Source organism: Bos grunniens, chromosome 2 (genome assembly GCF_055505025.1).
Source record: "Bos grunniens cultivar Pamir isolate PY7600 chromosome 2, Bosgru_T2T1.0, whole genome shotgun sequence".
NCBI lineage: Eukaryota > Metazoa > Chordata > Mammalia > Artiodactyla > Bovidae > Bos > Bos grunniens.
Window position 1 is genome coordinate 17,264,282 of NC_141166.1, and position 281,314 is coordinate 17,545,595.

The window sequence follows — 281,314 nt, forward strand, 5'->3', positions numbered from 1 at the left end:
CTGAAACTCCAATACTTTGGCCACCTGATGTGAACACACACTGGAAGACCCTGATGTTAGGGAAGATTGAAGATGGGAAGAGAAGGGGACGACAGAGAATGAGATGGTTGGATGGCATTACAGAATCGATGGACATGAGTTTGAGCAAGTGCTGGGAGTTGGTGATGGACAGGGAGGCCTGGCGTACTGTAGTCCATAGGGTCGCAGAGTTGGACACAACTGAGCAACTGAACGGAACTGAATAGATCAACACTCCCTTCTTGTAATGACCATGTATTGTACCCACTTTTACAGTCCTAAGGTCATTATAAATAATCTAAATTCATTTTTTGGCTGCACGGGTGTTCCCGGCTATGCACAGGCTTTCTCCAGTTGCAGTGAGCAGGGGCTACTCTTTTCGGTGTGCGGGCTTCTTGCTGCAGTGGCTTCTCTTGTGGAGTGCAGGCTCTAGGTACGTGTGCTTCGGTAGTCGCAGCAAGAGGGCTCAGCAGTTGAGGCTCGCAGGCCCTAGAACACGGGCTCAGTTGTAGCACACAGACTTAGTTGCCTTGCAGCTTATGGAATCTTCCTGGAGCATGGATTAAACCAGTGTCCCCTGCACTGGCAGGCAGATTTTCAACCACTGGACCACCAGGGAAGTTCCAGACATAAGTTTAAAGGATCTACTTAATTCCCTATAGGTAATGTAAAGGAGACGTAAAATGAAATTTATAATAAAAAATTTACCTTAATCTGTAAATCTCAAGCCTAACTATAAGAATAAAGACTTACTGAAGCAGTCAGATGCTCATGGCTGTATACAGATCCCCAGGAAGACAGGATCACAGAATGAAAAGGGTATAATACACTTGGAAGCCAAACACATGAGTACTGAGACACTCCATCAGGTCCAGTAAAAATGAACCAACTGCTGCACTTCAAACAAATGTTTGGAGACTCAAGCTGTTAATGACTAAGTACAAAAACTTAAATGTGGTTTGGTTTCAGGCACCCCAGCACATGAGATACAGAAAACCGCCTTTATGTGAAACATCACAGGTTGTCATATCAGCTTCTTTGATGACCACCCTTTCCCATTACTCTCAAGTTTGGGGACGGAAATACTATCAGTGGTGGCCATCTGGATCTGGGGGACTTTGACCGCCTCCCTCATGTTATCAACATAATGCCTCTCATCCAGAAAGTAAAGACGACCAACGAGGCCTCGAGGAAGCGGATGGCTTAGGGGTCAAAGACGGGCGCTACTACCAAGCTAACTGCTTCATACTGCAGTGTCTCCTTCCCGAACTCAGAGGGTTCCCTGCTGCTGTGGACACCTCTTCTGAACATTCATTGTTTTGATATGGAAAATACTCAAGCAGATTTCAGACCCAAGCCTGGCTGACATAGCAGGCCAGGTGGGAAACTGCAGAGCTCGGAGGGCAGGCCTCCTAGAGTCCAGCAGAGCCAAGAACTTCCAGCTGTTCCGACGATGCCTGGTGCCCCACCCCACCTTCTGCTTCTTTACGAAGTGGCTGCGTGGGTCTGGGAAACAGGCTGTGATGCATTGGGTGTCAGTTAAGAGCAAGAGGGGCCCTCAGAGGAATAAGCAAGCAGAAGGGTACTGAGGGTGAGTTTGGGGACTACCTAGAGAAGACAGCTGGGCACTCAAGTCCAGAGATCCAGGAGTCTTCGTTTCACCCCTGAACACCAGGGGACTCTGAATTTCTGAGCTTCCATTTTCTCACATGTAAAGTGAGGATGGCTCTAGCAATACTTACCTTACCAATCTCAGGAGACTGTTCAGTGGAGGGATTCGATGACTTACTGTAGATGAAGCCATTCTGTAGAGCACCTTGGGAGTGTTGTTCTTATGACTGTCACTACTATTCATAAGAACAGCAGACCCGTGGAGAAGGTGAACCTCGAGCCCCTGAGGGCCTGGGGCAGTCAAACAACAAGTGGGTGCACACTTCCTACAGATGAGTCACGTTTCCTAACCTGCTCCCTGGCAGGAAACATAAGGATCGATGACCACTTGCAAGAGCAAGTGACTGTTTTGGATCTAGAAGGAATAGGTGGAAAAACCTATAAGGCTGGGAGGTGTTTCTGAGAAATACTATGTTTCCAAAAATATCCCCAAAATGTGTTCCACTAAAAATTACCAAAAAGGACTGGATGCTGAGATGAGTGTGGGAACCGACTTCCTCCCCCAGGCCTTCTCTGAGATCTTAACAATGAACTTCCAGTGAGGATATGGGATGCAAGATGTGCCAGATTTATTTAACAACAGAACCTCCTTTCCACAGAGCATCTACCAAAGGGTTTCATGAAACATACTTTGGGAATTAAACCCTCCAGCTGGGCATGTAATATGGGGACATGGATTATAAGAAAGGAAACAAGAACACTTTGTTAACATTCAGTCAATGGTAGGCAGCTGCTGGACATTTTGGAAAAAGGAGAAATCTGTTTTTTACCATGGCACTGACACAGTATCACCTGTTCCCTGAACCCCCTAATTCCAGCCCCTCGAGATCCACCAGCTATGCAACCCCACATTTTACAGTCACATACATTAAATCTATGTTTATTTTTTGTTCTAAAATGTGCTTTTTCTCTCTTTAGTATCAGCCCAGGACCTCCACCTCCCCTTAAAAAAAAAGCCAACAAACACCACCACACGCACACATACACACACACCACCCTCCAACCAGGTGAAAATCCCCGGCGATTAGTCTATAACAAATATTGACACGAGGGGGAAAAAAAGCATGTTGAAATGTATTAGAATCAGAACCTGTACAAAAAAAAAAAAAAATTAAAATATAACCTGAAACTGTTCAAGTTCAGAAAGGCTACTAGTCAAGTCCTTTTCTCTTGCCAGGAGAATGCCATCATCAGAGGGCTCTGGGTCACCAGCCAGGGAGGGTGGGAAGAAAGAAACAGAAGCAGCAACAAATCCTTCACCAGAGGGACCACGACACACCATCCCCACCACAGATGCAGCCGGGAGGAATTAAAGACCTCGGGAGAGCGAATGTTGGCAGACAGCCTCTGTGGGCAGCCGGGGCCTTCACACCAAAGGCCAGTCTGAGTAGTCAAAAGGCAGCAGGGAGCGAAGCCAGCAGAGAACACCAAGCCAGAAGAGACTTCTGCCACCCAGCAGACCCATGGCAACCCAGCACTGGTGCTCAGATACCAGGGGTAAAGACAGCCCAGTGCTCCCAGCTAATGAGAGATTGGAGCTGGGCATTAAGAGGCTGAAAACCCGCAGGTTTAGTAAACACAGCCCAGCGTCGGCATCCCTCCATGGCCTGATCGGAGCTGCCAACAAGGGGTAAGGCAGGAGAGGGAAAAAGAAGCATTTTGATACCTGGCTACTAGAGAGCGCCCACACCTCTGTGGGTACTGTGTACAAGGGGCTGGAGAAGGAAGGCGCCCCCCTCACTCAGAGAGCACCCATCCCGGTGGGCCGGTTAAAGCTGCTTCCGGCTTATGAACAGCCTGACAAAATGACACGAAGCAAAAGGAAAACTGGGAGACAAGCCCTTAGACAGGAACGAGAACCTCCTGGAGGGAAGCTGGGCAGTGTCGGCCCTGTTGGGATGGCATCCATGGAGCCCCTGAGTCTGAAGGGAGCAACTGGGGACAGGGGCGGTGGGCTGGTGGGGAGGGACTTAACGGTTCTTCTGGAACAGTACCAACGAGGGGGGAGGCGCTGGTGAGGGGACGGGCAGGTCTGGAACTCACGGAAGGTGGAGAGGGGAGGAAGAAGGCCCTCGGTGTCCCCTCCCCACCTGACCCAGGCCTGGTGAGTGCCAGCTGCCCCAGCCTGCCCTAGTGGCGGCTGGAGACCAGACCTTTCACTTTGGACATCTTCTTAGTGGGCTGCCTCTGCTCGGCGTGAGGGGGACACTCTCGTTCGGCCAACTGCTGTTCCATCTCCTGAGCCGAGGAGGACGCGGTAGCTTTGAGGGTCTTCTTAATGTTGGTAACCTGGAGGGAGACAGAGAATTGGCGTGCTCAGCCCGTACGTGCCAGAAACTCACAAGTTGCTCCTGCAACAACGGGGGCCACTCAGCGAAGAAACCAGAGCCCTCTGCAAGACGACCTGAGATTATCTTCAGAAACCCACGCGAGGGGAGAATGAGCAGGGGCTACTCAGAGAAGATTATGTGGAAGTGAGTGGAGCAGAAAAGCGGAACGAATGACGCTTTCTTGGTTGAAAATGGGAAACAAGCCAAGTGGTAGTGGACCATTTGGCAAAAAGGTACAACAGAGCAGGTGAGAGAAAGCACTGACTAAAATGGCCACAGAAAAAGAAAGGGCGACACGAGATGCTATACTCAGCTGACCGCTTTCAGGTATGAAACCGCAGACTACTTTCACAAGAACTTTGGAATACAATTGCATGAGCCTTTATTTCGGCTTCCCTGGTGGCTCTGATGGTAAAGAATCAGCCTGCAATGCAGGAGACCTGGGTTCAATTCCTGGGTTGGGAAGATCCCCTGGAGAAGGGAATGGCAACCCACTCCAGTATTCTTGCCTGGAGAATTCCATGGACACAGGAGCCTGGTGTGCTGCATTCCGTGGGGTCCAAAGAACACGACTGAGCAACTAATATTTTCTTTCTTGAATAAGCAACTAGAAGGTAAACTTCAGCCAACTAAGTGACCAATGGCAAAAAATGTAGTCAAAGAAAAATGAAATCACAGTACTGTTTTCAGCAGACCTTTCTTAATGGATATTTAAGCACCTCCTCCTGAACATATCCTATACAGTAACATGGGTGTACTGTTCTATGAATGTTCTGCTAAGTCGCTTCAGTCGTGTCCAACTCTGTGCGACCCCGTAGACGGCAGCCCACCAGGCTCCCCGGTCCCTGGGATTCCCCAGGCAAGAACACTGGAGTGGGTTGCCATTTCCTTCTCCAATGAATGTTCTACCATTTCTTAATTAGTTCCTAGCTTGCTTTCCACTTATGTATGGTGCTTCAATGAACAGCCTTGGCATACTTTTGTGAACACCTGTGGAGCTTTCCAGATCAAAGGGTTTACACATTTTACTTTAGTAACTACTGCTATACTGCCTTCTGAAACATGACTGTACCAACTTGTCCTACAAACTATGAGCTCCTATGCCCATATTATACACATTTCCCAACGCCAGTTCTAAAGGATCATTCATACCTTTGCCCTTCAGCTAGCTGAGAATAATAATAAAGGGAAGAAAAACAGAAGAGGAAATATCAACTTTTTCCCCCAATCATTAGAAGGAAGAAAGAGGAGAAAGCTGGTGCAGAGAAAGGTGTATGCTTGTTAGTAAGAGTAAGCAGCTTCCCCTGTTTGGTGGCTTCTGTGTTCTCTGGGAAGAAGCCCTGGTTTCTTATAGAACAAGAAGGGAGCTATTACTGTCAACACTTCTCAACAGGCAGAGTATCAGGAGCTTGAGTAAGAGACAGTCCAAATGCAGAAAGGAAAGCAACATAAAAATTAGGTTCCTGGAGGAGAGCTGTCATCTGCGGAATGGGCCTAGACTAGACTGCAGGTCATTTTGTTTTTTGTTGTTCTGAGATGTAGGAACAGCCACGCCTCAACACTGCTGTCCCCTCAGTCATCTCAATGGCATTTCTAAGAGGAGCATCAACAGAGGACTGTGGACGGGGACAGTGGACACGGAGGGCCACCGAATCCAAGGCTGGGTGCATCCGGTGTCGGCCAGGCCCAGACATGCCATCTCAGGACCCCGGGCATCCCACGTTCCCGGGCTCACTGCTGCTCTGTTATCTCCTGTTCAGGAGAGTTACCTGGTGAGGTAGTGAGCAAAGAATGTGAAGCAAGTGGACAGCCTGCCACTCTTTCTCTTACTTCAAGGCGTATTTGATGGCCGTGGAGGAGAGATTAAGAAATGTGACTTCTCAGTTATCACTGCTTTATAAAACAATACTCCAAGTGCCTATTTACCTCTTCAGTTTCTTATAGAAACTTATCTCCCAATAAGCTGATATTTTGGGTGCTCAGTGACACTGGCATGCCACATGAAGAAATGAGACCTACCTCAAGGACAAATCTGGCTTGTTCTCCATTTCTGACATGCCACTCAAGACCTTGTACCATCCTTCCCTTCGCAACACATGCCCCCCATTCGAGCCACACCAAGTCCCCAGCCACACACGCAGGAGCAGTCATTTCCCTCTACCTGGCTACCTGTCCTGCACACCCTGTCATTCCAGCCTGGGCAAGCCTCCTCCTTCACTAGCCCCCTCCAACCCCACCTCTTCCACAAACCCACCCTGACCACTCGCCCACGCTGACCTGTCTCCCCTCAATTACACTGCCTGGCAGCGCCGCTCACTGTCAGATGGCGGCCTCCTACATGCTATGTCTCCTCTGTTTCAGGGGTTCACATCTAGCTTCCTACAGTGAGACTACACGCTGACAAAGCTGAGCCCTCCACAGTCGGGTAAACAAACCTAGGTGAAAAGAGGGCTTCCTGAAGAAATGAGGCCCTTTATCCTCACAAGGCCTCAGCTGGATGGGGTGGGGGTGGGAGTGGGGTCATGACATGGCTCACAGTGGGTCGTTATGCATATACCATGCTCAATCAGTTTGACTGTTGGCATTTAAAACACACGGAACTTACAAAGGAGACTGCTGAGCCAGTTACAGACTCTTAGAGTTGAAGGGAGAGTCAACCAGCTTTCTGTAATAACTCCCCAGGTCTAACCATAGACACCTCCTTTTAGAACCCAAGACTGGCCACTCAGGCAGGTCCGTCAATTAAGCCTGTCTCAGCTCCATGGAACAATCCTGAGAAGTCTAACTCTGCCTTCACAGAGCCACTCTTGAAACAATGACTGATATCCCGCAGGCTGGACCTCTTTGGCCTCAATGTCGTGCTGCCTTCTAATTTTCTTCCTTGAGCAGTCTGGCTTGCAGGCCAGAACCATCCCATTACCCCAGATGACCTAGAGTTTGTCAGGTCCCTCAGATTATGAGCGCCGGATTCTCACATGGGACTGCACGTGCTGACACAATCACAGCCTAGCTCTACTAGAGACTTTAGATACTCAGGTGAAAGGGGAATCGAGACAGCTCAGGGCAGGAAGACACCTTTGAGCTGTGGGGCCGAGCAAAGGCAGACAACATGAGTAGAGCGCATAGTGGGGAAAGGGCCACACAGAAAAAGGAGACCAGGGAGACGGCAAGAAGCCTCTCAGGAGGCACGGGAAGTACACGCTAACAGCCAACGAGCTCAAGGTCTGTCACTAACTCAGCTTCTGGAGGATTTTCCATATTGAAAGAAAAGAGTGTACTTTGTCCAGTTATGCTGTATTACCTACCTGACTGGAAAATGGCTTATCTTGTAAACGCAGCAAGAGCTATATATTGACGTTCCACAGAACATCAGACTTATAAGCACATTCAAATATGAAGAAGAATACATTCCAAAATCAAATATAAGTGATGAGGTACTTTGTGGAGGTGACCAATACCTCCCTCCAGAGCATTTGCTCAGGGATGACAAACAGTTCGTGACATCACTGCTTTATCTCCTGCAGGTATGCTGGCATTGTGACTAATTAGTTTGTGTTATTTCTGTGAAAGACTAAAATGAGAGAATATTCTTAGGCAGTTTGCATGGGACTGACTTCACTAAGAGGGAAAGCTCTTAAAGCTAATAGCCACCAGAAGTTTGCTGTTATAAGATTTGAGGGAAAAAAAACATGGAAGTTTTCCCCTCTGAGAACACCAATCTAACTTAAAAATAAATAAAGATCAACTTAGTTGAGAAGATGACTAAAAAAGTTAAGAGTAACAGAAGCATAAATACAAGCAGAATAGAACAAAATTACAACTTGGTGGTAGATCTGTTTTCAAGTCAACAAATACTTAGTGAGCTACATGCAGCAGCCAGGTCATGCATTTAGAAAAACTGACAAGGCTCTGGGCTTTGACCACGCTCCTACTCTTCTCAGAGTTGTCTGCTCTAGATTTCCTAGAAGAGTATCAAATTAGTGAAAAGTTAAAGTGTTAGTTGCTCAGTCATGTCCAACTCTTTGCGACCCCATGGACTGTGGCCCGCCAGGCTCCTCTGTCCATGGGATATTTCCCAGGCAAGAATACTGGAGAGGGCTTCCATGCCCTTTTCCACGGTATCCTCTCGGCCCAGGGATCAAACCCAGGTCTCCTGCATTACAAGCAGATTCTTCACTGTCTGAGACACCAGGAAAGACCAAATTAGAAGGCTGCCTTAATCGGTAGTGGAGGTGATCTTGGTTATTGTTGTCGATGTTCAATTGCTAAGTTGTGTCCAATTCTTTGTGACCCCATGGACTACAGCACGCCAGGCTTCCCTGTCCTCTGCTGCTGCTGCTGCTAAGTCGCTTCAGTCGTGTCCGACTCTGTGCGACCCCATAGATGGCAGCCCACCAGGCTCCGCTGTCCCTGGGATTCTCCAGGCAAGAACACTGGAGTGGGTTGCCTTTTCCTTCTCCAATGCGTGAAAGGTGAAAGGGAAGTCGCTCAGTTGTGTCCAACTCTTAGCGACCGCATGGACTGCAGCCCACCAGGCTCCTCCGTCCATGGGATTTTCCAGGCAAGAGTCCTCTGCTGCTACTGTTAAGTCACTTCAGTCATGTCCGACTCTGTGCGACCCCATAGACGGCAGCCCACTAGGCTCCTCCGTCCCTGGAATTCTCCAGGCAAGAATCCAGGCAAGTGGGTTGCCATTTCCTTCTCCAAAGAGTCCTCTAGTTGGCTCAAATTTCTTTCTCTTGGCACTTAAGCAAGCCCTTACTGCCACCTGGTGGCAGCATCAGGCCCTGCCAGCTGGAGCAGCTGTGTTTTCCAGTAGAGGACTGCTGACAGCCAAGTCCACACGTGCTGGCTCTCTCGTTTAATAACCGTACTTTAAGGAGTCCACACTGTTGTCTAAGTACTGGTCGGGCTTCCACATTAGGCAATCAGTGTCTTCTTTCATGAGATGCCATTTATTATGGAAATAAACTGGAGCCATTCAAAGTTCTACGACTAGTATCATTCATGTTGGCAAACCACCACAATCAAGCCCACCACCTGACACACAATTAGCAGCAGTCCAATCACCCTGGTTCGATTCCTGAGTTGGGAAGATCTGCTGGAGAAGGGATAGGCTACCCACTCCAGTATTCTTGGGCTTCCCTTGTGGCTCAGCTGGTAAAGAATCGCTTGCAAGGAGGGAGGGGGGTTCAGGATGGGGAACACGTGTATACCTGTGGCGGATTCATATTGATGTATGGCAAAACCAATACAATATTGTAAAGTAATTAACCTCCAATTAAAATAAATAAATTTATATTAAAAAAAAAAACAAAGAAAGAATCACCTGCAATGCAGGAGACCTGGATTCAATCCCTGGGTTGGGAAGATCCCCTGGAGAAGGGAAAGGCTATCCACTCCAGAATTCTGGCCTGGAGAATTCCATGGCCTGTATCACAGGGTCACAAAGAGTCGGACACGATTCAGTGACTTTCACTTCACTTCACTCCAACCACACTGGGGCAGCCGGCAGCTATCAGGCTCCTCCTGGGCGACCAACCAGGTTAAAGAGCGTTTCAGGTGATCCCAGGTCAAGTGAGCATTTTGCCTCTAAATCTCCTATTTCTGGGGTCTGATTTACAGGGAACAGTCAGTGAAGAGGAGAGAGGCTAGCCTTTGCTACTTCGCTCAGACATCAATCCCAGGTCAAAGAAGAAACTACAATCTTCAACAGGGGATCACAGAGCTCACTAGAGGAGCAGCAGGCTTACTTTCCTAATTGCTTCTGTCTTTGACTAATGCTAAATTGAATATAGATCACACTTCTCCTGCAAGAAGTAGGGTTAAAAATTTACAACAGGTGGAACATTCCCAAAGTAGGTGTGCCTGTGTAGTACACATGGGTGTTTGTGCACATAAATTCTCTCTGGTTTGTGAAAAGCAGACTTCAGCAGTTCACTGAAACAGGGTGTGCCTGAAATATACAATAATCATGTGAGCACTTATTATGCGTAAGGCACGGGGCAAAGAGCTGATCTTACAAAGATCAGGTTTTAATTTAAGTAAGACACAGGTTTTATTTTTAAGAAATACATACAACAGAGTAGGGGAAATCTTCAAATTTCACAAATCCCCCTTTGAAAGGCATGACCACCTATTTCTTATGTTCCTTACCTCTAACTCTGGGTTCCAGTCTGCCATACTCTAGGACACCTGACTTTTAAAATTCATTAAATATCATTAATGCCTCAAGCTCCATCATACCAGAACAGAACTTTCAGTGCTAAAATTCTGATCTTCAGGGCTCCAAACAAATTGGGAGATGACTCACACGGGTGTCCAGGCTACAGTCTCACAAATGCCCATTCACTCCAGGGCTGGAGCCTGCATCTCCCCAGAGGCTAAAAGTGTCCTGAATAACCAGGTGTCTAATACCACAATCACAAATTTTACCTTCACTTGTGTTTCATTCATCGAATCTTTTCCCTTTCTTCCTTGTTCAGGATAAAACATATGATGCATTTTCAAAGGTTATGACAAACACGCACAGATTAGAGAATAAAACGAACATAGCGTACCCACCACACAGCCGAGGAGCAGAGCAGCATTAGGCCTGGATGCCAGGTGCCTCAGCCCAGCCTCACCCCGCCATCCACCCAGCCTAGTAACCATCAACCTTCCATCCACCCTGAAGGCCATCCCTAAACTCGTTTCTTGTGCTCTGCAGCTGCAAAGTGTGTGTGAGCTGAGCAATTACAACATGCTGGTCTCCAAGCCCACTCACCCTCTGGCGACCAGGAATCAGAAAGGAGACGGAGAGCACCAAGCCCAGGGATGGGTCACACTGTCCTCTACCTGAGCACCTTGCCCAGGGCCTGCTCGTGAGCGCTTCATCTACGCCAAGATTCACGAGAAAAGGAACAGGGATACCTGGGAGTGGGGACAGACACCCCCTGCCTTACCTCGGCCTCTACTTGCTGCTGAGTTCGGCTGTGGTTCTCCTTGTACTGGTTGGCTCTCAGAACTTGCTGCTCGATGCCCAGCAGGACAGCCTCGCAGCCATCACACCTACACAGGAGAGAACCAGCCCTGAGCTGCAGAGAAGCCTGGGAGTCCACCAGTCTCCCAAATCTCCCTCCCCAACTCCATAGACGCTTGCTGGAACATTCCGTCTGCAGGGGCTCTTGCCCCTTCAATCCTGCCACAGGACAGGCTGTTACTAAATACATAAGACAAGGCATATGGAAACAAACACAGAGGATATGGAGCAGTTTCCTAAGAGTTTATTTTTGACCATGGCATGCAGAATGCAAGCTCTTAGTTCCCCAACCAGGGATCAAACCCGCGCCCCCAGCAGTGGGAGCACGGAGTCTTAACCACAGGACCACCAAGGAAGTCCCTGGGGTGGTTTCTTAGAATACAGCTTCAATTTCCAACCTATGTGTCCCACGGGAAAGTGGCACAGACCATGCAATTAAAGGAATTAGGAGAGACTGCACAGGTGGCAATGACTGATCAGTTTTCTCATCAGAAAAAATTATTTTCTAAAAGCATTCTATTTTGAAGATTGCCCTTTTTCTTAGAAGTGTGTTACTTCCTGGTTGCCACCCACCTCCTCATTATTTCATTTTCCACACTTTTTATTTTGAAAATTTTTAAATGTAAAAAAAAAACAGTTGGGAGAAGGAAATGGCAACCCACTCGAGTATTCTTGCCTGGAGAATCCCATAGACAGAGGAGCCTGGCAGGCTACAGTCCATGGGGTCGCAAGAGTCGGACACGAATTAGTGCACTGTCTCACCCCAGAGATCCTGCCACATATACCACAAAAACCAAACATCCCCCAGTGACCTTGGCCCCACTGCTCCAATCACTCCCAGGTGGGAATCCAGGCACATGTCCACAGAGGTCACAGACAACACACATACGGTTCTGTTATGTCCCATATATTATCCTTTCATGTCCCAAGGAAGACATTTTCTCTTAGAGATTTTCATTTAGTGTTATCTTTAAAAAATCTTGTGTTAAACTTGCCTCCATCTTTTCCTTGGGTAAGGACAACCCAGAAATGGCCCTTTTGTGTCTGTGATGTTGCCATTCACAGCTTTCTTGACAGGCCTAGTAAAATCTTGAGAACAGGGCTGCTGTATGCTGAATGTCAGACGGTAGCTCTTAGCTTTGCCTATCGTAGGGAGTTATGCTGTGCATTTTTATTGGTGTACCATGTTTGATTTGTCCCTAGTACCTTTGAAGTTTTTCTGAGAAATGAAATAATGCAACCTAAACTTATTAAAATACATTTTAAGCCTTAAAAAAAAAAACAGTTGAAGCTGTAGTACAGTAAATACCCACCTCCCCTCCATTTCAGAGTCAGTAGTTGTGAACATCCTGCCATACCTGTGGAACCACTCTACGTACCAGCTTTGTTTCAAATCTGATTCCAATGCCTAAAAACAAGGGGTAAGAATTCGTAGACACCCTGGGATGGGAGCTAGGAGAGCCCTGAGTGCAAATATGTTGACGCCAGATGTTGGAGGTGAAAACTGTGTCGGTCATCTCAAAGACAGAAACAGACAGCCAACTTCAGCAGGACTAGATACCGAAAGCTTCTCTTCCAGACCATGTTCATGTTAGGGGTATATTATAAGTTTCTTTCCCATCTATTCTGACTTAACAGTTTTACAATCTTTTGAAAGCTCCTGTATGTGTCACATGTTGTAAAGGGAAGATGTATGGAGTCACACCTAGGACGGAACCCTGGGTGAAGTGTGGGCAGCAACAGCCTGGGGGTCTGACAGGAGCTGCAGCGAGGGAAGCCTCTAGAAGGTCAAAGCCGGGCTGTACCTCCCCGATATGCACCTCCTGCGGCTAAGCCGGAGAGTCAGTCTGTTTAAAGACAGTTTTCACCCCCACCCCCACCCCTTGCCCAAAGTCTACCTGCCCTGTTTCATGATCTCAAACATGACATGAGCCCACCTGCAACTGTACTCTTCTCACCTCCAACTATACTCTCATCCTGGCCCTCCTTCACAACTCGGTTTTTAATAACTATAACAAATTCTTATAAAATGTGCAACAGCTTTCACAAGCATCCAATTCCATTAAAATAGTTTATGTGCAAATGTCCCACTCCTTTTTATATACCAGAATACGGTTATCAAATATTCTATACCTGGGTCTATGTCCCAATTTAGAATAACCCATTCCTTGTCTTCAATATCCCTCATGGGGTTTTACAACAATGGCACCCCACTCCAGTACTCTTGCCTGGAAAATCCCATGGACGGAGGAGCCTGGTAGGCTGCAATCCATGGGGTCGCTGAGTCGGACACAACTGAGCGACTTCATTTCACTTTTCACTTTCATGAATTGGAGAAGGCAATGGCAACCCACTCCAGTGTTCTTGCCTGGAGAATCCCAGGGACGGGGGAGCCTAGTGGGCTGCCGTCTGTGGGGTCACACAGAGTCGGACACGACTGAAGCAACTTAGCAGCAGTAGCAGCCCAATGTTACTGATGCTGAATATGGTTCTCTTATCCACAAAATCTTACTGACACAAATTCCCCAGCTTAGTTGAAGGCTGAGGGTGAGTCTGTGAAGCAATAGGATCAGTGTCAGGCTTAAAAGACTCCACCTACCAACCCTGGGCATTTCACAGCCTGCTGCTAAATAGCCCCCAGTTGCACAGGACAAGAACAATTTTACAACTATGACATTAGGCAGCCTGAAGTGATTCTTGCTGTCACACAGATATAGTCACAAATGCAGCTCACACCCTGCTTGCTATCCCAAGGTCCCAGCACCCAGGCAACCCCCGCTGATACCTGAAGACCACATTTCCCCAAACAGAAGCCCAAAGGCCAGGCTAGATATCCCCTTCCTAAAGGCGGGCGGCAGGGGGCAGTTGGCTTCCCTGGTGGCTCAGTGGTCAAGAATCCGCCTGCAGTGCAGGAGATGTGGGTTCGAGCCCTGGGTCAGGAAAATCCCCTGGAGAAGGAAATGGCAACCCACTCTAGGATTCTCATCTGGGAAATCCCATGGACAGAGGAGCCTGGCAGGCTACAGCCCTTGGGGTCACGAAAGAGTCAGACACAACCTAGCGACTAAACAACAACAAAGGTGGGGGTGCCCCCTTCTTGGAGCCTCACCATTCATGCAAGGTCTTGACAATATTATTGATATCTTTCTTTCGGATGTCACGGCCAATGCAGAAATCCACTTCCAGCAGCTGGTTTCGCTGGTCCAGCTTGCCCTGGATGATGTCAGTGTAGACTGCCTCAATGATGAGGTCCTCCAGTTCCCGGAGGTTCCGCATCTCCAGGTCCTTCAGCAGCACGGAGTAAGGGATACACTGTGCAGAAGGTATGCATCATACTTACAAAACCACTGGTAAACATTCAAGAAAATTCAAGTTATTACCCAGATAGCCAATGTCTGCCTCAGGGCTTTGGGAAGTGCGGTCCAGTGGTAATTATTAACATTTATAGTGCGGTGAGATCTGGGCTTCCCCAGTGGCTCAGCTGGTAAAGAATCTGCCTGCAATGCAGGAGGTCTGGGTTCCAATCCTGGGTTGGGAAGATCCCCTAAAGAGGGGAAAGGCTACCCACTCCAGTAATTCTGGTCTAGAGAATTCCATGGACTGTATAGTCCATGGGATCACAAAGAGTTGGACACGACTGAGTGACTTTCACTCATGGCAACAAGAGATGGATAAAAGAGCTGTGAGACCGGTGGGATCCAAACCAGACCCACAGTATCTAGGAATGCATTCTCCTCCATCCTCTGCCTAGTGGACGTTGCTCACCTTTCAGCTAAGAAGAGAGAAATACTCAGTATCTGGCACTGTGCTGCCTTCTGGAAGCTTGCAGAATTTGTGTAACATGCTAGGTCATCAAAAAACTCCAAACAATCTCAGACACCAGAGAGACAAACTGGCTGCTTGCCCAGCAGAGCAAAAATTTTAAAAACTTACAGGCTAACACACCCACCTACAGGTGGCCACTGGGTACTGCCGGCTCAGGGGTCATCCTGAAATTTACATTTGCTTTCTTAGTCTCTTACCCAACAAAGTCAACTCCCCAATAGTAGTCCTGTAATGGGCTGTACCAAAATTCTGCATGACTCCAAGGAAAATGGATATTTAAATACCCAGTTTTCTGCAATTCCTCTGACACATCACTATTTGCTTGAAAATTAACAGAGCAATCAAATCTGCAGAAACAGACAGGAGGAAGATGTATGCAGAGAATATGACAAACCTACCTGAGGGGTGTTCTATGACTAAAGGTCTGAAATCCAGAGTTGGTACATGGGCTTACAATGAGAGGTTGCAAAAATGAGGTAAAGAGTCACTACTACTCTTTGCTATACTTGAGAAGTCCATGACCAGGACAAAAGGAAAAAAAAAGTTCAGGTCCTCATTTCCTAACAAATTAGGCCTCCCACCTGTAATGCCCAGCTGAGAATCAGAAATCTGTGATTAGACCAGATAAAATAATATTAATAAGTGAAAACAACAATCCAAGAACAAATATACATCTTTCTGGCTCAATCACAGAAGGAAAATGCAAAAAGCAAACTTTTTCAAAGGCACATCTTCATGAAAACTTAAGACATTTAGGTTAGGATTGAGCAGAGAGCCAAAACCCAACTATAAATTGACTGAACCTGGATCTTCTTTGTTAATGGCTATGAGCAGATGGTTGCATGTCACCTAAACTGAGTGGGGCAAAGACCTCAGAGACACAATGGTGTGGTATTTTACAGGAGGTTAGGGTCAGAAGTTAGCATATAAGGCAAAAAATTCCAATCAGTATATTCAACCTTGAAAATCCCCAGAGGAAGGCAGCCTATTAAAAAATCAACCTCTCAGTAAGTCCAACATACAGGTTATTCCTCCAGCACAGAACAGTTCACTGTGTATTGAGTAACAGCTGAAGTGGTTAACTTGCCTTCAGATGCCTTGCTGTTTGAAAAATCTGCATCTTAAAACAGCAGTCTCCTTTAAGCATGGCAAATGCTTGAGCACGTGGGGTACCACGGCATGCCAGAGCTGAGACCTGCTGATTCACATCACTCCTGGGCATACTTTTCCTAAATGGAATCATAAGTAATTATCTACACTATTTTAACTGCTATCTTATTCTCTTTTGTCCTTTGCCAGACAAATTTTATGCATTTATGATGCAACTCTACCATGTGCAGCTGGGAGTTTCCACACTGATGCCAACGAGACACCTGCCTCGAGGTGAGGAAGAAGACAGGAAAGGGCTGGGGCCATACCTTCATCCTCGACGCCAAGCTCACGATGGTAAGGTGTTTCAGCTTGTTCTGCTGAGCTGTGCTCAGTTCTGGCAGGCTCTCCTTGTTGGCTGCTCAGTCCCACCCACCACAAAAATCAAGACACAAAACAAAATTAGGATTTCTTCACGGAATAAGCACACAAACTCCCCACATCAAACCTACTACTGAATCACTGTCATGACTCTGCACTTACTCATGAGGCAAATGTTCAATAAGCGCCTCCTGTCTTCACTCAAAGACCATGTGCTTCCAAAGAAGAAAAAAACTGTATCTCTACACCTAAGAAGCTGGGTCTCCTAAGAAGCCAGGCATGACTGCACAAAATGATATGAAAATTATCTTAATGAAATACTATTTTCAATGTCTTCCCAGAGTACCTGTTATGTGCAATGCACTATCTTAAGTGATTCAAGGGGAATAAGATGGGCCTTATCAGGGCTGCTGCACTCCACAACTCCAGAAGCACCAACCACCACCCACAGTTGGGCAATTCAATGGCCCTGGACTTGTCCTCAGTTGTCATCTGACATTTCAACAGCTACAAATGCAGGAGAACTACCAGAAGAAAGGTACAAGTTACCAGAAAACGACAAGAGGGTGAGAAGAAGAAAGGGAAAAAGAGAGCGCACAAGTGAGTGCAATCACACTGGGGAGATAGGAGAGAAAAAGAAAAAAAGGTGGAGCTTTGGATGACTGTGGAAGGACAGGCACAATGTGAGCAATGGCAATAATGAAAACAACTGCGATGGCAGCAGCCAAGGGAACAGACGGCAAGTTGTACTTAGTGCAAGTGCACACACAGATCCACACGTACACACACACAACCAGGGAGTCCTCACAACCACCCCACAAATCAGATTCCAAATGTCTTCGGTTCCTTACTCATAATTCTAGATTCCAACTGGTGAATCCAAACTGCCTTTTTTTCCCCTTGAGCACCCTGCTGAAATTCACGTGATGGCAATTCCTGACCTAAACTGAGTTAGGCTTTTTAATCCCATTTGTTGTCAACAGTCATTTGTTTTGCTGCAAAACTTGAATGCATGTGACTACTGGTTTTGCCCACATCTCTCAAGGGTGTTACATAAAAAAGTATATGCATCATACAACTTTTTAAAATCATATAACCTTTTTAGAATCCCTAAAATTCTAAATGATGAGACATCCAGCCCAAGAAGTGCAAATAAAGGATTGTGGACCTTTTTATTACTCCCCTCTGACAGATGAGGGGACTGAGGTACAGAAGATCACTTAATTTGCCAAAGGACACACAACTGGTGGAAGTGGAGACAGAGTATAAAAGCCAAGAATCCTGGTTCCAGAGTCTGTAAAATGCTGCTCTCTAGTGAGGACAGAAACAAAGGATTCACTCATTGGAACAAAGTGAAGGTCAGAAAAAACTAGCAAGTGGCAAACTGTCCAGTGTGATGGCAGCAAAGAGTTAAGTAAAAGTGACCAGGGAGAAAGAAAGTGAGAGAAAAAGCAGTCAGGGATACCACAGTGAAGACCTTGAGTCATACCACTGAAATAAACTGCCAGGTCTATGTCATACCACTAAAATAAACTAGGAAAGCCAGACAAAAAAGCCTTGAGTGGAATATGAGTTAGTGTATGGACATGCATGTACCTCATTCCTGACAGTTACAATGACGATGCTGTACAATAACTTACAATGACTCAAATGATCTAGAAAAGAGAACTAGGTAAGTAGATTATGGAGTATTAGATTATAGAATATTAAAAATGACTATAAAGACGTATAGTAAAGTAATGCTCAAAATTCTCCAAGCCAGGCTTCAGCAATATGTGAACTGTGAACTTCCTGATGTTCAAGCTGGTTTTAGAAAAGGCAGAGGAACCAGAGATCAAATTGCCAACATCCACTGGATCATGGAAAAAGCAAGAGAGTTCCAGAAAAACATCTATTTCTGCTGTGTGGATCACAATAAACTGTGGAAAATTCTTAAAGAGATGGGAATACCAGACCACCTGACCTGCCTCTTGAGAAATCTGTATGCAGGTCAGGAAGCAACAGTTAGAACTGGACATGGAACAATCAGGAAGCAACAGTTAGAACTGGACATGGAACCACAGACTGGTTCCAAATAGGAAAAGGAGTTCGTCAAGGCTGTATATTGTCACCCTGTTTATTTAACTTATATGCAGAGTACATCATGAGAAACGCTGGACTGGAAGAAACACAAGCTGGAATCAAGATTGCCAGGAGAAATATCAATAACCTCAGATATGCAGATGACACCATCCTTATGGCAGAAAGTGAAGAGGAACTCAAAAGCCTCTTGATGAAAGTTAAAGTGGAGAGTGAAAAAGTTGGCTTAAAGCTCAACATTCAGAAAACGAAGATCATGGCATCCGGTCCCACCACTTCATGGGAAATAGATGGGGAAACAGTGGAAACAGTGTCAGACTTTATTTTTCTGGGCTTCAAAATCACTACAGGTGATGACTGCAGCCATGAAATTAAAAGACACTTACTCCTTGGAAGGAAAGTTATGACCAACCTAGATAGCATATTAAAAAGCAGAGACATTACTTTGCCAACAAAGGTCCATCTAGTCAAGGCTATGGTTTTTCCTGTGGTCATGTATGGATGTGAGAGTTGGACTGTGAAGAAGGCTGAGCCCCGAAGAACTGATGCTTTGGAACTGTGGTGTTGGAGAAGAATCTTGAGAGTCCCTTGGACTGCAAGGAGATCCAACCAGTCCATTCTGAAGATCAGCCCTGGGATTTCTTTGGAAGGAATGATGCTAAAGCTGGAACTCCAGTACTTTGGCCACCTCATGTGAAGAGTTGACTCATTGGAAAAGACTCTGATGCTGGGAGGGATTGGGGGCAGGAGGAGAAGGGGACGACAGAGGATGAAATGGCTGGATGGCATCACTGACTCGATGGATGTGAGTCTGAGTGCACTCCGGGAGTTGGTGATGGACAGGGAAGCCTGGCGTGCTGCGATTCATGGGGTCGCAAAGAGTCGGACACGACTGAGCGACTGATCTGATCTGATAAAGGCGTAAAACAGGGATAAACGCCTATGAAATAAGTGAATAAAGCCAGATATAAAATTGTACACGTAATCTAATTACACCTACAGAAATCATAAGCACAAGGGAGAAAAAGCCCAGGACCATAAAATGAACAGTGGTTATGGGTGGTACAACTACAAGTGACTTTTTTCCCTATTTTCCAAACCTTCTTCAATATGGTGATGGTATTTAGATAATATTTAACACTTAAAGACTTTCCAAATGGTATTCTGACATTTCACAACACTCCAAGTGCTCTACCAATACCAGTCCTCAAGAACCTCATCTGAAAAAAAACAAGGGCTGTATTTATGGATGAGCATAAACACAGCCCCCTTTAACCCACTGGGAAATAAAAGGAGGGAACCAAGGTCATCATGGGATGTCACCTACAGAGCACAGTGAGATGAGAAACAGCCAGGTAAGTGCCCACCCCATTATACCCCAGACCTCAGTGAACCTCGGGAAGACAACACATCCAGGCAGAGTAACATAGTGGAGAGAAGTCTGGAGGATGTTACCAACTCACCTATGTAATCGGGGTATGTTCCATAGGCAAACAGATTCAGCAACTGCAAGTAAGCAGCGTTGGCTCCTTCTGCAAGCTGAGGAGGGAAAAAAGAAAACCGTTCACAGAGTGAGCTGTCTACCCATCACTGCAGCATTTGAGCAGAGGGCAGGTGATCACAGGCCTCAGTTCTGTACTGTGTTATTGCTTGGTCCCTGAGATCCCTCCCAACTCTGATTCTTTGAGAAAAAATAAATAAGGTTATTAAGGGCCCATATTTAAATTCTCTCTCTCAGGAATACACACTTTACACTCTACCCAGCTTGCCCAAGGAACTACTTTTGTCACACAGATGCGCATACATGCACACAAAGCAATAAGCACTGGGAGCAAGTGGAATTTTCTCAGCGTTCCCCACCATTGAAACAAGGACTGGAGCATCTTTGTCAACACCCCAGCTTGATGGGTACAGGGTAAGTCACCCTTAATCCAAACTGAAAAAAGTACAGGGGTGGCTCCAAGTTTCAAGGCCTACAAGTGGACTATGAATGCCAGAGATTAGCAAAGCCTAAGATTCGACAGCACAGCCCAGCTGGGACAGGAAACCAGGCTATCCGTCAGCCCCAAACAAAACTGTTCATTAAAATTGCCTGCTCCTCGCTAATTGGAGAAGGCAATGGCACCCCAATCCAGTACTCTTGCCTGGAAAATCCCATGGATGGAGGAGGCTGGTAGGCTGCAATCCATGGGGTCGCTAAGAGTCGGATACGACTGAGAGACTTCACTTTCACTTTTCACTTTCATGTATTAGAGAAGGAAATGGCAACCCACTCCAGTGTTCTTGCCTGGAGAATCCCAGGGACGGGGGAGCCTGGTGGGCTGCCGTCTATGGGGTCGCACAGAGTCGGACGTGACTGAAGCGACTTAGCAGCAGCAGCAGCAGCAGCTCCTCGCTAATACTAACTGCGGAAGAAAAAGGAAAGAGGTCCTGCTCTGCTCTGCTCTGCTGCCAGTCACCATAACTGTGTGCTTTCCCTACTTGCAAATATGACCTGTTACTCTCCCAATTTACCAAACTCAGGAAAGTCTAAACAGGAACCAATTGGCATTCTGTGGACACCGATAATAATACCACTCAACTTTAAAAGGTTCCAAAAACTACATCTATAATTTCTGACCACTGGAAGGCAACTAGCTTATTCCCAGCTCATAAATGGAAAGAAAATCAACTGTGGGAAGATAAAGGTGTTCTGCTGAGCATGCCAATGAGAACTCTGACATCCTAATACCCTGGCCTACTTTCTCAGATTATCAAGAATCTCCTGAGGTCCTGAATCAGAAGTGGATGAGACCATCAAATCTAGCCCCTACTTTTCAGATAGACAATTTCAAAACCAGCCATAAAAGACTATTTTCTCTAGGACAGACACTCCAAAATTTCTCCCACTGGCCCAAATCAGTAACATCTTTCTGACTTTAATTTTCATCCATCTCCTCTTACCCAAACTTCCATAAAAAACAACTACTTGTTTATATTCATTCAGGCTTTTCACAAACCTGGCCATCTCTTCTTTTGAAAGATGATGACCTATCAAACCACAAAAAGACATGGTGGAAATTTAAATGCAATATTACTAAGTGAAAGAAGCCAATCTGAAAAGGCTACATATGTATGTTTCCAACTACATGACATTCTGAGAAAAGTAAAAACATCAGTGGTTGTCAGGGATTACAGGGGAGGAAGAGAATCTTGTGGGCAGTGAAACGCTCTCCCTGATACTGTAATGATGGATACATGTCATCAAACACTTCTCTAAATCCACGGCTTTCCAGGTGGTGCCATGGTAAAGAATCCACCTGCCAATGGAGGGGACACAAGAGACATGGGTTCAATCCCTAGGTCAGGAAGATCCCCTGGAGGAGGGCATGACAACCCACTCCAGAGAAGCCTGATGGGCTATAGTCCATGGGGTCTCAAAGAGTCAGACACGCCTGAGCACGCACACACACACACACACACACACACACACACACACAGAACCCATGGACTGCACAACACCAAGTGTGAACCCTAACAGAAACTCTGGTCTCTGGGTGATGATCATGCATCAGTGACATTCCACACTGGTGGGGGACATTGGTAACGGGGCAGGCCATGCATGCATGAGAGCAAGGGATATGTTAGAACTCTCTGCACCTCCCTCTCAATTTTGCTGTAAATCTAAAACTGATCTAAAACAATTAAGTCTTTAAAAAAAAAAAAAAAGAACTTAAATTTTCTTAAATTTTCCTCACAGGATTCCTTTTCTATCTCTGGTAATTAAATTTTTACTGAAAGTCTATGGTGTGTCAGGGTACATAAGAAGCTCTAAGAAAACAACAGTGGGCAGAACAGACCTTACCCTCACAGAGCTTACAGTCCAGCAAGCCAGTCTGATGTTAAATAAAAATTTACAATTAAAAAAAAAGTGGGTCTTTCTGTTTTCAACTGTTGCAGGGACAGGAACTGATGCCACACCCATACATCTGCACGGGATGATCCAGCGGAACTGCTCGAGCTTCTTAATCAAGAGGAATGAGCACATGTACAACCCAAGTCCAGTAACCTGAAGACCCAACTCCTTTTGCTACAACGGGCTAACAGCAGGGCTATAAGCATGAAGCCAGCAGCCAATGGCAAAGGCATGTGTCCTACTGTCATGAACTGAAGAACTGGCCAGCAAAAGTCAGTCACCCTACTTATGTGGACCACCATCGACAAGAAAGCCCGGGCAACTCTAAGTAGCATCATGCACCTGATCCTCAAGAACAAGGACCACCCAGACCTGCACATGGCAGCCTTCAGCAGAGCAGGAGTGACACTGGGCAACCAGGAAAGAGCTCTGACAGTGTAGAGGAAGCCAGCCTCCCACTCCAAGAGCTCCGGGTGTAATAAAGTATGTAATACAATAAAGTATGTAATAAAGATGTCACCAGACTTTTAAATCAATCAACATAAAAGCATTAATCAATAAATATGAAAATATCCTAGGTGGAAAACAGAGGTGGAAAAGTATGGGATCCTTTACAGCTCTGTTCCACCTGGTTATTCACATTTTTAAGATACAACAACCAAAGGTGATACCCAAGGGTTTAATAACCACTACCAAACAAACAAGCAAACAAAGCAAAAAGGACTACTTCCCAGCTTTTCATGTCATATTGTTTTTACACATCTTTAGCACTCAACTGCCTTTTTCACGGAAATAAAATATTCTTTATCCATGCCCATCTCATGCTCAATAACAAATACCTCCTGCTACGTATGTGCCTGACCAATCTTCAATGTCCATATTTACACCGGAGGCTTTTTGTCCCTAAGAATGACTGGAACTACCAGTAACATCATTCATGCTGATACTATACTTTTCTAATTTATCAGGTTCAACTGGATTTTTCCCCTATCTTTCAAATTACTACCACTTCCCTGGTGACTCAGACAGTAAAGAATCTGTCTGCAGTGCAGGAGACCTGGGTTCGATCCCTGGGTCAGGAAGACAGGAAGATCCCTTGGCAAAGGGAATGGCAACCCACTCTAGTATTCTTGCCTGGAGAATTCCATGGACAGAGGAGCCTAGCAGGCTACAGTCCACAGGGTCACAAAAAGTCAGATACGACTGAGCAACTAACACTACTACTAATCTCAATTTACTCCAAATTCAGATGAAAATACTGACCAGAAGGAGCCCAGAATTTCATCCCCACTCACTTCCCCTGCCTTACCAATTTCCATCGCTTGCTCAAAAATAGCACCTCATAGGTCCACAATGCTTCAGCACCAATAATCCCTGGAAGCCTGGAGAATCTCAGGAAGGTTTAAAACAAAGAAGATATTGTCTGAAAACTGCCCTTACCTCCTGCACGTTGGCCAGCTCCAGCAGTTCTCCGAAGACATATACTCCAGGAGCCTCCAAAACTTGGCTTATGAGAGCAGTGAGAGCTGAACCACTGGTACCTTTGGCTAGTAAGATAAACTGTTCCAGGAGGTTACTTGAGGGCTTCTGTTCACCTGCCATTCTCTGGCCTTGAGATCTGTCCAAAAGAAAAGCGTTTCAGTCATTTTTCCTCCTCCTTTGCAAAATCTATGCTTATTTCATGCTGGATCAGACATCAGAATAGTTTTGCAGTATTCAAAAAGAAAAAACAGGTCCTGAGTCCAGATCTCACTTTGTGACATGGTAGGGTCTAACCTGGAGTTACAGGGATTTGGTCCTTATTCTGAGGTTTGAAACATTTAATAAAAGCCACTTTATTCCATCTGACCCTTCCCAAAAGGCAGCACCTTCGAAGCCCTTAAACCTAACCAGGACCTGAAGAAACACACAGGAGTATCTCAGTAGCTGTCTTATATTCACCTCATTTTTAGACTCTGGTTAAGAAGCAGAGAATCTTGTCAAAACACAGAGGCATCAGTTGTAAGCAAAAGCAATCAGTTATAGCTTCCATTGTGTCATTAGAATCCCACCTACAACCAGATACAGATAAGGAAAAATAAAAGGCAGACAAAAAAGACGATGCATTTAATCAACAAAATCACTGACTGAATAGAAAAGGGGAGAGGAGGATCATCTTGAAAGATAAAGAGCAACATATTCAAACTAAGAAAATACACGCACACATGCTCTTTAAGTCCATGTGGAAAATCCCTTTATTTGGCCTCCTACCGGTATGTGACATTTCACAAAATACGACTTCAGAATTTGTAGAAAACCTCCAGAAAACAATAAAAAGATTTGAGGAAACAATGAAGATACAGTATAGCCATCCTGAAGACATTAGGACAGAAGGGTTCCTCGATTGTAAAATCTACTGACTACAAGCTGAGTGTATGTGAACATACACACATTGTATATCTACTCTACAGGAATCCTACATAAGAAAAGATCACTTCTCTAAGAATGATATATCCTGGGCAGTGTAACAAAATGAAGGAGTAGAAGAGGGAAGAAGAGAACAAACCGAAAAAGGATAGCTTGGTGCAAGAGAAACTAAGTTTTCCTTTGCAGGCAGGCACCAAGAGCTGCAGTCCTTTCACAGTATTACAGGAACAAGTATGTCGTTTCACCAGGGTTACTTAAGAAGGTCTTGTTGGAAACAGAAAACAATGAAGTGCTAAATAAAAGGAATAAAGGTTGCTAAGGGAAGGGGAAACTGGAGGGAGAAGAGGAGAGGGTATGAGGGAGATGTCGAGGGAAGGTGATGTGTTCGGAGAGGAAAAAAACAAAAACCTCCCTTCCAAGTGGAGATGTGTGAGGACACTAAATGATAGGGCATGGAGAAGGGGTAAAAACATGGACACAACTTCGGTCCCTCAAAAAAAATCTCGGCCTAAAAAGCAAACCCCGTGGGGGCAAAGAGATAATAAGGAGGTGCTGATAACCGCTTTCCTCTGGAGTGGGAGGGCCCAAGGAGGCGGCTAGGAACTCAGGGGAGAATTCCCGTCCTGCGGGGGGCGCTATTTTCATGGACCGCAGAGGGGCAAAGTCGGAGCCTTTGCGGGTGGGGAAGCGAGAGCAAGCACGGTGCGGACGCTAAGGGTCGCGGGCTGGGGTGGGCTTTAGGGCGGGCGGCGTGTACCGCGCAGGGCCGCGGGTGCAGGGTGAGGAGCGGAGGGGCGCGCTCCGGGGCGGGGGCGGGGCGGTGTAGCCGCGGGCTTTTCCCACGGCTGGCGCTAGGCCTGACCGCCCAGCCGCGACTGGCGCGCCGGGCCCCACCCTCTCGCCGGCCCCTACCTGTCCTCGGCCGCCTCTCTGTCCTCTCGGTCGCTGGCTTGGCCTCCCGGCGCCTGCCTGTAGGTTGTCAAGCGTCCATGATCGGCCCGGCGTCCGACGCTTTTCTGCCTCCGCCGACCCGTTGCCCTTGCGGCTCCCCCGGAAGCCTCCCGCCGCTACACTCGAGTTCCGCCCACACTCGGTTCCTCTGTCGCGTTCGCAGCCTCGGAGCTCCAGTGAGGCCTCCACCAGAGAAAGGGGGTCCGAGCCGGCTGGGGTGGGGGTCCTGAGGAGAGGAATGCAGCCTAGACAGGACTGGGGGCCCAAACCATTGCCATCAGCAGCTTTGAGCCCTAAATCCATTCTCCCTGCAGAACTGTGGCTACCCATGGGGTACAGAGCATCTTTGCGCCGAATGCTGTACACCGTCTGGTTGAATTCTTAAAACAACTCCAGGCCTGTAACATTATTCCCATTTTTTCAGATCCAAAGGCCAGTGTGTCGAAGTCTGCTTTGAAACCCAGGCTCTCTGAAGCCAAAGACCATGTTCTTCACCTCTATTCAGGAAATGTTTAAAAATAAGTAAAAGATGGGTTGAACCAACCATGATTCTGTGACCAAAATGATATTTGTGGTGTTGCATCTGGTATTTACCAACGCCCCTGGAAGATAGCTAGGAATGCCACGCAACTGAACACCTAAGCTGGCTCCTTTAACGTGTACACCAGACTAAGATCTTGAAAATGAGAAGGGGAAAACAAAACAAAACCCTATTTACATTTCGTGAATTCAAGTGCAGAAATCAGACAGCGGCAAAGGTGTGGAGCACCAACACATTCATTTTGAAAATTTCTTTAGTGCCTATTATGTTCTAGAAGGTTCTATGAAGATAAAGTTCTTGCCCTCAAAAAGCTTCAATTTGTTAAGTGCTATGAGAGAGAGAGATGACACCACTTTGGAAGCACAGAAGAGAATGCACTGGGGAAGAGAAAGTGGGCATCTTATGGGCAAGAGCTGAAAAGAAAAAAGGTCTGCACTATGTAGCGTATACTGATGCAAAAAAGAAACCCAGAGTGACTGGAGCCCAGGGTGAGAGATGGGGGCTGCAGAGCCAGCATCAGGTCATCTTGTGTTCTTGGAAACCACATGCAAGGCACTATACCCATAAAAACCTAAATACAGCAAAGTTCCTACCTGGGAGAGTTCATGGTTCTGGGGGAGACAGGCCTGTCTGGCCAGGACAGATGGTGCCACAGGTATCCCAGAAGTACAGCCAAGGCTCTCCTGACTGTGCCCTGGGGAGAGGTGATTCAAGGCAGCCTTCTAGAGGAAATGAGGCTTGAGTTGAGCCTGAAAGAATGAGCAAGCAAATCAGAAAGAGGACAAGCCATGTAAAAGAGTTTTTCTTTTATCTTAGAGGCACTGGGGAGCTACTAAAGGTTTTTAAGCTGTGGAGAGGTCTGAATAATTGCCATTTTGGACACTAGCTGCTATAGGAATGGACTGGATATGGAGAAAACTAGAGGCTGGGAAACCCTTGAGGTGACTGATGGATTCCGGTTAAGAGATTGTGAGATCTTGAACAAAGGTGGCAGCAGTTGGGCTTGAAATAGAAAGGTCCTTGTTGGAGATGTTTAGACCATAGACTCTATCCTGGCAACCAGTTGAATGCAGGGATAGAGACGGAAGATATCACCCAGGATTCTGGCTGGGGAGGCCAGAGCTGTCTGGAGGTGGTGGTAAGTGAACAGGGCTGAGGAGGAAAAGGGACAAATTTGGTGTTGGAAAGAGGACTAATAAGTCTTGTTTAAGTTCATAAATATTCTGGCTGTGCCTCTGCTTCCTCCAGAATAATGTTCATATTTGAAGGCTCAGGATGCCTCCCCCACCCCACCCAGCTTTGTCTCACTGCCCTCCCCTCATCAGAGCTCAAACTCCATGCCGTCCCAACACAACAGGACTCAGATCTTGCCTCTGACACCAGGGCCTAGGCTCAGACTTGCTCTCTCTTCCTTTGTGCAGTGCTCTTCCCTCATATTTGTCTGCTAAAATTCCACCAACTATGTAGGCAAAGAGTTAAACAATTAAAAAAAGTACTAATCATGAAAAGGGAACACTGAACTATGACCCTTCATTAAAATTAAGAATTGCCCTTTCTCAAAAGACACCAGTACAAGACTAAAGGGACAGGACACAGACTTGGAAAAGATATTTGTAAAGCGTGTATCAGACAAGGAACTCTGTATCTAGACCATATAAAGAACTACAAATCAACAAGAAGATAATCAGCCCAATTAAAAAAGTGGACAAAAGACTTGAACAAACACTTCACAAAAGAGGATAGCAAACAGTCAACAAGCATATGACAAGGATTCAACACCAAAGACAATGTAAACAAAAACATAATGGGATACCACTTTTAGTCAAAATGGCTAGGATTTTTAAAAACTGACACCACTCTCTATTGCCAAGGATAAGAGTCAGCCAGAACTCTCTTATGTTGCTGTTTAAGGTGAAAATTGGTACAAATATTTTGGAAAACTGGCAATATCTACTATTGCTGATCACACACCCTCCAGACAAGCCAGAAACTTCTCTCCTAGAAATAAGTGCACGAGTCCACAAAAAGAACCGTTTAAGAATGTTCACTGCAGCTCTGTTAATAAAAGCCAAAAATTGGTAAATGAAAACCTAAATGTCCATGAACAGTAGAGAAGATAAACAGTGCTACATACCTACAATGGAATACTACTTAGCAATTAAAAAGTAAAAATAAAAAACTTAGCTACTGCCACATACAGCATAGATGAATCTCACAAAAATACTGAACAAGAAAAGCCAGACTTATACTGTACATAGTGTATGATTACATAGGAATTCAAGGGACTTCCCTGGTAGTCCAGTGGTTAAGAATCCACCCTCCAATGCAGAAGACATAAGTTCAGTCCTTGGTCTGGGAACTAAGATCCCACAAGCCGTGGAGAAATAGGGCCCGTGCACCACAACTACTGAGCCTGCCAGCCCTAGAGCCCATGCTCTGCAACAAGAGAAACCACCACGATAAGAAGCCAGGGCTCTGCAACCAGCCAGTAGCCCCCACTCGCCTAAACTAGAGAAAGCCAGCGTGCAGCAACACAGAACCAGATCAGCCAAAAATAAAGAAATAATACATAAATAAATTAAATTCAAGGACAGGCAAAACTGTTCTATGGTAATAGAAGTCAGAAGAGTGATTATCAGGACGGAAGGATGACTGGGAAGGGGCAAAGGGGTGCTACAAACATTCTCTATCTGGATTTAGGGGTTCATGACACAAGTGTATACGTAGGCAAAAATTGTGCCCTTGCTGTATGTGTTATATTTCATTAACAAAAACAATTTACAGATAAAGATTTTAACGTAGACCCCTGCCACCTCCTCCATCAAGTTTTGCCAACTGAATGTATCTTTCCATGGGGGCCTCTGTAGCATTCTAATGTCCTTTCTTTTGTACCATGCCTACCATTTCATCTTGAATTCCAGTGGAATCTCTTTATTTCCCTAACTACATGGTTATCTTCCTGGTGGTAGTGACCATGTCTTTCACCTTCTACCAACAAAGTCTGGCAAGTAACAGAAACTGAAAAAGGTGTTTGTTGAATTACATGGAAGGAAAAATCAGGTGGGTGCCCAGAGGGGCAAAAGAAGTAAAGGAAGAGGAAGGAAGGCCTAGAAAAAGAGTATAAGATCGCTAAAGAAACTTTAGCTTAAACTACAGTATTTATCTAGTTTCTGAAATCATATTAAAGCTTTACTGTCTGAGCTACCAGGGAAGCCCTTGAACACAGAACAAATCAAAACACCAAGTCTTACCTAGACTGAGGATAAACAAACACTGCACTCCTTCACTTGTAGGAAAGTCACCAAATAAATGTTCACCTAATATCCACTGAAGAAAAACGCACAACCTAAAACTTGCAAGTTATGTTTTATACAGGGACCTTACTGAGGACTATAGCCCAGGAGACAGCCTCATATAGCCCTGAGGAACTGCTCCAAATATGTAAGGGAGGAGCCAGGATATATAGCAGTTTTTGCTGAAAGAGAGCTTGTAGTTGAACATCAAAAGATTACTGCCAATTAACAAGAAACAGAGAACTCAAATGGATGATTTCTGTGGTTTTCTATGCTTGGGAAGATGCAACTGTCTGGGCTCATTGACATCATTCCTTAGATATGTATCTTAATTATCTAGGGCAAGTTCCTATTTTTCTCCATCCTGAATCCTCCTCTGGGCCCATCTTCAGCGGTGGCTTCAGTGGCTGACGGCTTGACAGTGGGCAACGTTTGTTGTTGTTTACTGAAATGTCAGGCAACATTTTTTTGTCCACAGTATCCTCTGGGTGTTTCAACCTTGATAGGAAAACTTCACCAAGGAGAGGAACATCGCATAGCCATGTTGCTAAAAATAATCACTACCCTAGTGTACTGCAAAAAGCCCAGACTGCAGGAGTCTTAGAGCTGAATTCTAACTCTGCCCCAACTTTCTGTGACCCCGACAATCTCTCTGCCTCTCTGGGCCTCAGTTTCTTCATACGTAAAATAATAGAGGTTGGATTAGCAAATCCTCTGAATTCTGACTGTATTGATAGTCTGAGTACACAACCTTTACATCTCTTGGTCCACCGCAGGAGCACACCAGAAATCCCTGCGAAATACCTAACCGGCTCCCCAGGCCAACAAACAAGCACGACTTGAAGGAGTCATTCTATTACATTCTCTTTCATGATTTAATCAGTGTTTGTGTTTGTTGTTTCAGCCTTACCATGATGTGCAGGAGATTTCTGGGTTCCATGTAAATAGAAGTTACCTGTCTGTGGGCTGTCATCTTTTGAGGCTGAAGAGGATCTTCCCGCCTGGTTTCAACCCCTGGGATTCAGAAACCACCAAGCCTACAAGCAGATTTATGGATTTGCGCACACTTTGCGGCACACTGGAATCGAAGTTAGAGGAACTGAGTGCGGAGAATGCTGGGATTTGTAGTCCCTGGGCTTTCTGTTGCGTGCTGGGATCTGTGGTCTCCCCTGGCGCCCCCTGGAATGCTGGGAAGTGTAGTCTCTACCACATCGCACAGGGCAACCTGCTGTCATCTCAAAGCCCTGCTGTACCCAGCCGCAGGAGAGCCTCTGCAAATCTGAAGCAAACTCTCCTCTGGGACAAACTCTAGGCAACCACGCCGAATGAAAATTTTGTCCTACGGGACTTCCCCGTGAGGGCCCTTCCCATTGACGCTCTTCGTCCCCCTGCGAAGCCGCTGGGTGTTTCTATTGGTCGATAAAGATGCCAATCGCCGAGGAGGGCTTTCTATTGGCTTCAGGGCGGGCGCTCAGAGGCTAGAGGGAAGGAGAAGGGATAAGGAGCGGGAGCTGAGGGGAGGGAGAGGCTGGTTTGGGTCTGGCCGCTGCCGCTGTTCGCCCGAGGTCTTCAGGCCGGGCTGCGGCTCCGTCCTCAGTTCCTGGGCACCGTCTGCGAGGCTCCGCCAGGCCAGCGTGAGAGAGCCACAGGCGGCGGCCGCCGCATCATGTCAGCCAAGGACGAGCGTGCCAGGGAGATCCTGAGGGGCTTCAAACTGTATCCGCCCGGGAGCGGGGCGGGGCCGGGAGGGCTCGGGAGGCGGCCGCTCGCTGAGGAGAAGGACCGGGGGCGGGGGCCGCGCCAGGTGGGCATCCGGGGAGAGGGTGGCGGGAAAGGAGGACAGGAACGGCGTCCGGGGGCCCCCGGCTGGACCCGGCGCGGGAGGCGGGGAAAGGGGCGTCCGGAGGAAAGGAGGGGACGTTGATGGGAGCCCTGTGGGTAGAGGCAGAGGAGCCGCCGAATGGGACTGGGAGAGACTCCAGGCGTCGGAAACCGGAGTCTGGGAGGCGCGCTTGGGTCCGAGAAGGGAGGCAGGGAAGGGGCTGCGGCCCGTAGGGGAGGGCCGAGGGACCTCGGTGGGCTGGCCTCGAAGCCCAGCAGCCTCTGGCGGGAAGCCCACCGGGCAGCAGGGGGAAAGTGACTTGGAGCGAGTGACCTTGTGTGGGACAAATACAGATGCTGGTGTTGAACTCTCTCAATGCGAGTGGGGTTCTCGCATCCCACTCCGCACCCCCCAACCCCACCCCACCCTCTACTCCCCTTCTTGTTTCCACAACTTCTCTTCCTCACTTGTGGCTCCTTCCAGGGCTGGAGCGGAGGAAGGTTAGGAGTGAGAAATCCGAGATGGACCTCACCTTAACTCTTGGCTCTTGGAGGCGTTGGACGGTCGCTGCTTCTCCCTCAGCTCCTCAGTTGTCTTTCCAGCGAAATGAGGACCCTAGATGTGTGCGTGAGATGCCTTGAGGCGTTTTGGTTTTGCACTGGGACTCCTGGCGAAGGTGTGTCTGCTCGCACGAGTTTGTGTGATTAAGGCGTAGACACGCTGGAACTGTCCAGCAATTATTTGATTACGTTGGGGACACGGTAGGGTTTAGTAGGGTGTAGAAATCATTGTCTCGGGCCTGTTGTGATGCTGCGGATACTACCTTCTCCCCTTACCCTAGTGAAACTGTGTTTGAATGCAGTGTTCATCTGTGACCATTTGATGCACATGGAAAAAGTGCAATCTTGTCCGTTCCAATCTCACATTTTCCTGCTGACCTTAATCTCTTCTTACATCCTATGTTTACAATATGGAACATTCTTCAGTTCGTCTCTTAATGAACTTTAAGAACAGTTCGTCTCTTAAGTCATTCCTGTAGGGCTCCTCCCCTGGAGATTTACTCAAGCAGTGTTCTCTGAGCTGACTGTGTATTTCCACAGTGTCCATTTCACCCCTGCAAATTTTCATTGCCTTGTCATAATCAGAAACCAAGTTGGTAGTTTTAGAACCCAACAGCAAAAAAGTTTAACAGGAAGTTTTGAAGGTGCAAATTAAGTTTTTCAAAGGGGAACTGACCTGCTATGCTTTTTTTTAAGGGAAGGCAGTATCACCTAAGCTTACTGCCATTTATGATAAACTTTCAGTACTTTTATGCAGTGAAGTTTCCTAACAGCCTCTTTTATATATTAATAGCTTCATGTACCTTCCCCTGTTTCTCTTGCTAATAGTGCCTATAGATAGGAATGGCTGAAGTGTTACAAAAGCTGACACGGATTTTATTTTTCCCTTAAGTAATTTATATTGTTACTTTACATTTATGCTGTAAACGGTAAACTGAAGACTATGAAGAATTGAGAGATTTCAGAAGCCATGTTTTTATCTGATTGGAGTTAACATGTTGCTGAAAATAAGAAAGGGTCTTTTTAATGGCTTTGAACAAACCAAAAAGGGAAAGTTTGAGCTTCTCACCTTCAGCCTTGGTTCTTGAATGTTGTTCAAGAGAAACTTTGGCTCTTGAGAAAGAGGCAAAGGACAAATATGGAAAAGAATATAAAGTAGAACGAAACAGGCTTTCAGGGAAAATTTGACCAGGGCTGATTAAATCACGTGGGGAGCAGCCACTGAGAAAAGTTAGCATGGAGACAGCAGAATATCATCTTCTGGTAGCTTTTATTCATATCCGAGAATTAAGAGAGAAAAGGAAAGAGTTCTAGGATTTCTTACTACCTTCAGGGAAAAATAAAATTAATGTTTTAATAAGAAACTACCTGTTATCCACCTTTTATTGGATAAATTGTTCTGAGTATCTTTTTTTTGTAAGAAGAGTCATTTCTACAAAAAGAAATCACCATTTTATTCTCCTGCCAACAATATTGATAGTACTCATTTTCCACATTGACTGTGTTGGTCAAGATTTCTTTTTGTCAGTTTGAACAGTAGATGACATCTTGTGTTAACTTGTGTTTCCCTGATACTGCTATCTCTGGAGAGGTAACAGCATAGTGGTTAAGAGATATACTGGCTTGAGAGCTTTACTGTCTGCAATGGAATTCCAGCTCAGGTTGTGTGTCCCTGAGGAGCTTCTTTTAACTGCTGCTACAATTTCCTCAGCAGTTAAAAAAGGATAAAAATAGTATCTTATCTCCTAGAGTTATTGTGAGCATTAAATGAGTTGATATCTAAAGCATTTAGCCAAGCACTTGATGCCTATAAGCACATTGTATTAGCTATTATCGTTGTCATTGTTATTATTATTATAAGTCACAAAATCTTCTGTTTGGCCATTTCTTTTTCTTCTATGGATTGTTTGTTGATTTTGTTTTTGCCCATTTTACTATGGAATTGCGTATTTTTCTTATTGCTTTGTAGGTGTTCTTTATTGTAATATCAATCCTTTGTGTACATTACATACTGCCAATGTTTTCTCTCGACATTTTACTTTTTTTTTTGTTGAACAGAAGTTCAATACTATAACTTTAAATTCATCAATATTTTTCATGTGACTTTTGAATTTTGTGTCTTGTTTAAGAAGACCTTCCTTATCTTACTGTTAATAAATATCCTCCTATGTTTTTTCTCTTTTCAATGTTTAGCTCTTTAATCCACCTGAAATGTATTTATACATATGGTATGGGGTGGAAATCTAACTTCCTCTGCTATTTGGATAGACCGTTGTCCACTACCATTTACTAAGTAGTTAGGCAATCCTTTCCCCACTGTTTTGAAAGCTATCTTTGTCGTGTACTGCTGCTGCTGTTGTGTTCTAAGTCTCCATAAGACCTGGGTGTATTTTTTGAATATTTCTGTTTCACTGATCCATTTACCTCTTCCGATTCCTTTCCTGTATGCATTGGTTTAATATAGTTTTATAGCGTGACTTAGTATAGTTTACAGTAGGATTGGTATGTCACAGAGTTATGTGTTTGTTTTAAGTCATATAAGTTCCTTATAAATATTCATGTACTGTTTATACAAACAGAACTTTGCCCATGTGCTCATAATAGGTATTCAATAAGCATGAATAACATACTTCATAAATCAGGCATAGTCTTTGTGTCTGAGAGAATCCAACATGAACTTTATATTTGTCATAAGTTTTTTCAAAAATGAAATATTAAAAAAATTTTTTTGGCTGCTCAGGCTTGCGGAATCTCAGTTCCTGAGCCAGGGATCGAACCCATATACCCTGCAGTAGAAGCTCAGAGCCCTTAACCAGTGGACCACCAGGGAATTCCCAAGATTTCTTTTTCACATCACTTCCACACCACCTGCTTTTAGCTCATACACGTTAGAAACTAAAGTTGTGAATAAAATATGACTTGGGGAACAAATGTGATTCTCCTGCAAGGTTTTGATTGTGAGTATTTAAGTAGCTAATATGGAGATTTTGTTTGTGAATTCTGCATTCCGTATTTTATTCATTCAATAAATGTCTGTTGGGCAATTTCTGAACAGGGCACTGTGCACTTAAAGGACATAAAAATGTATGAGTCACAAACCCTTCAGAAGTCTAACCATTTTTGTGTCTGTTTAGAAGGGATATCTTATAAAGCAATGCATTTTTTAAAATAGTATTTAATTTTTCTTTTACAGACTCCAGCTACCTAGATATGACCTTTGTTAATATTTTAATATAGTCTTCTAGTATAGCTAATGTTTATTGTATTTCCTCTTATTAAATGGAATCATAAGTATTATTTTGAAACTTTTTAAACTGAATGAATTTATCGTGTTCATAATTTTTGAAGATAGGTATTAATACTTTGAATTGCAGCCAGTGACATAGATTTGTCACAGAAAGCCTTATACTAGTTTTGTAGTGTAGGCTGTAATGCACTGTTCTGCCTATCAGATTATTTTTTCCTCAACATAAATCTATAATTTTATTAAGTTAATATCAAGAAACTGACACACTGCCAGAAGAAAGAATTATGCTTTTATGATCTCATTATTTTTAATCCGTCTGGAATTTGTTTTGGTATAAGGTATGAAGCAGTGATTTAATTTTATAAAGATTGCTGCTGCTGCTGCTGCTGCTAAGTCGCTTCAGTCGTGTCCGACTCTGTGCGACCCCATAGACGGCAGCCCACCAGGCTCCCCCGTCCGTGGGATTCTCCAGGCAAGAACACTGGAGTGGGTTGCCATTGCCTTCTCCAATGCATGAAAGTGAAAAGTGAAAGTGAAGTCTCTCAGTTGTGTCCGACTCCTAGCGACCCCATGGACTGTAGCCCACCAGGCTCCTCCATCCATGGGATTTTCCAGGCAAGAGTACTGGAATGGGGTGCCATTGCCTTCTCCGTATAAAGATTGCTAATTGTCTTTATTTCTTCATTTCCTTATACTCCAAATATTAATATAATATCCAGAATATAAGTGACTGCCTACAAATCAATAAGATAAATACTTAATTCAAAATGGGCAAAGAATATGAAAAACAGTTCACAGAAGAAAAATGCAAATGACTAATGAATAGATTCAGAGATACACAACCTTCTTAAAACAACAAGGGACTTGCCTGGGGTTCCAGTGGCTGAGACTTCTGTTCCCAGTATAGGGAGTATTCCTCGATCTCTGGTTGAGGAACTAAGATCCCACATGCCTCGTGGTGTGACCAAAAAAAAAAAATTTTCCTAATTAGTTGACAAAAACTTAAAAGATTGATAATAGTCAGTGTTGGCAACTATTGGGGGAAAAGGGGTGCTTTGTTTGCTCTGTGTGCGTGTGTGTCTGTGTAAGACCTTATGGAAAGTGATTGGTATCTATCAAAAGTGTATATGTAGCTGCAGCAAAGCACAGAGCAGTCTTTGGAGCATGGACTATAGATTCAGATTTTATTGCCTCTACTAGTGTGACCATGGGCAGAGCCCTCAACTCTGAACCTCAGTATCCATTTCATTTCTTTAGAGGGTTGTTAAGAGGATTAGATGAGACTTCATATAAAGTGATTAGTACAGTGCCTGGCTCATAGTAAGTAATAAATGTTAAGTGATATATTATTTGCTTTATTAATACTTATTATTATTAACAGTAATAGTAATGTTAATATTACTGTAAGTGAAAAAAGTGAAAGTGTTAGTCGCTCAATCATGTTCAGCTCTTTGTGACCCCAGGAACTGTAGCTCCTCCGTCCGTGGAATTTTCCAGGCAAGAATACTGCAGTGGATAGGCATTCCCTTCTCCAGGGGATCTTTCCAACCCAGGAATCAAACCCAGGTCTCCTCCATTGCAGGCGTATTCTTTGCCATCTGAGCCACCAGGGAAAGCCACTTATTTTTCTGAGGTATAACCAATGACTTCATGCTATCATTCTTTCTCACTGAACAGCTATAATATTTGTTTTGCTTCTTTGAAGAAATGGTTCAGTTAAGTAGCATCAATGTATACCTAGTATTTATCTTGTTTTCTAGCAACTAATCACATTCCAATTTATGGCAGTAAGCAGAAAAAGAACTAGTTTGACTCAGAGGTTTCTGAAAGCAACTTTCACTTATGTTGTTGCATTTCCTCTCTATAGTTTGCTCCTGGATCCCCCACCTTCTCTTTCTCAGAGCACTTTGATCTTTGACTTTACTTCCAGTCAAAAATAATTGGTTTTGCATCATCTATTCACTTAGATTTCCTTGTTAAGAGTAGTAGACTGTTGAACTTTTCTTGAATGTCAGTATTGCCTAAGAGATACCTTGACCAAGTGTTAAAAGTGAGTCCGGAGTTTATAATTCCTAAAATATACCAAGGGAACATTTCAGGCAAAGATGGGCTCCATAAAGGACAGAAATGGTATGGACCTAACAGAAGCAGAAGATATTAAGAAGAGGTGGCAAGAATACACAGAAGAACTGTACAAAAAAAGATCTTCATGACCCAGATAATCACGATGGTGTGATCACTCATCTAGAGCCAGACATCCTGGAATGTGAAGTCAAGTGGGCCTTAGAAAGCATCACTACAAACAAAGCTAGTGGAGGTGATGGAATTCCAGTGGAGCTATTTCAAATCCTGAAAGATGATGCTGTGAAAGTGCTGCATTCAATATGCCAACAAATTTGGAAAATTCAGCCGTGGCCACAGGACTGGAAAAGGTCAGTTTTCATTCCAGTCCAAAGAAAGGCAATGCCAAAGAATGCTCAAAGTACCGTACAATTGCAGTCATCTCACATGCTAGTAAAGTAATGCTCAAAATTCTCCAAGCCAGGCTTCAGCAATACATGAACCGTGAACTTCCTGATGTTCAAGCTGGTTTTAGAAAAGGCAGAGGAACCAGAGATCAAATTGCCAACATCCGCTGGATCATGGAAAAAGCAAGAGAGTTCCAGAAAAACATCTATTTCTGCTTTATTGACTATGCCAAAGCCTTTGACTGTGTGGATCACAATAAACTGTGGAAAATTGTGAAAGAGATGGGAATACCAGAGCACCTGACCTGCCTCTTGAGAAACCTGTATGCAGGCCAGGAAGCAATAGTTAAAACTGGACATGGAACAACAGACTGGTTCCAAATAGGAAAAGGAGTACATCAAGGCTGTATATTGTCACCCTGCTTATTTAACTTATACGCAGAGTACATCATGAGAAATGCTGGGCTGGAAGAAACAGAAGCTGGAATCAAGATTACCAGGAAAAATATCAATAACCTCAGATATGCAGATGACACCACCCTTATGGCAGAAAGTGAAGAGGAACTCAAAAGCCTCTTGATGAAAGTGAAAGTGGAGAGTGAAAAAGTTGGCTTAAAGCTCAACATTCAGAAAACGAAGATCATGGCATCTGGTCCCATCACTTCATGGGAAATAGATGGGAAACAGTGGAAACAGTGGCAGACTTTATTTTGGGGGGCTCCAAAATCACTACAGGTGGTGACTGCAGCCATGAGATTAAAAGACGCTTACTCCTTGGAAGGAAAGTTATGACCAACCTAGATAGCATATTGAAAAGCAGAGACATTACTTTGCCAACAAAGGACAATCTAGTCAAGGCTATGGTTTTTCCTGTGGTCATGTATGGATGTGAGAGTTGGACTGTGAAGAAGGCTGAGCCCCGAAGAATTGATGCTTTGGAACTGTGGTGTTGGAGAAGAATCTTGAGAGTCCCTTGGACTGCAAGGAGATCCAACCAGTCCATTCTGAAGGAGATCAGCCCTGGGATTTCTTTAGAAGGAATGATGCTAAAGCTGAAACTCCAGTACTTTGGCCACCTTGTGCAAAGAGTTGACTCATTGGAAAAGTCTCTGATGCTGGGAGGGATTGGGGGCAGGAGGAGAGGGGGACGACAGGGGATGAGATGGCTGGATGGCATCACTGACTCGATGGACGTGAGTCCGAGTGAACTCTGGGAGTTGGTGATGGACAGGGAAGCCTGGCGTGCTGCGATTCATGGGGTCGCAAAGAGTCGGACACGACTGAGCGACTGAACTGAACTGGAAATATAGTTTTAATCTTATAAACCCCAAATTTGGGGAAAGTAAAACACACCACCCATACAGCCTGTGAACACACAGACTTTTTAAAAATATTGATTGATTTTATGTATCTGGCTGCTCAAAGTCTCAGTTGCAGCTTGCAGAATCTTTTTTATTTGGCATGTGGAATCTAGTTCCCTGACCAGGGATCGAACCTGGGCCCTGTCTTAGGAGCACAGAGTCTTAGCCACTGGACCACCAGGGAAGTCCCCAAACAGATTGTTTTGATCATAGATCATAGACTTCATGGAGATTGTGATTGGTAGTTTGTTCTCCAGAACCTTCCTGCGTGGGCTTGGAGAAGTTATTGCTATCCTGAATTGATTAAATGATGATAACATCCTATTGTTTTTGTTATTTAGGATTTTTAAACAGGAATTGCTGCTTTTGCATTTGGGGGAGGAATTTAGAACTTAAATTCTTCAGACCTTCTAAATTTCTTTCCAGGATTATATTTATAGTGAAATATAGTATTGACTCAGAGAAGGCAATGGCACCCCACTCCAGTACTCTTGCCTGGAAAATCCCATGGATGGAGGAGCCTGGAAGGCTGCAGTCCATGGGGTCGCTGAGGGTCGGACACGACTGAGCAACTTCACTTTCACTTTTCACTTTCATGCATTGGAGAAGGAAATGGCAACCCACTCCAGTGTTCTTGCCTGGAGAATCCCAGAGAAGGGGGAGCCTGGTGGGCTGCCTTCTATGGGGTCACACAGAGTCGGACACGACTGAAGTGACTTAGCAGCAGCAGCATAGTATTGACTTCTGGAAAAATGGAACAGAATATGGTAAAACTGCCATGGAAAATTCCAGTTGTATCATCATTGTATTTGATAGAAGACTAGCAGTGGTGCTGAGGTTTGCCAGCTCTAGGTTCTTATTAGGCTTGACCTCACTTTTGCCTCACAGGCATCACTTGTCAGGACTCTGCGTCCCCAAATCACCATGTTAGAGGAGGACTTGACTTCTAAAAGTATGGACCTGTCCCTATTCCTGAGCTTTGGCATCAGAGGGAGATGCTATAAAAGGCAAGGCCATCTTGTCTAATAAAATCTGACTGTTCCAACCATTGCTTGAATGCATAAAACTCAAATTATCAAGATTTTAGGAGCAACATTCTTCTTTTGCTTTTCACCTGCTGATAATTTTGAAGTTGAGAGGAAAAGCAAATATATTTTCTTAAGTCAAATATCCATAAAGATCTCAATGGATTGGACTAAAGAAGCACACTGTTTATAGAGGAATTTGCTTAGACTGCAGTGAGGATGTGGGGACACAGCGAAGTGGAGCTGGTCCAGAGGAGAGACGCTTGAAAAATGTCAGCACAATAATTGGAGAACTGAGGAAGATTAATCTGAAGATTAATTGGGCAAAGGATATGAGTGTTGTAAAGTTTTAAAAAACTGTTCTAAAGAGTTAAAATTGAATGTATTCTTTGTGGCTCTCAGAGGACACAAGGTTAGCAGTTATAAGGGACAGAGGTTAGCCCAGTTGTTTTTTGTCTTGGAGGATTTTGCGGGGTGGGCCTCTGTGCAGCAGGCAGGATCTAGTTCCTTGACCAGGAATCAAACCCGTACCCCCTGCAGTAGAAGCAGAGTCTTAACCACAGGACCACCAGGGAAGTCCCAGCCCAGTTTTAATAATTAGAGTTACCTGAAGAGAAAAATTTTTTCCAGAAAATATTTTAAGCAGCAGATGGATGCCTATCCATCAACAGTATTGCAGAAGGGAATTATATATGCATCAGACAAGATATTAGAGTAGATGGTTTCTAAAAGGTCTCAAATCCTTTCAACACTGCAGTTCTTTGATTTGGTGACAAACTTTCTTAGTTAACAAGGACTCTTCAGCAGCTTATTTCTATTGAGATATGTACTATACCTAAAATAGGCAAAACACTTTTTTGTCATTTGACATAATGAAAGCATGATGTCGTTTCCTTTTTGTTTTTCAGACAACTCTTTAGGAACTCAGTATTGTTAATGTGTTTTGTTTAGTGTATTGTGGATCCACTGATTCAAAGTTATGGAGAGCAATTTTTGCCTCTGAATTTGGACTAAACATAAGTAGCTCTAATATAAAAAACACTTTATATATAGCCACAAGAAGAAAGAGGATAGTCTAATAATATCTCACATTCTTGTAGTCTTTTTCAGTTTTTCAAAGCCCTTTGATGTATTATTACATTATTATTATATACAACTCTATGCAATATTAACCTCACTTTATTGACAAGAAAAGTAAGGATTGACAAGGTTGTCACTAAGATAAAGGCAGAATCTTAACTTAAACCTTGGCTTGTCTTTCTACAAACTACTATTTTCTATAGCATATCATGATGCCTCTCTGGAGAATTTATTTTTGTTGCTATATTATCGGATGGCATCACTGACTTGATGGACGTGAGTCTGAGTGAACTCCGGGAGTTGGTGAGGGACAGGAAGGCCTGGCGCGCTGTGATTCATGGGGTCGCAAAGAGTCGGAAACGACTGAGCGACTGATCTGATCTGATCTGATCGGTTTTCAGTTTGAAATTTTTCCTCAAAAAAAAAAAGAAAAGAAAATTTTCCCCAGTGGTCAAGTCACAGATTTATTTTTCAGTTGGAAATTATTCTCTTCTGTTGTGATCCTACCCCCTATATTCTTTGTTTTTCCTCAATTCTCAGATACAGAGGGCTAAGGGAGAATTTCCTAACAATTAGAGTTAGCTGGGGGGGAAAAAAGATGTTTTTCAGAAAAAGACATTTCCCCCACAGACTGGGGGCCTTGAACAACAGAAGTTTATTTCTCACAGTTCTAGAGGCTTGGAAGTCCAAGATCAAGATAGTGACTGATTTGGTCCCTAGCTTCCAGCTGGCCACCTTCTCCCTGAGTCCTCACGTGGTGGAGAGAGAGGAGATGGGCAAATCGTAGGAGAGTCATGACTCTACCATGTGTGGCACCACTGCCTGGCCGACAGTTCTACTTGGAAAGGATGATTCGTAGACAGGTCACTGCCAAATAAACTTTTTTAAGTGACTAAATCTGAGAATCTAGCCTGATCACTTAACTTCACAGAATAGAAATTAAGAGATTTAAATTAAATGTCTTTTGCTTTTGAGCCACTTTCTGTGAGAAGGATAAAGGCAGAGGAACTCTGGCCTTAGGGCTCCTGCTTACTGGTGGTTCATTCAGACATTTGTTGGCAGGGTCTGTAAGTGCCAGGTAATTTACTAAACCCAAGAGATGTAGAATAATAAGCCAGTTTGTGTATCCAAAGAGCTTTTATGAGGGAGGGAGAGACCGAGACGGAGATGATAACAAGCAGAATACAAAGCAATAAGTGCCTAATAGTTTGAAGTACTGAGGAACCTCAGAATACTGTGGAACCTGAGGCTGGAGGCGTTCTAGAAGACTTCAGAATTGTCATTTGAATCAGGTCTTGGATGATGAGTAGGTGTTGAGCAGTTTAATTTTAAAGATACAAGACAGTAACATAGAGGAGGAAAGTGATGGCATGGAAAATGAGGAAAGAGAGGATTTCAGAGGGGAGTTGGGGTCAAAAATGAGAAAGAGGGCTTCCCTGGTGGCACAGTGATCCCCGGTCTGAGAAGATTCCACATGCCACGGACCAACTGAGCCAGTGCAACACAACTACTGAGTCCATGCTCTAGAGCCCAGGAGCCGCAAGTACTGAAGCCCGTGAGCTCTAGAGCCCACATGCCACAGCTACTGAGCCCAGGTGCTGCAACTACTGAGCCCTCCTGCCTAGAGCCCAAACCCCCACAGTGCCCTGAACAGATTAAACAGGGTGGCATAACTACTTCTTTAAACCTCATTCTCTTATGGAACCTGCAAAATTTGCAAGCTGCAGTAAAATCCTTTATTAAAATGCTGAATTAAAAAAGAGAAGCCACCACAATAAGCTTACACACTGCTACGAAAAGTAGCTCCTGCTCACTGCAACTTCAGAAAGCCCACTCACAACAACAAAGACCTTGCACAGCCATAAATAAATAAATTAAAAAAGAATGAGAAAGGATGAGGATCAAAAACAAGTCCTTGAGATTGCTGGAAATTTCATTCACTCATTGCATATTTGAGACTCTACTGAAAGTTCCATGATCCTTTCTTGGTGATCTTTTTGAGAATAGTAGCTATTTGGGGAAACAAATTAACTACCAAGATTTAAAAAGTGGATAATAGGGGAGGAAATAAATTCAGCAAGAATAGATTACTTTTCCAAGAAATCTGGTGACTTGAGAAAGCAGAGATTAGGGAAGTAGCTTGAGTAGGCAGAGAGATTTTATTAAAGAGTGGAAGTCACTTATTAAAACTTATCCAACTTTATGCAAGTTGCTTAACACTTATGAGACAAGGATAATGCTTGTTCCATCTGCCTCATAGAGATACGAAATTTGAGTGGAATAATATTTGTCACCTCACTTTAAAAACGGTAGCTCTATAGATGCATTGTGCTTACTATTACACTGTTAAATTATTTATCTTTGCTTTAAATTTCAGGATTGCTTTCTATTTTTCAAATTTTAGGTTCCATGTTTCAGGGTGTTGATAAAACCAGAGCCTTAGTGATCCTTTTTTTTTAACTCCAGATTAGACATCTGAAGCCTTTTTCACAATTCTGGAGGATAATTATGGCTGCTGGAGTGATGAAATAAGCCCCCTCCTTGGCACGTATGTCCCATTTGAAAGCCAAAATCATCTTTGGTTTTCCTTTTTTTTTTTTTTTTTTTAAGGGTTATAACTTGAGGAAGTTGATTTTTCAATATGGTAGCATTTTTAAAGCTAGGTAAAATTTGGGATCTCTAAATGTGGATTTCAATAGGATTTAAGGTAATATTCCTGTTCCTCTGAATAATGTATAAGAAACAGCTGCTGATCCTTTTGGGAAAGTACCCTGTGTTGTCTCTTCCTCCATCAGGAGGTTTTGGGAAGCAGGTAAAAATGCGAAGTGAGTCTCTGTGAATCTCTTTGGTTGTGTCTCTTCTAGCTTGTTTCTGAGCAGTTTCAGACACATAACCACACATATATCAGTAGAAGAATACACCTACTAGAAAAAGAAAGGTTTGTTTCATTGTTGTCTTTGCTAGTGAGAAGGCTGTGTTATGTTTCAAATACTGATCTTTTTCTCATTATAAATTACTTGCCTCCACTCTTTTCCCAGGCCAGTTTGAATTTTGATTACGCACTTTCCAAGCATAGTACCTCTGCCAGGCCAGAGTATTATTTCACTGGGATATCACCACTGATCACAGTGTGCATATTATGTTTCAAGGATACTGATAGCAAGTTTCTCAGGGATCCACTTATATTTTCTCACCTTGTCCCCATGCATAAGAGAAATACCACATGGAAAAATCACTGGGAACTTATTGGGCAAAGAAAAATGTTGTTGTTCAGTCGCCAAGTCATGTCCAACTCTTTGCAACTCCATGGACTGCAGGAAACCAGGCTTCCCTGTCCCTCACCATCTCTTGGAGTTTAAATGTCCATCAATTAGAACTGGTTCTTTAAACATACTAAAAAATAGGACACTCTCTATAACCAATGCTAGGGCAGAAGGAGCCTAGAAGTAGGGTTTTGGTATTTAAAATTAATGAAAGGCAGGGGGAGTTCTCTGGCTAAGACTCCATGCTCCCAAAGCAGGGGGCCCGGTTTCCATTCCTGGTAAGGGAATTAGATCCCATATGCTACAACTAAAAGAGCCTACATGCCACAACTAAGACCCAGTGCAGCCAAATAAATAATTTTTTAAAGGATTGCTGAATGAATACCTTATTTAAAAAAAAAAAAAAAGAATGATAATGGGAATAAGAGAAGGAAGTGAATTCATAAAGTGAACTAGGAAGAGAGGGTTCTAGAGGGGAGAGATCATAAAGGCAGAGTGTTAAAGTACAGAGAATGAGAACAAAAAGAAAAAGCTACAACCAAAAATGAGGAAAGCAGAGCAAAGAAAGGCACTCCTATGATGAAAATGCTCAGAATACCACTAAATAGAAACTCCCTTTGTTTACTGCTGGTCATTGCAGCTGCTTCCACCCCAGAGGAATGAGAAGGGGGAGGTTTTTCCTCATGCCTGTGACCTTGGTGTTGAAGCTTTGCCTCCTATTGCTCAGGTCAGCCATAGTAGACGTTAGCATATGTCATTTGTGCTTAGTCAGCCGTTTTGCCTGACAATTCAACTTACCTTGAAATTCCTCCAGACTATGGGTAATGAGCCGCATTCCCATGTATAATTTACTCTGCCAAGTGATGAATTCAACTTAATACAGAATGGGCTTTTCATTCTAATGTGTTTTCATGTACAGTTTGGCTTAGTGAAGAAACTGTTCTCCCTAAGGAGAATGGGGTTTTGGGGTCTGTCTGTTGCCTTTTGTTTTTTGCTGAGCTCCGTCTCTAAGCTGGCCTTTCCATAGCCTATTGAACCCTGAATGAGCAGCTCTACTTGTTTGGCTTCTAGGCACTTTTCAGCGAGCCTTGCTTTCTGATTGCTCAGCCTGAACAAGAATCTAATCAACCCCTCTAACTTGCTCTCTGATGTTCAGTGTGGTTCAACACGTATTTGAAAGGCAATTATGTGCTGAGCACAGAGAAGAGAAGGGTAAATAATACAGTGCCAATGGAATTTGACTCACAGACTTATATTCATGGTACATTCTGATAAGTAATGTGATCCAAGTTTAAACAAGTGTCCAAGTGCGCTGAAGAGGGATAAAAGCTTTCCCTCAGGGTGTGTCAGGGACCACGGTCAGAGAGGTTGACAGCAACACTTGAGTCCTTAAGAAGAGTACTGGATGGGGGGATACATACTCTAGGCGGAGTGGAGCAGTAGTCTGCTAAACACTCAAGCAGAAGAAAATAATGTCTTTGGGAAGTATAGCAATTAGGGGTAGCTGGAGGGTAGGCTGTGCCTAGGAACTAAGGTAGGAGGTTACTGGAGAGTGGAAAGGATGGCTGAGACTAGACTCAGTGTCTCCCTCCCTCCAGTAAGCCTTGACTGACCCTCTTAGCTTCACTCCAGGCTTTCAGCAGTTCATCATACCTATTACCCTCCTGGCTGCCTGTTGGTTTCCTGTTCTGTGTTAAATTGTCCTTTCTACTTGACCTGCCTTCTTATCTCACCCTTCTCCATTGTTCTTTTAGCCTATTATTAACTTATAACCTTTAAAAAGAGGGTCAGTATTCCCCAAACCTATTTACAAAGGTTGAACTTTATATCAAGTTCCTTAGAAATGTGTGTGTCTGAGGATGGAAAGATTTTTTTTTTTAACGCTCACATGGGATTAATTATGCCCATGTCAAGCAAGAGCCAAGGTCTTATCTTTCTATCCTCTCGAATAGGGGTCCCCAACCTCTGGATCTAATGCCCGATGATCTGGGGTGGAGATGATGTAATAATAATAGAAATCAAATGCACAGTAAATGTAATGCGCTGAAATCATCCTGAAATCATCCCTTACCCCAATCCAGGGAAAAATTATCTTCCACAAATCCAGTCCCTGGTGCCAGAAAGGTTAGGGACTGCAGCTTTAGATCAATGCTACTTAAACTATTACTGGTAACAAGCCAGATTTTTACTTCTAATCCTTTATAGACTAGTGTTTTCATAAAATAAATAAAAATGAGTTATTAGAAAGATGACATACAAAATGTCAAAAATTTTATTATTAGAATCAACATTCAAATTACTCTGCCAAATTCCTGTTAAACTTTTTAGACCCTTGTCGTAGACAGGTAACCAATGCATTCACAAACCAGCACCAGTCTGTGGACCACTTTTTGAGTAACATGGCTGTAGAATCCCCAGTACAATTTGTGCCTGATACACAGTCGAACTTCAGTGCATGTTTAAAGAGTAAGTATGTGAATGAGATGCTTAGCAAGATTATAGTAGTAGAAAAGGGAAAATGAACAATGGCAGCTCTCTTTGGAGAGTTGAAGGGAAATAATTTAGTGAGAAAGAGTACCGTAGCAGTGTTACCCTCCATGTAAAACAAGCTTTCTGTCATCACTTTCTGAACATTGTTCCTTTGGCTCTCTAGGCAAATACTAGTAAATCACCTGTGTGAATTTATGAGAAATACTAGTTTTGATCTTGACAAAAATATAAAAGTTACTGTGAATGTCTATAGAGAACTGTCAACCTGCTTATCTGAACTAATTTTCAGGAGCAAAGCTACAGTTGGCAAGGATTGATTCAGATAGTAACCCTGCTCTTTCAGTCACAGTATCCTCCATGTCATAATATGGACCATACTGCCAAATGCTTTCCCTGCCTGAGATTTTCTTGTTTCCTTTTGCATCTTTTCGAAGATTAGCTGAGTAAGGTAAGAAGTCTTTATATTAAAAACTTTATAATAAACAAGCTTTCTGTGTCAGGTAAGATAACTTCAGATTGCTTATTACACTACAGATTTTCAGTTCCTTAAAGCAAGTTGTAAGGTCTTGAATTCCTTTCAGTAAGAAATTCCTGCTATTGTTCAGAGGATAAAAAAGCAGGAGGTGTACTCTGATATTTGAACTCACAGCTGCATTTCAAGGAGATCATTAATCTAAGATATTTAATTAACTGAATGCAGCTTATAACAGGGGACTTCTGCTGTCATAAGTAGATTCTTGTTTCCATTGTGGATCAGTAAAACCAACCCTCCGTATTCATGGGTTCCACATCCAGGGATTCAACCAACTGCATTATCAGAAATATTTAGGGGACTTCCCTGGTGGCGCAGTGGTTAGGACTCCACCCTTCCAGTGAGGGGGCATGGGTATGATCCCTGGTTGGGGAACTAGAATCTTACATGCCCAGTGGTGTAGTTAAATTTTAAAAAATATATATAGTCAAGAAAAAAAATTCCAGAAAGTTTCCAAAAAGCAAAACTTGAATTTGCCGTGCCAGCAACTATTTACATAGCATTTACATTGTATTATATATTATAAATATTCTAGAGATTATTTAAAGTATAGGGAGAATGTACCTAAGTTGTATGCAAATACTATACCATTTTATAAAGAAAGGACTTGGGCATCCACAGATTATGATGTGAGGGGGTCCTACAACCAGTCCCCCACAGATACCTGAGGGTACAGCTGTACAGCATCAATAACTCAATCCATAGTCCTTACTCTCTACTAACCATATCCCAAGAGAACATTGTTAGGTGGAGCAAAAGGACCATTTTTGTGAAATGTTTGAGGTCTGCCTGCCTTTATCATCCTCTCATCAGTTTCCTCAGCTCTTCTAGCACTGGAAGCCTATCCTCATAAAGATACCCAGGATCTTGCAGCTGCCTGAAGTCACTTCTTTTCAAGAACACGTAGTACGGACAGGCCTCACCTGAATGCGAGCTGTGTTGACTACCTGAGTACCTTTCTCATGAGTTCCTAAGAAAGGTGTTTAACTTCTGAGATCAGTACTGTTTCCTGTGAGTGTCATTATCAAGTGAGATAAGATTGAAAAATAGAAAAGAGAGGGGCTCTTAGGACAGTGCTTAACTGGTATATTGAATGTAGGTACTCAGATAGTAGTTCTTTCCCCTGCCTCTTTCTTTGAAAGACCAGCTTTAAGCAATTAATGTAGCCAAACGTCAAATAAGGCTGGAAATACTATTTGCCTTTTCCCTGGTAAGTTTGCAGTTATCAAGTTGAATAAGACTGCTAGGAAACTGGCTTCTCAGGTGGCTTAGTGGTAAAGAATTCACCTGCTAAGACAGGAGACGTGGGTTCCATCCCTGGGTGGGGAAGACCCTCTAGAGAAGGAAATGGCAACCCACTCCAGTATTCTTGCCTGGGAAATTTCCACAGACAGAGGAGCCAGGCGGGCTACAGCCGAGAGGTCCCAAAGAGTTGAACGTGACTGAACACGAATGCATGCTAGAAAGCTAGCTCTTAGAAATGCAAAAAAGTTAGGACTTTCTTTATCTGTCTGCACTGGTAATGAATCATTGATTAAGAATTATTGATCTTCATCACCACTGTTTAGCTAATACCTTCAGTGGGGTTTCCCTTAGCCTTTGGAGATTTTTACAGAAACTCAGTAGAAAGTCAAGAACCTCAATCTGAGACAGATTTCTTTTTTCCTAGTCCTAACTGGACTAGATTATCCAGCAACCCCCCTTACCATTTGAATGTGGAGGAGACCAACCCCTCAACTAGTAGTAGATCTCTTATCTGGACATTGTTGTGGCTTTCTTGATTTTATAGAGTTAGAGTGGTTCAGTAATTTCTGGAAAGCTTGCCTAAGCTAAAAGAAATTATGTCTATAGTCACATAGTATGTCCTCTTTGTAAATATGTCTTTTGCTCATCAAGAATATATAAAAGATCAAGAATCAGGGACCCCAAAGGTAAATGAGTTCTGACCCATGGAATACACCAGCAGCATAATCTGAGCTGACATGCCACAACACCATACAGCATCCTGTATTCTACAGTGTTTGAAGTACCTTTCCAGCCTCGTGTCCCAGAAGAACTGCTTATCCTGTACCACAAACTTAGACATCATAACTTACCTTCTGTCCCCCAGCCTTGAGTATAGTTTCTCCCTGGTACAGACTTAGCACACAGGAGGGCTGTTTATGTCATATAAATGTTAAGAGAATAGATATTGCAATCAGGCACTCAAAAACCAGCATTATGACATACTGGCTTCATGACCTTTGAGCATGGTACTTGCCATCCCTAAACCAGATTTCTTATCCATACAAGGACTGTAATAATCATGCCTATTTCATAGGGTTGTGCAGATTAACTTAGATGTGGATAAAGCACTTAGCCAACATCTGGCACTCAACACATGTTAACCATCACCATCACACAGTAAGTAAGTGCTGAATATACAGATCAGTGGAACCGTTATGGTTGGGTATGATTCTGCCAAAGATTCTTACATCCAAGAGATGTGTAACATGAATCATATGACATCAGAATTCTTTTCATTACTTGGTAAAGTCTTCCCCTTTAGTTTCTTCCTCTTTAGTTTATTTGAACAGAACTTTACTCAGACATGGCCGAGCTGATAAGCAATATCTGATAAAGTGTACCAGCTGATTCAAATAATTTTCCAGATAATTTTATGCAAAAGTTTTCCTATTTTATTGTTTTTAGAAGTTATTTTGAAGGACAGTCTGGTGATTTATGAAAACTTATGTTTTCTATTTATGAATACTTACATTGTTTGTCATTCTACAAATTAGGCTAAACTTCTAATTTTCAGGAGGAAAAAAAACCTTTTTTGTTCCATCTCCATTGAAATTTAGAAATCTGAAGTAGAGTGTTGCTAAGAAGCTTCATGCATGCTGAGTCACTTCATTCATGTCCGACTCTTTGCAACCCCATGGACTGTAGCCCACCAGGCTCCTCTGTCCATGGGATTCACCAGGCAAGAATACTGGGGTGGGTTGCCATTTCCTACTCCAGAGGATCTTCCCAACCTAAGGATCAAACCCCCTTCTCTTATATCTCCTGCATTGGCAGGCAGATTCTTTACCACTAATGCCACCTGGGAAGCCCCAAGAAGCTTTGTAAGACCCCATGTTTGAGCATCTCAGTGTTCTTTCTGCACACAGTGAGAAGCGTTTGGGCAAATAGTCCACTGTTTGTTGTTGGTTTCTTAAGTGCTGCCAGGAGAGACTTATACTCCTGGGGTCTCTTCTTAGGTCCCAGGAGTGGGTTGATGGAGGATGGTTAGTAATCTGCACCAACTTCAGTTTATTAGCTGTACTGCTTCCCAAACATGTTTTTGGCAGTGAAATATTCTACAAATCTCCTTGTAGTGTTTCTCCATCCATTTCCAGCACAGCAGCCAAAGATTTTATTTTTCCCATAACAATTCTTTAGACAGTTGATTTTTTTTTCTTACACTGCCCACCTTTCTTTGTCTTCATTATCTCTTGTCCTTCTTTGTGCACACAAACTATATAAGCTCTAGCGACTGTTTTCCCCTGAAAAATGTAGTTATTCCAAACTTTCACTTCCCTAAAATCTTATTTTTTAGAAACATCTTTTAACTCCCCGTATCAGTTCTTTGTCCATCGTGGTAGACTGCCCTCCCTGCCTGGTGGCATAGAGCATGGGCTTCAGTGGCTGTAAGTGTTTCTTTCCATTTAAGAGTTTTCCTTCCCAGAACCCTGTAGCTACTCAGACCTCGGCCTTTGAGCCAATGCTGAATCTCAAGTCCTACCCCAGCCCTACTGAGCCAGAATTTAGATTTTGACAAGATTTCCACATGATCTATATATATGCACATGAAAGTTTAAGAAAGCACTGCTGTAAATCACGTTTTGCTCAAAGCAGGGAAAGCTGTCAAGTGGTGGTTCTCAACCCTGGTGTTCAGTGGAATCACCTGGGGAACTCTGAAAAATACTAATGCCTAGGTCCCATCTCCTGAGATTCTGATTTAATTGGTCTGTGGGAGTGGTCCAGACATTGGGAATTTTCAGTATTCCCCTAGGCGATTCTAATATGCAACCAAGGTTGAAAACCACTCATGTGCATGAATCTTATAATTTACCCTGCTGCTACTGCTGCTAAGTCGAATCAGTCGTGTCCGACTCTGTGCGACCCCAGAGATGGCAGCCCACCAGGCTCTCCCGTCCCTGGGATTCTCCAGGCAAGAACACTGGAGTGGGTTGCCATTGCCTTCTCCAATGCATGAAAGCGAAAAGTGAAAGTGAAGTCGCTCAGTCGTGTCTGACTCTTAGCGACCCCATGGACTGCAGCCTACCAGGCTCCTCCGTCCATGGGATTTTCCAGGAAAGAGTACTGGAGTGGAGTGCCATTGCCTTCTCTGAATTTACCCTATTTTCCTAGAATATCATTATATGTTAATCTGTGCAAGACTAATGACTAAGAAAAAGATTAAGTTTTTCACAATTACATTTATTGGGAGGACATATATATATAGACAGAAAAAATTGGAAATACTGACACAAATATTAAGTGGTAATCTTTGGTTTATAGGAATACAACTATTGTTTTTTGTCCTCTATTTTCCAAATTTTCTATAATAGCCATGAATCCTTTTGGTAAAAAATCCTCACATATATATATACTTTTTAATAAATGTGATCACATTATATGTGTTTTGTAAACTTCTTAATTTTAAAATTTTATCTTTTTTCACACACAAATAAATAACATTTCCTCATACCATTAAATATCATTTAAATAGGCATAATTGTTTAAAGTGAATCTTGACCCAGGATGACTGTATTTTTACTTAAAAGATACATTTATATACTGACTAGAATCTTTGAGAGACTAACTCCTGGAGAAACCTATAGTGTTTGGAAGCTTTCCTTGTCCACAGAAGGAACTGTGTTTAAATGGAGACGTCAGAACTGCAGTGAGGTCAGGTCAGACCTTCCCAGAGGCTTTTGCAGCTGTCATCAATTGAGTACCAGCATTTTTTGAGCACTTAACACAGAAAACTTGACTTTACCATCCCAGAAGATGCTGCCCCCTAGGGAATCCTTAATGCTATTTGGCTTGCAGCCTACATGTCCTGTTGAAGGACATTATACTTCTGAATTTTCTCTGCAAATCCTTTTTGGTTTAGTTGGAATTGTGCTTCAATACAACAAATGCCTCTCACAGTTTGAGTCTCCTCTACATTACTGTGTACATTATGGTATGTAAAGCTAGAATATCCTTTGAGCAAAATCTTGAAAACATCAACGGTGTATTATAGTGGGCCAGGCTGTGTTGTAATTAAAGAAATTCAAGTACCTCCTTTTTCCCAAACTTGGGAATAAATACCAGTCCTCCCCCAACTTCAAAAGAAAAAATAAGTGATTTGCCTATTCTTCTTGACTGTTCTATTCTTGACCCAGTCCAGTTGCACTATATGGGAAAGGAATAATTTTGCTGATAGTGTCTTTACAGTTGGAAGAAAGGAGATACATTCTATAGTTGGGGAACCTTTTAAAAGATGTACAGTAGCTTTGTGGGAGAAAAATTCTTATTTTTTTACTCCATTTAACCTTTTCTATACCAGAATCTATATATAAAAGTTTCAAAAATGTACGGTCTTTAATTTCAGAGAAATAGGCTTAATGTTTTATTTGCATATTTGTGGTTCTAACTGAGCTTTTAAACTTAGCTTTTCTTCTGAAGAGAAAAATTTCACAACACTTCACAACCTAAAGACTTCAGGAGTTATACCTACTAAGATCATGAGGGAATTTATGTTCCTTTGAGTAGTATTTGATCTGAGTTTGTGCCTTAACCTGAGACAGTAGTGCTATCAACCTGGGCTATCTTGCCTAGTTATGCAAATCAGGAAGAGAGGAGACACCTGGGTATGGCACAGTATCGAAAGATGATACAGGTTAGTGAGTGGCTATTCAGCTTTAGAGGCATGTTTTAGTCACTGATACTTATCTTATCTCACAAGACCTGATCATAAGCAAGCCAAAGATGGTACTTTGTACAAGTCTTCATTATAGATAGTCATTCTCACATTGCATTGTAATTATTCTTTTACCTAATAGTTTTCCCTACCTGGAGGAGCACTCCAGAGAACATGCACACAGTCATGTCTTATTAGTCACGGTGTGTGCTAGCCTAACACTCATAAATGTTCAGTAAAGTTAGACAAATGAAATGTCCAATTCAGCCATGTTGTAATACAGAACCCTTTGGCCATATTCAAATGTAAATTCAATTGATTTCTTTCTTTTTTCCCAACAATTATAGGTTGATCATTACTTAACACCAGTGTTTAACAACTGTACAGTAGATGATCGTTCTGGAGTTCTGGACATTCTGGAAGGAAAATAAAGGGGAAATGATTTAGGAAAACTTCTATCTAAAATTATATCAAAATTTGGGGATTAGCTTTTCAGACCATATTTATATTCAGACTGGTATTGTGTTTTGGAGGACATGCATGTACTATACTATCTGTCATTGCTGCTGCTGCTGCTAAGTCGTTTTAGTCGTGTCCGACTCTGTGCAACCCCATAGACGGCAGCCCACCAGGCTCCCGCGTCCCTGGGATTCTCCAGGCAAGAATACTGGAGTGGGTTGCCATTTCCTCCTCCAATGCATGAAAGTGAAAAGTGAAAGTGAAGTTGCTCAGTTGTGTCCGACTCGTAGCGACCCCATGGACTGCAGCCTTCCAGGCTCCTCCATCCATGGGATTTTCTAGGCAAGAGTACTGGAGTGGGGTGCCATTGCCTTCTCCGTATCTGTCATTATAGTGCCTTAATTCTTAAATAAGATATGAAAACACAAGGAAAGATTATTTCCTGATATTAGTATATTAAGTAAATTAAACGGTTGAGACACACATTTGACTTTTGGATGCATCGCAAAGTTATTGCCCAAAAGCATTACTTTGACTTCTTAACCATTAGTCAAAAGCATTATTTTGACTTCTTAGCCATTAGTCAAACTCTGTAGTAGTCAGCTTGGAATCTGTACATTTCTGAGTAATTGTTTTTGAGGGGTTTTTTTGGCTGCACTACACAGCCTATGGGATCTTAGTTTCCCAACCAGGGATTGAACCTAGGGCCACAGCAGTAAAAGTGCCGAGTCCTGACCACTGGACCACAAGGGAACTCCCCGTGTAATTGTTTTTTTGATTTTTAAAAAATGAAATATAGGATTGAAATTAGTATAGAATATATATTATACTGTATATTAAACTATGTTTCAATATGGACCAAACTGCTATTTAAAATTAGTTCCGAACACTTTTCGTAAGAGAAAATTCAACAAGAAAAAATTGTATTTACTAAAAGAATATTGTATACAAAAGAGCAGTTTCTTTATAAACTTAGAAAGTGGCCTGGGTTCTAATCTGTCTATACCTTTCACTAGATGTGAGGCTTTAAATGTCTGTTACTATTTCTGAGGCTGTTTCTTCATCTTTAAAATGGGGGTGATACTTGCTTTGAGAGGATCAGCTGAGATAAAATGTGTAAAAGTGATTTATAAACTTTAAGATTCTATGCAAATGAATGATGGATTTCATTGATTGCCTTAGTAAATCTGATAGCCTAATTCTGTATCTTTTTTTTAATTAGAACAATGATTTAGAAAATATTAGGGTGGAAGGTGTGTTTGGCATGAGAAATAACTACTACTAAGCTCTTCCTATATCTAAAGAGTCCATGTGCAGACCAGACCTTTTTTGTCATTTATTAATATCAATAAAACTGCAACCAAAAAAAGAAGGGGGAACAGTTTGTGGTAGACTCTCCCTCTTGTGTTTTCTAAATTTTTTCTAGTTTTACTGAGATAGAATTGACATATAATGTGTTTTTAAAATTGAAATATAGTTGATTTGCAAAGTTGTGTTAATTTCAGGTGTATAGCAAAGTTGTGCAGAGATCAGTTCAGTTCAGTCGCTCAGTCGTGTCCGACTCTTTGCGAGAGATATTCAGAGATGGATATTCTTTTTTAGATTCTTCTTCATTATAGGTTATTACCAGATATTGAATATAGTTCCCTGTACTATACAGTAGGTCTTTATCTTTTTTATATATGAAATAAAGTGTTAGTCGCTTAGTTGTGTCCTACTCTTTTCGACCCCATGGACTTTAGCCTGCCAGGCTCCTCTGTCCATATGATTTCCCAAGCAAGAATACTGGGGTGGGTTGCCATGCCCTCCTCCAGGGTATCTTCCCACCAGGGATCAAACCGGAGTCTCCTGCATTGCAGGCAGATTCTTTACCATCTGAGCCACGAGGGAAGCCCAGGGATTAACATACACACACTACAATATAATGTGGCTCAGACAGCTGCAGTCCCTGGGGTCTCAGAGTCAGACTCAACTGAGCCACTAACACTTTCACTTTTCATGTTATCCCAAACTTCCAGTTTATCCCTCCCCACCACAGTGTGTTTTTTAAAAATTTGTTTTTCAGAATAGATCCAGACTAAGGATGTTTTTAATTTCCAGTCCTACAGCTTTCCTTTTCACATACTTACCAAGTGTTTTTCTGATTCTTTTGTGGATTTTTGTTTTTGAAATATTTCCTGACCTTTTCATTAATGTTGAAGCCTTTTTCTTGATATCCCTGTAATCCTTTTTATTTATTTTTTTTAGTGTGGTGATTTTTTTTAATATAAATTTATTTACCTGTAATTCTTTTTAAAATACACATTTAACAGCTTCATTGAGATATAGTTCACCCATTTATAATGTACAGTTCAGTGGGTTTTATTCTATTCACAATGTTATGTAGCCATCATCAGTCACTTTGGGAACATTTCATCACCTTTTTAAAAGAAACCCTGTTTCCTCTAGCAGTCATTCTTCATTTCCTCTACCCTCCCATCCCAGCTGTAGGAAACCACTAATCTACCTTCTGCCTCTATAGATTTCACTATTCTGGATATTTCATATAAATGGAATCAAGGAATTTGGGGGCTTTTGTGACTGATTTCTTTCACTTAATGTTTTCAAGGTTCATCCATGCAATAGCGTATATTAGTGTCTAATTCCATTTCAATTCCAGATAATAGTTCATAGTGTGGATGTACCACATTTTATTTATCCATTCATCAGTTGAACATTTGGGTTGTCTTCACTTTTTTTTTTTTTAGTTATTAAGACTAATATTGCTATCAACATTCATGTACAAGTTTTTGTGTGAACATGTGTTCTCATTTCTCTTGGACATATACCTAGGAGCAGAATAGCTGGGCTATAAGGTAACTCTGTTTAACCTTCTGAGTAACTGCCAGACTCTTTGAAAAGTTGCTCCATTTTACATTTCCACCAGCAGTGTATGAGGGTTCTAGTTTCTCTACATGGTTTTGAACACATGTCTTCCTACGAATACTCCTCCTAGAGGATGTAAAGTAATATCTCAGTGTGGTTTTAATCTGCATTTCCCTGGTGACTAATGATGTTGAGTATCTTTTCATATGCTTTTGACCATTTCTGTATCTTCTTTGGAGAAATGTCTATTCAGATTCTTGACCATTTTTTATTTATTTTTTTGTTGCACATCACTCCTTTATTTTATACTGATCTGGAAAAAAGACATTTTTAGTACAGTTATGCTCAAATGAATACTGGGCCCAAGTGCTGGGCCAAGCAACTGGAACATGATTCAGAAGTCAGGCACAGTGAGAGACACACTTGGACATGATCAAGAGGCATTCCGCTGCCACAAAACAGTAAGGCAGGGGAGGGATTCTAAAACACAGCAGGATGAACTCCTACACCTTAGACGTCAGGAGCTTATCCCATGATAGTGTAAGGAATGACTTATTTGCTGATGACCACATGTGGGAATATTTCAACCTCCACTAAAAACCCCAGAAGGGTTTTGTTTTGTTTGTTTTTTTGTATTTATATATATATATATATATATATATATTTTTTTTTTTTTTTTAAGTAAATGCAACACAAAAACATTCAGGATTGATCCAGCCTTTTAGAGTCAGGGAGGAATATTTGATTGAGTCACCATGCAGGTTACATTCATCTTCCACTGGAATGATTAGAGCCCCGAGTCACCTAACAACAGTGCCCGGCTGGCCTCTGGGGACACGAACAGGCTCTTACTTCTCATTGGTCACACCTCAGCATGGTTTTCTCCCTGTTCCCTACTCAAGCAGCTCCTTAGTAATAAACCACCATCAAACCCCCCCAGTGATGACCTCTCAACACTTGGATAAGTCTTCCCTCAGCTTGGACTGAGGACCATGCCCCAGACGTGCCATTCTGACTAGACTGTATGAAGGGAGTGGGTGCAAGAGATAAAATGGCTAATGTGGAATTGGGAGCCGCTGGTCCCCACCTGCAGGTACAACTTACGATGCCTACAGATGTCATCAGTGGGACATGTGCCAGGGAGAGGTGCAGAGGAATAGGGTAGGCCAGGGCAGGGGAGGAAGGTAATCCTTGGGAAAGTAATCTGCTGCTTGCCCTCACTTCTTGGCCTTGCCCTGGGCAGCCACAGCCTCCATGGCTTTACGCACAGTCTCCTCATCCCCCAGGAACTGCATGGGCTTGATGGGCTTAAAGTTCTTGTCCAATTCATAGACCATGGGAATGGCAGTTGGCAGGTTCAGCTCCATGATAGCCTCTTCAGAGAGACCCTCCAGATGCTTGACGATGCCCCTAAGGCTGTTGCCATGGGCTGCAATTAGTACCCGTTTCCCCTCCTTGATCTGGGGGACAATTTCTTCATTCCAAAAGGGCAGAGCTCTGGCAATTGTGTCCTTCAGACTCTCACAGGAGGGCAGCTGGTCTTCAGTGATGTCTGCATACCTGTGATCCTTACTGATGTTGCTGTAGAAGGGATGGTCAGGCTCCATGGAGGTGGCCGGACATGATAGGAGCACCTCCAGAGCTTTACCTGGGCCTCACCATGCTTGGCAGCAGTTTCTGCCTTATTGAGGCCAGTCAGACCCCAGTAGTGTCGCTCATTAAGGCGCCAAGTCCTCACCACTGGCAGCCACATTTGGTCAGTGGCATCCAGCACTGTCCAGAGGGTCCAGATTGCTCTCTTCTGCACTGAGGTGAAGCAGATGTCAAACTCATAGCCAGCATCTCTCAGCGCCTGCCCGCCTCGCTTCACCTCCTCGTGCCTGGCTGGGCTCAGGTCGTGTCGTACCAGCCGCTGAAACAGTTCTCCAGGTTCCATGTGCTCTCACCGTGCCGGATCAGCACCAGCTTGTAGGCAGCCATGGCTGCGGTTCGGGATGCGGCCTGACCATTTTTTAATTGGGTTATTTGTCTTATTGAGTTGTAAGAGTTTTTTATATATTCTGGATACAGTTTGCTCCTCAGATCCGTGATCTGCAAATATTTTCTCCCACTATGTGAGTTGTTTTTCCATTTTCTTAATGGTGTCCTTTGGAGCATAAGAGTTTTTAACTTTGATGAAATCCAGTTTATTTCTTTTTTTTCTTTTGTCATCATGTTTTTCTAGTCTGTCATATCTAAGAAGGGTTTTAACTAACCCAAGGTCACAAAGAGTTATTCCTGTATTGCTCCTAAGAGTTTTGTAATTTTAGCTCTTACATGTGGAGCTATGATCCACTTTAAGTTAATTTTTATGTATGATGTGAATGTTGGGGGTCCAGCTTTATCTTTTTGCATGTAGATAGCCCATTGTCCCTGCACCATCTGTTGAAAAAACTATTCTTTCTCCCATTGAATTGTCTTGGCAGCCTTGTCAGACATCAGGTGACCATAAATGTGAGGTTTATTTATGGACTCTCAGTTCTTCCATTGATCTATATGTCTGTCCTTATGCCAGTACCACACCATCTGATTACTGTAGCTTTATAGCAAGTTTTGAAATCAGAAAGTGTGATTTGGCCAACTTTGTTTCTCTCTCAAGGCTGTTTGAATTCTCTGAGTCTCTTGATTTCCATATGAATTTTAGGATCATTTTGTCAATTTCAGCCCAAAAAAAGCCAGCTGGGATTTTATTAAGTTGAATTTGTAAAGCAGTTTGGGAAATATCATTATCTTAATCCCTCCAGTCCTCATAATTCTCTTCTGACATGTAGGAGAGAAGCATTGTAAAGAAAAAAGTTCTTTGCCCTCTTTCCACAAGTAAAGACCCTCTGTTGATAAGTGGGTAAATGAAGGGAGAGACCTTAAAACTCCTGTTGGTCATCCACCAATCTCAGTCTCCCAACTCAGGAAGTTACTGACACTGAGCCTTAGAGAATCCATGCCCAGGGTGTCTGTCCAGAGGCTGGCAGTGGGCAGCTCCCCTACTGATAGGAATGTATATCTATTCCTTCTGACCTCTAAAGTACCCTTGATAGTTAAGAGACAGTAGAGCGGGGGAGACATGTTTATTTCTTAAGTAGATGAACTTGTTTTATGGCTGTTGGTTTCTTTTGTTTGCTTGTTTTAAAGAAGTTCTTTCACCTTTATCAGGCAAAACAGTTTGAGAGTTAGCAAGATAAAATTTGCAGGTTTCACTCAGAGGCAGTGCTTTCTCATGGTCTGGAAACTGTAGGCTCCTGAAGAGGCCTAATGTGTGATGATTCTACTGGCAATCAGTTTGTAAACATAATTACCATGTCAGTTAATACAGTGGTTCATTTTTATGTTCGTTCAGTTCTTACCAAACAAATCTAGTTGTATGTACTGGCACTCTCATGTAATAGATCAGAATAAATAATACACAGTTGTGGGGTCTGTCCTTCTTTTGTCCTTTAGGGTTTTGTCTTTCTGACTCTTTAAGACTTACACTCTTTTATGTTGCCTTTGGGAAAGGTTGGCCTCTTCTGTACTCAGAAGGCTTGGTTCTTTCTATTAAGAGCCTCTCTTTCTCCTCAGAAAGACAGGGAAGACAGGGTGCTTCTTGTTGATGGAAACCTGGTTTTTGTTCTGATGACTTATGGCATGATTTCTCATGCCAGAAATGATCTTCCTCTCTTCTTATAACAAAACATGGGGCTTCTCGTGTGCTTTCTTTCTTAAAGTCAAAGGGTCAGAGCAGTCGCTGGAGGAAAGCGCAGGCTCTGGCTGTTTGGGGAGCGAAGCTGAAGCCAGATCTGGTGACAGTGCTCAGTTCTCCTTGGGAGGAATCTCCCGATGAGGGAAGATCAGACCTGACTCATTAGGACTGTCCAGCGATCATTCATGGAAATCGTAGACAGTTTTCAACCTTAAAAATAGATCAATCAAAAGAAAATCACCTGCTTCTTCCTTCCAGCTGTTTAATATTAGGTTCGGTTTTTAATATCTCCAAACTTTTTCCCATCCAGAAAGTGAAGTGATGGAAGTAACAGTACCTAACATGTCGTTTTGTGTACATAAAGCATCTAACACAGGGCTTTACGTCCAGTGTTAATGAGTATAAAAATCTAAATGTAAGAGAGAAAATAGCAGTGCACACAAGCACCAAATCATAAGAAAAACTTTATACTCAGAGAAAAGAAATGTATTTTGGACAGTAATAATGAGTACTGTCTAGTGAACTTCCGGGCATTACTACTGATCTCCTGTGCTCCAGGCACTGTGTTAGTTTTACATACATAGTTCTCATTGAATCTTCACAAGAATCGTACAAATATTTATTACATTTTGGAGTTGAGGCAAACTAAGCCTTAAGGAAGCCGCTTCCCCTGTGGCTCTGACGGTAAAGAATCTGTCTGCAATGAGGGAGACCTGGGTTCAATCCCTGGGTCAGGAAGATCCTCTGGAGAAGGAAATGGCAGCCCACTCCAGTATTCTTGCCTGGAAAATCACATGGACAGAGAACACTGGTGGGCTACAGTCCATGGGGCCACAAAGAGTTGGACATGACTGAAGCAACTTAGCATGCAAACCTAAAGAAAGTGACCCCAAGGTCACAAAACTATTAAATAATGGTGCCGTGATTATCACCGGGGCTGTGAGACTCCACTCTTGTGCTTTAAGCATATTGTATACTCGTGGGAGAAGAGGGGATGAAACTGAATGTGAAAGAATGCTAGACCATGGAGAAGTAAAAAGGAAAGGGTCTTTTGAGTGTGAAATCAGACTTAGGAAAAACATAAAAAAGGCTTTGGGGGGATGGTGGCACATACAAGGACAGGTCTGTGATGGAACCAGTTTGGCTGGAGCAGGTGTTTTTGAAGGGAACCGGAGACTGCTCGTGGTGTGTCTATGCTTGACCCAGTGACAGCAGAAAGCTCTGAGAGGTTTATGAGCAGGGAGGAGACAAGATCCAAGTGATATTTTAGAAACAATAGTCTGCCAGTAGTGTGCAGATTGGATAGAGGGGAAAAAAGGTGAAACTGCATTTTAATGGAAGAAAATAGCAGAACTTGGTGACTGACTGGAAAGGAAGGTCAAGAGAGGTCAGGAAGGTCAATGCCCAAAGAAACAAAGCCCTTTGGGCAAGTTTAGTACCAAAATAATTTTGTCAAAAGTTGGAAACCTTGAGAACAGGCTATAAATGACTCCATAAACTTCCTGTACCCTCCCAAAGCGCAGGCTCCTCCAGGCACCAGTCCATTCTGGTGGTCTCACCCTCTTGCCTTTTACTCCACCCAATTCTCCCCAACACCACCCCATCAGAAAACCCTTTTCTGCTCTAAACACGGTCTCCTCCCTCCAGGAGCACTTCCTGGAGCCCTCCCCTTCCCTGAAACCTGGTCCTCCCTCAAGGAGGCACCTCTCCCTCGGGGTCCCAGGGAGGCAGCTCTTTCTCTGTCTCCTCCTGTGAGGGCCAGGCTGGGCTGGGGGAGTGTGACAGGTGAAAACTTGCATTTCCTGCATGTTTTTGCCTACTGTTCTTTTGAGCCATTTTGTCTTTTTCTCATGTAAGTGCTCCTTCTGTGGTAAAGACATTGTCCCTTTGCCTGTCATATTTTTCTAGTTTTTCATTTGACTTAACTTTGTTTATGATGATTTTGAGGTATAAAGTGTTCTATGGTTTGACTTTTGAGATACTTCTTAAATTAAGTAATAGAGATACATTCTTCTTGTAAAAACTTAAAACAGTTTGAAAAACCTAGTCTGTTTCAATCTCTGTCCCCAGAGCACTCTGTCTAGTGCTCTCCCCCTCCTGCTGAAACCGCTTGGGTTTTATTCTGGAATTTGTACACACTTTATTCTTTTATGTTTTTTTTTTTCTTTTGCATTTCTTTTTAGAGAGGCATTCTTTATCCTTAGGTTACATATTCATCTGTATTTTCTTTATATGTAATTATTGAGGTCAATTGCAGTGTATTATAGTAAACAATATGAGATAATTAACCATTTTTCTTCAATAATTTGGAATTTAGCATATGGTATAGAACGAAGCAGGGCTTCCCTGGTGGCTCAGACAGTAAATTTGCCTGCAATACAGGAGACCCGGGTTCGATCCTTGGGTTGAGAAGGTCTGCTGGAGAAGGAAATGGCAACCCACTCCAGTATTATTGCGTGGGAAATCCCATGGACAGAGGAACCTGGTGGACTACAGTCCATGGGGTTGCAAAGAGTCAGACACGACTGAGCATGCTCATAGAGTCTTAAATGTCTTAGAAACTAATACTAGTGTAATATACACATGGGTGTCTATTTTTTAATTTTCAAATTCCATTTTGGAATAATTTTAGGCCACAAGAAGTTGTGAAAATAGAAAGTGAGTCTTCATGTACCTTTTATCTAATGTCCCTCAATGATAACATCTTACATAGCTATACTACATTATCAAAACCGGGAAAGAGACATTGGTACAGTACTATTAACCACTGTTTTTCCTGGGTCACATACCTTCTAGGATTACCCTGAGAGTCCACTTGGTGAATAACCATGCAAAACAGTCATGGAAGTAGCTGCTTTTCAGCTATCTTATTTACAGTCAGACTCCACAGTGTGTATTAAAAGAAATAAGAAGTGGAGTAAAGAAACCGAGGATATCAAGGAAGCTAGTGGACATTCTGGTCAAAGCCAGCTCTACACAATTTCCTTTTTTTCCTTCCTCTGACAGACTTTTCCATGTTCCCCAAGTAGCCAACCAAACATTTCATAGAATAGCAGATTTCTTGTCCTGTTTGGTAACAATACATCTTTCTTCAGCTTTACCCTGTTTCCAGGCGAGGAGCCAGGAGTCAGGTTTGTCAGGGCAGCAGAGGGAATCCATAACTTCTGCTGTTGTTACAAGTTAGAAGCAAACCCTGTTGCCCTCCCCTGTGGCTGAGACAAAGGAAAATAATGTGACAAGGACGAATTGACAGCGGCCACCTCTGCCAGCAAACGCTAGAACAGCCGAGAATTTCAGGTTACCTTGGTTGAGTAAACTTAGGGCTGCCCCGGACGTTGTTTCTCATGCAGATAATTTGGTCTTGGCACTTGCTTGAGGTCATATTGAAAGAAAATGAAAGTATTGGTCACTTAGTCATGTATGATTCTTTGCAACCCCATGAACTGTAGCCCACCAGGCTCCTCTGTCCCTGGGATTCTCCAGGCCAGAATACTGGAGTGAGTTGCCATTCCCTTCTCCAGGAGATCTTCCCAACCCAGGGACAGAACCCAGGTCTCCCACACTGCAGGCAGAGTCTTTACTATCTGAGCCACCAGGGAAGCCAAGCATAAGCTTATTATAAGGTGCCATTGATGTGATAATGATGCACTTCAGGTTCTTAGGCTTAGGGGAAAAAAAGGAAAAAAAATGTCACTTTATGAAGACATCAAAGATATCTTTTTCTAAGAGAGAGGCCTTGTGTGGTAGGGAAAGATACATTACAGTGATGTGACAAATTAAGTTCTGGCTTTTTAGGGGGTTCAGATCTGAAATATGATTGTATCTAACTGGGGTATAATCTTCAGAAGCTGTTAACTAACATGACTGGCATTTTTTCCTATCACAATAAAGACTTACCATGGATGTGCCCTGCCTGAAGAAATCACAGTAAACAGAAATTTGCTTTTAGAGATTTGCTAGTTAATCTCAAATTAGGGCTTTAAACATTAATTTACAGAAAATTTTCTCCATTTATGAGATAACTTATTTGGTACTTTTAAAACTCCTACAGAGCAATTTAAACCATGTAATTTACCAAAAAAACAAAAACAAAACCCAAACAAAAACCACGCTTCATTTTTACACAACTGTTCTAAACTGCTAACATTAAATTCACCTGCATAAAAAAGCAGGGGCACTCTCCCCCTCTCACTCCCTCTCTCCCATTTTTCTCTCCCCCTTCTCCCCGCTCCTTCCCTCCTTCCCCCTCTTCATATCTATCTATATCTTTGTCTCTCTTCTCTCCCTCTTTTCTCTCTCAATCTCTCTCTCCTGTTACACAAAGGAATATCACAGGATCTTAAGTATGGTACCTCATTCTAGTTAAATGTGTGCATTCAAATGACCAACAGGCAGACATTTATTTTTACAAACTAGCAAATCTCTAAAAATAGTATGAAAATATAAAAAATACTCTTCTATTTATAATAATAATAGTCCATTTAAAAATGATCCCTTTGTCTTCCGTCAAATTTCAAGCTAATAAAGCTAGTGATTTTTGTTTTCTCTGGCATAGTTTAGGAATGTGCCCCTGTTTTGATTTTGGTAGCATCTGTAAGAGACTACATTTTCGAAAGTTTATAATTCTAAACTATAATTAAAATGGAAGAAAAGGATTATGTCTAGAAATTGATTAGGATTCCAAGTCCGGAGTAAACAAGAACTGTACAATAACTTTAAGATACCTGTTAATAGTGAAGTGAAAGTCACTCAGATGGAATTCTCCAGGCCAGAATACTGGAGTGGGTAGCCTTTCCCTTCTCCAGGGTATGTTCCCAACCTAGGGATCAAACCCAGGTCTCCTGCATTGCAGGTGGATTCTTCACCAGCTGAGCCACCAGGGAAGAATATGTGTCATGAAAAAAAGTGCAAAGTAGAATAAGAATAAAATACTAATTAAGAAATTAGTCCCTTTTAAAGCCTTAATTCAGGCATTATCCTAAAAGAAAAATCCTTTCTAAGAAAACATACTCTATGAAAACTAATGTTGACTGTCCTTATACAGAGTACCCTAGACTTAATAATTTGGAAGCAAAATCTTGTTCATTCTACTTAGCCCTATTACCCCACCCCACCCCCCAATTTTTTTTTTTTTTTTTGCTAATTACTTTTGGCACACTGGAAAGTTACTGATTGATGTGATGCAAAAGCCACGATAGCCAAAGATTTCCATTTTTTGCTATCAACTCAATGAGTGGGAATACCTCTGCCCTCAGTAAGTACATAAACCAAATTAGGGAAAATTTGTAACTAGTACACAAAACAGCTGCTAAAAGCCTGTGAATGTTCAGAATAAAAGGAATAATGAGGAGCAAGTACTAGAAAATCAGACAGAGGAAGACAAAAATAAGCATTCAGGAGAGCCATTTGGCAAGCAGAGGCTCATTTTTAAATCTTGATTCGTTCAGAGATGGTGGATTATAGTGTCTGTCTTAGCCAGGAGATACACACATGTAACGCGATTATTCTGCCCCTCTTTTTAAAGTAGCCTGCACACCACTGCCATTATGAAGCCAGTGACTCCAGAACTGACCGGGGCAGAAGCTGCTGCAAAGGTTAATCTGATCAAATTCAATAGATCCTCCTGGAATCCTCTCTATCCGCAGAAGTTACCATATATTAGAGCAGTGAGGGAGCCGGGGCCAAGTCTTCACTACTGAGAAAAGCTTCCAGAGAAAGAAATTCAGGTGACCTAGGGTATGAAAAATTAGGCCTCTTCTTTGGTGAAGAATTAGGAAGTGATTCTTATTGAAGTTATTTGTGCTTTTGTTTTTAAATAATATACAGATTAAAATGTTTTCAAATAGTATAAAAGGTTATACAGTGAAAACTAAAACTTTTGCAGTTAAAAGCTGAACTGTGTTTTCTTTAAAAAAATCAGATGGAGGAATACGTTATGTATTAAAAGAAAAGCCTCTAGAAGATCTAAATGGGAGGGATAAGACAATGACAGAAGAAATGAGGATTTCTGGCAGTTTGCAGTTTTGGTCAGAGAAGGAAGAGACTTATGTAAAGGCTTCTGGATTTTTCATCATATCACACCTTTCCCAATCCTACATTATAAAAAAGATCCCCATATTTCCCTTTGTATTTTTCTCCTTCCTTCCTTTCTTTCTTTTTTAACTTTGATCTGTCTGAAGTACATTTTAATAGAAGGAGTGAAGTAGAGATTTAATTTTTTCTATATGACCACCCTTTTGTCCTAACACTATTTATTCAATAGTCCCATCTTTTTTTGCCACTGATTTTAAATGTTTCTGTTAATACATTCAGTTCAGTTCAGTCACTCAGTCATGTCCGACTCTTTGTGACCCCATGGACTGTAGCACGCCAGGCTTCCCTGTCCATCACCAACTCTTGGAGTTTGTGCAAACTCATGTCCATCAAGTCAGTGATGCCATCCAACCATTTCATCCTTTGTTGTCCCCTTCTCCTCCTGCCTTCAGTCTTTCCCAACATCAGGGTCTTTTCAAATGAGTCAGCTCTTTGTATCAGGTGGCCAAAGTATTGGAGTTTCAGCTTCAACATCAGTCCTTCCAATGAATATTCTGAACTGATTTCCTTTAGGATGGCCTGGTTGGATCTCCTTGCAGTCCAAGGGACTCTCAAGAGTCTTCTCCAACACCACAGTTTAAAAGCATCAATTCTTTGGCGCTCAGCTGTCTTTATAGTCCAACTCTCACATCCAAACATGACTAATGGAAAAACCATAGTTTTGACTAAACAAACCTTTGTTGGCAAAGTAATGTCTCTGCTTTTTAATATGCTGTCTAGGTTTATCATAGCTTTTCTTCCAAGGAGCAAGCATCTTTTAATATTATGGCCGCAGTCACCATCTGCAGTGATTTTGGAGCCCCCCATAATAAAGTCTGTCACTGTTTCCATTGTTTCCCCATCTATTTGCCATGAAGTGATGGGACCAGATGCCATGATCTTCGTTTTCTGAATGTTGAGTTTTAAGCCAACTTTTTCACTCTCTTTCACTTTTATCAAGAGGTTCTTTAGTTCTTCTTCACTTTCTGCCCTAAGTGTGGTGTCATCTGCATATCTGGGATTATTGATATTTCTCCCGCCAATCTTGATTCCAGCTTGTGCTTCATCCAGCCCAGCATTTCTCATGATGTACTCAGCATATAAGTTAAATAAACAGGGCGACAGTATATAGCCTTGACATACTCCTTTCCCAATTTGGAACCAGTCTGTTCCATGTCCAGTTCTAACTGTTGCTTCTTGACCTGCATACAGATTTCTCAGGAGGCAGGTCAGGTGGTCTGGTATTCCCATCTCTTTAAGAATTTTCCCATCTCTTTAAAAATACTCTTTAAGAATTTTAATATGTACTGAATTCCATGTGATTTTTTTCTCTTCCATTGATCTGTCTAGTCATATTCAACACTATTTTAGTTGTTATAACTTTATAAGTTTTAATATCTGTAAGGATATCTTTCTTGTTACTTTTTTCTTGTTATTCTTCAGGATTTTACTGATGATTCTCGTACTTTCCATATGAATTTTAAGATCAGTTTTCGGGTTTTTAAAAAATCCTATAGTTTACATTTATCTGAATTGCATTAAATTTATGGATGAATCTATGGCATTAATTTTTTCCATCCAAAATTAGGGTATGCTTTTCCATTTATTTAATATTTCTTTTGTGTCCCTCAGTAGCATTTAGAGTTTTTTTCTGATAGAGCTTGAGCCGAGCAGCCTTACTTTTATTGTTATTTACAGTAACTTTTCTTTTGATTCTTTTCAGTTTTCCAGATAAATAACCATATCACTGGCACATAATGATTATTTTATTTTCTCTTTTCCAATTTTTATATTTCCTATTTCTTTCTCTTATAATTGTGTTGTCTAGTACCTCCAGAATACAGTAAATAATAGTGGTGCTAGAAGATGTCTCTGCCCTACTTATGACTTTAAAGGGAATGTTTCTAGTGTTTACCCAGTAAGTGTGAATCATAGCTTGTTTTACATAAATATCTTTATTTCTCCTTACTCAGCTTTTTTTGGGGGAATGAGGTAAAGTAGAAAAGGATAGCTTTATTGCTTTGCCAAGCAAAGGGAGCCACAGTGGGCTGATAGCCTCAAAGTAAGTGTCCCTTACTTAACGTTTCTTTCTTTTTTTTTTTAAAGGGAAATAATCTTTAATTTGTAAATCTCTTACATGAGTCGAGAATAAAAAAGAACCAACAGTTTCTAAAAGTGAAATAGATAATATTGGAATATTTAAAGTTTACTGAGTGGAACTTTTTTTTTTAAGTGGAGTATAGTTGATTTGCTTACTGAGTGGAACTTCTTTTTTTTTTTTTTTTTAAGTGGAGTATAGTTGATTTGCAATGTTGTAGTAGTTTCTGCTGTACAGCAAAGTGAATCAGTTACATATAGTCATATAGCCATTCCTTTTTATTTTTTTATTTTAGGTTTGTTTTTTTTTTTTTTTGCCACATCTCACAGCTTTTGGGATCTCGGTTCCCCAATCAGGAATTGAACCCGGGCCACAGCTGGGCAAGCCTGGAATCCTAACCACTAGGCAATGAGGAAACTCCCTCTCCACTCTTTTTTAGATTCTCTTCTCATGTAGGCCATTACAGAGTACTGAGTATAGAGTTCCCTGTGCTATACAATAGGTCCTTACTAGTTGTGTATTTTATATATAGCAGTGTGTGTGTGTCAATCTGGGTCTCCTGATTTACCCCTCCACCCCCCTCTTTTCCCCCTTGTTAACCATAAGTTTGTTTTCTGCACTTGTGACTCTGTTTTGTAAATAAGTACATTTATACTCCACATTTCTTGACTCATTCTCTCCCCTGAATACAAAATATTTCTTTTCATCCATTGTTAAAAACTTGTATTTGTTCTTCCGTTGCCTAATAGTCATCCTTAATTGCATCATCCAAAGACAGTAAAACTCAGGATGTGGACGAATAAGCTAAAAATAAGGGAAACCTGAATTAATGGTTGAAAGAATTAAAAGCTCTGTTCTACCTGTGAATCAGTTTCCTGAGCAATCAGCTTCACCTAGAGTAGAAGCCAGTGACTGAAACTGGAATTGCCATTGGCTTGAGCAGTTTGGTGTGTCTAGAAGTGCTGAAGACTTAAGAGTTTTTCTGGGTCTTTTTAAAAATAAGTTTTTTGGAACTCCCATTAAGAAAAAACCATGGTAGTTTTAAAAATTGTAAGAGAAGAGTGGATTTTAATCTTTGAAGGAAAAGAAAAGAAATTTGCTCCCTGTCATGGAGAGGCAGTGAGAATAGTGGAAGAATTTTAAGCTTCAGAGTCTGACCATCATTCCAAATCCTGGGCTGCTGCCTCTTGCCTGTGCAGCTTTGGTTAGGATACTGAGCAGCTCTGCTTTATGGCTTTTTTCTTAGTCTCATCACATGATGAGAAACTGCTGTTCTTTGGTACAAGTTTTGCTCTATAGCATTTATGGCATTATATGAAAATGGCATAAATGAGTGTTTAAGCCACAAAGAGTGTTTCCTTCTCTCAGTAATGGAAGTAAAGACTAGTCACACTTGATATATTTTAGGGAGATTTTCTTGGGATGATTGGGGGCCTTTGCTCTACATTTGGTACATCTGGGACAATTATAGCCGGCCTCTGCCAATGATAATTACTGTGTCTTTGTTACTCTGCTTCTCTGTCATGATTGCCTCCACAAGGGTCCTCTGAGCTAAAGACCGGTTTCTTCCCGTCTCCTTTTGTCAGCTTGTCTGGTGTGGCCTTGTGGTAATCATAACACTTGATTGGTTCCCAAAAAGCAGCTCAACTCTCTTGATCTTTCTGGCTCCTCTCATGAGAGACTTCAGACAAGTACCCAAGCTGACCAGAGAGCACAGAGGTGCGTGTGCATGCAGGCTAGATTGCTTCATTTGTGTCTGACTCTTTGCAACCCTATGGACCATAGCCTGGCAGGCTTCTCTGTCCATAGGGTTCTCTAGGTAAGAATACTGAAGTGGATTGCCATGCCCTCCTCCAGAGGATCTTCCAGACCCAGGGATCGAACCTGCATCTCTTATGTCCCTTGTATTGGCAAGCGGGTTCTTTACCACTAGTGCCATCTGGGAGGCCCCTGGAGGTGTATGGGCCATAGTATACTCACTGTGCCTAGATAAGAATGGGGTACAGGAAGGGATCAAAAGGGATATGAAGCAGAAAGGAGACTGAGCAGAAAGAGAGATGCTGGGGCACAATGTAAAGAACTTTAAATACCAAGCTAAAAAATTAGGACCAGTGAAAATCTTTTGAAAAATTTTTTTGAAGAAGTAATGATATGATCCACCTTGTACTTTAGAAGTATAACTCTAGTCATAGATTGTAAAGGCTACACAAATGGTACTTCAACTTTATTGCACATAAGAATTGCTTTTTAAAATGAGCATCGCTAGGCCTCACCTGAAGAGATTCTGATTAAGACTGAGATGAGGCCTTGGGAACAGTGTTTTTAACAAGATCATCAAACCACACTATAAAAAAACAATGGACTGCAGATTGAAGGAGAGAAATTAGTTGGCATACTATTGTATCAATAATATACAGGAGAAAAAATACCTCAAGAGAACTAGCTTTAACAAGTACAGTAGAAGAAAAAATCATTTTCTAGTGACTTTTCTCAAAAAAATCACCTAATTTTTAATTTTAGTTAATACATATCAGTGTAAAGTGAAAAATGAAAGTGTTAGTTGCTCAGGTGTGTTCGACTCTTTGAGATCCAATAGACTGTAGCCTACCAGGCTCTGTCCATGAAATTTTCCAGGCAAGAACACTGCAGTGGGTTGCCATTCCCTTTTCCGGGGGATCTTCCCGACCCAGGAATCAAACCCAGGTCTCCTGCATTGCAGGCAGATTTTTTACTGTCTGAGCCACTAGGGAAGCCCTCTCAGTGTAAAATGTGAATCAAACAGAAAACCAGAAGGAGTTATTAATAAAAGTTAGGTTTCAGTTCAAATGGAAAAACTAAGAGAGCCATCCCTGCCTTTATTTTTTTTTTAGGTTAAAGTATTAAAACCCCTAAATACAATTTCTGCTTTCTATCTACCTAATATTTAGGATATATGTATTTACAAGTATAAAGTAGGTTTGCTGCTGCTGCTAAAAGTCACTTTAGTCGTGTCCGACTCTGTGCGACCCTATGGACAGCAGCCAACCAGGCTTCTCTGTCCCTGGGATTCTCCAGGCAAGAATACTGGAGTGGGTTGCCATTTCCTTCTCCAAAGCATGCATGCATGCTAAGTCACATCAGTCATGTCCGACTCTATGCAACCCTATGGACAGCAGCCCACCAGGCTCCTCTGGCCACGGGATTCTCTAGACAAGAATACTGGAGTGGGTTGCCATTTCCTTCTCCAATAAAGTAGGTTTAGGTCTCACCTATACTCTTAAATGAGGAGATACCCCTCGTCTAAGGTAAGGAGCAGCGGCTACGCGTTGCTGGAGCAGCCGTGAAGAGATACCCCACGTCCAAGGTAAGAGAAACCCAAGAAAGACAGTAGGTGTTGCAAGAGGGCATCAGGGCAGACACACTGAAACCATACTCACAGAAAACTAGTCAATCTAATCACACTAGGACCACAGCTTTGTCTAACTCAATGAAACTAAGCCATATCCGTGGGGCCACCCAAGACAGGCAGGTCATGGTGGAGAAGTCTGACAGAATGTGGTCCACTGGAGAAGGGAATGGCAAACCACTTCAGTATTCTTGCCTTGAGAACCCCATGAACAGTATGAAAAGGCAAAATGATAGGATACTGAAAGAGGAACTCCCCAAGTCAGTAGGTACCCAATATGCTACTGAAGATCAGTGGAGAAATAACTCCAGAAAGAATGAAGGGATGGAGCCAAAGCAAAAGCAATACCCAGTTGTGGATGTGACTGGTGATAGAAGCAAGGTCCGATGCTGTAAAGAGCAATATTGCATAGGAACCTGGAATGTCAGGTCCGTGAATCAAGCAAATTGGAAGTGGTCAAACAAGAGATGGCAAGAGTGAACGTCGACGTTCTAGGAATCAGCGAACTAAAATGGACTGGAATGGGTGAATTTAACTCAGATAACCATTATATCTACTACTGTAGGCAGGAATCCCTCAGAAGAAATGGAGTAGCCATCATGGTCAACAAAAGAGTTCGAAATGCAGTACTTGGATGCAATCTCAAAAACGACAGAATGATCTCTGTTCATTTCCAAGGCAAAACATTCAATATCACAGTAATCCAATCCAGTTACTGCCCCAACCAGTAACGCTGAATAAGCTGAAGTTGAACGGTTCTATGAAGACCTACAAGACCTTTTAGAACTAACACCCCAAAAAGATGTCCTTTTCATTATAGGGGACTGGAATGCAAAAGTAGGAAGTCAAGAAACACCTGGAGTAACAGGCAAATTTGGCCTTGGAATACGGAATGAAGCAGGGCAAAGACTGATAGAGTTTTGCCAAGAAAATTCACTGGTCATAGCAAACACCCTCTTCCAACAACACAAGAGAAGACTCTACACATGGACATCACCAGATGGTCAACACCAAAATCAGATTGATTATATTCTTTGCAGCCAAAGATGGAGAAGCTCTATATAGTCAACAAAAACAAGACCGGGAGCTGACTGTGGCTCAGATCAGGAACTCCTTATTGCCAAATTCAGACTTAAATTGAAGAAAGTAGGGAAAACCACTAGACCATTCAGGTATGACCTAAATCAAATCCCTTATGATTACACAGTGGAAGTGAGAAATAGATTTAAGGGCCTAGATCTGATAGAGTGCCTGATGAACTATGGACTGAGGTTCGTGACATTGTACAGGAGACAGGGATGAAGACCATCCCCATGGAAAAGAAATGCAAAAAAGCAAAATGGCTGTCTGAGGAGGCCTTACAAATAGCTGTGAAAAGAAGAGAAGCGAAAAGCAAAGGAGAAAAAGAAAGATATAAGCATCTGAATGCAGAGTTCCAAAGAATAGCAAGAAGAGATAAAGCCTTCTTCAGTGATCAATGCAAAGAAATAGAGGAAAACAACAGAATGGGAAAGACTAGAGATCTCTTCAAGAAAATTAGAGATACCAAGGGAACATTTCATGCAAAGATGGGCTCGATAAAGGACAGAAACGGTATGGACCTAACAGAAGCATTAGATATTAAGAAGAGTTGGCAAGAATACACAGAAGAACTGTACAAAAAAGATCTTCATGACCCAGATAATCACGATGGTGTGATCACTCATCTAGAGCCAGACATCCTAGAATGTGAAGTCAAGTGGGCCTTAGAAAGCATCACTACAAACAAAGCTAGTGGAGGTGATGGAATTCCAGTGGAGCTATTTCAAATCCTGAAAGATGATGCTGTGAAGTGCTGCACTCAATATGCCAGCAAATTTGGAAAACTCAGCCGTGGCCACAGGACTGGAAAAGGTCAGTTTTCATTCCAATCCAAAGAAAGGCAATGCCAAAGAATGCTCAAACTACCGCACAATTGCACTCATCTCACACGCTAGTAAAGTAATGCTCAGAATTCTCCAAGCCAGGCTTCAGCAATACATGAACAGTGAACTTCAGTTGTTCAAGCTGGTTTTAGAAAAGGCAGAGGAACCAGAAATCAAATTGCCAACATCCGCTGGATCATTGAAAAAGCAAGAGAGTTCCAGAAAAACATCTATTTCTGCTTTATTGACTATGCCAAAGCCTTTGACTGTGTGGATCACAATAAACTGTGGAAAATTCTGAAAGAGATTGGAGTACCAGACCACCTGACCTGCCTCTTGAGAAATTTGTATGCAGGTCAGGAAGCAACAGTTGGAACAACAGACTGTTTCCAAATAGGAAAAGGAGTACGTCAAGGCTGTATATTGTCACCCTGCTTATTTAACTTATATGCAGAGTACATCATGAGAAACGCTGGGCTGGAAGAAGCACAAGCTGGAATCAAGATTGCTGGGAGAAATATCAATAACCTCAGATATGCAGATGACACCACCCTTATGGCAGAAAGTGAAGAGGAACTCAAAAGCCTCTTGATGAAGGTGAAAGAGGAGACTTAAAAAGTTGGCTTAAAACTCAACATTCAGAAAACGAAGATCATGGCATCCGGTCCCATCACTTCATGGGAAATAGATGGGGAAACAGTGGCAGACTTTATTTTTGGGGGCTCCAAAATCACTGCAGATGGTGACTGCAGCCATGAAATTAAAAGACGCTTACTCCTTGGAAGGAAAGTTATAACCAACCTAGACAGCATATTGAAAAGCAGAGACATTACTTTGCCAACAAAGGTCCGTCTAGTCAAGGCTATGGTTTTTCCAGTGATCATGTATGGATGTGAGAGTTGGACTGTGAAGAAAGCGGAGCGCCGAAGAATTGATTCTTTTGAACTGTGGTGTTGGAGAAGAGTCTTGAGAGTCCCTTGGACTGCAAGGCGATCCAACCAGTCCATTCTGAAGGAGATAAGCCCTGGGATTTCTTTGGAAGGAATGATGCTAAAGCTGAAACTCCAGTACTTTGGCCACCTCATGCGAAGAGTTGACTCATTGGAAAAGACTCTGATGCTGGGAGGGATTGGGGGCAGGAGGAGAAGGGGACGACAGAGGATGAGATGGCTGGATGGCATCACTGACTCGATGGATGTGAGTCTGAGTAAACTCCGGGAGTTGGTGATGGACAGGGAGGCCTGGCGTGCTGCAATTCATGGGGTCACAAAGAGTCGGACACGACTGAGCGACTGAACTGAACTGAACTGATACTCTTAAACGGGCTTCCCAGGTAGCACAGTGGTAAAGAATCCACCTGCCAATGCAGGAGACCCAAGAGATGATCCCTGGGCTCGATCCCTGGGTCAGGAAGATACCCTGGAGTAGGAAATGGCAACCTGCTCCAGTATTCTTGCCTGGAAAATTCCATGGACAGAGGAGCCTGGTGGGCTATAGTCCTTGAGGTCACAAAGAGACACAACTGAGCAACTAAGCACACATATGTACATTTAAACAGATGAAGGTGGGAAAAGAAATGCTGATTAATATATGAGCAACAAAAAGGACAGCAAGAGATTTTCTAGGAATTATAAGGTTTTGAGTGGATAAACCAAAATCAAACATTAATTCATATAACTAACTTGTAATTTTTCCCTTGTTGAAGATTATATAGCATTTTAAGATAATGTGCTTTTATTAGAGAATGTGAAATAGCTCAGAAGACGTTGCTTCCTTTTTTTTTCTTTTTCCAGTCCTGAATAATTATGATATAATAATGTCATACTTTTGTATCAAGTTTGTGTGTGTGCTCAGTCTTGTCTGACTCTTTGTGACCCCCATGGACTGTGGCCCCCCAGGCTCCTCTGTCCATGCAGTTTTCCGGGCAAGAATACTGGAGCAGGTTATCATTTCCTACTCCAGGGGTTCTTCCCGACCCAGAGACTGAACCCACATCTCTTGTGTCTCCTGCATTGGCATGTGGATTCTTTATCATGGTGCCTTCTGGGAAGCCCTGTATCAAGTTTATCAGTTTATAAACCATTTTTATAGGTATTTCATATAATCCTGCAGTAACCTTAAGGGTTAAAGTATTATCAGTAGTTGACAAACTAAAACTTGGGCAGGATAAATGACTTAATCTAAGATCACACAAATATTATATGGTAGAAATTGGACTCTCATCCAGGTGTTCTGCTCCAAACCAATTTTGTTTTCCTCTGTCTCAGCTTTTCCTTGTTACTGTATACTAATATACCCTGTGGTGTCTGTCTTCCCCTCTACAATCCAAATGAATCCCTGAGACTTAACAGGTGAACATCTTAAATATTTTTTTTTAAATATTTACTTACTTGTATTATTTATTTGGCTGAGCCAAGTCTTAGCTGAGGCATGCAAACTCTTAGTTGCAGCGTGTGGGATCTAGTCCTTGACCAGGGATGGAACACAGGCCCTCTTCATTGAGACAGCTGAGTCTTAGCCACTGGACCACCAAGGAAATCCCGTCTTAAATATTTTTAAACAAATTGCTTAGTGTTGAAATATTTTCATGTAGATAGATCATTTAGGTATCAGAGCACAGTTATTTGATAATAAAACCAACTGAACTGATATAAATAAATAATTTGATTTTAAAATAAATAGGAAAAAAGACAAATCTCCATTGCAGAGTTCCAGATAATTCATCTAGTTATTCTTCCCACTGGGACATGGAGTATAACTCCCCACCCCTTAATTCATGCTGCATACAGTGACTTATTTCTAAGAGTACAATATGGAAAGAAGGGGAAATGATTGTGTACAATGGAGAAGGCTAACAAATACTACCTCAGCCAGGCAATTGAGGTCAGCATCAACAGTGATAAGTCATGTTGACATTATGTACCCTTGACATGATATGATGGAAATGGCCCTTTACTTCAGTGGTCTTCCTCCTCAAAACCCACAACTCCAGTCTAATCATAAGAAAAAACATCAGACAAACCCCAGTTGATGGACATCCAGGAAATACCTAACCAGTTCTCAACACTGTCAAGGTCACCAAAAACAAGGAAGGTCTGAGAAATTCTCACAGCCAAGAAGAGTTTCAAGGGATTTCCCTGGTGGTCCAGTGGTTAAGACTCGGTGTTCCCAATGCAGGGGACACCAGTTCAATCCCTGGATGGGGAACTAAGATCCTGCATGCTACATAGTGGCACAACCAAAATAAATAAATAAAAGTTATTGTTTAAAAAAAAAGAACTTCAGGAGACACGACAACTAAATGTAATGTGGATTCCTGAATGGGATCCTGGGACAGAAAAAGGACATTGCATAAAAACTAAGGAAATCTGAAGAAACTATGAAGTGAAGTGAAAGTCGCTCAGTCATGTCTGACTCTGCGACCCCATGGACTATACGGTCTGTGGAATTCTCCAGGCCAGAATACTGGAGTGGGTAGCCTTTCCCTTCTCCAGTGAATCTTCCCAATCCAGGGATTGAACCCAGGACTTTAATTAATGTTAATGTATCAGTGTTGGTTCATAAGTTGCAGCAAACATAAGATGTTTATATAAAGGGAAACTGGTGTTGGGTATATGAGAACTCTACTATCTTACAGCTTTTCTGTAAGTCTAAAACTAAAATTTAAAGTTTATTTTTTTAAAAAAAAGGGCTAGAATAGAATAACACTTGATAAGCCAATTCCCTTCTTGGTGAATTGCTGTGAATTGAAATCTTATGTATCTTCCATCCTTAGATTGGTATCAGGGTTGCAGTTAATATCATTAGAGAATTATCTCAGTATCATTGCAGATTATCCAGCTTGAGTATGAATTATCTTTAAGGAAGTGAGTAAATTTTTTGGTTTTAAGTAAAGAAAACCCACAAAATTATCAGAATAATGCCTAAATATATGGTGACCCTGAGTATAAGGCAATTTCTTATCTTTCCAATGAAAAAATATTTTAAAAAGGGATGTGGATGAAATATTTTTGCATGCATATTTAAGATCATAATTTTAATAAAATAATATTAATTTAGAACTATTATTTCCCTCCACCTATCACTTTTTTTTTTTTTTAGTTCTACCAGTTTATTGCTACCAACACATCTCCCTCCACCCTGATGCACACATGGTCAATCATGTAACCCCATGGACTGCAACCCACCAGGCTCCTCTGTCCATGGACTTTTCCAGGCAAGAATACTGGAGTGGGTCACCTGTCACTTTTTATGAAACAACATTGCCTAGATTTTTTTCACATGTGACTTTGATGTCAGTCTTCGGCACACAGTAGGTTGTCAGTAAGCTTTTATTGAATGAATGATAGTTTGAAATCAGATATATGGGGAGCCCTGCATCAGTCTGGGAGGATCCATTGAAGGTTTTTTACCAAGAGAGCAACACACAAAGGTGGAGGGGTATTTAGCCTTTTTTTCAGGGGAGATGAAGATACCACAAATCCTCTGCTTCTGGGAAGCCAGCTGTGGCCAGGTGTTGGCCTTGGGGCAAGAAGAAACCTTGACCCAGGAGTCAGGCAGATCTGATTTTAGAAACTGCTGGAAACCGAGTGGTCCCAGGTGTCTTTGAGGAGGTGGCACTGAAGCCAGGACCTGAGGGTGTGAAGAGTCAGGACAAAAGCAGGGAGAAGAGACTGTGGGAGCAGAACATAGCAACTGGGGGACCCTGGAAACTACACAAAGGACTTTTTTTTTTCCTAAGTGCAAAGGAAAAAATGGGGATTGACATCTGATTTACAGTTCTAAAAAACCACTTCCATCTGTGAGAATGGGTTTGAGGAGGAGGCAAGAATGGAAACAGAACTTCCCTGGTGGTCCAGTGGTTAAGAATCTGCCTGCCAGTGCAGGGGACACGGGTTCAATCCCTGATCTGGGAAGATTCCACATGTTCTGGGGCAACTAAGCCCATGTGCCACAGCTGCTGAAGCCCTTGCACCTAGAGCCTGTGCTGTGCAACAAGAGAAACCACTGCAATGAAAAGCCCGAGCACCACAATGAAGAGTAGTTCCCATTCACCGCAAGTAAAGAAAGCCCACACAAAGCAATGAAGACTCTGTGTGGCAAAAAATAAATTTATAAAAAGGAGACTGGAAGCAAGGAGGCCAGGTTGGAAATGATAAGCAATAATAGTGATAATAATAATAGCTAACACATGGCTAACTAAATGCCCAGGCACTTTTTAAGCTCTTGTATGAACCAACTCACTTAAGTGTACCTCCCAGTAAGCAACTCTTTCATTCTTGAAAATACCACAGTTGTTTTTTTTTTAATATAGTTGCTGGACAATATTAGATAAGTTGCAGATGTATAATATATTGTAATTCACAATTTTTAAAGGTTATACTCCATTTATGAAAGTGTTAGTTGCTGACTCGTGTCCAGCTCTTTGCAACCAACCCCGTGGACGGTAGCCCACCAGGCTCCTCTGTCCATGGGATTCTCCAGGCAAGAATACTGGAGTGGTAGCCATTCCTGTCTCCAGGGGACCTTCTTGACCCAGGTCTCCTGCATTGCAGACAGGTTCTTTACCATCTGAGCCACCAGGGAAGCTATACTCCATTTATAGTTACTATAAAATATGGCTGTATTCCCCATGTTGTTCAATATATCCTTGTAGCTTATTTTATAGCTAATAGTTTGTACTTCCTCTTCATGTACTCTTGTATTGCCCCTCAACATACCCTCTCGCCACTGGTAACCACAGTTTGGATAATAAATTCCAGAAAACTATGAATCAGCCAATTCAGAGGGGCTTAATGGTTGGATTGCTGTTTCCTTCTCCACCCATCAATTTCAAACCATTCTGTGAAAGTCATTAACCAAAACGCTCTATGGTGCAATATTAAAGTAGAAAAAACTAGAACTGACCTCTCAACTTGCCGAACCTCTTCCTCTCTGTTCCCTTCTGTCCTCACCCTATCTCTTGGTTCTGCGTTTATATGGGCTTTTTTTTTCCTTCTTTAGCTCTCTCCCTCGAGTCCCTTTTCCTGTTCTTGTGTGTTCTGTGTTTCTTTCCTCTTTCCCCTCTTTGCCTTCCTCATTCCCTCTCTATTACCTTGCCTTGCCTTAATGTCCCTCATTTTTCCCTCCCTTAACTGGCCAGTGAGATACTGGCATGTCCAGTAAGTCTGTTCTGTTCAGCATATTAATGTTGTTAATACAATGTATATTATATATACAGTATAATAATGAATGTTCATCTTATTCAGTAATTAATCAAAAATTAATGTTTACTATTTCCATTTAAAACTAATTAAGACCCACAAGACTCAATGTACTCTTCCAAAATGCTTCTATAGATGATTGTTATGAAGTATTTTAAGTCTTTGTATCCCAGTTCCTGAACTGACATCTCTAGGAGAAATTTACCTAGTACCCTGTTCATGTCCAGTATTCTTGCCTGGAGAATCCCATGGACAGAGGAGCCTGGCAGGCTACAGTCCACGGGATCGCAGGAGTTGGACACGACCTAGCAACTAAACCACTACCACAACCACTCATCTAACTGGTTTCTTCCAACCCCCACACGCTCCCTTCCCACTCCACTACCACCTCTGCACCTCCACTGCCTTCTGTACCTCAGGACTGTCCCCAGCTCCTACATTGGACTGCATCTAATTCATACCAGACCATGTCTGTTCTTTAAAACATCAGAGGACTTATGCAACTGTCACGTTGAACCAAACGTCTCATTCTTCCATAGTTTCTCTTAGTTTATTTCCTCTGTTAACTTTCGTAAAGCCTGATACATTACAAACTATTGCTTTTGTTCTGAAGCTTCTTTTTAAGATGCTTTTATTTTACATGTGAGAGTGCATCTCCTTTTGGGTGCCTGGTTCCAAATATAGAGGTACCAGGGACAACCCCTCTTCCCCAGCAGAGGCTTCCCTTAGTAAAGGAGCGTTCCTCTGTGCTCATCTCATATATAAATCACCAGGGAGCTTTTAAATGAGAAAAGACCTGGCTGACCCAGAAGGTGGTATTTATAAATAGTCCTCCAGCCCCCGCTCCTTAAAGCTTGTCCACCTAATCCTCTTCTCTCAAGATAGGAAGTGACTTGAACTTTGAGCCTTAAAACTCACATTCTTTTTTCTTTTAAAAATCTCGTTGGCAAAAAGCTGTTAAAAAATGTTTTCAGCCAGATGATGATCGGTCATAAGAGCTTATCTTTCATTTCCAACATTTTTAGGCAAATATGCTTCTTCTTTTGTGGACCAGCTTTTCTCATTGTTATTATTTTAAGACACTTTCCTCAATCATTTTTATTTCTTTTTACTGATAGGGTATCATGGATTTGTATTTTTATGATTTAGAAAGCTGTTCCCAAATGACTCCACAGGAGATGTGGGTTCGATCCCTGGGTCAAGACAGTCCCCTGGAGGAGGAAATGGCAACCCACTCCAGTATTCTTGCCTGGGGAATCCCATGGACAGAGGAGCCTGGTGGGCTATAGTCAATGGGATCGCAAAGAGTCAGACATGACTTAGTGTCTGACTAACAACAACAACAAAAATGACTGCATCTCTATAATGAGCTAAGAGCCTTTCTTTTCACCCCTAAAATCACAGAACTTGGAGGGTCTCTAAGTAACCTTCACCCCAGTATCTTTGAATGGAGCTCTGTTTGTATTTCTCTGATTTTGTGTTGTATGTGTGGGGGTGTGTGTATGTATGTGCTCAATTGCTTAGTCTTGTTCGACTCTTTGCGACCCCTTGGACTGTGGCCCACCAGGCTGCTCTGTCCATGGGATTCCCCAGGCAAGAATAATGGAGCGGGTTGCCATTTCCTCCTCCAGAGGATCTTCCCAACCCAGGGATCAAACCCATGTCTCCTGCATTGGCAGATGGATTCTTTACCTCTCTGCTACCTGGGAAGCTTTTTGTATTATTTATTGGGGCTAAAATGTCACAGGTTTAGGATTATGAAATGAACATATGATATAGACACTAGTAAATAATATTCCAGATTAGGGTACATACAGGAAATGCCTAATTGTTGAAGTGGCCGAAGATACTTTTTTTTTTTACTATATTTTCCCCAATATTAATTAAATCCTTAATCTGATTATTTATAAAGAGAAGAGATGTTTACATTAAGGAATTAAGCTATATGTTTTTAGCAGCCTCTCTGCCTTATAAAATGGAGGAAACAAATTCACTATCTACTAACTATCAGACAGAATAATTTAAGGCTATTTTCTTTTTATCCCCTGACAGATTGAAGAGTATGTCGTGGTCCCAGGCTTTTGTTTGCTGACCTGGGTCAGGGACAGTAATGCTTTTTCTAGAAGCTACTAGGTCTGATCCATCTGTTGCTTTGTGAGGAGAACTCCTTCCCCAAGGCTTTTCTTATAGTAGTTTTGCTAGAATGTCCTACTTGCATTGTGAGCCTGGAAATTTAGAAATAATTTTAGTTCTCTTATTTAAGAAAGGCTGGTGTCCATTGTGGCTATATTAGTACATAAGAGACTATCTGCAGGAAAAGAATGAAAAGCATGTACACTGCAGGTTGAATGAGTACTGTGTCTTCTGAAAACCTTGGGCTTAAATGTCTAAGGCAGTTCTGTTTAGATCTGAGTTCAGTATGGACTTGCTAGAGCAGTAGTGCCTGTTTTATTTCTCCAGTTGGGGAAGCTTTCTCTTAATACACGGAGACTCTAGAATGGGTAAGTATATGTATGTTGTTGTTCAGTCGCAGATTTGTGTCCGACTCTTTGCAACCCCCATGAACACCAGGCTTCCCTGTCCTTCACTGTCTCACAGAGTTTGCTCAAACTCATGTCCATTGAGTCGGTGATGCCATCCAACCATCTCATCCTCTGTCACCCCCTTCTCCTCCTGCCCTTATTCTTTACCAGCATCAGGGTCTTTTCCAATGAGTCGGCTCTTCGTTTCAGCATCAGTCCTTCCAGTGAATACTCATGACTGATTTCCTTTAGGATGGACAGGTTGGATCTCCTTGCTGTCCAAGGGACTCTCAAGAGTCTTCTCCAGCACCACAATTTGAAAGCATCATTTCTTTGATACTCAGCCTTCTTTATGGTCCAACTCTTACATGTGTACATGAATACTGGAAAAACCATAGCTTTGACTCTATGGACCTTTGTTGGCAAAGTGATGTCTCTGCTTTTTAATATGCTATCTAGGTTTGTCATAGCTTTCCTTCCAAGGAGCAAACATCTTTTAATTCCGTGGCTGCAGTCACCATCCACAGTGATTTTGGAGCCCAAGAAAAGAAAATCTGTCACCGTTTACACTTTTTAGGATATGGCCTAAGCAAGTGTGGATACGTTTAACTTGCTTTTAGATTCAGTTGCTAAAATTAAAAAGTGGAATGTAGAAATATGAAAGAGGTGAGAAAACCACGTAGGTGCAACAGAGCAACTGTATCAAGAGATATAATGAGGTTGCAGGAGAATTTGTTAGGATTTCGCACACTGAGAGGAGAGGAGCACAACCAACACAACTTCAAAGCAGTGGTGGGTGCATGTCCAAGGACAGTGCCCAAGCAGGTCAAAGGCATGGGAGGTTTAGGTACCAATCACATTTGGGGCACACTACTGGATAACCCTTGGTTCTCTTTTGTGACCTTTTTTATATAGCAGCAAAACTTAGAGTCTCTCCAGAGGGTTAAATGTGGAACTATTCCATACATAATGATGCTCATCAACTGTGTTGTTCAGAGTTCTGCACTGCAAACTACCCAACCCATGGAAAAGACTCTCAGAGGCTTTCTGCTGCTTCAGAACTGACTGGCAGTCAGAGGGACAAGGGACACACTTCAGGAAGCATCAGGTTGGCACAACCTGCTGCCCTACCCTGAGGAACTGCTGGCTTTTACTCAAATCTTTGTGTGACAACAGCTTCAGGGCCCCGGGTGTCCCAGCCTAGGTCATATGCTTGCCCCCAGCTGCACCGTGACTAGGAGAGAAGAAGCTGAATCCTAGTTGCTATAGTGCAAAGCACTCACTGCCTCCCACAGGGGAAAGGAGGCTGCAGGGTGCTGGTTGGGAAGAAGGTTTGGTTGCTAGACAGCCGGGGGTGGGGGGGGGAGACATATAAACTATCAACTGTATTTGTCTGGAGCTCAGTCTCTTTACAAATATTAACAATCTTTTTCAGGCTCAGCCATGCATGAAGAATATTAATTTTCTTTTCCTTTAATGCTTTGTTCATTGTTTTTAAAAACAAAAACAAACAAAAAAAACTTGGGACTATCTTTTTTAAACTTAGTCTTTATTTTTATCAGAGTTGTATGTATACTTCACATAGAGTCATAGTTCTCCCTGGTTTCTAAAGACGAAGAGCATTTCATTGCTCACACTGCGATTTTCTACTCCCTGCTGCTGCTGCTAAGTCACTTCAGTCGTGTCCGACTCTGCGACCCCATAGACAGGAGCCCACCAGGCTTCCCCGTCCCTGGGATTGATTCTCCAGGCAAGAACTCCAGAAAACTATTTTCACTTCTTTCTAACTGATTTATTTGGTGTTTATCTTGATATTTCCAAATAGTGCACTGTGGTTATATCTTAATGTTTCCCTTTTAAACATTATTTATCGACTTTCCATGATGAAAATGAGTTTTTTTCTGTCTCAATACTTTACTCTTAGTCACACACACATTCTCTTCTTTTCCCATCCTCCCAGGATAATTGTGTTGAACCTATGATCTGTGTTTTTATCATCACTTTTTCAGCACTGCGATGAAGCTGTGTAGTATGCTGTGACTACTCCTTTCTCCAGTACTACATTTAATTTTTCCCTGATGCTAATAATTGTTTTTTTTAATTTGCTTAAATTTTCTATACTTCTCACTAATTTGACCCCCAAACCTCCCCTAATTGAATCAACCCTCTTTTCATATAAACACATCAGATATATGAATTTCATCTTTTTGTTTTTGTTGTTTTTAATTTCATCTTCTTAAACGTCTCCATGAGTGTTATGGCTTGCTCTTGTCTGGACCCTGAACCAGTCGCCCTCCAGGCCTGTTAAGGAGCTCTTGTCTTGGGGTCTCCTTCACCATCACTCTGAGGACCCCTTTGCTGTTTCTTGTTTTAGATCTCTTGCTTCCTGGATTCCATGTTATCCTCTTCCTTGGTCTTCCCTGTCATTTTGAAGGAGTGTGTTACTATTAGTTTCTTGAGAAAGTAAAGGTTTATTAGTTTTAGGAATCATTTCTTTAAGAATTTTAAAGGCACTGCTCCATTTTTTTCTGTCCTCCAGAGTCCCTGTTGAAAAGTCTTATGCGTTCTGATTTTGACCTTTTCGGTAACAACTCATTTTCCTTCTGGAAGCTTGTCTTTTAACCTTGATGTTCTGCAAGTTCACAGTGATGCGATTCAGGCCCTTGCTGGACCTTTTCAATCTGGGACATTTTCTTGAATTCATTTTTTTGATGACTTCCTCTCCTTGTTTTTTTCTCTTCTTTCTCAAAGTTATATTAGCTAGATGTTGGGCCTCTTGTACTGGCGTCCAGTTTTTGTATCTTTACTCTCATTTTCTATCCTTTTGCCTTTTTTTCTTTCTAAGAGTATCTCTCAACTTTGTCTTTCATCCCAGGGGACTGGGGCAGTCCCAGGGGCAGGGTCCCAGTTCTCACAGCTTATTGTCCCTGACCTGACAATAGGAGGGAACAGCAGAGGTCATTTTGGTCTTGGAAGCTGACTTCTTTGGAATGCAGCCTTCAGTTAAGCTCTTCATGTGTTCAGCTCGATGGCTAACTTCCATCTCTGTCTATGTTGTACTCCTTCATGTTGACTCAAAGAGATGCCACCTGAGACAGTCATCTGTAAATGCTGGAGATGTAGGGTCACTGTTTCTGTGTCTCTGTCTTGGGAATGGGCTGTTTACTGTTAAAGTGATGTTTGTGAAGCCATTGCCTTGAGGCCCAGAATAACCAGGCATGTTAAAGTAGACCAGGGATGAGGTGCTTGAAGTTCAGGTTCGGGATGTTTCAGACTGAGGCACCTGTGAACATTCAGTCATTTTATGTGTTCCAAATGTATTTTTATGTGTCACATGTATGTACATATATGCATGTATCTCTCAGGAAGTAGGGAACTGGAAATGAGGGTATTATATAACCTCAAAATGGTGGTAAAGAACCTACCTGCCAATGCAGGAGATGCGGGAGATGTGCTTTTGATCCCTGGGTTGGGAGGAAGGCAGGGGGAACCCACTCCAGTATTCTTGCCTGGAGAATTCCATGGACAAAGGAGGCTGTCAGGCTAAGATCCATAGGGTGGCAAAGAGTTGACCGTGACTGAAGTGACTTAGCATGCACGCAGGCTAAAAATTAGGTAAGAGACATTTGCCTACTTGCAATGAATTGTAATAGAAATGTGATCTTCCCACGTCATTGGGAAACTTGTTTTCTGCTCAGGCCCTCAGAGAATCGTAGATCGTTGGGGTGAGGACTAAGTGAGTCCCCATTGGGTTTTTCTACATAGCAAACAGATGGTATGGCAAGCTTGACGCCTCTCCCCTCTTGCTGCCTAGGCTAGGCTTGTCCTGAGAACATCCCACAGCAGTTTGATATCATCCCCGTGACCTTTGGGTGTCCTGTGCCCAGCTTGAGGAGGCCAAGGTCTACTTAGCAGCTCTTCCTGCTCCCAGGTTAATGGACTTGATAGATCCCTTGTCCCTGCCTTCCCACTTCTCCTGCAGGAAACAACAGCTAGGAAATTTGTAAGTGTAAAGACTGCTGAGCCCATGTGACCTCCTTAGGCTCCCTGCTGGTCTCTGCCTGCCAGCCTCCCAGATTGATATCTCAGCTTTGACTTTAATGGTCTCAATGGCACCCCACTCCAGTACTCTCGCCTGGAAAATCCATGGACGGAGGAGCCTGGTGGGCTGCAGTCCATGGGGTCGCTAAGAGTCGGACATGACTGAGCAATTTCACTTTCACTTTTCACGTTCATGCGTTGGAGGAGGAAATGGCAACCCACTCCAGTGTTCTTGCCTGGAGAATCCCAGGGACAGAGGAGCCTGGTAGGAGGCCGTCTATGGGGTCGCACAGAGTCGGACACGACTGAAGCGACTTAGCAGCAGCAGCAGCAGGCTAGGGGAACAGCCTAACCCAGACAGCCCATTGGCTTCCTTTGCAGCAGCTACTTAACTCGGACAGAGCCGAGGGGACTCCCTTTTGCCTGTGGTTATGATGTCCTTCACGGACCAGGCTCCAGCAAGGAGGACAGACAAATTCCAATCTCAGACCCTGGCTTTCCTGAGATTGAGGCCCGGGGCTTACCATTTGGAATACAAAGTGAAGGGTTTTTTGTACCATTTTTTAAAAATATAAACTTGATAATTTTATTGCCAATTTAAAAATAAATGACTTTATATTGATTGTGAAGGGGTAGGAAGGCTACTTGAGGAAACTCTTTGGCAGTAGTTAGGACTCTATGCTTTCACTGCTGGGCCCAAGTTCAATCCCTAGTCAGGGAACTAAAATCCTAGAAGCTAAGTGGCACAGCCAAAAAAAAGCATTGCTTGAAAGGTCTGGATTTGTTAGTAACGCTTGTGGACAGTGATTTTCACTGTAGGGCTATCTCCATGAGTCATGTCCTGGGATTTTTCTCATACCTATTTCTTCAGGTCTTTTTATCTCAGCTGGTCAGTTTCTGTTGGAAAATTTAAAATTTTGCACTGTTCATTTTCTACCTCTTTCTTGCAATTGCTAGACGTGTACCATCTGTGAGCTCTCATGTTGCAGATAAAAATATCTCCCCTGGGTCTCTGCATCTTCCTTTAGATGTCTTCTGCACTCTCTTCCACATTTATATTTGCTTTCTTGGCACTTAGCAGTCAGGCCAGCTTGCTGAGAAGTAAACAGGAGTCAATAGGAGCACATTTGAGACACCTGGAGGACGAAGTAGGCGGCTTTAGGGTCTTCTTTTTCCTTAATATACTTGATCAGAAATTGGATGAACCTTCGGGATGCTGAGACAGGGAAGATACTTTGGCAAGGAACAGAAGACCTGTCAGTCCCTGGCGTGGAGCACGAAGGTACTTTCCACCCTTTTCTGCACAGGGCTGACGACGCAGAGCAGGCCTGGGGAGTCAGGGAGCTGAGTTGACACAGCACCACCAGTGGACAGGCCTCTACAGGCACAGCACGTCCATCCACGTGATGCTGAGATTTCTAGTGCCTTCTCCTACTTCCCAAAACCAACTCTGTGCTGAAATTTTAGCATTAAAACTTACCCAAAGATATAAAGTAAGATCTTGATTTTTTATCATCCTGAAATAAAAGAAAAACCAAGGGGTTAAAACCGACAGGACAGACTAGAAAGAAGGCTCCCATTCAGCCTCCTTCCTGATAAGAGGGGCTGGGTAAGGCCTTTCGGTGCACTAAATCTGGTGTTCCTTGAAGATCTTTCAGTCAGATGCATTGGACCAGTTTGGGACCTCTGCCTTTAATCAAAAAGTATAACTCTGTTACCGAGGCATTCTCTGAGATTTAGCATAGATAAGATATGCTCTAAATCATCTCTAAGAAGCTCCCAGAAATGGTTTCAGTATTTCTTTTTCTTTACCAGCCCGTGTTCCCAAGAAAATCCTCAAATGCAAGGCAGTGTCTCGAGAACTGAACTTCTCTTCAGCAGAGCAAATGGAAAAATTCCGCCTGGAACAAAAAGTCTACTTCAAAGGGCAATGTCTGGAAGGTATTCTGCTGCCTACATGCCTCGTATCTGGGCTTAGGGTGACAGGGGCAGAAGTCAAGACTCAGGGAACTAAAGCCCTGCTTTGATAACATCCATTTTGCAACTCAGCTTGGATAGGGTTCCTACACCCTGGGAGATTGGGAGCTTGGGCAAAAAGCAGAAACAAAGCTGGCAACTGTGAGGGGCTCTGAGCCCAGTGAGAGGATTACCGACCCTGGAGGGCCTGGGGGTGGTGCTGGCTTTTCACTGATGTGGTCACGAGGAAGCTGCTGGTTAGGCCCTGGTACAGTGCTCTCTATACTGTCACATACAGATTCCACTGGCAAGGGCACCCTGCAGTGAGTTTTCTTCACCATGTGTAAGAGTATAAAAGTGCACTCTGTGTCTTAGATCTGAAGTAACAAGTGAAAAGGCCTGTTCTGTGCCTCTGTGTATAATTTACATCTAGCCTACTTATAAGAAAATGCTGCTGGTCCTAGTGCTTTAGATCTCAGAGCATAGGAGCAGACCTCTGGTGTGGTTCAGGGGGCTTCCATGTCCTTTCTTGTGGCCTCTGGCCTGGGAGGTTTCTGATGGCTTCATTGGTGGTTCCTGGGGTAGGAAATGGCAACCCACTCCAGTACTCTTGCCTGGAAAATCCCATGGATGGAGGAGCCTGGTAGGCTGCAGTCCATGGAGTCGCTAAGAGTCGGGCACGACTGAGCGACTTCACTTTCACTTTCATGCATTGGAGAAGGAAATAGCAACCCGCTCCAGTGTTCTTGCCTGGAGAATCCCAGGGACGGTGGAGCCTGATGGGCTGCCATCTATGGAGTCGCAAAGAGTCAGATACAACTGAAGCAACTTAGCAGCAGGGGTAGGAAAAGGCTTGCTCAAAAGGATAGGGACACAGAGCCCAGAGACTCTGCCCAGGGCTCCAGCTCACCCACTTTTCCTTCTTCCTTCAGAATGGTTCTTCGAGTTTGGCTTTGTGATCCCTAACTCAACAAACACCTGGCAGTCCCTGATAGAGGCCGCGCCCGAGTCCCAGATGATGCCAGCCAGCGTGCTAACGTGAGTGATCGGGCCGCAGGGACGGTGGAGGTGTCCTGAAGCAGCAAGTCCAGGCACATGGGACGCATGGTTCCGTTCAGCAGGCAGGCAACCTAGGTTGAGAACAGGGGTAAGAGTATCCAGGGTATCCAAGGTTACAGCTTACTGGCTTCAGTCACATGAAAAGACAGTATGATAGAGTGGAAAGAATTAAAAACTTCAGACTAGACCTTTAGACTAAATTCCTGATTAACCCTGACTAGTGAGGGCAATGGCACCCCACTCCAGTACTCTTGCCTGGAGAATCCCACGGACGGAGGGACCTGGTGGGCTATAGTCCATGGGGTCGCTAAGGGTCAGACGCAACTGAGTGACTTCACTTTCACTTTTCACTTTCATGCATTGGAGAAGGAAATGGCAACCCACTCCAGTGTTCTTGCCTGGAGAATCCCAGGGACAGTGAGTGGGGCCTGGTGCGCTGCCGTCTATGGGGTCGCACAGAGTCGGAGACGACTGAAGCAACTTAGCAGGAGAAGCAGCAGCAGCAGTGTAACCTTGGCTATGTACTTTATTTCTCTGGGCCTTACTCTCTTCTCTAAACGGAGAATTAATAATCCTGTCTCACAGAGGTAGAGTAAGGATAAAATGAGATCGTATGGAAGAAAACTAGCACATAACATAAATTAAATCTATGCTAATTTGCTCCCTTTCCTGACTATCAAACTCCTGATACTATGTACTTCATTTGACCCTCAGCAGAATCTGGAAAAGTCCTAATTCTGTTTTAGAGGATAATGTTTGATTGTAGTTTTTCAGAGACTCACTTACCATTTTTATAAATTTGCTTCCTGCTCAAAGAATAGTTTGTCCTTTGTCCCCCAAATCAGTCAGTCACTGCCCACCTACCATTTTCTCTTGGGAAAAGATTTTAGTCTTTTAAAGGTTTTAGAAGTATTGCCTGGTAGCAGATCATGTACACAGATAGATAATTGTGTGATATTGGATCACCTCTTTAAACAGGTCCTTTATGAAAACCACATTGAATTTGTAAATAGAGGTTTTTTTATTTTATATCTTGGATAGATTTTTATTTACATAATAGTATAAACTATAAAATACTATATATAATAGTATAAACTAAAATAATATAAATTTATATTTAATCAGTCAGATTTTGAGTTCCTTATTTACCCATTTTTTTATAATTAATTACCAGCAAAAATGCATCTGGTAGATATTAACTACCCTGGGAAAGTACAGTGTCATAAGTAGATGGGCATTTTTTAGATTTTGTTAACCCTTACTTGACTTCTTGGCCAGGCCTGATTTCTTTCAGGTGCTAACACCAGCAAGTCTATGATAATATATTCAGGTTATTTAAGTTGTCTTACTTTTTAGAACCCCAGAATAGCACCACTCTTGCTTTTAACTCAGTTCAAGAGGAGTTTGATTTGGAAACACTGACATACCCACCAAGAATGAAATTGTACACTGCGTACAATACAGGTGTATCGTTTGGGGTTATTGAGCCGTAAGCCACAGAAACTGACTCTGGCTTATAGGACAGAGTTGAAAGGGTAGGGCTCAGACCTGAGCAGTCAGAGGATGCAGGTGGCAGGAATCATGGATTCCTCAAGGAGCAGCCATGGGAAGGATTTTGCTCAGAGGAGAGATTCTGATTGGTTCAAATTATATCCTGTGCCTGCCTTTTTGTCAGTCAAGGGAGGGGCCACTTGACTGACCATGGACTGGAGATAGGGGTTCCCCCAAGAGAAGAACAGAGTGTTGTTACCCAAAGTGAGGAGAAAGATGCAGGACAGGCCAACCCACAGCTTCCACCAGAGTGAGTTTTATAAGAAAAGATACCACCCCTGCGGTCTCAGGTTTTCATGTGAATCAGAAAGTCGTATTTATAGGCACCTCTGCATGCAGAGCACTCAGAGGGCCTTGGGTGTACTGTGGGTTAAGACATGCTCCCTCTTATAATTTCTAAACTTGAAGAAGATGAACCTCATCACATAAATTAAAAGGTCATGTGAGATGTCTAATCCCATGTGATCTTAATATCCCCAAGCCAAGGTTATATAGGTGAGTGCATGTCCACGGGCCCAGTAGACCTAGATTGAAACTACTTTGTGGAAATGAAATCTGTTGCTAACACGCTCACTCTTCTGCCCTCTCTTCTGACTTACAGTGGAAATGTTATCATAGAGACAAAGTTTTTTGATGACGATCTTCTCGTAAGCACATCCAGAGTGAGGCTTTTCTACGTTTGAGAGAAGAATGTGTGTGCATTTCAAGAATTCATTTTTTTAGGGGGATGGAGGAAACTGTTTACTTTTTTCCTCTACACCTTTGATTTTTGGCACTTTCACCCCTGATTCCTTCTACGGCAAAACCCACCTGCAGCCACCAGGGGACCAGCTCTGTGTAGGTAACCAGATGGCTTTTTTCTCTCAAGCCACCATCTTCCGTTGACCAGAGTATAAACTCCCAGTCCCAGACCAGGGCAGAGGGCATGCCTCGACTCCTTCCTGGAGTAGCCCCAGGGACAGACACACACCACGAGCTGTTCCCATCACCCTCCCTGCCTCCTCTTTGGGCCCTGCAGGCAACACATCTTCTTTTGGCCCCTGGTTTTGGAAAACTTCATGTTCCTGACCCACATTTAGTTTTTTCCTACTGTTTCTATTTCATACATTCTCATACATTTAACTTGTAAAATAGACTGATATTATTATTATTACATAATTAATTAAAACATGTTAATTAAAATATTCCTACGTCTTTAGCATGACACTTCTTTCATTTCTCCTTTTTTTGGAATGTGAACCTGGCTCCATGATGGGAAGAAAGACATTTATCAGACTGTAGGATCACAGCTCTGTTTTGCTCCAGAGAGAACTGATAGATCTTGCAGTTCCTGAGTGCTTCAGTCACTGCTTTCCAAGAACGTACAACACACTTGAGCAAGACCCGTGACCTTGACATTTGTCTTTTAGATGTGGTATTTAGTGGCTGTCTTCAACATACATGTGCCCTCCATTTGTCTATTGTTTTTAACTTTTCCCCTTCTTTTATAATGTGCATTTGTTCAAGAGGTTTCCAGAGAGGTTGGAGGTCCTAAGTTGGTCGAGTAAGGACTCTTACCTTCCTAAACGAGACACTAGAAGTTACAAAATGAAGAAAAGGTCTCCCTAAACTCACCTGGAGAACAGTGATGAGGAAGTACCTGGATGAGGAGGGATACTGGGAGACGTTGAAAACCGCAATCAGAGGGAGCCCGTGTAGGGGAGCAGAAGTTATATTTGCAGTGCTTTTAAGTATGACAATGGAAAGAAAACTAAAATGGGTTCTTCTGGAGACTTCCTTGGTGGTTCAGGGGTTAAGCATCTGCCTTGCAATGTAAGGGACTCAGGTTTGATCCCTGATTGGGAGCTAAGATCCCACATGCTAAGCAGGGTGGCCAAAAGAGTTTAAAAAAAAAAACCACACACACACAGAGAACAACAAGAAAGGGTTCTTTTTTATGAACTTACCTGTGAACTATCAGTAGCCTTCACTGTCCTTTATAAAATACCAGCAATGAAAAGTCTTCTGGTTCTGGGACTACCCTGGAGGCCCAGGGATTAAGACCTCATCTTCCAATGTACATGCCTTCTCACATGCCTCACTACCAAGAAAACAAACTTAAAAGAGAAGCAATATTGTAACAAATTCAATAAAGGACTTCAAAAAATGGTCTACATCCAAAAAAAAAATTTTTTTAAGCAAATTTTTCTGGTTCCTAAAGTAGTAAGGTCTGAGGCCAGAGGAGGGAAAATACACTGAGTGGGCCCTCTTGGTGGAGCCCCTGCTCCTAGATCCCTGCTCTCCTTCCATCTGTTACCGCAAAGGGCCTGTTTGCATCTGTGGGTGGGAGAAGCAGAACATTTTTAGTACTGTATCTCCATCTTTCAGTGATGACTCCATTCTTAGATCTGTTATCTTCAAAACCTAATTTTTAAATACCAAAGGTTGAATTAAAAAAAAAAAGATAAAAGTGAGTCAAGCTTTTCTTTTTCTTTCCAAAAATGCCTTGTCTTTTCTCAGCATCAACCTGTCTCTTTCCTTTTTCCTGGACTGAGTCTTCTCCCCAGAATCCCCCCGGGGAAGGCTCTTGGGCCTGGACACATCCTGATGGAGAAAAGACTTCCCAAGGGGCTTCTCCACCTGCTTAGACTTCCTTCACTGCCCTGCCCCACTCACCCACCCAGCTAGCACTGCTCTGCTAGCTGCTCTGAGAAAAACAAAAAGAACCATGGCCCAGTCCTTCTTAGAAGCTTGCCATCTCTCCAAGGTACATGTGCTCAGGAAATATTGAACATGTGCAAAGAACTGATGCTTTTTTACTGTGGTGCTCGAGAAGACTCTTGAGAGTTCCTTGGAGAGCAAGGAGATCAAATGAGTCAATCCTGAAGGAAATCAAGCCTGAATACTCAATGGAAGGACTAATGCTGAAGCTGAAGCTCCAATACTTTGGCCACCTGATGAAAAGAGCGAACTCATTGGAAAAAACACTGATGCTGGGAAATATTGAAGGCAAAAGGAGAAGGGGATGACAGAGGATGAGATGGTTGGATGGCATTACCGACTCAATGGACATGGGTTTGAGCAAACTGCAGGAGATAGTAGAAGACAGGGAAGCCTGCCCTGCTGCAGTCCATGGGGTTGCAAAGAGACGTGACTGAGTGACTGAACAACAGCAGCAAATCATGAAACAAACAAGGAAGAAAAGTGTGTGCTTTGGGAACAATGCCAATCAAGGAGTTCCAAGCACGGGTGGGACTTGAACTGATGGGGAGAATGGCTGAATACTATGGTGGGAGGAAAAGGGAGGTGGTACAGGCCAGGCAGAAAGAGAGGACACGGGACCTGCAGGGACCAGGATCCTTGGTGGGTTCAGGTCAGCCCCTGTAGGGTGAGTGCTCGTCCAAATGCCTGAAAATCTGTGTGGGGTTGGGGGTGGATATATTAAAGATCACAAAATGTTATTGGAAGGAGATGCATTCAGATCAGACCTGGCACAGTGTACAGCCACTGTTTCTCTAACATTTATGGACATCTGCCCATCCCCAGGAATGATGACTTAGCGGGTATCAGGCCCAGATACCTGCCTATGGAAGCACCCCGGCTGATTCTGCTACAGGTGGTCTGTGGAACAATCTTTGAAATACAGCACTGTCCCTGTTTTTCAACAGGGATACAGATACAACCCAGTATTTCCCTGACAGTGCTGGCTGGGTGGGTGAGTGGAGCAGGGCAGTGAAGGAAGTCTAAGCAGGTGGAGAAGCCTCACCTGGGAAGTCCTTTCTCCATCAGGATGTGTCCAGGCCCGAGAGCCTTCCCTGGGTGGATGCTAGGGAGAAGACAGTCCAGGAAAAAGGAAGGAAACAGGTTGATGCTGAGAAAAGGCATTTTTGGAAAGCAAAATAAAAGCTTGACCCACTTTCACATTTTTTTTAAATCCAAAATACTGGCATTCAGTGAGTATTAGAGACATAATATGTCCACTGGTGACCATAAGATAAACTGAGATCTCCAAGCAGCATGCTTAAGGAACAAAGGCAGTCCCAGTTCTGACTTGTGCAAGTGGCCTATTCTGACCTGTGCAAGTTCTGACCTGTCCAGTTGCTTGGGGCCATCCAGAGGAACTTTGTCATCTTTAGAGGAGGACAAGAGCCCGAGGCAGCAACTTAAGAGACTCTTTCAAACACAGACTTCTATTTAGAAAGTTTTGGTTAAGGTTTCCTGTGTGATGTGAGTCAACTGTCTCGTCCACCTTCCCATCTGTGTTACGGGCCAGAGTGCTGGGTGGTTTTTGTGATGGGGCATGTGGTGAAGCCCTGAGTCTGGCCCCAGGTGGGCGTGGGAGTTGGAGGACGCGCAGTCTGGCAGAGGGGATCTGGCCCATTCAGGCCACACTGTGTACCAGTTAGAGAGCACAGGTCTGCATTTCCGAGTGTCGTCTCCAGTTGAGCAGTTATAAATGCCTGCCACGAGAAAAGGACAGGGTGGGCATTCAAAGGAAGAGATGACACACAGTGCAGAAAAAATCAGGAAAGCCCTCTCTTCTCTGGATCCTTCAACTCTCAGCCGACAAAACATGTTCAAGTTACCCTAAAAAAAAGATGAATTAAAAAAAAAAAGGCTTTCCTTCAGTCCTGCATAGAGTTCAGCTCCTGCTTCATCCTTTTCTTTCTCCACAGAGTCAAGTTCCCCAGAATTATCTCCTCACACTCTTTGCACTCCTGCCTCTCATTTACTGCTTGACCCTCTGCTGTCTCACCTGGCCTGTGGCCACCTCTTCTGAGGCATCAGAGAACTCCACTGAGCCCCTGCCCCCGTCAAGCCCTTCTTGCTTTTTACCTGCTGGGGTCCTGGGAGCCCCTTTCCTGAGTGTTTGCTCCTTGTTACTTTGCAGGCTCTTCATTTTCTTCCAGCTGCCCTGTCCCTAAAATGTTGGTAAATTTGGGATTTTTTTGTTGTTGTTGTTAGTTAGTATATATTGAAAACATGTCAAATTCTTTAAGCATTATACATTCACTCCACACATACTTATTGAGCACTTTTTATGTGCCAGACACTGTTTTAAGTGATGGAGACACTTGCTGGACAAGATGAGCAAAGTCCCTACCATGAAAGCCTAATGAGAAGAGACAGAAAGCAGATAATTTCAGATGGTAATCAGTTTGCTCTGAAGAAAACACAGCAGTGCAGTGGCAGCATGTCTGAAATGAGGAGGTGAAAAAAACGGAAAGAAGTCAGCATTCAGCCCTTGACCCCGAAACAAGGATTGACAAGCTCCCGCAGTAAGCCAGCAGTCTGGAAAGCCAGGTTTGACTCAAACAGAAAGATTTTTTACACTCTTTTAACCTGTCATCAACAAAGTAAGAACCAGATGTGCCAAGCTTGATACTACAAAGACCTCCGGGTGTGATGGGGAAAGCACTGCCCTGTGGGAGGAGTGACCGCCTGCCCCTTCCACCTGGTGAAGGATGGAGAGGAGGGTGAGGAGAAAGCAGGGCACAGACTCCCACGCTGACATCCTTGCTCTCCACCCCTCAGGCCTGGAGGGGATGGCTGTATAGAAACATCTGCCTGGGACTTTCCTGGTGGCTCAGCCGTTGAATCTGCCTGCCAATGCAACTCCTGCAGGTTTGACCCCTGATCTGGGAAGATCCCACACGCCACAGAGTAACTAAGCCTGTGCACCACAGCTACCAAGTCTGTGCTCCTGAGCCCGAGTGCTGCAACTAGAAGCCGGCGAGCTCAAGAGAGGCCATGCTCGGCAACAAGAGGAGTCACTGCAGTGAGAAGCCCACGCACACCGCAACTAGAGAGGAGCCCCGGCTCGCGGAGACTCGAGAAACACCTGCACAGCAACAAAAGACCCAGCACAGCCAAATAAATAATTATTTTTTTTAATCTGCCCAGGTGTGGGGGATGATGGGGCCTTCTGGAAGTCAGTAGGGAGGGTGGGCTGCCCGCCATCCAGTAGACGGGAGCCTGTTGACTCAGCTTCCATAAGCATCTCCCCCATCGTGTCCTCTATCTCCACCACCCCTGCTAAAGTTCCTATAACCATCTGGGGCCTGTCCAGCCAGCGGCATGCCTGCCCCCAACCCCCATTTATCCTTCACACCACAACCAGAGAGCGCCCCAGGGCGCGCATATGCTCACCAATCCCTGTGTACTGGCGAGTTTATTTTTAGAATTTCTGGCTAGTGACCTGACACTCGTTTTAGCGCCTTCCATAAACGCACCGTTAAAATGGCCCTCAAAGTGAAAACATAAAGCCGCTTAGCAGCTCCTTCAGGTGCTTTTATTTGGTATGAAACTGAGCAGCTTTGACTATGGCTTTGAAGAACCTGATAAATGCAATGCAGTGGAGTGAGAAGCAGAAATATAGTAAATATCAGGTTGGCCAAAAAGTCTGTTTGGGCTTTTCCATGGCAGCATACCAAAAACCCAAACGAACTTTCTGGCCAACCCAATACATTTGTTTCCCAATCTGTACACTGAGGCACCCCAGGGCACTACAGTGAGTCCACAGGGGTGGCACAGGATCTTTTAGTTTTTAAAAGCAATGTAATGGTCCAGGACATCTGTTACACACTGCTGAAAATCATTGTGAAAAGGAAATGAGGGGTGTGGTCCAATCTAACTCCAGGTTGAAAAAGCTGTGCCGGGTGCCACAGGCACACACACTCCATTCGTAAGTCCTTGTGATTATAAATGAAATAAAAATATTTTTGCTCTCTATTTATGTGGCTTTTCTTTTTCCAAAATAATATGGCTAGTAAGCAGGACATTATAATACTGAATAAGTTGTTTGGACCTAACTACTTAATAAAGAGAATTGTTATTTGTTTCAGTCTAGTTGCACTGTGAAAAACATTTCTGAGACACAAAGATTTCTGTGAACAGAGAGCATTTGCAGCTCTCTGATAAAACCTTTAGTTTAAAATTATGTCTTTCAGAGGATTGGAAACATACTTAAACACACAAATATCACCATCACTGGCAGCAGTACCAACAAATGGGTATTGAGCACCCAGCTCCGAGCTCTGAAACAGCTGCGTGTTTCCATGCAATGCTTTTAAAGTCTTGCAGTTATTTGGAGGAAATGTATTCAAAGTTAAAAAAATAGCATTTACTCAATTTTTTTAGAATGATTTCTTAGGTGACTTGATTTATGCAAATCAACCCCCAACAGCTCTTCTCAATTATAAGGGAATAAGGAAAATTATTGTCACCTTGAATGTTTCAGGTATATTATAATTATTGCTTTTGTGTTGGGATAAAATGTGTATTCTGAGCTATCAGTATGCCATCTGCGTGGTACACAGGACACCCCTGTATAATAAAGGTGTACGTGATTGGTCTACCTGTTTAGAGAAAAAGAATTTCATTCCACTGCTTTGTGCTATTATTACAGACGTTGATCATGGTCATTTCTTTTCTTTCCTGGTACATTTTCAGTCATACATATTGGTTACTGGGGACCACAACCCTTGGCTACAACTGGAATCCACCTCATCTCTTCCAGCAGACTGTCTACGAAGTGTTACTCTCTTTTAATTGACTTGTATTCAGCAACCATCTATAATGTATTTGGTAGAATTAGGCTAAGGTTTTTCTTGGAGGGTTTGTGCATGCGTGCATGCATGCTCAGTCCCTCAGTCACGTCAGACTCTTGGCAACCCTTTGGACTGTAGACCACTAGGCTCCTCTGTCCATGGAACTTTCCAGGCAAAAATACTGGACTGGGTTGCCACTTCCTACTCCAGGGGATCTTCCTGACCAAGGTATCAAACGTGCATCTCTTGTGTCTCCTGCAATGGCAGGCCAATTCTTTACCACTGCACCACCTGGGAAGCTCTTGGAGGGTTCACATTTACTTAAAAGTAGATGTTTCGTGATACTGAAATGGTTTTATGACCAATAGTGATCCTCAGTGTTTCCAGGATCTCAAATAGTATCATTATGACCCAGAATTCTGGTAGCTCCATTGTGGATTTGGTGATGTTCTGGAGGACACACAATTATTTGCAGAGGAAAATCTTGCCTCTGCTCACAAACACCTCCTTGACCTACCTGGAAGGCCAGTAGCCACTGGGAGTACCCATCTGAAAAATGTCATTGCATAACAAGAGACTACCATTTAAAAGTCAAGTCTGTTATTTTGGCAGGACTCCCACCCTCTCCCCAAGCAGAACAGGAAAATAATAGAAAGCCCACCCACCTAATAATGGGACCTCTTAAGTGCCAAGGTCAGTAAAATGTTTTTTCTTTAAAATGGATTCAGGGACCTCCCTGGTGGTCCAGTGGTTAAGACTGCACTTCCAATGCAAGGGGCACAGGTTTGATCCCTAGTTGAGGAACTAAGATCCCACATGCCAAAAATGAATAAATAAAATAAATATAAATTTTAAAATGGGTCAGACCACACTGGTCTCCAAGGAAAGGAAGGAGCTTCTCCTGGGGAGAGACACTCACTAGTAGGTTGATGAGTAGAGCAGCTCACCAGGGACAATGTTGACAAAGGGTAGAAGCCACTGTCACTCCCCCCTGGGACAAGGAACACCCTCCCTCCCCCCCACTCCCACCATTCTTCAGCCTCTTTGAGGATGGGTGACTGCCCAGCAGGCCAAGCCCCGGGCTCCAGTAGAAACCACGAGAGTCAGATCTGGGACATTGTGGGGAGACTGGCAAGTAGGATGAGAGGGGGTAGAGATTTTTCTAGGATGCAGAATGGCATTGCAGGTGAATTTCTATCACAAAAAAAGTATGTACCTATTTTGTGAATCTTGATATTTTGGGTCAAATGCTTTCTAGAGCATTTCTAGAAGGGTCTGTACCAGTTCCCCTTTTGTTATCCCCCTAATCTACTGATAGGTCACCTCCCAGGCTGTGTTAACAAGGGCCACTGTTGTGGGCACAGGGGCCCAGGCCGCCTGTGGAACCAGTTCCCAAGGGAATCCTTTCCCATCATCTGCTTGGTTCAGCAAATATTCCCTGAGCCCTAGAGATGGTCCTTGTGCAAGAGCAGCTTTTTCAGGACATGAATGTCCTTCAACATGTTAATAGACTTACTATGAAAAAAATACAGGTCAGATAAACTTGGGAAGAGCTGCATGTTAAACCTTATTTCTGGAGACTCCTTGGTAATAAGACCCCATGAGTTCTGTGGAAAGAAGACACTTGGACACTGGTTAGCCTAGCAGTTCTGCACACAGGGGATCTCACCTCTCAGGCCCAACTTGAAGCAGAGAGACAGTTGGGAGGCACCAGGAGGCATAAAGACAGAGAGTCTCACCTTTCACCTCTGGCCTTCAAGAGCAATCAAGTTAGTTCAGTGAGACTTAGACTGTGAAGCACAGGTGGGAATGCTGGAAGTTCAGTGAGTTGCTGGGAAATCAGAGAACCAGAGAGTCCTGGGACTAGAGATGAGGGAAAGGGGGTCTCCAGGCGGGTGATACATGAGGGGCAGCTCAGATGACCCGGGCCCTCTCTCCCCAGTGCCCACCCCCAGTTGAGAATGAATCCAGCAGTATTCTGCCATCCTGCTGAGAGCTAGGCCATGAGCATCACAGCCTCTTCTGAGGCTGATTCACCTCCCTCTGTTCCCTCTCAACCTGAAAACCTCACCAGAGAAGCAATCCCCCACACCTCCATGCTCCTCCTCCTTCAGGCTGTCTTTGTTCATGGAAGCCTGGTTGGCCTTGGAGACCAGAGCCTGGAGCCCTGTATTCACCTGTTGACTGGTATGACTCAGAGACCACAGAAAACCCAACGTGAACCAGCCTAAGCTAGGAAGAAATTTACTGACATGTATAATTAACAAGTCAAAAGATTGTTCTAGCTTCAGGCATGGCTAGACTCAGGGGCTCGAGCAATGTCATCAGAAAACTCAGGGTTCCTCTGCCTTTTGGCTCAACTCTGCTGCTATCCATGTGGGCTGCAGCCTCAGCTTCTTACTCAGCTGCCCAAGTTCAATGCCCAAGGCTCAGAATCAAATTTGTTCTCTTCCCAGCAACTCAGGCAAAAATCTCAGGTCTCACTCTGATTGGATCAACTTGAGCCAATCTGTTTAGCCAGAGGGGGCTTCCAGGCACTGATTGACCAGGACCAAACCACATCCTTCCTGTGAGGCTTGATTAAGATTGGGAGAGGGGAAATTATCCAGGAGGCAGACTGGACAGTTTCAGGAGATTATTGCCAAGAGAACAGTAAAGATTGCTGGTCGCAAAAACAACAGATGTCCCCAGTACCTTCTGGAATCCTCACTAGCATCTGCTTCCTTCAAGGGATTTGCTTGCTGCCAAGAGCCTCACAGCTGGGCCCCAGCATGGTGCATGTGAAATGAGCTTGTCTCAAATGACCACCTGGCACTTCATGTTGCTATGGGCAGCAGCCTTGATGGAAAGCTCCCGAGGGCACATACACCCTTCTAACTGGGTTCTTGGCTCTGCCCAGAACTTCGTGGAATCCCACAACAGTCAGTGGCTGCGAGGCCATCTCCATAAATAATGCACATATCATTCACCCAGTATATAAGGTCAATGTCCCAGGCGGTTTTAGAATGTTTTACCTCTATTTCCTTGTTTGAGCCTTCATCAGCTCTCTGAGCTCAGACCAAACCCTGTGGGCATAGACTGAGGTCTCCATAGGCTGAGTATAGCTCCTTGCCTACAAAGTGTTGAAGTTGGGAGGGACAAGCAGCCACACAGCAGAACTGGACCAACTCAAGTAAAGCTGTTACTGGGGTTTTCATCCTCACAAAACAACTTCCACTAGGAGAGACCAGAGTAGCCAGGGACCTGAGGCAAGCAGGGCTGCCTCAGGCTGCCTCCAAGACACGGGAGGCCACAGGGGAGACTGGGCATCAGGGTCCTGGAAGGACTGGGACCTGGGAGGCCTTTGGGCCCTTGGGCCAGCAACGGAGCTGTGGAGAGGTGACCCCAGATCCTGGACCTTGGGCCTGGGGCAGCCTGGAAGGGAGGCAGAGTTCCAGGGAGTACAGCTGGGAACTCCCGCCCCCCACCCCCAAATCCAATCAGTTGAGGCCCTAGAGCCTCATCAGAGCAGCAGCCACTGTGTGGAGTCCTACAATAGGGCCCAGAGATGGCCAAAAGCTGTGCCTGCCCTAGGAGGACGCTCTGTACACCATGCATTTCAACAGAACTAAACAAGAGAGAGGGCTTCCCTGGTATTCAGCCGGTAAATAATCTGCCTGCAGTGCAGGAGACCCCGGGTTCGATTCCTGGGTCGGGAAGATTCCCTGGAGAAGGGAAGGGCGATGGACAGAGGAGCCTTGGTGGGCTACAGTTTACAGGGTCGCAAAGAGTCAGATATGACTGAGCGACTAACACTTTAAAACAAGAGGGAGTTTGAAACAAGAGGGTCCAGAATCCAGGGGACTCCCATGACTCCAGAGGAGCCAACCCTGGCCTCAGCTCTGGCTCTGGGAGGCCTGCGGTCTCCACTCCAGGAAAACAAGGATCAGAACCCTGAGATGGACCAGAGGGAAGGCTTGGGAAATGACCACCGACTTTCATGTCTGACTGGAGTTACAGCAACAGAGAGGGAGGAAGATCTTGTTTTTGGCCAAGCCTGCGTTTGCTAGGGGCCAGGGCCCAGAATGGCTCTTTCCTGGAAGGTGCTGAACGCAGGAGAGCTACATGCAGTTTCTCTATGTCCACCAGGGGGCGCCCATTCCCCACAAATCTTCCAACTTGGGGTTCCTGAGAATCCTGTCCTTCCCCTTGGAGAGAACTTGAATAGGATCCAGGTGACCCTGTATCCCGAGGACACGTCGCAGGCACTGATAAATTGTGTACTAAACTCAGGACTACAGAGAAGTGGGTTCTGCCAAAGGTAGCAGGGTCTGTTCCAGACCAAACCTTTGGAGGGGTGAGCAGTACGGATGGGAAAATGAGTGTGGAGAGCTCACAGTGCAGACTTAAGACCCTAGGAAAGGCAGCTCTGGGCCATGGCACACGCCTCTTGCTAGTGTTGCCTTCAGGCAGAGTAGGAGATGGAGGCCCAGCTGGGCTCAGTTATTTGCCCCACATTAACCACCCTTATAGCAGAAAGTGAAGAAGAACTAAAGGGCCTCTTGATGAAAGTGAAAAAGGAGAGTGAAAAAGTTGGCTTAAAGCTCAATATTCAGAAAACTAATATCATGGCATCTGGTCCCATCACTTCATGGTAAATAGATGGGGAAACAGTGGAAACAGTGGCAGACTTAATTTTTGGGGGCTCCAAAATCACTGCAGATGGTGATTGCAGCCACGAAATTAAAAGACGCTTACTCCTTGGAAGGAAAGTTATGGCCAACCTAGATACTGTATTCAAAAGCAGAGACATTACTTTGCCAACAAAGTTCCATCTAGTCAAGGCTGTGGTTTTTCCTGTGGTCATGCATGGATGTGAGAGTTGGACTGTGAAGAAAGCTAAGCGCCGAAGAATAGATGCTTTTGAATTGTGATGTTGGAGAAGACTCTTGAGAGTCCTCACACCAAACACGAGGCTCCGCTGTGGACCCCTCACACCCCACACACGACGCTCTGCTGTGGACTCCCCCAAACCCCACACACACACGAGGCTCCGCTGTGGACCCCTCACACCACACACGAGGCTCCCCTCTGGACCCCTCACACCACACACACGAGGCTACGCTGTGGACCCCTCACACCACACACGAGGCTTCTCTGTGGACCCGCCACACCACACACACACACGAGGCTCCGCTGTGGACCCCTCACACCACACACGAGGCTCCTCTGTGGACCGCTCACACCAAACAAGAGGCTCCGCTGTGGACCCCTCACACCACACACACAAGGCTCCGCTGTGGACCCCTCACACCACATACACACACGAGGCTCCGCTGTGGACCCCTTACAACAAACACAAGTCTCCGCTGTGGACCCCTCACACCACACACGAGGCTCCGCTGTGGACCCCCCACACCACACACACACACGAGGCTCCTCTGTGGACCCCTCACACCACACACGAGGCTCCGCTGTGGACCCCCCACACCACACACACACACGAGGCTCCGCTGTGGACCCCTCACACCAAACACGAGGCGCCGCTGTGGACCCCTCACACCACACACAAGGCTCCTCTGTGGACCCTTCACACCACACACGAGGCTCCTCTGTGGACCCCCCACACCACACCACACACACACACGAGGCTCCGCTGTGGACCCCTCACACCACACACGAGGCTCCGCTGTGGACACCTCACACCACACACGAGGCTCCGCTGTGGACCCCTCACACCACACACACACACGAGGCTCCGCTGTGGACCCCTCACAGCACACACACGAGGCTCCGCTGAGGACCCCTCACAACACACACGAGGCTCGGCTGGGGACCCCTCACACCACACACGAGGCTCCGCGGGGGACCCCTCACACCACACACGAGGCTCCGCTGTGGACCCCTCACACCACACACACGAGGCTCCCCTCTGGACCCCTCACAGCACACACACGAGGCTCCACTGTGGACCCCTCACACCACACACGAGGCTCTCCTCTGGACCCCTCACACCACACACACGAGGCTCCACTGTGGACCCCTCACACCACACATGAGGCTCCTCTGTGGACCCCCCACACCACACACACACGAGGCTCCGCTGTGGACCCCTCACACCACACACGAGGCTCCTCTGTGGACCCCCCACACCACACACACACACGAGGCTCCGCTGTGGACCCCTCACACCACACACACAAGGCTCCGCTGTGGACCCCTCACACCACACACGAGGCTCCGCTGTGGACCCCTCACACCACACACACGAGGCTCCTCAGTGGACCCCTCACACCACACACGAGGCTCCGCTGTGGACCCCCCACACCACACACACACACGAGGCTCCGCTGTGGACCCCTCACACCACACACGAGGCTTCTCTGTGGACCCGCCACACCACACACACACACGAGGCTCCGCTGTGGACCCCTCACACCACACACGAGGCTCCTCTGTGGACCGCTCACACCAAACAAGAGGCTCCGCTGTGGACCCCTCACACCACACACACAAGGCTCCGCTGTGGACCCCTCACACCACATACACACACGAGGCTCCGCTGTGGACCCCTTACAACAAACACAAGGCTCCGCTGTGGACCCCTCACACCACACACGAGGCTCCGCTGTGGACCCCCCACACCACACACACACACGAGGCTCCTCTGTGGACCCCTCACACCACACACGAGGCTCCGCTGTGGACCCCCCCACACCACACACACACACGAGGCTCCTCTGTGGACCCCTCACACCACACACGAGGCTCCGCTGTGGACCCCCCCACACCACACACACACACGAGGCGCCGCTGTGGACCCCTCACACCACACACAAGGCTCCTCTGTGGACCCTTCACACCACACACGAGGCTCCGCTGTGGACACCTCACACCACACACACACACGAGGCTCCGCTGTGGACACCTCACACCACACACACACACGAGGCTCCGCTGTGGACCCCTCACACCACACACGAGGCTCCGCTGTGGACACCTCACACCACACACGAGGCTCCGCTGAGGACCCCTCACAACACACACGAGGCTCCGCTGAGGACCCCTCACAACACACACGAGGCTCCGCTGGAGACCCCTCAACCACACACGAGGCTCCGAGGGGGACCCCTCACACCACACACGAGGCTCCGCTGTGGACCCCCCACACCACACACACACACGAGGCTCCGCTGTGGACCCCTCACACCACACACACAAGGCTCCGCTGTGGACCCCTCACACCACACACGGGGCTCCGCTGTGGACCCCTCACACCACACACACGAGGCTCCTCAGTGGACCCCTCACACCACACACGAGGCTCCCCTGTGGACCCCTCACACCACACACACGCGGCTCCGCTGTGGACCCCTCACACCACACACGAGGCTCCTCTGTGGACCCCCCACACCACACACACACACACACGAGGCTCCGCTGTGGACCCCTCACACCACACACACAAGGCTCCGCTGTGGACCCCTCACACCACACACGAGGCTCCGCTGTGGACCCCTCACACCACACACACGAGGCTCCTCAGTGGACCCCTCACACCACACACACACACGAGGCTCCGCTGTGGACCCCTCACACCACACACACGAGGCTACGCTGTGGACCCCTCACACCACACACGAGGCTCCTCTGTGGACCCGCCACACCACACACACACATGAGGCTCCGCTGTGGACCCCTCACACCACACACGAGGCTCCTCTGTGGAGCGCTCACACCAAACAAGAGGCTCCGCTGTGGACCCCTCACACCACACACACAAGGCTCCGCTGTGGACCCCTCACACCACATACACACACGAGGCTCCGCTGTGGACCCCTTACAACAAACACAAGTCTCCGCTGTGGACCCCTCACACCACACACGAGGCTCCGCTGTGGACCCCCCACACCACACACACACACGAGGCTCCTCTGTGGACCCCTCACACCACACACGAGGCTCCGCTGTGGACCCCCCACACCACACACACACACGAGGCTCCGCTGTGGACCCCTTACAACACACACAAGGCTCCGCTGTGGACCCCTCACACCAAACACGAGGCGCTGCTGTGGACCCCTCACACCACACACAAGGCTCCTCTGTGGACCCTTCACACCACACACGAGGCTCCGCTGTGGACCCCCCACACCACACACACACACGAGGCTCCGCTGTGGACCCCTCACACCACACACGAGGCTCCGCTGTGGACCCCTCACACCACACACGAGGCTCCGCTGTGGACCCCTCACAACACACACGAGGCTCCGCTGAGGACCCCTCACAACACACACGAGGCTCCGCTGAGGACTCCTCACAACACACACGAGGCTCCGCTGTGGACCCTCACACCACACACGAGGCTCCCCTCTGAACCCCTCACACCACACACACTAGGCTCCGCTGTGGACCCCTCACACCACACACGAGGCTCCTCTGTGGACCCCCCACACCACACACACACACGAGGCTCCGCTGTGGACCCCTCACACCACACACACAAGGCTCCGCTGTGGACCCCTCACACCACACACGAGGCTCCGCTGTGGACCCCTCACACCACACACACAAGGCTCCTCAGTGGACCCCTCACACCACACACGAGGCTCCGCTGTGGACCCCCCACACCACACACACACACGAGGCTCCGCTGTGGACCCCTCACACCACACACACGAGGCTCCGCTGTGGACCCTCACACCACACACGAGGCTCCCCTCTGGACCCCTCACACCACATACGAGGCTCCGCTGTGGACCCCTCACACCACACACGAGGCTCCGCTGTGGACCCCTCACATCACACACGAGGCTCCCCTCTGGACCCCTCACACCACATACGAGGCTCCGCTGTGGACACCTCACAACACACACGAGGCTCCGCTGTGGACACCTCACACCACACACCAGGCTCCCCTGGGGACCCCTCACACCACACACACGAGGCTCCCCTCTGGACCCCTCACACCACACACGAGGCTCTCCTCTGGACCCCTCACACCACACACACGAGGCTCCCCTCTGCACCCCTCACACCACACACACGCGGCTCCGCTGTGGTCCCCTCACACCACACACACGAGGCTCCGCTGTGGACCCCTCACACCACACACACGAGGCTCCGCTGTGGACCCCTCACACCACACACGAGGCTCCGCTGTGGACCCCTCACACCACACACACGAGGCTCCCCTCTGGACCCCTCACACCACACACGAGGCTCTCCTCTGGACCCCTCACACCACACACGAGGCTCCCCTCTGGACCCCTCACACCACACACACGAGGCTCTGCTGTGGACCCTCACACCACACACGAGGCTCCCCTCTGAACCCCTCACACCACACACACTAGGCTCCGCTGTGGACCCCTCACACCACACACACGAGGCTCTGCTGTGGACCCCTCACACCACACACGAGGCTCCCCTCTGGACCCCTCACACCACACACACGAGGCTCCACTGTGGACCCCTCACACCACACACACGCGGCTCAGCTGTGGTCCCCTCACACCACACACACGAGACTCCGCTGTGGACCCCCCACACCACACACACACACGAGGCTCCGCTGTAGACCCTCACACCACACACGAGGCTCCCCTCTGGACCCCCCCTCACACCACACACGAGGCTCCGCTGTGGACCCCTCACACCACACACACGAGGCTCTACTGTGGACCCCTCACACCACACAGGAGGCTCCGCTGTGGACCCCTCACACCACACACACGAGGCTCCGCTGTGGACCCCTCACACCACACACGAGGCTCCGCTGTGGACCCCTCACACCACATACACGAGGCTCCACTGTGGACCCCTCACACCACACACGAGGCTCCTCTGTGGACCCCCCACACCACACACACACACGAGGCTCCGCTGTGGACCCCTCACACCACACACGAGGCTCCGCTGTGGACCCCTCACACCACACACGAGGCTCCTCTGTGGACCCCCCACACCACACACACACACGAGGCTCCGCTGTGGACCCCTCACACCACACACGAGGCTCCCCTCTGGACCCCTCACACCACACACACTAGGCTCTGCTGTGGACACCTCACACCACACACACGAGGCTCAGCTGTGGACCCTCACACCACACACGAGGCTCAGCTGTTGACACCCCACGCCACACACACACGGGGCTCAGCTGTGGTCCCCTCACACCACACACACAGGTCTCCTCTGTGGACCCCTCACACCACACACGAGGCTCTGCCTTGGAGTCGTCACACCACACAGGAGGCTCTGCTGTGGACCCCTCACACCACACACACACGGCTCCTGTGTGGACCCCCACAAAGACACACATGAATCGCCTCTCTGGACCCCCCCCACTACCACACACAAGGCTCCTCTGTAGACCCCTCCCACCACACATATGAGGCTCATCTGTAGACCTTAGGTTCTTAAAAGGGCTCCTCACCTGTCTGAAAATTCCGAGCAGCTCACCTATCACCCCTTACTGTGCTGAAGGGGCAGGGTGTCTCTCCCCCAACCAAGGTATTTATTTTGGAGATCGGAATTTTGAGTTAAGTGCAAGTTTGGTAAGGAATCTGCCTGCAATGCAGGAGACCCAGGTTCAATCCCTGGGTCCAGAAGGTCCCCTAGACAAGAAAATGGCAATCTACTCCAGTATTCTTACCTGGGAAATCCCATGGACAGAGGAGCCTGGCAGGCTACAATCTACAGGGTCCCAATGGTCAGACATGACTTAGCTCTTAGTGACTGAACCTAGGCTGCATTAGTATCCTGGAATGTATGTCCTAAGGGACCAGAAGGTGCCACATGCCACCACCAGGGGGAGCCATTCAGTGGCCAGGATAATCTAGTGAGGCCTTTGAGGTGAAGGGCACAGCTAGCAGCTGTCCCATAGGGAGGTAGCATCTCTGGGATCTTTGGCCCTGAGTGCATACTTGGGCCTGGACCACCCCCTACCCCACCTCCTGGATCCAGAGGGCAGCCCTGCATGTAGCCTGTTTCCCCAGCGTATAGAGGTGTCAGCACCTTTCCAATGAAACTAGGTTAAACAACTTCAGTGAAGATGCTCTCACTACAATCCTAGGAAGGGATGAAGCTGGTAAGTGGCTCCCCCTTCAGCCCATAGCTCTATAGTGCTCCCATCACATCCCCATTAGCCAGTTGCAGCTCAGTCCTTGACTACAGGATGGCCACCCACCAGACCCTGGTGCCAAGGGGCACACCCCCCCAACTGAGGTCTCCAACCCACTGTCCCCAGGAAGGACAGCAGGGTCAGAGTTCAAGATCCTCCCCTCTTCTTGCCCCTGCACCTCTGGAGAAAGCCTAAAGAAACCAAAACAGAAAAACCAGGCCTGAGACAGCTTTGTTAGAACAACTCAGCAAAATAAAATTCCGGTTTATTGTTGGACAACATTGTTTCACACATACATCAAACAGGCCAAAAAAATAAACAGCAACTTCATAGACAAAAAAAGGAAAAAAAAGAAACCTTTTATCTTTGGCCTTTTTAACCATCTCATACAAACCAACTACTTATAGTACAGCTAAGTACATACACAAAAAAAGTTACTGGAATGCTCGGAATAAGATTGTTTTTTTTTGTTGTTGTTTTTGCTTTTTTTACAAGGTTTTTTTTCTCCTTTGAGATTATAATGAACATGGTCACACCACAAGTAAAGTCAGAGTAGGACAGAGAACGCTCCGAAGGCTGGTTTGGTCATCCGAGATCATTAAAAATGGCTGACCCCTAACAATATGTACAAAAATATAAAATGTAAATAAAAAATACAAACAAATTTTCCTTTTTAAAGTACTTTAAGAAAAAAAGCAGGGCCTTAGAAGTTTTGGTTCTTTTTTCCTCCCCTGTTGCAAATTCACGTTGTGGTTTTGGTTGGGTGGTGGAGAGCGCTGTCGTCTGTGGGTGGCGCTGCCCGCCAGGGGCGGGCGGGCGGGACTCTCTACTCGAAGGTGACCACGTTTATAGATTCTGAGACGGGAAGTGGAGGGTGAATAGGTCACGGCGGCCTTTTTTTTTTTTAAGTTTAACTTTTCCTTTTTTGCTGTCTAGTCATCTTCATCAGTCTTCTGCTTCTTGGTATCCACATCGTCATCCTGGGAAGGGAAGGATTGTCAAGGCCTCTTCCAATCCCCTGGGCCCGCCCACCCACTGGCTGAACTCCCGCTGGCAGAACTAAAACCAGGCATGCACTGTTCCAGAGGGCCCCTGTTCCCACTCCAGCTCAAGAGAAGGACCATACACTGCATCTTATAACCACTTAAGTTCCATCAGCCCCTCCAGTGTTAGTGTCTCAGATCCTAGCCCTCTCGCCCAACTCAAGCCAGACCAGACCCACCTCGTCATCTTCAGCTGCCCGTTTGCCCGTAGCTGCCTCAGCCTCCTCATCTTCATCTCCGTCCTCTTCCTCACCTGGTGAGAACAAAGCCCAAGTAAACCGCTCTGCCTTCCTCAACTAACCAGGCACAGTGGGTCCTGGGACTCTCCCACTCAGTGGTAGCCAACAACGGGGTGGTGGGGGGTGGGTGGACACAATGACAGGAAAACTGCAGCTCCTTGGGCAATCTCCAGTAAGAGAGTAACCAGGGTTGAGTGCCGCTGAGCCATCTCTGCTGCCTGACAAACTGGGCAGTCGCTGCACCCACACTGCCCATCACGGGCAGCTTGTCGTCAGAGGTAAGAAGACCCAAGTGAAACCAGAGAAGCCCCACCAACCAACTGATCGGGGCATGGAGGGCACTCTCCAGTGGGCGTTGAGCATGGTGCTGGGGGCACAGCCCCACAGTCACTGGCCTAAAGTGAGAAAGATGCCGGCTCTGCGGCTTCAAGCCCAGTTGGAAGTGGTCCCTTGGACCCACCCCCCGCCCCAGGAAGACCCCAGTCCCTCCCCATCTGCTAGGAAAGACCAGAAGGTACTAGAGGAACAAAGCTACTCACCGTCACCTTCCTCCTCCTCCTCCTCTTCCTCCCCACCTTCCTCCTCTTCTTCGTCTACCTCATTGTCTGCCTCCTGCTCCCCGTTTTCCTCATTCTCCTCGACAGAAAGCAGAACAGCTTGTTGATGAGGACAGAACATCACTCTGCCCCCAACGTCCCTTCTTCCAGACCCTGCCCTGGGCTTCTACAGACCAGACCCCCGGAGAGATGCCCCCTGAAGTTCTAGCCAGAGATCCCAGTACAGAACTGGCCAAGGCCTTGGCCCCCCTGCCCCACCCTTGATTAAGCCCAAAGTCTTAAGTAAGAAGTCCAGGCCAGGAGCTGCTGGGGGTCATGACCACAGCAGACACTCACAGCATTCCCATTTGCAGGTGCCTCTCTCCCATTCTCCGCCTCCTCCACAACTTCCTTCTTCTCCTTTAAGTCCTTCAAAAAGGAAAAGGGAACCAGTAAGTCTTCTGAGTAGCCTAGGGCTGGCAAAGGGGCCCAGACCTACAGGTAGGAGGGATTCAGTGCCAATCCTGATGTCCCAAATTACAAGCTCAAAGTTACAGGTGGGAGAGAGCAAAGAATACTGAGTGTCTGTGGCCGGGATCTCATCCTACTTCTCTACCCTTAAAAACACACACATTTTAAAAAATGGATCCAGAACAGCGGTTCCCACCGCACCTTTACTCATGCTTCTTAGGAAAGAAGCCATGTAGCACCACAGACCGAAACCTGTCTGGCCGGGCAGACGAGCCCGGGAACACTTCACTCACACTCTCTCATCACAGACTTGTTTCCAACCAGAGAGCTCCGCCTCTCACAAATCCTTCTTGGAAGACAGCAGGTATGTGCCATAAATAAATAAGGCAATGGGGGAGGGCCCTGACACTGCGGGAGGATTCCCGTGGGTGGACTAGCCTGGGAAGGGAATGGGAGGGAACTAACTGGCAAAACTGGGGAAGCCGCTTCTCCAGCCAGAGGCCCCGCAGCCGAGCTCGAGCTCGGAGCCCACGATCTGGCAAGCGCAGGGCTTTCTTTGAAGGTACCAGAATCCCACCGATCCCTCCGTAAGCCACAGCCATCCCAGGAGGAGGCAGACCACAGCCCTGGACATGGGCGCGGGCTCAGGCGACAACACTCCTGGGCCCGAGTGAGGCCTTGCTGCACTCAGACGCGCAGTCCCTGAAATGTGGCAGTTGGGAGCACCAAAATGTCCCTCCGTGGCTCTCTCGCCCGTCCGAGGGCCAGCTCGGTGTCCGTCAGGCCGCGCCTCGCCCGAGCCCCAAGGGGCAGCGCCGCCGCGAGTACCCCGCAGCCCCGTAATTATTTCCACCCAGTGCGGCACACTCTGCCGCCAACACAAACAGGCTTCGAGCAGCCAGGGAACCGGAGGCTGCTCGGGCGCCTTCCGGTGAAGGGCGCCGGGGCACCTGCCGGCCCCATCCTCCTGGTGCTGCTCCCTGTCCGACACAGCGCGGACCCCGGCACCGCCCGCTCCCGCCCCCTGGCGGCCGGAGCCCCGGGGAGTTGTGGGGGCGGGGAGGTCGTGGCGCGCAGGCGCGCACCCCCGCCCGGCGGGCTTTGCGCGCGGGCCTCTGCACGCACCGCGCGCGCGGAGCACGTGGCCCCGGGGCCTCCGAGTGCGCCCCTGACCCTGGAGACCTGGCGCTCGCTGGCTGCACCGGCACCGCCGGGCGCGCGCCAGTTGGTCTCCAGTCTTTCCGGGCCTCTGGGCGCCCCCGCCGCCTCCCCTCGCAGGCCTAGATGCGCGCGCCTACGTCTCTGTATTTGGCGGGCAAAGTCCCGCGGGAGGCCGCCCCGAAGTCCGCGGGGCTTTAGCAGTCCCGCAGCCGGAGGCCGTCGGAGACGCATTCAACAGGGGCACTTAGGGCTCCTAGCGGGAAATCACCTTGGGGGAAAAGCGAACGCCCGCGCTGGGAAGGGCTGACCCTCTCCTTCAAACTAGTTCCCTAGCTGGGCCCAGAGAGAACCGGAGGGAGCCCCGGCGGAGATCCGTGTCCCAAGCCCTGCTCCTCTCGTGGAGTCGCCCCTGGGAAAGAACCAGGGGTGACGGCAGGGGCACAGGAGTTAAGGAGACGCCAAGGTGACTCGCGCCTGTCTCCGCAGGGGCACGAATAAGGACCAAAGGATTAAAAAAAAGCGGTTCCTCCTCAAAGTGCCGTGCTCCCGCCGAGGGCGGAGACACTCCCCAGGGCAGGGAGCGGGACCGACGCGGCGCGCAGGAGCGGAGCTGCGCCAAACGCGCAGGATCTCAAAACCGAGGGCAGTGAAGCCGCATCACCGGGCCTCAACAGCCCCTGGCGCGCGGCTCGGTCCACAAGAAGGTAGTCGTGGCCGCAGCTTTTGTTCGCCCGCGCAGTGCCCGAAGCAGCCGCACACTTGGTGCCCCCGGGCAGCCGCGGGGGGCGCCCATCGTCGCCCCGGCGCGCCGATCCTTCACTTTTCGTTTCCTCCCCTCCAGCGCGTGGGCTCGCCTCCTCCTCAGCGATGCCTGGTACCACTGGTGAATTACTGAGGCTGGGCGGCTGCTCCCGGCACACTCCTCCACACCCCGGGAAACCCACCTTCCCTCCCCGGGGGCAGCCAGGGCGGAGGAGACCTTCACACCTCCGCGGGAAGACAACCGACACCGCGGCCCCGCCGCCCCGCTCCGCCTTATCGGAGCCTAGTCCAGATAAACCTCTTCGGATCCAGTATAAGGCGCGAAAAGTCGGCCGCCCGGCGCCTAACAAAGAGCAGCGCCGCGGATGGGCGCTCGCCACGGAGCCGCCACTTCCCGCAGCCGGCCCGCGCCCGCACACGCTGGCCCCCCCAACCCCGGCACTTCCGATTCCAAAAGCGCTCCAGTTTCAAAGTTACCTCAGCGCGCCCCGTGGGCCGACGACCCCCCAGCCAGGTCCCTATCCTCCGGCCGCGACTCCGAAGAGTCACAAACAAGTTTCGGGAGCCCGTGCGGCAGCCTCCCCTCGAGCCTGTCGGCCTCCGCACTCGCATCTCCGGGTCCCTGAGGGCCCTCAGGTCACTCCCGGATGGGCATCACGTTTGCCCACGGCGCTTCCCGCCCCCTCCCCCGCACGCGCACAAAGAGTGGGCTACCTAGTACCCTAGGCCGGGAGCGGGCGGGCTCCGCAGCGAATGGGAGTAACAGCGGGCTCGGGGCAGAGCCGGGTGCGGCGCGCCAAACACCGCTCCGGCAGTGGCGGCGCGCGGACCCCAAAAGGGCGGGCGGGCGGCGTCTAACCTCACCTTGGTGGTGATCTCGGAGCTGGTGTCCACGGCCGCGTCTGACATGATGGGGCACTCCGGTGATCCGATGCAACGGACTGAGAAGAAAAGCGGGAGTTCGAGGACTCTGGCGGTAAAGCTGCCGGAGCCCGCGGCGGCGGAGATGGCGCGCGGCGGAGGTGGCTGCGGCGATCAGGGAAGCCGGAGACGGGAACAATGCAAAGATGGCTTTTCAGAGCAGCCAGTGGGGAACTCACGCGGCGCCAGAACCTTTAATATAGATTAGTGGGCGGCGCTCGGCCTCCTTTGCCCGAACGCCATTGGCTGCGGGCAGGGAGCGGGCGCTCGCTCATTGGCTCGATTCCGAACAATGGGCAAGCATGCTTAAAGCGGCAGTGCCTTGGTGCGTCCGTGCTGCGCAGTCGCCGGCAGCCCTGTCATTCGGGGTCTGAGTTTGCCGGGTCTCGGCGGCACCGACGCCGCTGGGGGAGGGGCGCGCGCTCGCATTCAGGGCGCGCGCTCCCGCCGCTGTTTTGCTCGGTGCTGCTGACGCAGAAAGCCAAAGCGCGGCAAAGCTGCCCGCCCAGCCCCCACCTTCCCCCCACTCCGTCCTTACCCCTCCCCGCGCTTGCTCGGAAGGACGGGGGAAGGGAACAGAAGGAGGCGGCTGGCCCACACGACGGCTGCCAGCGAGGGGGAGGGGCAGGCCGGGTGCTGGGCTGTGCTCGCCCCGGGCGGTACCCTGCGTAGTGCCCGGGGATGCTCACTCCTCCACCCCCGCGCCTTGGCACATTCCACCACGAATTTTCCCAGCGCAAGTCGGTGGAAAACCCCACGACGAGCGATGAGGGCGTGAGGCCGAGGCCCGCGTACCTGGGCCACCCCCTACGTCCTCTATCCGCGTCCAGTTCTGGGTGCCCCGAGTCTTTGGGGAGGTGACCCCTTCGCCCCCTACCCAGCCTAGGCGCCCGCCGCCAAAGCCAGCCGACGAGTGGGCTTCGTGCCAAGCATTCACATTGGGGGTATTCGTGCATCGAGGGGACTCGAGGGCCGGCATGGGCTCCGTCGTCGAGCTGAACAGCCCACGGGCGTCGCAACACACAGCGGGTGCCCGCACTTCGGGGTTCTGATTTGCGCCTGCCCCGAGCGGTCACTGCCGTCGCGACAGCTACTGAGATGCTTCCAGGACCCGGCCTTCGAGTCTGTCGCTCTCCCGCCCCACTTAAAGCTCTGTGAAGGGCACTTGAACATTTCCTTGCTAGGTTATTCGAGGGGAAGTAATGGTCCCTCAGATCGGGTGGGCTAGTCCTTGGGGGCTCCTTGAAGTTTTGGGCGCCATTTAGGGAACACGCGGAGTCCGAAAAGGGGAACCATCCGGCCGCCACACTCAAGATGGCGCTGGGCTCGGCGAGCGTGGCGTGACGTGGCGACCCAACCCACTCGGACGATCCAAAAACCGTAGGCCACCCTCTTCTTATCGCCGTTGCACTTGGCTGTCGAACTGAGACACCGGCTTTGTGGCAGGAAAGATCGAATTGAGTGCAAAGACGTTCGAGAGAAAAAATACCTGTGCCACACACAAGATGGCGACAGATAGTGTTCATCCTCGTGTTGCCAGAAGGGGGCGCCCGACACGGAAGGCGGGACTCGGGAGAAACGAGCGCACACTGGCTGAGAGTGGCGGGCGAACACAAAGTTGACGCTTTGCGTCCTGCCATTGGCAGGTTCCTCTGTCTGTCTCTTGGGGGCCGCCGATTTGGGAATGGAGAAAACCCGGAGTCTGGGATCGGGGAGGAGGGACGATTGCCAAGTCCAGTAGGGCTTGAAGTCGGGGGGCGAGAAGAGAGACTGAGTGGGTCGCCCTTCTCTTTTATTTAAATCAAGGACCCGTGGTCCTGTTTCCACCGCGAGACCCCCGTTAACTAAGCTCAGCGCGCACTCGCATGGCTGCCCCCACCTCGGGCCACAGACTCCGCTGCCCAGCCGGGAGCAGGCGCGGAGTGCCGGGGCGCCACTCGGGTCGGGGTCCCCTCCCATTGCCCCTGTCGCTCGCTTGTCAGGCTCGCATCCCCGTTTACATCTGACTTTCTGGCCGCTGGCCTGTGGGGGCTTTCCCGAGCGAGTTTGTCCTTTGGGGAAAAGAGAAGCCCGGACTCCCTGTCTTCTGGCAGAAGGGAACGTGGGGCAGGTGCTGGACAGGACAGGGCACCGCGCCACCTCCCGCTGCCTGGCGGTCGCCATCCTGTCCTGGGTACGCAACCGCGGAGGTGGGGCGCCCGCCGGGTCCCCGCCCTGCCCCAGGGCGCCCCGATGGCTGGAGGTGCGATTCTCCCCCAGGGCGGGCGCCTGCCAAACCAAAGGACTGGCAAGTGGTGTCCCCCGGGGCCACGCGTCCCAACCTTTTTGTTCACTCCGCTCCCGCCAGCCGTCAGTTGCCTTTGCTGAGACGGAGACCGGGGCCGCCCTTCGCCCCAGAATAGGAAGGGTCTCCTTGGCAGCTGCGGCGGCGACCCTTCCTTTGTATCACGTTATCCCGAGAGGTGGAGGGATTGTGCGGCTCCTACCTGGGGTACAAGAGAGCCTCCTGCGGCGCGACCCTTAAACTCTCGTTACCCTGGAAGGGATTGTTTTGTCCACGAAACGCGGATGCATTGAGAGTTTGCTCTGTGCCGCATTTGAGCGACTGAGTCTTCTTCCCTATCTGGATAGTGGCCTTGGGCAGTCGTCTCTTGTGTCCACGGCTGAAAACTGGTCACGATTGTTCTGGATTCTGACCTTAGTGAACGGGGGAGGGGAGTCGAGGGGAGGGGGCAGATCCTGGGAGGAACTGGGTGAATGTGAATTTCCCTCGAAGAACTGCTTTGCCTGACGCTGTCCCTGTGCAGCTGGCTTGGCTAGGTGGGTAAGTAAGGCTCATGCCCACCTGGTTCTGGAACCAGCGTTCCCTTCACTGAGCACACACTGGGTGCCTTCTGTGTAGGTGGCAGTTAGCCTCTGGCTCATGCTTCAAGCATTTTTAGGTATTCTCCGCACTTTCCAAAGTAGGTAGGACAATTATAGGGTTGGATTTTATGAAACTGATGTTTTTTTGAATGTCAAAACCAACTGAAAATCGGCAGATTTATAGGTTCAATCTCTAATATGCTATCACTCTCCTTTTTAACAGGTCAGGAAAGCGGACCAAGGGATTATAGCAAGGAACTTGGGATAACCAAGTGAATCAGTGACCAAGTTGAGGCTAAAACCTTAGAGTGGAGGAATCTTTGTTGTTAAATGAGCCCTGAATCAGCTATGGCCTTGAACCTCCTTCCTGCCGTAGGCATGTGGTATTTGAAGGCATGTGGTATTTGACACCTCGTAAGTGAAGGCGTTATTTAGGCTAATGGAGAGCCTCATTCCAGGACTTCCCTGATGGTCCAGTGATTAGGAATCCTCCTGCCATGGGTTCAATCCCTGGTCTGGGAAGCTCTCATGTGGAGAAACTAAGCCCAGGTGCCACAACTACTGAGCCAGTGCTCTGGAGCCCACCAGCCGCAACAGCTGAAGCGCATGTGCCTAGCACCCATGCTGTGGAGCCCCCACTTGCTGCCGCCATAGAAAGCCTGAGTGCAGCAGTGAGGACTCAGCACAGCCAAAAAGAGAAAAAGCCCCGTATCTCCAGTGACAGGCAACCCCTCACCTCCTTTGCTCTTTCTGAACAGGTTGTTATCCCCTTCCCCTGTCACTTTGACTCACTGGTGCCTCTCTGCCCTTTGCTGCTTCTGTGACCTTTCAACACCCCACCCCCACCCCCAGGACAAACTGGTAATGCCTTGGGAGCCCACATGTCCTGTCCCTGGTCGTTTACAGCCTGAGGCGCACTGGCTTAGGTTAGAGCTACTTTAAGCCAGGGGACCCAATTGGCCTCCAGGCTAGTTTTGGTTTTAGGGAATTTGCACGAGGGACACCTCTGTATGGCCTGCACACTCTCAGCTGGACGACAGGCCTTTCTCTGCTGGCCTGGGGCACACATTTTTTTCAGTTGCCTCACCCTGTAGGCACTTAAGTTTGCAATTCTTGCTCCAAAGCCATTTCCAACATATTCCTAATTGGTCATCTCACAATTTTGATACCCAACAGACCAGAAAGAATATAAATGCTAGTAAAGCTGCCTAGGTTCAAATCCCAGCTCTGCCATATGCTCTCCGTGTGAATTTGGGAGAGTTATCTTCCCACCTTTGAAAAATGGAGATGACAAGAATAGTATCTACCTTCCACGGGTTCTGGTGGGAACTGAACGAGTTCATATGCAGAAAGTGCTTAAAAATAGGGTCTGGCACAACCAGGAAAGCTGTCAGTGTTCTCAGGATTCCACTTTCCAGCTGCCATCTGTACCTAAGTGGGTTGGCTTCACAGTTTTCGCAGGACTCTGGACAAAGGAACAATGTCTTCAGCAAATTCTTCCTATACTTGGTGGGAAGGGAGGGCACCAGCCGAGCTGAGTTTCTGGAAGCCTGTGACTCGGTGCCTGACATCCTCAGCAGCCCCTCTGGCCTCAGAGGAAGGACAGAGTCTGAGAGGAACAAGCCTCCAAAAGAACCGCCTTTAGAAACCCAGGAGTTTAGGGCTGTGGTTTCCTTGCCCAGGCATCAGGGCCTGGGGAGCTGCCAGGGCCCTTTCAACTCTCCCGCCCTGCCGAGCCCGGATGGGATTGTGTAAGAGCCGCCCTCCACACGCCTGCTCTCTCGTGCAGCACGCCTGGGCCTGCCCGTCCTCCCGGGGAGCCGGGCCAGAAGGCCCTGGTACCCACACAGGTCTGGCCACCCAAAGGCTCCTGCCTGGTTGGGAGAGGGAGGGGGATATCTCTTGAAGTTCAAGGCCTAATCCCAAACTGATGCCAGACTGGAGTTCTGGGGAGGCTTGGGGCGAGGGGTGTGTGCTGTGTACACGACCCTGGCCACCCCCTGAGCACACATGCCCTGGTGTCTCCAGGGATCTTCTGCCGGCCTGTACCATTTCCCAGGCCTTCTTCCCTGTATCCTTGTGTCTGTGTGTGTGTCTGTGTGAGCGTGCCTCCCTGCATAGCCCAAGCAGGTGTTTTGCTTAAGCTCTGGGTACCGTTTGTGAGTGCATGGGCCTAGCATCCCAGTGGCAGGTGAAGGTGCTGGCTAGGGGAGAACATGTGTGGGCGCACAGCCTGTTGCCCTGGCTGCAAAAGCAGGGCATCTGGAGAAAGGTTAATCAGGTATGTGACCGTGAGAAGGCATTTAAGGGGGCATCTCCGCACCTGGCCCCACTTGGAAACCCAGCAAGACAGGAACCAAAAGCGGGCCCCAGCTGAGGACCTCGGTGGTCTGGGCCAGGCCAGAAATCCCAACCTGGTTAAACTTGAAGCTAGGAGAGGCCGGCTTTTTGACATCTTGAAGGTTCCTCTTCCCTCTTTCTGTTAAACTCAAATGGGTCTTTTCTACCTTTCCGTCACCCCTGGCAGAGGAGCCACCCTCAGTCTCGATTAGAGGGGAGAAGATATGAGGGATGGAGGACACACCACCAGCTCCCCTTCTCACAGCCAAGGGGAGTGCAGGCAAGGTGATTGATTGGATGGTTCCGGGGCTCAGAACACTCAGTGGTGCAACCAGGAAACGCCTGGACACGCTGGATGGCTGGTTACCCTGGTCTGGTCCTTACTCGTGTGCTGGTAACTATGGCATTCCTGCAGAAATCTGAGACACTGTCAGGAAGAAGGGACCTGCAGCGCTCAGTCCAAGAACAGCTTCCAGCTCTGATGCTGCCTCTCTGCGATGGAGAAGCCAGGGTGGCTCCGGGAGCATTTGGTTTGCATGTGACAGAGCAGAAGAATGAAGAAGCTTAGCAGAGATCACAGAGCCAGTGGGTGACACCGGGATCGGGCCTCCCGCACCCTCCTGGGAGGGCTCGCAGCTGTGCCGTGCAGCGCATAGGAATCCGTTGGTTTCCAGATCCAGGTGGGAACGAGGGGAGGAGATTTCAGCCTCCTTTAAAGCAATGTTCTCTCCTCCAAGAGGTTTTCTGAGGATTTCACAGGGGAAAAAAAGTGAGGCTCGGACAATTCTACAGGAAGTCTCAAAACAGGATGAAAGGTTACTCCAGAGAGCAAACCTCCCCAGGGAAGGGAAAGAGGAGCACCCTTTCTAAGGAAGTGCAAGCTCCATGGGCATTTAGAGCCTGAGAGGAAAGTCACAGCTCATCCACCTGAACCAAGAGCCCTAGGCCTCCTCAGCTGCAGTGCGTTCTTAACTTACAGTGTTGTGGCCAAGCCTAGAATTGTGACTGTGTACTGGCTCTTGGCAGCTTTCTCCAGGACAGGCCAGTCTCTCTTGCCACTTAGGTGCTTCAAGAGTGTTACTTTGAAAGCGTGGGCTAGACACCTCCCCATCCACCTGGCTGCTGGCAAGGCCTCGGTTTTCCCAATCGCTAAGTGGAGGGAAGAACATAGCCCAGGTTCCAGGGAGGGAACAGCACGGCTGTCAGTACCCCTCCATCCTGAGTCATTCACGGGGCCACATCAAAGTCCTTGGCCAAGACAGTGTTGAGACCCACCCCCCACCTCTACCCCCTGCAAAGTACCTATCACTGAGGGAGTAACCAGTCTCCTCTCGGGCCATATGTGATAGGTTGGAGGTTTCCTCAATGAAGACTTTTAGGACGATAAAATGTATTCCAGAATGTTCTTCAAAGTCACCACTATAATTAAACAAGGGGCAGCCATGATGGAAGTAAAATGTGTTCTGAATACCTGTAGAAAAGATAAAAGGGAAATCAGAAATTAATGATTAATGTTAATAAGTGAGCCTGCATGAAATGAGTGTCGAGCGTTAGTCGCTCAGTCGTGTCTGACTCTTTGCGACCCTATGAACTGTAGCCTGCCAGGCTCCTCTGTCCATGGGATTCTCCAGGCGAGAACACTGGAGTGGGTTGCCATGCCCGCCTCAGGGGATCTTCCTGAGCCAGGGGTTGAACCCATGTCTCTTGCGTTGGCAGGTAGGTTCTTTACCACTAGTGCCACCTGGGAAGCCCCACTTGAATTGAAATGGCTCTCAAAGCAGGCAAGGACCAGCGTTAAGAAACATCCATAGCTGGGAACCCCAGCTCCTGGTTACTGGAAGCTTTCAGCTTCATGCAAGCCTGGCACCTGGCAGTGGTTGGGGTCCTCCATGATTCCTCGCTTCAGTCCTACCTCTCTTCCTCATGGAGCCACTGGTAGGAGTTGGGGCATGCCAGGGACTGGAGGATGCCTAGGACGAGGAGTGCCTAGGCTTGAGTGACGCTGGTTCTAAGCAAATTTCTTTATCCTCCCCACCTGGTTCCCATCATCTGGGCTGAAATGAGAGAGGATCTCTGGGCATATGTGCAGGCTGGGGCTGGCAGGGGCAGGTCTGGTTGTATCCCCCCATTCGGCGTGGCCCTGTGTTCTGCACATCTGGCTATACTTTATCAAGAAGTGACCATTCTATTTCTCTGAATCAATTGCCATTGGGCCTGACGTTCCACTGAGCCAGCCCTGATCCCAGGTGTGAACACCAACTCCGTGCCAGAGAAGAGAAAACTTGAACGTGCTTCCGACAGTTACGGCAGCACCTCTGCAGATGGAGAGAATGGGAAAGAGCCTCTTTTTACAGGTGGGGTTGCTGGGATCCAGAGCAGGAAACTGATTTGCCAGCAGAGTAGCCCCTAGCCAGGAAGAGAACCCCTTGGCCCCAGCTGCCAGGGCTCCATGCCACCCACCCTCCCTCTCAATGAGCAGTGGGGGCCCTGGCAGAGGCTGGCTCTGAAAACTCAAAGGCCCAGGGCAGAGGTGCTTCCTGGAGCAAATCAGGCTTGGCAAGAGGCTAAGGTCAGGGAAAGAAGTAAGGGAGAGAGCAAAGGCGAGGGAGCCTGGGCAGCTCCACCAGGGAAACCAGCCAGGTAGGCACATGAACACGAGGGTGAGGCAGGAGGGTCAGAGGGGAGAGGGTGCCTCTGAAAGCCGCCTTGCCCCAAACAAGCAGAGACATTCCAAACGTGCCCTTCCACAAGTGGGGCCTGGCTACCGGGCTAGAACCCTGAACACTCGCCCCAGCAGGGGCACAGCAAGGGACAGAGCTACACGGTGTAAGCAGTAGAGTGGGCGGTGAGACAGGCAGCTCCTGTTTACTGAACAAAGTCTGGGTCAGTCATGACTCTGGACTCCAGACCCACGTTAACCCATTCAGTGCTAGGTGGTGAGCTACCCACACTCATGGGAGTCAACCCTGTGCCATTCACTGGAAGGACTGATGCTGAAGCCGAAGCCTGATACTTTGGCCACCTGATGCAAAGAGCTGACTCACTGGAAAAGACCCTGATGCTGGGAAAGACTGAAGGCTGGAGGAAAAGGGGACAACAGAGGACGAGATGGATGGTATCACCGACTCAATGGACATGAGTTTGAGCAAACTCTGGGAGATCGTGATGGACAGGGAAGCCTGGCATGCTGCAGTCTGTGGGGCTACAAAGAGTCGGACACAACTGAGCAACTGAACAACAATATGAGAGAGGAAACAGAGGCACAGAGTGGGTGGATGTTGCCCAGGGTACCTGGCAGAGCTGGGTTTTAAACCAGGTGTAGCTCCTGCTTTCAAAGGGAAAAGCTGCTGGTCACAAGCAATCCTGCCCCCACCAGCCTGTGCCCACCCCTACCCACTCCAAAGGCACGGACAGGGTCTTGGACTTTTCTCTGTCGATTGGTAAGGAGTTTATTTTCACCAGCTGAGGGGCTCGTCCTCCAGTAGATAGATGCCTTTCAGGTTGCAGAAGGAGCAGAGAATTCTCCCCAGATGGGTGATTTCTGGTTGCGAGGCAGGATTCCTTCTGGCAGGATATTATGACCCGGAAGAACAGCATTTTGCAACTGTTTGTGGCCAAGGACTCACCTAAGTTAGCCTACTGAAAACTAAATACTCCCGGGCTGTTGCATTGAGCTTTTTCGTGGCATCAGTAGACAGTTGGCAACAACACCTTGAACATTTCTCCAGGCTACCATTGACTGTGGCCTTGCTCTGGGCTGTGGAAGCCCAACGTTGCCCAATGTTCCTTTATAGTGACCCACAGGACAAATTCCTTTCAGGCCCCCACACCAGCAGGGCAGTGTAGCCTGGTGATTAGAAGCACAAACTCCAGGTCCCCCTGCTGTCCTCCTGTTGAGGGTGAGTGGGGGCAGGAGCCCATCAGAGCAGGGTTCTTTGCCTGCCTCTGTGGCTTAGCATGTGAATCCTTGGGCAAGGTGAAACCTCCATAAGTTTCAGTTTTCTCACCTGTAAAATGGGAATAAATAACACCCTCCTGAGACATCTCCTGGGGAATTCCCTGGTAGTCCGGTAGTTAGGACTCCGTGCTTTCACTGCCCAGGTTCGATCCCTGGTCAGGGAACTGAGGTTCTGCCTACCACATGGGGCAGTCAAAAAAAAAAGACTTCTTCCAAATAACTTGCTTTAGTTTTTCTTTATAGACCCTCTGTGTCTTGTAACTAAGCACATTTCCCTCCCTGTCTGGGCTGCCAGAGGCCCAGCACCCACCTTGAGGGCACTCTCCAGTTCCAGATCACGCTGAGGTGGATGGGATCAACCCTATCCCCTCTTACTTCCTACCTTGTTTTCCCTTAACCCAACCTCTTCAGTCATTTTTTTTTTCCTGTTGGCCTTTTGGTATTTCTATGAACTTCAGGACACGGGTCCCTGACCTCCGGGCCTTGTACCGGTTTACTTCCTGTCAGACCAGCAGCGGCATTAGATTGGAAATAAAAGTGCCCAATAAATGTAATGCACCGGAATCATCTCGAAACCATCCCGGTCCATAGAAAAATTGTCTTCCACGAAATCGGTTGTTGTTCAGTCGCTCTTTTGCAACTCCATGGACTGTATCCCGCCAGGCTCCTCTGTCCATGGGATTTCCCAGGCAAGAATACTGGAGCGGGTTGCCATTTCCTTCTCCAGAGGATCTTCCCAGACCAGGGATCGAACCGGTAGTCTCCTGCATTGGCAGGCAGATTCTTTACCGCTGAGCCAGCAGGGAAGGCCCACAAAATTGGTCCCTGGTGCTAAAAAGATTGGGGACCACTGCTTTAGAACTAAGGCCTAAATTAATTATCGTGGTAAAAAGACTGCAGCCCTTTATACCAAAGCACTTCCTCGCAGGTTATATGCTGTTTAAGCCTCAGGCCAATCCAGGTAGGTGCCCCATTTTACAGGAGAGGAAATGGAGGCCCCCGGAGGGAACTGGCAGGGTGGACACCGGTCATTCCACGCCACCTGAGCCATCCACCACCAGTCTCCCCGGACTCCTGCCCTGGCTCCGTAAGTGGCCACCCCCTACCTACTTTCCCAGCCCTTTCCAGAATCCCTCACCTGCCCCCAAGCAGCTGAGTGATTCTGCCCCTCCCTCACATTTCCCTCCCATCCCACTCCATTTCCCTGTTATCATTCTCTTGACTTTGTGGGGACTTTCCAAGAAATGGTAAAATCCACTGCATTAAGGATGATTGAAAAATCTGCCTCTGCTCTCTATGGCCCCCTCTATGGTGCTTCCACCAGATAGTTCAGCTTTGGCTCTGTCCTCAACAGGGAACGGATGGCCTGAGTGCTGGCACACTGCTCAGGACAAGAAGGTGTGGTCCAACCCTCCCAGGAACAAGCCCCAGGAGGGCAGAACACGGGGGCCACTGACTGCCTCTCCACCTCTTTCTTGGGACTTGTCAACCTGGGTGTCTCCCCGGCTGAACCCCAGCTGGTCCCTCAGGGGACCCCGCAGCACGTTGGAAAGAGCCACTACCCAGCCTAGCGCCCCTTCATTCCCTGAACTGGCTTCCTGGGGAAGGCCACAGGCTCCCAAGGGGCTCACAAGTTTCCAGTGCAATGGGGACCCTCTTCAAATTCCAAGCTGCCATCTGAGGCTCAGAGCCTTTGAGTCCAGCTGAGTTTTGAAGCCCCAGATGTGCCCGTGCAGGCCTAGAGCTGAGCTAGGGTCAGATGGAGAGAACTGAAGTGATTGTGGAATACGGGGAGGGAGACTGGAGCTCTTGCAGGACACTGGGCAGCAGTCATTTTGTTCACATCTGAATAGGAAAGCAGCCTACAACTTAGAGCTTGTTGTGTGTGTGCTCAGTCATGTCCAACACTTTGTGACCCTGTGGACTGTAGCCCGCCAGGCTCCTCTCCTCAAAATTCCTTGCCAGGAATTTTCCAGGCAAGAATCCTGGACAGGATTGCCATTTTCTTCTCCAGGGGATCTTCCTGACCCAGGGATGAAACTCGCATCTCTGGAGTCTCTTGCATTGGCAGGCGCATTCTTTCCCAGCCAAGCCACCAGGGAAGCCCCTTTATTATTACTTGGTGGTAATTTCTCTTCTCCGCACACACAGCTCACGATGGTTGCCTTTCAAGGCACTGGGGCGGTGTGGTTGGTGGTATTAGCCCCAAGGTGACCCAGCTCCACCCTGAAGGCTCTGATCCCTGCCCACGGATCCACCTCCCAGGGGACCTCAGTCCTCATCTGTCCACAGTGGCTGTGCCCGTGTGTACGTCATCCAGGAGCCACAGGGGCCAGCAGGAAAGGCCAGGAAGTGTCGCAGCCTGAAACCCCAGAAATAGGGTCAGGGAGCCCCAACCCTGGTGGCTTCCTTGTGGGCTCTCCATTGATGGGGCGGCCTTGCCAATCAGGACAGAAGCACACAGTGAAAGTGACAGCTGGGGGCAGGCCTGGTGCTGGCCTGGACACCCTTGGCGGACAGGCACACGGCCGGCGCGCAGCAGCCACACCCCTGGCCTTGGCCCAGCTTCCTTCTCTGGACCAGGCCCCATTCCAGTCCTCCCACCTCCTGATTATGGGTGTGCACGTGCCTTGGAAGTGCAACTGTGAACATATAGCCATGTCTGGCAACAGGTTTCGTTACTGTGAGCCAGACATGTGTGTTCACGCATGCGCGAATATGAGTGCGTGCTTGCCATGTTTGCAGTCATGTTGGCGCCCCTCCCATCTAGGGGTTGGCGCACAGAGCCGCTCTCTGCAGGTACACAGGTGTTTGCTTTAGTTTCCTTTGTATTTCTCTGTATTTTCGAGCATTCCCAAGTGTTAGCATCCACACACAGGCTCCCTCCCTGGTCACCGCCCACTGAGGGAGGCAGGCACAGTCTGGAAAGTATACAATGAGTGTAACAAGGGCCACAACAGGGAGAACCCGGGGAGAGAGCAGACAAGTTCTGCTGAGCAGTCAGGGAGGGCTTCCCAGAGGAGGCATCTTCCGAACTGGACTCAAAGATGAGGAGGCTGCTCTGGGTGGATTGGGGGCCTCCCCTGCTGATCGCTCCTCCCTGCCGCATCCCCTTTACACGGGCTCTGCTTTGCTGTCGCCACCTTCCATTCTCACCTCTCTTTGCTCATGGGCACAGTCCATGTACCTCCCTCGGGCCTGTTTTCTGACCAAAACAACAGCACACAAGCAAATCAAACAAACAGCTAATAAAACAGTCTATCTGGGTGAGACTGGAAGCAATGGAAGCATTGCTTCCTGTTCCAATGGAAGCATTTCATTTGGCCCAGTCTTTTTCTAGAAGTTTCTGAGTCACCTAAACCTAAGAACAGAAAGGGTTTGTGACACTAAGTTGGTTCCACATCTCACTCTGGGAGGTATGACCCCTAAATAAGCCCCCTTTGGGGGTCACCTGGTCTTAGCCTAAACGCCTACCTGCACCCACAGGTGAGCATACAATCCTGCCTGGACACCCTCACACCTGGTGAAATGCCCCCTCCCCACCAGCGGTCAGATCTCAGACAGCCTCCATGTCTTCTGCCAGGCTCCCTGTGCCTCCCGCCCCTGCCCAGAACTGGGGATACAGTGACCTGAGGACACAGTGGCCTGGGGACTGCCAGCGCCACAGCCTGGGGAGGAGTGAGCTCTGCCTTCTTGCTCACTGTGAGGTCTTAGAGAAGTTCATTAACTTCTCTGAGCCTGTTTCTTTTTGTAAAGGTGGGAGGGGGGGTGCAGGAAGAGTTAGAGTTTGTAAACTGCTCTGCAGATGCTATTTATTATGATTAAACCATTTGAGAGCAATTATAGAGCAACCATCAAGGATTATAGAACAATACAGGGGAAATTGCCCACATATGTGCTAGGGAGGCCCCCAGGAAGAACACTTGGAGTGAGTCCGCGGTGGCTGTCTGGGTGGTATCTCGATGCCCTGTGTTCCCTGCACAAGATAAAATGCATCTAATCCTCAGAGCCAGCCTGGGGGACGGCAAGCCCCGCATGACCACGGGGAACGGCTGGCTCAAAGGAGTGATCATCCAGCTCCTGGACAACCGGCTGGCCCCGGAATTCAGGTCTCTGGCCATGAAATGTGGACGCTCTCCAATCGGCAGCTGCAGGAAGAAGGTTTTCAAGCTGGAGAGATTTGACAAGATGTGAGTCACAAGTGTTGATGAAGAGAAGTTGCTTCTGTGTGGGGAGGGCCTCCACTCATTCATTCAGCAGCACCGGCCTCTTAACACCTGGCTCCTGCTGAGTAAATGAAAGTGCGGAGGGTGGTCATCAAGAGGACGCGTGTGGGCTCCTGAGGGCTTCTATGGCAGAGACCAAGGTTGTGTCTTCCCCACCCACCTTAGTTCTAAGAAGGGCAGGGGGGGGCCTGGCCTGAGGGCCCCTGGCAGGAACTGGTCCCAGGCAGCTAGCTACCAGGAACCTCCTATGCATAGACTGAGCTTCTGTTTTTCATCAAGACCAGTTAAGTGGATCCCAGGGCTTCGGTTGAAGGGGGTCAGGAAGGCACAGAGGGAGGAGGGAAAAGGATGAGGGGGCCTCCCTCCGGTCACTCAAGGTACCCAGGGGACAAAGGGAGCAGGAGACAGAGCCTGGTGGGGCAGGCCAGGTTGGCGGAAGCTGGGCGCAGGTCCAAGGCCACCAGGCCTGTGTGTGGGAGGGGCTGGTGGATGGAGGCAAGCGCCACGGAGCCAGCAGGGAGCAGCCCAATGAACAGGATGACAGGGGCAGATGGACAGGCAGCCTTGGCTGCTCTGGGTACCAGCCCTGTGCTCCGGCCCCCAGTCAGGCCGCTGGGCTGGGGGCAGGGATGCTGCTGGCCTCTATGTTGAATGAATCACTGGCCGGTGCCAGGAGCCTGCAGGCCTCAGCGCTCACTCCCTGAGGACCAGCTAATTCACTTGGAGTGAGGCCGGCCGTTAATGACCAGAGTAGCCTCCTGGGCCCTGCCGAGCCCCACGCACGGCTGACCACTGAGCAAGGGGCCAGGCTGAGGGCGAGGGCAGGAATGCCCACCTCTGCCATAGGCTTGGCCAGGGCTCCCCATCTGCCTGCATGAGGGCAGCAATGCCCCTGAGGGCGGGTGGACCCTCTCCCTGGGCGAGCCTGAGTCTGGAGGTGGAGAGGAGGTGCAGATACCCACTCCCGAGCCACAGAGAGACTAATTATGGTGGACAACTGGAAAGGGGGTGGGGAGGAGTAGAAGGCGGGAGCCAGCCGAGCCCTCCCTCCTGAACAAGGAGGAAAAACCCGGGTTGAGAGCCCAGCCCTGCATCCCGGAGAAACCAACCACTTGAAAAACATGGCCTGGTGTCTTGCCAGGCTCTCCCTGACACACGCAGTTTGCTGATGGCACAGGTGCAGCGTCCCCAGGCTGCCCCATCCTGGGCAGGTCCCAGGGTTTAGTGAGCACGTACTGAGGGGTTCTCTGCTGGGGTCCAAACCTTGTCCAGGGGCTCAGTCAGGAAAGGGGTCAGCACCCAGGAATCACCACAGGGTCAGGAGCCAGCTTCCACTCACTGTGCGCCAGGCCCCACACCAGGTCTCCACCGAGTTGTGTATCCTCACATCCACCTGCAAGGTAGAGAATGTCATTTTTTACAATGACATTTTACAGATGTCATTGTAAAAAATGGAAGCCCATTTTACAGATGGGAAAACTGAGGCTCAGAAGGGTCACGCACTTACCCAAGGCCCAGAACTTAGCAGCAGAGGCAGGTCTTAAATGACTCCGTTGTATATAATCTCTGCCTAGCACAGCTCCAGGATTCCAGGTTTCAGGGTGAGAGGAGAGGGAGGCCCCCAGGCTTCTGTTCTTTAGGAATCAAAGTCCTCACTGGAGGCTCCTTGGGGCCAGAAGAGCTGGACACTGGCAGAAGGGAAGGATGGAAGGCTTGCCTCTGGGATTCTTGCTCTTGTTTCAATGTTCCTGGGTGGCCCTCTCCCAGGGGAGAACACTTAACAAACTTTCAGGGAGACAAGGGGGTAGGGGGCAGGGCTGCAGGCCTGTGAGGCAGTGGGCTTGCGGGGGCCCTGGGGGCCGCATGGTTCTGCCTGACCGGCAGTGGGCGATGATGAGCTGGCTCTCCCTCCCTGTGGTCGTGGCGGTCCGTGTGCTGGACTCGGTCATCTCCGGGACCAAGACGAAAGCGCAGGATCGGCACCTGGAGGACTCTGTGGCTGGGTGCTTCCCCGGCGCGGCGGCCTCTTTCCGGGTGGGGGAACAAAGGGGACCTAGCTTGGGAGGGCGGAGGGTGGGTGGCACCCGCGAGCGCTCCCTCCCGCCAGGGCTGGGCCCGGACGGAAGGGGCCTCGGGCGCCCCCTGCCGGCCTGGGGGCTCCGGGAGGAAGGCAGGGGCAGCTGGGGAGCCTAGATTAGCAGTCCGTCCTCCCCGCGCTGAGGCCTGGCAGGGTTGGGCACTGGTGGGTCCTTGTGTGTGCAAGTATGTTGTGTGTGTGCAAGTGTACCTATGTGTCTGTGAGGGTATGCGTTATGTGAGTGGGTCTTGGGTGCACGTGTCCGCAGATGTGTCTATGGGTGCATTTGTGTCTGTATGTGTGCATGCATATGTAGGTGTATGCATATCTGGCTGCGTAGCAATGTGTCAGTGTGTGTGCACACGTGTGTTTGTACTCGTTTGTGTGTGCAGGTGTGTTTGAGTGCCTGTGTCTGTGTGGGTGCCTCTTGGCACACATCTGTCTCCCCGGGCTCAGGGACAGGTGAATGGGGTCTGGCTTGCTCTGAAGCAGTTGCCTGTTCTGAAAGCACCCTGGCTAGGTGGTCCCTGGAGTGGGCAGCTCACGTGGCCATCAGCGAAAGGCTTCCGGGGGGGCAGAGTTGGCCACTGGCCACTCTAATGTTTATTTGCTGCCTATGAGGGGAAAGAGAGGAAGAGAACTGCTTTTGTCCCTAAGCAGTTCTGCCTGTGAGTAATTATAATCTATCATGATAATTAAGGTGATAAGGACACTGGAGGTGCCTGCAAAATGCAGGGAGAGTGTGGGAGGGCCACAACTGGCCTGGAGAAATCCTAGAAGTCTCTGTGGGGGAGGCAAGCTGAGCTGAGGCTTGAGGGGTAGGGGAAAGCCTGAAAACAGGCAGGCAAGGTGGGTGGGGAGCCCAGTGGGCTCTGAGCACAGAGGGCAGAGAATCAGAGAGGGAGTGGGGGCATGCCAGGCGAGTGGAAGCTGTGGTTGGTGAGGGGGAGCAAAGCCTGAGAGGTGGGCCAGGCACAGGTGCCCTGATTCTGCCTGGTGCTGGAAGGTCACTGACGGAGTCTAGGCAGGGCTGAAACCATCCATTATGAGGCCAGAGGGGGGCCCTCTGCCTTCTGCCAACACCTGGGAGGGAAGGTCCAAGGTGTTTCCTTCTGGGCTGTGCGGGCCCTGAGTCAGGCGCCCCGCCTACCTGCCACGTGGAAGCCTCTCAAGGCAAGGATGCCTGGGGTTCCCTCGCTGACCCCAGATGCTCAGACGTGGGCCCTGGAGCCCGAGGATCATCCTTCTTCTCCTGCCAGCCCAGTGATGCCCACGTTGCCCCAGCTGCAGCAGCCTCTGGGCGCCTCTTTTGCCATCAATGCCTCCTCTGTGGCCTGGGCCTGGGAGGGTGGGCCGGGTAAGGCTTTGGGCCCCAGCCAGCCTGGTCCCCTCTCGGGGTGGCACCGGGCTGGCCTTCTCAGCACTGGCCTAGGGGTCTTAAGCGGGCCTTCTCCATCCTGAGGATGCAACCCCTGAACACGCATTCATTCAGGCTTGGCAAAATGGGCGCCTGAGCACACACTGGGGATGGGAGAGCTTCCTCTCTGCACTCCCAACAGCCTTCAAGGTCCAGCCCCACTCACCACCTGGACCACTGTGGGGTGCTGGCTTCCTGACCCTGCCCCACTTTTTCCCTGTGGCACCCAGGCTTCTGCAGGCCACCGCGCCAGCAACCCTGTTCTTGCCCAGGCCGAACTTGGGCTCAGGGACACATCATGCACTTCTGAGCCCCACCCCCCAGCCCATCAACCTTCTCCCTGTGCGCCCACTACCCCCCACCCCCAGGAGGGGAAGTGAGCCATGGTGTGCGCCTCTGACCTCGCAGAGGCCACCTGTGACTCAGGAGCCCGAGCCCCATTCAAGCCACTCCTCCTCCCACTAGGGACAACAGTTCACCTTCAGGAGCAGTCGCACGCCTTCCATCATCCAACCCTCCTGACCAACCTGCCAGGGAGGCCTCATAGCACCCCCAAATTACAGCTGTGGGAGCTGAGCCCCAGAGAGGCTCACGATGGGGACTGGGAGCCAGGCCCTCGTGACCCCAGGACCCCCGGTGTTATCCCTACACCAGGACCATGACTCCCCTGCGCCCAGACCCACCTGGCCACCGCCTCTCGCTGGACTGTGGCCAAGGTCTCCCCATGGCCCCGTCTGTCTCATTGCTTCTTCCTCAGCATCCTCTGTCATTCCCACGGACCTCAGGAAAAACACCCCTTATTCGCCTTGGAATTCAAGCCTCCTGCTCACTGTCTCCTGTGCCCCTCCCAGTCCCACTGCCCAGCCTTTGTCCAGCTGTCCCAACTCCCTGGACTGCCCTCCTTCCCTCCCATGACACCCAGTCCCCCTCCAGCCTTGAGAGAAGAAGAGTCAATGGCTGAGAAGGAGCCCACAGGGTCAGGTCTCTCTCCAGATGTGTCCAGCCCAGGGCTCAGGTTCGACAAAGGGGAGGTTCCCGCCAACCTCCCCCCACCCCCACCCCCCCCCCCCCGCCCCGAGGCTGCCCCCTGCAGAGCATGGCCCTCCACTCCTTAGAGTCTGGCCTGCAGAAGCCCAAAGCCCCAGGAGGTGCACTGTGCTGGATCCTGCCCCTCGGTCTCAGAGCTAACCCTCTTCTGGAGCAGGTGTTAACAGGGCACTCAGGCACGGGGTGGGGGCGGAGGAGGGTAGGGCATGGGAGCTGCCCTCCCCACCTAGTGCTGCCTCTCCCAGCCCCTGGGAACCTGTTGCTAGGCTGGTGCGCGCTCCTTCACAGGCTCAGCCTGTCAGCTGCACCCACAGCCCCCATGGCAGGAGCCAGCTGTGGAAGAGGGGAGCTCTTTGCCCCGGGGAGATGCTGAAGGGCCCGCCAGACCCTGGGGGCTGGGAAGATGGGCACAGGTAGAGCAGGGCCCTTCCATGACCCTCCCAGCAGGCGTGACTGGAGTGGGGGTCCCACTCCTGACACCCAGGGTCCCAGCTGGTCTTCCTCAGGCCTTGTTTATCTGCCCCCTGTCTGATGGGCGACCCAGGGGCCCTCTGGCATGACTGGGGGCCAGGGGCCGGGGTGGGGGGAGCTGACAGACTTCCAGCCTTCCCCCTCAGCCCTGGTCTGTCGCTCTGCCCCTGTGGGAGGCCCCAGGGTCAGCGGACTCTTCTCGGCCTCCTATCTGGGAGCCTTGTCTCTTCTCCAAGCTCTGGGCCCTCCAAGCTCCACTCAGGGCCTCCGTTCTGGCCGGGAGCTCAGAGGCAGGGAGTCTGGGCTGGCTCTGAGTCCTCGGGCACCCTTGGGCCCCCCTGGGTCCCAGCCCTTCCTGTGGGCTTCCCCAGGACTGCTCTCAGGACGAGTACAGCCCGAGCGGGCGGATTTGAGCCTTGGGCTGAAGGGCCAGATCCCCCGCCCTAGGCTCTTCCTGCTCTCCCCTGCCGGCCGCAGTCCTAGGGGCAGATGTACAGCTGGGTGCGAGCAGGGAGGGCCCAGGGTTGGGGGCAGTGGAGGGAGGGGCTCAGTGATCCTGGGCAGACTCTTCAGCTGGCAGAGGCTCCTGCCAAGACAGTTCCCGCCCCACCCCCGCCCCTCCACTCATTATCTACTTGGGGTTTGTGTGCAAACAGCAGCTGGTCTCTTTTGTCAGCTTCTCCTCCTCTCCTCCCCCCCCCGCCCCCCCCTCCACCGCGCCCCTTTCCCTCCTTGCCCAGGCCTCCCAACTGGCTCTTTCAGCCCAGGCTCTGCCCTGCCCCCAGGTGACTTAGAAGCTCAAGCTCTGGGGAGCACCTGGGGTCGGGGTGGGGGTGGGCAGCCCCTGCCCATTCTTGGCCCTGAGTCCTATGTTCTTATCTGGCCCTTCAAAGAGATGGTATTAAACCCATCTGGGACATGAGAGCCAGAGAGGGTGAGTCACAAAGCCAAAGTCACAGAGCAGGCAAGTGCAGAGCCATAACCCAGACCCAGGCGTGCCTGTGTGCAGAACCTGTTTGCTGAGCTAGTTCTACTTCACAGTTTTCACTGTTCCTCTGACCGCCCCGCGCCTGGCATCACTCCTCTGCGGGAGCCCTGGGAAGGTGGACCCACTCCCAACCGCCTTGCTGTGTCAAGGGCTATCAACTGAAGTACTCGTGTGCCTGTGGCTGAGACGGAAAGGCAGGCAGGGCCAGATGGCAAGGCCCTACCAGTTACACCTAGGAGTTGGACCTGGATGCTGAGACCAGGGGGAGGAGAAATCTTGTAAGCAGTGGGCCCTGCAGAACTAGGGAGGCAGAGAGCAAGAGGCCAATTAGAAGAGATAGTAAAAAGGACAGGAGTATGGGCCAAGGAAGACACTGGCCCTGGGAAAGTGGGGACAGCCAGACCTGGGAGCCAAAGATATGGTCAGAGTGGGTGGTGAGCAAGCAGGTGGGGGTGGGGATGACACCTGGGTCACACCTGGGCAGTGATGAAGACGTGAGTCCTTTACAGGCATAGGAGCAGGTGTGGCTGGATGAAGACCTTTAGTTTACCACATCTGGGTTTGAGGTGCTGAGTGATGTCCAGGTGGAGGTCTCCAGAGGACCCAGGAGACAGATCCAGGCTGGGCAGATGGAGGTCTGGGAATGGATGAGCTCATGGAGGAAATAAGGGAAGAAGGGGACTGAGGATGGAGTCCTGAGCAGAAGGCCAGGAGGTCTCGGGAGGGGACTGAGAGGAGGGGAGGAAGAGCAAGAGGAACGTCCACTGGATTTGGGAACTCAGAAGAGGCAGGGACTCTGGGAGGGCAAAGCCATGGCATGGCAGGGCAGTCTGTGTGGGTGATCAGGCACTCACTCTGTTCTTTGCAGATTTTAGCTTTTTTAATCCCTTCAGCAGGCCTGGGATAACAAGCCTCCATTTCAAGTGGAACCAAGAATAGGTCTGAAGGTCTATGTGACCCCCCCAAGTATTTGAGATGAGGACTCGGTGCTGCCAAGTCTAAGTCCCTTGGTGGTTGATGCAGATCCCAGACTAGAGGGGATCATGTGACAGATGAGTGATGAGGGCAGAGGAGGGAGGAATCTGCTGCCCTCACAGGCGTCACAGAGGCTGCGACCCCAAGGCAGGTCCGGAGGGAAGACTCCTTGCTCATCAGGTGCAGGTATCCCAGGTGGTAAAGAATCCCCCTGCCAGCACAGGAGACACGGGTTTGATCCCTGGTCCAACAAGAACCCCTGGAGAAGGGAATGCAACCCACTCCAGTATTCTTCGCCTGGGAAATCCCATGGACAGAGGGGCCTGGCCGGCTACAGACCATGGGGGTCACAAAGAGTCCCACACAACTTAGCAACTAAACAACAACAATGTGAAAGGCAGCAGACAAGGAAGCAGCCTGAGCAAAGGCAAGGAAGCGTGAGAGAGCGAGGAAAACCGCGGCCCAGGAAGGAAAGGTGGGGCCTCAGCTGGACCACTGCCCAGTCCTGATGCTCACTCGGAGCCCCCCGCCCATGGTCCAAGTCCAGTCTCTCGGAAGAGCTTTTCTGGGGCTTTGGCCAGGCCATCTAGGGACATGAGAGTGGGCAAGGCCTGTGCCGGTGGCCGGACCCGGAGTGCCCCTGGGGCAGGCAGGGCGGACCCGGCACACACGCGCGTGCACACACCGGGTACATGGGCACGTGCATGCCGCTGGGTCCGCTCGGGCCGGAAGTCGCAAGGCCAGAGGCCGGGGTCCGGGAGCCGGGCCGCCGGGGCGAGCTGGAACAAAGGACGCGGCGGGGGGGGGGGGGGGGGGGGGCGGCCGGGCCGGGCCGCGATTGGCTGCCGGCCGCTGAGGGGAGGCCGGGTCGGGCGGTGATTGGCCGCGGCTTCAGAGGGCCCCTTGCGGCCGAAACCCGAGCCCCAAACTGTGGCCCGGGACCGCCCGCACCTCGCCATCTGCGCCGAGGGCGGGACGCAGGCGGGGGTCGGGTTCCTGCCCAACACCCCCAGGCTGGTCCTCCGCATAGTCTCGCAATCTATGCGCCCAACCCCACCCCCCACCCCAACCCAGCGCCCAACTGGGCGCGGGGTTCCCCGGGACCCAGGCAGGGTAGGGCGGTCTGGGCCACCGCCCCGCAGGGACGCCCAGAGGGCCGGGTCTGCAGCACAGAGGCCGGGGTGCCCAAGTGGAAAGGGGCTAGGGCCCAGGAAGCTGTCCCTTCCGAGAGGCTGGCCGGCGCCTGTATTTGCACTGGGAAAAGGGTCAGAGGACACTCCCGAAAGGACGGGCTAGGGAAAAAACGAGTTGAGGAGGCCGCGAACTGCAGGATGGCTCAGAGGAGGGTTGTTTGGATGACCTGAGACCCGAGTACCCAAGCCCAGCGGCTTGGGGAGTCGCTGGGGCTGACGGCGGTGCCAGGAAGCCAGACAGGGTCCTGGCAGGGCTCGCAGCACAGGAGGGGGTTAATTGAGCTCACTGCCAGCCAGTCCACCGCTAGGTGCTTAAGGATTTAGGATGAAGGGCCTTCTCTACTCCAGCCCTCTTTCCCAGCTGCCTGGGAGGTGAGAGAGAAGGGGTGGAGCGAGGCACCCGGGCCACCAATCACAGCCTCCGCTCCTCTTTGAATCTGGCCTGGCGGGCTCAGGCTGCCCGGCGCCAGGTGTGCTGGCGCCCTCTTTGTCCCTACTTGCCGGCCCAGGCATGTCCCACTCCACCCCCCACCCTTTGGGAGATTCTGTGCGCCACCCAGCTGCTTCCCCTGTCTGGGACTGAAACGACCTTGCTTCTGCCGAGGACCCTGGCGACTCCAGACCAGGCCCCCCTCTCCCATTCCTTCTCAGCTCTGCACACAGGCCTTGGTGGCTCAGACAGTAAAGAATCCTCCTGCAAAGCAGGAAACCTGGGTCAGGAAGATCCCCCGGAGAAGGAAAGGGCTACCCACTCCAGTACTCTTGTCTGGAGAATTTCATAGACAGAGGAGCCTGGCGGCTTACAGTCCGTGGGGTCGCAAAGAATTGGGCACAACTGAGCGACTAACACTCCCAGCCCTTTTCAGCGCCACACATGGTCACAGCTGCCTCCACCTCCCTAAGATGTCCACCAAGGGTCCAATAGTTCTGGGAGTGGAGGGGGTAAAAGCCCATGATTTGCAACAAAAGTCCTGGTAGAGGGACCCAGGGCAGGCCCCTTACCTCCAAGGTGGCTCCCTCAGTTGTGAAACCTATATAATAAGGGCCTAACTCCAGGTTGCTCTGAGGATTAAATGAGAGCTTGTAGAGGAGGGGGCTTTGTGAGGCTGAAGCCTCAACATTAAGGAGGGGAGGGGGACGTTTTCTCACTGTCCCAATGCTGCAGACGGTCGGTGGGATGCCTGCGTCCTGCCCTGTGGGCAAGGGCCAGGGTGCTAGGTAGTATGGGAGAGACGGGTGCAGTGCCAGCCCATTGAGCCCAGAGCCCCATAGTCCCTTGCTGTCATACCATCCCCAGCTCTCTCGGAAACATGGGGCACAGGGATCTGGGGCTGCTTCTCTTTTGTCTTCAGCCCCAAGTGTAAGGAGCCCTCTCCTAGGGGACGGTCAGAAGGCAGGTGGGAGCCCCACACTCCCCTACCCTCTCCCAACTCTGCTTCCCCAGCCACTGCTTTCTGCCCCCTCCTTCCTCCAACCCTGGCTTGAAATTGGGCACCAAGACCTGCAGGCTGCTTCCCTCACATCTCTCAAATCTGTCTTCTCTCCACCCTCCACTGCCCTCCTGGTCCTAGCTGGGACCTTGGTCTTACCTGACCAGTCCCCCTCCCACCAGGCTCGCCCACCCTACAGCCAGCATGAGACTCAAATTTTTAGGCCTCATCTCGTCCCTACTAAAATTCTCTCTCCCCAGGAAGCCCTGACTGGATCTACCAGGGAGTTCTAGTAACTGAGTAAACGCACACTCTGGGACCAGCCTGCTTAGGATTGCCTCCTTGTGAGCTGGGCCTTGTTTTCCCCATCTGTAAAATGGACATGATGATAACAACTGGGCAGTGTTCCAAGTGTTTTGCACATAATCATATTGATCCCTTTACTCCTCACAACAATTTTATTCAGTAAGTGCTAGCTTTACTGCACCCACAATAAAAGTAGAATAATGGAGTACCTATTTCATACAGTTATGGATTAAATGAGTTGATGCATATAAAAATTTCAAAGAGTTTGAAACACTGCTGGTGCTCAGTACAATCAATCAATCTGTTATTTTTGACCCAGCCTCTCTTGCCAACACCTTCCCCATCTAACCTCCAGTCCTGCCTCTTCACTTACCCTATCCATCCACTCCCCACCCACCCACGCCTCAGCCTTTCTTCTCTGGGTCCTATCATCTGGTACAGAATGAGTGCTTAAGACTATTTAAGAATGAATGAAAAAGGTTTTGGAAGGAGGCTAGGCTGAAAAGGATTAGTCAGTGCTCGTGCGCCCCCTGGTGGTCATTCTGGGCACTCACGCCTTGGCCCATCCTTTAAAACAAATAGGAAGGCAGAAAGTAGTCTCAAAACCCGGGATGGTGGGAGGCCATGACTGAGGACAGACTGCGACCTAGGGGGTTGATCCCAGGGCTTAGGCACAAATTTATACGTGGTCCCAGAGATTCACAGCCCCTAGCCAGCTTGACCTTTTTTCCTCTGAGAGTTCTGTGTGTGTGTGTGTGTGTGTCTGTACACTTGTCAGCGTGAGCTACACTATGTGCCCAAGAGGCCAAGAGTTCAGCTGTGTCTGCAGAGAACCGATGGTGGCAGAGGTTCTATCTTCAGAAGATGTGTGAGCGGGGCTGTGTGACCAAGCCAGTATTCATGTGTGTGTCCCCTGCTTGTGTGTGGCTGTCACCAAAGCCTGTCAGGATTACAACTCTAGGCCTCAGTTGGCACTGAGCCGAGGGCAGACTGCAGCCAGTCACTGGAACTTTCTGGACATCAGTGTCCTGCATGGTGTCCAGGGGTGTATGTTCTAGAAAGACTAATACCCAAGCTCCGATCTGTCCTGCACACAAGCAGCTCCTGGGTCACCCTGGGCCTCTGTGTACACCTGGGCAGGAAGCTGACTTAACTCTCCCTTTCTCTCATATTTGTGTATTCACCGTGCTTGTATAACTGGCCTGTTACAGTGCCACTTACTTCTGCTGAGCGCCTGCTGGGTGTGCTCCTGGTGTGGGAAGGAGCTGTACACCCTCACTCATGAGCACACTCATACCTCTCCTCGTTACCTTGCCAGGTCGTCTTCCTGTGCATAGGCCAGCTTGCATAAGAGCAAGGAATTTGGAGTCAGGCATGTTTGAGTTCAAATTCAGGCTTCCCCTAGCTGGGTGATTTTAAACAAGGGATTTAAATTCACTGAGCCTCAGTTTCCTCATCTGCTACATTTGGATAATAACAACCATTTCCTATGTTGTTGTGAGAAGTAAAGAAACACTGCTGGTGCTCAGTACAATCAATGAAGGATAGAAGACCTGGAACATGGTGAAAGGCAGACCAAAGGCGCGTGATAAATGGCGATGATTACCGGTTCCAGTGTACTTTTGGCTTCTAGCTGGGATTCCCGTCCCCGTGTCCTGTGACCCATGACAAAGCAGGGTGTAAGTCCAGACCCTGCAGACAGTCCTTCACCCGTGTCTGGAATGGCTGTCAGCAATTGCCCGCAGCCCAGCTAAGGGTAGTTTACACCTGGACCACACACAGTGCTTGTTTCCTACAGCGGTGAGCACACATCCAGGTGACCTGAGTTTCCAAACCTCAGACTGGAACACCTGGTCTGACCGGGCAGATGTATTTATCAGGCTAAAGGGACAAGATATCTGAAGGGAGTCCTTGCACACTCCCCAGCTTCAGGCCTTGGCACGTTTGGCCACCTGGGGGAGCCCTGTGTTCCCTCTGGTCAGAAGGCATTGGAGGGGGTTATTTGTGAAGAGGGAAGGGGTGCCGGCTGCTTTGGGGGCCGAGGAAAGTCCAGGAACGGAGTAGGGAGCTAGGTGCCCTAGGAAGCATCTCTTCCAGGAGCCAGGCCAGGGGGTTAACCTGTCTGCTGCCAGCCTCCACCCCTTAGGCTCCAGGGACCTCCGGGTTCATGGTGGGCGAGGCTGGGGGGATTTGACCTCCTTGGGAGCAGTGGCAGCCAAGGGGAGAACAAGGTATCCTGGATCATTGCCGCTCCTAAAATGGCTCAGGAATGAGTGACACAGAGAGTGTGAGAGTGCGGGTGTGACTTCTCAGATGGCTGGGAGCCCCAAGTCAGCCAGACTACCTGACCTGACCACCCTGGGGAGGCCTCAGTGAACCTTCACCTGGTTATCTGGCCCGTGGCTGTCCCCGAGCGTATCTGCGCCGGGCTCCAGGCGCCAGCAGGCAGAGCTCAGAGTTCTCTCTGAGCCGCAGCCGCCCTGGGCTGGCCCCTGACGGAGGGAAGGTCAGTGCTTCCAGACCCTCGCGGGACCTGGCGGGTCACCTCTGTATTGTCCTCCCCACTTGACAGCTGAGGAGACCGGGGCACAGAGGAAGAAGGAACCGCCCAAGGCCACCCAGCTGGTAGGCCAGGAAGCCTCTTGGTACCCCGGGTGTCTGATGTCAGTGCCCGGGTCCCCGCCCCCCCAACCTTCTGCCGCTCTTGGGGGAGAACTCTGATCCAGGCACAACCTTCTGCCACTCTTGGGGGAGAACTCTGACCCAGGCAGACAGAGGGACCTGCCGGGGTGGACAGGAAGGACGGGGGGAGAGGAGGGAAGAGAAGCCCAGCAAGGGGGACACAGTGCTGCGGAGATCCGCCTCTGAATTGGCCCTGGGGTGGCCACGGGCTAAGGAATGAGGAAGGCAGGAGGAAGTGGAGGTGGGTGTGGACATCTCTTTCTGGAGGGTGGCTGTGGGGGAAGGAAGCCAAGGAACAGGTGGGCTCAGGGCACTCCCATGAACAGGGGAGGGACTTGGTGGCTTCGGTATTGGGGGAGGGGGCTGTCATTGAAGATCCATGTGGAGTCAGGTGCCCAGTGGGGTGGGGCAGGGAAGGGAGCCAGCACAGTAGCAGGGTCACTTCTGCTTCCTCATTGGGGACAGGGGTTCCAGCTGCTGGCAGGTGACAGAAGCAGGAAGGGGGGTGCCCTCTGGGGAGGGGCTCTCTTTTCTCTGGGACCTGGAGGGTGGGGGCGGGGGAGGGAGCCTGGCTTCCCAGCTAGGGACAGTCAGAGGCCAGAGCCCCAAGGGGACAGGGCCCCGAGACCCGCCCTCCAGTCTGTAACCGTCCCCGTGCCTTCCTTTTCCCCCTGAGGCCCTCGCTCAGCTCTTCAGGGGGACTCCAACTCCTCCCAAGAACCGAGGCTCATCGATTTGGATGGAAAAGAAGAGTTTCAATAAAATGGGGACCTCCAGAGCCCGAAAGTGAAAGTGAGGTCCCTCAGCCGGGTCCGTGGACTGTAGCCTACCAGTCTCCTCCGTCCCAGGGATTCTCCAGGCAAGAATACTGGAGTGGGTTGCCATTTCCTTCTCCAGTCCAGGGCCTGAAAGGGCTTTGAAAAGGCCAGGTGGTCTAGGTTCAAGGTTGTCTGCGGTGCCCTGCATTAGGCAGGGGAAGGAAGGAGGTGGGGGAGGACCCTCCTTTTCTGGCCTCCTTCCTGCCCCTCCTCACAAATTCCCAGGGGCTTGTGCTGTGCAGAGGTCTTGAAACCCATCTCTTCCTCAATGCACTCAGCACCCATCCGTGACCCCTGGGAGCCCGTTCCCAGAGGAGGGCGGGTGGCCTGGGGGACCCTGCGTGCTGGTGCTCAGAAGGCCCTCCCTGTAGCCGGTTCTGCTCCCTGAGCCCGCAGCCTGGGGAGCAGATGGCCCCGGCTCTCCCTCCCAGATGGCTCTTCCCTGAATCCCAGGGGGCTCTTTGGCTCCTCCTTGTGTTCTACCCAGTCTTCCCCTCCCACTTTGGGAAGCAACGAGCTGAAAAGAGACAACATCTGGGTCTCCCCAGGTGGCCCAGCTGCCTGACTGGCCGGCAGCCTTAGCAACCACCCTGCTTCCCAGTGCCCGTGTCACAGAACCACCCCCCTCCCCCGGTCTCAAGTGAATGCCTAGCATCCTTGGAGGCAGGGGTCCTGAGCTTGGTGCTAGAGACCCCTGCCCAAAGCCACAACTGTCCCTGTTATAGTAGGTGACCAGCCAGCTCCTCAAAGACCTTTGCCATATGAGTCCCCAGACTCAGAGGGCCAACTCAGCCCCAGGCTGAAAGACATTCTTCTCTGAACCTGGGGGAGGGGGACAGATGCCACCCACAGTGTGTGGGATGACACCAGACACAAATGACTGCAGAAGGGGCAGAATGCTGTGTGTCTCATTAGACCAGGCACCGAGGGTCCTGGGCTTAGGTAGTGGAGAGATGATCAATGCCACCGTGACCCCAGGAGCCCAGCCCACTTCCCTCGGCGAGGACACAGAGAGGTCACGGGCACTCTCTGAGGCATCTGGGTCTCCCTGGGTCTTGTCAGAAGGGAAGGAACAAACACTGATTTACATACTGGGCTCTCATTTGCATTTCACCCAGGCTCTGGCCTTGACCTTCTCCACCCGGCTCCTTCACAACTAGGCAAGGCTCACAGGGCCCACTCTCTGAGAATCACAATTACATACTGGCCAGCAGAGCTAGGATCCAGGGACTGAGGGCCAGTGAGCAGAGTGACCTTCCTGAGGTCATCTAGCCAGTTAGGGTCAGGGCTGGACCTTGACCCTCGCCCAGAAAACCCATCCAGGATCCTCCCCCAGCACCTGCGGCCTCGCGGCCTGCGTTAGATGGACCACAACAGGTTCCAGGGGCTCTATCAGGCTCTCTCAAGCATGAGGCAGGACCGGAGCTCTGGGCAGCGCCCACCTGCAAAACCACACCACTCTCAGCAGCCAGGGAGGGAGACACCAGCCTGCACCGGGAGTCAGCAGTGCAGAGAGGCTGACAGAGTGCCAGTGTCAATGCATCCAGTGTATCGTAGCTGCGTGGAGGGTGGTGGGGGTAAGGAGGGGTCTGGGTGAGCCCTGGCTCTCCCGGGCATGTCTGGGCGCCCCCGGCTAAGCCCTGTGGTGTAGGGACTGAGCAGGTGTCCTCCTGGAGGTGAGCCAGCTGCCCCAGTGCCCACCCTCTGCCCTCCGCTGTGACAGGAGTTGGATTCTGCTGGAGGAGAGGGGCCTCTCCCGAGCCTTCCTTCCTTTCTCAGACTCTTCCTTTCTGTTGCCCTGCACTGACCTTGTGGTTTTCTAGGGCTTCCTCTCTGTCACAAGGATCCTGCAGTGGGTGTCAGCAGGAGCAGTGATCCTGCCCGGCCCGCCCCCTTTGCCCTTGCGCCCCTCCCCCACTGACCAGGCCGGCCGAGCCCGGCCCACTGCCCCATGAGCTCCGCCACCTGCACCCTCAGGCACTTGCTGACCTGGGGTGCACCCTCCCTAGCTGACAGCCATTCTAGAGGGTGGACACTCAGGTGGCATAAAGCCCCTTCTGAGGAGAAAAACCTCTTTGCATAGAGCCCCCCTCATCCTTCCTTCCAGGACCTTGTAGACCTTTACCCACCTTCCATCTAGAAGTTTAGGCCAGGCCTGGTCCCAAGCTGACTCCCAGTCCACCTGCAGCCGCCTCGGGGCCAGAGCCTCCTCTCATCACCCTTCATCAGATCCACAAACTGGGGGCAGGGTGCGGGATTCTGACCTGGCCCCAAACTGCAGAGGGGGCAGGGAGGAGCAGGTGTCCAAGATGGGGACAATGACCGAGGATTGCTCTCCACCTCCTAGCTATCAAGGAGTCAGACAACAAACACATATGAACCCCGAGCAGTGTGTTCACAGCTACCCTGCACCTGCTCAGCTTTGTGGGAGAACAGAGCTGAGCCACAGCGTCCGGAAGCCCCAGGGCCCCAAGGGGCTCCCACCAACCGTGGTCAGGGACTTGCTGAATACCTGAACACGGGTCTTAGGTTGGGGTCTTGGGGAGAGAAGTGTGCTGAGCCAAAGTCACACCTTGACATCTTCTTTGCCCAAGCCAGAGTCTTGGCCCCGTGAACAGGTCTTTGGGCTCAGTTGTGTCCGATTCTTTGCGATCCTCTGGACTGTAGGCCACCAGGTTCCTCTGTCCATGGGATACTTCAGGCAAGAATACTGGAGTGGGTTGCCATGCTCTCCTCAAGAAGTTATTCCTGACCCAGGGATTGAACCCGTGTCTCGAGTCTCCTGCATTGCAGGTGAATTTACCACTGAGCCACCGGGGAAGCCCGTGAACAGGTCCTACCCAGGAGCATTTGGGCTGCCAGTCCCCAGTCCAGCCTCCTGAGATGCCAACTGTAACCACAGGCCCTTCCCAGGGCACAGCAGCATTGCCACATGCAAAATGGAGCCCTCTCTTTGTTAAAATTGTAAAAGTTAAAGTTACAGCGGTGCCATACAAGGGACCAGTCTCGGGCTCAGACAGATGCAACCGCAGCAGGATGTTAAAAATAAGGCCTGGCAGGGTCAGGCCTCATGGATGATAGCACAGAGCACATGGTGAGAGAGACCAGCCCCACTCCACCTCTGTGCCGCTCACCGCAGGGTCCTCTGCTGAGAAGAAACGCTGCCACCCAGATGCAGCAGTGGGGTGGGAAGGATGAAGAATGTTCTGGAAACCAGGGTTCATATGGGATGGGGAGGGGGGGAAAGCTGGTGTGGTTTAGCGCAGAGTGGAGGGCTCCAAGTGGCTCTTGGGCAAACATTCAGTATGGTTTCATCATTCGTACTTACCACACGTCCACTGAACACCCCTGTGCTCCAGCACTTTGGGCAGCAGCAGGACCCACAGGGACCCCGCCTTCACAGGACACACACAGACAACAACCATGACGATGGGCGGTAAAGAAGGCAGATCTCAACTCTGTGTAAGACAGAACACACTGAAAAAGTGAGTTCCCTGCCGCTGAAAGCAATCCAGGAATTCAGAGGCTATTTCTGCTCCAGGTATTATAGTTGGAGTGAATGAGGAGACTACTAAGGTCCCTTCTAATCTGAGACTTGGCCTTTTCAACCGCAGACGAATAACTGAGCGTCTCATGCTTTTGAGTATCCATTTCCCCGTCTCCCTTCTTCAGATTCCTTGGGGATCTGTCCTCAGCGTGAAAGGAGGAGAATCTCAAAAGTGGACCGTCTACCACTGAGGCAGTGTTTCAGTCCACTGGGAAAGGAGGGCCATTGCCATCTTACTGACAGGATTAGGGTTGTTGTTGTTTTTTTTTTTTTTTAAACTTTCTGTCCTTGCTTTGTGGCATGCAAGATCTCAGTTCCCTGACCAGCGATGGAACCAGTGCCCCTGCAGTGGAAGCGTGGAGTGTTAACTGTTGGACTACTGGGGAAGTGCCAGCATTCTTTACTTCAGCTCCTGAAACCTCCTGTCCCACAGAAGAGTGTTCCTCTAACTGGGTGGCTGGAACCCTGCCTGGTCCCACTGCACCAGGATGGGGATGAAGATGATGTTGTTCCCTGTGCTGGGGAGTTAACAGCCATGGCTGGGGCAGGCCGCTTGGCTATGAGTGCCCTGAGACTCAGGAACAGACCTAAGGGAGCCAGGGATCGGGGGCTGCAGGAGGAGGGACGGGAGTCACGCCGGGAAGGAGGAAGCAGGGAGCAGATGGAGGGACTTTCTTTTCCCTCAGCCCTCTGAGGGAGGAGGGCGCTGAACCGAAGTCCTCCCTGACTGGATGGGGATTATCTCAGCCGCTAGCCTCCAAATCCGGTCCCTGAAATTAGACCCACTAGAGAGTCACTGAGGTGAGCGTCCCACTAAAAGCCCCATTTAAAAATTATCCCACGGGGAAACTGCCCTGTCAGATATCGAAGTCTGCTCAGTATTGGAGAAGTGAGGTAATGACCCAAGAATCCAGGGTAGTTCAGGGGAGTTAGAGCAAGCACCCCAGAACCGGGCCTGGGGAGGGGTGGTGTCATAGCCAAGGATGCACTAATCAGGCTCTGGGAAGCTGGGGTGCCTGTCCAGGTCACTGTCCCTGCGTCCCCCAGGGCAGGGACCCCAGAGTCCTGGCCTTGCAGTGGAAAGGCTGTGCTTTCTCCATGTTGTTGATGTCAAAGCCCTCCAGGAGCCCTAAGCCCGCCTGGAACGGATGGAGCCGCATTTCCTTGGATGCAGCTCCTTCACGTCCCACCCCCGGGCTGTCCCTCCCATGAGTCACCCCGTTAGCCCCTCCGGGCCAAATATAGCTCCCAAGGCAGAGGAGGGTGCTGCGCTGTGCGCTTTGGGCAAACGGGCCAGGGAGGGGCCCAGGCACCCCACCCTCCTGCACCCAGGCCCCAGGTCTCGGCCTGAACCTCAGCCCTCGAGGACACCTTCCCACCAACGCCGGGCAAGTCGGGGGGTTGGGAAAGAGAGGGTCCCGCCGAGACGCAGGGACCGCTTCCTCTTTGGAGAATGTGGGACGCGCTCCAGGGGACAAAGGATAGGGCAGGGGGCCTTTCCTTTGTGTAGCCCAGGGGATGAGGCCGAGATCCCAACGAACCGCGATCACCCGAGGCGGGTCTAGCTCCCCCCTCCCACCACCACCCCGGGCGCCGCCCCGGCCCTCGGAGCCACCACATAAGGAAATGTTTGTGCCTGGGCGGCGCGGCCTCTGGGCAGCAGCTCGGCTAAGCTCCCTCCTCCCTCCCCGCCCCGGCCGCCTCCGGACCGGCCCGGCTGGGGCGGCCTGACCCCGAGGGACCGCCCAGAGCAGGGCAGGAGGGACCCGCCCAGCCCCGGGCTAGTCTCGGCGGAGGGCGGGGAAGTGGGCGGGCACAGGCAGTGATCGGTGGTCTCTGGGCCGGGCTGCCCACGGGGACACCCGGCCGGCGAGGGGGAGAGGGCCTCCGGAAGCCTCTTCCTCTGCCCCCGACCCCCAGCCCACTGCTGGAGCCCCGAGGCTGCCCTGGGTGAGGGGCAGGGAGGACCTGGCTTCGCCATCTCAGAGGCGCCACACCCTGGAGTGTCCAACAAGAACCTCCGGGGGGCAGCGCAGACGAAGGGTCTCCCTGGAAAACACTCCACACACACCCCCGCCCCCCCACAAATTGTCCCTACCCAAGAGCCCAGAGAGCTATGGCTTTTCTTTCCTTGGGTTGTGACTGAAGCACCCTGACTCCCAGCCACAGCATAAAGAGCAAACATTTTATAACCTGTCTGCTGGCTGGCAAGGTCAGGCTCACACGGGCTGCATCCCCTTCTGGAGTTTTCCATTAAATTATTTACACAGAAGCAGCCCACAAACCTCTGCAGGAAGTCGGAAGACACAAGGTGGCATTTATTCTTCTGCACAGTCTCATTTTTCCGAGGGATCCCTCCTTTCTTACATGTGACCCTCTGGAGATAAGAAGCTGCCCAAGGGTGGAGCCTTCTAGGTCCTTGTGGTTTATTCTTAGGAGCTAGAGAATGGAGCCGCATTTCCTGGGATGCGCCCCCGCCCCCCCAGGTGTTTCCTGGGCCAGACTTCCATGCCCACCACAGAATTCAGAGGGAGCAGCTCTGGTCCCTGCTCGGAAACAGAGGTCTCAGGGAGCCCACCTCTGGAGCTCATATTCCAGGAAAGAGCCATTGAGGGAGGGTGACATCACCCAGACCCTTGGGCCTGTGGGAAATGTGTGGAATGTAGAGCAGTGATCTGGTACAACTGGCCCCCTTCAGCAGGCGAGGCGGGGAACCACCTCGCCTACTTTCAGGTTAGACAGAGTTTATTTAGATCAGCTCTCAGAGGATCTAGCCTGCAGCCCTGCTGGTGAGTTAAAACGGTGGAAAAACCTGCCCCAAGCCTGAGGGAAATAGGATCCCCAGGCCCCACCTCCCAGGGAGGCAGGGCTGCCCAGAAGCTGGCTGGTAAGAGGGCTCAGCAGAATCGCCCCCACCCCTGAGGCCAGCCAGGGTGTCCTCCATTTCCACAGCCCCCTGTCTGAGGAGGATCCCTCCTGGTTCTTTCTATAAAAGTGGCCAGTGCTTCTGAGCATGTGTCAGTTCCTGCCATCCCCAGGTGGATGGACTCTGGACCATGCCCAGGGCAGGGACATCTGAAAAGGATGAGGGAAAGGGAGGCTGTGCTTAACAAGATCACTGGGGGAGTGGAGGGCACTGCCTGTTCAATCCCCACCCCCAAAGCCCCCTACAGCATTAATTCAGGATGCATAAGGGGCACATCAGTGCCCTGTAACAACACACTGCATGGACTTCCAGCATGAACACATCAAGTATGAAGAAGCTGTGTTTGCTCTTGGACCCTGGGATCCTGCAGTTTGGGTCTCTAAGCTCCTGGATGTAGGAACTGTTGGGGTGCTGTAACCCTAGCCCTAACGCCGGAGAAGGCAATGGCAGCCCACTCCAGTACTTTTGCGTGGAAAATCCCATGGGCGGAAGAGCCTGGTAGGGTGCAGTCCATGGGGTCACTAAGAGTTGGACACGACTGAGCGACTTCACTTTCACTTTTCACTTTCATGCATTGGAGAAGGAAATGGCAACCCACTCCCGCGTTCTTGCCTGGAGAATCCCAGGGACGGGGGAGCCTGGTGGGCTGCCATCTATGGGGTCGCACAGAGTCGGACACGACTGAAGCGACTTAGCAGCAGCAGCAGCCACCCTAACACAGGCCCAATATACAGCATGTGCTCAGAAAGTATGTTCTGGGTAACAAAAAAAAAAAAAGAAAATCCTTCGTTTCAGAGCGCAAACATCTGGGTCTCACTAAAAAGGCTATCCTATGAGGTGGTCCTTTCTCCGTCATGAGATTCAAGGGGGTGGGGCTCCACGTTGCAGAGGGCTTCTCAATGGGAATGTCAGTGGTATGTTAGAGGAGAGATGGACTTTTATGCTCTTAAAATATACCTAGGGATACTGAGCACAACGGAAATCCCGTAACTTATCAAAGATAGCCAAATGAAGTGGTTCTTTGATGGAAGCAAAAGGAGGTCCAGGCAAGAGGACTTCGGAGTCAGTCCAGTTCAAAGGCTAACATCCCATGTTCATCAACAGTTACTCTGTGCCTGGAGGGTTCTCTTGCAAGCCAGATCTCCCTCCATCCCCAATGACACGGACCCTTGCCCAAAGCCCAGCTGTAAAGGGCAGTGCTGGGTCCTGAGTCTATGCCTCTCTCCTGGAGAGAAGACTGCTTGCAACACAGAAGAGCCAGGAGCAGGGGGAGGTGTAAACCAGAGCCGCCTTGGTCCTCCCGCACTGCTTTCCCTCCCCCACCCTCCCTGGGGAGGCCACTTCCCTGCTGAGCTGGGCCCCACAAGCAGCCCTCCTTTTCCTACACACCCTTCTATCACCTGCCCCTTTTCAATCCCCTGTGTTCTTAAGTGCAAATTTGATAGTACTTCCTGTTGATATGCCTCCCAGAACAAAGTTTTCAGGCCTGAGCCCAAACTTGGGGATTGACCCCTGATACTTTCTTCAGCTAAGGCTTGACCAGCTAGACTGGCCTTGGTTCTTGGCTTCCTCCCTGAAGCTTTTTTTTTTTTAATTTTTTGGGCCAGGGGCCTCCAAAGCTGCATCAGGATGCCTTTAACTGCCCGCTTCTCTGTCAGTTTCCCACACTAGCCCTGTCTTTGTCACGAGGTGCCCACAGTGCAAAGTCCGGTCCACCAGAGAAAAGGTTAATAGCAGCAAACGGGGTCGGGGGAGGGGGACTTGCCTGGCCGTGCTCAGGGAACTAAGACTCCACATGCCCCATGCATGCATGTAAATCACTTCACTCAGTGTACGACTCTGTGCAACCCTATGGACTGTAGCCCACCAGGTTCCTCTGTCCATGGGAATGCTCCAAGCAAGAATATTGGAATGGGTTGCCATTTCCTTCACCAGGGGATCATCCCAACCCAAGGATCCAACCGGTGTCTTTTGTCTCCTGCACTGACAGGCGGGTTCTTTAGCACCAGCGCCACCTGGGAAGCTGCAAGTCCCATGGTGTGACCAAATTAAAAAAAAAAACAGCAAACGGTAGCAGATGGGTGATTATGATTTGCACATAAACTCTGCAAGATGGAAGAAGAATCCCAAACAGGCCAAATCCAAGATCGTTTCCGCGGTGTTGGAATTGCACTCCTGGGTCTGCGAACGTCCTGGGTCACGAAAACAGGGTGGTGCATACACCAGATTCAGGAGGGCACGCGTCTATACACATACCGGGTTAGTGCAAACACGAGTCCGTGTACACCCAGGCCTGTAGAAGCAGCCAGTGGAAACGCCAAGTGTGCATACTCAGGTCGAGCACACTAGAACGCGTGGAAACCCACGGATTCGTGCACGCCCAAGGCCGCAAACACGAATGTGGGAATCCTATGGCCACGAAGCTCCCAAGGTTGAGCATACTTCGGAAGAGTGCACACTCCCGGTGGTGCACACACGAGGCCGTGCGTGGCACTGAGGCCAGCTCGCAGGCCCATCCATAGGAAGTGGAAGCGCCCACTTCCCTCCCTGCTCGGTCTCTGAGCTGCAGTCTCTGAGCGCCATCTTCGCCCAGCGGGCAGCGGAAGGACCTGCAGGCCGCGCAGACCTTGCGCCCGGGCCTTTGTTGTCCTGGTTTCCGGGCATCCATCACGCGGTGGCCGCGAGCGCCGGAGCACGAAATGGCGGCCGGGGGAGGGGGTGAGGGGAGGGCGGGGCGTCCGGGAGCAGCAGCCATTCCCGACTCCCGGCTGGGCGCGCCGCCCGCCCTCTGGCGCAGGCGCACGGCGCGGCGCGCGTTCCCGCGTTCCCTCCGACGCGCGCCAGGACACAAAGGGCTGGAGGGAAAGCACGGAGAGCGGCTGCGCCTCCGGAGCGGCCGGCGGGCCAGAGCGGCCTGGAGCGGACTGCCGGGCCGGAGTCGGACTCGCCGGAACCGCGCGCTGGGGCGCCGGGTGGGGCGTGGTGCGGCCCTCCTGCCCCTCCCTTCGCCCTCCCTCAACGGCCGTAACGGCCTCGCGGGCCGAGGTGGGCGCGCAGGGCGCAGGCGCTGCGCTGGCGGTCGCCGTGCGGCCGGCCGGGCGCCTCCATTTTCCCTCGCGCGCCCTAATGGCGGCAGCTGGGCTCCTTTTCCTCAGAGCAGAGCGAGGGCTCACCTCCGAGGACGCCCGAGGCCTTCTCCACGAATTCTGTCTTCCGTCCGCGCGGTTTAGCGCGGAAGCAAGGCGAAGTAGCTCTTTAGAAAGTTTTTCGGACGTGATTGCCATAGTTTTTCGTAAAAGGAAAGCAGACCCCTCCGCCAAGTGCTATGTAGTTTGCATTTTGCTGCTTGAAATTAGGAATGTGGTTCTGGGGGAAGAGTGAAGACATGGACGAACAAAAAGTAAAAATTTTTTCAATTGAAGAGAGGTTTTTAAAAGCAATAAGTAAAAATAATTTTTTTTCATCATACAAATAATGCATATTCTTGGTAGAGTATTTCGAAAGAAATAAGTGGCATGTCATTGACTACTTATAATGCCGGGTACTGTTTTAAGTGCTTTAATTTTCATCACCAGATACAGATGGAAAAACCGAAGCACAGAGGGGTTAAGTACACAAATATACTTCAAGTTCAGGAAAGCAGGAAAAGTAGTAAACCCAACCTTCCAGGACAACTGCTCTTGAATAAACTGGCGTGGTTCCCGCCAATGTTTTTCTGTGTCTTTAGTTTGGTTCATGTTATACACACAGCCTGTGGCATTTTTTGATTAAGTGGGAGAGCTGTGGGTGGGCAAATGGAAAAGGAGCTAGGAGGGGCTTGGGAAGTTCCTGTTCCTCCGGTTGCTCGCTGTCTGTGGGGCCTCTTGGTCTTGTGCAGTTAGGAGACAGCACTGGGTAATGTCTGAGGAGCACCCCAGCTCTAGAATGTTGGCATCCCATGGTCCAGGAGAATTCTTGCCACTCGTGATCATTTCTGGGGGTTGGGAGGAAAAGCCTCCTTAGCCCTCCCTCCTTTCTCTTCTTGCTGTAGCACATTTTCAGGTCATAAATGCCTTACTTGAGTTTCCCAAGCTCCGAGGAATGAAGTTTTGCAGATCAGAATAGGGTCAGTTCAAGAGGAGGGAAGGAATGATTCCTCATTTACAGGCTTCCCACGTGGCTCAGTGGTAAAGAACCCACCTGCCAATGCAGGAGAGGCAGGTTTGATCCCTGAGTTGGGAAGATTCCCTGGAGAAGGAAATGGCATCCCACTCCAGTATTCTTGCCTGGGAAATCCCATGGGCAGAAGAACCTGGCGGGCTACAGTCCATGGGGTCGCAAAGAGTCAGACATGACTGAATAACTGAGCACAGCTGGGATTTAGGGTTTTAAGTCTTGCCCAAGTTCATAAACTAATCCACAGTGGAGCAGAGATGCTTCATCCAGCTGGAGGCATCTGCTTTGCAACCTCAGTCACCAAGTCTGCGGCTTCCATCCGATCTATAATTATGTCCATGCTTATTTGTCTAAACTTTAGCAAGGTGGGAATGCCAACACCCAGCATTACCGATAAATGATAGCTGCGTCTCTTGCTTAGTGAAAGATTGTCTATTTTTAACAGTTGAGCAGAACGAAGCTAGCTTTTCTCGATTAAGAAAGTAGCACGATCAACTCGCTGGTTGCCTTTGAGAAAACATTACTGTAGCTCCCTGCAGATCACAGCTGTGTACCTAGTTCCTCCCCGAACAGCATCTAAGATTGCTCAAACTTTTAGTCAAGGAAAGAGAAGCTTTAAAATTCATTTGAGAAACAAGTCAAGTGCTTGATGCATCAGGCATGTGTGTTATCTGGAGTAAAATACAGAAGTTCTCTATGAAGTGGAACCATGTAAGGTCCGACTCTCAGCTTTGAAAGGGCCTGGAGAAGGGGGCTCAAGATTAATTGCAACCCTCAGAGAAGGACCTCTGTCTACTTAAAGCAACAGGGCTCCCTCAAAGCCACAGTGCTCTCTCTTTGCGACTGGGTCCTGAGGTCTCTGTTCAGCACATTTCTTTTTTTTTTTTTTTTTGTTCAGCACATTTCTAAGTGCATTCTCTGTTTGTGAGCTGGTGGCAGGGGGTAGAACAGTGAACAAGATAACTCATCCCCGCCCTCATGGAGCCTAAAGTTTAACAAGAAAGCCATACCCTGAGCAAATTACCAGGGTGGCAAGTGTAGGATGGTGAGGTGGTACATGAGGTGGCAGGGGCTGTGACTTAGGCAGAGGACCAGGGAGGCTCCCTGGAGGCAGTGATCCTTCAGCTGAGCCCAGCATTCTCTGAGACTCTTGAAGAGGAAAATGACACATTAAAGTTGAAATACTGAAGTCCAGAAAGTCTGGGCATGAGAGGTAGGGGGAGGGAGTGACAGGAACTGAGACACAGAAAGGAGGAGCCAAACAATGAAGGATTCTGCATAAGCAGGAGAAGAAAAAGAATCTTTTTCCTCTACCCATTCTAAGTCCTCTGACCAGAGCCCTGTACACTAACAAAATATCACCAAGAGAAAAATAAACAGAAGTTTATTAAAATGTAATGACATGTACACAAGGGAGCACCCAGAGAGGAGTAACTTGATGGGGCGGTAGAACTGGAGCTTATGGTATAGCATCTTGACACAAGAACAATGAACTTTTAGAGAAGTGGCAAGAGAAAGGAAAGGACTTTGAGTTTCTAGGGGAACAAATTGTACAAAGGTAAATATATAGAGTACTAGTGGTAGATACGGAGAAGGCAGTGGCCCCCCACTCCAGTACTCTTGCCTGGAAAATCCCATGGATGGAGGAGCCTGGTAGGCTGCGGTCCATGGGGTCGCTAAGAGGCAGGCACGACTGAGTGACTTCACTTTCACTTTTCACTTTCATGCATCGGAGAAGGAAATGACAACCCACTCCAGTATTCTTGCCTGGAGAATCCCAGGGACAGAGGAGCCTGGTGGGCTGCCGTCTATGGGGTCGCACAGAGTCAGACATGACTGAAGTGACTTAGCAGCAGCAGCAGTGGTAGATAAGGGCTAGTTTTAAGAAGGTTTGTCATTTAAGTTCCTCTCTTGGCATCTCAAGACTGGTGTCCAGGGTTGCCTCCAGTGATTAACTTCTTCCTGGTAGAGAGGAGAGGGGCCACCTCTGCAAATTTATGTCCAAATAAGAAGAGGGCTTCCTAGGTTGCTCAGTGGTAAAGAATCCTCCTGTCAATGCAGGAGACAGAGGAGACGCGGATTCAATCCCTGGGTTGGGAAGATCCCCTGGAGGAGGAAATCACAACCCACTCTAGTATTCTTGCCTGGAAAATCCCATGGACAGAGAAGCCTGGCGGACTACAGTCCAGGGGGTTGGAGAGTCAGACATGACACAGCATGCACACACTTGTTTAGCTAAAAATAATCCTTACACCAAAGTGGCATATTTGGGGGTAACATATTCTGCCACCCTTTACCAGGTTTGGTTTACTAAATGTTCAGTATTCTCCTTATTTGTCCAGAGATATAATCCACATACCATAAAATCTACCCCGTTAAAAGTATATATAACTCAGTTGTTTCTAATATATTCACATAGTTGGGCAGCCGTCACCCCAAAAAGAAACCTGGTACTCCTCAGTAGTCGCCCCTCATCTACCCCTCCCTTCAACCCCACCATGGATCTACTTACTGTTTCTGTGGGTTTGCCTATGCTAGATACTTCATATAAATGGAAGAATAGGATATGTGTTCGTTGTGTCTGGCTTCTTTCACTTAGCATAATGTTTTTAAGTTCATCAAGGTGGTAGAGGGTAACAGTACTCCATTCCTTTTTATGGCGGAATAATACTCCACTGTGTAAATATGCCTCAGAAAACTCTAGAGGGTTAGGCTTTCATACCTTGTAGGGACAAGTGCCCTGGGGCCTGGCCCCAGTATGAGAAACACTGTGCTTAGAACAGCAATGGATTGCCTGGGCTCACCTCCAATTGGCTGTGTCATCTTGGCAAGTCACTTCCTTTGAGTTTCATTTTTCTTTTCATAAATGGGGATAATAGTAGTAACTCTTGTAGGATTGGTGAATAATTGAGTTAATACATTTAAAGGGCTAAGAAAAGTGCCTGGTTCGAAGGTCCAGTGGTTCTTATGGGAAAAACATCTGACAAATGCAGAGCTCCCAACTGAACTACTTAGTGAGCACATTGTCCTTTATTCTAGAATCTTCCAAATGGCTACAGGACTACTTTATAAAACTGGAAATTACAACTAGGTCTGATATGAGGGGATGAACTGAAAATAGTAGTTTCTCTGCTTTCCTTAGGCATCTTGAATTTTATAGTTCTTCAGACTTTCAAATTTGTTGTGAGTGATAATGAACCAAGAGACTTTTTCTATGTATGTACTTTTAAGGTCATCTGCCTTGAGAACAAACTGCTTTAAATTGTAAAAAATGTATATTAAATTTTCAACATGTGAAAAATTAGAAGAGTATGATTTCTTGTATACCGTCAACAACATGTTTCCATTTTTGAGTACTTGACTAATGGCTTTTGTTCCCCAGATGGACGGAGGAGGCACACCCTATAAGTAGGAGCCATCTTGCAAGGACCTGGGGAAACTGGTTTTATGGGCAGTTGAGAAATGTATGCTTTGCCTTGGCAGCTGAGGCACTTCATGGAAGGTAGGGGTCGGGTGGGAGGGTTGCGGTCCCCGTACAGCCCAGACCCCTCCATGGGACCAGGCCTAGCATGAGAAGACTCCCTCTGGGGAGCTGGCACTAGTAGCATGATGACATTGTCTCCAAATTCTGCCAATCCATCAGGAATAAGGGATGCAGTGGTTCTGTTCATACTGATTCCACTAGGAACTGTCCAGCAGCCACATTTTACTTTTTTAAATTATTTATTTCTTGTTTTTATTTTTTAGGTTGCACTGGATCTTCGTGGCTGCACACAGGCTTCCTCTAGTTTCAGCGAGCAGGGGCTTCCCGTTGCAATGATTTTTCTTGTTGCAGAGCACAGGCTCTAGTGTGTGCCGGCTTCAGTAGTTGCAGCACACAGGCTCAGTAGTTACAGAGCACAGGCTTAGTTGCTTCATAGCATGTGGAATCTTCCAGGACCAGGGATTGAACATGTGTCTCCTGCATTGGCATGCAGATTCTTATCCACTGTACCATCAGGGAAGTCCCAGCAGCCACATTTTAATAGACATTGACAAACTGTGGAAATGCAAAGGAGCAAGATTAGGAACCAGGGACCCTCTAGGTCAAGTACTCCAGATCCTCCCTTCTCAAGTGAGGCCGTGTGTCTGAGAGCTGGTTGTTGTTGTTCAGTCGCTCAGTCATGTCTGACTCTTTGCAACCCCTTGGACTGCAGCACGCCAGGCTTCCCTGTCCTTCACAATCTCCTGGAGTTTGCTCAAGCTCATGTCCATTGAGTCAGTGATGCCATCCAACCATCTCGTCCTCTGTTGTCCCCTTCTCCTCCTGCCTTCAGTCTTTCCCAGCATCCAGGTCTTTTCCAATGAGTTGTCTCTTCCCATCAGGTGGCCAAAGTATTGGAGCTTCAGCTTCAGCATCAGTCCTTTCAATGAATATTCAGGGAGCTGGTTAGGAATGCAGAGTCTGGGGCCCCACCCCAGACCTACAAAAACCTCCAGCAGTTCCTTGCACATTTTACCATGGAGAAGTACTGCTCTAAAGAACTCAAAGCGTGATGTGTTGGAGGGAAGATTTGGGGTGCTGGAACCCCAGCAATGCTGGGTTGGCAAGCAGCTGGTCCAGTCTTTAGCTGAAGATGCATAAATTCCTTCAACAAAGTCCTGGAGAAGAGGACCTTCTCCCAGATAAGTCTCAAAACACATCCGTTCACAGGCAACTCGCTAGCTGGGCAACAGCTATCCATCTCTGATAAATTACTGTTGGGAGGGCAGACTATGGGTTCACATTACATCTGGGCTGGCACTGGGAACCTTCTTAACTAAAGAAGACCCAGCTGAGAATATTCCTTTCTGTTGTCCCTGTTGGAAATTCCAAGCCCTCCAGCTAGTTTGAGGAAAACTTCCTGTATTAATTGTAATACCAAACTTTCAGCCCCACATGCAATGGGCTGACTAGGAATTGAGAAAAAGAAGGTATTTGAAAAAGACTTTTTCTTAATAAGTTTTTCTGTGTGCAACGGTTCGTAAATGCTTAATTTTTTTCTTTTTTAAACGTTGACCCTACAAAAATAAAATGTGAAAGCCTTTGTTTCAGCTCTCTGCATCTGCCACCTCCCCTCAAGATAAGAGAGCTGTGTATCCTTGCATTTAAAAAGGCCACACACACACACACACACAATTCCTGAAATCTTCCCACCTTGACCTAAGTCTTCTCTTTCTCAGATTTTGCACTTTCTTAAGAGATAACTACTTTAGTGATCACCTCTCTATTGGCTGAACTCATTAACTGATTTTCAAAAAGTTGCTGAGCCCTCTGAGTCTAGTGGCTTTGAGGGAGAGATGCACAGAGGCAGCATTTTGTATAAAGAACTTATTCTGACCTACAGTCTCTATGTGTGTAACTCATTAATCCTCACAGCCACCCCATGAGGGACTATTGTTATCCCCATTGTACAAAGGAGGAAACTGAGGTCCAGAAATGTTAAGTCGCTTGCCTGAAGTCACCCAGCTGGTGGTCAGCTAAACTGGGGTTTGAATCCAAGCAGCCAGTTCCCAAGTCTGTACTCAGGATACCCAGCCATATTCATGGAGATTCATAAATCTTGGACATGCCTCACCCATGTGGGCTTTCCAGAGTGGACAGTTCAACCTCTGGGTTGAGGTGGAGATCCTTCCACGTGCAGCCTTCCTGCCCTGCCCCTTCCAGGCCTTCCTGTGATGGAAGATCTGCCCCATAACTTTCTAACTGGGTGAACTTGGTTAATGTTTACCAAACTGTTCAGAATGGAATAACAGTACTTACCTTCTTGGGATGAGTAAAGGATCAGATGCACAAAAAGTGTCAGTAAACAGCAGCTGTTGATTTTGTTACACGTGTGTTTCAAGGGTGTGAGAAGAGTGCAGAGGGAGGGGGCACACGAGTTGAGGCAAAAATGTCTGGGAGATTAGAGTTATTATGTTAAATTTCAGCCCAGAGAGGGGTACAGAAAATTACATGATGGAGCAGAATGCTTCTGCCTAGGAGATCTTTTCTTGGAATTCTCGGGGACTCTAGACAAAAGCCAAGGTGATGGGTGAGGGCGTGGACAGTTGGCTCTTGTTCTGGTTTGTTCTACTGGGCATCAGTGTCAATGAGGTGGAGGGACACCCCCAGCAGGAGCTTGCTGCAGGCCAGGGCACAGGTGAGGGGGGGTGGGGGGGCAGCCTGTGGAACTCCAGCCCCGGAGGGTTTCCAGGGCCCCCACCAGCAGGGACAAACCTGGGGTAGAAGAGCTCTCTGTCCAACAGGATTGGCCCCTAACGCTGTCCACCTGCCCACAGCCCATATCCAGTCTTAGGCCCTCCTGCCCTGGCCCCAGTGTCCTGCAACTAGTCCCTGTTCAGCAGCAGCGCTGGTTTTATGGGTACTCTCTGTAGCCTCTCAGACGGATGCAAACATGTGCGGGGGCAGAGAATGAACACAGAACTGCGAACTGGAACTCCTTAAATCCTGAACCCTAGACCCACCTCCCAATCAAGCCGTATTGCCCATTGTAGACTATTTAAATGAACTGTGTGGTCGTACAATGTATTGTCCATACTAGTGCTCCTCACTGGTTAGGTAATATGTTTTTTGATAAGTTTTTTCTGAAAACCCAAACCTATAGAATAGTTGCAAGAATACAAATAGTATAAGAACACTCCTATGTCTTTTACTCAGATTCACCTATCTTAACATTTTCCCTATTTATTTTCAATTTTCTCCTTCTCTCTATATACACATATATGTTTAAATGTACATATGTGTACACTTTTTTTCCTGCAACATTTGAAAGTCAGTTGCATATATCATGGCCTCTTACTCCTCTTTATTTCCTAAGAATAAGGAGTCTGTCTTACATAACCGTAATTTTTAAAACCAACTTGAGTAAATATAACTTTGAGATAACATTTCTATTTGCACCACTCTTCGTGTTGTTGTTTGGCCGCACCATGCATCTTACAGCATCTTAGTTCCCCTACCAGGGATTGAACCTAGGCCTCGGCGGTGAAAGCACTGAGTCCTAACCACTGGGCAGCCAGGGAACCCCCCGCACTATTGTTTATATCCCAGCTTTTATCAATTGACCTCAAGATGTCCTTAATAGATTTTTTTTTCCCTCCCGTGTAGGACCATCTAGGATCAGGTACTGCATATAGTTGTTCAAGCTAGGACTTTTGGGAGTGACCATTATTATGCTATAAAGGGACAAATAAAGGGAGTGTTGTGAAAGGTTGATAACTGTAGAATATGGGAGTCCATTTTATCTACTTTTATGTATGTTTAAAAAAAGTATAAAAAAAACTAAAAAATATATAAATATACATGGACCCAGGTTCAATCCCTGAGTCGGAAAGATCCCCTGGAGAAGGAAATGGCACCCCACTCCAGTACTCTTGCCTGGAAAATCCCATGGATGGAGGAACCTGGTAGGCTACAATCCATGGGGTCGCAAAGAGTCGGACACGACTGAGTGACTTCACTTTCACGTTCATATATATGCCAAGCCCACAGATCTAAAAGGGGATCATCTAGAAAAATGGAGTGTCTGGCCTCCTGTCTGTAGATTCAGACCCACAGCACCGGTTCAGGTGGAGGCATAGCAGAGTAGATGGACCTCCCCCTTCCTTGTTGTTGGTCCCGTATTGAGAGGAAGTGAGCCTCAGGGAAGGAAGAGGGGCTCTCAGGGGAGGAAGAGAGTCTCTGGGCTCCCCCTGAAGTGAAGTGAACCAGGGTGGGCTTGGATGGGAGTCGGAGGAATGAGGAGGACAGGAGCCCTGATTTCCTTTGGTCACCAGAGGGCCTGGAGGCTGGGACAGGGCACCCATCCCATGCAGACTCCATGCCTGCTTCCAGTCAGGGCAAAGTGCGCTGGCAGCAGCTTGACGAGCCCCCAGCCTCCCCATCTCCCCTGCCCCTCCTGTACCTTCCAGTTTCTATTTGAATGGCAGAAATGAACTCTGGTTGGGTGAGATGGTCTAGAAACCCATCTTTTCTTCCCCATTTGGTGCACTCCAAACCTTCACTCAGATTCTTAGCCTGCAGTTAAGTTTTTAGGAGTTGGTGAACTTGGACAGGAAAAATTTTCATGTCTATTTTAAATAATCTTTTATTGAAATCTAGCACTTCCTTCTCTTGTGCCTGTAGGCATCTCACCACAAGTAGTATAGGCAGTTCCCGGGATCTCGTCACAATAGAAGTCATAGCTATTTTCATATCACAGAACAGTCGGTGCAGATATTTTGAAAACTGTCTACCTTCATCATGACTTAAAAATCATAGAGGTTATTAAGCCTACCACCAGATCTGGTCCTGATTTAATACATTAATAAAGACTTACAATCACAATATCTTGGAAGGAAAGTATGACAAACCTAGACAGCATGTTAAAAAGCAGAGACATTTCATTACTTTCCCGACAAAAATCCATATAGTCAAAGCTATGGTCTTTCGAATAGTCATGTGTAGATGTGAGAGTTGGGCCATAAAGAAAGCTGAATGCCGAAGAATTGATGCTTTTGAACTGTGGTGTTGGAGAAGACTCTTGAGAGTCCCTTGGACTGCAAAGAGATCCAACCAGTCCATCCTAAAGGAAATCAGTCCTGAATATTCGTTGGAAGGACTGATGCTGAAGCTGAAGCTCCAATACTTTGGCCAGCTGATGCAAAGAACTGACTCATTGGAAAAGACCCTGATGCTGGAAAAGATTGAAGGAGGGAGGAGAAGGGGACGACAGAGAATGAGATGGTTGGATGGCATCACTGACTCAATGGACATGAGTTTGAGCGAGCTTTGGGAGTTGGTGATGGACAGTGAAGCCTGGTGTGCTGCAGTCCATGGGGCTACAAAGAGTCGGACACGATTGAGCGACTGAAAACTGAACTGACCTTAACCAATCACATATGGTCATTGCATTTCAATATAATTTGCTTCCTTGGTAATCCTGGGTATTTTACTTTATGCATTTAAAGCTCTCACTATGAGAGGGGTCTGGTGGCTTCACCAGACTCCAGAGGGTCCTGTGACACAGAGAAGATGAGGAATTCCGCCCAGCCTGCCTGGGGCCCCTCCCGCTCTCACAGTTACCCTGCCAGCCCTCTCTCTGGGGTTCCAGTGCCCACTCCTATGTGCTGTGTGTGGCTGGCCCCCTCCTTGGAAGCCTGGCCACAAGCCATCATCTTCTGGGGTTGGCCCACGTGGCACCTGTTGGCTTTGTGAGGTGTTGTGGTCCTCCTATTCCTTCTGGGCCTTGTGAGGAATACATGAAGATATGTGCCCCAAACTCTTGCTGTGGGACCCCTTGTGCCATTCCTTGCACCCGCTTGCTTGCCAGGGTCCCTGAGTCCCTGGCACAGATGTGTGGTGCTCGCCTGACCTGTGATGAAGACCTGGGAGCAGGTTAGCAGCAGAGTACGGAACTGGGTCCAAGAGCTAGAGGCAGGAGCCTCTGCAGTTGACCATCAAGCCAAGTGAAAACTTAAAGACAAATTGTTCCTTGAACTGATACAGGAGCACATGGAACAAGTGTCAAAAGTTGAGAAGAGAGTATGGTAAGTTTCTCTCTCTCCCTGGGCCTTGGCCTCAAACTTTACCAGCTTCTTTTCCGGCCAGCTCCCAGGCCCACCCAGCAACCTTCTCACTGGAGTGCCGTTTCCTCTCAGACTCACACACTGGGAGAGAGAGAGAGAGACTGTCCAGACCTGCTAATGTGCGCATCTTGCTGGCCAAACAGGCTTCTCTGCAAACTTGGAAGATAGCGTTCTGATTTTTACATCAGTGCTTGGTGAGTTTGATTAGTGTGAGTCAGTCCTGCTGAAAGGGATCCCCTCTGGCCCACAGAGCCAAGGGCTGCACTGCAGACTGTGGTGAATTTCCCACAGCAAGCAGGCAGAAGAAAAACGAGCACAAATCCATTCTGACAATCAAGAAGCAGCTAGGGGTCTACAGGCCTCCTTCCATCTGGAGTGTTTTTCCCTCCAGATCTAACTCGGCATTATCTGGGAGATAATGATCTTTTTCTCTACCCTGTTAGGTTCAGTACCTCTGAACCTGCAAATTAATCTGGCAAAATACAGATTCACAAGAGAAAAGACAGATGTTTAATTTACATGCATGCATGGAAATTCACAGAACAATGTGACTCCAGGCAGTGGTCAGAATTAGGGGACTTATATATCAACTTACGAAGGCTTCCCCAGTGGCTCAGTGGTAAAGAATCCACTTGCAAGACAGGAGATGCAGGAGACATGGGTTTGATCCCTGGGTCGGGAAGATCCCTGGAGGAGGGCATGGCAACCCACTCCAGTATTCTTGTCTGGAGAGCCTCATGGACAGAGGAGCCTTGGCGGGCTACAATCCATGGGGGTCGCTAAGAGTCGGACATGACTGAAGCGACGGCAGAGCACATGCACGAAGCGCGCGCAAGCGCGCGCGCGCACACACACACACACACACACACACATCATCATCTTAGGAGGGGAAGGGGAGATGGAAAAAGGCATTTATGGGAAAATAACTGATTTTTTTTAAAGAGCCCTTAGGAGAATAGATGAGAGATTGGATAGTTTTGTGGCACTATATACTCATGTGATTTATGTAGACTTCTCTCCAGAGATAAGAGGTTGCAAAACTTTGGAGGGAGGGGATATACGACAGTCAGAGCTTTGAGGAGGCACTGCTTCTAGATAAGGGGAGTGGGCAGGGAGGAGTAGAAAACAAGAAAGAACTCTTCACAGTGGGGTGTACTGGATCTATCTGCATGACTCTCTTCTCTTCACCCAAAGACCAGACTGTTTGGGGGTGAGCTGGTGGAAGCTAGGGGTTTGGCTCAGCGAGCAAAGGCGGAGCGAGTGGGGTGGCCTTCCCAGCAGAGGAGGTACGAGGCCACCTTCTCGTGGCCAGGTCGGTGTAGTAGTTAAGGGGTACACGCAGGGGCATGGACTCCAGGGTCCAACTGTGTTCCCGGCCAAGATTCTCAACTTCTCTGGGTGTCATTCTCCTACTTGGGTAAAAACCCTCATAAAATTGTCCTGAGGATAAAATTCAATAATGCTTTTAAAGCACCAAATACAAAAATAAATAAGTAAATAAAGCACCTAATACAGTGCCCCCCACACCTAGCAAGTGTTTGGGTAATGCTCTGGGCACTGGGGATACAGCACCGAGCAAAATCAAGTCCCCGCTCTCCTGCGTCTTCCGTTCTGGAGAGGAAAACAGGCCGCGGTCCGATGAGGATGTGCACTCTGAGAACAGGAAGCAAGTCGGGGCTGAGACGGAGAGGTTTGATTTGGATGGGCAGGGAGGGGCCACTCCAGAGGAGGTGGGAGGGAGTGGTGACCACAGGAAGTGGCCTTGCTCTTTGCCCCTACGGCTGCGTTCCCATGTGCTGTGCAGTCAGCCCTTCTCTGATCCCACAGTGAACCGGGACCAAGATGCGGACAGAAGGGCCCCAGGTTTGGAAATGTGAGTTAGGGTGGTGGACTTTCCTGCCTTTGATCTGTCTTCCACGCCTCCCTGCCTCAGGCTTCCTCGGAACAACTCTAAGGACCAGCTTCCGGGAGAGGAGCTTACTTTGAGGAGCTGTTGTGCTCAGGAAAACTGGCCGGTTCTATGGCTACAGGGCCAGAGCAGAACAGCAGCGACCAGAATAGAAGATCTAAATTTAAACTGTCTGGGGGCCTCAGAGAGCCGGGGTTGGTGGGGGTGGTGCCGGGGCCCTGGGCCGGCTCCCTTCTGGGCCGGCCTCCTGCATCAAGGCCTTCCACTCCCCCCTTTCTTCCTCCCTCCTCTCTCCCAGAGTGGAAACTGTTTCGTTTCTGGCTGCTGAGAGCTGGTTTCCTCCCAAGGAAATAATGTCTCACCGCAGCTGCGGCAGGATCTGCCCCCTGGAATTTCCCTGTCCTGGAGAAATCACCGCGCTAGCAGAGCTGCCCCGAGGTGGGACACACCTAGAGCCTGCCTGTCCATCACCACCCAGAAGGGGCCACGCCCAGAGACTCACCGATGTAAACAGAAATAAACACTGGGAAAACCCTCCCAGCCCAGGCCCGGTTTCAGCTGTCTCCACCTCCCTGTGTGGCCTGAGCGAATCAGCTCCTCTCCTGAACCCACTTTTCCACCTCTACAGTAGTAACAATAGATCTCTTGAAATTCAAAATAGAACAGAATTCTACAGGGATCACCCCAGAAACTTCTCTATTCCAAAAGGGTTGCTTTCATTGTGCAAAATATTTTTTAAGTTTTTTCTTTTTTTTTTTTCCCCTGAAAAATTCCTTTAGAACCACTTTCAGGCACTCACAAGTCTGCCTGGTTGTGTTTTCCAGACGTTTCTGCCTGAAGGGATCACTGCCCGTGGTACTCAGAGGCTTTGGGCTGGTTTCAAATCCTGAATTCAAAGATTCCTGGGAGGATGGCGAGAGGTGCCTGGAGCAGCCAGTCCACTCTGCAAATCCTCAGCCATAATCAGAGTCCTTAAAGAGTCCCCGACTTAGAGGGGTCTGCAAACTCATGGCCAAACGGAAACTTCCAGTTTTAAACCCCAACTTCAGAGGAAGTGGGCTTCACTGGTGGCTCAGTGGTAAAGAATCCACCTGCCAATGCAGGAGCCACAGGAGACGTGGGTTCGATTCCTGGGTCGGGAAGATCCCCTGGAGAAGGAAATAGCAACCCACTCCGGTATTTTTGCGTGGGAAATTCTATGGACAGAGGAGCCTGAAGGGCTCCTGTCCATGGGGTTGTGAAAGAGTTGGACACAACTCAGCGACCAAACAACAACAGTCGGAGGCGGCAGTTTGGGAGAACATCAGCCAGGCAGCACTTTTATTCCCTGAGATGAGAGAACAGGGGCTGCCACAGACCTGATTCCTGTGGGGATGGTCACAGCCCAGATGCTCATGTGCAGGATGTACCCATGAACTTTAGCAGGAGGGAGCAGAGCGTGCTAAGGGGACACACCCAGACACACTGGGTTGCCCAGCAGCAGGGAATGACAGACCCAGGGACACACACCAGCCCTGGGATGACGCATGCATTGTTTCTGCACAGGCAGACTGCTTGAAGCCGGCTGCCCCTTGCACGGCCTCTTACCACACGAATATGCTCTCAGTCATACCCTTCAAGTCAGAAACAGCTGTGTGACTAAACAGCCTGCTCACCCCCCAAAACGCTTACCCAGATTTAGACAGTCCTGGAGCAACTCCCCCCCCCCATACTTCCGGTCATAACTCGATGACACGGGGCACTCTTCTGAGTGGCCAGAGTCTAAAAGCCTCACCTCCTTTTGTTTTCTCTCGAAAAAACCTTTGGCTTTTCCATTGTAATCACCCAGTGACCAAATAGTCTATTTCTGTAACTTATTAGCATTAGCCAGAGATTGTTCTTTTGAAATGTCTGCAAGTTACAAAGAATGCCTCTGACGTTGGTTTTCAAATTCAAGTATGCGAACACTGAACACACAATGTGAAAACTTAGAGGACGATTTTCAAAATTTGAAATTCACAAACCGCGCCTGAAGTTTCTTTTCCGCTTTTGGAGGCAGGGGAAAGGCAAGTTTACCAACTTGTTAACGATTCTAAAAATTCCACCCTGGTAAACAGGAAAGCAGCAGTAGCAGTTCTGGAGTCTCTGAAAGTGTAGCGTGAACAACAGGAAAAGACCCCTTCTGGACAGCGCCCCTCACTAACGAGGAATGGGTGAAATGAGGACTTGACCTCCATCTAGTTTTCACACTGAGGGCTCATCTGTGATTAGGCAGAACTTGCGGGGTGGTGTTTGTGTATTTTTAAAATATCTATTTATTTGGCTACACTGGGTCTTGGTCACGCCATGCGGGATCTTCACTCTTTGTTGCATCATGAGAACTCTCAGTTGTGGCAGGTGGGATCTAGTTCCTTGACCAGGAATCGAACCCAGGCCCCCTGCATTGGGAGTGTGACGTTTTAGCCACTGGACCACCAGGGAAGTCCCTAGTGTGGTGTGTAGACTGCCTGTCGAGGGGACAGTGTGCCCTCAGCTGGGTCCAAAGACGGCCCCTTGTATAGATTCTGTCCCCTTCCCGGGGTGTTTCAGACACTGAGTTGGTTTTTGTTTGAGAGAGGCTATTCTCCCTGGGCAGGCAGGCCTCTCTCCAGTCCCATGACAGGGCTGGACCTACCTAGAGACAGCTTCGGATCTACACACTGGGTCTGGCTGGCCCTGACCTACTGTCCAGAAACTTCCTCTGTCCTTTCCTCCTTTTCCCTCCCTCCTTCCCTAGCCTCTGACAGGAATTTCTGGGTGATTCTGGTGGCTACCTTTAGTGAGCTGGGACCTTGCCTCACTCAGTCTCTCCTGTTCTTACTGTTTATACCTCAGTATTTGAGATATTAATCAGTGCCTCACCCAAGACAGAAAGGAAGCAAAAAAAAAAAAAAAATTAGATGCAACATGTTTAATGAATATTTTCTGTATGTCAAAACCCATAAAGAAAACAAATTGATGGCAAAAGACAAACTTGAAATATATATTTTCCAGATAAATATGGCAACAGAGGCAAATACCCTTAATATACAAAAGGCTTTTGTAAAGTATAGGGCACCAAAGAAAGATGGGAGATGTGAGCAGACAGATTCATCAGAAGGATGAAACAAATGGTTAATAAGAGAAAAATTTCACTCTCTGGAATACTCAAAGCAACACACACACACACACACACACACAAACTTTGTGATAACATTTCCCCTATTACATCTCAGACTAGCAAATGAATCCCCACTGTTGAGCAGGAGCTTCCTCTTTAATTACTTCCAAGAATGCCCAATAATTGGAAGAGCCTTTTTTGAGGGAAAATTAAGCCTGAAAATTAGACAGTACCTTTTGACCTGTCATTTCTACCTCTGGAAGTATCCTAGAAGGAATCTTTACGGTGTCCAAAATGCATAACTACAAAAATACTTGTTGCAGTACTGTTGTTAAACCAACAAAAAAAAGCATTTATAATTTCATCCTCACTTTGTTGATTGTATACCCAATGCTCCTGGGCCTGTCTTATGTTATATTTATTTAAATTCTGAACACGCTGTGCCAGAACATTGCTTTGTATTTCAGTACCTTAATAAAAAAATGCAGTTGATAGATATTCTGAGCCAGGGTGAATCTGGGGGCTGACTTAGTCCCCCGTCGGTCCTGTCACCTGTGGAAAGGGTCTTCGCCTTCAGCTTCCTGCTCTGACGCGGGTGGGACCTGGGGCTGAATGAAGCCCATGAGACCCACAAGGACGCTATGTGGACAGCAGCTGCCAGAAAAGCAGGACGGCGTGGTGGTTGAATTACAGGCAGTTAGAGCGGGAGCCATGATGCTGAGCCCACTGTCTGGAATGAGAAGCCCTTTCCAGGAGGGGATGGGGTCAACAGGCTGCCTTTGGACCTCACACCCTCTGCCTCCCCCATCACCCACCCTGCTGTCAGCATGGCATCGGCATCGGGCTGTCCCAGGCCTTCTCAGGGTGAAGGTCTCTTGGAAAAGAAAGGGAACACAGAGAAAACCCTTTTACGGGAAAGCTTCCACATCCCTTGAACTTCCTCTGTGAGTCCTCGAGTTCCCTCCTCCCGCTGCCCTCCGGCAGCTCCCTCACATGGCCAGGACGCTCCAGAGACCCTCTCCCCAGCAGGACAGCTGCATCCTCAGGTGGCCTTGAAAGCAGATTCAGCCTGGCCTGGGGTGGGGTGGGTCTGAACGCCGGTCCCGTCTTCGCCTCACTAGGAAGCTTCCGCCCAATATGGCTGCCTCCAGGCAGGTCTGTGTAACAGGCCAGCTTTCTCACTGCATCCCTTGTAGAGTCAGGAATTTCCTGATTCCTTCTCCTAAATGCTTCTCGGCCATTTCTTTTCCACCAGTCCTCCTCATCCCAGCCCTCCTTCCCTAGGGTCCGCACTGTCTCAGGTGCTGCCTGTCTGCTCAGAAACGTGGTCAGGCTGAGTTCAGTTTACTTCAGAGTTGACACAACCACGTGCATTTTCTTATTCTAGGCTAGTGGTGTTCACACATTTATTTTTAGCTGTAGGACCCGGGTTTTGGCTGCCCCCATGCAAAACATAAATGCTGAGCTGCCCTGGGTGGTGGGGGTTGGGTGGGGGCGCAGTGGGAGCAGGATGAGACACCGACCCCTCCCCCCACCCCAGAGGAAAATCCTTGCAGAGGCCAACAGGTTACTATCACCGTCAGAATCAGCGGAGGAACTGAACAAACAGGAATTCCGGATCCCGGGCCAGGCTGTGTGTGTGTGTGTGTGTGTGTGTGTGTGAGAGAGAGACCAGGCCAAGTGTGTGTGTGTCAGAGAGAGAGAGATCAAGTCGAGTGTGTGTGTGTGTCAGAGAGAGAAACCAGGCTGAGTGTGTGTGTGTGTGAGTGTGTGTGAGAGAGAGAGAGACCAGGCCAAGTGTGTGTGTGTGAGAGAGAGGGAGAGAGAGAGACCAGGCCAAGTGTGTGTGTGTGAGAGAGAGGGAGAGAGAGAGACCAGGCCAAGTGTGTGTGTGTGTGTGTGTGTCAGAAAGAGAGGGAGAGAGATCAAGCCAAGTGTGTGTGTGTGTGTCAGAAAGAGAGAAAGAGAGAGAGACCAAGTTGAGTGTGTGTGTGTCACAGAGAAACCAGGCTGAGTGTGTGTGTGTGTGTTTGTGAGAGAGAGAGAGACCAGGACAAGTGTGTGTGTGAGAGAGGGAGAGAGAGACCAAACCAAGTGTGTGTGTGTCAGAGAGAGATCAAGTTGAGTGTGTGTGTGTCAGAGAGAGAGAAACCAGGCTGAGTGTGTGTGTGTGTGAGTGTGTGAGAGAGAGAGAGAGACCAGGCCAAGTGTGTGTGTGTGAGAGAGAGGGAGAGAGAGAGACCAGGCCAAGTGTGTGTGTGAGAGAGAGGGAGAGAGAGACCAGGCCGAATGAGTATGTGTGAGAGAGAGAGACCAGACCAAGTGTGTGTGTGTGTGTGAGAGAGAGAGAGGGAGAGAGACCAAGCCAAGTGTGTGTGTGTGTGTGTGTGTCAGAGAGAAAGAGAGACCAAGTTGAGTCTGTGTGTGTCAGAGAGAAAGAAACCAGGCTGAGTGTGTGTGTGTGTGTGTTTGTGTGAGAGACAGAGAGAGACCAGGCAAAGTGTGTGTGTGTGTGTGTGTGTGTATGTGTGTGTGTATGAGAGACAGAGATAGACCAGGCTGAATGTGTGTGTGTGAGAGAGAGAGACCAGGCCAAGTGTGTGTGTGTGTGTGTGTGTGTGTGTGTGTATGAGAGAGAGACCAGGCCAAGTGTGTGTGTGTGAGAGAGAGAGACCAAGTCGAGTGTGTGTGTGTGTGTGTGTATGAGAGAGAGACCAGGCCAAGTGTGTGTGTGCATGCGTGTGGGTGCACTCATGTGTGGTTGAGTATCTCTGCTTTTGAACACGCCTCCCAGAGACCCTGAAGCAGCTGCTCAGGGAGGCATCTCCTGGGGCCCAGTTCCTCTCCCACAGGTACCTCTCTCAGGCCATAGGGGTCTTGCTGCCTTCACAACATGCCACACCTTCCCTTTCTTTCTCAGCTCTTCCCCAAGGTGCCCCTTCACCTGATCAAATCCCATCCAGCTCACCCACTCCACTCGGTGACTCCTAAACCTGTCTCACCCTTCTCTGAGTAACCAGCACTTACTGTGCTGCTCAGAGGGTCTGATTTACTTAGGGTTTTCTCTAGTGGTTCATATGGTAAAGAATCTGCCCGCCAATGCAGGAGACAAAAAGAGTCTCAGGTTCAATTTCTGGGTGCGGAAGATTCCCCTGGAGAAACAAAATGGCAACCCACTCCAGTATTCTTGCCTGGAGAAGTCCATGGACAGAGGAGCCTGGCGGGCTATATAGTCCGTGGAGTTACAAAGAGTCGGACACTACTGAGAAACTTATCTAAGTTGATTTTTAATTTCACGAGTGACATAGGAGGACATCTACATTGTAAAACAATTCAGGTGATCCAGATGCCGTGAAAAGCCTTCATCCTCCCCACCTCCACAGTCCCACACTGGTCACTCCACAGTCCCACTCCAGGGCAAGTGGGCTGTCCTTCCAGACTCTTGTCCATGGATTCCCTAGCTAGTTTCCAGACCTGGAGAGAGAAAGAATCATCCTTCCTCTCTCCCAAGACAGCTCTTCTGTTAGTGCTGTGATCTGGGCCCTGCAGCCTCCCCCACAGCTGTTCATAGTCTGGACCATACCTGTCTCATTCCAGCTTCTTTCCCCTTGATAGCCCCTTACCTAGGACCTCTGTGTGTACATACATGCACACACATGCACACACATACACACACACACACGCACACAAATATATACAGGTGTTTTTCTTCCTGAAAAATAATCATCTTTTTCTGGATCCTTACATGCCTTTAAACCAATCTCCTTTCAGCCCTCTCTCTCTCTCAAGCCCAACTTCTTCACCGAGTGGGCTCCCTCCCTGAATACCGTATGTCCACCTGTAACAGGCTGACCCCAGGCTGCACGCTCGTTGAGAGGGCACTGACCCAGGTCGAGGGGTGGAGGCTCCTGTTAGCACAGTGCTGTTGTTCGTCCCCCTGCCTTCCTCCCCTAGCCCCACAGGGACAGAAGAGCTGTGGCCTTGGAGGAGGGCCTGGCCATCCGACATCTGGAGTCTCCACTCCCAGGCAAAACCCTGCAACATGGGCTGAGCCTTCAGGAGATGCATGCAGGGCCCAGAGTGTCTTGGGGAGCTCTCTGCGCAGGGCCTCAAGGGCACCTCTGCAGCTACCCTCAGACATCTGGGAACTTCCCTTCCGCAGCTTTCCCTACCCTGGGAGGGAGGGAGCCGCTCTCCCAGTGCCCGGACTTGTTCTGACAATCTGAAACCCCAGGGCCACGCCTCTTAGATACCACCCCCACCCCCCTCACAAGGTTCCCAAATAGCTCTGCCTCCTGTGAAGGGAGAGGAACGGGAAGACTGGGCCGAAGCTTTAACCACCATTCTCCTAACTCAGTATCATAAAATGAAAGCAAACAAGCTTGGCTTATGAGACGTGCCCCAGAAGAACTGGATTCGTTTCCTCTTGCCGCCATACCAATTTACCACGAATTAAGTGACTGAAACAATGCCGATCTGTTCTCTTACAGCCTTGGAGGTCAGAGGTGTTGGCAGATCTGTGTTCCTTCTGGAGCCTTCAGGGGAAGATCTGTTTTCTTGCCTTTTTTAGCTTCTAGGGACCTTGTGCATTCCTCAGCTCTGGGCCCTTCCTTCTTCTGTCTCCAGAGGGCAACCCTCCACCCTCTTCCTCCACTGTCCTGTCTCCTCTTGCTGGCTCTGATGGCTCTCCTGTCTCCCTCTTATAAAGACCCTCATGGTTACATTAGACCCGCTCCTGTAGTTCAGGATAATCTCCTTATTGCTTCCTTGGTGGCTCAGATGGTAAAGGATCTGCCTGCAATGCAAGGAGACCCAGGTTCGATCCCTGGGTTGGGAAGCTCCTCAGAAGGGAATGACAACCCCTCCAGTTCCATGGACAAAGGAGCCTGGTGGGCTACAGTCCATGGGGTCAAAAAGAGTTGGACACGACTGAGCAACTAACACTTTTACTTTCTTTTACTTAACACATATGCGCTGTCTCTTTAAACATATCAGGTAACATACTCATAGGTTCTGGGGACTAGGACATGGTAGGCATTTCTGGGGGCCATTATTCAGCCCACCACAGGTACAAAATGTAATCTGGATAAGCATCTGTATCTACCACCAAGAGTAAACAGATACTAACATGTTGCCTTCTTTTTTTTTTTTTTTTAAGAAATAAAGCTTTAGAAACAGCTAGAGCCCTATGTTGTTTTCCATTCCTCCTCTCCTCAGAGGTTGGTGAAAATAACCCACCTGTATGTTTCTGTGCTTCGCTACATATTAAAAATGCATTTCTAAACAGAACAGTTCTATTTTTGGCATGTTTTGAAACTTTATGTAAAAGGAATCACTGTGTAGCACTCTGTAACTTGATTTTTCCACTCAATATGGCTTTGAGATTATACATGTTGATACATGAAAGTCTGGTTCATTCATTCTAACTGCAGCAGAGAACACCTCCCGTGAGCATTTAGTTAAGAGTTCATTTTGTCTTTTCTTTTGTTGAGAGGCAGATTGTTTTCACCTCTTTTTTTTTTTTTTTTGCTGTTATAAACAGTCCTTCAGTGAATATCTTTGTATTTATTTTCTGGGGCACCTGTGCCGAAGACCTTGCAGGGGAGACCCCTGAGGGGAGCCCACAGCTGGGTCTGGGCTGTGCACACCTTCAGTTTACAGGACTGTCACCCAGTCCACAGGTCCCTCCGGGTTTAAACAAATTTTTATCTCCCTCCTGCCCTCCTTCTTCAGCAGCATCTGTTTATTCAAATTTACTGTTTTTTTTAAAAATGATTTTCCTTCCATATTTCGAGTCCCTCTCTTTTGCTCCCAGTCTTTTTTTTTTTTTTTTTAATAATTTTATTTATTTAGTTTTAGCTGTGCTGGGTCTTCGTTGCGGCGCCGGCTTTTCTCTAGCTGCGGCGAGTAGGGGCTACTCTCTTGTTGCGGGGCATGGGCTCTAGGGTGTGAGGGCTTTAATAGCTGCGGCACGTGGGCTCAGCAGTTGTGGCTCCCAGGCTCTAGAGCACAAGCTCAGAAGTTGTGGCATGTGGGATTTTCCAGGATCAGGAATTGAACCTGTGTCTCCTGCATTGATAGGTAGATTCTTTACCACTGAGCCACTAAGGAAGCCCTCCCAGTCTTTCTCTTTTTTTTTTTTTCAAACTAGAAACCTTTTATTTTGTGTTGGGGTATTGCCAGTTAACGGGCTTCCCTGGTGACAAGAGTTTGATCCCTGGGTCAGGAAGATCCCCTGGAAGAGGGCATGGCAACCCACTCCAGTATTCTTGCCTGAAGGATTCCATGGACAGAGGAGCCTGGTGGGCTGTAGTCCATGGGGTCACAAAGAGTCGGATATGACTGCAGTGACTTAGCACTTCACACGTGCAGTCGATTAACAACATTGTGGTAGTTTCCGGTGAAACAGTGAAGGGAGTCAGCCGTACATTTATATGTATCCATTCTCCCCTAACGGAGAAGGCGATGGCACCCCACTCCAGTACTCTTGCCTGGAAAATCCCATGGACGGAGGATCCTGGTGGGCTGCAGTCCATGGGGTCGTTAGGAGTCGGACACGACTGAGCGACTTCACTTTCACTTTTCACTTTTGTGCATTGGAGAAGGAAATGGCAACCCACTCCAGTGTTCTTGCCCGGAGAACCCCAGGGACGGGGAAGCCTGGCAGGCTGCCGTCTATGGGGTCACACAGAGTCGGACACAACTGAATCGACTTAGCAGTAGCAGCATTCTCCCCTAAACCCCTCTCCCATCCAGGCTGGTATGTAACATTGAGCAGAATTCCATGTGCTATACAATAGGTCCTTGTTGGGTATCCATTTTAAACATAGCAATGTGTCCATGGCCTTCCCAAAGTCCCTAATTCTCCCTCCCCCTCGCAACCATAAGTTCATTTCCTAAGTCTGTGAGTCTCTGTTTTCTAAGTAAGTTCATTTGTATCCTTTATTTTTAGATTCCAAGTATAAGGAATGTCCGGAGAAGGCAATGGCACCCCACTCCAGTACTCTTGCCTGGAAAATCCCATGGATGGAGGAGCCTGGTGGGCTGCAGTCCATGGGGTCTCTACCAGTCTGACACAACTGAGCGACTTCACTTTCACTTTTCACTTTCATGCATTGGAGAAGGAGATGGCAACCCACTCCAGTGTTCTTGCCTGGAGAATCCCAGGGATGGCGGAGCCTCGTGGGCTGCCGTCTATGGGGTTGCACAGAGTTGGACACGACTGAAGCGACTTAGCAGCAGCAGCATAAGGAATGTCAAACAGTATTTCTCCTTCTCTGTCTGTTCCCATTCTTCTATTGAATGTTACACAGCTGGGGCCTTTCCTCCATCCTGACCCCGAGGACCATCCACCCAGGGCCTTCCATGCTTTGCCATCCTCCTTCCCCAGGTTCCCTCTCTGTGGTTTCACTTGCAGCGGCCCTTCCCCTCGATGGTTCTGAAGCCCTGCTCTCCCGACCGAGGCCAGGCCAAGGACATGTGGCGAGGCTCCTGCCAGATGAGTGAAGTCCTCTGCATCACTACCCTTCAGCCTAAATAAATGAGGCGTGTCTAACCCTAATGATGTGAGTAAATCAGGCCAAAAGTATAAATGGTTTTATGTTTCCTGTCCCCAAGGCTATTCTGAAACACACAACCTGCCAGTGAATGAAACTAACCTGCAACGTGGCAGGATGGAGGAATAAATCCAAAGGCTGATACTTCTTCCCAGGAGAGGCCTCATTTCTTTATCAGCCTGTGGCTTTTAGACACCAAATCTCCTTCCGTTCTAGGTTTCTCAACCTCCCTTTGAAGATCCCGTTAAAGCAGTGGGCTTCCTCACCACAAGGGATCATCTCTGATTACCTGGCCCTCATAATGACCCATCTCTCCTCCTGCTGCTCCCTAAACAGACTGAATGACATTGTCCTCAGGGATCTATCTTAAGTCAAAGAGATTCTCAGTTATCTGGTTCCAACCCGACAGTCTTTTGAACTCCGTGCGTACCTGTCAGCCATATATGTCCTTTTGTACACTCCCCTGCGCTGCGTGGCAGTGGCTTTGCTGAGATGTATCACTGGAAAAGATAGGGCGCAGGGAATTGCTTCCCACAGGGGCTCAGTCACCTGCTTCACACGGGAACCCTGAAAGCTGTCAGCCGAGTCATCCATAACCTCCTGCTGTAGAACAGTGGCTGGCGGGATGCATCCAGGGACCCTGACGCCCTCAGCATCTGGACTGAGTCCCATGCTCTTATGAGTGAGACTCACAGCTTCCCATGAACTAAGTGTGTGCTGGGGCTTCTCAGTTGGCGCTGGTGGTAAAGAACCTGCCTGCCAATGCAGGAAACATAAGAGACGTGGGTTCGATCCCTGGGTCGGGAAGATCCCCTGGAGGAGGAAAGGGCAACCCACTCCAGTATTCTTGTCAGGAGAATCCCATGGACAGAGGAGGCTGGCTGGCCACAGTCCATGGGGTTGCAAAGGGATGGACACGACTGAAACGACTTAGCACACAGCACAAGAATGTGCTTCTAATGCTCAACCCTGTGCCCCTTTGTCCACCCATTCCTGGGACTGAGATGGGAGAGGAGGGGTTCACAGAGGCCAGCATGGCGTGGGTCCCATGAGTCACCTTCTGGCACCCGAAGAGCACACAGAGCTGTCTAGGAGAGGCAGCCTTCTGGAGAATAACCCAGACAGAGAGAGCCCAAGTGGACACCAGAGCTAGTTGCCCTGCTTATGACAAAGACAGCTGGAAACTCGAAAGGTCTGACACAGAAGCCGGGAGGCAGAGTGACAGGCCAACCACAGAGGAAGTCACCAGAAACCCAGGGAGTTGAAATCCTCTTCTCAAGCGCTTATGCTTTTTTTTAAGAAAACAAATGTTTCGTAATGGAGCTTGGAGGGTTTCCTGGGCAGCCGCCCAGGCGGATCATTGGGCAATATCATCCATGGCTTCTGAAGAGAACCTGGGAAGTTCACGGTCACACACCTGCCTGTGACCTCTCTCCTTAGGCTTCGTTCTCCAAGCTTTGTAGATTCCTGAATTGTGACTGGGAAATTTGATCATCTGAGGTTTTAAAAGGAGTTTGGTGAAGATCTTTTTTTTTTTTTTTTTTTCTGGCAGTCTAAATCCTGTCTTGAATTAACTCCTAACTACTCGATTAAAAATTATGATGTTGCTTCTTCAAAACAAAGTTTTTATTCTTCAAAAATGACATTCCACTAATTAGCTTCTTAAAATCACTTATCCCATATTTGACCTGATGGCCCTTCCTAATTTTCTGCCACACACACTTCTTTTTATTCTTTGGCTGTGGTGGGTCTTCATTGCTGCACTCAGGCTTTCTCTGGTTGCAGCAAGCACGGGGCTTCTCTTCATTGCGGTGCACGGGCTTCTCGTTGCGGTGACTTCCCTCTTGTTGTGGAGCACAAGCTCTAGGCCCTTGGGCTTCAGTAGTTGCCGCTCACAGGTTCTAGACCGTCCACCCAGCAGTTGTGGCACACAGGCTTAGTTGCCCCGTGGCATGTGGGATCTTCCCAGACCAGGGATTGAACCTGTGTCCCTTGCATTGCAAGGCAGATTCTTAACCACTGGCCCACCAGGGAAGCCCTGCCACACACACTTCTCAGAGGTTGTAGGACAGACCCTCCCAATCTATATAGTCTTATATGAGGCAGGTCGGATGCATCAGTTCCACTGTGGTTCTTGCTGTATTTGGCTTCATCTTACTGAGAAGTTTGTTAGGTACAAAGTAAGAAGCAAGCTTTCATGTCTTGCTTGATGGTGACAAATGATGACACGCGCATAACTTCACTGTGGCAAGCTGGAGCTGGGTCTCATCCCTCACCAGTCATGAGCACGTTTTCTCAACTCCACATTCACTGACATCATGTTGGTCACTTGACATCAGCCATGGTGGGAGTATTTATACCAGAAAAACTGGCAAGCTCTACAAATCAGCTTTTTGTTCGGTGGCAGGGGCGGTGAGGAGAGTAGTGCTTAAAACATGTTTGGAAGGAACAAGAAACCCCAAATAATTACCCATGCAGGGTGGGAGTGGAGTGGAAGCGTGTCTGAGTTTCTCTTTTGCTTTTTGAATTTTTTATCACGTGCATCACTATTTTTTTTAAAAAAAAAGAGAACTTGCTTTTTTTAGGAATGAAGACTTCCTACTGTGTTTATTAAACCCATACCATCAGCTGGAAACTGCCCGGGCTGAGCTGTCTGTTTGAGGAAGCAATCAGAGCCTGGAAATGTGTCCTCGCAGTGGCCACAGTGGAGCAACATCCTGGGGAATGGGGTGGAGGCTGGGCAGGGGTGGAGCCTGAGGGTGGACAGAGCGCAGAGCAGGCAGGCAGTCCTGCTAGAACTCCATGCCAAGTCTGAGAGGGGACCCAAAGTAATGACAGGCCCAGACCCAAGGTGTCAGCCCAAAATTCGGGTCATCAAACCCCAAGGATCAGAAATATGGATGTGAAGACAGAACACCCCAAATGGCACAGCTGGAAGGGAGGGAGGATGGAAGAGGCAGAGGTGTGATAGAACAGGGTACAAGGTTCACAGGAGGAGCTTCTAGACTATGGGGCTGAGGGGCAACCCTTTAGGTCATTCCCAAGACCATTTCCCCCGCAGCGTATGTTAAAAGGGGACATCCGCTCTGCCCAGGAAGGAAGGCAGGCAAACTGGGGAAGGGAGGAAACAAGCACAAACAGGTTCCCTGACACTGCGGAAAAGGCTCCCACAAGTCCCCGAGGGAGGCTGCGGTAAACAAGTTCCAGGGAGTGAGGCCGAGCCCCAGGCGGATTCCAGGAACCTCGTCACACAGCAGAAAGGCCCCAGGAGGCCCTGGTCAGTGTCTGGGAGTGGGGCGGAGGTTCCCATTGGAGGAGTTTGCAGTGGCTTGGAGATTCTCAGCAAAGATAATGGAGGGCCCAGGTGCAAGGATGGGCCACGGCCAGGAAAATCCATCCAAGACACAAAGCAAATGCAGGACCCAGCGGGGAGCCCTGGAAGAGGCTGGCAGGACCCCACTGCTGGGGGAAATGGAGGCCGTATCCCACCCCCTCCCTGAGGGCTGGGTATTTGGGAAGAGAGACTCTTCAGCAAACTGAGCACAAGGAGGCCACGCCTTGCCTGGGCTGGCCAGGAAATCAGGGGAGGGGTAGCGGAGGACGGAGTGGGATGCTCCCTGTGGCAACAGCCAAATGCCACGTCTGTGCCCTCTGTGGCCCTCAGACGTTTCCAAACCTCCACCTGACAGTGCAGGTGGGCAGTCCTTTGTGAAGTCGTTAAGAGGGCTGCCGCTAGTTGCAAGGGAATTGTATATCCCACCTTGTAAACACCTAAGTGTGGTGATGAGCCGCAAGGATTAGCAAGGCCATGACTTGGTCCCCTTTCTTTTTGACTTGCTGCTAAAAGCCTTCAGCTTTTTATTTTGTAAATTTATTTTTAATGTTTTTTTGGCTGCACCACATGGCTTGTGGGATCTTAGATCCTTGACCAAGGATTGAATCTGTGCCCTCAGCAGTGGAAGCTTGGAACCCTAACCACTGGACCACCAGGGAATTTGAATTCCTAAGACCTTCATTTTTAAGATAAATTAGATGCATAAATCTCTTATCACTGGCACAGGATGTTCCCTGTCTCCTTCCATACTGCTGAGAACTGTTGTTGTTGTTCAGTCGCTAAGTCACATCTGACTCTTTGTGACCCCATAAACTGCAGCACGCCAGGCTTCCCTGTCCTTCACTCTCTGCCTGAGTTTGCTCAAACTCATGTCCATTGAGCAACCATGTCATCCTCTGTCGTCCCCTTCTCCTCTTGCCCTCAATCTATCCCAGCATCAGGGTCTTTTCCAGTGAGTTGACTCTTCGCATCAGCTGGCCAAAGTACTGGAGCTTCAGCTTCAGCATCAGTTCTTCCAATGACTATTCAGGGTTGATTTCCCTTAGGATTGACTGGTTTGATCTCGCTGTCCAAGGGACTCTGGAGAGTCTCCTCCAGCAACACAGTTCAAAAGCATCAACGCTCAGCCTTCTTTATGGTCCAGTTCTCACATCGGTACATGACTACTGCTGAGAACTGATCAAACTTAAAATACTGCTGAACCTACTGATTAATGACCGTCAGCCCCAAAAGCTCCATTACGGGTAAACTAAGTCAGTTTCATTGTCAACATATTGAATGTTGAGATCACACGGTCATCACTAAATCATAATATCCAACAGCTTCAACTATTTGGGGACATATTTTATAGCTAACTCATGCCCCAAAGCTTGTTGAGAGGTCAGCAACCCATCAGGGGATACTCAGAGGAAGACTTGCCCAGGCTCGGTCACTCACTTAACCAACACGGAGACTTGTGGCTGCAGTGTTCTGTGGTGAGCTCTGAGGATGGTGAAAGGGCCTGGCCCTAAGTGGAGGACAGGAGGGGCCCATGACAGCCGTGCCACCACCAGGCTGTAGGCTCCAAAGACAGCCCTGTGCTGTATTTGTGACTATATCTTGCACCTAACAGGAGACCTAATGCTTAGTAGGTGTTCAATAAATAATTACAATGAATAATATGACATGCTTCTGATAACAAACATTTGAGAAATCAGGAGGAAGCAGTTAATTCTTCTAGGGAACTGAAGCAGCCTTCACAGACGAGGCCGCAGGACCAAGCTGGTCCTTCAATGTAGGAGTCAACAGGCAGAAAAGGGAGAAGAGGGTAGCGAATGGGAGGGTGTGATGTCTCAATAGGTCAGGCAAGAAGGAAGGCAGGATGAAGAAGGATCTTGAAATACAGGAAGGTCCAGGTCCTGTAGACTCTATGCTCTGGTCATAGAGTCCACTGTCCACATGACAAGCTCTTCTTAGCATCAGGAGCCAAGTCGCCTCTTTAGAAACATTACTTTCCTTTTGTCCAATGGTGAAACCATGCTGTATTTCCTTTCTCATCTTGACTGCCAGGAAGCTCCTTAAGTGCTGGGTTCCTTATTCTTTTTTTGTGCCCCATGACAGTCCCATGTAGCACTTTTCACCCCTAGGTCCTGTGTCAGTTCTCTGTTGCTGCAAAACACCACACACATAGCATCTTAAGACAATATGCCTTTATTATTCAGTTTATCACGGGAGTCTGAGCTCTTCAGGAGGGCTTCAGTCAAGGTGTTGGCCGGGGCTGGGGTCTCACCTGAGGTTTGACTGAGGAAGAATCTGCTTGCAAGCTCACGTGGCTGTTGGCAGAATTCAGTTCTTTACAGGTGACAGGCAGAAGCCTCAGTTTCTTGCTTGGTGCCAGCTGGGATCCCACCCTCTCTACAGGCAGTCCACAGCTCGGTAGCTTACTTCTTCAAAGTCAGTAAGGGAGGGGGTACCCTAGCAAGATGGTTGTTACCATCTAGCGTAACACAACCACACACACACAACCACACATCTCATCACCTTTGCCCTATTTTACTGGTTAGAACAAGTGCCACACATCCATGCCTCCCTCTCACACCCAGGAGGAAGGCTCATGGGGCCACCTCAAATCTGTCCACTATAAGTCCTCATCAGGTAGTAACCGCTCTCTAATTGAACTACTCCTTTTGGCAAATAAGAGCATCAGGTCACATAGACATACACAGTGAAGTGAGCAAACAGTTCCTGCTAAGAATGCTCTCCCTGCCCCCACAGAATTCACTAAAATGTGGGGCATAGATAAGTTGATAAATATGAGATGAAGACATGTTATAGGATTCACATTACTGCTGGAAAGACTGAGAGTCTTCTCCACCAACGTGATTATCTGATTGTCATAACTTTCTTGATTGACAAACATAAAACAAAGGTAGTAGCCATAAAGCGGGAACTAGGTCAGATATCACTGTTATGAATTTGGTCCTTCCCTGGAAAAATGTCTCCTGACCCCCAGCACCTTTTGTTTCCCCTACATTATAGATAACGTTACTGCAAAGTTTCACTAGCACAGTATGAGAGGCTGGGCTCTGAGGTCACATGGCACTAAGCTTAGTCACTGTATGACTTTGGACAAGTTACTTAACTTCTAATAAGGACAGTAAATGCTTGTTTAGTATCTGCTATGTACCAGGCTCGGGCTTCCCTGGTGACTCAGGGGTAAAGAATCCCCTTGCAATGTAGGAGGCTGCTTCCAATGCAGGCAACTCGGGTTCGATCCCTGGGTTGGGAAGATTTCCTGGAGAAGGAAATAGGAACCCACTCCAGTATTCTTGCTGGGACAATCCCATGGACAGAGGAGGCTGACAGGCTACATTCCACAGGGTCGTAAGAGTTGGACGTGATTTAGTGACTAAACCACCACTACCATCATATGCCAGGCTTTTTACATACATTAAATCCATTAAAATTCATATACATTCTTTTAACCCATATAAACACCCAGGAGAGTAGGCACCATTTACCCATTTATAGATAAGAAAACTAAGGGATGATTAAGCAAGGCCTAAAATTCTCAACTTGAGCAAGATCATGGAGATTGAAGGGTTGTGCCTGAGTGCTCAGTCGGTAAGTCGTGTCCGGCTCTTTATACCTCATGGACTGTAGCCTGCCAGGCTCCTCTGTCCATGGGATTTTTCCAGGCAGGAACACTGGAATGGGTTGCCATTTCCTTCTCCAGGGGATTTTCCTGACCCAGGGATCGAACCAGTGGTCTCTTGTGTCTCCTACATTGGCAAACGGATTCTTTACCATTAGTGCCACCTGGGAAGGCCGAAGGTCAGTGGTTGACAAGATAACTGAGGGCAAGGTAAAAGCAAATAGGATGCTAACGCTGGCAGATTCTCTAACCTGCTGTCCCCACTGCTGACCCTGCCCAAGGACAGACAGAAACCCTGTGGTGGAGGGCAAGGTGCCCTGTCTCAGCTTCTGGAACCTTCCACTAGTTCCACAAGGGCAAGAGCCTCTCTGTTAACCTGTGAGCAGGAGGAAGCCCAGGAACCAAGACTTCGTGGTCCTGGGAGGACTAGTGGGTAGAGGTGGCCGAAGTTCTCTGAGCAGAGAATAGGGGAAGGGGCTGGACCGAGTGGGCTCCACCGACAGAGACACACCTGGAGAAAGGGCCCTTTCAGAACAGTGGGCTCCCCAAGACTGCTCAGCAGACAAGATGATGCACCAGGGGCGGGGGAAGAGGCTGGCACTCAGAGGGGTCTAGGGACCCTCCCTTCCACTCCTCATAGCCAGGAGGCTCCGGGTCTCTGCGGATCTGGGGGTCCCTTACCCTGCATCCTTCTCCCGCCCCACCTCCAGATCTTTAGCCCTCTGAGGCTGCCTCCTGTCGGGCTGTGGGGAGGGGACCCGTCAGAGTTCCCAAACTCTCACAGAGCCAGACACCCTCTTAATTCAGAACCCCTTCCTCTGCCCAGACGCCCCTTCATCCCTGTACCCCAGCCCGCAGGCCACCCTGGGAGTCTGGCTTCTCAGCAGGGCTTAGCAAAAAACTGTTTCTTACACATTTCCCGCCAACATGGCAGGGTAATAGCCGGGAAGCTCCGCCGGTTCGCAGACAAATGAAGGCGGCTCAGTGCAGAACCAGGCTGCAGACAGTCCCCACGGGGCACATGGAAACCGCGTGCCTGTCCTCACTCCCTCGAATACCACCCCCCGCCCCCGCATCTCCTATCTCTCCCCCTTTCCGCCTGCCGGTTTCCCCTTCCTTGGGGGAGTGGGACAGAGGAGTCCCCCACGCTCTGGCGCTTGCTGCCCGCGAGTGTGCCCATTTTCCCGTGGGGGCGGGCGCATTTCTGCTCGCGAGCTGTCAGCGCGCGCTAGGCACACACGGCGATCTCTCGCTGTGATGGGGCCGTTGGCGCGCGCTCGGGTGCCCCTCTGGGACGCCTGCTTCTGGGGAGAAATGTGAGCCCCCAACACAAGCTGGAGGCTCTGCAGACACTGCACCGGCCCGACCCTCGCTTCACAAGGTGCAGCCTGGGAGGGACTCGGGGCGCCAAGAGCGCGTAACGAAACGCAGGAGCGCTCAAGCCGGGTGACAGTCAACTAGGCGCACAAATACGGGCTCAGGGGCCGCAGGCCTTGGCGGCGGGGAAGGAACGGACGGTGCGGTGCGTCTGGGATCGCAGGGTCCCGTGGGGGCCGCCGCTCGGCCGGGGGCGGGAAGGCGGCTCCTCCATGCTCCAGTTGAGCCCTGGAAAAACCCCGGCGCGCGGGGGAGAGACGGGCCAGCTCGCAGGCACTGCCGCGGATGGCGGGAACAAAGACGGCCCGCGGCCGGATGCAGTCATGGAAAAACCCATCGGGGCGCCGGGGCGGGGGCGACAGGGGAGGGGCGGCGCGCGCCCGGCCGCCCCGCCACCCTCGCCGGCCCGCCCGGGCGGGGCTGCTCTCGGATCCCGCCCCGGGAGCGCTCCTCGCGGGCAGAGGGGGAGACCCGGGAAAACAGAGAATGCCGGGCGGGAAGGGGCGGCCTGGGAACCGAGAACCAGAAGTACCCTGCTTCTGGGGGCGGCGCGCATCCTGGCTCCGCCAGCATACCCTCGTGCTCTCGGCCGGGACGGGAGGGTGGCCGGCCTGGTGCGCGCCGGGTACACGCGGGCTGTACACGGCCACTGGGCAGCTGCGGCAGAGGGTGGTGGCCGGCCCCTAGGGGGCGCGCACAGACACCTCCCCACCACCCCCAGGCCAGGGCGCGGACGCGTGTGCGGCGGCTCACATGCCTCTGTACACACATGATCATATACACGCACGTGCTCCCCGACACGCGAGCTAACCCCAGCTCCCAGGACAGAGGGAAAGAAAGCGTCCTACCGAGCGGGGCGGATTAGATGCTTCTTTGGCGGCCCCCAGGGCAGGTGACAGAACCTCAGGAGCTAGAGGCAAGGACCTTAGAATCTTACGCCGCGGTTAGGGTCCCCCCTCCCCCCTACTTTACAGGTGTGTGCCAGGATCCCATCTCAGGGCTAGAGTTTCCCTCCCGTTCAGGATGCCGCCTGCCGGTCCTGGTCTTAGGAACCCGCCTGGAGACTTTACGCCTGGGAGGCGTAAAGACTTTTTTTCTCTTTAGAAAAGGAAAGTGTTGGCTGGAGTCGGGCTCAGTGACTTCTGAGGCCTTTCCAGTTAACGACTTATTATGAAGAAGGAACTGGACCCAGAGACCATAAAAGGAGTTGGTGGGAGCGGAGGAAAAAAAACCTTGGTGCCCGGTTTGGCCCCAGCCACAGGCTCAAACGTCCCCTTGTTTATTTGTGCTGCTGCCTGCAGTGGGGCGCCAGGGTGCAAACGTGAACCCATGGGGGTCCCTGGGGTGGGGAGGGGACGTGGAAGAGGACATGATTCTGGGGGGCCCAGAGCCAGATTCGGGAGAAGAGACTTCAGGTTCTGCCTGAGTGGGGAGGCTGCTAGGTTGGGGTGGCAGGTGGGGGTTCTTGAAACTCGGAGGGCAGGGAGCCCACCACCTCAAAAAGTTCAGGAACAGGGCTGTCTTTCTGAGGTCTGGCTGTTGGAATTGTGGGAATCCAGTTGTGCTGGGAGTTCCAGCCACCTCCCAGAATACAGAATACAGGCACAAAGTGACAGGACAGGGTCAGAGGAGCCGGCAGCCACTTGTGGTCTCCTTGGGAACTGAGGTTGGAATCAAATGACCCAGACCCGACCTCTCCCTAACTTCCTGGTTTGGGGGATCTGATCCGACATCTTTGGACCTCAGATTCCTCATCTGTAAAGTGGGAACAAGAGCTCCTCCGTAGGCTCCCTCCATCCTGCCTGCCTTCCTTTTCCACTTCTCAAAGCCCCTGGAGCTTGCTCACCAGGACTCCTTCCAAGGCCTAATTTCCTGAGAGCAGGTGGGGTCCAGTGGGACGTAGGTTGGGGAGCAGCGCCCCCTTGTGGGAAATATCGGGAGGGCTCGGTTATTCCAGGAGGACTCACGGGGGCTACTGCTTTTGGTGCCTGATCGGGGCTCTGGCAAGTTAGAGCTTCCATGGGCTGATCCTGGGGCTCCACTCAGGGAGGCTTTTTCATCTTGCTTCAGCTACCCCGTTGAGCAACCAGAGAGAATTCTGCTTCCCCGCAGCAGCCTCTGGTCTGCCTTCTCACAACCCCGCTTCTCCATTTTTAACAGGCTTCTCTCACTTCTGTCCCGGAGGAATCCATTTGGCATTTACACTGTGCTTTACAGCTTACACAGCACTTTGACACACATTACTCGTCCCTGAGGTGTGCTGTTTCTGGGTGGTGACGGCCCCAGATGGATAGAGGATCCTGGCTTGGGGCGTGGCTCCAGCACCAGAGGGCTGGTTTGGATCCTGCCTCCTCCATCCAGCTGTGTAACCAGGGCGACGCTCAAAACATTGAATAACCAGTAGGACAGGCAGCGACCAATCAGAACAGACCCTGCCCTAAACACCAGGTACAGCCAAAAGTGTGTACCTGCTGAAGATTCTAGAACAATCTCAGCCTCACCTCGGTTTCTCTATCTTCTGTAAGGACACAGTGATCCCACTTCATAGGGCTGTTGTGAAGGCTGAATTAGTTGGATAATAATAAAGGTGGAGAAACCAGTGTCTGGGACATAGAAAGCACCCACTAAGAGCTTTATTACTGGTCCCTTTTCTTCTCAGACTCTGTGACTCAGGGTGAGCAGCACTCTTAAGGGATAACACCTCCCTTCCCTGCAGTGAGCCCTCTATATACATCTGGGCTTGCCCCCTGGCTCACTTCCCACTTCCCACACTTCCTCTAGTTATTCTACTCATCAGAAGTGCTTCTCAAGCTTTCCCACATATCCAAATTTCTGGGAGACCTTATTACACCACAGATTCTGATTGACGAGGTCTGTGTGGGGCCTGGGATTCTACATTTCCTACAAGCTCCCAAGTGGTGCTGATGCTGGTCTGAGAAGCAAGACTCCCAGAGATCACTGCAGAAACAGAAGTGTCAGCAGATTGTGAGCCATAAATGTTCATTGAGCATGTACTCGGTGCAAGGCTTCCCTGGTGGCTCAGAAGGTAAAGAATCCGACTGCAGTGCGATCCCTGGGTAGGGAAGATCCCCTGGGTCAGGGAGAAGGGCAACCCACTCCAGTATTCTTGCCTGGAGAACTCCATGGACAGAGGCAGGCTGCAGTCCATGGGGTCTCAAAGAGTTGGACACGACCGAGTGACTCACACACACAGTCAGTGCAAGGCTGTGCAAGGATCCAAACAGTCCAAGGGCTGGGTTCCAACCTCAAGTGGCAAATTAGTTATCTCACACACATGGAGGTTAAAACCTAGCAATTGGGCCAAAGGGCTAACATGTGCCAAAGGGGGTGCATGTGGTGAATCCATTCTCCTCCCCGTAGCCAGAGTGATGCTTTAAACAAGTGATGCTCTTGGCTTTGGCCAAGATATTTTACTTTCTTCAGTTGAAGTGATCCCCAGAGAGGGCTGACAGCTGAGGGTCCTTCTGTCTGAAGCCTGTACTCCCAGCTCTGGGGTACCCTAAATCCTTCAGGCCTACAGGTGACCTGGATGGTGCAGCACAGCGCCCACGTTGGGGTACTCACCCTGGCAGGAGGGCAGGAATCAGAGAGCCTGGTGGAGGGGGCGGGCTGTGCAGGGAGTCCAGCAGAGGGGTTTGCCAGCCCTGATCCCAGGGTAGAGATGAACCAGATGGGCTGAGGCAGAAGTTCTCTCCCTTGGTTCCCTGAAGACAGAGTGGGATGAATCATGGGTGGGATGTAGACCACAGGCACGACCGCGACTTTTGTTCTTCTGTGTTGTAGTGTTAATCAGTGTCAACTTATCATCCATCACCTGCTACACTTCACATTTCATCATCTTAGGTAGATGACCCTCACATTTTTCCAAGAGCAAGTTTTGTTCAGCTCGAAATAGGGAATCAGACAATCAGCATTTGCAAGAATGAGCATTTCTGAAAGTGTTCTGTGGTTTGGGTCCTTTGCTAAGAAAGCACCAGGTTTACCCCTCCGCCCCCACATGTGATATCTTGTGAGCCTCTTTGAGGCCGCCCTAGATGTTCACATTGTGTTGACTGGATGGTGTGTACAGTGGTCCAGGAAGCAGCCAGCAGCAGCATGGGGAGAGGCCAGCAGAGGGACCTGAGAGAAGGAAGAGGCGGGCTGTGCCCAGGAAGGAGCCTTGCTTGGTGTCGGTGACACAGCAGCTAGGTTGGCCTCATGAGTCTGTACCCTGTGCAGTCCCATGGGGTTCCGGGCTTGGCTTAATGCTTCGCCATCCCTGTCTTGATGTCCTTTTTTAATTTCATTTTTGTTTTCTTTTTTGTTTGTTTTTGTTGTTGTTGTCTTGACATTCTCAATACTTTTTGAAGAAGGGACCTTGTATTTTTGCTTCACTTGGGCCCCATACATTATGTAGCTGGTTCTGCTTGCCAGCTCTGGTTCCTGGGCCCAGAGCCTGTTCTGCAGGGCCCATCTGGGAGAAGACAGGTTGGGGGAGGTGGGCCTGGTGGGGATCCTTGAACAGGTCTTTGTGTGAATCTGGGATCATGGAGCTTGCTCCACCCCGAGGGGAAGAGAGGATGAAGGCTGCAGGCTTTTCTCAATTGAGAACCAGGCCCAGGAAGCCAGCCCCCGAGGCTGGTCTTTCAGAGATGCCTGGTGCCTCCCGTCTTCCAAGCCCCCATCAGTGAGACTAAGAGACAGGAAGGGCCACAGGGATGGAGTAGAGGCCCCGCTTGGCTGGGACCGGCAGAGTGCCCCCTGGCTCCTGGGTTAACAACTGGCCAGGATGTGGGTGCTTGGCTCATTCTCTCTGGCCTGGGTTCAGATATCTGTGTCCCTGAGTCCAGCCTGGTCTGGCCCACTGGACAGCTCCCTGGAGACAGACTGTGAGAGGCTTGGGTGGTACTCTGTTTTGACAGGTGGCATACGGAGGAAGGAGCCTGAGAGGCCTGGACAGACTGTGTCACTTAAGTCCTGAGACCCAGTTAGGGGCTGAGTCCTGAGGGGACCCGCTCACCCCTCCCTTCCCCACCTCTCATCCCCACCTTCCTGGGCCTGGGCCAGCTCTCAGGCGCAAATTTAGGTCATGGCTTTGTCTTTGCACACCTGATGCTTTTTCTGCTCCTGTGGTGTCTTGTCCCTCCCCTTCTTCCACTCCAGGTTGGAACAATATCCTCTCTCAGGGGAACATCTGCAGTCCCATGGGAAGCGCGTGCAGAGCGCCCACTGTGTGCCAGTGAGGTGACAGTGAGCCTGGGCTGCTCCAAACAGGAGTGCGTTACTTCAAGGAGTTCACCCAGCCGAACATTTATAAATAGGATAAAGCCTGGCGGTCCCGGGGCCCCCCGAGTGGGGAGAAAACCTGGGCGACAGGGAGCAGAGTGGGGGCGTCCTGCTTTGGGCGCAGACCCCGCCCCGCCTGGGTCGCGGGTCTCCGAGAGCTGAAAAGGGCCTCTGTGTTCCGTCTTCTGCCTGCCCGCGGGCCAGGAGCGCATTTCCGCAGCTGCGCCAGACCCCGGAGGCTCCGCAGACCCTCGGGGGACAGACGCAAATAGTTCCCGGCCCAGCTGCCCAGCCAGTTACCTTGGGAACCAAACTCAATCGCCTGACGTCACTGGGCCGTTGCGTAGCAACCGGCAAAGACTCACCCTGCAGCTCTCCCCGCCTCCGCGGTGAGGTAGCCGTCGCCATGGAGACGGCGGGACTGGGCATGGAGCTGCCGGGCCTCCCTGTCCTCCTCGCCCCTCGCCTGCCTGGTCGCGCCCTCCGCTCCTCCCCGCGACGGAAGGGGACCAGCCCTAGCGGGGGAAACGGCGCCTCCTGGCCTCAGGGCGGCTGGCGAGGGCCCCGTGGTGGCCTAAAGTGCGTCCTGCAGCCAACTGGGATCCCTCTTCCAGAGAGGCCATTGTTCACCGTCACCCACCTGCCTGCCCCCTTTTCGGTTCCCAGCCTGGGATCCTGCTCTGGAGACGGAGCAGGTGGCAGCATGGGACATTTCCCCCCACACCCATCGCCCAGGACATCTCAGCAGTGTTTGGCTACCTGCCTTGTGGGAGGAGACACTGGGCCCTGCTCACGCCACTCTGCTCCCATCCTTGGTTCCCTCCTCCACCTTCCTCTGACGTCTGTGCTGTGACATTCACCCCCATGCCTGCCTGCCGGTGCTGGTTGCGGTTTGGCCAGGCCACCCCTGGGTAGGGGGGAGTGGGGAGGGTAGAGCCTACCTGACAGCTTGCCAAAATTTCTGTTGTGGGTGTTGTTCCGCGGTTGCCCCATCTCCATTTCACACCATAGCAGATTATACAATGCGGAATCCCCAAGCCCAGAACCTTCCAGGGGCCAGCAGCAATCCGCCACTATGCCCTGCCTCCCTCTCTGCCTTGACTTAACCGTCTTTGGCCAGGAATAATCCTAACCACCTCCTCTTGCTAGAGCACCTTGATTGTTTTGTCCAAGTTCAGAGCGCTGGAGGCCTACCGTGGCAGATGTTTTTCTTCATCGAAAACTGCATTTTGACAAGCACTTAATATTCCCTGGTGGCTCAAATGGTAAAGAATCTGCTTGCAATGCAGGAGACACAGGTTCAATCCCTGGGTTGGGAAGATCCTCTGCAGAAGGGAATGGCTACCCACTCCAGTATTCTTGTCTGGAGAATCCCATGGACAGAGGAGCCTGGCAGGTGGCAGTCCATAGGGTCGCAGAGTTGGACACGACTGAGCAACTAAAACACACCCAATAATATACAGGTGGTCAGAAACAAAACCAGGTGTTTTAGGCGAATCCTATTTTCTCATGAATATTTAGAATTCAGAGATCCAAAGGAAGAATTTTCAATCCATGGAGTTGCAAGGAGAACACTTCAGAATGCCTCAGCTCTTTCCAAACACATGGTTCAGAAACAGTCTGACTGTGGGCAGAGGATTCACAGACAAACTCTAGTGTTGTGGTGGGCATCTTCAGGGCGTAGAGCTGAGGACTGCGCTCTGGGTGGCTTTGTGTGAACATCTGACCTCATCTGGAGCCTCAGACTGGTTTTGTGGGAAAAGTGACTTTTATCTGCAGGGGAGCCTTCAGATGTGGGTGGAAAGGGAGGTCAGGGCTGTGCCACCTGCAGTGGGGAACCCCAGGTAGCCAGAAAAGGACAGTTTGCCTGGCTCCTGCTTTTCATCTCTGGGAGGGAGGGGCGTGGCTCAGGATGTCCAGAGCTGCCTGCTCAGAGAGGCACCAGGTCTGACCTTTCCACCATGTGATCCAGGCTGGGCCAACCAGAGTCCTTCCCCTTGGAATTTATCAGACTGGAGCAGGAAACAGACCTTTTCTCTTGGTCATGGAAGTGCAAGGCTGTGGACCTGGAGCCTCCAGGAGCCTCGTTCTCTGACATAAGCAGAAGCTTGGAGAAGAGTTGCCATGGGAGGTAGAGGACACAGCCATGGAGGTATCTGACAGCTTTGTGACCCGACAGCAGGCATCTCGAAAGTCAGTTCCTTCTCAGCCCTTTTCTGCCCAGCTTGTCAAATCTGTGGGTTTTTGTCACTTCTAATGAAGAGACTCCTGACCAGTATATAGACAGACAATGCAGAAAGCCCCAAGGAAGGAAGAAAACTAACATTTGTCACAGACCTATTGTTAAATGCTGTTCTTTTTCTAATGCATTCTTTTTTTTTTTTTAATTTTTTTATTGAAGGATAATTGGTTTACAGAATGAACTGTGGTGTTGGAGAAGACTCTCGAGAGTCCCTTGGATTGCAAGGAGATCCAACCAGTCCATCCTGAAGGAGATCAGTCCTGGGTGTTCAATGGAAGGACCGATGCTAAAGCTGAAACTCCAATACTTTGGCCATCTCATGCGAAGAGTTGACTCATTGGAAAAGACCCTGATGCTGGGAGGGATTGGGGGCAGGAGGAGAAGGGGACGACAGAGGATGAGATGGCTGGATGGCATCACTGACTCGATGGACATGAGTTTGAGTGAACCCCGGGAGTTGGTGATGAACAGGGAGGCCTGGTGTGCTGCAGTTCATGGGGTCACAAAGAGTCACACAACTGAGCGACTGAACTGAACTGAATGCATTCTTGATCACAGGCATTTTAGAGGTGAGGAAATGGAGGTTTGGCCCTCATCTAGCACCACAGTGCCCGTGAGGACTCCACAGGGAGGGCCAGTGCAGCATCTGTGGTTCCTGCCCATCCAGAGACCCGCCAGCCAAGCCCTCCTCTTGAGGCCACAGCGTTCCTCTGCCATCTCCCAGGACTGTCAGTGTCCTACCCTTAGCCACACCCTGGCTGGGCTCAGAGATTAGGGTGTTGTGTCCTACGGCTCTTGTTGCTGCTGCTGCTGCTGTTGCTTCAGTTGTGTCCGACTCTGTGCAGCCCCATAGAGGGCAGCCCACCAGGCTCCTACACCCATGGGATTTTCTAGGCAAGAGTACTGGAGTGGGTTGCCATTGCCTTCTCCCTCTGTGGCTCTTAGCTGAGCCTAAATGTTTCTTTAAACAAAACCTCTGCTTACCGGTCAATCTCTCAGAGGCAGAATACACACCCGAAAAGACTGCTGTTGATCTAGAGAAATGCTGGTAGCTGTCAGGTGTTAACCCTAATATATAAACAAGAAACTGAAGAGACACCGGCTTTGTTGGGGTGAACTTATAACTTTGTTGTATCTCAATTCTCAACACCAAAGAGTACCCCCCATACAACTGCCCTGTTGTTCTGACGACGGCTCATTCTTTTTCCGTTTATACACCACCTTCTGTCCCTACCAGCTGCCCCTGCCCAATAGTTCCATAGTTGTTTAGGGAATTCCCTGGCGATCCAGTAGTTAGCACTCGGCACTTTCACTGCCAGAGCCCAGGGTTTGATCCCTCGTTGAGGAACTAAGATCCTGTAAGCTTCGTGGTGCAGCCAAAAAAAAAAAAAGTTTAGTATTTATCCATCCAACACAGGGGTGCATGTGCCTGTGATAGGCTGGATCACCCGCATTTGCTAAGTGCTCCTGTCTCTTATGAATTGCTTCCTCTTGGCCTGTGAAATGGGGCCTTTCTCCAAGTCCCTGACTCTGGGCCTTTCCTTTCTCACTCCAGCCAGAGTTGGGGTGCACCCATGAGCCCCTGTGTTGGATTCCTCATTCCTGAGTGCCCCGCCCTGACTCTGCAGGTACAGTAGCACCTGGATGCCTGGGGGGTCCCACCTGCAGAGATGACGTGTTGCCAGGTGTATTTGCCAACACCACAGTTAATCACACTACAAAGGGAAAGGCCAGGAGCAGGCAGGGAAATTCCGTCCTCAGCACACAGCTCCATAGCACGCTTCTGTCCCAGTAAACACAGTGATCGTTAACACGTACATGGTACTCAACAGTGAGCCAGGCACATTTCCAAGCCCTTGCTTCATCTATTCCTCACAACAGCTTGATGTGGCAGGTGTATCATCATTTTACAGATGAGGAGACCGACACATGGGGGATGAAAGGAACGTAGCTAGGAAGAGGAGGAGCCAGGACTCAAGGTAGCCTGACCCCCAAAGTGAAAGTGAAAGTGAAGTCCCTCAGTTGCATCTGACTCTTTGCAACTCCATGGACAGTGGCCTACCACACTCCTGCGTCCATGGGATTTTGCAGGCAGGAGTACTGGAGTAGGTTGCCATTTCCTTTTCCAGAGGATCTTCCCGACTCAGGGATCGAACCCGGGTCTCCTGCAATGTAGGCAAAGCATGCTCTATATAACTCGGGTGGCTTTTTTTTTTTTTTTTAACTTCATGGGTGTGGAAGCTTTTATTTATTTTTAAAAAATTATTTGTAAGCAAATAATTTGCTTACAAATAATTTTTATAATAATTATTTATTTTGGTTGTGCTGGGTCTTCGTTGTTGCACAGGCTTCTCTCTAGTTGTGGTGAGTGGGTGCCACTCTCCAGCTGCAGTGTGCAGGCCTCTCATGGCAGCGGCTTCTCCTGCTGTGGAGCACAGGCTCTGGGGCTCGCAGGCTTCGGTAGTTGCAGCTCTCAGGCACTAGAGCACGGGCTCAGTAGGTGTGGTGCCCAGGCTTTAGTTGTGAGGCATGTGGAATCTTCTTGGACTAGGGACCAAACCCACGTCCCTTGCATCGCAAGTCAGATTCTTATCCACTGTAACCCCAGGGGAGTCTGAAACTCTGCTGGCTTTAACACACAAAATGGTGTTGGTCCAGCAGCCCTTGCTGTGAGGAACCTCCATTTCTGGACTGACCCAGCCCCAGAGGTGGACTTGAGGCCCACGCCAGGCAACGAGCTATTTCATTTCCCGTGGCCTCCGTGATTGGCTCAGTAGAGCATCGGAGCCGTGTCTTCCCCTGGGATTCTCCCGCCAGAGCCAGGGGGAACTAGAGCCTCTCTTTCCAGGAAGGCGTCTGAGCACTGGAGAATGGAGCCAGCACAGGAGGGGCCAAGCTGGAAAGACAGAGCCCTGAGGACACGGCTGAGGCCTGGGTGCAAACACTCCGGCACTTGGCAATTGTGCTAGTCGGCTAATCCTTGCCCCTAACCTGGGTCGAGCTCGGCCTCCATCTCTCGTTCGCCTTTGCAGTCTCAGGATCTGGCAGTGCCTGGCCTAAAGCAGTGCTTTGTTCTTGTTGCTTAGTTGGTAAGTTGGGTCTGACTCTGTGATCCCATGGACTATAGCCTCATGGACAGGCTCCTCTGTCCATGAGATTTCCCAGGGAAGAATACTGGAGTGGGTTGCCATTTCCTTCTCCAGGGCATCTTCCCGACTCAGGGATCGAACCTGAATTTTCTGCATTGGCAGGTGGATTCTTTACCACTGAACCTCCTGGGGAACAGAGTGGCACTTGCGTGCGTGCGTGATAAGTCACTTCAGTTGTGTCTGACTCTGTGAGACTTTATGGGCTGCAGCCTGCTAGACTTCTCTGTCCATGGAATTCTCAAGGCAAGAACACTAGAGTGGGTTGCTGTGCCCTCCGCCAGGGAATCTTCCTGACCCAGGGATCAAACTCGCATCTCTTAGGCCTACCTGCATTGGCAGGCGGGTTCCTTACCACTAGCACCACCTAGGAAGCCCAATAGTGGCCCTTGCTGCTGCTGCTGCTAAGTCCCTTCAGTCGTGTCCGACTCTGTGTGACACCATAGACAGCAGCCCACCAGGCTCCCCTGTCCCTGGGATTCTCCAGGCAAGAACACTGGAGTGGGTTGCCATTTCCTTCTCCAATGCATGAAAGTGAAAAGTGAAAGGGAAGTCGCTCAGTCGTGCCCGACTCTTAGCGACCCCATGGACTGCAGCCTACCAGGCTCCTCTGTCCATGGGATCCTCCAGGCAAGAACACTGGAGTGGGTTGCCATTTCCTTCTCCAATGCATGAAAGTGAAAAGTGAAAGGGAAGTCGCTCAGTCGTGCCCGACTCTTAGCGACCCCATGGACTGCAGCCTACCAGGCTCCTCTGTCCATGGGATTTTCCAGGCAAGAGTACTGGAGTGGGGTGCCATTGCCTTCGCTGTTTTAAAAATATTTGTTGAAAGCATTTGGGGTCCACCTGGCAGTTCTGTCTCCTCTGCTCTAGACTCTGGGCAGGTCGAGCTGCTGGGCCACCCTCCTCACTGAGCACCCACCATGCCTGCCTCTACTTTTGTCGTCCTTGCCTCTGTTGGGGACACATCCTTCTTCTCTTTAGGCCTGCCTCAGAGGGCCCCTGATCCTGGAATCTGAACTGACAACCCCCCTCCTCTGGATTCCTTGCTTTCACTCCATAGGGGCAGCTCACCTTCAGAAAGTGGTAGCTCCTTGAGGGAAGGGGTAGACACACCTGGTTTTATGCCCTTGGGGCCTGGCATCAGACTTATTCACAGGAAGCATGTGCTGGGGAGGGGTTGTAAGTGCACGCCTCTGGGGGTCAGGCCAGTGACGTCAGTCCTGATGTAAGGCAGGTGGTTCCCTCTAAAGTGGGCAGCTCGGCTGCAGGTTGCCCAGAAGAAAGACGGCCCCTAGGTTTCTCAAGAGAAGCAGAAGTCCATTAATAAGTATTTATTTATTTGGCTGCACCAGGCTTTAGCCATGGCACACAGGATCTTCAATCCTTGGTGCAGTATGCAAACTCTTAGTTGTGGCATGTGGGATCCAGTTCCCTGACTGGGGATCGAACCTGGGCCCCCTACATGGGGGAAGTGGATTCTCAGCCACTGGACCACCAGGGACGTCCTCAGTTTTTATTTAAAATCTCTTGGCTTGGACTTCCCTAGTGGGGCAGTGGATAAGAAATCCACCTGCCAGTGCAGGGGACTCGGGTTCGATTCCTGGTCTTGGAAGATTCCGTATGCCTCAGGGCAACTAAGCCCGAGCACCACAATCACTGAGCCGGTGCTCTAGAGCCCTCAAGTCACATCTACTGAATCTGTGCAACACAATTGCTGAAGCCTGGGTGCCGGAGAGCCGGTGCTTCACAACAACAGAAGCCACTGCAGTGAGAAACCGTCCCACCACAATGACGAGTAGCCCCCGCTTGCCACAACCAGAGAAAACCCGAGTGAAGGAATGAAGACCAGCGCAGCGGAAAATAAAATAAATTAAAAAGAAAAAAGAACTACTGTGAAGGGCAAACAATCCATCAGTGGGCTGGTTCCTGCCAAGGTTGTCTCCCATTTGGAGACTCTGCTGGGAATGAAGGGTGGGTGAATGAAGGACTCCATGGCCAGGGCTGTAGGGAAGGTGTGTGGGTTGTGACCCATGTAAGGCGCCCAGCCAAGGGCGAGAGTCGGGGCTGATGTCCAGCCAGATCACTCACCAAGTCACGTGGCCAGGTTGGCACTGTGTCCAGCCAGAGGGTGGTCTGGTGGCCTTCCAAAGTAGGTGGCTCCCTTGTCAAGGTGGACAGAATCACAGACAAGGGTCAAAACCACGTCAAGAGACATGGGTCTAAGGTGACCAACTTATCCTGGTTTGCCTGGGATTTCCTTGGTTTTAAATCTGAAAGTCTCACATCCCAGGAACCCCAGGCAAAGCAGGGTGGTTGGCCACCCTACCAGGATCCTTCTTCCCACTGTGTCCACCGTCTGCTGGAGGATAATTGTGGCAGCTGACACATGTGAACTCATTAAGTGCCAGACATCATGTGTTAGGACCTGCGTTGTTCTCCTTATGTCTTAGAATATCTTCATGGTATGGGTTTGCTGTTGGTTCTATGGAAGAGAATTGGAGGTTCAGGAGGGTGAACGGATTGGCCCACAGCCAGTAAGGGTGCTGGGATTTGAACCCACATTGGTCTTGCTCTGAGTTCTCAACCCCACTACCAGAGAGCCCGGCAAGCTGGCCTGAGCCTGCTAATCCAGGAAGCCCCAGAGAAGGGCCAGGTCTCACTTCCTCAGAAATGCACTTACCTGGTTAGAGGTCCAGACCAGATCAATTTTTGCAGTGGTAAAGAATCCGTCTGCCAGTGCAGGAGACCCAGGAGATGCGGGTGCCATCCCTGGGTTGGGAAGATCCCCTGGAGGAGGAAATGGCAACCCACCCCAGTATTGTCGCCTGGAAAATTCCATGGGCAGAGGAGCCTGGCAGGCTACAGTCCATGGGGTCGCAAAGAGTCAGACATGACTGAGCGACAGCGCCCACAGCTCCCCACACCTGGCCTCCCAGGCTTGCCCAGGCCCTTCTCTTTCTCTTTAATTTTAATTTTTAAAATTGTATTGGCAATGCCACGTGGCATGCAGGATCTTAGTTTCCAGGCTGGGGATTGAACCTGTGCCCCCTGCACTGGAAGGCTCAGAGTCTTAGCCACTGGGCCACTCGGGAAGTCCCAAGGCAGGTCTCTTTCCGCACTTTGGCTCCCAGCTCCTGAGTGGGACAAGCTAAGAAGCCCTCAGAAGGGCACTTTTCCATTTCCAGAACACCCTAGCCCCCTCCTGTCCCTCCACCCTGTGCCCACTGCACAGACAAGGGAGGAGGCCGGCGCTTGGAAAATAAACGCTGGCCAGTGATTTATTGCCCAGTGTGGGGAGAGCTGTCCAGAGCAGGGGTGGGCGAGACAGCAGGGCAGGAGTGTCCCTGGGGTCTTGGGAAGCTGCCGAACATGGGGTCCAGTCCCAGTAGGGGCTGGCGTGGGCCTAGTGTGGGGTGAGATGGCTGGTCAGGTAGTACATGGCCGAATGGATGCCCTCGATGGTCCTCTGCTCCACTGATTCCAGCACGTGGGTGACAGAGCGCAGGGCCAATCTGGTCCTCACCACCAGCCTGGAGGACAGGGCAGAGCTGGCTCTCCCCAGGATGCTGGAGACGGAGCGCAGGCTAGGCCCTGGGCTGTACAACAGGTCTGACACAGAGCCACGGCCGGTGGCCAGGAAGCCTGTGGCCAGGCCCATGGTGGCATCGGACCACACCAGGATATCTGCCAGGGAGCTGATGGACCCCTCGCCCCCGCCCAGCAAGCTGGTCATGGAGCGCATGTAGCTGTTCTCCTCGCCAGCAGTGGAGTCCAGGGGACCCGTCCCTGGGGCCGATGCTCCGGGGCCTGGCGAGGCAGGGGCTGACAGCGAAGCATCATGGTCAGGGTTCAAGGCTTCGGGACCCTCTGGCTTCTCCTCAACAGTTTCAGGGGTGTCAGCAGTCCCAGGGTCAAGCTGGTCCTTGGGGTCTGCGGTGCTCACGATGGGCTGAGCCTCCACATTTTGGGGGGACTGTGCCTCGGCACTTGGGGTGGCTGTTGCTGGCTCCTGCTCTCTGTCCGGGGTGGCCACTGCTTGTGGCGTTGCTTCCTCAACCAGGGAGTTAACTTGGAAAATCTGAGGATTCTGAGTCCCGCTGGAATCTTGCAGCAGCCCTTTCTGCACTAGGTTCTGGAAGCCCAGGGAATTTTTTAGGGCACCTGGGGCCGGGTCAGCAGGCAGGGCTGTGGCCTCCCTGGGCTCCTGGGCCTGCCCCTCGGCAGCTTCATGCTTATCTGCATCCCCGGACTCTGACGTGGTCCCCGAGGTGGCTGGTTCAATGGAGGCCTGATCTACATCCTGCCGTTCGGCTGATGTTACAGCATCAAGAGACACCAGGTCATCTGCGAGGAGGGGGACCTGACTTTGGGACCCCACTGCTGGGATGTCTGTAGACCTGCTGTCCCCATCTGAAGGGGTGCTGGTGGCTCTGGCCTCTCCCGAGGGCACGGTGGTCATCTAGGCCCTTTGTTACTTGTGCTGGTTGAGAGAGTGGCCATGGCCCTGCTGGGCTGAGCTCCCCAGATGGTGAGGTCACAGGGGACTGTCGAAGCTGGCGATGTCACAGGTACTTGCAGAGCAAGGGTCCTGTGCCTCTGGAGTGGCTGCCCTAGTGGGCTGAGTCTGTGGGGCTGTTTGTAGCCATGTTTGCAGATGTCTAAGGAGACTCAGGCAAGTGTCTTAGCAAAGCAGGAAGGTTGTATACAGGGGCAGGTGCCCACCAGGAATCAGGATCCTGTGGCTCTCATGAAAGGGTGGGATGCAGATGTCAATTTGTGATAAATGTCATAAGGGACCCCTCCCAGCACCTCTCTGCCCACACTGGTGACTCACTTGGCCAGTTCTTCTGCAGAGGCTCAGTTTTGCAGCAGTGGTGAGTCGGCACAAGGGAAGGGGAGGGGCTTGGGCAGCTCCCAGCCCTGACTGTCCGTCCTGGTTGTGGGGAGCTACAGACTTAAGGTTTGTGTCTCACCACAAAGTGTGTATGGTTGAAAGCTATAGTACTTGGAGGTGGAGACTTTGGGAACTGATTGGGTCATGAGGGTGGAGGCTTCATGACTGGGATTAGTGCCCTTATAAAAGGGACCACACAGACTCCCTGGCCCCCTTCTCCATGTGAAATGCAGCTAGAAAACAGCTATCTATGAACCAGGAAGCAGGCTTCACTGGACACTGAATCTGCAGCCCAAATGTGCTAATACAGGGGTTAACCCTGTGATGTGGAATAAACAATCTCCATTTTCTCCCTGCTTAGCTAGGCTGAGAGGGCAGAGAATAACAAAGGATCTGTAAACCCTCGAGTGTTCTCTGGAAATGTGTGGACCCAGATAAACCTATTCGAGCTTGTGCTCTTCATTAAGAAGGTGGCTGGAGTGAAGGTTCCAATCTGTTGTGTCTTGCTTCCCCTGGGGTTATCAGCTAATATTTAGTGACTGCTTATCATAAGCAGATATGTGACTTCCCTGGTGGCTCAGATGGTAAAGCGTCTGACTACAATGCAGGAAACCCAGGTTCGATCCCTGGGTTGGGAAGATCCTCTGGAGAAGGAAATGGCACCCCACTCCAGTACTCTTGCCTGGAAAATTCCATGGACGGAGGAGCATGGTAGGCTACAGTCCATGGGGTCGCAAAGAGTTGGACACGACTGAGTGACTTCACTTTCACTTTTATCCTGGAGAGAAGAAGGAGCTAAACATCTAATCCTTCCAACTACCCTGTCACCTCTAGGTAAGTGCCATCCATTATTATACCCATTCTATACAGGGGGAAGCTAAGGCTCAGAGGAAATAAGTGACTTATTCAAAGGCACATATCAATAAGCACTGAATCTGTGATTTGAACCCTGTCTGGTTTCAGAAGTCAAGTTCTCCAGCACTATTTTATACCCAGAAGAGATATTAAAATATTGAATGATCAGCATGGTAAGGATACTAGCTAATGCAGAGAAAGGCCTACCATAATCCAGCCACATCAGTAGGTAACAGTTGCTGTCACTTCTCCCAGCACCAGGCTCAAAAGTATTTCTTCTCCCCATGAATGCTCTGCGGCCATCTGAGAGGTCACAGGGCAAACCCAAGTTTTTTGCGGGTGAGATAACCTTATACTTTGTGAAGGAATGATTGAGAAGACTGGTAGTTGCTCACAAAAGCCTGAAGTCTAAGGGAAAGTTTCTGCACAGACAGAGTTCAGCGATGCCTTCAAGATTCGGCCTTCTCTCTCTCCTTCTCTCGGTTTCCCCTTTCTCACTGATGGCTAGATTTTTGGGAAGATTCCTCTGGCTGCAGGTTGCTAGCGCCTTCAGGCTAGTGCAGACATCCTGGTCCTTGGTAATTAACAGCAAACATCAGGCCCTGAGTACCATGGGCCTTCTATGAAGGAGTCAACACAGCCTGGGGACCAAACCCTGGTTGGTCAGGCCTGGAACGGGGCTTGGGGTCAGCCCCCCTGAAACACAAGGCCTGTAAGTGGAAATCAGGTTGGCCCCCAGAGGAAATGGGGTGCCATTACCAAAATAAGGCAAAATAGATGCTGGTCAAGAAACAGAAAAGATCCACTCTTTGGTGATTATAATAGACATCTAAAGAAAGTCTATTTATTGGGGAAAAGCCTGGCAGGTAATGAAGCAAAATGTTCAGAAGAGACTCTGATTATTGTGACAAAATCAGAAAATACATATAAGCAAAAACAGGTAAATGGCAATAAAAATAAAAATACCCTAAGCAATATGGTAGACTGAGTGGGAAGCCTCTTACACCAGCACACTCACACAAATATCATACAGGGTTAGTATCTATACTGTAGGAACTTCCCAGGTGGTCTAGTGGATAAGACTCAGTGATCCCAATGCAGGGGCCTGGGTTCGATCCCTGGTCGGAGAACTAGATTGCACATGCCACAACCAAGAGTTCACCTGCCACAGCTAAAGACTCCACATGCGGCATCTAAGAGATGACACACCCGAATAAGGAAGTCAAGGAAGGCCTGGAGACCCCCAGCAGCTGGAAGAGGCAAGGAGGGCCTTCCCGGAGCCTTGAGAGAGGAGCGTGGCCCTGTTGACAGCTTGACTTTGGACTCGGGTCTCCAGAACCGTGAGAGAATGACTCTGTGTTGTTGTCAGACACCCAGTCTGTGGTTATTTGCCTCGGCAGCCGTGGGAAACTAAGATAGCCTCTCACGGTGATGGTGATGTCCAGTTGTTATCACTCTCAGCACGTGCTCAGACACCATGTACTTGTCCTCCAACGATGTCTCGTGGTTAAGTATTGTTACCACTTTGTACAGATGGGGAGACTGCAGCTCAGGTAGAGGAAGACCTGGGTACAAGCCAGGCTGTCTGGTTTGAGCCCACACTCTTCACCCCTGCACGATCAGGCCAACTGACATTTAGCAGCCAGCACCCCTTTGGAGCAGGTCAGAACTTTGTTTCCACAAACCTGTGTGATCATTTCTGGGGCAACCCTCCTCCCCCTCCCCCGCCCCACCAGCCCTGTTGCCCCAGTACCTGATGTTTCTACAGCTTTTCTACACCTGCTGTGATCGGTGCCTTTGCCATGGGCACTGCTCGGTGCTGCCACCTTGAGGTGGCCACTGGGATGGGGCCACTCCCCAGCCTTCCACCGCGGTTCCTGCAAGTGTGGGCCTGCAGTTCTTGTCTGCAAGAATCCCCTGGGGTCCTGTCCATGACGAGGGGGGTGCCCATGGCCCCCACTTGCCCGTGAGACCACCTTGGGGCCTGAGTCTTTGATGGGTGCTCCATCGTAGCTCTCGCTCCCAGGGCAGCCACCCAGAACCCCAGTGTTCTAAGGGGAAACTGCAGTTTTTGCCCCTTGCCAGGACTCCCACTTCCTGCGTGTTCGAGACACTTAAGGAGTCGGAGCTCCAACCATTAGCAGGTGGTGTGGGAATTCCACTTAGAACCTACACTGGATTTGTTTGGGAGAAGCAGGTTAATAGGCCCCATGGGATAGGGGCTGAGACCCCAAAGGCATTCATTCTCAAATGACAAAGGACGTCACCCTGCTTTCTAAGAAGGTGAACGTGGTTATCTGGAGAGGTGAGGCTTTGTTTGGAAAGAGCTGGGTTTGGGCTGGGAGCCCTACAGCCAGGCTGTTCTGTGGGAGAGAAGGGGTGAGGGCTTTGAAGTTCCTTGGCTGCACCAAGAAGGGGAGAAAGGTCAGGCCTCTCTGGGGGTGGAGCAGGTGAGGCTTGGGGAGAACAGAAACATCTAGAGGGAATTTTTAAATTGTTTGTGTTGAGGTCTCCAAGGTAAACCCCTTACCTCCACAACATCAGAAATCGGGCCTTGTTTGCCAGTGCTTTTGTGTGAGTGCTGGTGGCCAGAGACGTGCAGGCCCCAAGGAGCAGGAGGGTAGGGTTTTCTCCTGTAGGTTGGCACAGAGCAGACTGCCCTGGGGACACAGAACAGGGACAGTGGAGCGCTGAGCTACAAAATGGTGCTGGGACAATCAGTTAAGTATTGGAAAAACAGTGGGTTAGTTTCTTACTCTCACTTGGAGATGAAAACTACAAAGAGAGAGAGTGAGAGGTCATAAGTAAACTGCAAATACTTGATTTGGGGAAGACGTACTTTCTAAATATAGAAGCCAGTAAAGAAATTCCAAGGTGGGGGAAATCAGTCTAAAAATAGGTCAAGGACTTCCCTGGTGATCCAGTGGTCTAAGACTCTGTGCTGCCAATGCAGGGTGCTCGGGTTTGACCCCTGGTCAGGGAACTAGATCCCACATGCCTCAACTAAGACCTGGCACAGCCAAATAAATAAATAAATATTCCTGAAAAATAAAAACATGTCAAAAAGTAATCTAAAAAAATTTTTAAGTACAAGCCACAAACAAAAAATATTTGCTACAAATACCCTAACAGGGTTAATATCTATACTGTATAAAAATCCCAGATTGAAAGGACACCATTATATTCCAAATAACACAATATGCAAAGAATGAGAACAGACCATTCACCAAAGAAATCTAAATAACTAATAGCCATGAGACAAAATTCAGAAGTACTAGTGGTCAAAGAAATACAAGATTAAAAAAAAAAGCAAAACAAGATATCTTTGTGTAGTGGGATGATAAGTGACTTAATTTTGGGGGGGAGCAAACTTTATTTTCTGATGTTTCTCTAGTAATATTTCTTACTTGCATTAAGAAAAGATTCTAAAAGTTAAAAGCACGTGGTTTGGTCAAATAACAAATGAATAGCCTGTATCAGAGAATTTTTCACTGTGGTGGATCATGGGCAAGTTTTTTCTTTCAAGCTCTTGCACATTTTAAAATTTATACAATTCATTTGCCCTTTTAACAATGGATAAAAACTACTTGAAGCATTAGAACAAATTTGCAAGTTAAGATAAATTCCTTCTCCCTAACCATCCAGAAGCCTGGGCCCTGAATGTAGATAGGATTCCTAGAGCCACCCAAACACCCACTCTGAGTGGGAAGGGACTTGAACTGAGGGGCCAGCCCCACACCTCCCGCTGCAAAACAAAGGGGATACTTCAGCACCCCCCCCCACACCACACACACACACACACACACATACACACACACCCCTTGGACTGCTGCAACTCTTAGGATGCCTGTGCTACTCTCCATCTCCAGGGTCCACCCCCATCTCTCCCTACTCTCAGGTTTGGCTGGCCAGTGGCTGTGAGAGAACTCAAGTCCCTCAGAGGTCTGGTTGGTGGCTGTGGGGTGGCCTGGGCGGGGCGCTGAAGGGACGCTTGTGCAGACCAGCCTTGAGAGGCCAGAAGTCTGCCCATGCGACCCTCCATCCATTCTTCTTGTATTACTCCTGGGTGTCCGTACTTCAGAATGTGACTCTATTAGGAGACGGGCCTTTAAGGAGGTAATTAAGTTAGAAGAGGGTCATCTGGGTGAGCCCTAGCTCAGTATGACTGCTGTCCTTTTAAGAAGAGGAAATGTGGACGCAGACACACACAGAGAAAGCCATGTGAACATGAAGACGGCCACCCGTAAACCAAGGAGAGCAGCTGGGGACAGCGCCTTCCTTCACGGCCCTCGGAAGGAGCAGACACTGCCAACGTCTTGATTTCTGAGTTCTGCCTGCAGTTCTGTTGCTTAAGCACCCCCTTATCTGTGACACTTTGTTCTGGCAGCCAAGCTGACAGACACGGTACTCCTGAGCATAGGATTAGGCCCTCAAATAGAATCACAGAGAGGGATTCCCTGGTGCTCAGTGGTAAAGAATCTGCCTGCCAATGCAGGAGACACATGGGTTCAATCCCTGATCCAGGAGGCTCCCACATGCCATGGAGCGGCTAAGCCCGGGTGTCACAACTACCGAGCCTGTGCTCTAGAGCCCGGGAGCCACAACTACTGAGCCCATGTGTCACAAATACTGAAGCCCGCGCGCCCTAGAGCTCAGTGGCTGCAACAAGAGAAGCCACTGCAATGAGAAGCCTGTGCATGGCAACTAGAGAGTAGCCCCCGCTTGTCACAGCTAGAAAAAAGCCCACACAGCAAGGAAGCCCCAGCACAGCCAAAAATACATGCATTTATTAAAAAAAAAACACAAAGAGATTAAAGATAAGTATCTAATGGCAAAGAATTTATCATCTAATTTGAGACAGGTCCCCAGTCTGTTGTCACAAGGTGGCCTAGTAGGTTGAATGCACATTCCCCAAAGTGTGCGGGCTCCCTGGGTTTGGGATGCTGGGAAAACTTAACAGCATGGCTAGAGGTCAAACCACGGTGGTGAGGTCACAGGGTTTGGTGACCTCAGCCTTCCCAGCTCTCTTCTGGCTCCAGAGATCTGCTAGTCTCCTATGGGGGCTGGAGGGTGGTAAGGTAGGGTATGGGGTGGGGGCAGAGCCCTGAGCCACCTCCTGCTCCCAGTATGGACCCAGCTTTGCTCCACCCCTCGGGCAGCCTATCTGGACAATCTGTGTTTCCCAAAACCGGGACTCACTTCTGCCCCTTTTCTCCTCCTACCAGAGGCCCCTCAACTCAGAAAGAGTGGGGAGAGGGGTTCTTCCACTTCAGGTGGGGTTCCCCAGAGGTATTGCTCTAAGGAAGAGTTACTGAGCCTTAGCTCTAAACTAATGGTTTTAACCTCCTTAGTCTGGAAGGAACAATTTGGAGAAGTGGTAAAAGATATGGGCCACTCCCCAGACAAAGGAAATGGCAACCCACTCCAGTAGTCTTGCCTGGAGAATTCCATGGACAGAGGAGCCTGGCAGGCTATAAAGTCCACTGGGTCACAAACAGTTGGATATGATTTAGTGAATGAAAAACAACAACCACCTCTAAGATCTGAGCTGTGTCTGGTTATTTGCATTCCAGGGACCAGCAGACCCCCAAAATCCACCTGCCAAGTGACTGGTCGGTCCATGGCTGTGCACAAGTGGAGGGAAGGGTGCTCAGGGATGGAATCTAGGTGGAAGGCACTAAAGCAGTAAGAGGCGGCCTGTAGGGAGGCAGTGGGAGCACCCTGACTGATGCTGGAAGGAAGCCTGTCCCTGAGGCAGAAGATCTCACTTTCTCCTGGAAGCCGGGGAAAGGCATGGAGGAAGCAGATCTTTGGAAAGGTTTGGGGAAGAAGCCTCTAGGAGCCCAGCTCTGTAAGTGTCTGCCTGCCACACTGCAGCATGAACAAGCATTTTGCAAACATTCCCCAGAAAGACAGGCTCTGTCTTTCAGAACAAAGCAGGAACAGCAGGGCAGGAGGCCCAATCAGGTTTTGAGTGAATAGAACAGAAAGTCTCAACCTGCCCCTTACAGGAATGTGTTCACGGGGGACGATCAGCAAGGAGCTTAGGAAACTGGGGTTTGGGGGGTAGACAGCACTGTCAAGGTAAGAAGGTGATGTCCCCCATGTGTTCCCTGGAGGGGAGGGACATCCAGCTTGCAGAGACCTAGACAGGTCCCACTGACCCTGCCCCCCACTTTGTGTCCACACTCAGCCAGCCACCTTGGGTGTCCCTTGGCTTCTGGATTGAATTGTGGTGCCCAAAAGACATGTCCACCTGCAACTCAGAATGGGGACTTTTTTGGAATTTGTAGATTCCAAATTTTTTTCCAAATTTGAAATTTGCAGATTCCAAATTTATTAAGCTCATCTCCAGATGAGATCATCCTGGATTTAGGGTCGGCCCTCATTCCAATGACTGTGTCCTTGTAAGAGCAAAGGGGAAGATGCTGGGAATGAGGCACAGAGGGGGAGGCCACATGAAGACTGAGGGAGATGGGGGCCAAGGAACACTAAGAGTCATTAACAGTGAACAGAGGCCAGGAGAGGGGCATGGGACACATTCTCCCTCAGGGCCTCCACAAAGAACCAATCCTGTTGACAATTTCTAACTTCAGGTTTCCAGAACTGTGAGAGAATAAGGCCATCTTTATAAGTTTGCACATATAAAATAGATAACTAATAAGAAGCTGCTGTATAGCTCAGAGGACTCCAATCAATGCTCTGTAATGGCCTGTATGGGAAAAGAATCTAAAAAGGAGTGGATATATGTATGTATATAACTGATTCACTTTGATGTACAGCAGAAGCTAACAGAATATTGTAAATTAATTACAATCCAATAAAAATTAAAAAAACAAACGTTTGCAGTAGTTTGTTATGACAACCCTAGAGATGAATACAGCTTCCTATGGTGATCACAGGTGTTGGGAAAGGATCACACGTGTAAATGAATTTCAGAAACACTGGGCTTCCGTGGTGGCTCAGCAGTAAAGAGTCTACCTGCAATGCAGGAGACGTGGGTTTGATCCGAGTCAGGAATATCTCCTGAAGGAGGGTGTGGTAACCCACTCCAGCATTCTTGCCTGGAGAATCCCATGGACAGAGGAGCCTGGCGGGCTACAGTCCATAGGCTGGCAAAGGGTTGGACATGACTGAAGCAACTGAGCATGTGTCATACTAGAGGTTCCTCTGCTGAGGAACGTCTCAGAGCCTTTGATAGACTACAGAGCCCTTTGAGTTTTCAAGATGGGGGCAACCAGTATTGAACACACATTTCCCAAGCTTATTTGACCAAGGAACACTCATACATTGGTCAGCTTGGGCTGCCATACAAAATACCACAGACTGAGTGGCTTAGACAACTGACATTTGTTTCCTACAGTCTGGAGTCCAAGATCAAGGTTGTTGGCAAGGTTAGCTCTGGGGAGGTCTCTTTTACTGCCTTGCAGACGGCTGCCTTCTCACTGTGCCCTCGCATGAACTCCTTTCTGTGCATACATGCAGAGAGAGACAGCGAGAGCACATAAGAGCTCCAGTGTCTCTTTCTCTTTGTATAAGGACGTGAGTCCTGCTGGATTAGGGTCCTATGCTTTCGGCTTCATTTAATCTTGATTACCTCCTTAAAAGTATTTCTAAGTATAGTCACATTAGACCTTCAACATACGAGTTTGCAGTGGAGTTGAGGGGAGAACACAAACACCTTTTGCACTGACACACCTGGGGAGATGCAGATTTAATTGCCTTGAACTTGACCCCAGGGATAGGGGGTGGCAGGGGCCACTGTTAGTGAGCAGGTGGCTGTCATCCATCTGTGCCTGTATAAGGATGTCCTTGGTACGACAGGAGAGAAGAAAGAAGGTGTAGTATGTATCTTTTGAAGGTCACATCATCTTGCAGCTCCTCCTGTCAAAAGGAGTCTATTTTCTCTAGCCGCTGAGTCAGGGCTTAGCCATGTGACTTGCGTCAGTCAAGGGGACAATAGGAAACATGACGAGCAGAGGCTTAACGCGTGTTTGTGCACTGGGGCTTGGCTTCTCTTACTCCTTTTGGAGCCCAGCTGCCAAGCAAAGGAGTCTGGCCAGCTTGATAATGAGATTTGTGTGGCCTAGTTGCCTTCGTCACCCATGCCAAACGCCAGACGTGTGTGGGGCTGTCTGGACCATTTCATCCCCCAGCCTGTACCAAGTCAGCCTTCTCAGTACTTTGAGGAATATCTTTGTCACCAGTTTTACTATCACAATTTTCTAGCCTTTTAAAGATATTAGCATGAAGAATATCAGGTGCATGCGTGCTCAGCTGTGTCCAACTCTTTGTGACCCCATGGACTGTAGCCCACCAGACTCCTCTGTCCATGGAAATTTCCAGGCAAGAATACTGCAGTGGGTGGCCATTTCCTTCTCCAGGGGATCTTCCCAACCCAGGGATCGAACCCACATCTCTTGTCTTCTGTACTGGCAGGTGGATTCTTTTATCGCTATGCTACCTGGGAAGCCCATTCATATCAGGTGAAAAATCTTAAACTGATACCCCACAAAAATAGGATGTGAGGTTTATTAGATTGGTCCCTGAAATTAGCCATAGGTTGGCTAGAGAGAAACTGGAAATGTTTCGAATGACAGAATGTATCAAACATGTGAACACTGACCTATCTTGAGTATTTTTGAATATCCCACTGGAAGGAGCTGGTGAAACACATGGGTTTGCTTGAAAAGTAATTCCCTCTTGAGAAATGGCACGATTTTCTGAAAACCCAGCTGAAATGACTGTCTTCGTTAGTCTTGGTTGTCTTGAGAATGTCAGGGACAGGGAACGCGGGCAAGAGAGCAGCTGATGCACCTCCCTGGTGTCCTCCTTCTTGACCTGGCTCTCGGCTGCCCCCTCGCGCTGGTTCTGTGGCACTGCAGGAGGCTGCCCATCCATTATTCTTTATGCAGGCTCCTGGCTCTGGTAGGTGGCATCCTTACCAGCCAAGGGGCAGAGTGAGGAAGACGATTGCACTCCACGCCTCACTCCTGCTGCTGCTAAGTCGCTTCAGTCGTGTCCGACTCTGTGCGATGCCATAGACGGCAACCCACCAGGCTCCCTCGTCCCTGGAATTCTCCAGGCAAGAACACTGGAGTGGGTTGCCAGTTCCTTCTCCCATGCATGAAAGTGAAAAGTGAAAGTGAAGTCACTCAGTCGTGTCCAACTCTTCACGACCCCATGGACTGCAGCCCACCAGGCTCTTTCATCATGGGATTTTCCAGGCAAGAGTACTGGAGTGGGTTGCCATCGCCTTCTCCAATGCCTCACTCTTACACCCACTCTAAAAGCTACACATTCATTGTCACACCACAAGGTGTCCAGGGACAGGAGACTATGGATCATTATCAACCACTGCCTCTGTGAGTGCGTTCTCAGTCACTCAGTTGTGTTTGACTCTTTGCAACCCCATGGACTGTAGCTTGCCAGGCTCCTCTGTCCATGGGATTTTCCCAGCAAGAATACTAGAGAGTGGGTAGCCATTTCCTTCTCAGGGGGATCTTTCTGACCCAGGCATAGCACCCAAGTCTTGTGTCTCCATTGGCAGGCAGATTCTTTACCACTGGGCTTCCCTGGTGGCTCAGATGGTAAAGAATTAGTATGTAATGCAGGAGACCCAGGTTCTTGGGGACTGGAATACAAAAGTAGGAAGTCAAGAGATATCTGGAGTAACAGGCAAGTTTGACCTTGGAGTACAAAATGAATCTGGGCAAAGACTAACAGGGTTTTGTCAAAAGAACATGTTGGTCATAGCAAACACCCTCTTTCAACAACAAAAGAGATGACTCTACACATGGACATCACCAGATAACTAATTGAGATATTTTTTGCAGCTGAAGATGGAGAAGCTCTATACAGTTAGAGAAACAAGACCTGGAGCTGACTGTGGCTCAGAATATGAGCTCCTTCTTGCAAAATTCAGGCTTAAATTGAAGAAAGTGGGGAAAACCACTAGACCATTCAGGTGTGTGCGTGTGTGTGTGTGTGTGTGTGTGTGTGTGTGTGTGTTTTAGTGGCTCAGTCATGTTCAACTCTCTGGGACCCCATGAACTATAGCCTGCCAGGCCCCTCTGTCCATGGAATTTCGCAGGCAAGAATATCTTCCTGACTCAGGGATTGAACCCAGGTCTTCTGCATTGCAGGCAGATTCTTTACTGTCTGAGCTACCAGGGAAGCCCAGACTATTATGGGCTTCAAATCCCTTATGATTATACAGTGGAGGTGATGAATAGATTCAAAGGATTAGATTTGGTAGAGTGCCTGAAGAACTATGGATGGAGATTCATAACCTTGAACAAGTGGTGGTGACCATAACTATCCCCCAAAAAAAGAAATGCAAGAAGGCAAAGTGATTGTCTGAAGAGGACTTACAAATAGCTAAGAAGATAAGCAAAAGGCAAAGGATAAAGGGAAAGATATAACAAACTGAATGCAGAGTTCCAGAGAATAGCAAGGAGAGAAGAGAAAGTGTTCTAAAATGAACAATGCAAAGAAATAAAGGAAAACAATAGAATAAGAAAGACTAGAGAACTCTTTAAGAAAATCAGGTAACATTCCATGCAAAGATTGGCACAATAAAGGACAGAAATGGCAAGGACCTAAGAGAACAGAAAAGATTAAAAAGAGATGACAAGAATACACAGAAGAACTATACAAAAAAGGTCTTAATAACATGGATAACTACGATGGTGTGATCACTCACCTAGAGCCAGACATCATGGAGTGTGAAGTCAAGTGGGCCTTAGGAAGCATTACTATGAACAAAGGTAGTGGCGGTCATAGAACTTCAGCTGAGCTATTTAAAATCTTAAAACAGGATGTTGTTAAAGTGCTGCACTCATTATGCCAGCAAATTTGGAAAATTCAGCAGTGGTTGAAAAGGGCCAGTTTTCATTCCAATCCCAAAGAAAGGCAATGCCAAAGAATGTTCAAACTACAGCACAATTACACTCATTTTACATGCTAGCAAGGTAATGCTCAAAATCTTCCAAGCTAAGCTTCAACAACACGTGAACTGAGAACTTCCAGATGTACTAGCTAGACTTAGAAAAGGCAGAGGAACCAGAGATCAAACTGCCAATATCCGTTGGATCACAGAAAAAGCAAGGGAATTCCAGAAGAACATCTACTTCTGCTTCATTGACTACACTAAAGCCTTTGACTGTGTGGATCATAACAACCTGCGGAAAATTCTTAAAGAGATGGGAATACCAGACCATCTTACTTGCCTCCTGAGAAATCTGTATGCAGGTCAAGGAGCAACAGTTAGAACCAGACATGGAACAATGGACTGGTTCAAATTGGGAAAGGAGTATGTCAAGGCTGTATATTGTCACCCTGCTTATTTAATTTATATGCAGAGTATATCATGCAAAATGCTGGACTGGATGAATCCCAGGGTGGAATCAAGATTGCCAGGAGAAATATCAACAACCTCAGATATGCAGATGACACCACCCTAATGACAGAAAGCAAAGAAGAACTAAAAAGCCTTTTGATGCAAGTGAAAGAGGAGAGTGAAAAAGGTGGCTTAAAACTCAACATTCAAAAAATGAATATCATGGCTCCCGGTCCCATCACTTCATGGCAAATAGTTGGGGAAAAAGTGGATAGGGTGAAAGGTTTTATTTTCTTGGGCTCCAAAATCACAGCCATGAAATTAAAAGACACTTTCTCCTTGGAAGAAAAGCTATGACAAACCTAGACAATGTATTAAAAAGCAGAGACATTACTTTGCCAACAAAGGTTCGTCTAGTCAAAGCTATGGTTTTTCCAGTGGTCATGTATAGAGGTGAGAAATGGACCAGAAAGAAGGCTGGGCACTGAAGAATTTATGCTTTTTGAACTGTGGTGTTGGAGAAGACTCTTAAGAGTTCCTTGGACAGCAAGGAGATCAAACCAGTCAATCCTAAAGGAAATCAACCCTGAATATTTATTGGAAGGACTGATGCTGAAGCTGAAGCTGCAATGCTTTGGCCACCTGTTGGGAAGAGCTGACTCATTAGAAAATACCCTGATGCTGGGAAAGATCGAGGGCAAGAGGAGAAGGGGGTGACAGAGGATGAGATAGTTGGATGGCATCACTGACTCAATGGACATGAGTTTGAGCAAACTCTGGGAGATAGTGAAGTACAGGGAGCCTGGTGTGCTGTAGTCCATGGGGTCACAAAGAGTTAGACACAACTTAGCGACTGAACAACAACAACTTACCTCAGTATGTATGGTACACACACACACATATATATATATTTTTAAATTGGGATCTTGCTGTACTTTCCATTTAAAGCTTTACCATTGTTCACTTATTTAAAATGATACTTTAAGCAATTTCCTACAGCCTTAAATATAGTATTAATAGCTGAATATATTTAAATATAAATCGAAATTGAAAATATTACTTTACATTGAATAGCTACATTCCCATCATTTAGATACACCGTACTTTATTTAGCCAGGCAGCTATGTGGGATGTTTTTTAGTCAGTTTTCACTAGGTGTAGCTGCAGTAACAACATATTCCCACATCTCAGGGGCTCATAATCATCAAGGCTCATTTCTTGTCCTTCTTATATTTCCTTCACAGCGTAGTTGAGGCTTCGCCTCCTATGGGCTGGGTCGGCTGTGGCTCTAATTCTCTGTACAAGCCACAGGAACAGCCCCCGGGGACACGTCAGTTTTGTGGCAGAAGACAGAAGCGAGTGAGCAGGTGGAAATAAGCAATGGCTCTTAAAGTCTCTGCCTCAAGTTTTGACCCCACACAGGCCATTTGCAAAGGCAGTCATGGGGTCAAGGCCAAGGTCAAGGCCAAGTAGTGGGCGAGGCCACTACTCCTGCCAGAGAAGGCGCCACAGGTCACACGCAGTGGGTGGGGCTGTATAATCCTCTTCAGGAAGGGAGGGTGAATAATTGGGAACAATAATACAATTGTCTGCAGAGGTTCCCTGTTGAAACTATTAAAGCGCTTTTGAACTCTCTCTTTTTTTTAATGATATTAAATCTCATGCAACTTTTGAAATTAAAATTTTATTTTAAACAAGGTCACACAGGTACATGTTTTTTTCAAAGTAAGCATGTACCTGTGTGACCTTGTTTTAATTTCAAAAGTTGCATGAGATTTAATATCATTAAAAAAAAAAAGGTTTGTAAAACAACCCCCCCCACCCCAAACAGCAGCTTCCTTTAGCCAAATTCCCACACCTCAATCAACCGAAAAAGAACTTTTCCCCAGTCTTACCACGTGCCAGGAATTGTGCTAAACAACTTACCCAGGGTATCTCAAGTTACCACAACCTCAGAAGGTAAATATTATTATTTATCTTCCTAGTGGAGAAGAAATTTAAGCTTGAGAAGTGATTTCTTCGGCCTGAGCAGCCACTTACCAGCAGAGGGCAGATTTGCGATTGGAACCCAGGTTACCGAACTTCCGCAGCCGCGGTCCTGGAAGAACGGTCCTGGCCCGCAGCATCCGCCTCACCTGGGACCCTGTTAGAAACACTGGTTCCTTGGGCCCCACGCCAGCCCTGCGGGCTTAGAAACTCAGGGGTTACAAGCGGCAGTTCGGTGACTCAGATGGACACAGGAAGGGGCGTGTGCCCTGACCACCCCCGCAACGCCGGCTTCAGTGATGTGGGGGCCATTAAAAACACGACTTGGGAGCCGGACATAGGTGCCCCTGGCCCCCGTAGTCCTCCCCACTGCCCCCCACGCCCCCACCTCAGCCGGACGGCCGCGGATCTGAGCGAAGGGGCCGCTCCTCTTGCCCGGTTGAGGGGCGAGCGTGTCCAAGCCGGGCTGGGGGCCTGGCTGGTTGCCCTGGGAGGTCTCTGCAGCCCTGTCCCCGGGCCGGAGTTGCCTGAAGTCTGGTCTGGAACCGGAGCCCTTCGCATCTAGGAAGTAAATGGAGGGGGCGGGGGGTGGCGGGGAGAGGGGAAAGCCTACTAATGTCAGAAATTTCCAAATCAAGTTCATGACTGAGCTTTATAGAGGGTATAAAGCTGAGCTTGCTTGCCTGGTTTCAACTCCTCACCCCAACGCTGACGGGCTTCAGCTCATCCCTTCCCTGCCCCACACTCTTCCCACTCCACGCCTCACCCCCAGCCCATGCCACAGAGCTGGGGGTGGGGTGAGGGTGGAGAGCTGAGGGTCGTCAGTCAAGAACCCACCCTGTGGCTGCAAGGCTCCTCCTGTCTCTGTGGAACCCCGGAGGGTGGCTGCTCCCACAGTGTGGGGCTGCGCTTGAGCTGGGGCTGCTACCTAATACCACCCTGGGCCCCTCATCCTGGGGGCACATAGCTAGTGCCCTCCCTCTCTTGGTCCTGCTGCTCCCCAGGGGCACTGCCAGGACACAGGAGATGGGTCCCTCTGCCCTCAGACCCACGGATCTCCTCTCTCCCTTCCCCTTTCTGCCTGTCTCCCCCTCCTGCCCTCTGATGGTGGAGGGGGTACCTTGCCCTCCTTGGAGCCATTACTCTGCCCTTCTTCCTTTTCACTTCCTCAGCAAACCCTCCCAGGTTCTTCTAAGAAGGACCTTCAAGGGGAGAAAGGGCTCTGCCTGAGTAGGGACGCCGGGATTGGAATGGAAGGCAAATGTGGGAGATAGTCTGAAGGCTGAATCAACAGGACCTGGTGGCTGATGGATGTTGAAGACAGGGAGAAGTCAAAACCCAGGCAGCTGGGATAACAGGCCTCGTGCCCAGAGCCGGAGATGTGAAAAGTTTGTTCATATTCAAGGTGATGGGAGGACTCCAGCCAGTGCACAGGTCCAGAAGGCCATTGGGAAGAGCTGAGCCTGGATGCTGTTCATGGAAGAGATTAGGGAGCACTGGTGAGGACCACTCCTGGGGAGTGAGCGGATGAGCCTGCAGGGGGCAGGCAGAGGCTCAGGTCACAAGGTGGAGACGGCCCCACCTAAATAAAGGGGACTGAGGCCGAGGAGGAGCAGGCAGGGAGGCTAGCATGCTTATAAATAGCTAGTGGGGACCAGCTGGCCCACAGCCCCATGCAGGCTGAGCAGGGCTCTCATCCGGAAAGGGATGCAGGCAGGCCTGGGAATCAGGCATCCATGTATCCTGGGAATCTGGTACATAATAGGTGCTCAGTGTGTGTGTTTCTAACTGTGAGGAACGCATGAAAGACTGCAGTGTGTTAGTTTCCTGTGGCTGCCATAGCAGAGTAGCACAGGCTGGGTGGCTTAAACAACAGAAATTAACTTTCTTGCAGTTCTGAAAGCCGGAAGAGCGAAATCAAGTTGTCATCACGTTTGGTTGCTTCTGAGGCCTTCCCTCTCGGCTTGCAGATGGCCATCTCACTGTGTCTCTGCGTGGTCTTTCCTCTGTGTGCTAATCTTATCTTCTCATAACACTAGTCATATTGGATTAGGGCCTCCCGGTGACCTCATTGAAGCTTAACCATCTCTTCAAAGATCCTATCTCCTATCCTAACTGGGGGTTAGGATTTCAACAGGTGAAGTTTGTGGGGACACAATGCAGCCTGTAACAGGGAACAGTGCACATAGTTGGGGGCTTTCCAGGTGGTAAAGAAGCTGCTTGCCAGTGCAGGAGACAATAGGAGACGCGGGTTCAATCCCTGGGTTGGGAAGATTCCCCTGGAGAAGGGAATGGCTACCCACTCCAGTATTCTTGCCTGGAGAATCCCATGGATAGAAGAGCCTGTCAGGGTGCAGTCCATAGGATTGCAAAGAGTCAGACACAACTGAAGCAACTTAGCACGTGTGCACGGGGAGATAAAATATACACACTGAAGTAATTTTAAGAAATGGTGCACAGTTAATTGTTAAACTGTGTGCTAAAGAGAAACAAGAAAGTAAGACTGTATATAAAAAATGATTACACATGGAGATGCTGAATAAAAGGAAGTGGAATTCCCTGGTGGTCCAGTGGGTAGGACCCTACATGTCTACTGCAGGGGACCTGGGTTTGATCCCCTGCTGCTAAGTCACTTCAGTAGCGTCCGACTCTGTGCGACCCCATGGACGGCAGCCCACCAGGCTCCCCCGTCCCTGGGATTCTCCAGGCAAGAACACTGGAGTGGGTTGCCATTTCCTTCTCCAATGCATGAAAATGAAAAGTGAAAGTGAAGTTGCTCAGTCGTGTCCAACTCTTAGCAACCCCATGGACTGCAGCCTTCCAGGCTCCTCCGTCCATGGGAGTTTCCAGGCAAGAGTACTGGAGTGGGGTGCCAGGGCCTTCTCTAGTGCTAAAATCCCACATGCTTTGAAGTGCAGCCAAAAAAAAAGGTGGGGGAGATTTTCTCATGAGTCTCACTCAACAACTTCTCCTCAAGAGTAGCTCCTGTTTGGGAAATGTCATCATTTAGCTGGTCACTTGAGGGACTTCCCTGGTGGTCTAGGGGTTAGGACTCTGTGTTCCCATTGCAGGGGGCCTGGGTTTGATCCCCAGTTAGGGAAATAGATCGCACAAGCTGCAGTAAGAACCAGCCTGCCGCATCGAAGGTCCCGCACATGGCAACGGAGATCCCGCGTGCCGCAACTCAGACCTGGTGTAGCCAAAAAAGAAAAAGTTAAAAAACAAGGTCATTGGAAAAGCAAAGAATCCAGGGTCTGCGAGTGAGGAAAGAGGGGAAAAGAAGAAAGTATATGAAGTGGGCAGTCCGAGTCTCTGTCGCAGGTCCCAACCCAAATCCCTTCTGTCTCTTCCAGTCCAGACTCCACCTAGCAGCCAGAGTGATTGCTTAAATTTTAAGGCACTTCCTTTACAGAGTGGGAAAAAAAAAAAAAAATCTAGCAGTGTAGCTGATAATATAGTGAAAAATAAGTCTCCCTCTAACTCCTACTTCCCACCCGCTCAGCCCAGAAATAATCTCTGGACTTGCCACCTGTGAAGCAGACCGCAGCGTTTTCCTGCTGAAGACGCCTCCCCGGGTCCCAGAGTCTGCTCTTGGACCCTGCCATCCTTTCTGCCCTCGGTTCACTCTGCTGTCCTCCTGGCTCATAGGGGAGCCTTTCTGGCTTCCACTCAGTTACTGAGGGCAGTGCTCTATGGCCCTTCCCCTGCTGTTCTCTCTGCCTGGAATACTCTTCAGGGCTCAGTTCAGTTCCATCTTGTTCAGCAGCAAGTCTTTCTTTTTAAGTCCAACCCTGTTCACAGTATCAAGCCCTCCACCCTCCAGTCAGGGACCCAAACCCCTGCACCACTGAATTCCACCACTCTACTGTCAACCCCCAAGGACCCGATGGGGTCAGCCCCCTGTCAGAAGGTGTGAAGGGCTCCTGCCCGAACATGGATGAGCTTAGAAGCTGAGGGATCATTCATTTCTTGACTATGTATCAGGGGAATTCCCTGATGGTCCAGTGGTTAGGATGCTATGCTTCTACTACAAGGCCACCTGAGGTGAAGAGCCAACTCATTGCAAAACACCCTGATGCTGGGAAACATTGAAGGCAAAAGGAAAGAGGGGTGGCAGAGGATAAGATGGTTAGACAGCATCATTGATTCAATGAATATCCATTTGAACAAACTCCGGGAGACAGTGAAAGACAGAGAAGCCTGGTATGCTGCAGTCCATGGGGTCGCAAAGAGTCGGACACAACTGAGTGAGTGAACGAAACCAAACAAAACAAAACTGCAAGGGGCATGAGTTTGATCACTGATCAGGGAAATAAAATCCTGTAAAACAGGAGGCTGTATATTGTCACCCTGCTTATTTAACTTATATGCAGAGTACATCATGAGAAACGCTGGACTGGAAGAAGCACAAGCTGGAATCAAGATTGCTGGGAGAAATATCAATAACCTCAGATATGCAGATGATACCACCCTTACGGCAGAAAGTGAAGAGGAACTCAAAAGCCTCTTGATGAAAGTGAAAGTGGACAGTGAAAAAGTTGGCTTAAAGCTCAATATTCAGAAAACGAAGATCATGGCATCCGGTCCCATCAGTTCATGGGAAATAGATGGGTAAACAGTGGAAACAGTGTCAGACTTTATTTTTGGGGGCTCCAAAATCACTGCAGATGGTGACTGCAGCCATGAAATTAATAGACGCTTACTCCTTGGAAGGAAAGTTATGACCAACCTAGATAGCATATTCAAAAGCAGAGACATTACTTTGCCAACAAAGGTTCGTCTAGTCAAGGCTATGGTTTTTCCTGTGGTCATGTATGGATGTCAGAGTTGGACTGTGAAGAAGGCTGAGCCCAGAAGAATTGATGCTTTGGAACTGTGGTGTTGGAGAAGACTCTTGAGAGTCCCTTGGACTGCAAGGAGATCCAACCAGTCCATTCTGAAGGAGATCAGCCCTGGGATTTCTTTGGAAGGAATGATGCTAAAGCTGAAAGTCCAGTACTTTGGCCACCTCATGCGAAGAGTTGACTCATTGGAAAAGGCTCTGATGCTGGGAGGGATTGGGGGCAAGAGGAGAAGGGGACGACAGAGGATGAGATGGCTGGATAGCATATGAACGTGAGTCTGGGTGAACTCTGGGAGTTGGTGATGGACAAGGAGGCCTGGTGTGCTGCGATTCATGGGGTCACAAAGGGTTGGACATGACTGAGTGATGAACTGAACTGAAGACAGGAGGCACGACCAAAAAAAATCAATATCAGATGCTGTCTCCTATGACCTGGTATCAGAAAGATACAAGAGAATGAGATCGTCATGTTCTTCTGGAACCTGCAGACCAGATTGAGGAGATAGGCAATGAACAAGAAAACGAACCAATAAGATTATTCCAGGCTGCAGTTCCATGAAGGGCATAAATAGGGGATATAGCAGAAGGTTTGGGAGTGGAGGAGGGCATGCCAGAATGTGTGGTCAGGGAAGCCATCTCAGAGCCCTGAAAGATAAGAAGGTGCCAGGGAAGGAACCAGGGAGAGAAAGTTCTAGTAGAACAAACAGCATGTGCAAAGGCCCTAAGGTCTCAGAGAGTGGTCCAGCCAAGCACAGGGAAGGAAAAGGTGAACACAGCTGAGCGAAGCTGAGCTGCACGCTGACTTAAGCTGGGGTTTATTCTAAGAGCCTTAGGAGGATTTTCAGCAGGACAGTGGCGTGATCTGGTTTGATTTATGAGGAAGCCGGCTATGGGACCTGAACTTTGTGAGTCCTTTGAGTGGTTTCTGTAATTTTCCATTTGCAGTGTTGTCTTGGGATAGTGTTATTTTTGGTTTTCTGGCCAACTTCGTTAAACCAACAGCCGGATTTATTTTATGCATGTAGAGTAGCCGAGCAAGTCTCAGCAAATTTCCTACCTGCTTCTCTATGACCTTGGGGGTTGTATCTTCCAGGAGAGACACTCATACCCCCTGAATGGTAGACCCTTCATCCTTGACATTGCGCCATTCAGCCTCTCCAACTTGCCTTCCACTGACAGCAGATGCATCAATCAGGGCTCTCCAGGAAAACAGAACCAACAGGAAATAAGTGATAGATAGGGAGGGAGGTGGATGGATGGATAGATGAGAGAGAGAAATAGAATGATAATGAAACCTTTAAGCCAGCCTGGACTCTTGCTCTGGGCAACTCTGTGTGTTTTGGGAGTACCAACTATCTTTTGCTTGAAAATGAAGGCATTTGACTGACACTGAGCAGGTCTGAATTTGGGAAAGAAGAAAATTCCAGGCACCCGTTTCCCAATCCAGGCCTAGAGGCTGGTGTGAGAGGGCGGATGGAGCCTGGACCTCTCCCTTCTGCTGTCTGACCCTCAGCATGTGCTCGGCGACTATCAGTGAGGTTCACGACCAAAGTGACCTGTGGGCCTCACAGGGCAGGAGATGCCGCACCACGTTGGTCCCTTTGGCTGTGGGGCCTCTAGAGGAGTTACTGGCTCCCTAGTTGCAAGTCTTGGCTGTGCAATCTTGGCTTTTTCCTAATCAGGTACTATAAGATCACAGTGAAGGGTCTGACTCTTCCCACAGAGTCTGCTGAACTCTGACCCCACAGCCCTTCATAACCTCCTGCTTCTCTGTCTTGGTGGTTTGTGTGGGCAGATGACACCCAGCCACAGAGACAGGCAAAATAAGCCCCAGGGGAAACAAAGACTCCCACACATCCTGCCTCGAATAAAGGGCAGAGGGAGGCCCTGCTTGTTGAATGGTCTCACCACTGTTCCCAGGCCTCAAAGTATGTGTGTGTGTTAGCATGTGTGCAAATCACAACAGGTTCATGCTAAGCATGCTGGGGGTTTGAAAGCCAGCTCTGTGACTAGTCTGGACTTTGGTTCAAGCCTGTGCCCTGGACAGTCAGTCAGGGGGCAGACCCCCCAGCTGAGTTCCCTATGGATGTAGCTCAGAATCAGCACCGTCCCTAGGGACCTTGACCTTCAATCTGAAGAGCATGATTGCTTTCGTTTGGGTTCCCTCAAAAGCAAACCTTGAGATGAGAATTGGGTAAAGTACTTTGTTTGCAATGTGATCCTCAAAAGCATGGGGTGGAAAATGAGACAACGAGAGGAAAGAAAATCACAGGTGTATATTAATAAGCCACTTCTGGCTTTGGGAAACTGGGGTTCAGTCCTAGTGGGAACCCTCTGAGAGGCTCTGTGGAACATGCCTTGGAGTTATTTCACCAGGGGGAAAGGAAGCTGTGCTGTATTTGTTATTTTTTTTTAAGTTTTATTAAGATATAACAGCCACACCATACAATTCACCTATTAAAAGTATACAACTCAGTGTTTAACAAAATTTTTTTACAGATACGTGCAACCATCACCATGGTCAATTTTAAAAGGTTTTCAGAGCCTCAAAAAGGAATCGCACCCATTTAACCCCTTTCTACCACAGCCCACCTCAGCCTACGCAACTGTTAATCTACCTTCAGTGTATGTAGACTTGCCTATTCTGGCCATTTCACATGGATAGAATCATACAGTATGTGGGTTTTCGTAACTGGCTTCTTCTACTTTTCAAGGGTCAGTTGAGCTATACATAGCATGTATCTATACTCCAACCCTTTTTCATGGCTGAATAACATTCCGTTGTACATATATACCCATTTGTTTCTCCATTTGGGATGTGAATACCAGGAAGCAAGGCTCACTGGGGCCATCTTGGAGGCTGCCTATGAGATGGGGCATTTATTCATCCATTCCCACCATTGCACCGGAGAGTTGTTCCTGGGGAGATAAGTCCGTGACACTTCTGCCCCAAACCTGAACATCCTGAAGACACGTTCATGCAGAAGAACACCCTCAGGCAAAGATTCAGGAAACTGTCAGTGCGTAGTTGCTGTATTTGCAGATGTTTACAAGAGATAAGAGCAGGGTGCTGATTTGGTCTGTTATGGTGATCAAACCCATCCCACATCAGGTCTCCCGTATCCTCCTTCCTTGCTGAAAGGCCCACCACCACCCAACATTTGCCCTCATTCAAACATCCCTCCCCTCCCCTGCCTGACCATTCTCATCTGTTCCTCCCTTAGTTGGTCAACAGCTATTTCAGCAGATTCCATAGGCTTCTTTAAATACTTAATTGATTTTTTTTTTGGTTTTATGATTATATAAGCAATACACATTGCTGAAAATACAAACAAACAAAAATATATTACTAGGAAGTAGAAGTCCCTTATAATCTCACTCTAGAAATGATCACTGTTGCTTGATTGACACATGTTCTTCAATAGTTTTCTGGGCATAAAAATCCCACCTAAGTGGGACTTCCCTGGTGGTCCAGGGGTTAAGAATCTGCCTTCCAATGCAGGGGATGTGGGTTCAATCTCTGGTCGGGAAAATAAGATTCCATATACTGCAGGTCTACTGAGCCCTCGTGCCAAAACTAGAGAGCTTGCGTTCTCCAGCTAAGAGCTGACACAGCCAAAATAAATAAAACAGAAGACAAAATTCAAATTATTAAAAAAAATTTTTTTAAATCCCACCTACTTAAAAAAAATAAAGCGAAAAACACCTAGTCATTTACATGGCTGGGATCCAACCCTCCCTGCTATTATGTTCCTTACAGGTTTCTCTTGGCAACATATCTTGCCTGGGTGCCTCTCTAGGACAACATGTGTAGATTAGCCTCCGTTTTTCACATGCATGCACAGTGCTACTTAATATGCATGTCCCACCAATTGTTTTCCCATCCCCTATTGATGGAGAATTGATGCTTTTCAATGTGGTGTTGGAGAAGACTTGAGAGTCCCTTGCACTGCAAGGAGATCCAACCAGGCCATCCTAAAGAAAATCAGTCCTGAATATTCATTGGAAGGACTGATGTTGAAGCTGAAACTCCAATACTTTGGCCGCCTGATGCGAAGAACTTACTCACTGGAAAAGACCCTGAGGCTGGGAAAGATTGAAGGTGGGAGGAGAAGGGGATGACAGAGGATGAGATGGTTGGATGGCACATGAGTTTGAGTAAACTCAGGGAGTTAGTGATGGACAGGGAGGCCTGGAGTGCTGCAATCCATGGGGTCACAAAGAGTCGGACACGACTGAATGACTGAACTGAACTGAACTGATTGACGGAGATAGCAGATGCCTTTGGGGCCCTCTGTCTTCTCCCCTAATGTGACTCTGATTTCAGCCTCACTGGGGAGGGAGGGGGGCCCCCGCTCAGGCACAGGCCTTGCCTTGTCCACTTTCTGGTCCAAGACCTCTGACACACAGGAGTCCCTGGGACTCGTGTACAAACACAATCAGGAAGTGCAGGGGGAGCCAAGAGCTCCAGAGAAAGTCAGTTAGAAACCAGTTGTCTGGTCCTTCAGGCAGATGGCTCTGGGTAAAGGATACTTTACCCAGGACCCTCTGCTTTTAGGAGCTAAGATAATTTAGGTTGTCTCCAATTTTTCATTATTACAGACAAAGTTATAACAAGTAGCCTCTTACACTTATCTCTGTATTTGAGCTACTACTCTTTTCCATAAATTTTTGGAGGTAAAGTTGCAGGGCCGAAGGGATAAACCTCACTATTTGGTGGCTATAGCCAATTGGTCCTCCAGAAATGTTATGATTCTCATCTATGGTGGGTGAGGGAGACTGTTTCCCTCTCTCTGGGAGGCTAAGTGAAATGAGTAGGGTGTCCTGCCTGCCTCCTGGATAGAGGTAGGGAGGGGGCAGGGACAACTCAGAGTCAGGCTTGTGTGGGTTAGGAGGGGTTGACAAGATTGGTTACATACTGAGGGGGGTCCTTATTGTTGCTGTCAGTCACCCAGTCGTGCCCGACTCTGTGACCCCATGGACTGCAGCATGCCGGGCCTCCTTGTCCCTCACCATCTCCCAGAGTTTGTCCAAGTTCATGTTCACTGCATCGGTGATGCCATCCAGCCGTCTCATCCTCTGTCACTCTCTTCTCCTTCTGCCCTCAATCTTTCCCAGCCTCAGGGACTTTTCCAATGAGTCATCTGTTTGCATCAGATGACCAAAGTACTAGCTTTGTTTCCAAAGCAAGCCATTCAACATCACAGTAATCCAAGTCTATGCCCCTGCCACCGATGCCGAAGAAGCTGAAGTTGATCGGTTCTATGAAGACCTAGGTCGGGAAGATCTCCTGGAGAAGGAAATGGCAATCCACTCCAGTACTATTGCCTGGAAAATCCCATAGACAGAGGAACCTGGTAGGCTACAGTCCATGGGGTTACTAAGAGTCGGACAGGACTGAGTGACTTCACTTCACTTCATGAAGACCTAGAAGACCTCCTAGAACTAATACCTGAAAAAGATGTTCTATTCATCATCCAGGACTAAAATGCGAAAGTAGGAAGTCAAGATATACCTGGAGTAACAGGCAAGTTTAGCCTTGAAGAACAAGATGAAAAAACAAAATGAAGAGGGGAACCCACCCAGTAAGTAAATATGCTGCAAAGAGAAGACACATTTCTCACTTGGGGAAGGAGAAGGAGGGTGAATGCTGGGGCATTGGATTGGAATTAGAGGTACTGATGTCAGTTTATGGTTTTCAATGTTTATTGATAGATATAAAAATATTGACTGTGCATATATGTGTATTATATTTACTTATGTAAAATAGAAAATTATATTTCCTAGTTGGGCTCACTGAGAGGGCCTGGGGGCAGCAACACCCCAGTAGTAATGATCATACAAGATCTTTGTTTCTAAACCCCAGTCTTTGCTAAAAGGAACCAGATCTCCTTGGAAAATGGCTGATTTCAGACTGGTGCAGGGAAATACCTGATGAGCCTGTAATATCTTATTGTGCAAGAAAACACAGAAATGTTTATGATGAAGACGTGGAAAGGATATAGGAGGCAGCTTGATGAGGTTCCCACCGGCCAAATCTGGGATAATTTAAACATGACAAATAATGATAATGGATTATTGCTCATTGAATACAATTAGAAATCCTGCATCCACACAGATATAAATAAAGAGTGAGAGGACAAATTTTTATCTTACAGTCTAGTGCAAACTAACCAAAGAAGGAATGATAGATAGAATTACCATTTGGCAACCAATAATTAATTTATCTAAGAATCATAGACGAATGCTAAAATTAGTGGGTGTTTGATGACAAATGGGATATTTACACAATCTCAAAGCACCCTCCGTGAAATACAAATTAATTCCCCCCCCAAAAGTAGTAGTTTTCCAGAGGAGAACCCTGGCAGATACCACGTTAATCAAGGGAATAAAATGATCATTTTCAGTAACAGGACCAATCAAAACTGGTGGCTGCCTCATAGGATGCAATGAAAAGAACAAATCTCCCTTTCTGTGATACTGCCACCCAAAATGTATAACCTGAATCTCTCATAAGGAAACATCAAGCCTTAATTGAAAGAAATCCTGCAAAAGAACTGGCCCGCGTGCTAAGTCACTTCAGTCGTGTCTGACTCTTTGTGACCCCAAGAACTGTAGCCTACCAGGCTCCTCTGAACACGGAATTCTCTCTAGCCAAGAATACTGGAGTGGGATCCCATTCTCCAGGGGGTCTTCCTGACCCAGGGATCGAACCTGAGTCTCTTACATCTCCTGCATTGCAGGCAGGTTCTTTACCACTAGCACCGCCTGGGAAGCTCACAAACCAACTGACCTAGAATCTTCAAAAATGCCAAGGTTATGAAGTCAAGGGATGATTGAGGAACTACTGCAGGCTGGGACAACTGGCAGAACTTGAAAGCGTTTGAGCTCTGGCCAGCAGGAAAGCCTCAGTGCCGGTCCTGATGTTGATGGCAAGGTTGTGGTGATATAGGAGAGGGTCTCCACTGGCAGGAAATAGGTAAGAAAGTATTTAGGGAGACTGAGCTTCAGGCCAGCAGCTTATTCTCAAAAGGTTCAGGATGTACTATGCTTGCAAAATTTTTCTGGAATGTATTCTCTCGTTAAAAATGCTGCATGTTCTCCAGCGTCTATAAGAATTATCTCACTTAATCCTCGCAGCAGCCACTTGATGGATGAGAGGAATGAGGCCCTGGGACTCACACAGGCAGTTGGGGCAGTGGGGGATTCAGCCAGGCCTGCACTGTCTTTTTAGGTCTTTCAGTGAGGAATGTGGTCTGTCAGGATCAGGGCTTTGCAGGGGGAGTGAGAAGCAGGGAGAGAGAGAGCCAATGATGCCTTCCTCACAGAAATAATACTTAACCCTTTAAGCGCCCAGAAGACCATGCTGTCAGGTGTGATGGGTCCTATGCCTGCTTGGGGACCATATAGTGGGCAGGATCTGGTCCAGGCTCCTGGTCAGAGGCCCCTGTGTGCCCCTGGTGGGCTTTGGGCAGAGGGTGCCCTTCCATCCTGACCCCTGCACCAGGATCAGGAGGGCAGAAGCTGCCATACCTGGAGGCGAGCAGTGCAGAACAGGTGCGTGGCTCCTGGCTTCTCACACAGGGCCTGGGAAACTTGGGTGTGCAGCAGGGGCAACACGGGGGAAGGCATAACAGTTGGGGTGACAAAATGTCAGCGATATGGAGGGGCCTCGGGGGCCCCTCGGGGCCCCTTGGGGGCACAGGGTACGTGACCAACTGGAGGGCATTTCTGTGTCCAAGTTTTCCTGAGCTGTCCTTTGAAGGCTTCTGACCAGACTAACCATGACCCTGATGATGGCTTGAACAAAGGGCTTGAGCAGAGACAAGCTATCAGGTTTAAGAAAGGAACTGCCTTTTAAAATGGAAAAAAAATAAATCTACAACTAAGATGCTTACTCCTTGGTAGAAAAGCTATGACAAACCTAGATAGCATATTAAAAAGCAGAGACATTACTTTGCTGACAAAGGTCTATCTAGTGAAAGTTATGGTTTTTCCAGTAGTCATGTATGGATGTGAAAGTTGGACCATAAAGAAGGCTGAGCACCGAAGAATTAATGTTTTCGAACTGTGGTACTTGAGAAGACTCTTGAGAATCCCTTGGACTGCAATGAGATCAAACCAGTCAATCTTAAAGGAAATCAACCCTGAATATTCATTGGAAGGACTGATGCTGAAGCTGAAGCTCCAATACTTTGGCCACCTGCTTCAAAGAACTGACTCACTGGAAAAGACCCTGATGCTGGGAAAGGTTGAGGACAAGAGGAGAAGGGGATGACAGAGGATGAGATGGTTGGATGGCATCACCAACTCAATGGACAAGAGTTTGAGCAAACCCCAGAAGATGATGAAGGATAGGGAAGTCTGGTGTGCTGCAGTTCACTGGGGTCAAAAAGAGTCAGACATGCCTTAACAACTGAACAACAAAAATAAGACCCGACGTAGCTAATAAATAAATATTTTAAAAATACAGTAAAATGAAAAATACATCTATATATATATTATAGGATGAATGAATGCTGAAAAAAAGTCTTTTGATCAGAAAACAACCAATTACCCTAATCTGCTCCCTGGAGATAACCACAGTCAGCTTCAGAATTGAGTACTGTTCAGTGCCTGGGATGGATCCCGTCTGCTTCGTTCCCCAGGGGCATACGTGTCCCCATTCTACAGACGAGGAGACTGAGGTTGGTGGAGCGAATGGACTTACTTACCCCAGGTCACCGAGCTGGTCCACAGCCTCTCCTTGCCGTCGCTGCAGCCAGCCTCCCTCATTACAGAGGAGGCCCTGCCCCCTTCCTGCTGGGGGCCTGGTGCAGTGGGGGCTGGGGTCCTCCTGGGTCCTCTGGGGCCCGGAGAGGTTGGAAACCTTTCCTGTGGCAGGGGTTCAGCCTGACTGAAGTGGTTATGCCCTAATAAAGCCCTGCTGATTGCAGCCCACTCTTCCCGACCTTGTTTACAGTGCCTGCACACAAACACACTTGAGAAATTTCTGGGAACTTGAGAGCTTTCTCAGGAAGGCAGGATCCCAGAGAGACCACCTGAAGGTGGAGAGTGACTCCCGATGGGGCCTGCCTCCAGTCCGTAGCTTCTGTGTCCTTCCCTTTCACTCTCCACGAGCCCCTCTTGCCAGGGAACAAAGAGAGAAACCTCTTTATTATTTTCTCTCAGTGCCTTGGAAAAAAAATATTAAAAATCGCTTCCTTTGTGTTCAGAAACTGTACCAAGTTTCCGAGACATGCACCTACCCTGATTTATTTGAAAAACAGTTATCAAAAGCTGGCTGAGCGCCTTCCCGGAAACTCCGCATCCTTTATTTCATTTAATCTCCATAATAACCTTATGAAGCAGGTCTGTTGTCATTCCCATTTTCCAGATGAAGAAACTGAGGCACAGAGAGCATAAGCATCATATCTCCAACAGCCAAAGGATGAAGATAAAATAACTTGTGTCCCTGGAAATGCATCTAACAATCTCTCTGAGCTGGGACCACATGTTATAACCCCTTGGAAGGCATCAAGCCCTAACTAGGGAATGTTTGAATTTTTACCAAAAGTTCCAGAGTGAACTGGGTACCAACACTCTGGAGAAAGGCACTCAGTGGCCTGGCTTGTCCCCACGGAACAACTATCCCTGGGCTAGAGGGTGCCAGGCTAGCTCATGGCAGCTGGTGCCCCAAGGAGTTCAGAGCCTTAAAGAACCCTGATGTACCCAGGTAGCTCTTGGAGAAAACTCGTAGCCCAGTGAGAGAAAGGCAAATGGGCTTCAGAAGGGGAAGTAGGACTTTGTGGGTGGCGCTAGTGGTAAAGAACCTGCCTGCCAATGCGGGAGACGTAAGAGATGGGGGTTCGATCCCTGGCTTGGGAAGATCCCCTGGAGGAGGGCATGGCTACCCACTCCAGTCTTCTTGCCTGGAGAATCCCATGGACAGAGGAGCCTGGTGGGCTACAGTCCATGGGGTTGCCAAGAGTCAGACATGACTGAAGCGATTTAGCAGGTGCACCTGGAAGATTCCACATGCTGCAGGGCAACTGATGCCACAACCAGAGAAGCCAGTGAGCTGCGACTAAGGCCTGACACGGCCAAATAAATAATAAATAAATAAATATTTTTGTAAAAAAGGAGGGGAACTGCAGCAGATGTGTCTATACAAATTTAATCTCTGAGAGGGTAAATATACATATGAACTTTTTTTTTTTAAGTTCTTGAAATTTGACCTGCTTTAAAAACGGGAGAGCCAGGCTCAGAAATGCAGAATAAAAGGGAAAGTTTTTACGCAGATAAACTTAGAGTCAAATCCCAGCTTCAGCACTTAGCTGGGGGACCTTGGGCAAGTTATTTAACATTGTGGGCTCCCTGTTTTCACATATTAAAAGCCAATTCATTATAATCTCCGCCTCAAGGCAGCTGGGAGGAGAACTGACATTCTCTTCTTGAGGGAAGGCTGTTTATAAGTCTGCTATTTTTGAGTCCAAATGAACTAATAAAAAGGGTTAAACTTTCAGTTCCCAGATGTGCTTCCCTCTAATAGGAGTGTGACCTGGGCCTTCCTATTTGAATAACTGGAATTTCTTATCTTCTTGGCAGACACATGTTCTCCTGGGTATCGTTTTCCAAAAAGGTTACGTCGACACTTGTGAGCTGGGACAAGCCACTCAGGCCCAGCAGCAGGCTGCTGGGCTGCCAGCCCCTCTCTCTCATGCTGGTGAAGAGCCCTTGAACCCCTGGCTGGCAGATAGTAGTACTAGTGTTAGTTGCTCAGTTGTGTCCGACTCTTTGCAACCCCACAGACTGTAGCCCGCCCTCCATGTAGGCTCCTCTGTCCACAGGATTCTCCAGGCAAGAATACTCGAATGGGTTGCCATTTCCTTCTCCAGGGGATCTTTCCAACCCAGGGATTGAATCCAAGTCTCCTGAGTCTCCTGCATTGGCAGGCGGATTCTTGAGCTTCCTGGGAAGCCCTGGCTGGCAGATTTGTTGTTCAGTTGCTAAGTCGCCTCCTACTCTTTGCGACCCCATGGACTGTAGCCTGCCAGGCTCCTCTGTCCATGGGATGATCCTGGCAGGAATACTGGAGTGGGTTGCCATTTCCTTATGTGTGTGCTTTGTTTGGCTGCTTGGCACCTGTACTGTCTGCCAGGAGCTATGGCTGCCCCATTGTGTAGGGAATCCTTTCTCCACTGCAGAGGGCCTGAAGGCTCCCCTTCCCAAACAGTGAGAGTGCTGGGTCAGGATCCAACTTCACAGCATCCGGCGTGTCACCCTGGGCAGGGGTCCATCAAGTGCCTCAAAGAAGTAGGGATGGGGTCCCAGCCTGCGACTCATGTTGCCACACTACCAGCCCTTTCAGCTGCAAGAGGTCTTCAGCTACCTGGTCTTCAGGAAATCATGCTTAAATTAGCCAGAGCCAGTTTTGATATTTGCAAACCAAGATCCTCACCTGGCACAGGAGCCCATATCACTTGCTACAAGAATTTATATTTTTACCAAAAAATTTACTGTACTTACACCACCACAAGTCATGGTTAATCCAAGAGAGGGGTTTAAACTTTATTTTTATTTGTTTAGAGATTTTGACTTGGAGCAGTAGTTTACCATTGACTGCTGTCAATCTTCACTGTAGTTTTAAAGAAGAACTGTAAGTGACGGTGCTATCCAAGTCAAATAAATGCATGCCTGCCTCACAGCGAAGTTGTAGCTCTCCGTTATATATATATTTTAATCAGTTTTCAACATTTTGTGGATGTTGACTACCTGAGGTTTATTTTTAGATGTGCTATTAACATTTTGTTAAATTCAGAGGGTTCCTTAGAAGTTTTATGTATGAATTGTAAAATAAAAATTAAAGCTTTGTTTCATTAAAAAAAAAAGAAGAATTTCAACCATAGAATAATCTTCTAGCATCCTGCCTTGAAGTGCGCAGACTCCTGGCCATCTTTAACTTTGCGACAACTGTGCCCACACTGATGCCTAGCTCCCCACCACACGCTCCCAGCGTCCTGTTTTGTACCCTTCTCCGAGTCTAACGACTGCTGGTGGCTACACCCAGCACTTCTCACCTTGTGATGACCTTAGAAAGACTCACCCATCTGCACGAACAATTGTCATTTTTTCACTACTTCTGGGTTCTTTCATTTATTTCCTCCAACTTAATGGTATTTCCTTTGTCGTCCTGAGCCTATTTTTTGTTGTTGTTGGCACTTGACTATTTACTGCTTTTGTGTCTACTGGCTGTGGAAGCAGTCTGCCTTGGGAATGGCAATAATTGGGAAGAAAAGTAAAGTGGTTATCAGACCAGCTAGAAGTGATCCGCTTTCTATAATCACAATGTTGAGTGGCAAGATACTACTCTTCCCAGGCTGACTGTTCCCTCTACACTCACCGCTTGGTACGCCACTGCCTCTGGGAAGATAGTCCCATGGAACTGATATTCATGGAACATGTTGAAATTGAACCAGAACTGAAGTATTAAGTGGTAAAGGTTTGCGACTGACTCTCATACAGTCCAGAAAAATTGCATATACACATGCACACACAGGGCTTCCCTGGTGGCTCAGACGGTAAAGAACCCACCTGCAGTGCAGGAGACCTGGGTTCAGTCCCTGGGTTGGGAAGGTCTCCTGAAAGAGGGCATGGCAACCCACTCCAGTTTTCTTGTCTGGAGAATCCCATGGACAGAGGAGCCTGGTGGGCTATACAGTCCATGGGGTCACAGAGAGTCAGACAGGACTAAGCGACTAAGCACACAGACACACATACACACACACACACACACACACACAGAAAAGGATGCAAGAAATGTAAAATTTTAACATTTGGTGAATCAGTGTGGAGGATGTATAGGAATTCTTGATTCTATTCTTTCAACTTGTCTGTAAGTGTGAAATTGTGCCAATATTAAAAGCTAAAAGGGAGAGACTTCCCTGGTGGTCCAGTGGTTAAGACTCCACCTGCCAATGGAGGGGACAGGGGTTCAATCCCTGGTCCGGAAAGTTTCCACATTCTGCAGAACCTGAGAGTCGCAGCTACTGAAGCTTAAGCATTCCAGGGCCCTTACTCTGCAACAAGAGAAGCCACTGCAATGAGAAGCCTGTGCTCCGCAACAGAGGAGCCCCCACCTGCCACAACTAGAGAAAGCCTGCACAGCAACGAAGACCCAGCACAGCCACACGTAAATAAATAGAAACTAAAAGGAAAAGAAAAACTCTAATGCAGACACAGCAAACCATGGTGAACTAATGAATTCCCAAGTCTGACTTCATTCACTGGCAGAGCTTTGGTTCTGAACTAACCGTGGGCATTCCTAAAGGGGACAATCTAAGGAGTAGTCTCTATAGTGCCTCTTAACAATGGTGTGTTAGCTAGGAAGGTGTGTGGCACACACGCACACACATACCCTGAGGAGGCATGAGGGACACACAGGCTCAGGATGAGAGAGGTCCAGGCTTTTTTCTGGTCCTCTTTCTGTGTGACTGTGGCCACAAGTGGAGGTTGAGGCCTGAGGCACCAGTCAGGGGCTGGGGGAGGAGGTGGGTGACCCTCTGGGTGTCAGTTCCTCGGGGACCTGACAGCCTGGGGTAGCTCAGAAACCAGCTGCCTGGCCCTTGGGTGGCAAAGGCCAGACGGCCTCAAGCAGATCTCTCCACGGACAGGAGAGGTGGAGGTCTCCGAGGTCCAGCTGCAGGGCCCAGCCTGCTTGAGCTGTGGTCATGCTCCGCCCAGTTTCGTCTTCTCCTTCCCTCCCGCTGGGGCCAGCTCTCCGGCCACAGCTGTCTGGGAACCTGTCCCTCCCAACCGGAAGAACGATGCACCCCCAGCCCTGACCCCTGGCAGTTTTCCAGTATCTCCCAGAGAATTCTGAGCAGAGTTATGAACACCATTTCTTGAGTGGCTCAGTCCTAAGTGTTTTAACCCATGTTATTGAGCTTAATGGGCTTCCCTGATGACCCAGATGGTAAAGAATCTGTCTGCAGAGTGGGAGACCTGGGTTCAATTCCTGGGTAGGGAAGATCCAACCCACTCCAGTATTCTTGCCTGGAGCATCCCATGGACAGAGGAGCCTGGTGGGCTACCGTCCATGGGGTTGCAAAAGAGTCGGACACGACTGAGTGACTAAACAACAACTCTGGCAGAGAGCCCAGGTGGATGGGGTGGGTGGTGGGTTGGGGGTTCTCATCCAGGCCCCACTGTCCCGTGCCTTCTTTTACCCTCTCGTTTCATGAGAGTGAATCAGTTTCTGTAAGAGGAGTCAGGCCTGGTGGTGTGTAGAGTGTGGGTGACTATTGAAGCCACGCAGCTTCCTAAGATGCATTCCAGACTCCAATCATGGGGCCCAGACCTTTCCTCTCTCCCAGACATGGCCTACTCAGGCCCAGCTGAGCAAACCAGGTGGAAAAGGCTGTAACCTGCGGAGGCACCCAGCTGAGCCTGGACTGTCCTGCTGCAACATTCGCTCTTCCCAGCTCTCCCTGTTTACTGAGCCTGATTACTGGTGGCTCCTGGGCTGTCCTCACTGCCTGGGCTTCAGAACAGCCCCTCCATCCAGTCCAGTGCCTCAGGGTCCCCAGGCTCACCTCACCCTCCTCGTCTCATCCCCAGGGGGCAGGAAAGCAGGGTGGAGGTGGGGGTTTCTGGGCCTTCCAGGAGTCCCCAGGGTGAGGAAGGCTACGGGACTTGTCACAGGCCTCAGGCCCAGCGAGCCCTGTGGATGGGTCAGAACCTGGGAGGCGGGCCCACCAGCTCCTAGAAGTCCCAGGGGCACTCCTCTGGCAGAACTGCTGTTGTGTGGAGGTGGACCCTTAGCACCCAAGCCTTGGTAGATGTCTACCATCCAAGCTCCTGAGACTGAGATACACACCCAGAGAACCTGACAAACGTTTAGTCCAGGCCTCAGCCCTGCGGGACTCCCAGACAGACAAGGCCCTGGGGAAGTCACCTCAGGACGGGGTGGGAGGCAGTGGATGTCAGGGGGTTCTGATGGGACATGCTGCTGTGGAGGTCTTGAGCCCTGGCCCAGAGGCTGGGACACCCAGGGCCCTTTGGATAATGCTACAGCCATGATGGCCACTGGGCCTTCTCCTTTTGGAGGGCATCATTTTAGCCTCACGTGGTCTTTGATGGCTGCTAACGCTGTGAATGGTGGGGTGGCAGATGATGAGATGGTTAGATAGCATCACTGACTCAATGGACATGAATTTGAGCAAACTCCAGGAGACAGTGGAGGATAGAGGAGCCTGGCCTGCTGCAGTCCATGGGGTTGCAAAGAGATGAACATGACTGAACAACAGCAACAATGCTATGAAAGACGCAGCCAGCTGTAGGAATTCCTAATGGGTAGGAGCCATTCTGCCTCTCTAGGCAGAAATAGGGCTTCCCAGGTGGCACCAGTGGTAAAAAAAAAAAAACCCACTTGCCAATGCAGGTAGACATAAGAGATGCATGTTCAATTCCTGGATCAGGAAGATCCCCTGGAGGAGGGCGTGGCAACCCACTCCAGTATTCTTTCCTGAAGAATCCCATGGACAAAGGAACCTGGCAGGCTATATAGTCCATGGGGTTGCACAGAGTCAGACATGACCGAGTGACTTAGCATGCACGCACACAAGGCAGAGATAAGGTCCTTCCCCATCCTCTTCTGGGCTCTGAGCACCTCCAGAGGGTCCATAGTGGGTTTCAGGCTGCTCAAGAGTCTGAGTGAAGTGGTAGTCGTGTGTGTGAGTCGTGTGTGTTCCAGTAAGGGGGGTAGGGCTCGACAAAGATCATCTCATGTTAAGTGCTGTGACCCCATGGTAGGCTGTTCCCAGTGATGCCCTCTGCCCCTCACTGCTCATCTGATGTGACTGCAGCCCCGATTTTGAAGGCACCAGCCAGGCTCATGCATCTGAGCCTGAGTAGCTAACTATCAGGGATACACCAGAATCCTTTCACGGGGACCCTGTGTCTCTTCGCTGCCTGCAACCTCCCTGAGCCTGGGGCTGTGTTTACGTGTGGAGTTCCTGGGAAGACAGCCTGGGGGCCAGGGGCTAACTCCCAGTATCCAAGGCCAAACAGTGACTCATGGGAAGGAGGTGGTGGTGGGGGCAGAGAGAGTCTAAGGGTAGAACGTCTCGCCTCCAGTTGTCATTAAGCAGAGATAATCCCACTCAAATCCCACTGACATTCTTGAGTGCTGGCCGTGTGCCAGCCCCATGCGAAATCTTCACCGTCATGTCTCACGGTGGGCACAGGATCGTGGCAAGGGTGGTACAGAGGGTCTGTGTCTCTTCCCTTCACACAGCTCACAGCCTTCCTGGGGCCTGGGGCTTTGTGCTTAACCCTTCCCAGTGCTTCTCACAGTGTGGTTCTGGGGCCAGGGTTCCTCTGGGCCAAATCTGAGGATTTCTGGATCTAGCCCAGACTAAGGAAATCAGACCCTGGGAAGAGGCCCAGGAGCCAGCATTTCCGCCTGTGAGATCCATGTTGCTAAACTCCCGAGCGAGTTCCTTCAGCTAAGGAGCTGGCTGGAGGAGGGGGGCTGAGCCCAGGAGGTGCTCCCTGCTGGGTTTACCAGTGCGCAGTTTGAAGGAGCAGGAGGAGACCCCGGGATCCACGGCTCTTCTCTACAGTTTTCTCCCTCCTGTGGACACCCTGTGGTAGGCTGAGAGGAGCAGGCAGAACATCTGAATGGCAGAGAGCTAGTTGGGGTATATGGGGTGGGAGAATATGCTTATGGGGGTGTGGGCTGGTGCGTAGGGGTAGGGGGACCAGGAAGGCAAGCGGGAGTGGGGAGGTCCAATACCAGGCTAGACTCCGGTGTTCTTATTCAGAAGGGAGTGTTGGGCCCTACAGAAGGTTTCCAAGGAGTGGAATGCTATTGTGGGGATGTTCAGGAAGATGGCTGGGCGGTGGGAGGCCACACTAGAGGGACAGTGGAGGTTCTTACAGCAGTCCTCGGGGAGGGGGCACAGCCAAGACCTGGACTTAGGGGCTGGAGGACCCAAAGGCAGAGGGGGTGAAGGGGGAGGGGGTGGAGACTGCTGTCCAGGGACTGAGATAGACAGAAGGGGAGGAATCCCATGTGAAGCCTAGGAGCCTGGGATGAGACCCTTTGAGGCTTGTTGATTTGGAGGGGCTGGTGGGATGTCCTTGGGGGTAAGTTTGAAAGGCACGGCTGGAGAAGGTGGGATCTGGAAGGACACTGTAAGAAGGGTTATGCGAAGAGTCAGCATGCTGGAACACGGGGACAGAGATGTGAGACCCTGATCACTCCAATGGCATCTCTCTGAGGCTCAGTTTGCTCATCTATAAAATGGGTTGCTGTGAGGGTTCCGGTGTTCCTGGAAGCGTCCCCCATCAAACACTTGGAAACACAATCGCTACAGTTTGTGGCGTGCGGTGGGACCCCCAGATAAGTGTGTCAGGGTTCAGCCGTTGAGGGGGGCTAAACTGGGCTGAGGGGACGCCACTGCCCCCTGTTGGCTGTCTGGGCCAGAGCGCCCCTGGCCCCCGACGGGCGGGGCGACCTGCGGGCTGCTAGCGGGCTGGCCGCCTCCAGACTGCCAGTCGGCCCGCTCTAGCGCCGCGTCCGTCAGTCGATCAGTGCGAGGACGCCCGGCCAGCGCTCGGCGCGTGGGCTCCCGGCCCCTGGGATCTCGCGGGGCGCAGGCGGCATGGTAGGTGCGCGGGATGTGGGCGCGGCGGGGAGGGCGCGCCCGCAGGGTCGCCCCAGAGCGGTAGGGATCGCAGGGCCAGTTGAGACGCGTTCCCCGCCACCCCGCTCTCCGGAGGACTCGCAGTCTCCTTGGGTATATCTGTCTTTTCGCCGGCCTTGCGCGCCGCGAGGCGTGGGGGGCTCTGGTGCGGCGACCTTTCCCCGGGTTCGCAGGAGCCTCTCTCGAACCCGAGTCGGCGCCTGCGCGTTCTCAGCTCATCGCTGCGGTCCCGGCTTAGCTCTCGCAGCAACCCGGGTAGGGAGGCCGGGGGAGGCAGGGGCGGGAGGAACTTTTGAGGGGATAAAGATGCCCCTCCATCCCAAAATGCGGGGATTCGGTGTCAGAGAGGCAGGAAGGCTGGGGGAGGCTTCTGGGTGGAGACTTTGGTGAGAAGATACTCGGGGTGAAGAATACTTGGGATTTAGGGGAGAGAAGGACCTGAAAAAGAAAGTTGAACGGTGGGTACACAGGTACGTGGGCAAGGGAAGCCCCGAACCCGCATCTGAGGAAATGAAATGGAGCTGGAGCCAGGATCCAGGGAGAGGACCCAGAAACCAAGCCGGAAAATCGGCGGTTGCTCAGAAGGGAGGGGAGGTGGTGGTGGCCGGTTTGAGGAACAGGCTCAGGTGGGCAGCTCCCAGTCTTCGCAACAAGCCACAGGACCAGAGGAATCCCGTTCAGCCCCTGCCCCGTGTCCCTTCGACTGTCCTTCATTTGCTGGGTGAGAAGTAAGGATCATGTCACTATGCATTGGAGTTGAGCACCTGAAATTTATCAGGCATGTTCCTGAGAACTTAATTCTCTCATTTACTCTTCCCAGAAACTAGCTAGGAGGTAGGCTGTATCTACTTACCCATTTTACAGATGAAGAGACTGAGGCACAGTGAGGGCCTGTCACAGAAGAGGATGGCGGACCTGGCACTTGATCCCCAGTCAGTCTGTTTAGCTTCATAGCCAGGGTCCTTAGCTACTCTATCTGCCTGCTATGTCACTTCAGTCGTGTCTGACTCTGTGAGACCATATGGATTGTAGCCTGCCAGGTTCCTCTGTCCAAGGGATTTCCCAGGCAAGAATACTGGACTGGGTTGACATTTTCTCCTCCAGGGGATCTTCCCAACCCAGGGATCGAACCTGAGTCTCTTATGTCTCCTGCAGTGGCAGGAGGGTTCTTTACCACTAGTGCCATGTGGGAAGCCCCACTCTCTCTGGTGGGCTGGCAAAGAGATGGGGAGCCAGAGGGAGGAGAGTGAACCTCAGAACTGGCAGCATCAAAGGTATCAAATACTTGGACTTCAAACGGTTCAGGGGATAGAAAACAGAAGTAAGTACTAACTTTTGGATCAGCATTATAGTTTTGGGCCCTTTCACTCCCTTGCTTGATGCCCAGTGACCCAGTCCTCCCAGCAAGGTCATGTAATCAGGCCCTTTTGTATGTCAGGCAGACGGTGTGCTAATACCTTTCATGGATTAAATTTCTGGATCCTTGTAATAAGGGAACAGCCACAGAGAGGTTACCATGCAAATGGTCCCACAGTTCGAAATTGGTGAGGCTAGATTTGAATCCAAGCAGGTGTTTCCAGAACCCTTCCTTGCTCATCAGGACCAACTGATACTGTGCACTGTGCCCATTTTACAGGTGCCCAAACTGAGTGTCTCTCCCAAAGTCCATGGCTTGGAAGAGTAGAGACTGAAAGGGACTGCCGATGGCATAGTGCGTGCTTGAGAGTTTCCATCACTAACCAAAGGTTTCAGTAGCTTGTGAAATTAAAAATTGAAGTTCCGGGGCTTCCCTGGTCGTCTAGAGGTTAAGAATCCGCTTGCCAATGCAAGGGACCCAGGTTTGACCCCTGGGCTGGGAGGTTCCCACATGGTGCAGAGCAACTAAGCCCATGCACCACAACTACTGAGCCTACCAGGCACAATTACTGAAGCCCACTCACGTAGAGCCTGTGCTCGGCAGCAAGAGAAGCCATTGCAGTGAGAAGCCTGAGCCCCGCGACAAAGAGTGGCCCCCGCTTCCTGAAACTAAGAGAAAGCCCATTGCACAGCAGTGAAGACCCAGCATGGCCAAAAGAAAATAAATAAATAAATCTTTAACAAATTGAAGTCCCACTTTTTAAAAAATCATTTTTAAGATGTATATTTTGGGGAGAATTCTTTAAAATTTTTTATTTATTTGGCTGCATTGGGTCTTAGTTGCAGCACTCAGGATTTTTGTTGCTGCGTACAGAATCTAGTCCCCTGAGCAGGAATCGAACCTGGGCCCCCTGCATTGGGAGCACAGAGTGTCAGCCATTGGATCATCAGGGAAGTCCCTAAGATGTACATTTTTAAGATGAAATTGTGATGGGTCTTACAATGGATGGCAGAGTTTTTCTTTCTCATTGGCACAAAAAATAATGGCCTTCTTTGTGTCAACGGCACCTTTAGCTGGAATTAGGATAGAGCCAGGTTCCCTGAGTGACTTTCTGGGTGTCTCTCTCTTCCGTTTCACAGGTTCCTCTCTGTTTCAACTGCTCCATCCTCCCTGGAGACAGGTCCCTGGGTGCAAGGAGCCCGTTGTCCTGCAATGGCAGCAGGGCTCTGGGGCCCTTTGACCCCCAGGACTTGAACCTGACCGATGAAGAGCTCAGGCTCAAGTACCTGGGGCCCCAGCAGACGGAGCTGTTCGTGCCCATCTGTGTCACCTACCTGCTGATCTTCGCGGTGGGCGCGGTGGGCAACGCGCTGACCTGCACGGTCATCCTGCGCCACAGGGCCATGCGCACACCCACCAACTACTACCTCTTCAGCCTGGCCGTGTCGGACCTACTGGTGCTGCTCGTGGGCCTGCCCTTGGAGCTCTACGAGATGCAGAATAACTACCCGTTCTTGCTGGGCGCCGGCGGCTGCTACTTCCGCACGCTGCTCTTTGAGACCGTCTGCCTGGCCTCGGTGCTCAACGTCACCGCCCTGAGCGTCGAGCGCTACGTGGCCGTGGTGCACCCGCTGCGGGCCAGGTCGGTGGTGACGCACGCCCACGTGCGCCGCGTACTCGCAGCCATCTGGGGCCTAGCCGTGCTCTGCTCTCTGCCCAACACCAGCCTGCACGGCATCCGGCAGCTAGATGTGCCCTGCCGGGGCCTGGTGCCCAGCTCCACTGTGTGCACCCTGGTGCGCCCGAAAGCCATCTACAACCTGGTGGTGCAGGCCACCGCGGTGCTCTTCTTCTGCCTGCCCATGGCCACCATCAGCGTGCTCTACCTGCTCATCGGCCTGCGACTGCGGCGTGAGAGACAGCTGATCCCCAGGCAGGAGGCCAAGGGCAGGGCCAGGACAAGCGACAGCTGCAGGCTGCGGGGGCTGCAGGATCGGGGTCGGACACAGGTGACCAAGATGCTGTGTAAGTGTTGCTGCTGGGAAGGGGGACTGAGCCAGGCGCTAGGCATGGAGCTGGGGGTTTCTGGGGCCTGGGGAAAGGGGTTGAATGTTTGGGTTTACGATGGGGGATTAGCGTGAGGGGGAGTAACCCCACCCCCATCCCCGTGTGTGCATGCTTATGTGTGCATACTCTTTTAGATTAACTTGTGAGAAATTGACACGAAGGATAAATGTGAATGGTTCATAGCAGGATCGGCTGCATAATCTGTGGAGCCCAATGCAAAATGAAAATTCAGGGTTCCCTGTTAAAAAAATGATTAAGAACCTTAAGACAGCAAGAGTAGAGCTGCTGTCTTGACTGTTTTAAGGTCAGGGCTTGGTGCAAATGCACAGATATCACCAAGAAGCTGGCTCATGGGACCAAAGGCAGACAGGGCAGAAGCTGGGCTCCAGGATGACAGAGCTGTTCATGGGCTCTGGACCCCCAGGTCTCTTATCTTTGCTCCCAAATATGTCTTGGTTCTGTCCTTCCCTGAGCAGCCTGGGGGCATGACCTCAGACACAGAGTTCTCCTTTCCTGCGGAACTAACTGTCCTCTTCCCTTAGTGGCAGTTGAAAATCCCAGGGAAGGATTCTCATTGGTGGGCTTAGGTCATGGCTTGCCACAGGGCCAGAGTGGCAGGATGCTGAGGTGAGCAGCCCTCATAGATCCACATGGTGGGATCAGGGGGAGCAAAATTCCCAAAAGAAGGGGATGGGGGTGCTGGAAAGGCAAGGTGATGAATTTCCTGCATGCCATGTCTGTGGCTCATTGGGGACCACACAAGTGACCATGATCTAAAAGAGGTTGTGCGACTTCCCTGTGGTCCAGTGGTTAGGACTCTGCACTCCCAATGCTGGGAGCGCAATTTTGACCCCTGGTGTGGGAACTAAGATCCTGCATGCCACACAGTACAGCCAAAAAAAAAAAAATAGTGAGAGAAAAAAGAGTTCATTAGAGGCATGTTTGTGAGGGTCTATGTGATCAGGACAGTGGGGGCTGGGGCTGGCTAGGGCACACTCAGCTGGCTTGAGACTCTGGATCTTACTGTGGCCCTATGCATGCTAAGTTGCTTCAGTCGTGTCCAACTCTGTGTGACCCTATGGACTGTCGCCTGTCAGGCTCCTCTGTTCATGGGATTCTCCAGGCAAGAGTACTGGAGTGGGTTGCCATGCCCTCTTCCAGGACCTGACAGCTTCTACACACTCCTATAACACAGGACTCCTAAACAAATAGTTAATACCGTCCCCCTAAGTTGTGGGTGTCAATTGATCTAACAGTTGTGTAATAATCTGATGGCCCTAGGCCTAACACTTTCTCATATACAGTGGTCCTGGGGAAAACAGGCAAACTGATGCTAACCCAGTCGTTGATTCTCTCCCCACCCTGCCCTATTCCACAGGGTCTGAATCAGGTAGGTGGGGTGGGCCAGGACAGGATGGGGCTGGTGAGACTTTGGTCAAAGCGAAGGGATTTTATCCAGCGAACTGGGGATTGCCCTGCTTCCACAGAGGGACTCACTCCTCTCACCCCCAAGAACAGTGTCCCAGATCCCACAGTCACTTGTGCCGCCTCCTAAGGTGGACCCGACCTGGAGCTGTGTGCTCACCCCTGCACTAGAGACCACCTGCCCCTGCTGCCTCCTACTTCCCTGCCCACTAGGGCCGATCTCTGCCTCTGGGGTGGCTCTTACCCTGGGAAAGTGGGGTGTTTCCTTAAGGCCACCTTGCTTGCTGGCCTGGGGCTCTGGTTTTCTTCTCTCTCCTGTCTTCACTTTCTGAGGACCTACTACGCACCAGGCCATGTGCTGGGGATGTTGTAAGCCATGTTCTGACTGAAATCCCAGGTTATGAGGAAGGCCACAGAGGGCCGTAAGAGGGGGAGACACTGCGGGGGAAGGATCGTGAGCTGGAGAAGCAAACACGGGGAACAAGGGACAGAAATCAAGGCAGATCTGATGGCAGAGACCCAAGGAAGGGCAGGGTTAAGACCAGGGCTGGAGGGACGCTCTGGAGAAAGAGTGAAGGCTTGGCTGCCTGTCCTGCCTTTTTTCTGGGGGTGGGATGGGACCTTTCAAAGAAAGGGGAGTTCGTGAAGGAAGGATACTGAGCTGAGCCCAGGAGAGCTGGGGGCTGGGGCTTTGAAGGCTTCTAGGGCCAAGGCAGGCAAGTGGGTGTGTGTGTGTGTGTGTGTGTCTGTGTATGTGGGCCGGTGTTCATCTCCCTTCCCCTCCAGTGAGTGTGTGTGTGTGTGTGTGTGTGTGTGTATGGGGTATGGGGGCCGATGTTCAGTGTGTGTGTGTGTGTGTGTGTGTGTGTGTGTATGTATGGGTGCCAGTGTTCATCGTGTGTGTGTGTGTGTGTGTCTGTGTATGTGGGCCGGTGTTCATCTCCCTTCCCCTCCAGTGAGAGAGTGTGTGTGTGTGTGTGTGTGTGTGTGTGTATGGGGTATGGGGGCCGATGTTCAGTGTGTGTGTGTGTGTGTGTGTGTATGTATGGGTGCCAGTGTTCATCGTGTGTGTGTGTGTGTGTGTGTATGGGGGCTGGTGTTCATCGTGTGTGTGTGTGTGTGTGTGTATGTATGGGGGCCAGTGTTCGTCGTGTGTGTGTGTGTGTGTGGGCCAGTGTTCATCGTGTGTGTGTATGGAGGCCAGTGTTCATCATGTGTGTGTGTCTGTGTGTATGTATGGGGGCCAGTGTTCGTCGTGTGTGTGTGGGGGGCTGGTGTTCATCGTGTGTGTGTGTGTGTGTGTGTGTGTGTGTGTATGGAGGCCGGTGTTCATCGTGTGTGTGTGTGTGTGTGTGTATGGGGGCCAGTGTTCTTCGTGTGTGTGTTGGGGGGGCTGGTGTTCAGTGTGTGTGTATGTGTATGGGGGCCGGTGTTCATCTCCCTTTCCCTCCATGACCTCCCCGTCTACTGTCCTCTGACCACAGGCCCCATTCTCCTGCTCTCCCTGCTTATGCATCAGCAGGCATGGCCCCCGAGTGTCACCAGAGGGGTCCTTAGCCACACTGTGTCACACACTCAGTTCCAGTTCCACGGCGAGAGAACCGGACCAGGCCAGGCTTGGCTCGGGTGTCCACGGCTGGTCCAGGGCACAGCCCACTGGTCAGTCAGCGGCAGTGGCATGAGAGTAGCCTCTCCTAAAGGGGCACGGCCAGGGCAGACAGAGTTCCAGAAGCTTCCAGCTGGACTGTGGGCATGGGTGGCCTGTGGGAGAGGCACGGAGGTGAGAACAGGCGCCCTCTCTGCCCGCAGTTGTACTGGTCGTGGTGTTCGGGATCTGCTGGGCCCCATTCCACATCGACCGCCTCATGTGGAGCTTCGTGTCCCGCTGGACCGAGGGCCTGCTCCTGGCCTTCCAGTACGTGCACGTCATCTCCGGAGTCTTCTTCTACCTCAGCTCGGCCGCCAACCCTGTGCTCTACAGCCTCATGTCCACCCGCTTCCGGGACGCCTTCCGGGAGGCCATGTGCCCGGGGACCCAGTGCCGTGGCCACAGAGCCCACCACAGCTCCTACAGCCTCAGCAGGGTGACCGTGGGCAGCATCCTGGGTGACACGGGCTCCCCGGGCAGCCAGGCCCAGCCTCTGGCCGAGAACAGTAGCCCAGGGGGCCAGCAAGGGACGCACCCCTCCTGAGAGGAGCCTCATGCCGCTTCACCCCAAGGGGCCAGAAGGTCACACCCAGCTTTGGGGGGCCACACCTGCCTCTTCTGCAGGCTATCCTCTGTCCCCCTACCCCACTTCAACCTAGTAACTCTGACTAGCACCTGACTACTGCCCCCACACATGTATTGGAAGGATTATAAGGTTGCTGTCTGCTCTCCAGGCCCCCAGGCCTCCTGGTACAGCCCTGCCCTGGTAGGAACATCATGTCTGGTTAACTGGGCACGGCAAGACTCCATCTGGGGGTTCCCCCACCCACCCCCAGTTTCTGAAGTGTTTCCGGGGCGGCCCTCCCTTTCCATTTCTTGCTGAGCTTCCGGTTCTGGTCCACTCTGCCCCCTCTAGTTCTTGGTGCACCTGGGAACCTGCGACCTTCCTCTGACCCAACCGCTCCCCGGCCCCCAGTTGACTTATTCTGCTCTGGGATTTCCACCTGGTGGAGCCACTAGGTGGCAGGTGTGCCTGGGATCCAGGGGACCTGCTTCCAATTTCAGCTGTGCTGCCACCTCCTGTGCAGCCCCCACTCTCCCTGCTGTCCCCCACCCCCGCCCGGCATCAAGCAAATTGCCTCTCCTTACTTGCCTGGGTCCCTTATTTGCAAAACAAGAGGCCCTGACACTCTGGAGCATCGCACTTTGGCACTTCAGCTGGTTTTCTGTGTGGGTGCAGAAGTCACTGCTGGTAACAGATACCCTCAGATTAACAAGGCGGAAATTACCCTTCACATCCTCATTACCTTCAACCCTTACTCCTGCCCTGACCCCTACAAGCTCCCCACCCCACCTCCTCCAGAGCCACCCAAAGAACGTTCTTTGATTGTCCTAGAGAAGGTGAGACTTGGCACCGACTGAGGAACCACATGTATGAGCAGAGGCCCCTGCCTGCCTCCATTCTCACCTCCTCACATGCTGGCTTGGGGGCCTGAGATGAACGGAGCGTTGGGCCTGACTGGCCAGAGAATCTCTGGGGACAAGAGACATGGGCCACCCAAGGACAAAGGGTGCCCCGTGAGGACTGCCTGGGGCTCAGTGAAGTGAGAAGAGGGTGCATGTGTGCTCAGTCGTTTCTGACTCTGAGACCCCACAGACTGTAGCCCACCAGGCTCTTCTGTTCATGGGATTCTCCAGGCAAGAATACTGGAGTGGGTTGCCACGCCCTCCTCCAGGGGATCTTTCTGACCCAGGGATCGAACCGGTGTCTCCTGGATCTCCTGCACTGCAGGCAAATTCTTTCCTGCCCAGCCACTAAGAAAGCCCTGAGGTAAGAAGAGAGATGGAGTAAGTCCTGAAATGAAGCTCCATCCTGAGTCCCCATGGATAGCTGGGTGCTCAGCCAGGACTCAGTTCATGGCCAGAACTTGTCCTGCTACAGCGCCTGGCCCGTTCTCCTCCTGAGGGGGAACTGCGGCAGAAGGAACCGTGGCCTCCCTGGCGAGGGGCTGTAGGGCCCCTGGGTGCTACGGGACTCTCGCTGCAGACTCTCCCCAGCTCAGGCCCCTGGCCCCCTGACTGCAAAGTGGAGGAGATTGTACAAAATGTTCTGGGGTTTTTGAAATTCAATTGTAAAAACAATACTCATTTTAGAAAATTGGAAATTACAAATGAGTGAAAACAAAAGCAATTTAAAGTAATTGCTAGGGGATGGGGGGAGGGGGAAATAGTTGTTTAATGGGTACAGGGTTTCAGTTTGAAAGTTCTGGAGATTGGTTGCAAACCAATGTGAATATACTTGAATAATATTGAATTATACACTTAAATGGTTAAGATGGTAAATTGTATATGTATTTTATTACAGTTTTTTTTTTAAAGGAAGAATTAAGCCTAAAGGAAAAGAAAAAAAGAAAGTCACCTGTAGCTTTACTCTCCAGAGGTAACCACCATATATTAGACAGGATGGGCAAATTTGAGAAGGGAGCTTGTGTAAAGAGGCTGTGCAGAGCCATGAGGACCCAATGTCGTCTCTGAAATGAGCTCCCTGGAGGCCTTGGGGTGGCGTCGGGGGAGGCGGAGCCTGCCGTTGTTCCCACAGACTAACTGGACTCCCTGGAGCCTCTCTTAAGTGATAGTCAGAGCTGACGTGCTCCTGAGGCTTTGGTCAGCATTTGTGAAGGGCCAACTATGGGCAGAGAAGCCCTGGGCAGATGGGGGAACATAGGGGAGGTAAGTTATCAAAAGACCTGGGCTCTTAGTGTAAATTCGATGTATGTCTCTTGAGTGTCTCCATAGCACATCAATGGGTAGGTCCCATTTCCATTTGTCATGAGTTACCATGGAAAGTGGAAACAGCAGTTCCGGGCTCAGCCCTTGAGAAACGAGTGGAGGTAGAAAGGCCAGCCAGCAAGATCCCAGTCTATCCTGGATGCAGCATCTTCTGCAGCTTGCTCTGCTCTTCTGCACGGTCAGGGTGGTAGGGGAGGTGGGGTGTGAGGCAGCATTGCCAAGTGCCCAGTGCTACTCCCAGGATAGGAGTGCTGGCTCCTCTGGGGCTCAAGTCACCTCATGTCCTGGCTACAGTCATACACATCCCTCCTCCTCCATGTTCAAGAGGCTGGGCCCTCTCTGCTTCCTGTCTCCTCCTTTCCTGCCGTGATCCTGGGTGATGCTGAAACCCACGTGGACAGCCCTCTGCGACCCTGGCGTCTCCTCCTGGTCTTTCCTACAGCTTTGGACACTCTTCTCCACCCCAGCCTTTTGGTCCTGTGGTCACCTCCTCACTCCTAGGACCTCCAGGAGCGTTTCCATTTCTGGAAGTGGGAGCTCTTGACCATGATTGCCTCCTTCCAGCTCTTTTGCTCTATAAGTCATAGTTATTCTTTAAACATGTCTAACCTTCCCGGTTCTCAGCTGCTCTTCTTTCTCCCAGTCCATCAGTTGCCTCTGCTCTTCACTTCCAAGGGTCCTAGATCCCACGGTTCATCATACACAACCCTCTCTGAAAGTATTTCTGAAGGCCAAGGCAATCACCGTTTCCTTCTCAGAAAAAAAGTTTTATTTTCTTTGGGAACTCACCAAGATGGGTGTCATCAACAAAGCTGCATTTGCCCACCCTTCCTTTTGTTAAAGTATCTGCTCAGGAAATATAAAGTATGCAGCACTTCGCATCCACTGTTCTGTAGACAGATGGCATTTCCAAATGAGTCCTGCTGTCCGGAAGCCCATCTCATTTCATACACTTCTCAGTGTCTCCTTCTTCCTCATTCTTGTCTTCTAACAGATCCACCAGGCGTTCTTTGTCCCAAGTCTTCCCTGTAGAGAGGAGCTGCCTTCTTGGAGGGCTCCCTAGTATTTGCATTATCAACTAATTTGAGGGGAATCCCTCAGTGTGTGACTTGGTGGGAGACCAAGCCCAGGCTCCTACTATGAATACAGAAACTGAAAGTGTTCTGGACACGGCATCACTGACATCACTGTGACCCATGACTTACACTCAGACAGCCGGAGGGTCCCACGTTGGCAGCAAGTGATGCTAAGACCCACGACCCAGGGCAGCAGTGCTAACAGCAGCATCCCATCCAGGCTGCCCCTGGGGCTCCAGTTGCCCAGCCTGCCTTGGCTTCTGCCCATTTGCTCTGCCACGTTTTCCAAGAGCTGTTGTTATGAGCTCCCAAGAGCCTTTCAATAAATTCCTTTTCTGCTTAAGTTGGTCAGAGTTGTTTGCCATTGTTTGTAAACCAAGAACCTTAGCAGATCCATCCACCCCTGCTGTGAAGGGTACAGACTCTGTTTGTTCTACTAGTGGTTGTCTTTACATATTCTTAAGATAAGCAGATATCATCGTTAATTGTTCTAAAACCCCAAACTGCAGTCTGTAATACTTACTCATTCTCCTTCTCACTCTATTTTTAAAACACTTTTTTTTAAGAGGCAAGAACGATGAGGACAGGCTTAAGGAATTTGATCCTAGAAACACATTTACATTTTCTAAGCACTGTAGTATGCTTCTTCTGACAAAGCAATAGGGTTTAGGTGGTGAGCAAGGACTCTGGTCAGGCTGCCTGGGTTTGAATCCTGACTCAAAAGTCAGACGGGACTTCCGTGGTTGGTGATCCAGTGGCTAAGACTCTTTGCTCCCCAGGCAGGGGCCTGGGTTCAATCCCTGGTCAGGAAATAAGGTTCCACATGCCACAACTAAAGATCCTGCATGCCACAATCGAAGATTCCATGTACCTCAACTAAGACCCAGTGCAGTCTAATTAATTAATTTAAAAAAGTCAATCTGGCATTAGGCCAAAGTCAGTCTGGATTGGAAGATACATTTCAAAGAAACGGTGTGCAACCTGCCTGCACACATATGAAACTCAGAGGCCAGCACTGATTGCTGTATCCTTCCGGTGTCCAGGCCTGTAAGTCTACGAGGTTTAGTTTGAGGATGGTGGTTACTCCATGTCCCCTTGTGTGGCCTCTTTAAGTGCAACAGCTCAGCTTCACCTTCTTTCAAGCTTCTGCACAGGCAGAGGGGGATAGTTGAGGGGCTGCTCAGGAAGAGAGGCCACAGCCCAACTGGGGGACAGTGGGGATTCAGGGAAGGCTGTACCTGGCTGGCTAAGAGTTCCCTGACTCCGGAGAGGTGGTTACAAGCTAGGACTAGACTGGAGGCCAGGAAGCTGCTGCCAAATTTTCTGGAACATCTACAAGAGCACCTGGGATCTTCATTTTTTTTATATTTTTGGTTTTTATGGCCATGCGTTGTAGCATGTGGGATCAGTTCCCCAACCAGGAATCAAACTTGCATCCCCTGCACTGGAAGCTCCGAGTCAGGGAAGTCCCTACCTGGGATCTTTTAATCTAACATTCAAGTACCTTCATCAGCTCTAAGCAACGTGGGCCTCATTCATTCAGCTAAGTACTGAGTACCATGTGCCAGGCACTGCCTAAAGCTGAGGACGGGGGGTGGGCATACAGGCACTGGAATACAAGGGTTCTGACAGCTGGAACTCTGGGGGCACAGAAGACAGGCACCTGCCCCAGTGGAGGGAGGGCTTCCAGGAGGAGGCAGAGCTGCTCAACTCTCAAAAGTTGTGGGAGAAGGGAGCTGACTGGCCCCTGAACTGTGACCAGGAAACGGTGGAGCATCTATAGTGACAGTTCCACCAGAACAGAATTCATAGGAGGAGGAGGGGGGGACCCTAAATTAAACAGGGGGAGGAATGGACACTGGACAGGCAAAAACAATAGCAAAGCTGACTGCAGTCCAAGTTCTTTGCTCTCATTCTCTGGACTCTCCCTGGCTGCTCTTCCTGGAATTTGGACTTGAAACATTCCCTCCAGTCTGTTTCCTTGTCTGTCTGGCCTTCAGGCACAGGCAGGATTATTTTTGTTCCCATTTTATTAAATTTGGGGAAAAAATGAATTACACAAATAATTACTTCTATTCCCCACACCTAAATTAATCACTATTAACATTTTGCAATTTGATCTCTGTCATTTTCCGGACATATACTCTCCCTCATCAATGAATAATATTGGGTTGGCCAAAAAGTTCCTTGGGGTTTTTCCATAGGATTTTACGGAAAAACCTAAGGAACATTTTGGCCAACCCAAAAGATTGTTTTCAGTCATTTGCTTTATAAGAGAACTGCCTAGAACCATCTGGTAGAAGCTCCATGGTTATGATGGATGCATGAAGCTGACACTGCCCAAACTGTCTAAACAGTGTTACCATCACTAGAAGTGGTCACTTCAGTTCAGTTCAGTTCAGTCGCTCAGTCGTGTCCGACTCTTTGCGACCCCATGAATTGCAGCACACCAGGCCTCCCTGTCCATCACCAACTCCGGAGTTCACTCAAAGTCACGTCCATTGATTCAGTGATGCCATCCAGCCATCTCATCCTCTCTCATTCCCTTCTCCTCCTGCCCCCAATCCCTCCCAGCATCAGGGTCTTTTCCAGTGAGTCAGCTCTTCGCATCAGGTGGCCAAAGTATTGGAGTTTCAGTTTCAACATCAGTCCTTCCAATGAATATTCAGGACTGATCTCCTTTAGGATGGACTGGTTGGACCTCCTTGCAGTCCGAGGGACTCTCAAGAGTCTTCTTCAACACCACAGTTCAAAAGTTATCAATTCTTCGGAGCTCAGCTTTTTTTATAGTCCAACTCTCACATCCAAACATGACCACTGGGAAAACCATAGCCTTGACTAGATGGACCTTTCTTGACAACGTAATGTCTCTGCTTTTTAATATGCTGTCTAGGTTGGTCATAACTTTCCTTCCAAGGAGTAAGCATCTTTTAATTTCATGGCTGCAATTACCATCTGCAGGAGCCCAGAAAAATTAAGTCAGCCACTGTTTCCCCATCTATTTGCCATAAAGTGATGGGACCGGATGCCATGATTTTCATTTTCTGAATGCTGAGCTTTAAGCCAACTTTTTCACTCTCCTCTTTCACTTTCATCAAGAGGCTCTTTAGTTCTTCTTCACTTTCTGCCATAAGGGTGGTGTCATCTGCATATCTGAGGTTATTGATATTTCTCCTGGCAATCTTGATTCCAGCTTGTACTTCTTCCAGCCCAGCATTTCCCATGATGTACTCTGCATAGAAGTTAAATAAGCAGGGTGACAATATACAGCCTTGATGTACTCCTTTTCCTGTTTGGAACCAGTCTGTTGTTCCATGTCCAGTTCTAACTGTTGCTTCCTGACCTGCATATAGGTTTCTCAAGAGGCAGGTCAGGTGGTCTGGTATTCCCATCTCTTTCAGAATTTTCCACGGTTTATTGTGATCCACGGAGAAGGCAATGGCACCCCACTCCAGTACTGTTGCCCGGAAAATCCCATGGATGGAGGAGCCTGGTAGGCTGCAGTCCATGGGGTCGCTAAGAGTCCACACGACTGAGCGACTTCACTTTCACTTTTCACTTTGATGCATTGGAGAAGGAAATGGCAACCCACTCCAGTGTTCTTGCCTGGAGAATCCCATGGACGGAAAAGCCTGGTAGGCTGCAGTCTATGGGGTCACACAGAGTCGGACACGACTGAAGCGACTTAGCAGCAGTAGCAGCAGCATTGTGATCCACACAGTCAAAGGCTTTGCCATAGTCAATAAAGCAGAAATAGATGTTTTTCTGGAACTCTCTTGCTTTTTTGATGATCCAGCGGATGTTGGCAATTTGATCTCTGGTTCCTCTGCCTTTTCTAAAACCAGCTTGAACATGTGGAAGTTCACGGTTCATATATTGCTGAAGCCTGGCTTGGAGAATTTTGAGCATTACTTTACAAGCGTGTGAGATGAGTGCAATTGTGTGGTAGTTTGAGCATTCTTTGGCATTGCCTTTCTTTGGGGCTGGAATGAAAACTGACCTTTTCCAGTCCTGTGGCCACTGCTGAGTTTTCCAAATGTGCTGGCATATTGAGTGCAGCACTTTCACAGCATCATCTTTCAGGATCTGAAATAGCTCAACTGGAATTCCATCACCTCCACTAGCTTTGTTCGTAGTGATACTTTCTAAGGCCCACTTGACTTCACATTCCAGGATGTCTGGCTCTAGGTGAGTGATCACACCATCATGATTATCTTGATCATGAAGATCTTTTTTGTATAGTTCTTCTGTGTATTCTTGCCACCTCTTCTTAATATCTTCTGCTTCTGTTAGGTCCATACCATTTCTGTCCTTTATCGAGCCCATCTTTGCATGAAATGTTCCCTTGGTATCTCTCATTTTTTGAAGAGATCTCTAGTCTTTCCCATTCTGTTGTTTTCCTCTGTTTCTTTGCACTGATTGCTGAAGATGGCTTTCTTATCTCTTCTTGCTATTCTTTGGACCTCTGCATTCAGATGCTTTTATCTTTCCTTTTCTCCTTTGCTTTTCGCTTCTCTTTTCACAGCTCTTTGTAAGGCCTCCCCAGACAGCCATTTTGCTTTTTTGCATTTCTTTTCCATGGGGATGGTCTTGATCCCTGTCTCCTGTACAATGTCACGAACCTCAGTCCATAGTTCATCAGGCACTCTATCTATCAGATCTAGGCCCTTAAATCTATTTCTCACTTCCACTGTATAATCATAAGGGATTTGATTTAGGTCATACCTGAATGGTCTAGTGGTTTTCCCTACTTTCTTCAATTTAAGTCTGAATTTGGCAATAAGGAGTTCCTGATCTGAGCCACAGTCAGCTCCCAGTCTTGTTTCACTTAACCAGATGTTAAGTGCCTCCTGCTGCTGCTACTGCTGCTAAGTCGCTTCAGTCATGTCCGACTCTGTGCGACCCCTAGAGGGATGAAAAAGAAGTACACCAACCCTAAGTCTTGCAAAAAAAACCCCCAAAACAACCAACTCCTCCCCCTTACCCCACAGAAGCTGAAACGAAGCCTGCAGATCTAACTGGCAGTTTACAAGATTGCTGAGGATTGTGGAGTCTGCTCAAGACACCTCAACGATGCAGGCCAAATCCAGTATAAGGACAAATTCTGTAAGAATTTGAAGAAGCCTTGGTTTCTTCAACAAATAAATAGTATTTAAAAGGGAGTTTCTGGGACTTCACTGGTGGTACAGTGGATAGGAATCTGCCTGCCAATGCAGGAAAGCATGGGTTTGATCCCTGGTCCAGAAGGATTGCACATACCATGGAGCAACTAGGCCTGGGCACCACAACTGCTGAAGCCCACATGCCCAGAGCACGTGCGCAACAGGAGAAACCACCTCAAGGAGAAGCCCGTGCACTGCAACCAAGAGTAGCCCCCACTTGCAGCAACAAAGACTCAAAGATAAAATCAAAGGGGGTTTCTGTTAGAGGAAGAAAAGACGTATCAACCAAATGTAATGTGTGGAAATGTTTGAATCCTAATTCAAACATGCTAAGGGTAGAAAGGCACTTCTGAGACAGAAAACTAAACACAGACTAGATATTGCTCTTGTTGTTTAGTTGCTTAGTCATGTCCAACTCTTTGTGACCCCAGACTGCAGCACCCAGGCTCCTCTGTCCATGGGATTTCCCAGGCAAGAATACTGGAGTAATCCTGACAGCATGTAGCAGTATTTAATAAAGTGTTTATAGGCAAAATAATAGGATGCCTGGAATTCATATTAAAATACTCAAGCAAAAAAAATTTTAAAAGGAGAGGAAAAAAGTGGGGCAAGGAGTAGCTGAAAAAAGAGTGGCAAAAATATTGAAGTGGTTGAGGTGATGGGTAAAAGGGGATGCAGTATATATTCTACTTAATAATGTATGTTTGAAAATGTCCATAAGATTTTGTTTGAAAAATGTATTTGGCTGTGCCTGGTCTTAGTTGCAGCATATGGACTCTTTGTGGCATGTAGGATCTCGTTCCCTGATCAGGAATCAAACCTAGGCCATCTGCATTGGGAGGACGGAGTCTTAGTTCCTGGACCACCAGGGAATTCCCCATAATAAATTTTAAACTTGCAATAAAGACTCACTTTGTGTTTTCCTCAGTGTGATCCCTTATCTCTAGGTGAGAAAAGTGGAATTCCTAAATTTAAGGAAGGAGAATTTTCACCTCAACAAGAAATTGCCAAATTTTTCTCCAGGTGTTTGTAATGAAGGGATTCAGGATATTATACCCCAAAATAAGCCCCTTGGCAGGCTGGATATTTTAAGCCAACTGGAAAAACAGCAGTGCAGAAAGGACTCCCTGACCTTCCCCTGAAGCAGGTCATAAAACCCTCACATGAGAGGTGCCCTCCCTCTGCCCAGAGGGAAGGAGTATGTTTTCTCCAAGACTGAGGAACACCAAGAGGAATCTGAACACAGAGGCCTTGCTGTTTCCGCTAGTGACACACTTATACTCCTTTCCATCCTATCACATTTTGTCACACCCTCCACTCTTCATCAAATGTAGCAAAACACTCAGGTCTAAGCAATTCTTCAGGTCATTTCCTTATGAAGGCTCCTGGTCACATCAAACTTAAATAGATCTATATTCTTTTATCTTGTTAATCTGCCTTTTGTTACAGGGTCCTAGCTAAAAATTTTGATAGGTAGATATTTTTCCTCCTCTTACAGTAACAACTTGCCTTCTCACCAGTTTTCCCACAATCCTTAAACACTTGTTGATATTTTAATTTCTGTTAATTTGATGGATAAAATGGTATCGTATAATTGTTTTAAATGATGTTTTCCTGGTGGTTGTACCTCTTCATTCTTTTTATACTACCTACATTTCTCCTGAAAGCTACGTTTCATATCCTTTGCCCATTATTTCCTTGCCTTTTTCTTATAGTTTTTCATCTGTTGTTGTTTAGTTGCTCAGTTGTATCCAACTCTTTGTGACCCAATGGACTGTAACCTGCCAGGATCCTTTGTCCATGGGATTTCCCAAGCAGAAATACTGAAGCGGTTTGCCATTTCCTTCTCCAGGGGATCTTCCTGACCCAGGAATCAAACCAGTATCTCTTGCTTGGCAGGCAGATTCTTTACCACTGAGCCACCTGGGAAGCTCATAGTTTTGTCATATTCTGATACTCAATTTTTATTATGTTACAAGTATTGCTTCCCAATTTGTTCCTTATATTTAAAATTTTTTATGCAAGCTATCTTGCATCCAAAGTTTTAAACTGTAACGTGACCAAATCCGTCATAATTTTTTTTGCCGTCATAATTTAGCTGTCTTGAGTGACACCCACATCCCAAGTTTTTATGCAGATGACACCACCCTTATGGCAGAAAGTGAAGAGGAACTAAAAAGCCTCTTGATGAAAGTGAAAGAGGACAGTGAAAAAGCTGGCTTAAAACTCAACATTCAGAAAACTAAGATCATGGCAGCCAGTCCCAGCACTTCATGGCAAATAGATGGGGAAACAAAGGAAATAGTGAGAGACTTTTTGTTTTTCTTGGCTCCAAAATCACTGCAGATGGTAACTGCAGCCATGAAATTAAAAGACACTTGCTCCTTGGAAGAAAAGCTGTGACCAACCTAGACAGCATATTGAAAGCAGAGACATTACTTTATCAACAAAGGTCCATATAGTCAAAGCTATGGTTTTTCCAGTAGTCATGTATGGGTGTGAGAGTTGGATCACAAAGAAAGCTGAGAGCCGAAGAATTGATGCTTTTGAACTGTGGTGTTGGAAAAGACTCTTGAGAGTCCCTTGGACTGCAAGGAGATCCAACCAGTCCATCCTAAAGGAAATCAGTCCTGAATATTCATTGGAAGGACTGATGTTGAAGCTGAAACTCCAATACTTTGGCCACCTGATGCAAAGAATTGACTCCTTGGAAAAGACCCTGATGCTGGGAAAGATTGAAGGCAGGAGAAGGGGATAACAGAGGATGAGATGGTTGGATGGATGGCATTACCGACTCGATGGACATGAATCTGAGTAAGCTCGGGGAGTTGGTGACGGACAGGGAAGCTTGCTGTGCTACAGTCCATGGGGTCACATAGAGTTGGACAAGACTGAGCAACTGATCTGAACTGATCATGAATTTTAATAAGAATGCTTAATTTTTTGCCACCAAATGTTTATCTTACATTTTCACACATACAGTTTATCTAAAATAATATGGTATTTTCTTCCTTTAGTCAGTTTGACCTTGACTTACTTGAAACATCTTGCATTTCAGAGATAAATACTATTGGTCAACATTCTTTTACTATCTTCAGTCAAGTTGTTGTTGTTATTTAGTCACCAAGTACCAAATCTAAAATATGTAGGCAAGTCTTTCTTCAGTTCAGTTCAGTCGCTCAGTTGTGTCCAACTCTTTGTGACCCCATGAATTGCAGCACAGGCCTCCCTGTCTATCACCAACTCCGGAGTTCACTCAAAGTCACGTCCATTGATTCAGTGATGCCATCCAGCCATCTCATCCTCTGTTGTCCCCTTCTCCTCCCCAATCCCTCCCAGCATCAGAGTCTTTTCAATGAGTCAACTCTTCGCATGAGGTGGCCAAAGTACTGGATTTTCAGCTTTAGCATCATTCCTTCCAAAGAACATCCAGGACTGATCTTCTTTAGGATGGACTGGTTGGATCTCCTTGCAGTCCAAGGGACTCTCAAGAGTCTTCTCCAACACCACAGTTCAAAAGCATCAGTTCTTCGGCGCTCAGCTTTCTTCACAGTCCAACTCTCACATCCATACATGACTACTGGAAAAACCATAGCCTTGACTAGACGGACCTTTGTTGGCAAAGTAATGTCTCTGCTTTTGAATATGCTATCTAGGTTGGTCATAACTTTCCTTCCAAGGAGTAAGCGTCTTTTAATTTCATGGCTGCAATCACCATCTACAGTGATTTTGGAGCCCAAAAAAATAAAGTCTGACAGTTTCCCCATCTATTTCCCATGAAATGATGGGACCGGATGCCATGATCTTGGTTTTCTGAATGTTGAGCTTTCTTTTTCCCCTAATTTGGGACTTTCTGAAGCTAGGACAAGGGCAGGGTCCCTTATCCAGGGCCATGCCTTCTCACTCCCCAAAACACACACGTGACTCAAGGCTCTCTTTTTAAAATCCCAATGTGGGTATAATTCCTAAAATTTTGATCTGTTACTACAGGGCCTAATGGTGCAAATGACTGTTGAGAAAGCACATATTAAAGATGGCTTAAAGAAACTAGGAGATCATATTAAGCAACTGAGGATGTAAATCAATGGCCTTGGATGAGTTCCTTAACCTCTGTGTGCCTCAATTTCCCTAAATGTAAAATGAAACCAGCTCCAATACTTTAGCCACCTGATGCGAAGAGCTGACTCATTTGAAAAGACCCTGATGCTGGGAAAGATTGAGGGCAGGAGGAGAAGGGGATGACAGAGGATGAGATGGTTGGATGGCAACACCGACTCAATGGACATGGGTTTGGGTGGACTCTGGGAGTTGGTGATGGACAGGGAGGCCTGGCGTGCTGCGGTTCATGGGGTTGCAAAGAGTAGGAGGCAACTGAACTGAACTGAAGATTCTGAGTCACAGATTTGTTTTGAAAAGCCCATGATAAACTATATGAAAAGCAACCAGTACAATGCCTGGCACACATACAGGTATTAATGTTTTAGCTGTGATCATTACTGAAACAGAGCAGAATGCTATGGTCCTTGCCCTCCATGTCCTCTGCCTGCCTTTTGTCTGTGGAAAAACTTTAGACAAAGAATAATTTTAATCAGAAAAATGAGAAAATGCAGAAACAAAGGAAAACAGTCAAGGAGACCAAATAATAATAGCTTAGTCATTAAGCAAAGTCAAGGACCTTTAGCTCCTTCTCAAGGGCTATAGATTAATATTTGAGCCACATCTTGTGAGCCATCTTATAAATACTGAAACCCCTCCACCAGCTGGAGGAAGTTAACTACATGGTGCCCATGATATAAGCTGCCACAATTTCAAGAACTGGTTTCATCGAAACAGTAACTGACCCTGGAACTAAAGATTACTTAAAACACTGAAGATGACCACGGCCAGACTAACAACCAATTCGAAGATGACTGTCTCCGTTTCTATGTGTAAGCCCCTCCTTGTCTATAAAACCTATTGCCCCCTGACTGCTTGTGGGGGCTAGTGAGGGTGGTGAGAGGGAGGTGCCCGGAGAGGTGGGAGAGGGTGGGGTACGGTGCGGGGCGGGGGCGGGGGGGGGGGGACCGGCGGTCAGCCTTTGGGTATCTGCCTCCTCCTCCTCCCTGGCTTGCCAGCATCCAAAATAAAGCAAGCTTTTCTTTCCACAAACCTTGCCTCTTCATTGGCTTTTGGGCAGCAAGCAGAACCCTACTTTTGGTTACATTACTGTCACTAACTGCTTTGAAGGCAGCTTCAGACGCTGGTGGGCAGCGAGGGGAAATTCTCCAGGATCAAGAGGCCAACTGCCAGTTTGTGGTCTCCACTCCGCCTCGCCTTAGGGTTCTGCCTCCTTCTAGGCTTGAAAAAGGCGGATAATAACGACCACGCCGCAGTGACTAGGTGGCTGCCTAACCGGATTAACGGACGTGAGCTCCTGGAACCTCTCCCCTGGCTCACCAGCCCGCAAAGAGTGGCTGTTTCTATGAGCCGCGTTTGCTTTCCACAGCTCCACCAACAGTAAGTGCCTAGCTTGTGACCGCGGCCAGGTCCCCGCACGTATGGGAACCTTCGCTTACTCTACTCCGCTTACCACACGCCCTGCTGTCCTCAACGGCAGCGGCGGCGGCAACTTTGAACTCACGCCGGGTGACCGACGGACCATTCACCTATGTAAACGGCCCGCCAAGACCAAATGGCCCCCTGCGCGCAGGCGCAGTACGTGGCAACCCCCCCCTACGCCCGCGGGCTGGTGACCCCGCCCCCAGTCTTGCTAGCCGCCCGCCCCTCCCAGGGCGGCTGGGGAGGGGCGTAAAGGCAGCACCGGCTCTGATTGCGCAAGGCCTAGGCACGAGGGCGCCATTTTCTTCCCGGCTGTGTGCCGCTAGGGTCTAGCGTGTGGAGCGGTGCCTGGGAGCGTTCTCTTGGCTAGTCTGCAGCTGCGGTGTGCGGCAGCCTCTTCCGGGGCGTGCAGTCCCAGCTGGCCGCGCCTGGAAGCCCTCCGGGCTCAGTGGGCGGGGCCCCACACCGGCGTTCGTTTTAAGGCGAGGAGAACGGGTCTGTGACTACCCTGTGCGGATTAATTTTGAAAGTGATGGTTAAGGGTCCTGGCTTGAGACTCCTGTATTTATATTGTTAATTTTGATGGGAGTCCAGCTGGAAGCTGCTCCAGTTAACAATGAATTCTCAAGTCTGGAGAGGTAAAGGAACTTGAAATGTAGGCTGATTTTGTTCCGCTATGGGGGCTTCCATTTGAGCAGTCGGTAATGAAATTAACAAATTTTTAAGAACATCCAAGTTGTCTGAAAACGTGTGGTAAAGGGAGCAGAATGAGAGGAAAGGGGAGGAATTCCTTTTTTATCTTGAGGAGTTTCCGTTTCTGCTGCTGCTGCTGCTAAGTCGCTTCAATCGTGTCCGACTCTGTGCGACCCCATAGACGGCAGCCCACCAGGCTCCCCCGTCCCTGGGATTCACAAGGCAAGAACATGAGTGGGTTGCCATTTTCTTCTCCAGTGCATGATAGTGAAAAGTGAAAGGGAAGTCGCTCCGTTTCTAGATGGTGGCAAAGGAGAGAGAGTTTGGGAGACCTAACCTACAAACATATACCAAAAATAATCTTTGCAATGCATTTTGATATTAGCTGGTGTGAGTTAAAGATTCCGAATGAAAATAACTAGGGTGAGGCCTAACACAGATTTATTCCAAATGGAAACAACGCAAATATTAGAGGCAAGAGGTATATAGCATGAAATGTTGAAGGCCCTGTGATATGCTTGATAGTCTTGTCCTTTTTAAGAAGGAACACAGATGAAGGTGAAACTGAAGAAAATGAGTCTTTCCCCAAAGGAGATAGAAGATGGGGAGGATGAGATGTCAGAAGATAAGGACAGTGGCAGTAGAGATGAGGAATCTATATGTACAGTGTGGAGCAGAGTAACATTAATTTTAACAGTCAAAATCCAGAGTAAAGCACTTAAACTGCACTATTTAATTTAAAAAGTGGTTTTATGAGCACTTCCAACTAGTTTCACAAGCCCACTGTAAACTCCGTACCAAAATCTAACAAAGTCATTTTTTAAAAATTGGAGACCACTCTTAGGAGCATTGGAGAAGGCAATGGCACCCCACTCCAGTATTCTTGCCTGGAAAATCCCATGGACGGAGGAGCCTGCTGGGCTCCAGTCCATGGGGTCGCTAAGAGTCCACACGACTGAGCGACTTCACTTTCACTTTTCACTTTGATGCATTGGAGAAGGAAATGGCAACCCACTCCAGTGTTCTTGCCTGGAGAATCCCAGGGACGTTGGAGCCTGATGGACTGCCATCATGGGGTCACACAGAGTTGGACATGACTGAAGCGACTTAGCAGCAGCAGCAGCTTAGGAGCATAGATGCAAAAATTCCAAACAAAATGTTAGCAAGTTGAGCATCAGTGTTATGTAAAATGGATGATGCATTGTGACTAAGTGCGGTTTATTTGGTGTTATTTGTTTGAAAAGTGATAGTGATTACCTAGAGATACTGGTTTGAAAGACAGTTTCTTGGTTCTTAAAATTGCTTCCTTAAATTTCATTAGTTTGCATGCCCATCAAACATAATGTTTCCATATTTATCCTTTTGGCATGTATTTAGGTCCCTAGAATGGTCTGCTTCTGGCTAGGTGAAAGTCGCTCAGTTGTGTTCAACTCCTTGTGACGCCATGGACTAAACAGTCCATGGAATTCTCCAGGCCAGAATACTGAAGTGGGTCACCTTTCCCTTCTCCAGGGGATCTTCCCAACCCAGGGATTGAATCCAGGTCTCCTGCATTGCAGGCGAATTCTTTACTAGTTGAGCCACAAGGGAGCCTCTTCATTAATATTTGAACATAGATAGGTTAAGTTGGGTCTAGAAGAATTGAGGTGGGTGACTGGGTACACAGCTAAAGAATATTGAACGCCTCCTCTGTGCAGCCACTGTGTTAGGACTTGATACACTATCTCATTTCATCCTTACAGTGACCTTGTTAGGTAGACTGAATAGGGTTAGTGAATGGAAAGTAAATTATCCAGGGGGGAGGGGGATGGTTGAAATAGGTGAATGGGATTAAGAGGTAGAAACTACTAGTTATAAAATAAGAAAGTCACAGGGGTACAGCACAGGGAATATAGTCAATAATATTGTAATAACTTCATATGGTGTATAATCTGTAAAAATATGAAATCACTGCATTGTACTCAGATGGTAAAGAATCAGCCTGCAATACAGGAGACCTGGGTTCAATTCCTGGGTTGGGAAGATCCCCTGGAGAAGGGCATGGCAACCTACTCCAGTATTCTTGCTTAGTGGGCTACAGTCCATGGGGTTGCAAAGAGTCAGACAGGACTGAGCAAGTAAGCACAGCAAGCACTGTGTTGTACACCTGAAACTAACATGATACTGTATGGTAATGTCAGTACCTCAAAAAAAAGTAAATTATCCATACACACCTTTGATTGTAATTGAAAACACATTAAATGTGTACTCAGGAGACTTCCCTGGCAGTCCAGTGGTTAATACAGGAGGTGCAGGTTTGAACCCTGGTTGGTGAGATGATCCCACATGCCTTGTGCCCCAAAAACCAAAACACTAAAAAAAAAAGAAACAATGTTGTAACAAGTTCAATAAAGACTTTTAAATGGTCCACATAAAAAAGTCTTTAAAAAAAATATGTGTATTCATTTGCTAGTCTTTTGATGTGGGTCACTGTGGCAGGAGTTTATTTTCTCTGTATAAAGTATACCCAGAGTGTGTCTTCTGCAAGGCCTTGTCTTTAAAATTTGTTTCTTTAAGGCAAAGCAAAACTGAAAAAAACAACCCAAGAAAGCAATTTGAATAGACTCCTACATCTACATTTTTACAGTTTTTTCCATTCTTTTATGGTTGCTCACCCACACCTAATTTGACTGCAGTTTTTAAGCATTATCAAGTGTGTCCAAAGTGTTCAAATTTGTTTTCATAGATTCAGTAACTTTTTGGATTAATTTGATTGGTTTATATGAAATTTATTATGTAATTGAAACTGCAATACACTGGTCATATACAAGCTTTCAAGCAAAGATAGCTGAAGCTTATTAAAGATTATTTCTGCTCATGGGGGACAGAAATGCCCAGGTGTACTGAGTATGGCATACGTGCTTTGCATCTCCCAGCTATCAAGTTAGTAACTCTTGTTTGGAATTGAGATGGTCATTTAATCCTTTCACAGACGTAGCTTGGTGTGACATAGTTAAGTGGACAAAGATAGGAGAGCAACTCCTGTTCTGTGGTGTCCCCAGTACGGTGCATTAACTCTCTATACCAGTCAGAGCCAAAAAATTTCCTGATGAACATAACTTTTGTTTTGAAACCCAGACTGTATTAGCTCAGAGGAAAATAGGAGTAGTCACATTATACTTTCCTTAAACTGAAATGCACGTGATATGATTCTAGACTGTTCACACTGGCAACCCTTGGTCATTCCTGTTTAAAATGTGTTGCCTGGAACAGTTTGCTTTGATGGGTGCAGCATATGGTCCCTTTCACATGCTTTCCCTGATCCCATGTCATTCCTATGCCAGGTGAACTGGTCCTTCATCTTATGCCTATAAATTTTGTTCATAACCAGTAATGCTAATCACATATTATAGTTACTCATCTCTTCCTGTGATGTGGGTTCAGATCTGTATGTGTAATCAGTTATGTTTTATGTTTTGCTGGGTCTGCCATGATATCACAGATGTATGGATGGCTGAAAAAACCATAAATTTACTTTCTTACAGTTCAGGAAGCCAGACAGCAAAGATCAAGCTGTTGGCAGATTGGTTACTTCTGCGGCCCCTCTCCTTGGCATGCAGATATCTGACCTTTGGCTGTGTTTTCACAAGGTCATCTACTGCCCATAGTTCTTCATTTTTGTATACGGTGAGTCTTCATTCAGTGTTCTGCTAAAATTTTCGTCTTTAGTCATTGAGTTTTGTAATACCATGCCCGATTTTTAGTGGCTCTGGATGGGAACTGGTGGTGTGATTGGGAAGCACGAGGTCCACCTTCGGGGGCCTGGCTCTCATTCTTGTGTATATTTCAGGTGCCAGTGTGGGGCCCTCTCTTGTGTTTTGCAGAGCTCAGCATGTCTGACTCTTTGTAACCCTATGGTTGGACTGTAGGCCCCCAGGCTTCTCTGTCCATGGGATTCTCCAGGCAAGAATACTGGAGTACTCCAGAGGATCTTCCCGACTAAGGGATGGAAACTGCGTCTCCTGCATCTCCTGCGTTGCAGGTGGATTCTTCACTGCTGAGCCACCAGGGAAGCCCCCCTTTAGTGTTTTACTTGTGTGCGGAGATTTGGGACTCCACAGGCATGTGGAGCCACTTAGACAGTAGTTGATTTGGTGTGTTTTCTTAGGCGGTATCTTGCATAGGTTTTAGAAATCTAGATCCTTTCCTGTAGAGATTCTGATTTGAAAGTTTTAAGTGAAGTCCCAAGAATTTCCCCCCCCCCTTTTTTTTCTTAGACAAACATGCCAGGTGATCCTGGGGCTGGGAGCTCTTTTACTGCACAAATTCATCCTGGAGAAATCAGCATGGATGCTAACACATGGGCCTGAGCAGACTTTGCACTTGCTGACTCTGCAGTGTGACTGCCACCTCCTGGCCACAGGGGAGATACCTCTTTATTGCTCTTCCTCTAGCTCACTTGGTAAAGAATCCACCTGCAATGGAGGAGACCCTGGTTCGATTCCTGGGTCGGGAAGATCTGCTGCAGAAGGAATAGGCTACCCATTCCAGTATTCTTGAGTTTCCCTTGTGGCTCAACTGGTAAAGAATCTGCCTGTAGTGAGGGAGAGTGGGTTCAATCCCTGGGTTGGGAAGATCCCCTGGAGAAGGAAAAAGCTACCCACTCCAGTATTCTGGCCTGGAGAATTCCATGGACAGTCCATGGGGTTGCAAAGAGTCGGACTCAACTCTCACTTTCACTTTTTCACTTTCCTCCTCCTGGTTGTTGTCTTTCAGAAGAATAGTAGGAAGATTACTACCGCTCCAGGAAATAAAAAAAAAAAGTTTCTCAGTCCCGTTTGCTGAGAAGTTAATATCACCATGCAGAAAGGGGCCAAGTTTCCAAAAGACAGGAGGATTGCCAAGCTCGAGGACCATGAGAAGAGGGCTGAGAACTCTGGGGAGGATGAAGGTAAAAACTGTGAGTTGGATCAGTGTGAGGGAGGTAAACAGACCCTTCTTGGGGCGTCCTGCTGGTGACTACAGTGCCATGGCACATGCCTCTTGGAGGGCCTCTGTGGAAACACCACGCTTGGCACCCCTGGCCAATTCCCCAGACTTGGTTTGAGGAGTCCCAGTGGACATTAGGCTTCTTCTCTCCACATGAACAGATTCAGAGTTTTATCTTTGAATACTGTATATTATTTGTTTCTCTCTTTGTGCTTGTAAACCAAGCAGGTTAATTGTCCCCTAGATTTGACTCTCAGTGATTCTTTTATCCTAATGGCATCTGTGTAACATTTTAAATGGTATTGCTTCCAAAGCAGTAATTCTCAGCATTGGTATTAAAATACAGTGGCAGTACATTTTTAATTATTTCAAAATAAAAGGTTGAAATGACAATGAATTTTTTTGTCTTAGATGTGTGTATATAGTCAGACTTACGAGCAGTTACTCCCAAAGATGAATTTGTTATTTTCATTCTCAGCAAGTCTGTGCAGTAGTAATTGATTAGGTGCGTTTTCATTTAGATTCTAGAAAAGAAACCTTGTGTCCTATACGGGCCAAGGGGAGATGAGCCTTTCCCTGGGGGTGGAGGAAAATGATCAGGATCATGAGGATGACGACAAAGGCTGAGAGGAAGAGGAAGGTCAGAAAGACTGAAACCACATTGCAGGTGGATTCTTTACCAGGTGAGCCACCAGGGAAGATCCTGGTATGGACTGCAGCATACCAGGGTTCCCTGTTCTTCAGTGTCCCCCAGAGTTTGCTCAAATTCATGCCCATTGAGTCGGTGATGCTGTCTAACCATCTCACCCTCTGTCACCCTCTTCTTCTTTTGCTTTCAGTCTTTCCCAGCATCATACCATAGCCTGGATCCGCTCCCATGGCTTGGACCACAGAGAGTTCCGTGCTTTATTTGATGAGTTAGATGCCCAATATGGAAGTGTGTTCTGCTCCACAGGACTGAAGTGGCTGAGTCGTGGTGTAGTCATAAGGCAGTTTTTGGAACTGGTGGAAGAAATTGACTTTTTGATGTCCTCTGGAGGAGAATCTGTGCCTCAGCTCACGAGTAGAGATTGGGTCAGAGACCTCGCCTTTTTGGTTGTCATTGTGACACATCTAAACATGTTGGCTATTTCTCTAGAAAGGCATTCACAGGTGCTGGCACAACTGTATGATTCAGTTGACTCATTCCTGGTGAAATTGTGTCTTTGGGAGACTCATTTGGCACAGAGCAACCTGGCCCACTTTCCTATGCTAGAGTTAGTTTCTGAAAATGAAAATGATGGCCTGCACTACATTCCTCAAATTAGAGTTGAAGACTAAATTCCAAAAAAGATTCTCCGATTTCACACTTTATGGGAATGAACTAATACTGTTCAGTTCCCCTTTCTCAGTTAGGGTTCATAGTGTGAATGAAGAGCTACAAATGGAAGTTAGTGAAGTGCAGTACCAGCCTGAAGCCAAGTACCACGGTGCTGAGATTCCAGAGTTCTACAGATATCTTGGGAATGGTTACCCTGAATACAAACACCGTTGTGCAGAGATTCTGTCCATGTTTGGAAGTACTTATGTTTGTAAGCAGCCATTCTCTGCTGTGAAACTAAAGAAAACCTAAATGTGGCTCCCAGTTAAAGGATTCAAGGATGAATTCTCTGCTGTGTGTTGCAACACAAGGTCCACAGCCTGATGTTGACTGACATCTTGTGGCATAAGAAAGGAATGTCAGACTTTGAATTTCAAATCTGAAGAGTAATAAATTTTGGAACTTTGAACAGTTATTTCTATTTCCAAATTATATTTTTTTCAATGTCAAATTTAAAGTGCAATCTGTGGCATTGCATATTTGTACCTTATAGGATATAAAAATAACATTTGATTATATCCTGGCAAGTTTATTTTCTTCTGTACTTCGCCTTTCTAGCACTTAAGGCTATTCAAATTGATAAACCTCTGCCCTAAAGGCAGCCATACTTTCCTTAAAGGTACTTGTGAAGCAGGGATGTGAACCAGGGAGTCCGCTGGAAGAACAGAATGTTTAGACACCTTGTGCAACCCTGCCCATAGGAAGACGGACATACCAAACCGGCCGAGGGGCTCAGGCCAGTGTGCACCGATAGGCCTTCACCAGGGTAGATTGTCTGGGCACCACATGAGCCACAAGGCTGATGTCCAGGGGTGGGATTCCTCTTCCATTCTGCCAGGCTCTGAGAAGGCCAGAGAGCCACCCTGTCGTCCAGGGAAGGAGAGGCAAATGGCATCAGTGACCCTCAGGACAGCCTCCTAGCGGAGGTCTTGGCCACTAAGGAGGAGAAACTCAGCTGGACAGTCACCATGGAGCAAAGGGGGATGGAGGCTTTAGGACAGATCTAAACCCATGGCTCCAGTCTTGGCTGGGCCATCAGGGCTCTCCAGAAGTCTTCCATTTCTCTTGTCCTCATGACCCCCTCTTCTCCCCCGAAGCCAGAGCGTTCTTCTCTCACTCTCGTTTGGTAACATCACCTACTAAATAAAGCCCTAATAGAACCCCTCCCCTCCCATCACCTGTACACTCTTTGTGGGTCTGCAGCCTCCTCACCTCCTAAGGTGCCTTCCTCCTGCCCCTGACTGATCTCCACCCCTCACTGCACCCCAGCCTCCATCCCCTGCCTCTTTAGGGCTTTCCTCCATCCTCTACCTTTCTGTATTTCTGGGATTTTTGGTGGTACTGGCTCCTTCCACCAAAATTAGACATGACCACGGAGGACTTCCCTGGTGGTCCTGTGGCTAAGACTCCACATTCCCAATGCCAGGGACCCTGGTGTGGGGTCTTCTAAGCTCATTCACTGTTCGTTGTGGTTCAGCTGCTAGGTCGTGTCCAACTCTTTTGTTACCCCATGGGCTCTAGCCTGTTGGACTTCTCTGTCCATGGGATTTCCCAAGCAGGAGTACTGGAGTGGATTGCCGTTTCCTCCTCCAGGAAGGCATGGTCTCTGAGAGTTGTTTGTACACCCACGTTCACAATGACTAAAATCCAAGTGTCTCTCCGTGGATTGATGAATAAGCAAAATGTGGTTTATACATACGATGGAATATTAGTCATCCTTAAAAAAGGAAGAAAATTCTGACACATACTACAAATTGATGAACCTGAGAACATTATGCTAAGTGAAATAAACCAGACTCAAAAAAAAAAAACAAAACCCAGTGTGATTTTACTTATTTGAGATGCTTAGAGTAGTCAAAAATCATAGAAGCAGGAAGTTGAACAGTGATTGCCAGGTCTGTGGGGCGGGAGGCTGGGGAGTTCTTGTTTCATGGGTATAGAGTTTCAGCTTTATAAGATGAAAAGAGTTCTGTGGATATATGGTAGTGTTAATTGCATAACATGAACATATTTTATAACATCGAACTGTGCACTGAAAAAAATTTAGACGGTAAACTTTGTTTTGTGTATTTTACCACACACACACACAAAAAATCGAAGGAAGAAACTCCCAAACTTCTCACCTAACATGGGACCACAGAGCCCCATGTAATAGGGGCTCCCCTGTCTCTCTGACCTCCACTTCACTCCCCACGGCTGAGCTTTCTTTATAGTCCAACTCTCACATCCATACCTGACCACTGGAAAAACCGTAGTGTTGACCAGACGGACCTTTGTTGGCAGAGTAATGTCTCTGCTTTTTAATGTGCTGACACTGTTATTACCAGGGTATTTGCCAAGTGGTGGTTTTCAGGTTTCCTCATTTTACATTTATGGGTTAGAGTCTACCATGAGAAAGGATTTTTCCTCCACCCTCCTTTATTTTATTTATTTTTTACTTTATTTTTTTTTTAGCCACACCACTCGGCTTGTGGGACTCTTAGTTCCCTGACCAGGGATTGAACCTGGGCCCTCACAGTGAAAGCATGGAATCCTAACCACTGAACTGCCAGGGAATTCCGCTGCCTTTATTTATTTATTTATTTCTTCACTCATTCAAATATTTATATTGATGTGGATCCGCAGATTCTTATTTTATTCTGTAGGTTCTTATTCTGTGGATTATCATCCATTACTAGCATTGTTTTGTCTGTTGTATTGTCCCTGGTTTGGCATGGGGACGGGACATTCAGGTTGCCTCCTTGGGTCTACTGACATGTCCCAGTATGCCCCCCATTATTCTTTGAGCTCTTCCTTCCCTTCCGACCCCATAAGATGTTGGCGGCTCATCTTGTACTTTCCTTGCCACAGCCCTGGAAATAGCCATTTCTCCAAGGAGTCTTGGTGCCTGTTATTGGAGAATGGCTTTAGACGCCAAGATTTAGGAGCTAGGTGAGTTCACTGGTGTTGGGCAATATGAGTTGCAAGCCGTCTCAGTTGTCAGAGGTAGGAAGCATATATGCACACACATTCTCATCCAAAGCTATTTCTATATCTTATCAATATATATTCTTGAAAACCATGAGTTCACACTGGTGCCCCCAGTTCCAGTTCAACACCAAGGTGTTCATTTTAGCCTACCCTCATTCCTTCTTTCCTCTTTTTATTTGGCTATGCTGGGTCTTCATTGCTTTGCATGGCTTCCTCTTGCTGCTTTCAGCAGGCGCTCTTCTTTCGGTGCGAGGGCTTCTTACTGTGGTGGCTTCTCTTGTGAAGCACACACAGCTCGAGGTGCGTGGGCTTCAGCAGTAGCAGTGTGTGGGCTTAGAGCTTGTGGCTCGAGGATTCTAGAGCTTGGGCACAGTGGTTGTGGCACATGGGCTTAGCTGCTCCAAAGCATGCAGGATCTTAGTTCCCGGACCAGGGATCGAACCTGTGTGCTCTACCTTGGGAGGTGGATTCTTTATCTACTGTGCCACCAGGGAGGTGCCTTCTTCCTTATTTCTAACTTGTTTCTTTGACAGTGAGAAATCTGGCTTTTATTAGTCACCATGTATTTACTTACTTGCTTAGTGCTAAAATACACATAAGCAGTTTCTGGATTTTTAACTCAGCTCTGTGAAAAACAAACCTGCTACTTAGAGTGCATGCTGTTCTGTTTTTCCCCAGAGTAGATGGTCAAATACTCTTTTCTGAAGTCGCTCAGCTGAGTGTCCCCCAGTGTCCTCAGTGTCGTGATGGTCTCCATTGTTGCACAGTTGGGCTCTTTTGTTTCTGTTTATATTCCACTTTGGGTCGTCTCCACTCCCCTATTCCCAACTGCCTGTTGATTAAAATTTTGTTTAATTTTTGCAACACAGTAATGATTCTAAGAATCGGAACTGGAACTTCCCTCGTGGTCTAGCAGTCTACTTCCATCTTAGGGAGCGCGGGCTCCATCCATGGTCAGGGAACCAAGATCCCACAGGCCACACAGCATGGCCCTAAAGTAATAACAACAAAGTCGGAACTACACAGAGACACACAGAGAAGTGTCACTCCCCATATGCCTTCTCCCTGGCCCCGTTCTTCACACCCTGCCCCTTCCACAAGTAAGCAATCTCGCTGGTTTCTGGTTTAGCTGCATTTATTACCGTATTTCTTTTTGCACATGTGTATAATTTCTAGTTCCCCTTCTGTACATGATAGGTAATAAATAGATCACTTTTGCATTTTGCTTTTTTCACTTTGCAGTTTCTTAGCAACCATTAGTAAACATTTTGGGCCATTATGTTATGACCCTGCTTACTCACCAACAGTTCATTTCGACAGTGTCCCCATCTTAGAAGGGGCTGTGGAGAGAGGTCAGGCTGGAGAGGCAGGCAGGGTCAGATCCTGGCCAAGGAGGTTGCTTGCTGCCCTCATGAAGTGGTACAGGATGGACTGGGATGAGGCCAGGGCCAGGGCCAGGGTGAGGAGACAAGAAGACCAGACAGGAGACCCTGCAGTGGCATTGGCCTGGACCAAGGCAGAAAAGATGGAGGGAAGGGGGAAACTGGGGAGGGCGACATCCGGAGATGTGGGGACAGCAGACAGAGGCACAGAGGCAAGGATGCCTTGTGGATTTCTAGCTTGGTGACTAAGGGAGAGAGTGAGGCAGAGAATCTGGTTTGAGGGAACCTGAGAGCCTCGTTGAGTTTCAGGCAGAGTTTGTTAGAGAGCCATGGTAGGGGGTGTGTGACATCACAGAGAACGGCGCTTTATTTATTGTTATTTATTTCTCTGGACATGCCATCTGGCTTGTGGGATCCCAGTTTCCTCACCAAGGACTGAACCCAGGCCCTTGGCAGTGAAAGCATGGAAGCCAGGGAATTCTAGGTGGTGCTTAACGATGGCTGCACATGGAATACCAAGAAATGAGAGTCAGAAACGGGTGTGAGAGCTTCTCTGGTGCTCCAGTGATGAAGACTCCAAGCTTCCAAGGCAGGGGGCTCAGGTTCGATCCCTGATTGGGGAACTAAGATCCTCCATGCCGTGAGCGTGGCCAAAAAACAAAACAAGAGTGTGGCATGATGTTAAATGAATGAAGGCAGACCCAAAAGGCTACTGGCTGTATGATTCTACTTATATGACATTCTGGAAAAGGTGAAATAAGAGAGACAGGAAATGGATCGGTGGTTGCCGGGGGCTGGAGTGAGGGCCTGGGAGAAATCTTGGGGGTGTGGAAATACTCTGGATTATATTGTGACTGCATGTGTTTACTAAAACTCATTGAACTGTGCATCGGAAAGGGTGAGTTTCACTGTGTGTAAATTACACCTCAATAAGTGACTTTCTAATAAAGTGGAAGGAAGCCTAGGGGACCCTGATGGTTGTGGGGCAGTGAGTGAGGAGTGTTCAGAGGAGAGAGAGGGCCCCTGAACTGAGCCCTGAGACACTATGGAATGGAGGAATTGAGTGTCAGATACCAGAGGGGACAAGTAAGACGAGGCCCACAACCAGGCCATTGATGACCTTGACCAGAGAGGACTTTTCTATCCCATGTGGGGTTCCATCCTCCCCACGTGGGTCTCCATCCTCCATACCTGGGATCCCCATCCTCCTCCCCACTTGGGGTCCCCATCCTCCCCCTGTAGGTCCCCGTCTTCCCCATGTGGGGTCTCTGTCTTCCCCCGTAGGGTCCCTGTCTTCCCCCTTGGAGTCCTCGTCCTCCCCCGTGGGGTTCCTGCCCTCCCCACATGGGGTCCCCGCCCTCCCCGTGTGGGGTCACCAGCCTTCCCCCTTGTCCTCGTCCTCCCCCCTGGGGTCCTCATCCTCCCACGTAGGGTCCCTGTCTTCCCCTTAGTCTCTGTCCTCCCTACTAGGGTCCCTGTCCTCACCATGTAGGATCCCTGCCTTCCCCTTAGAGTCTCCGCCCTCCCCACATGGGGTCCCCGCTCTCCCCACATGGGGTTCCCGCTCTCCCCACATAGGGTCTCTGTCCTTCCCCCTTGGGGTCCTTGTCCTCCCCCCTGGGGTCCCCGTCTTCCCCATGTAGGGTCCCTGTCTTCCCCTTAGAGTCTCCATCCTCCCCTGTGGGGTCCCAGCCCTCCCCACGTGGGGTCTCTGCCCTTTCCCCTTGGGGTCCCGGTCTCCCCCCTTGGGATCTTCATCCTCCCCACGTTGGGCCCTTGCACTTTCTGGGCTTCCCAGCAGACAGTGAGCTGAGGAGACCAGCACAATCAGGAGCCCCGGGAAGGCTGATGGAAGGCATAGCAAGGGGAAAGGCCCAGCCCGTCTCTGGGAAGTAGCGGTGAGTCCTGCCACCCAGCACTATAATTTAGGGCCTACCGCAAAGTGAAAGTGAGGGCTCCTGTTCAACAGTTAGTAAGACTCCAAGGCGGCAGGGCTGAAACCAGTCCCAGGGCCCTTCTAAGTGTGGGTGGCATGCTCATGAAGCTGGCCCTGCTGCCATCTGAGAGCTGGGTTCCCAAAAAGGCACAGGAGACCACAGGTTCTGGCTGAAGAGGCCCAGCTTGGCTCTCTGCAGCTGCGGCTCCCAGGCTCTACCAGAACGAGGACATGCCTCAGGACTGCCATCTGCTGGTCTTATCTGGCCATTGCAGCTCCTTTCAGAGAAAAGGACCTTGGGAGGAACAGGAAAAGCGGCTTGATCACCAAGTGACTCAGCCCTTACTTTCACTGAAAAGAAAACAGCCCTGGAGGGGATATTCTGCCCAGGTCGCATTGGCCACAGCACAGAACTGTCGTGCTTGAACCTGTAAAGTAGAGCTGATATACCCCCATGCAGATGAGGAAAGGAAATTAATAATTTGAGGGACTTCCTGGTAGTTCCGTGGCTAAAACTGCACTCCCAATGCAGGGGGCTTGGGAGTGCGTTGCCATTTCCTCCTTTAGGGGATCTTCCCAACCCAGGATCGAACCAGAGTCTCACATCCCTCCTGCATTGGCAGGTGGATTCTTTATCACTAGCGCCACTTGGGAAGCCCTCTGGTCAGGGGTGATCTTGTGCTAAGTCGCTCAGTTGTGTCCGACTCTTTGTGACCTTAGGGCCTGTAGCCTCCCAGGCTCCTCTGTCCATGGGGTTCTCCAGTTACGAATACTAGAGTGGGTTGCCATTCCCTCCTCCAGGGGATCTTCCCGACCCAGGGATCGAACCTGTGTTACTTACGTCTGGTCAGGGAACTAGATGCCAAATGCTGCAACTGAGAGTTGGAATGTGGAACGATGACAACAAAAAAAGGTGCCACAACTAAGAGATCCCTATGCTGTATGAAGATCAGGGATCCCGCATGCCGCAACGGAGACCCAGCACAGCCAAATAAATAATAAAAAGAAAAAGAGAATTTGACTTTCTTGGCTATTGTGGTTGTCTCCTATGACCCTTCTTTTGTCTGGGCACTTCCCTAATGGTTCTTTGGGTATGAACTGGGCCTGGGGCTGGGACGGGTGGCCCAGGCCCTCATAGAGCAGCGTCAGCCCAGGAGTGGGCCTCGAACCCAAGGACAGTGGAGGGGACTTCTTTTTGGCTGCGGCTGCTGGAAAAGATGTTTCCTAGCTCCTTCTGGACTAAGATGTGCAGACATGGGGGTCACTGCTTGAACTGCAAAAAGAGGTTTTGCCACCAGGATGAAAGTTGCTCTGAGAATGAAACTGACATGGAGAAATGGGGAAAGAAAGAGCAAGAAGCAAGTATAGGATGACATCTTTGAGCTGCTGGGTCAAGCCAGTCCTGAAGAGCTGAGAGTCAGGGTAGCCAGCACTCTGTAGTACTGAGGGCCAGTGAATCTTCTTGCATATTTAAACAGTTCTGAGCAGCTGCTTATGAGGAAACGTGTCTAATGCAAAAGTCCCTCGAACCTCCATCTGTGTCTAGCCCCATCTGTGATGATCTAACTCTTTTTGACCTCATCGACTGTAGCCCACCAGGCTCCTCTGTTCATGAGATTTTCCAGGCAAGAATATTGGAGTGGGCTGTCAGTTCCTTCTCCAAAGGGATCTTCCCAACCTAGGATCAAACTCGGGTCTTCCATGTTGCAGGCAGATTCTTTACCATCTGAGCCACCAGTGGTGGCAATTGAACTCTTAGTTGCGGCAGGCAGGATCTAGTTCTCTAATCAGAGACGGAACCCCGGGCGCCCTGCACTGGGAGTGTGGTGTCTTAGCCTCTGGGCCACGAGGGAAGTCCCAAGCAACCTGCTGATTCAGCTTCCATAGTAGATCTGCAAATAAGCTGGTGCTGACCCAGTGAGAGCTGTATTTCTTCCCAGCTTATATTTACAGGTTAGCATATTTTTATATGGACTGTTAAATTGTGATAAAATTCACATACCATAATACTTACTCTTTTATTTTATTTTATTTTTTATTTTATTTTATTTTTTTTAATACTTACTCTTTTAAAGTGTACAGTTCAGTGGGGTGGGTTTTTTGTTTATTTGTTTTTTGGTATCTTCACAAAGTTGTGTGACCATCACAACTATCTAATTCTAGAACATTTTTGTGACCTCAGAAGAGACCCTATACCATCAGCAGTCCCCTCCCCATTTCCCTTTTCCCTTAGTCCCTGGAAACTACTTATTTCCTGTCTCTAAAGATTTGCTAATGTTGGATATTTCGTATGAATGGCAACATAAAGTACGTGGTATTTTGCATCTTCTTTTACTTAACATATTTTCAAAATTCATCCATATTGTAACATAGATAAGTACTTTCTCTTTATTGCTGAATTACATGCCCATATCTGGAGAGAACACATTTCATTCATCCATTCATTAGCTGTTAGGCATTTAGGCTGTTTTCTTTTTTTTTTTTTTTGGTAGGAATAATGCTGCTATGAACAGTCTGGTGTATGGTTTTTTAAAAATACTTATTTGGCTTCATTGGATCTAATTGCATCAAGGGGGTCTTTTGTGGCATGTGTGATCTTAGTTCTCTGACCAGGAATTGAACCCGCATCTCCTGCATTGCAAAAAGAATTCTCATCTCCTGGACCACCAGGAAAGTTCCTCATGTGTGAGTTTTTGTATGAACATTTTCTTTCTTTCTTTCACCTTTCCTTCCTTCTTTTCATTTTGGTTGTGCTGTGTGGCTTGCTAGGCTCTCAGTTCTCCAACCAGGGATTGAACCCGGGCAATGCAGTGAAAGCCTGGAATCCTAACCACTAGGCCACCAGGGAACTCCTGACATCACTGTCATTTCTCTAGGCTAAATGCACCTAGGACTGCATTGGCTGAATTATGTGGTAACTCTGTGTTTAACCATTTGAGGAACTACCAGACCGTTTTCCAGAGCAGCTGCACCACTTTACACTCCCATCAGTAGTATACTAGTCCTCCAATTTCTCCACATCCTCACCATTTCATTTTATTATTTGACTTTTTGATTACTGCCATCCCAGTGGGTGTGAAGATGTATCTTCTTATGCTTTCGATGTGCGTTTCCTTGATGGCTAATGACGTTGAGCATCTCTTCATTACTCAGTATTTGTCATATCTCTTTGGAGAATGTTTATTCAAACCCTCTGCTCGTTTTTTAACTGGGTGTTTTGTTTTCATTTTTGTTGTTGAGTTTTAGGAATTCTTTGTGTATTCCTGATGTTAATCCCTTATCAGATGTATGATTAGCAAATATTTTCTTGCAGTATATATTATTATCTTTTCACTTTCTTGATGGTGTCCTTTGCAACACAAAAGTTTTTTTTTTTTATTTTTTTTATTTTGCTGAAGTCCAGTGTGTCTCTTTTTTCTTTTGTAACTTATGCCTTTGGTGTTGTATCTAGGAAACCCTTGCCTCCCGTAAGATCAGGAAGATTTTTGCTTACATTGTCTTCTTCGAGTTTACAGTTGTAACATTTGTTGATCCATTTTGACTTAATCTTTGTCAGTGGTAGGAGACAGGCATCCAATTTCATTCTGTTGCACGTGGATATCCAACTGTCCCCACACCATTTGTTGAAGAGATTGTTTCCCCATTGATTTATCCTGGCACCTTTGTCAGAATCAATTGACCGTAAAAGCAAGGATTTATTTCTGGACTTTCAGATTTATCCCTCTGATTTATGTGTCTGTTCTTAATGCCAATATCACATAGTCTTGACTACTGTAGCTTTGTAGTAAGTTTTGAGATGAAAAAGTGTGTCTACCATCTTTGTTCTTTTCCAAGACTGTTTTGACTATTCTGGGTCTCTTGAAGTTTTGTATGAATTTTAGGATCAGCTCGTCAACTTCTACAGAGCAGGCAGGTAGTATTTTGATAGGGATTGTGTTGAATTTGGGGAATATTGCCATCTTAACAAAATTAAGATTTCCAATCCATGAACACAGGATTTCTTTCAGTGTAGTTTTCAGTGTACAAGTCTTTTACTCTTGTTAAACTTATTCCTACAGGTTTTTTGTTTTTTTTTTTTTGCCATGAGGCATGTGGGATCTTAGTTCCCTGACCAGGGATCAAACACAGGCCCCCTACATTGGAAGCAAGGAGTCTTAACCACTGGACTGCCAGGAAAATCCTCATTAAGCTTATTCCTAAGTGGTTTATTCCTTTTGATGCTAGTGTAAACAGAATTGTTTTAATTCCATTTTTGATTGTTCATTGTTATTGTATAGGAAATATAACTGATTTTTGCACATTGGTCTTGTATCCTGCAATCTTGCTGAACTTTTCATTAGCTCTGTTAGTGTTTTTATGAATTCCGTTGGATTTTACATACATAAGATCATGTCATTTGAACATAGAGATAGTTTTACTTCTTCCTTTTCAAACTGGATGACTTTTTTTCTCCCCAAAATCACCCTGGATATAACGTCCAGTATAATGTTGAATAGAAGTGGTGAGAGCAGACATCTTTGTTTTGTCCCTAATCTTAAGGGGAAAAACTTTCAGTCTTTCACCACGGAGTATGATGTTAGCTGTGGGTTTTGTGTAGATGCCCATTATCAGATTGAGGAAGTACCCTTCTGTTTCTTTGCTGAGTGTTTTTATCGTGAAAGGGTTTGGACTTTGTGAAATGCTTTTCCTGTGCTATTTGAAGTGAGCCCAGTATATGGTTTCTGTCCTTTATGGTTAATATATTTTTTAAAGGCAGGTAGAGAAATAGGAACCAGGAGAATGGGAGACAGGAGACAGGGAGACTTTTTACTGTGTATTCTTTTCTATTTTTTTGGTTTCCTGCATGTATTTTTTATTCACAAATGAAATTCTCTTTTAGAAAACTATGGCAACATAAGCCCGACGTGAAGTCCATCATCCTGAACACTTTAAAGCCTGCAGTTCAGCAGCGTCAGGTGTGTGCACATTGTTATGCAAACTGCAGAACCTTTTCATCTTGCAAAACTGAAACTATACCATTCACAAACAACAGCTCCCAGCTGCCCCTCCTCCTGGCCCCCGGCAACCACCTTTCTACTTCCTGTATCTGTGAGTTTGACTCCTCTGTGCTGTGCTCTGCTCTGCTGTGCTTAGTCACTCAGTTGTGTCTGACCTTTTGGGGACCCCACGGACTGTAGCCTGCCAGGCTCTGCTGCTGTCCATGGGATTCTCCAGGCAAGAATACTGGAGTGGGTTGCCATGCCCTCCTCCAGGGGATCTTCCCAACCCAGGGATCGAACCCAGGTCTGCCACGTTGCAGTCAGATTCTTTACTGTCTTAGCCACCAGGGAATAAGCCCTTGATTACTCAAGATACCTCATATAGTGAAATCATACAGTATTTGCTTTTTGTGACTCACTTATTAGCATAATATCTTTAACGTTTATCCATGTCATAGCATGCATTAAAATTTCCTTTCATTTTGTTTATCTATTCACTCGCTGATGGACATTTGGGACCTTAGGCTATTATAATAGCTAAACGTGGCTGTTGAAAAGAGTGTGCAAAAGTTTTTCAGACCCTGCTTTCAATTCTTTTGGATACATACCCAGCAGGGTTATTGCTGGATCATAGGGCCGTTCTGTTTCTAATTTTTTGAGGGCCAGTGTTTTCCATGATGGCTGCACTAGTTTACATTTATAGCAGCAGTGCACAGGGTTCTAGATTTCTCCACCTCTTTACTTGTACTTGTTGTTTTCTGTTTTTTTTTTTTTTTAATAGCAGTCATCCTAATATACATGAAGTATAAATTATCTTTTAAAATTTCCGGTTTCTGAATCTACAAAACTGAGATCCAGACCCTCCACTATTTTCAATCTCACCGTCTTTCAATCCTCCACACAAGGCAGGGCCCTAGATCTAGGTTTGACTCTCCCAGATCCAGGAGGACAACTGGAGGAATGGATAGGAATAGAGGTGGTGACCCAGTAGGGGACAGTGGGGATTCAGGAAAGGCAGGGCTTAGATAAGGTGGCCACAGACTGAGGTTAGACTGAAGGGCCTGGAAGCAGCTGCCTTATTCTCTGGAGTATCTGCGATCTCCACACTCTGAAATACCCATGAGAATTCCTGAGTACTCTCTGGCTAATCCCAAGTTCCTCCAACAGCTCTAACCTATGTGAACAGCATTCACAGAATCAACATTTACTGAACACCAACTGTTTGCTGACATTGCGGAGCCCAGGGTTCAAAGAATGAATTCCATACAACCTCAAAAAGCTCACTGCTGAGTAGGGAAACAGAAATGGAAGCAAACTGTGCTTCCACAAGCTCTGTGACAGATGGTGCTAAGAAGTTTCCGAGCTAGTCTGCAGATAACAGGGGTCTCTCCAGGAAGAGGTGGCTGAGTGTGGAAGGTTGACCAGGAGGCAGAGGTGAGGAGAGGTAGTCTCAGGGGAAGGCATGCAAGAAGGATGCATGTGGGACAGCCCAGAGGGCCCACTCGCGGAAGGTCAGTGGTCCAGCTGGCTGAAGCCTGGAGCTCACAGTTGAGTATAGGACCAGGACCTGGGTGACACACTTTAGTCCCTTCTCTGCAGCAGAAAGTGGGCTTTCAATGGTGGGATTGTAACAGGAGGGAAAGGGGCAGGGCACAACTTTTGAAAGAATGATATAACCCAAGGACACAACATAAACTGATCAGAATCAAAAAGGACCAAGATGGCAGACAAGACTAGACCTTGATCCCCAATCAGCAAGTAAAATGACACACCCAGAGCTGCCATGACAGTTCCAAGGCACTGTTAAAAGACCAAGGAGTGGGTGGTGGCCCCAATCCTAGAAATCTCCGCCCCTCTCCAAAAGAGTTGGAACAGTCCTCCCACTCATTCAGATCAGTTCAGTCGCTCAGTCGTGTCGGACTCTTTGTGACCCCATGAATCACAGCACGCCAGGCCTCCCTGTCCATCACCAACTCCCAGAGTTCACTCAGACTCACATCCATCAAGTCAGTGATGCCATCCAGCCATCTCATCCTCTGTCGTCCCCTTCTCCTCCTGCCCCCAATCCCCCCCAGCATCAGAGTCTTTTCCAATGAGTCAACTCTTCGCATGAGGTGGCCAAAGTACTGGAGTTTCAGCTTTAGCATCATTCCTTCCAAAGAAATCCCAGGGCTGATCTCCTTCAGAATGGACTGGTTGGATCTCCTTGCAGTCCAAGGGACTCTCAAGAGTCTTCTCCAATACCACAGTTCAAAAGCATCGATTCTTTGGGGCTTAGCCTTCTTCACAGTCCAACTCTCACATCCATACATGACCACAGGAAAAACCATAGCCTTGACTAGACGAACCTTTGTTAGCAAAGTAATGTCTCTGCTTTTCAGTATGCTATCTAGGTTGGTCATAACTTTCCTTCCAAGGAGTAAGCGTCTTTTAATTTCATAGCTGCAGTCACCATCTACAGTGATTTTGGAGCCCAGAAAAATAAAGTCTGACACTGTTTCCACTGTTTCCCCATCTCTTTCCCATGAAGTGGTGGGTCCGGATGCCATGATCTTCATTTTCTGAATGTTGAGCTTTAAGCCAACTTTTTCACTCTCCACTTTCACTTTCATCAAGAGGCTTTTGAGTTCCTCTTCACTTTCTGCCATAAGGGTGGTGTCATCTGCATATTGATATTTCTCCTGGCAATCTTGATTCCAGTTTGTGTTTCTTCCAGTCCAGCGTTTCTCATGATGTACTCTGCATATAAGTTAAATAAACAGGGTGATAATATACAGCCTTGATGAACTCCCTTTCCTATTTGGAACCAGTCTGTTGTTCCATGTCCAGTTCTAACTGTTGCTTCCTGACCCGCATACAAATTTCTCAAGAGGCAGATCAGGTGGTCTGGTATTCCCATCTCTTGAAGAATTTTCCACAGTTTATTGTGATCCACACAATCAAAGGCTTTGGCATAGTCAATAAAGCAGAAATAGATGTTTTTCTGGAACTCTGCGCTTTGCTGGAGCAGCCGTGAAGAGATACCCCACGCCCAAGGTAAGAGAAACCCAAGTAAGTGTTGCAAGAGGGCATCAGAGGGCAAACACACTGAAACCATACTCACAGAAAACTAGTCAATCTAATCACACTAGGACCACCTTGTCTAACTCAATGAAACTAAGCCATGCCTGTGGGGCAACCCAAGACGGGTGGGTCATGGTGGAGAGATTTGACAGAATGTGGTCCACTGGAGAAGGGAATGGCAAACCACTTCAGTATTCTTGCCTTGAGAACCCCATGAACAGTATGAAAAAGCAAAATGATAGGATACTGAAAGATGAACTCCCCAGGTCAGTAGGGGCCCAATATGCTACTGGAGATCAGTGGAGAAATAACTCCAGAAAGAATGAAGGGATGGAGCCAAAACAAAAACAATACCCAGCTGTGGATGTGACTGGTGATAGAAGCAAGGTCCGATGCTGTAAAGAGCAATATTGCATAGGAACCTGGAATGTCAGGTCCATGAATCAAGGCAAATTGGAAGTGGTCAAACAAGAGATGGCAAGAGTGAATGTTGACATTCTAGGAATCAGCAAACTGAAATGGACTGGAATGGGTGAATTTAACTCAGATGACCATTATATCTACTACTGTGGGCAGGACTCCCTCAGAAGAAACGGAGTGGCCATCATGGTCAACAAAAGAGTCCGAAATGCAGTACTTGGATGCAATCTCAAAAACAACAGAATAATCTTGTTCGTTTCCAAGGCAAACCATTCAATATCACAGTAATCTGAGTCTATGCCCGAACCAGTAACGCTGAAGAAGCTGAAGTTGAACGGTTCTTTGAAGACCTACAAGACCTTTTAGAACTAACACCCAAAAAAGATGTCCTTTTCATTATAGGGGACTGGAATGCAAAAGTAGGAAGTCAAGAAACACCTGGAGTAACAGGCAAATTTGGCCTTGGAATATGCAATGAAGTAGGGCAAAGACTAATAGAGTTTTGCCAAGAAAATGCACTGGTCATAACAAACACCCTCTTCCAACAACACAAGAGAAGACTCTATACATGGACATCACCAGATGGTCAACACTGAAATCAGATTGATTATATTCTTTGCAGCCAAAGATGGAGAAGCTCTATATAGTCAGCAAAAACAAGACCAGAAGCTGATTGTGGCTCAGACCATGAACTCCTTATTGCCAAATTCAGACTTAAATTGAAGAAAGTAGGGAAAACCACTAGACCAGTAAGGTATGACCTAAATCAAATCCCTTATGATTATACAGTGGAAGTGAGAAATAGATTTAAGGACCTAGATCTGATAGATAGAGTGCCTGATGAACTATGGAATGAGGTTCGTGACATTGTGCAGGAGACAGGGATCAAGACCATTCCCATAGAAAAGATAGTTAAATAGTGGACATTTATCAATAGGCCTGTGGTCATATCCCGATAAACATAATGGAATTTACAATTTTGCTCTGTTACAGAGATAATTAGCATATTCTTTTAGGCGATGGGAGAGTCCAAGTACAAGTCCTGAGGCTCTTTTATCTGGGGGGGGGTCTGGTTTTCCATTGGTATGCCATTTCTATAGAGAGCGGGCACAAAGTTCAGAGTCCATTGGGAGGGTGAACGTGCGTGTAGCCTAATGTTCGCAGCCTGGCCTAAGATGGAGTCCAGCTCTGTCTGTTTCCTCCTTCAGGTTGAAGTCCCAAGCAGGGTTTTGGCTGGGTTCGAGTCCCAGCCACGTGGGTTCAAGTCCCAAGCAGAGTTTTGGCTGGGTTTGAGTCCCAGCCATGTGAGTACGAGTCCCATACTGGGTTTTGGCTGGGTTTGAGTCCAAACCATGTGGGTTCAAGTCCCAATCTGTGGTAAATGGTTTCAGGCTGAGGCACTGGAGGGTCACCCTATTGCCTAGAAGTCATTGCAATCTTTTAATTATTAGAATATGCTTGGGTCCATTGATTAAAAAAAATGCTGATGTGGCTACAGATAGAGTAAGTTACAGGGGAGAGACAGGTGTCAGAGAGGCCAGTTCAGAATTGCTGCTTTAATCCAAGCAGGATGATGAAGCCTGAAATAAGAGAGAAGCAGAGGGAAAAGTAGGGGGAGGACTCCAAAGACCCCTGAGGGCCAGGCTGTGGGAAGCCCCTGCCTTGGGAGAGAGCAGTCTAAGACACCGCCTCTGACCCGGGAGGACTGGTTGCTGTGTCTTATTTACGGAGGTACGCAAGGTGGCAGTTCAGAGTGGAGGAAGAAACTGACTTTGTAACCCTTGGAATTTGAAGATGTATAGGACACCAAAGGGAGCTGCCTGGAGTCCCGGAGGAAGGTGGCTCCTGCAGAGACCCTGTTTGGGTGCCATCATGGGGGCAGTCATCCCTGAAAGGTGGAGCGTAAACCAGAGAGGGTGCCCCAAGCAGAGGGCAGGACGTGGGGGTATAGACAGAAGAGAGTTGAGGTCACGAGGCCAAAGAGCTCATCTAGGGAGAGAGCACGGAAGGAGCAGACAGAAGGTAGGCAAAGAGGAAGGAGGCAGCCGAGAAGTCCCAGGGAAGATGTGGTCAAGAGAAAGAGGTCCAGGAAGCTAAGGTCAGAAAGTGTCCTTTGGGCTGGCCCCCAAGAGGGTGCCTGGTCCTCCCAAGGAAGAGTGCTGGAGGCCCTGCAGGGTCTGGCAGCAACTCTTCTCCATTCTTGGTGGAAATTAGTTCCTATAAAGGACCAAGGAAGGGAAGGATACTGAAATGAAAGGTGTGGCTGATGAGTAGGAGTAGGCCAATTATGGAGTAGGGCCCAGGAGGCGGGTGGGAGGGGCTCCTGGCCCCGGGGAAAGGTGTTGTTTTAGAGAAGGATTCTAGCTTCCCTTGGGCCTTGAGGGTGGAGAGCCAGGGCCTAAGGCTGTTGTAAATGAGAAAGTAGAATGCCCTGGGGGAGGGTCTGTTTTTCTCCAGGAAGTAGAAGGTGGGGTGACTGTGGAAGGGGAAGGGTGAGGAGCCTCCTGGGAGAAGAGACTCGGAACAGATGCTGGAGAGGTGGGAACGCGAGCTCCTGGGGGACTTCCTAGGCAGCTGCTGAGGGCGGAACAGTTGGAGATCCCCGACCTGTGTCATCACAAGATTTCTCCCCAGTGTGGTCAACCTCTGGGATGTAGGAGACAGGAGAGCTGACTGGGGGCCTGAACTGCCAGCCCTCCTCCATCAGGCTCAGAGGCCTCCTGGTCCCTGTGTGGTTGGGGACCTGAGGGCTGACCCCCGAGTTGGCGGATGAAGCTTCGCAGGTTCTTGGGAAGACAAATGCTGGGTCTTTTGACTCAGGTCTCTGAGCCCCACAGGCAGTAGAGGCATAAGTTGCCTTGAGCATGAAAACATTGGCCTAAATGCCAAGCAAGGCCTGGCAGGGGAGGAAGCCCTTAGGATCCCTCTTCAGAAATCTGGCTGAAAGTTCTGGAAAGCATCTCGAGGCCTCAGGGATGCCCCAGAAGATAGAAGCAGGCCGGGTTGGTCAAGGGAACCTGGTCATCTTCACAGCCTCATAGCAGACACCCCAGGCCTCTGGGCTCCGGCAGGCTTGAGCACTGGACTTCAGGCTGTGAATTGTTCTCCTGGCAAAGAGAGGTGCCCACTGGTCCTCTGGGAAGCTTCCTTGGGTGCAGCCCTGGTCCCCCCACTGTGGACCTACCTTCAGTGAACAAGCCTTCTGGGGATCACAGTGTGTGCCTGACATTCCGTTTGGCCTCTCAGTAATCCTATCGACCTGGTAACCAATTCCCTGCATTAAACTCCTGTTTTCATTTTTGGCTGCGCCTCACAGCTTGCTTGCAGGCTCTTAGTTCCCAGACCAGGGACGGAACCCAGGCCCTTGGCAGTGAA

The 281,314-nt window shown here is 48.5% G+C and overlaps 5 protein-coding genes, 6 long non-coding RNA genes, 1 other non-coding gene and 1 pseudogene across 18 annotated transcripts; 5 read left to right on the forward strand and 8 right to left on the reverse strand.

Moving 5' to 3' along the window:
• Positions 1–2,743: 2,743 nt before the first annotated feature.
• Positions 2,744–25,722, reverse strand: COPS7B (COP9 signalosome subunit 7B). The gene is made up of 7 exons (XM_086335463.1): positions 25,628–25,722; positions 23,750–23,927; positions 19,878–19,953; positions 16,284–16,372; positions 14,150–14,352; positions 10,964–11,069; positions 2,744–3,978 (listed from the first exon to the last, which is right to left on the reverse strand). Exons 2-7 carry the CDS (start codon positions 23,909–23,911, stop codon positions 3,820–3,822), a joined length of 795 nt encoding a protein of 264 aa, XP_086191589.1. The 5' UTR covers positions 23,912–23,927; positions 25,628–25,722; the 3' UTR covers positions 2,744–3,819.
• Positions 25,723–30,685: 4,963 nt separating this feature from the next.
• Positions 30,686–92,297, forward strand: PDE6D (phosphodiesterase 6D). Its single transcript, XM_086335476.1, has 5 exons — positions 30,686–31,216; positions 87,741–87,829; positions 88,363–88,488; positions 89,436–89,541; positions 91,715–92,297. Exons 1-5 carry the CDS (start codon positions 31,167–31,169, stop codon positions 91,794–91,796), a joined length of 453 nt encoding a protein of 150 aa, XP_086191602.1. The 5' UTR covers positions 30,686–31,166; the 3' UTR covers positions 91,797–92,297.
• TRNAK-UUU (transfer RNA lysine (anticodon UUU)) lies at positions 54,423–54,495 on the reverse strand. Its single transcript has one exon. It is a non-coding gene; the product is annotated as a tRNA-Lys (tRNA).
• On the reverse strand, positions 57,708–58,602 carry LOC147377673 (phosphoglycerate mutase 1 pseudogene; annotated as a pseudogene).
• Positions 92,298–95,174: 2,877 nt separating the features above from the next.
• Positions 95,175–96,211, reverse strand: LOC147377674 (uncharacterized). Its single transcript, XR_015140256.1, has 3 exons — positions 96,118–96,211; positions 95,929–96,013; positions 95,175–95,552 (listed from the first exon to the last, which is right to left on the reverse strand). It is a non-coding gene; the product is annotated as an uncharacterized LOC147377674 (long non-coding RNA).
• A 13,768-nt stretch (positions 96,212–109,979) lies between these two features.
• Positions 109,980–115,054, reverse strand: PTMA (prothymosin alpha). 2 transcript variants are annotated; one of them, XM_086335499.1, is made up of 5 exons: positions 114,826–115,054; positions 111,925–111,996; positions 111,571–111,664; positions 110,972–111,045; positions 109,980–110,729 (listed from the first exon to the last, which is right to left on the reverse strand). In XM_086335499.1, the coding sequence occupies exons 1-5, from the start codon at positions 114,868–114,870 to the stop codon at positions 110,682–110,684; spliced, it is 333 nt and encodes a 110-aa protein (XP_086191625.1). In that variant the 5' UTR covers positions 114,871–115,054; the 3' UTR covers positions 109,980–110,681. The 2 variants fall into 2 exon arrangements, with proteins under 2 accessions (XP_086191625.1, XP_086191621.1); XM_086335495.1 differs by having other exon boundaries at positions 111,571–111,667.
• Positions 115,055–120,617: 5,563 nt separating this feature from the next.
• Positions 120,618–124,601, reverse strand: LOC147377676 (uncharacterized). 2 transcript variants are annotated; one of them, XR_015140268.1, is made up of 4 exons: positions 123,379–124,601; positions 122,000–122,141; positions 121,390–121,558; positions 120,618–120,831 (listed from the first exon to the last, which is right to left on the reverse strand). It is a non-coding gene; the product is annotated as an uncharacterized LOC147377676 (long non-coding RNA). The 2 variants fall into 2 exon arrangements; XR_015140269.1 differs by lacking the exon at positions 122,000–122,141.
• Positions 124,602–127,840: 3,239 nt separating this feature from the next.
• LOC147377677 (uncharacterized) lies at positions 127,841–131,705 on the reverse strand. 4 transcript variants are annotated; one of them, XR_015140290.1, is made up of 3 exons: positions 129,779–131,705; positions 129,508–129,664; positions 127,841–128,332 (listed from the first exon to the last, which is right to left on the reverse strand). It is a non-coding gene; the product is annotated as an uncharacterized LOC147377677 (long non-coding RNA). The 4 variants fall into 4 exon arrangements; XR_015140300.1 differs by having other exon boundaries at positions 127,841–128,329; positions 129,535–129,664; positions 129,779–131,696; XR_015140299.1 differs by having other exon boundaries at positions 129,535–129,664; positions 129,779–131,694.
• A 31,854-nt stretch (positions 131,706–163,559) lies between these two features.
• Positions 163,560–164,340, forward strand: LOC147377678 (uncharacterized). The gene is made up of 2 exons (XR_015140301.1): positions 163,560–163,764; positions 164,099–164,340. It is a non-coding gene; the product is annotated as an uncharacterized LOC147377678 (long non-coding RNA).
• Positions 164,341–182,562: 18,222 nt separating this feature from the next.
• Positions 182,563–191,535, forward strand: LOC147377679 (uncharacterized). 2 transcript variants are annotated; one of them, XR_015140303.1, is made up of 2 exons: positions 182,563–182,823; positions 190,507–191,535. It is a non-coding gene; the product is annotated as an uncharacterized LOC147377679 (long non-coding RNA). The 2 variants fall into 2 exon arrangements; XR_015140302.1 differs by lacking the exon at positions 182,563–182,823 and adding an exon at positions 190,078–190,257.
• A 5,213-nt stretch (positions 191,536–196,748) lies between these two features.
• TEX44 (testis expressed 44) lies at positions 196,749–199,003 on the reverse strand. Its single transcript, XM_086335547.1, has one exon. The coding sequence runs from the start codon at positions 197,953–197,955 to the stop codon at positions 196,900–196,902; it is 1,056 nt and encodes a 351-aa protein (XP_086191673.1). The 5' UTR covers positions 197,956–199,003; the 3' UTR covers positions 196,749–196,899.
• Positions 199,004–235,063: 36,060 nt separating this feature from the next.
• Positions 235,064–243,945, forward strand: NMUR1 (neuromedin U receptor 1). Its single transcript, XM_086323513.1, has 3 exons — positions 235,064–235,360; positions 237,602–238,487; positions 241,764–243,945. Exons 1-3 carry the CDS (start codon positions 235,064–235,066, stop codon positions 242,144–242,146), a joined length of 1,566 nt encoding a protein of 521 aa, XP_086179639.1. The 3' UTR covers positions 242,147–243,945.
• A 12,409-nt stretch (positions 243,946–256,354) lies between these two features.
• On the forward strand, positions 256,355–263,707 carry LOC147377682 (uncharacterized). The gene is made up of 5 exons (XR_015140310.1): positions 256,355–256,806; positions 260,386–260,527; positions 261,617–261,791; positions 262,351–262,512; positions 262,669–263,707. It is a non-coding gene; the product is annotated as an uncharacterized LOC147377682 (long non-coding RNA).
• Positions 263,708–281,314: the final 17,607 nt, after the last annotated feature.

Coding starts and splice junctions, on each gene's coding strand:
- COPS7B (XM_086335463.1), bottom strand. CDS start 23,911: ATGGCAGGTGAACAGAAGCCCTCAAGTAACCTCCTGGAACAGTTTATC. Junction 16,373..19,877: donor AACATACCCCGATTACATAG/GTGAGTTGGTAA, acceptor GGGACTGAGCAG/CCAACAAGGAGAGCCTGCCA. Junction 11,070..14,149: donor GTCAAGACCTTGCATGAATG/GTGAGGCTCCAA, acceptor TCTCCTGTGTAG/GTGTGATGGCTGCGAGGCTG.
- PDE6D (XM_086335476.1), top strand. CDS start 31,167: ATGTCAGCCAAGGACGAGCGTGCCAGGGAGATCCTGAGGGGCTTCAAA. Junction 87,830..88,362: donor CCCTGGCGTGGAGCACGAAG/GTACTTTCCACC, acceptor TTTCTTTACCAG/CCCGTGTTCCCAAGAAAATC. Junction 89,542..91,714: donor ATGCCAGCCAGCGTGCTAAC/GTGAGTGATCGG, acceptor TCTGACTTACAG/TGGAAATGTTATCATAGAGA.
- PTMA (XM_086335495.1), bottom strand. CDS start 114,870: ATGTCAGACGCGGCCGTGGACACCAGCTCCGAGATCACCACCAAG. Junction 111,668..111,924: donor CACCTGCAAATGGGAATGCT/GTGAGTGTCTGC, acceptor CTTTCTGTCGAG/GAGAATGAGGAAAACGGGGA. Junction 111,046..111,570: donor GGAGGAGGAGGAAGGTGACG/GTGAGTAGCTTT, acceptor TGTTCTCACCAG/GTGAGGAAGAGGACGGAGAT.
- TEX44 (XM_086335547.1), bottom strand. CDS start 197,955: ATGACCACCGTGCCCTCGGGAGAGGCCAGAGCCACCAGCACCCCTTCA.
- NMUR1 (XM_086323513.1), top strand. CDS start 235,064: ATGGTAGGTGCGCGGGATGTGGGCGCGGCGGGGAGGGCGCGCCCGCAG. Junction 235,361..237,601: donor TAGCTCTCGCAGCAACCCGG/GTAGGGAGGCCG, acceptor TCCGTTTCACAG/GTTCCTCTCTGTTTCAACTG. Junction 238,488..241,763: donor ACAGGTGACCAAGATGCTGT/GTAAGTGTTGCT, acceptor CTCTGCCCGCAG/TTGTACTGGTCGTGGTGTTC.